The 266,296-nt window shown below is 38.6% G+C and overlaps 7 protein-coding genes across 7 annotated transcripts; 3 read left to right on the top strand and 4 right to left on the bottom strand.

Moving 5' to 3' along the window:
* Positions 1-7,866: 7,866 nt before the first annotated feature.
* Positions 7,867-8,282, bottom strand: LOC139730658 (histone H2B.1, sperm). Its single transcript, XM_071641518.1, has one exon. It carries the CDS (start codon positions 8,280-8,282, stop codon positions 7,875-7,877), a length of 408 nt encoding a protein of 135 aa, XP_071497619.1. The 3' UTR covers positions 7,867-7,874.
* A 13,726-nt stretch (positions 8,283-22,008) lies between these two features.
* On the top strand, positions 22,009-114,601 carry LOC139730689 (protein transport protein Sec23A-like). Its single transcript, XM_071641556.1, has 19 exons — positions 22,009-22,114; positions 25,256-25,495; positions 26,054-26,111; positions 26,742-26,828; positions 28,227-28,305; positions 29,117-29,274; positions 30,378-30,463; positions 31,133-31,277; positions 32,912-33,070; positions 33,589-33,704; positions 34,841-34,964; positions 36,659-36,829; positions 99,409-99,515; positions 100,599-100,830; positions 103,720-103,878; positions 111,056-111,142; positions 111,949-112,104; positions 113,041-113,106; positions 113,477-114,601. The coding sequence occupies exons 2-19, from the start codon at positions 25,278-25,280 to the stop codon at positions 113,564-113,566; spliced, it is 2,298 nt and encodes a 765-aa protein (XP_071497657.1). The 5' UTR covers positions 22,009-22,114; positions 25,256-25,277; the 3' UTR covers positions 113,567-114,601.
* LOC139730659 (histamine H2 receptor-like) lies at positions 48,619-50,821 on the bottom strand. Its single transcript, XM_071641519.1, has 2 exons — positions 50,038-50,821; positions 48,619-49,227 (listed from the first exon to the last, which is right to left on the bottom strand). Exons 1-2 carry the CDS (start codon positions 50,786-50,788, stop codon positions 48,737-48,739), a joined length of 1,242 nt encoding a protein of 413 aa, XP_071497620.1. The 5' UTR covers positions 50,789-50,821; the 3' UTR covers positions 48,619-48,736.
* A 5,220-nt stretch (positions 114,602-119,821) lies between the features above and the next one.
* Positions 119,822-130,196, bottom strand: LOC139730678 (uncharacterized). Its single transcript, XM_071641536.1, has 11 exons — positions 129,998-130,196; positions 129,032-129,169; positions 127,512-127,534; positions 127,077-127,108; positions 126,017-126,074; positions 125,261-125,360; positions 124,251-124,362; positions 123,948-123,990; positions 123,122-123,192; positions 121,633-121,741; positions 119,822-120,048 (listed from the first exon to the last, which is right to left on the bottom strand). Exons 1-11 carry the CDS (start codon positions 130,194-130,196, stop codon positions 119,848-119,850), a joined length of 1,086 nt encoding a protein of 361 aa, XP_071497637.1. The 3' UTR covers positions 119,822-119,847.
* A 3,742-nt stretch (positions 130,197-133,938) lies between these two features.
* LOC139730687 (ADP-dependent glucokinase-like) lies at positions 133,939-161,135 on the top strand. The gene is made up of 5 exons (XM_071641546.1): positions 133,939-134,435; positions 151,430-151,620; positions 158,212-158,308; positions 159,406-159,542; positions 160,368-161,135. The coding sequence occupies exons 1-5, from the start codon at positions 134,098-134,100 to the stop codon at positions 161,033-161,035; spliced, it is 1,431 nt and encodes a 476-aa protein (XP_071497647.1). The 5' UTR covers positions 133,939-134,097; the 3' UTR covers positions 161,036-161,135.
* Positions 161,136-168,056: 6,921 nt separating this feature from the next.
* Positions 168,057-214,850, bottom strand: LOC139730679 (anaphase-promoting complex subunit 1-like). Its single transcript, XM_071641537.1, has 47 exons — positions 214,729-214,850; positions 211,566-211,730; positions 210,997-211,149; positions 208,138-208,210; positions 207,234-207,328; positions 206,610-206,695; positions 205,525-205,604; positions 204,032-204,174; positions 202,690-202,982; positions 201,489-201,674; positions 200,301-200,490; positions 199,537-199,752; positions 198,761-198,910; positions 198,177-198,237; positions 197,326-197,513; positions 196,573-196,638; positions 195,657-195,926; positions 194,766-194,836; positions 194,038-194,126; positions 193,312-193,460; positions 191,251-191,329; positions 190,448-190,752; positions 189,806-189,999; positions 186,159-186,236; positions 185,441-185,530; positions 184,766-184,877; positions 183,893-184,033; positions 183,257-183,306; positions 182,477-182,661; positions 181,927-182,018; positions 181,124-181,210; positions 180,194-180,324; positions 179,426-179,504; positions 178,712-178,786; positions 177,964-178,040; positions 177,164-177,254; positions 176,110-176,163; positions 175,448-175,504; positions 174,616-174,836; positions 174,063-174,180; positions 173,554-173,631; positions 172,758-172,901; positions 171,784-171,936; positions 171,193-171,288; positions 170,242-170,446; positions 168,782-168,919; positions 168,057-168,157 (listed from the first exon to the last, which is right to left on the bottom strand). Exons 1-47 carry the CDS (start codon positions 214,810-214,812, stop codon positions 168,057-168,059), a joined length of 6,039 nt encoding a protein of 2,012 aa, XP_071497638.1. The 5' UTR covers positions 214,813-214,850.
* A 5,539-nt stretch (positions 214,851-220,389) lies between these two features.
* On the top strand, positions 220,390-257,947 carry LOC139730660 (calcineurin subunit B type 2). The gene is made up of 6 exons (XM_071641520.1): positions 220,390-220,454; positions 224,301-224,340; positions 240,870-241,046; positions 255,152-255,211; positions 256,720-256,904; positions 257,842-257,947. Exons 1-6 carry the CDS (start codon positions 220,452-220,454, stop codon positions 257,887-257,889), a joined length of 513 nt encoding a protein of 170 aa, XP_071497621.1. The 5' UTR covers positions 220,390-220,451; the 3' UTR covers positions 257,890-257,947.
* The last annotated feature ends 8,349 nt before the right edge of the window (positions 257,948-266,296 follow it).

The following is a 266,296-nucleotide window of genomic DNA, read 5'->3' on the forward strand; positions in this document are numbered from 1 at the left end:
GGCCATTAGGCAGTACTTTGAATTGCCAAAGTTGATTTTTCCAGGAGAACTTTAAGAACTTCCTGTGTGTTGGGTGCACAGGTACTGTGTAGTACGCGTCCCGAAGGTCGACTGAAGCTAAGAAGCTATTTTCTGAAATGAGTTCAATAGCAGTATGGATATTTTCCATCTTAAAATGCTGGTACTGGAGATATTTGTTGAGATCAGACAGGTCTAGAATAACGCGTGTACCCCCGTCTTTTTTAGGCCGTGTAAAAATATTAGACACGAATTCTCCAGTTTCCATCTGGCACGGTTCGATTACTCCCTTGTCATGGAGTTTAGAAATTTCAAGATCAATATCAGCCTCTTCGGCTTTATCACACCGAAAAAGGTAAGAGGGTTTAGTTCTAGATGGTGCACCCATCTCTTTACTGAATTCAAGCCTGTAACCACTTACAGCATTTAGCACATGTGGGTCTGAAGTAATTTTGCGCCACTTTGGGAGGAATTGCTTCAGTCGACCTCCTACCATAGGTTCTACATTATTATGACATAGCTTTGCATAATCACTAGAATCAGATGTCATGTTTACCTCGTCAGTTGAACTGGAGGTTATCGTGCTCTCTTCATCCCTGAGCCCTGCTTGCTGCCGCAGTGCGGTTGGTGCTGGCTGGGATGTGTGAAGGTGTGGGGAGCCGACGGCTTCCCCCTCCCCTTGGGGCGCTGGCCTAAAAAAGCATGGCTGGTAGCTCCAGTCCACGGTCCTTTTGCACCTGTAGGCCTAGTGACATCACTTGTACTTGCACGAGAAGTAGTCCAGCCCGCGTCGCGGTACTGTTGGGGCAAATTTGAGCTTCCTGATGTAATCTTGCTCCTGCCCTTGCCATATGCACTCCTGCCATAGTCATATGGGCTGAAACGCTGCTTTTTGTATTGTCTGCTATGCTCACTCCTGAGGACACCCTCAGTTGCTTTTTGTTCATCTCTTATGTCTTTCATTTGCCTTCCCAGGTCGTCACCAAAAAGGAATTTGGAGACCGGGGTAGAGGGCTTGCAGAGATGCTGGAATTGATAACCAATGTCTGGTTTCATGAATTCCTTACGCAAGGAATTTAGCTCGAAATTCGCACTGCACAGAAGTGCTAGTGCATCTTGTTGCTGTTCAGTGATATCCTGTGCCGACACTGTATGTATGTAGGCATTGATGCCTCTCGTGAGATTCTTTTGGAGTCTCTGAAATTTGAGGTCTCGTGTCTTTGAAAAGGCAGGTAGCCCATTCCAGATTCTTTGGTTGACTTTCGGCACATCCACCAGCTCACAGTTGCTGGGAATGGGGTATTTAGTGATCGTTTCATCTACCACTTTGGGCTCGAGCTGGTGGGTCAGAAGGTAGGCTGTAGACTTAGCAATTTCTGGGTCAATGGGGGGACCAACTTCCTCAGCCACAGCAAATTTGGCTGCAATGTTTGGCACTTTCTCCACTACAGAAGGGGGAACTTCGCCTTCTTCAATATCAAATTTGTCATCACGACTATCCCCTTGACCTGGTTGGATAATCACAGAGTTTTCATCCATATCTCGGCCCAGAAATGGTGCCGCATATTCATCATCATAATGGCAGTCAGTATCTGCCGAGTCTGAAGGGGAGTATTCAGAACGAGTCCTGATACTCTTTCCATTGCCACCGCCTTCACGGGCTGGTGTCTGCTTTGCCGACTGTGCCTCCACAAATTGAACAACCACAGCTAATTGGCCTTCAAGCTTGCCGAGTCTATCTTCCAAAGTTGAAACTTTAGAGGCCAGTTTGGCAGGTGGTTTCACTGTTTTGCTTGCACCGGTACTACCGCTAGGGTTAGCACTGCTTGTTGTAGTAGTACTATTACTAGTACCTGCCTTGCCGGCTCTAGTAGGCGTTTTACCTTTGGCTGTCGCAGTTTTCTGCTTGCACTCTTGTGCGTGCTGGTCTCCGCGACCCCCGCCGGTGGCTGCCGGGGACGCGACTGCTGTCAGCAGCGGTGGTGCGGCTGTGCCGCCCACGTTTGGAACGTTGGTCGAAGACATAAATTCCGTTGCTGTTCAGCTGAAGAATGATCGTTAAAACCAGAAAAAACCTGGCAAAACCTCCCGTTGAGGTAACTTTCGCTATTACGTCGATCCAACTCGAACGAAAACTTGAATATTCAAGTGCAATTCCGGCGAATTTTCCGAGCACAGAAATTTGCGTGTTAGCAAGATGGCGGCGACTAACGAATTGAGTGGCGCGCGCACTAGCGGGATCTCTCATATATGACGTAATCTCTCACGAAATTACGATATAAAATAACACATTGCCATTAAGTTGCGTATGCCTACATCATCATGGTGTAGAACTAGCCTGACCAGACCGCTGTGCAAAGCACAGCAGTCTGACATGTACTAGTGTTTAAACGTTGTAAACGACTGTCGCTTTTGACAGCAAGACCACAAAAAAGTCTTTTATTTTGTTTGATTTTCACAGTAATACCACCCACCTATATCGTATTTTGCTGATGGTTGAGTTGAATTTGGTGTTTTGTTGGTATCCAAACCTTATTGTTGAATTTTTCGGAGTAGATTGTGCGATGATTCACAAAATCAATGAACTACCACGAATGCTCAACCCCAGGTACCGTGGTAGCATTTTACGTACGCCCGTGCGTTTCGTGTGTTACGTAAAGCTTGTCGTCTTCTACGTACATGTATTTCCGCACATGCTGCTCTCATGATTTGACGTCACTTCCGCTCCGACTAGCTCATCCACTTCCGCTCCGACTAGCTACGTTGTAGTATAGGAGAGTGATTGCCATTCAATAACACGCAGAAGATGAGTGAAGCAATACGGACGCTTACAGACCTGATTTTAAGGACGGATTTCGGTGGGTTTTTGACGTAATTAAAAAAAATATGCATACCGATTATTGAATGATTATCATAGATTACGGGGATTCCTTATATTTTAGTTTTCCACGATTAATAAAGATATTCATATTATTTATTAGTCATCAGATCTACCTTTCCCTTGTGTGCCTGCTGTATCCTGTAGTGACAAGTGTATTGCTGTATCAGTTCGGGAAACCCACTCACAAGGGGGGCCCCTCCTTATAAGTAACCCGTCCCCCTTATAAGTAACCCCGTCCCCCTTATAAGTAACCCCCGGGGCACCCCTTATAAGGAGTCTCCACGCTTTTTTGCGATGCAACGCGAAAATGAAAGGACTGCGGCAATTCGCTTGATTATGTCCATAAAGCTTCACAAGTTTCCTAGTTACTCACAAAATTTGAGCAAAATCGGTTTGAGGCATCATATCTAAAATCATGGATTTAAATGCGATGTCAAACGACCCATGCGAATGCTGAAATGCGAGCGATTACTGGCGTGAGTGTCGCCAGGCGCGGCGGCGCGGCAATGCTTGAGTGCAGACGTGGTAGTCGAATGCTGAAATGCGAGCGATTACTGGCGTGAGTGTCGCCAGGCGCGGCGGCGCGGCAATGCTTGAGTGCAGACGTGGCGACTGGTCGCCACTGGTCGCCACGTCTGCACTCAAGCATTGCCGCGCCGCCGCGCCTGGCGACACTCACGCCAGTAATCGCTCGCATTTCAGCATTCGCATGGGTTGTTTGACATCGCATTTAAATCCATGATTTTAGATATGATGCCTCAAACCGATTTCGCTCAAATTTCGTGAGTAACTACGAAACTTGTGAAGCTTTATGGACATAATCAAGCGAATTGCCGCAGTCCTTTCATTTTCGCGTTGCATTGCAAAAAAGCGTGGAGACTCCTTATAAGGGGTGCCCCGGGGGTTACTTATAAGGGGGACGGGGTTACTTATAAGGGGGACGGGTTACTTATAAGGAGGGGCCCCCCTTGTGAGTGGGTTTACCGAACTGGTATGCCTGTAATGTTATCGGTCTAGTTAATACGGCACGATACTCAGTAAGTGAAAAGACGGCATTGGCATCCTAAGATTAAGATTCCTTTGAGTAACATGGTTAGATTCTAACACGTTACTGAATTTTGTGAGAAAGACCGTACGAATGTAACTGCGGCAGGCCAGCAGCCCCATACGCATGCATATGGCCCTTTTATGGGGATGACCGTCGCAGTTTATAGTACGAATGTGAATTGTGATGCACAGAAACCAACAAACGGCACAAATGGCATGTTTTTGGAACTTACGTATCACCATATCAGCTCATCCCCAGGGCCCAGTTGCAACGCAGGAGCATGGATTGTATGATTGCACTCTCCTTAAAATTACAAACAAATAATAAATATTACAAGCTAGATCGTGACCGTATTCTCTCCACACAGCCGATGATTGTTCGCCGTACAATGTACTGTACTGCCGTGTCATGTAGATGATACGTGTGATGTATGTGCCGCCGGTCGGTCGGTGTGCGGTGTACGCTCTCGCGTCGGTGATCGTCTCGACTCCTCTCCCCTCTACTGAAAGTGTGTGTTTGTGTACGTGTAGTGTGCATATTCCATGGAGCTGACGCTGCTAACACACACACAGTACGTTGTGTACGTTGGTAGATAACAGTCTAGATGCTGGTGAACAAGAAGACGAGGGTTGTTGTGTGTATGTCTGTGTGTACTGTATACTAGTACTACCAGTATGTGTGTGTTGTGTGTGCTGGGGCCCCGTCTTATAAAGTACAGTACAACAATATACAAATGTACGTACTTCTTACCATGTACGTCCACCACGTCTCGATCTACTGAAGATTTCAGCAACCATTGTTCAGCATGGCGTTGTGGCACCTACGCAGGCCTCTAGCGCCTACCTAGACATTCATTATCAGTTGCACACTTTCACATTCAGCATTAAAAAAAATATATATATATATTGGTAATGTTATTACTTCGGCATTTTCAATGTCGGATCGCTATAAAAACTCCAACATCCTCATGCACGCCAAGAGTGTCTACGATGCTAATTCTATATCTACTAAAGATTTCAGGTGCTTAAGTTTGAGTTCTGTTCTATTTTACTGTTAAATATGATTAGTCTAAATATGGATTACCAAGGAAAGATAAAATCTCTGGCAAATATCTGGATGATGTTTAGCCTAGTGAGCGAACGTTGTGCGACTGCTGTTCTAGAAATTGGCCATTGGCCAATTACACAAATACAAAAGTAACAAATCTCGATACTGTAAAACCAGAAATCAAGCATAAACAATCGATAGAACATAAGACAAGCTAACTGTAGTGTTAGATATGTAACTTGGGTGCCTAGGGCCTAGCTTGGGTGCCTTTATACGCCAAATTAAGGAGAAAAAAAAACTTTACCATGAAATGTGGGGAACTTATTAACATTAGACCTCTATTTTACACAATGAGAATGGCCCTAGAGTGATGCTTATTGTGGACATCTAGAATCTATTTTGTATCTGGACACATGCTTTTAAAAGTTCAAGAAAGAATGATTTTAAGATTTTTAAAAAATCCACCCAAAAGTGTGCACCAGATTGCTAAATTTTGATTATGAAAATGCAAAAGCTTCCTGGCTTTAACGAGGGAAAGGGAAACATCCTCCCCTTAGTTTCTTGACCTCAGTAAATTTGATATAGGGTGGCACATCCTATTACCGGACGCTTTTCTTTGTGGCTTTGAATTCCGTACTCATAGAATGAAATTTCGGCTAAAAATAACACCACTTATTCACAGACTCATGGAAATTACGAATTCAGCCAACTTATGTCAATTCTCCGTTCCAGTTTTTAGAAAATATGCTTCAAACATACCCCTCTAAAAATAGTGGTTTTTTGCGCGGTGCAAAATCGCATTGTATTACCGGACGTGATTTTCGTAATCGAATAATCGAGGTCTTTCGCACCTAATCCTTGCACCAGAATCACAATTCATCCCACAAATCACCGTACACATTCTCACCGAGCGGATGACAAACAAAAAATCTGCAAATGAGGCTCAAATTTCGTATTTTACGGCAAAATGTCTGTCTTGACCATTTCGAACAGTTCACGCAATAAAACCTTGTAAGAAATCGACAACTGGTTAGACTACGTGCTTTGTCTATGGGAGCTGCACGTGCGGGTGATGAGTTGCGGGCCCCTTAGCGCACAAACTATTTCCGCATCGTTCGCGTTTGAGGACGATACTTCTGCTACAAATTTCCGATATTGATCAGTGAACTTTTGGTTCCATTGAAATCTTGAGCATTTTTCCTGTATATTAGTGGGATTTCATAGAATTTCAGTCGTGAAATGTGATTCAAACATGCATAAATATTAACTATGAAGAGGTGCAGGTCACTCGATCAACTATAAATTGGAGGTAAAATGTGATTTTTTTTTTCGTGTTTTTACATTTTTATGTGGCGTTTTTTGCGATTTCGGCCCACAAAAAGTTCTGTGAGGCTAATCTACGAAGTCTCGCGCGTATAGAATGTCATTCGTACGCAAAAATGTGCGTGTCCGGTAATACCATGCGTCCGGCCGGTAATACCATGCTTGCCCCATATCTTGTTGTAGGCGCCTGTACAGAAGGTGCTAGCGCCTCGTGGCAGACTCATTAACATTGTATTTTATTTTTAAAGGTTCTTATTTTCTCATTTTAAAAACTGCAAGTGTTCCACTAAATTGTGCAACGGATCGTTGAATTTCAGTTCTAAAAAATAATGTAAAAAGCTCCCTCGCAGGTGGCCTCGTGTGCCAGGGGACAGCCCCTCCCCCCTCCCCCATATTTTGCCCGTCTCCACGACAATAGGGGAAGTGGGTAATAAGACCCCACCCACCCCCCGCGCACTTCATTCTTAATCTACCCTAATCAGCGTCGCCAGATGTAATTTCTGTAACCGAAAAGGGCGAAATTGGGTCATTTTTTAAATCGTTTGGTGACAAAATTTCAGCCTGGTAACTAAATCAAAATTAGGTGATTTTTTTGGTAATTTTTTGGTGACTTTGAGACCAATGACTAACCAATCGTATTCACAATACCTACCTATCTAACTAGCGTTATAGTATAAACTGAAACGAAAATGCATTTTGCCCAAAGGGCCAAACTTTAGCTCCTGTATCAGACCCTAAACATGTTACAGAAACATAATATATATGTGCGCTTTTTATCACTCAACGCACATAAACAATCATACAATAGATCTAATAAATAGACCTAGGTTACCTAGGTCTAGATCCATATAGTCTAGTAGATTTCTACAAAAGGCACACATTTTGCATTTAGAATCTAACTTTAGACTAAAAACTCAAGTTTTACAGTTTTAGTGTGTAGATCTAGACGTGTTCTAAACGTTAACGTTAGATGTTCTGTTAGATCACTAACGTTTAAGAATCTACGGCGCGTAGACTCGCGCATCGCAGTTTGATAAAGTAAAGCCATTATCCATTAGACTAGAGTTCTACCCTTGAGTTGAAGGTTTGACATCGTTTTGTATTGAAATTGAAGCCTAACTTACTAACGTGTTAGTTTCTAGAATCAACTACGCTTTTCCGAATTTGGTGATTTATTTTTCATATGCCTTTTGGGTTAGCTAGAGGTAGTTACTTAATGTTAGCGTTAACACGTTAGTTAGAAGTGATTTTGCTCTGTTGGGACCTGATAACGTTAGACTTAGGTACCTACTTAGTGTACTTGTTAAAGAGGGATTTGGATATTGTTCGTTGGACTTGTGAAGTTTGACTAGACCCTCTACCTGTAACAGTTAGGAGTCTACCGCTTTATGTTTTTGTTTTTCTTTCTTGATGGATTTAGTTCTAACGTTAGATCTAACGGTGTTTGAATTGAACTGAAAAAAAAAATGAATGAGTGAATCAAATGAGAGATCTTCAGACACTTTTTTGATACTTTGGTGGCTCTGAAAAGAGCCGTTGGCTTTGTGATCTGGGCAATCAACGTGAAGTTGTGTATTTTGTGACAGCCTTAGTGCCCTCAGAAACAGCGTGCTTGGCCAGCTCTCCGGGAAGGAGAAGGCGAACGGCCGTTTGCACCTCGCGACTGGACAGAGTGCTTCTGCGATTGTACATCGCCAAGCGAGACGCTTCAGCAGCCAGCCGTTCGAAGACGTCGTTCACGAAGCTGTTCATGATGGACATGGCCCGACTGGAAATGCCTGTGTCGGGATGAACCTGCTTCAGCACCTTGTAGATGTAGATGCCGTATGATTCACGGCGACGGCGGCGTCGCTTCACAACGGCTCGGCGACGGCCGGAGGCCTTGCCACGCTTGGCTCCTTTGCCACCCTTCTGGGGGCTGCGCTTCGTTGGGCTACGCTTTTGGGGTGAACGCTGGGAAGGCATTGCGAACAATACGTGATGATACTGATGTGATGTGGCGCGACAACGCGACAGCACAGGTATTTATATGAAAGTATCATGCAAATAAGGGATCGCGGTTGACGTTGTCTACACACAGACTAGCCAATCAATTTTCAGAACGACGCTACCGTCAACTTGTAGCCAATCGAGCAGCATGTACGAAAGCGCGGGATTATTCAAATTAGATAAGACACCCTTCCGTGGTCTGGAAATTATGGGCGGAGTTTACAGAACATGACGAAATATCGATGAAGAGCTAGCTGCGCCTGACATACAGCTAGCAAGCAACCTGCTGTAAGAGCGCGCTCGCTAGCGATCAAAAGAAGACACGCACCGGTGGTGTTATGCTTACTAGTACAGGCCCCTAGATACTATAGACTCTTTGGTTAACGGTAATCTGCTGGTTTTAAAACGCTTCTAAAGTTATAAGAAATTTAATTAAATGAAACCCTTGTTTTAATTGTTTAACTATCTACATCAAAATACTGCTATAGAAACCTTATTTAAAACAGGAGGTCTATTTCAAGTGGATAAAGCATGCACAAAACATGCACCCCGTGACCAAGTTACACACCATTATCAACATCAAAATCCAAAGAGCTCTTAAACTGTGGGAAGGGGACACTAGACGCTGCCCAGCCTTCCATCCACAGCCCCACGGCCCTCCCCTATTACAGTGTACTAGTATATTCTGGCTACGCCGTTGACACAAAGTCATTGCAATTCAGCCATTCGGCTGCGAAGTTTGATGATCAATAAACAGGCCCAGAGACTCCAATCCAAAGTACCTTCTGATCTGGAGATTCTCCTGCCTGAAACCCCTAGCAAACGGGAGACTCAAAGTTGATGTGTGCGAAGCGCGAATTTCCCAGGGATCTAGATGCTCTCTGGTGCTATCTAAGGCTTATTTTTTCAACATACGATAGAAATATGTAAAAAATCCTTTCCAACGGGAGACAAAGAGCCAGGGCGGGAGAAATTAAATCTCAAACGGGAGAACGGGAGATTTTGCAAAAATGGGTTTTCGGCGGGAGATCTCCCGTCGAAAACGGGAGAGTTGGAGTCTCTGAAAGTGGGCTAGCCCCACCGATAATCCCACACTATCTGGCCCTGCAAAATAGCAGGGTGAGCACCGCAAATTGCGGTGCCAAGCAAGTGAGTGTAAATAGAACGAAAAAATAATCTGGGCTAAGCGACGGAGACGAAGTCCGACCCTCACTGACCAATCAGAAATGAGGTAATCAAGTGCTGCCGGTGCGTGCGTGTACGTGTACAGTACACAGCGTAATCACGAATATTCATGTGGTTTGGAAAGTCCGGGGCTAAGAAATACGAGTGTAAAAAGGTAAATTTTCTCCTTAGCCCCGGACAAGAGATAGTACGGGACTAATTGGCGAGTGTAAAAGCTGAAAAAATTGGTACAGGACTAACGATAGTCCTGGGTCAGAGAAAGTCCGGGGTTAAGAAACACAAGTGTAAAAAGGGCTTTTGTGGCAGTGAATATGGGGAAGCGCAAGAGACGTTAATCGAGTCGAGCTTGGATCATACTGGCTTTTTGTTTTTGTTTTATTTTGGTTGATTTAAAAATCATTCTTCTGTCGTATTTGGAGCTTTGGGAAGAAGTTTTCACTTTTTGTGTTCAAGCGGACCCTGCTCGCTAGCGCGCGGGGGGGGGGGGGGGGGGCTCGTTTGAACCCCCCCCCCCCCCCCCAGTTACGGGCCTGTCTACCTTACAGTAGATCTACACTGTTAGTGTTACTGACTGTTTTTACTAGTGACTGTTTGATGAATGCATAAATAGTTTTGACTTTTACTAGTTTAATCCCCTCTATAAATTACACTAGTTTGATTCGTTATATTCTACATCGGCGCTAACAGTTACATGAGACAATACTTAAACATGCTTCAAAATATTAGAATGATGTTTAGTAGAGTTTAACGTTAGGCCTACCTCGACATCAAATGCTGACTTTTTGTTCCACTTGCACTGCAGTTGATTTCTCCTGGGTCTCCGCGGTAGGCCTAATTCTGGAAGTTCTTGAAGTTTTTTGAAATATCCGATGCAATATGAAGCACATCTTCTCCTTGGTCTTTGGGTTGGGTGTTCATTCATTGGTTCCAGAATGAAGTAGTCTCGTACTTGTAGAATAGAGGTCTAGGGCCCTACTCGATGAAGTCCAAATATGAAATAAGTTCTTACTTTCTTGTGTTGCATGCATTATACGTATACAACTACATCTAGTCACATTAGCTATATTACTAGTATAGCTAGCTAGCTAGCTAGCTATCCCCTCAGTGCATGCATAATACAGCTAGCTGCGCGCATCGCATGCTGGTATTTCGCGGAGCGCGACCACGCTAGCCAGCCGTCCAGCGCTAGCTCGTGATTGGCTAATATCTTTGACCTGTGTTTGTATGCAAATGAGGTCAACGCGTGATCAATTAATGAATATTCATTATACACTACCAGCAACGGGTTTCAATTGGTTGTATGTTAATGAAAATATGACATCATACCTCATTAAGAGTTTGTCCGCCGACGTGTGTAGACTTTTTGTAATGAAAGGGAAAAGGGGGTGGACCAAAATATTGCCTTGTTGTTGAGTATAAGAGGTACATGTTTAATGATTACTGTACCGTATGATATTGTGCCAAGAAATATTTCTTTGTATTTGCCTTAGACCCGAAGGAATAGAGAGATGTGCACTGTTTTATGTGGAGAGGGAGTGAATTCCAAATATCAGGCCCGTTATGCCGAATTGATTTTTGAGCTAATAGGAGTTTAGGGTTATTCAAATGGAAATCATTATGATGGCGCGTGGGGTAAGCATGGACATCCCTGTTAAGGGAAAATGCGTTGTGGAAGAGTGGGAGTAGATTTTGCGTGTATTTGAACATAAATATTGCTGTTTGAAATTTGTGTATATCGTCAACTTTAAGAACTTTTAGTCTAAGGAATAATGGATCAGTATGTTCTAAATAGGGGAGAGCGGGGTGAGTTGGGACGTGGGTCAAGTGGGACACGTTCTCTGAATCAAAAACTGTTCAACCAATCAGCGATTGGCTTATATCTACAATAAGCCCCTAGCAACCATACATCACACTAAGAAAGCCATGCAGCTCGGCAAATTCTAAGTATGTATAAATTGCTATTGAAAATTTTCCCCAAAATATGACATTTTTTTGAAATCAGGCTAATTAACCTGTTGTCTTTGTATTCATGATTTCAAGGACACAATTGAAGCTGGTGGTGAGCCTTATTGATATGCAACTAATATAACTTGTTTTTGACAAATGCCTGCGTGGTTACTGAGCAGTCGTACATATTCATGTATATGCCATGTGAGGGACAGTTGGGACAACGTGTCCCATTTGTCCCTAATAATAGCATTACATGTAAAACAGTTCAGATTTTCAAACATGTTGTTCAAACTTGTTTTGTTAAAATAAAGATCATTTTAAAGCATGTTTGACTGTTTTCATTACCAATGTTTCATTACGCCTTCCAACTTTGGCATTTCCGACATTTCTATAGGATGACACACTTTACAAACACCGTCCCATTTCTCCCTTGCCGTTGTCCCACTTGACCCACGGGTGGGTCAACTTCTCCCCCAAAATAAGGTTTTTTCTTTTTATTAACTGCAGAAAATTGAAAACAGTGCCACCCCCAGTTTATAGCTCTTTATGTTACCTACCATATGAACCTTCATGCAAGCCCGAAAGGAAGTGTAATCATCTCTTCTATAAAAAGATATAAGAAGAAAATCGGCGAACTTGAAATAATGTCCCACTTCTCCCCGCTCTCCCCTAATGTGAGTTAGTACATATTCTTATTGCCTTTTTCTGTAAAAGAAAAATAACATTTACTTTGGTTTTATTACAGTTTCCCCAGACAACATTACAATAATTAATATACGGTAAGATTAATGCATTGTATAACATAGTGAGTACTTTTTCCGTTACAAAATATTTTAATCTCCGAAGTATTCCAATGACTTTAGATATTAATGTGGTTATATTATCAATGTGGTTATTCCAATTTAAATTGGAGTCAAGGGTTACCCCTAAGAACTTGGTTGATTTTTTTCCAATAATGGGCATACCATCAATAATAATGTTATTAGGCATTATCGGTTGCAAATGTGAAGTATTGAAGTTTATAAAACACGTTTTATCTATATTTAGTGATAATTTATTGCATTTAAACCATGTAGAAATTTTTGCAAGCTCAGAATTAAGTGTATCCACTAGTGTGTTTAAACAGTTGTGAGAGTAGAAGACACTGGTATCGTCCGCGAATAATACATAGGTGAGAAGGGTTGAAGAATTTATAATATCGTTGATATATATAAGAAAAAGTAGAGGTCCTAAAATGGATCCCTGTGGTACACCGCAAGTAATATATGACTTAAACGAGGTACTTGAATGAAATGCTACGTATTGCTGACGTTGGGATAAATAATCTCGGAACCAGGAAAGAACTATTCCTCTTATGCCATAATTATGTAGCTTTTTTAATAAAATTCCATGGTCTATTGTATCAAAGGCCTTGCTCAGGTCCATAAAAACTCCTATCACGTGCTGTTTGTTCGCAATAGAATCGATAATTTTGTCACAAGTTTGAATGATTGCAAAATCTGTAGAAAAACCTTTTCGAAAACCAAATTGGTTAGGATTTAAAATGTGGTTATCAACTGGAAACTTATACAAACGTTCATGTGCAATCTTTTCAAGGATTTTGGAAATGACGGGCAATAATGAAATTGGACGATAATTCTTTATTTGGGACGCATCATCTTTTTTGTGAATAGGGATTACTTTCGCAATCTTTAAAGAATTTGGGAAGATCCCAGTAGATAATGATAAGTTACAGATATGTACTATGGGGGTTACTAAAAAATATATTATTTGTTTTAGTAAGTGCATACTTAATCCATCGTGGCCACATGATCTACTCGACTTAAAAGATCGAACAATATTCAGTATTTCATTTTCATTCGTGGGAGTAAAAAATAAAGAATTATTATTACTTTCAGGAAGGTAATCTGTAAAATTTCCAGCGTTTGGAAGTATTGTTGAGGCGAGATTGGGGCCTATGTTGGTAAAGAACTTATTAAAACAATTTGCAATGATTTCAGGGTCGTTAACATCTTGGTCATTTTCGGAAATAACGGTCGGGAGTTCTTTCTTTTTATTCTTAATAAGGTCATTGATAGTTCGCCACAGTTTGGTTTTACTGTCCTTATTTGATTCTAATATGTCTGAATAATATCGCTTTCGAGATGCCCGGATTAATGTGGTTAATGTATTTCGATATGTTCTGTATTTTGCTTTGTGGGGAAATAGGGCTTGTGGGGAAATGTGGAAATGTGGAAATGTGGAAATGTGGGGAAATAGGGCTTACCCCCTCCCCCACCTTTCTCCCCTTTCCCCCACTCTTCTCCTGCGGAGGCCTCCACAATCCATAAATTTCCAGATGTGACCAAAAGTGTGCGCCAGGTCGTTGAATTTCAGTTCTAATGAAATGCAACTAAGCTCTATTCGCATATGTGAGAGGTACCTCTCACGGATCCCATTGCTCGGTCCCCATAGTCCTGGTAGACTGGGAAATGACAATTCTCTGAATATTCCACAAAAAGCAGAGGCGGATCCAGGAATTCCGTGAAGCGGAGGCACTGCAAAATAAGGGGGCGCACGCCCCCCGCCCCGCATTTTCCTTTTTATTTCTTTTGCTTTAACAAAAGAAAAAATAGAATTATCACTGAAGGTGATTAATACCCCCGCCCCTAGTGTTGCTTCATAGTATGTGATGTCATAAGGGCAATTACGTTAATACCAAGTTAGTGCACTTGTCGAATTGGAAACAGAATAATTTCAGTTTACTGTACAATTACACAGTTGACACTGAGTGTAAAACTTACAGCAAATGGAAACATGCTTTCCCCAGCATCATTACACTTAAAGACCATCATACACACCAAATTTGACCTTCATAGCTTGAATTGTTTATATTGTTACAAAAATGAGTGGTTACCATGGCAACACAGTTTCCTTAAACTAACACATTGGTGTCTTGCAAAATCATGATACATACTAAATTTGACTTTAATTGCTTGAATGATGGAAAAGTTATTCAATCTGTAAGGTTTTGGTGAAATTGTGGTTACCATGGCAATGGTTTGTGTGACAAACACAAAAATTATGTGTTCCACATCTATACCTCAGGGCCGTAATTCCTACCAAATTTGGTTTCAATTGCTTGAAAACTGGAAGAAGTTCACTCCACAGGATTTGAAAAAAAACATGCGATTACCATGGCAACGCATTGTCCGATACAAATACAAAGGACATTTTGCAAAACTACACTTAAAGAGCATCATACACACCAAACTTCACCTTCATAGAAAATGGTTCAATTTGATTAAAAAAATGAGTGGTTACCATGGCAACACGTTTGTCTTATATTACTATAACACATTGGTGTCTTGCATAACTACACCTCCCGATCATCATACATACAAAGATGTACTAAATTTGAATGATGTGGAAGTTATTCAATCCACAAGGTTTTGGCAAAATTGTGGTTATCATGGCAATGCTTTGTCCGACAAACACAAAAATTATGCGTTACACATCTATGCCTCAAGGCCATAATGCCTACCAAATTTGATTTCAATTGCTTCAAAACTGTGGAAGTTGTTCACTCCACAAGATTTCGAAGAAAACATGCGGTTATCATGGCAACGCTTTGTCAAGTTCAAACAAAAAGAGTGTCTTGCATAACTACACCTATAGATCATCATAGATACCAATTTTGAAATTGATTGCTTAAATACTATGGAAGTTATTCAATCCACAAGATTTTGGTAAAATTATGGTTACCATGCCAACGCATTGTCCGACAAACACACACACACACAAAAAAACATGTCTTGCACATCTATACCTCAATATCATCATTTACCCTAAGTTCCATTTAAATTGCTTGAAAACTGTAGGAGTTCGCTTCGCAAGATTTTGCAACAGACCGACCGACCGACCGACCGACCGACCGACCGACCGCCCGACCAACATCACGATGATTATATACCCCTTTCACACTACGTGTGGCGGGGGTTTGGCATAAAAAATAAATAGATAAAGAGGTTGTTGTTGTTGTTATAATTTTTGGCGTTGCATTCAAAACTCGAATATTTCACGCCAAACAATTTATTCTTTTATTTTTAGACACCACTTTATATTTTTTATCACACTTGTCACAAACAAAATATTTTTCAAAAAATATATGAAATAAACATAAAAAACTGTCCTTTGCACTGGTCCATTACTCAACCTGCCAACCGCTGTCTATGGTGTAATCTTGCCAACCCAGCTATGTACATTTAGCAGGCTTCTCAGCACAAAGGCCTAGGCCACTCATATACACGGAGAGCAGGCGGGGGTGCAAAGATATCAGAAATTTGTAAAAACAATTTGAATAATAATCAATTTCTCATACTGTAAGCACTTTCTTAAAGTGAGTTTAGCAAGAGCGTTAGTGTGCTATAAATACAGCAACAAAGACAAACCTAAAAAACTATACATAATATGTGAGAAGCAAAAAGACACAGATAAAGACATAGATAAAGAGGGGGCGCCAGTGCCGTATATAAAGAGAGTCTGGCCAACTCGATTTTCGGCTTATGAGTTTTGAAGCCTGTGATTGGTCAAAAGTGGTCCCGTGATCTTTGCGGAGCCATGTAGTACCTCACGGAGCACGCGAACGATTTGCGAAGGACGCGAATGGCAAAATCCAACATTCGGAAAAGTTTTTCTTCGAATGTGTTCCGACAATGAAGCTGAAAACCATTCTTGCGCAATTTGTGCGAAGTTCTCACGACGTATGTGCGAATGTCGTGTGTACCAATGCTAAAGTACAGCATGTATGGGATTGTTATCATTCTAAAGCCAGGCTGACACTTGCACGACTTTTGGCCACGATTTTGTCGTGGCAAGTCGTGACCCAAATTTTGAACATTTCAAAATTCTCGTCCCGACATGGCACGCAGGTCACGACGGGTCTACGCACACTACACGCCAGTTTACGACTAGTTTGCGCACTGGCACGATTCGAATCGTGCCAATGCGTGCCGCAGAATCGTGCAAGTGTCAGCCTGGCTTTACGTACACGAAGAACGCGCGACGGAAATGCATACAACGCAATTTTTTTTTTCAATAATCATGGGAGAAATGTTTCCAAAAGGGGAGATGATAGCTGTCTTGAGTTGAATTTTTTCTCTTTCCTGTATTTCTCCTTTCTTTTCCTTTCATTTCTCTGTTGTGTGTATGCCTACAGTTTTGTCTGTTTTTTTTTTTTCAGAGGAATTATCTCCACTAGTAAATCATTAGATTTTTTGCAGTTTCTCCCACACATACTTTCTAGTTTCAAATGTAATTTTGGCATACTTTGGCATAGAATCATTTAAAATGTATTCTGTGATTTATTGTATATCAAACATTTTGGTTCTCTTTGCTGGTCTTTTTTTTTTTTTTTTTTTACTAATATAGTTGTCAATAGTTGTTTGATGTGTGGATGTATGCGACAGTACAATTTTGGTTTGTAGTAAACGCAGATGGAGGGGCAAATATATCATTTTGCCCACCCCCACGAATTCCCGAGACGAGAAGATTTTCTTGCATTTTTGCCAGAAAAAATAAAAACCCCATCAAAACATTGGAAGGGCAAGCATATTATAATTTTGCCCCCCCCCCACCCATAATTAACAATTGGTGAGATGAGAAGATTTTCTTGCTTTTTGACAGAAAAAAAAAAGGTTGCCTCCATAAAATGTTACAGGGGCAAGCGCACCATATCTGCCCCACCCTATACAATATACATAATAATTCCCGAGACGAAAATATTTTCTTGCTTTTTTTGTAAGAGATCTGTCCAAATTATTTCACCCAAAGTGAGCGCAAGATGGCAGTTTGCTGAATTTCAATTCTAAAAAAGCAAAGTCTCTCTCGTGTGGGACGGGGATACCTCTTCCCACGCCTTCCCCCGTTCTGTCTATTTTCCATTGACCTAATACACCTATTTTGTATATATGATTGACAGATTTACAAATGTTTCATCGAAAGTGTGCATGCACCAATTATGTCACTTTATATACTTAATAAAAAAATGCACAATTTCTGTCGTGGGGGAGGGGATATTATCTCCTTTCAATCAACAATTAGCCCTTTCCCAATGGCGTAATAGCCAAGGGAGGGGGGCGATGGGGCAGGCGTCCCCCCCCCCCCCCAAGATTTTGACCTGGGATTTGGAAGGCGGAAAAAATATAATCGAATATGGGAGAGGTATCTTACCACCCTCCCATTGCCTTGTCCCTTCTATAGACTTAGTACACTTTGGGAAATGACAATTTCCGGATTTTCCACAAAAAGTGTGCTCAAGTTCAGATCGCTTTATTTCAATTATAAAAACTCAAAAGCTCCGTCGAGCCGGAGGGGATATCCCCCTCCCATATCCTCCCCCTTATAGCTCTACCTCACTATGATGCACACTTGCAATAAGAGCCATTAATATATCACCGAAAAAAACCCTATATCGTTTTTAGGAGGGGCTGCAAAAAAAAAAAAAAAAATTCAAGTAGAGTTGTATTGCACCAAAATTTTGCACCAGATCGCTGAAATTGAGGTCTGAAAATACAAAATCATCTTTGTTTGAGAGGAGAAAAGCCCCTTTTATAATGACACCCCCGTGTGCATGTTTTTTTTTTCCGTTTGATTGCTTAACAGACAGCGTTCATAATCAGTGAAAGAATATTAATACAAGAAGTTTATCTAGATTACACCATTTTATAGGTAAATTGTTTAATAATGATTTACATCAAAATGTACTGCTGCCTTATCCAGGGGGACTGTTTCAAGTCGATAAAACACGCAAAATCCTGCATCAAAATTGCACCACTTACAACATCAAAATGCAAAAAGTTCTCACCGTGATGGGAGGGGGACAACCCCCTCCCACATCCTAAACCCTCGCTCGCTCACCTTGCTCGAGCTCGGTCGCGTTCATGTCATCAGTGTAAGAATTAATACAAGAAATTTATTTAAATGATACCATTCTATAGGCAAATTGTTCATTAACAATCAACATCAAAATGTATACCTAAGTGACTGTCAAGTCGATAAAACACGCAAAAACCTGCATCAAATTGCACCATTTACAACATCAAAATGCAAAAAGTTCTCACCGTGGGAGAGGGACACCCCCTCCCACATACCCTCCCCCTTGCTCACTCCGCTGGCTCTTGTTTGATTTACATCAAAATGTACTGCTGCCTTATCCAGGGGGACTGTTTCAAGTCGATAAAACAAGCAAAAACATGCACCAAATTGCACCATCTACAACGTCAAATTGCAATTTCAGTTCTCACCGTGCTTATAGGGGGAACGACCCCCTCCCACACCCTCCCCTCGCTCGCTCCGCTTGCTCAGACTATTATAGGTCGCGTTCATGACATTGGTGTAAGAATTAATACAAGAAGTTTATTTAAAGGGACATTCCAGACGATTTTCATAATTTCACATGATGTAGTACATATGTTAGATGGACAACTCCATAGATTTGTGGAATTTATTGTGGTTCTTGAGCAAAGAAACAATACTTTGAAAAACCTTAAACAAATTACACTGAACAAGGATGATGACATGATAGGAGGTTCACATATTTCAGAAATGTAGCAGTGTAATTCCATTACAATACGGCTTGCTTGCGAGTTCACCTGTGTATAATCTTTGCATGCCTTCTTCTTTTGTTCTGCTTCCTTGAGCCCCAACTCATGCATTCTTTTGGTGACTCTGCCATGTCATCAACTTTGTTCATTGCAATTTGTTCTAAACTTTGAAAATTTTCTTATTCTTCATCCCAATCATCATAAATTCTGAAACTCTGTCCTTAGAATAACTAATTTACAGTTGTTCAATGTAAAAATCTGAAAATCAAAGGGAGGTCTCCTTTAAGTGATTTCATTGACAGGCACATTGTTCAATAACAATTTACATCAAAATGTAACTGCTACCTTCAAGTGGGACTGTTGCAAGTCGATAAAACACGAAAAACCTGCATCAAATTGCACATAATTATTTACAACATCAAAATGAAAAAAAAAGTTCTCACCCTCCCCTCTCGCTCCCTCCGCTCGCTCTTGTTTGGTCGCGTTCATGATATTCAGTGTTAATATTAAAACAGGAAGTTTATTTGGATGATACTATTTTATAAGCAAAATCGTTCAATAATAATCTACATCAAAATATATACTGCTACCTTATACAAGTGGGACTGTTTCAAGTCGATTTATAAGTATAAAACAAGCAAAAACATGCATCAAATTGCACAATTTACAACATCAATATGCAAATCTTCCCACCGTGGGAGGGGGACACCCCCTCCCAGCCCCCCCCCCCCCCCCTTGCTCACTCTGCTCGCTCTTGCTTGGTCGCGTTCATTATTTTCAGTGTGAATATTAAAAAAAGAAAGTTTATTTGGATGATACTATTTTATATAGGCAAATTGTTCAATAATAATCTACATCAAAATATACTGCTATACCCTAAACAAGTGGGACTGTTTCAAGTCGAAAAACAAGCAAAAACATGCATCAAATTGCACCATTTACAACATCAATATACAAAAACTTCCCACCGTGGGAGGGGGACACCCCCTCCCAAACCCTCCCCCTTGGTCACTCCGCTCGCTCTTGCTTGGTCGCGTTCATTATTTTCAGTGTAAATATTAAAACAGGAAGTTTATTTGGATGATGCTATTTTATAGGCAAATTGTTCAATAATAATCTTCATCAAAATGTACTCTCTACCTTAAATAAGTGGGACTGTTTCAAGCCGATAAAACAAGCAAAAACATGCATCAAATTGCACCATTTACAACATCAATATGCAAAAACATCTCACCGTGGGAGGGGGACACCCCCCCCCCTCCCAAACCCTCCCCCTTGCTCAGTCGCTCCGCTCGCTCTTGCTTGGTCGCGTTCATGATATTCAGTGTAAATATTAAAACCGGAAATTTTTTTTATGATACTATTTTGTAGGCAAATTGTTCAATAATAATCTACATCAAAATATACTGCGACCTTAAACAAGTGGGACTGTTTCAAGTCGATAAAACAAGCAAAAACATGCATCAAATTACACCATTTACAACATCAAAATGCAAAAAGTTCTCACCGTGGGAGGGGGGACAACCCCCTCCCACACCCTCCCTCCTTGCTCTCTCCGTTCGTTCGGGCTCGGTCGCTTCGCTCCCTCGCATATATACTAACAGCCCCCCCCCCCCCCAAAAAAGAGATGAAATCCGACCTACGCCGGTTCCCTTTCCCCGCTTGGTTTCCCTTATTGAAATCAATAAAAGTCTGGGGATTTAGAGCTTCCTGAATTCCAAATGTCTGTCCAAAAAATCTCGGTACATTTAGCGTCAAAATGCATCCCCTTGAAAAAAAAAAAAAAAGCTGGTGACGCCCCTGACACGCTAACCCTGTAACGCGTAACGCTGGGCAACGACATGGCGTCCGATTTACGAGTTGGTCAGACTCTCGGTACTCTCTTTATAATGGCGTTGTATACGGCACTGGGGGGGGGGGGGGGGGGAGGGGAGGGGGCGTGGCCCGTGCGCCCCCGGCCAGCCTGACTCCGCCACTGACAGTGTGCATCAGATCGTCACGCAATTCTACCCTCCCCCCCCCCCCCCCCCCCCCCGTCTGGCCGCCCCTCGCATTCTGTAATCCCCACCCCGAGATCAAAGCCTGGTCTATACGCCACTGTCCAGAGGCAGGCGAAAATCAAAGATAAGGGGATTTTTTGTAAGAAAAAAAAGGAGACATATGCATGCGCATCCTACATAAAAATCCAAACAGGTCACAACTCGATCATGGAGGAAGTGATCGCCGTAATGGTCCTTCAAAATTATCATACGGCCTGGAACACGGAGTGATGAACACGAAGCATGGAATGACGCATAACGGGAGTTCTTATTTAGAAAAATAGGAGTACATGTATAGTACATGGCCGGCGTCATGTTTTCGAAAGTGGGGGGGGGGGGGGGCACTTCCGGGTTTCATGAGCAAACATGCAAAAGCAAAAAAGAAAAAAGAAAAAAGAAAAAAAAAACCCTTCCGGAGTTTAAAAAAAAAAAAAAAAAGTGGGGGCCGAATTGGTGACACATACTGGTGCAAAAAAAAAAAAATAAATAAATAAAAAATAAAGAAAGCGGGGCCCCGAGCCCAACCCCCCCCCCCCCCCCCCGGCCCCCGGTTCCGCTGGCCCTGCTATACTACTCCGTTAGCATACTAATAAATATTTTTGTTGTGTATTCCAGTGTTTACTGTCCTAAATTTTGAATCTGGATGTGCATGGATATGATTTGATATGTACATCAACTGATTTCTGTAAAACATTACGGCCCCTAAACACCGAACCACACCGCGAGATTGACTTATGTGTTGTACACCAGCGAGATGAGGCGCTTGAAATGAGACTATCAGTTACAAACTTGGCATAACACCACATTACCACCGATAAGCCACGTCAACCTTTAGCGTAGTGTGTGCATGTAAAAGCGGACAGCGAAATCCTACCAACGTCGAACCATTCGATTGCATGCATGCTTCAGGTTCTGCGTATATAACCATTGTACATCGCGTCGCGTCGATCGTACGTGAGTATAGTACAGGGTAAACCAGTCGAACATTCGGTACACCCGCCGCCGTTGCGCGACTTACGTGGCACTTTCCTGTACATCTTCTGTTGTGGAGGTAATAATGCGTTAAACTTTGGAGTTACGATGAATTTGTAAATAATTTGTATATATGAATTGTGTGTTATTCGTATCGTTGTCTTGCTTGATAATATGAAGATCGTAAAAGCGTTTCCGATTACTAATACTGCCGGCATCTTGTACGTGATTATTTGCTCTTGATAGTCCCACGTGTCGTTTTTCATGTAAGTATCGATTTGACCTGACAACCCGCAGAGAGCGAGAGTGACCTGTACCTGAGTGGCTGTGTGGAGTGTGAGAGAAACAAACGTTAGAGTTTACTTTAGACTACTCGCTATTATGCGTAAGGCCTACTAACTAAAGTGAACGTTGTGGATTTACGATGACTCAAGTGGTTGTACTAGATTATACTAGACAGTACTATTGTTCACTAGCATGAATTTGAACCAAATCAGTTAAGATTGTTGACCGAAAGATCGGTCTGTATCTCTGGTCGTCGGGGAAATGTTCCGCGGAGACTGCGTCTGGTTTCACGGATCCCCTCCTTATACGGACCGAAGTCAATGATGGTGGCTCCTGTGTGGATTCGCTGCCAGCGGTCGCGCACAGATCAAACGTTACGATAAACCAAATTTCAGACAGTTTTTTTTACATCAAACAAGTTTGACATGACATGACACACTGTGCAGCAATATTTTGCATTTTTGGGGTAAATTTCTCACATTGTGCAATCGAGTGGAGTCACAGTAACTAGGTTATAATGCAGAAATTTTATCCTATCGCAACATCCGCCATTCGCTAGCTGGAAGTTGCCATTTTGAATCTGTTAGCCAATCACATGTGAGGTACGTGTTTTAATAAAAAACACATGGAAACTACCTCGCATGTGATTGGCTAACGGATTCATATGTTTCTGCTGTTTGAACGTGATGACACGACGGGCTGGATGATCTGTGTTTTTACGTTGAAAATTTGACCAAAATGTTGGATTATTCATTAATCTGGTGAGTGTAGTGCATTCTTGAAATTAAATGTTGATTTTGCTATACAAGCTTACATTTTCGGACCTAGGGCTGTGAATTAGACGCAATTGAGAAGGGTGAGGTACATTTGTACCTCACCCAATTTTCCATAGGGACAGTGGTTAAGACCATCCACACAGCGATGTGTACTATCAACTTCTGTCTGTCTACGGAGGAGAGGGATAACGTCAAAAAAATAAAAGACTCCTCCAGACAGACGGATCTTTCTGTCTATTAAGATTGTTGCCTGTCAGTAGGGTATAGGGAAGAACGAACAATTACAAGAAATATCGATGTACGTACACTACATGTAGCCATACATAGGCATTCATTCATGACAATCATGTCGCTCAAAACTCAGTCTTTCTATTTTTATTAAGTCTTGTTCACAAGCAATCAAGTGCATGCTGCCTGACCTCTAAAATTGAAGTCAGCCACCTGATATTATGCTACATATCTTTCAAATAATCAGGAGCTACAAATCATTGTACAATACTCTATACGGCGAATATTTCACGAGGTTTTTATTTTCGCGAGTCAGGTGCTATTCACGAAAGTAAAGACAGGCGAAAATATTGACTCTGATCCCAATGTGAATGTGACATACGCGTGTACACTTCTCCATTCAGTTCAGGACTCCACGATCGCAAATTTAACCACTTGCGAAATCGTTGGGAATTCCCAATTCGCGAAAATTTAGACTCGCAAAATATATGGCGTATACAGTAATGATATGTGGCCATGCATGGGAACTTGAATTGAATGAAGTCAGTCGGCAAATGCAGTTCTTAGACCCTAGACTAACTAGAGCGCACACAAACACAGACAAACAGCTAATAGACTGACAGACATACTGTAGATAACAAACTTATGCACATAAATGCACACTCCCATTTCTCAACTGACTTCTGTAAGGATGGTACTGTAGACAGTGGTCTATTGGTGGAGATGAGAATTGGGCTTTTAACTTTTTGCGAGATACCAAGAAAACACTTATGGAATAGTACAAAGCATACCATTTTAAGAGGAATTCAAAGTTTATTTGATGAAAATCAGGTTTGGAATGACTGAAACATAAAAAAACAAAGTAAAACAAAGCAATCGTAATAAAATGTGGGTCCCACACTTTATTAGAATCGCTCTGTTTTGGATATCTCAGCCATTTCAAAACCAATTTTCGTCAAATAAACGTTGAATTCCTCATGGAATTACATGCTCTTTCATATTTCATATCAGGTTTCTCATTATCTCACCCAAAAATGTTAGAAACCTGAAATTAGGTATCAACCAAAACTATACGATCCCTTTAGATTTGCTATAATCATTGTACATTGATTCTTAGCTCCCACTTTCCTTGAACGATATGTCGCATAATGTAGCTTCAGATTTAAGCAAGCTGCCCATGATTCGATCATAACGCCGTCAAGAATTCGACCGCCTGCTACATGTAAAGCCTATGCGTTTATGTGTGCTCGAATTTTGGCACCGGGAAGTCAAACCTTGGTATTTTTTGTGCATCAGTCAAATGTGATAACATTATGGAACTTGTATTTTCATGTGGTGGAAATCTACTGTGCGCACAGACAGCTGAATTGTGTCTTTGGCGGCGTTTATAAGATTTTGCATGCCAAGAATCACTGTTTTGAAATACTGATTTGGAACACTGATTTGAAACACGGTTTTGTCAGGAGAGCGTTTATAAGATTTTTTCCTCGAGCGTGTTGGGGCTCTCGCTCAGTCTGTGCCATTGCGCAACTCATTCTGCGCAGTTTGTTCTTCAGCAAAAGGTCAAACAGGGCGCGCGCAAGGCATTGTGACGTCATTTAAACAGTGTTTGAGATCACGGTCGCGTTTATAAGATTTTTGAAACACTGTTTCTACAGAAACACTGTTTTGAAATGCACTATTTTGTGCGTGTCAAAACAGTGTTTCAAAACAGTGTTTCAAGTTACGGCTAGTGTTTACAAGATTTCTTTTCTTGCTAGAAACACTGTTTGGCCAGAAGCAGTGTTTCAAAACACTGTTTCTTGCCAGGAAAAAAAAAATCTGATAAATGCACCCTTATTTGATATTAAAATGTAATAATCAGTGATTGTATTGTGTGTAAATCACTATGCATTCATTTTTTTTTTTTTTTTTCTTTTTTTTAATTACAGGCCCCCAGACATCAACACACAAATGGCAAATTACGATTTCATAAGGCAGAATGAAGAGCGAGATGGAGTGCGCTTTAGCTGGAATGTGTGGCCATCAAGTAGGCTAGAAGCCACCCGAATGGTGGTGCCGTTGTCTGCACTGTACACTCCATTGAAGGAAAGGCCAGATCTCCCACCGATTCAGTATGATCCTGTCCTATGCAGTAGATCAACATGCAGGGCAGTTCTCAACCCTTTCTGGTGAGCTACTCTTGACCTTGATTGGCAATGTTGAATTTATCAGATTCCTGTGTGGTTAGTGAAAAGGAACTTGAATGTCATAAGTAGAATTTCTGTTGGTTGTTTTGTTATGTCTCGGATCTGTACAACCTTGTGTAGAGTGTAATGTGATTGTTATGCCTAAAGTTCCATACATTTGTAGTACATGAAAAGAAAGTATAATGTCAAATTTGATGAGCAGCATTAAAGCTAGGGAGTATTAAAGTAAAACAATTATTCCATATTAATCATGAAGTTTGTGAATGTGTTGGAAAATTGGAAAAATTACATTGAAAAGTATGCAATATGTGTACCAAGCTATTTTTACTTCTTGTAAGTAAATGTTTAGATATTCCTCTGAACAATTGACTCTTCAAAGTTTTAGCATTGCACTTTCCATGTAGCATGATTTCATTTGAAGTGTATTTCCTTACTTGCAGTCATCACAGGTTATGATTGGGTGATTATTAATATCAAATGCCGATACACATAAAAACCTAATGCACTGACTTCATACTTTCATTTCACTTTTATTTTCAGCCAAGTTGATTACAGAGCAAAGCTGTGGAACTGCAACTTCTGCTTTCAGAGAAATCAGGTACATATTTATCCACCTGTTCCATAATATATCAGTTGTCATCTGTTAATTATAGATATACACAGTAATTCTAAACGTGTGGAATAATGAAGTAGCTCTATGATATAACTTGTAAAAAAAAAGTTGAGTATTAAGTTAATGTTTGCTAAATATAGTGTTTGTGAGACATATAATGTAAAGTTGCATTTAAATGATGAGAGAAACAGCAGCAGAGGATCAGGTATCTGCAGACAATCAAGCAGATAGAAATGGACAGATAATATGGTTGCTGTTTGAACAATGAATTCTTCTCAATTTGAATGAGTAATTGCAGTGTCTTAGGCACATTTAATATGCCAGTCATTGCAAAAAGGTGTAAAATTGAATGTTAGTTTAGTGTAATTGTTTTCATGGCGAAATAAAGAGAAATGATAGTGTGCAAATGTTCAATGAGCGTGAGGCCCTTTTGATTACCCATTGTTCACATACTTCATTTACTATAGGTGTAACTCCTCTTCGGGTAGTTTGTGAAATATGCTGTTGATCATTGTATGTAGGTTACTGTCTAGTGTCCTGCCTACCAGTGAATCTTACCAGCATTTTTGTATCATTTTGGATGTGTGCTTACTGCATTGTTCCCTTCCCCTGCAGTTCCCAAACCAGTACCGTGGGATTTCAGAGCAGCAACAGCCGGCAGAGTTGATCCCGCAGTTTACAACCATAGAGTACACACTGACTGTGAGTATGCCTTCTTACTTTGGGAACTCCACATAATATTTCTTTGTTCTACTGTGTCAGTTGCACGTTTTCATGGCTTCACAACAAGAGGATACTGGAAGCATTACATTTTCAGGTTGTCCGTCTGGCTGTCTATTAGCCGTAGACTCATCATTTTTTAACTAAAATTCTTGGATAGATTTGTTAACACCTTATCCCAGGACAGGCTACATGTACATGAATTGTAGATGCACTGATTAGATTTCTGGCCATATCCATTTAGATCAAATATGAAAAATCACCAAAATGTTGCTAAAAGTTTCATCTTCAAATTTTGGTTGAATATGTAATTTTCCAGCCATAACTCTCATTAGGAATTTTCAGTAGTAAACAATTTGATAAAAAGAGAATATTGTTATGTGCCCGGGAGAACAACAATGTGATTGTGATAGGCGAAAGGTCATAGACAAAGGTCACTAATCTTTGATTGAAATATCACTTGTCATTCTTAACTTCATCGAGAAAGTGTACTCAGTAATAGGAACTAGGAAATAAAAACTTAAGAAATGTTTTGTTCATGCTGAATAATTTTAGGTTAGTTCCTGGGTAAAAGGTCATTATCAATGAATTTCATGCATGTTTAATATGTTAGAATTGAAGCGTTTCCTATTTATGTATTAGTCATTCATTACTCATATCTTATTATTAGGAGCAGATTAAAGGCATAATTTAACATTTGCAGAAGAAACAAAAAACCCACCAATAGTGCTTTAAAATAATTGTAAAATGTGAGATAGGGATAGAAACAATCACTGTAAAAATGTGAATCCGTATAATCGATTATAAATATTGTTAAATGCACAAAATGTGAACAATAGTTATAATAAAAATGTTTTCAGGCTAAACTATGTACAGTTACGGTTTTATGAGAAAAATACTCATATCTCCTTATATTTTAGGCTTTATTGCAAAAAAAAATAAAAATTATATGGTAGGATGCTTTGTGATACAACAGACTTACACATATGCATCAAATGTGATAACTTGAACATTTTTTAAATCACTGTTCCCAAAGGAAAACAGGGGGGTGTTTCATCAACGTTTGTCGGCGCTGACAACTGTCGGCACTGACCAATTTCAGCAAAATCCTTGGTTTTGAATAGCTGAGATGCTCTGGTCACTGACTGTTACTATGGTGATTCAAGTTGTCAGCGCCGACAAACGTTGATGAAATGCCCCCCCCCCCCCCCCCCAGACCTTTGAATGCAATGATATCCAAAAATTATGTTACCGGCAGTGTTGTGTCAAAAGTTTAAAGGGCCAAAGCACACTGCTGATTGTATGGTCAAGAATGCATGTTGATAGTCAAATGTGTGCTAGAGGATCAAACTAAAAATATTCTTGCCCTTTTGTCCACAGAGAGCACCATCAGCTCCCCTGATATATTTGCTAGTCATTGACACATGCATGGAGGAGGAAGATCTACAAGCCCTCAAAGGTAAGGCATAATCATACTTGAGATTATGTATCTGCTATGAAATCAATGTTATGTACTTTTTTTTTCTTTCTCTCCTTGTTTGTTGTATTTTTTTCCCCCTATCTTTCTTTTCTCCTACCTCCTGAGTGTAAGATGGATTTGTGAAGCGCTGTGATACATATGTACTATTTGTAAGAGCGCTATAGAAATATTAATATTGTATTGTATTGTATTGTATTGTAATGCTGAAAATGAGATTTGGTCACACTAATGAGAAAGTGATTCTGGTTTTAATGTCCATATTGCCACCTTCAAAAATGTTTGAATTGATATAACTGACCAAACTGAACAAAACATGACGTGATTACAGAAATAGAATGTAATAGAATATAACAGACACATTTGCCTCTGGTCATCAACCATATACAGTGCACTCTCGTTATAACGAACACGGTTATAACAAAATTTTGATAACAACAAAGTAATAATTCAGGCTGCAACATTATCCACTCTGTTTTTTATTGTTCATTTGCTTGATGAGATTTCAATATAATGAAAGAAAACTGCCGGTCCCAAGGACTTCGTTAAAATGGGAGTCCGCTGTATTAAGTTATAAAGTTCTTGTCTAACTTTAAGAGTTTGAAGAATGACATTTGTTTTGATACCGTTATGTTAGTACTCAAGGACATAACATAAAGATGATATAATCAAGCAGGGCATATGTCAGATATGATATGAGACAAACTGCCCTAGATTGCAAGGTGTATAGGTCAAGTATTCCGCACCATATTGAGCCATTGACTAATATACACCACTTTGTACACTGCTTCAGAGTCCCTCCAGATGTCCCTGAGTCTCCTTCCTCCAAATGCCCTGATTGGCCTCATCACCTATGGCCGTATGGTGCAGGTCCATGAGCTGGGGTGTGAGGGGTGCTCCAAGAGCTATGTCTTCAGGGGAACCAAAGACCTTACTGCCAAACAGATCCAGGTATAGAACATTTCGTCTTATTCCCAATCATGTAGATCACATCTGTAAAGAGGGCTGCTACAACAAAGTGTTTGCTAAAAAATCTCATTTTTGTTAAACTCTTTTGTAACCACTTTCTTTTGAGTTTTCACAGAATGTCAAGCTTCCAATATGTGGTGGTTTTTTGTTTGTTTGTTTGCTTTTTTCTCTCTCTCTGTTGTATTTTCTCCTCCATGATTTCATTGTCTATAAGTAAGTAGTAATAAGTGCTACAATATTATCACTTTAAAATTTGGCTGGTATATGCTCTAGGTGTTCATAGCACTGCTGTCTGTACTTCAGCATATCTCTCAAATTAGATAAACACATAAGAACATAATTTGAAGTATGATGATCAGAGTTTTCACTACCTGTGGCTAGAAATTACCAGTTTTTAATGTCCCCAAACCCTTACCCCTCCCATTATGACACTATTGTTACATATCTGTAACTCTGAGGAGGAAACGGCACCCTTCTCCCCTTTTGTAAATTAGTATAGTAGATATGTCTTTTGGCATATCACGTTAAAAAAAAGAAGAAATAGATACCCTCTCATGTTAGTCGATAAACCTTCGTCATAATACCTAAAAATATCTACAGAATATGCAGCCTGTGACTCGTATTTATTTTTCATGAGTGAGGAGTAATATATATTTACACACAAAAGTTTCCTTGTTTATCTCTGCATTCAGAACTATGGGTTAAGTGTAGCATAAATGTATCTTGGGGCATGACTTTTGCTGATAATCAACAGAGATATTTAAATGTATAGTATTTTATATCTCTACAGATGGCTGTACAAACTCCTGATACGTAATTACATCATATGTTGAAAAAGATTTGACTTACAATGTTTTAACCAGTTAATTAAATAGATTAATATGCATTTGTTTTCTTCTTTGTTTTTCATTTGTTTTTGTTTGTGTTTATGTTTTTTGGTAGGTGGTTGTTTGGCATTCATTTATGTGTGTTTTGCAAATTGAAAAGCTTATATTAGTCAAGACTCAGAAGAAATGTGAATGTCACTTACGTATTCCATGTGGTTTTTTAAAGCTTTAAACTTGTTTGTGTTCAATGCAACATAGGACATGTTGGGCATTGGGCGTGTCCCTGCTCAGGCACAGAGGGGCAACCAACAACCTCAGCAGCAGCAGCAGCCACCAATGAACAAGTAAGTGTAACACGATACATGGCTTTCACCCCTGTTACGAGTTATTAGGAACACTCTCCTCTCATTGAAATCAGCTCTACATAGAATCATTTCAAGGGACAAGAAATTGTGCACCATTGATGCATCACTGGAGTTGTATCATATGGAGGGGTTATTTACACGATGCAGAACACTAGAAAATATGAAAATAAACAGAGGAAACCAAATAGGAAGTCATTTCTTCAGGTCACATGGAAATGTATTCTGCGGTTGTCAGTTGTAAGAAGTGGGTTCATTTTGTCCTATGGGGAAAAAGGAGACATCGATTTTGTTAGATTCTTTGGATAAAATGATAATTGGCTACATGTTGTGATATTTTGAAAAATGACAATTGTTTTCCACTGAATTCTTGCGAGAAATAATGTGTATTCTATCTTTCTTGAGATCTATCTGTCCCAACATAAAGAAAAATGCTTCAAGAGTTTAGCAATATCTTGAGTTCTGGGATGTACATGCACCCACAACATGTCTTCAGCGGTGACAGCGATCTTCATTTTTCTTTTGGTCATGTGCATATGTGTAGAAATCCTATTCTGGATTATCCAAATGCACTGACTGTGCCAACATATTGTATATACCTGCATATTGTTTATTGGCAAAAACTTAATCGCCAGTATTTGTCTATCACAGATTCCTACAGCCTGTGCACAAGTGTGACATGAACCTCACCGACCTGCTTGGAGAACTACAGAGAGATCCATGGCCAGTCAGCGCAGGAAAGCGCCCTCTACGGTCCACAGGTGTTGCTCTCTCCATTGCAGTTGGCCTGCTGGAGGTGAGGCAAACGATATAGGAAACTTGTCTCTCTAGCATTAAAGATTGCACTGTCCAGTCATTGTGATGCTCCTCGTGTTACTGTACTAGCTTTCAAAGGTGAAGCATTCAGAGACATTAGATCAAGATGTTAACCCATTGAGGACGGTTTGATTTTGCTACAACATGCATTTCCCTTCGACACTTGCCCGAGTATACTCAGGACTCGTCCTTAAGGCTGGGTTCACATAGAAGTATATTATTCGGGTATACGGTGCACGTTTTCGAGGGCACATGAATAGCTTGAATCGAACAATAGGATTTTCTAATACAGGGTCACATAAGAGGGCACTATTCGAAAATGCCGTATAGCTGATTATAGTATAGTATAGTGGGAATCATGCTTGTTCGATTTTCGTGCAGCGTATACCATCCTGTTTGGGTGTGGCAGCTGGTGTTCTGAATGTGTGCTTTGGTTAGATAAGGTAAGTTACAAATTATAGGATTCCTTGGTACTCATGTTATTGGAATATTTAATCAGTTACTTAATTATTCTTATTATAAGTTGAAAATAATGTGGAAATAGATTTAATCCAAGAAAATATTGTTTATAAAATTATTTCTTTATTATATCACTTTTGCTATGAGTTCACAGAGCTGGGATGGGGGAGTAGAATTAAGCTACCCCCCCCCCCCCCACCATTAAAAAATGACATCATCAAAGCAAAAATATGAATAACTGATAAGATCAATTAGGCTGATACATGTTTGAAATGTTAAAATAAATATTTGGAAACATAACTACAGTATTTTCAATCACATTCCCCCTCCCCCCACCCCTGAAAATGTTAGTTTTTAGTGTGTAAAATCATATGGCTCCAATAACCCCATCTTGATCGACTGGCTGAACTAACCCCATTAAAAAATTATTACAAGTTGTATTTAGAAGTTTAATAATTTGTAGAGGTGATTTCTCTACTTTAAGTTAGTCCACAACAAGTTTATTTTCGAATATCAATAAGTTATGTAGAAAAAAAAAATTCTTTTCTTTTTTTACAGAGATCAACTTTTGGTAGGCGCCAAAAGAATATTAAAGTAGGACACACGTGCTACCTTATGTGACCCGCCATGCCCATATAGCGTATAGCGAATAGCAAATAGCGAGTACCGTATACTGTATACTTCTATGTGAACCCAGCCTAACAGGTTAAGTAGTCTCCATGTTGAGTGATGCAGTTGAGAGTATATATGTAAACATATCTCTTGCATTGATCTAGTAAAAAAAAAAAAAAGAATGTGTACCAGTATGTGCATGGATATTTTTATGTGAGTACATGAGCAAGCATTGTAATGGGAGCAGCAAAGCATATATGGGGTACTATGTCTGACACTATTACTTTGTTTTCATTCCTTCTGTGGCAACAGCACCAGAGAAGTTAGTTTGGTGATTTTATTCTTTTGCAAAGAATATTAATGGAAAGTAGCATTGCAACCTCTTTGACACAGTCTTCTGTCATACATGGAAAGAATATGCATATATATTATTTTGATGCTGCTAACAAGTTTGCTGTTAAGAAGGTAGACCATTGAAATGATTTGCCTACCCACGACAACTACGTGTACCACACTTACTTTCTTAACCCTCTTGACTCACAGTGCACATTCCCAAACACCGGCGCTCGCATTATGCTGTTCATGGGTGGACCACCCACTCAGGGTCCAGGCATTGTGGTTGGTGACGAGCTGAAAACGACCATCAGGTCTCATCATGACATTGAGAAGGACAATGTCAAATTCATGAGGAAAGCCATCAAGGTAAATCTTACTGTATGTTTCAATCAATATATCAAAAGCTGTAAGTTCCACTTTAAAGAGACATGGGCACTGTTCATTTGATGATATTGCATATGACAGTTGCTATGTGATATAAACGAGAAAATGAAGGCAGCAGCTCAAGAATATTTGAACAAAAGCAGACAGAACATAGGAGTCTTTCATTGTCAGTTTGTTAACTGGTGTTACATTTTGTAGTGTTGTCAAGATAATTTTCTTTGTACCATAACTACCACAATGTAAAGTTTGTAATACTCCTTATTTGTTTGATACACCAAGTGGGCTTCAAATCACTGTCAAAGAAATTATTGGCTGCCCTGTTTCACAAAGCATATACATCTATCTCAAACTACAGTGTTATTATTGCAATTTCAGGGTAACATCTACAGTGTATGTCAATTTACTTTTCTTTGTTTTTATGCAGATTTGAGATGAATGATTTTTCGGTCATGTATGACTTATTGTCCCAAACATTTTTTTTTTCTCTCTTTGTCTTACAGCACTATGATGGACTAGCCAAAAGGGCAGCCAACTTTGGACACACCATCGACATCTATGCCTGTAACCTTGACCAGACTGGGCTGCATGAAATGAAGAACTGCTGCAACTTCACAGGGTATGTCCAGAGCTGACTAGTCCCCCTGATTCTGTGGGCAGCTCCCTAAAAACTTGAAAGATTTGGGTGCTTTTTTGTTTGCCTGATGGGTTACATCTAATACACAATGTATGTTCCTGCTATTTCCTTGTTCACTGAGGGTCCCATTCATATAATGCATTTCATTCCTTCGAAGAATTTGGTAATAGGAAAATGTCAACACTGAATATTTATATGATAGCAGTTTGCAATAAATAAGTGTTAGGACTCTGTTCCTGAGATTCTCTATTATAAGTGACTTATAACGCAGAAATTTTTATTTCCACACTTTTTTATATTTCAGACAGCTTCAAGGGATTGTACACTTTCGGTTGAGACCTAACTTCAGATTTCTAACATTTTTTGGTGAGATAATGAAAAACCTCTTATGAAATATGAAAGAGCATGTAATTTTATGAGGAATTCAACGTTTATTTGATGAAAATTGGTTTTGGAAAAGCTGAGATATCCAAAAAGAGCGATTCTAATAAAGTGTGGGACCCACACTTTGACACGATCGCTTTGTTTTACCTTGTTTTTGGATGTTTCCGTCATTCCAAACCCGATTTCCATCAAGTAAACTTTGAATTCCTCTTAAAATGGTATGCTCTGTACTATTTCATAAGTGTTTTCTTGGTATCTCGCAAAAAGTTAAAAGCCCAATTCTCACCTCCACCTAAACTGTACTATCCCTTTCATGGTGATTAAAATGTAGTGTAGAATCGCATGTCATTGCTGTCTTTTATTTTTGTCTTTATGAGTTACTCAAAGTTAAGAGTAGACTACAGACATAGCAATCAGAAGAGCCACCTGAACGATTTACAAATTCCGCATGAATATATATATTAATGTTGCATATTTTTACAGAAGTAGGAAGCTAAACTAAGCAGCACAGCACAGCTTTGTACTTTGTTATGCATTCTCACAAAATGTCTGTTTTGTGATACCATTAGTAAGTTCAGTTTGGTCAAATATGAATAGAATCTTATTGATATCAGTAGATTTATTGGGTTTTGATATCAATAGATTTATTGGGCCTTAATGACTGCATGAATTGATCAAGAGTAGTTATCAGTCTGGAAATATGACCCATTGATTCCTCCTTTGTTGGACTGCAGGGGTCATATGGTGATGGGGGACTCCTTCAACACCTCGCTCTTTAAACAGACCTTCCAGAGAGTCTTCTCCAAAGACGTCAAGGGAGAATTCAAGATGGCTTTTGGTGGTGTCCTGGAAGTGAAGGTAGTGTGCTGTATTTATATTATATTGAATGACAATGAATGGGATACCAGGGAATATTGGCCCTAAGGAGTGCAATATTCCCTTGTATTCTATGAATTAATATATAATGATTATATATGGTGTATATAATAATATAATTATTATTGTCTATAATCATTATCTAGAGCAGGCATAAACTATAAAAAGTACCATACTTCTACTAGACTTTGAAGTTGACTGCACTGAAAAAGGAGCAACTCACACTTGCGTATGTAGCAAGATGTTTGCGCACTTGTGAATTGTAACAAGAGTTTGTGCACTTATTACAAGCGACGATGCACTCCAGAAGCACTTGCACAAAAGAGGAAACAAAATATTGTGTATTATTTCACGGCCACTAACAACGGTAGCCTTTGGAGAATTCATAAATTGGCTTATGCGTTTCGTTCAATATGCTTTTGTATTGCACAGTAAAAATCAAGCAAACAAGAATGCAAATTTTTAGCCTATGTAGGACGGGCTGATTTTGCTACAACATGCATTTCCCATCATAGACACTTGCCTGGGTATACTCGGGACTCTTCCTCAACAGGTTAATGTGCCGCTAAAAGGTCCTGTATTATGGAGCTATATTCATGAAAGTGGTTTAAATTCAGTCCATAGTTTATGCAAATTTCTCCTGTGTAAAGGTGCATGACAGATTGGGTACACCAACAGACATCCAATGAATAATTGTGTGTCGATACTTGTGTGTGTTAGGTACACCTATTTCATGCTTGTTTTAGTCCATACACTAAATTTTAACAATGATTTAGATTCAAACCACCTTGAATGCAGGCCATTATGTACAAAACACACTTCTGTGTACCAGGACATACTGACTTTGAATTTTTCTTCCCAAAAGTTCAAGTGGCACCCAGTTATTGACATTTATCAGGTATTCAAAATATTAACACACTAAGTAACACAGCGAGCATGTGATTCAAAGTAGTGCTGCCCTTGAATATGGATAGCTTTGTTCATAGAGTAAACAGCAGGACATCATCACATGTATAGGGATGAAATGCTACTTCAATATACCAGTATACACACAGTAAATCGTCGTGAGTGCGATGGTACAAGATTTCACACAAGGTGAAAGATAAAGTCGCTCTATTCAACAAGGCGAAGCCTCATTGAATATTGCACCTCATCTTTCATAGAGTGTGAAATATTGTTCCATTGCATGAGTGAAAACCATACACAATTTGTTTTATACAACACATACCTCGGATGTCAACAGATGTGGTCCACACAGATTCTTGAATTTAGCACAGAAATGGCAACCATTCTTGTGATGATGGCAAATGAGTAGCTGCACAGTCACATTCGGCCGTCAAGAGTATGTACGTACATATGTACGTACGTGAAACTGATCGGTTGAAGTTGTTTACAAAAATGAGTGACAAAAGTATGCACTTACAAGCGCTTGTAATTGTTACGTGCGCAAGGCAAATGTTTGTTTATTGTGACATCAGAGCCATGCAATGGTAAACATGCATTATCCCTTTTTGCTCAAACAAAATTACATGGCTGACAGCTACAGCGTGCAGTGGTACTTTTAACTGGATGTCACATGATAAGCAATCAACCAGTCGGATAGCTACATTCTTTTGTGGTGTTGTATAAAGGTAGATACATGTCACTCTCACACTTTTCTGTTCTCGCCCATGTAGACATCGCGTGAGGTGAAGGTGTCGGGTGCCATCGGCCCATGTGTGTCTATGGATGTAAAGGGCGCCTCTGTGTCAGATGCAGAGGTTGGCATGGGTGGGACATGCCAGTGGAAATTCTGTGGACTCTACCCTAACTCTACTGTGGCCCTCTTCTTTGAAGTCGTCAACCAGGTAAGAAAGAATGTGAAATGTGGTTATGAGTGATGTCTATTTATGTACATATTTGTGTGCCTGTATTTCTGCTTTTACATTTGGCTTTCTTGATGTGAATTATCTGCTCTGTCGCACTCAAAGAACACTGCCAGTACTACCTTTATATGTATGAATTGGGCCGTGAAGGCTGTTAGAACAAATGAAAGGGAATGTAAAGTGTGTAAGAGTCAGCATGTGTTTGGTGGATGTTCAGTCAGGTGCATAATGGATTAGTCAGTTTATTACCAAAGCTTGTGGAGGTAAGTACTCTGACCACAGTTTGTGGGCCATCCAAATTAAATGTGGAGGCAAGTTGTGTGTGTTTGAGTGTGTGTGTATGTGTGTGTGTTTTAGTTTTTTAAATTGATTCACATGACAGCTAAGGAAGCAACAAGTGCTTGTGAGCAAGCAACCCGTGGATCAAAGGCTATAAGACCCATCTGAAGGACTAGACAGTGATAGTATAATGCCTTGTCTAGTAGTGCAACTTCATGATTTACCTCAACATTTAAATGTGCAAGACACTTTAAAAAAAGTGGCAGAAAGTGTGTTGTCATTGTAGTTATAGTTGTTTATGCATGGCCAGTGTTGGAATATCATATGAAAAGCACCACCTGGAAAGGGTTTGCACTATCAAACTATGTAATTTGTCTTAATGAGTTGATGTGCACAGCCCTCTGTTGAAGACTGGTAGAAAGTGTTACCAAGACAACTCCATTATGTGCTTTTACAATACAAAACTGTATTGAATGGATGAGGCTCATCAACTTCAGTTATATTTGTAATTTTCATGCGATCTGATGTGGGCTATCATTTTGCCACATTCAAGCTGTCATTCCATGCACTTACATGCCTGGAATGCTGCCCTCTATCAGTAGAAGGTGTAGTCCTGATATTCTGCAGTCATCATATAACTCGGCACAAAGTAACCCAGGGTACCATCGTATCCCATTTTACAACATTGTGTAGCGTCATCTTGTGTTCTTAAGATGTACAGTTACACATCGCTATCATGGCGACCAAATGTTAGCCATCAGCGATAATGATCCCACTGCCAATTCATTCCTTTAACAACGTCTTTAGAGTAGGTACAATGATGATAATAATTTTAAAATATGAATTATTATAATTTTGGACCACCTCAGAAAGAAATTGGTTTAATCCTCAAACTTTAGTGCATGATTGCTGATTTTCATCTTTGGACTGATAGTGCTGCTGAGCACTGAGTTGCACATGCATGCTCTCTCTTTGCCACCACCTCAGCAACAGAGCATTAGCATTATACTGTTTGGTTCCTTAATCAGAAAGAAGAAAAAAGAATAATTGAGTAATAGGATGTATTTTCAGGATTGAAATTTACATTGGGCGACACAGGATTCACATTTCAGAGGAATCAGTAGATTTTGATTTTTGTGTTTAATTGCTTAACGAGGGACTTTGCAGTGCAAATGCATGCTGACTTTTGTTGATTTCTAATACAGTATTCATCGCATAATCGGGCATCTGATAATCGGGATCCTCGCTTAAATGATATACGCTTCCCAGAAACATTTCCAACGCACGTTATTTTCACTGGATAATCGGGCAGGGACCTCTGATAAACGGGACAATTTTTCTTCAAGCGATCTTTGATTTTGTTAATATTTTACACAAAAAATCTACCAAAATACCACAACAATATTTCAAAGATTCCGTATCAGTTGTCGTTTACAACAAACTTACAAAGCAAGCTTCGGATTGGTGTGTTTTGACCTCCGTCCATCCAGTACAGGTTACATGCATAGCCACGAAAGCGCCGTGTATAAGTATCCATGCCATTGCAAAGCACATGCCTTCGCGAACATTCTTCTCCCCTACATAAGCAAAGCCATGTGCTCGCTTGCAATTCCTACTCGACTCACATCCAATAAAAAACATGCCTCGCTCATACAGCCTAGGCTGTGTGCGTTGTTTAATCTCAGTCATACACTCTGAGGGCAAAGTCCATTGTTATCGCGCGCCTTCGTATCTTGTTATCTACTGTCTTTGGTTTCAACTTTCAATACAGCTGTACACTGTGATCTGTGTGTACGTCACAATCTTCCTCAGTTGTGACTGGGCAAAAGTTACGTGATTGAAATGAGGGCTATGAACAGTTACGTATTCAGTGAGATGGGGGAGAGAGTGGGAGGGAGAGCGTGAAAGATGAGAAGGGTTCAATGTATGTGCGAATACGTAACGTTTTATGAATCTAGACTATGAGCTGACATTGATTACGTGTACACGCTTGTTTGACAGAAGAATCTAACCCGGTTGCGATTACTCTACATCATTGCGAGAATGTAGGGAGAGCTGGAGGGTCGCGCCGAGGGGTAGCGTGTTGTGTATTCATGTACATGTACAGTACGTCAGTTTGCATGTGTGTGTGTGTGTGTGTGTGTGTGCACTACATGTACATGTCGTATGCCGTTAGTGTATGGTGAGTACTCATCGCGAAATCGGGCACCTCGCTTAAAGGGGCCGTGTTTGCTACTCCCAACCTGTCCCGATTATGCGATGAATACTGTACTCTCAACATCACTAGATAAGTGGCCGAAAGAATAATTAGATACGTACTGTACCATATATCATATAAGTTTTTCAACTATTTTTTTTTCTTTATTACATGGACATGTCCACAAAATAAACCTGAAGTCCCCATTTCACTATGCCACTGTTCTATTCTGGCACTGCTGTTACTTCGCTTAGAAAGACTTTACTGCGTTCATCCCAATGTGTTTACGTTGCCATTGTGTTCTTCCCCTTGCCTTTCAAGCCTAAGTTGAAATATTCTGATTGGGACGATCAGCGAGAAATTTGTTACATATTCAAAATTTCATGCCTATATAAAAAGTGCCTTCTTTTGCTCCTTCGTCACAACGCTGCTGCTAAAATGCATATGAATTAAACCAATGTCCATACGCTTTTGCCACTCTTCCCAGATTTTATAGATTGAGATAGATCAGGATCCAGATCGTGATAGTAGCATGGGGGCTTTACCAAGATTCTTTTAGTGACATCATCTGTCAATCATTGCTGAACTACTGATAAGATTAACAAAAGACATTGGAATGTACCTTTCCCTACATGTAGGTTGAGCATAACTTACATGTTTCCATGTCACTAATATGATTAACAGAAGACACTGCAGAGAAATATTTAATTTATGCTAATTTTGGAGAAAGGTGCACTCCAGTGTCTTTTGTTAATCTTATTAGTACTTTACCAGTGATTGACAGATGGTGTTACTGACGCTATCTTAGTTTGTTTGTTTGTTTGTTTTAAATGGGCATATCCGAGTACGCTGAAAAAGGATAGGCAAATTATTCTAAAATATATGGTACATATCTAAATATTCTGGTGGCCACATAATAAAAGTCAACATGCATTTGCATTGCTTTGTCCCCTGGAATTAATAACAGGTATTAGCTCACTTATCATCATGTTAGGAATACAAGAAAATCTTTCATCAAGCACAAAAATTACTTTCACCCATTCAAACCCATGACTGAATCTGATATGATGAGTTTCTTCTTTATATCCTGTTGAAATTAGGGTATGATGACCTCCTGATATGTGTATGGAGCATTCCTGTTGATATTAATATAAAACACATGAAGAGGAGACTGACAGTATTTTTTTCTTCTCTCCTCAGTAAGCCAAATTGCAGGAACTGATGCCTGTGATAACATGTTATTTTTATTTAACCCTCTGGGAAATCAGTTCGCTGTCAGACAAAGTTAATGCAAACTCCAGTATCATTGTCCGCAAGATGATATCAACATTATTCAAATTGAATGAATTCTTGCTTAAGAGTTGTGTTTTTGCAACTGATTTGCATACAAATTGCCCTTCATTGATATTAATAAGCAACAATTATTCAGTCTTTTAATAGTAGCCATGATGAGAACAAAAAAATTGTGAGCATACACACTCGAGTCGGATTCAAGCCAACGATCTCCTGATTACCAGACAGGCGTCATGTCCACTAGACTATGGAGCTTCACCCCAAACAGCCAGCACTGGTTATACTCCTTATAGCATGCAGTGGTACAGCATATTTATTTAGATTGATGAATCCTTGCATCAAGTTGTTTTTATTGCAACTGATTTTCAAATCGCTCTTTATTAACATGAATAATCACTAATTAGTCAGTGTTGTAGTTGTAGTCATGATTTAGAAAAAAAAAAATCAAAAAAATCTTGGGCATACATACTCAGGTTGGATTTGAACCAGCAATTACCAGACAGGCATCATACCCACTATACTACCAAGACTACTGGCTGCCGGGCAGAAGCTTGGTTAGTCAGGTGGATGCACAAAACCTGTCTCATAATCAGGAGATCACTGATTTAAATCCAATGCAAGTGTGTTTTACCCATCATTGTTTATCACGTTTTCTACGAAAACACTGAGTTTAACTCTTCTACAATATATTTCCTTGGTTCACAGTCCTTTTCAGGACTACACTCACTCCAGAAAGAATACTCTTACTCAATTTCTCACCTCTCATCCGACCTTTCTTTCTATCTTTCTCCTGTCATTCCAACAGTCCTTCTAAGGACTATACATGGTGAACTGCAAACTAAGTGTATCCTATATACTACACCATGCAAACACCTTCTCTCAAAAATCATCCAAACACTGAGTTATTGGTGTTTATTTACATGGATGAGACCCTCTGAAAATGTTGGCAAATCCTACCGTGTATCTGTGGTGAAGGCTAATTTCCTTGAGATGTACAACCCAAGTGATAGACAAGTGTATTGCTTAATTTTTCGCTGATGTTTAATTTCATCAATCAACTCATTGACACTGCTGTTGATCTTCATTTAACCTTGTATGCCATTTGCACGTAATTTATTTGGTACTTTCAAACATAATTTGATTATGTCAGGGACAAGTGGTGTGTCTAGCACTGTACTGGCTTTAATTTAGATTGGGAGGGGGGCGTTGTTATGTTGCATTTTTGCCTAGTTACCAGTGGAGTCACTCTTTTAATCTTTATGCCAGCAGGATATACTGAACTGATTTGTTGCAGGAAGTAAAATATCAACATTGCTTGGTTAGATTTCATTCGCTATCAACCTTGATACACTCAAATCAATTTACCTCATCCAGTTGTTTTAATATGACTCCGTCCTGCTTCTCAGTAAGGTAGTGTAAATTAAGCTCATGTCACCGCTTTGTCATGATACGTCCATGTGCTTCACCTACAACAGTCTGTACAGCATGAAAGCTGTTTCACTGCATGCACACTTGTACATGATACTTTTCTGTTTGTGTTTGTATGTTTGATTGTTCTTGATTTCAAGGTACAGATGCTGTATTTTTGACAGTATGAAGACCATTTTCCAAGTTAATTTATTGATCTGAAAAAGGAATAGCTTCCTGTTCCAGAATACATGAATATGGTGTAGTATTGTAAAATTATGTAAAATTATGTGAGCATTTGTTTTGAATAACATTCATTGGACCTCACTTATCTCTCCTTTTGTTAAGATTCATAGTTGTATCATGTTGGATTTATAATAAGTACTTAAAGGTTCAACTTAAAGGTTCAACTTTTTAAAGGTTCAAGTTTTTTTGTTGTTGTTGATATTTTCAACTTTGAATATTTTTGGAAAATCTTCAAGTAGGGGAAATAATGTTTTACTCTGCCTTTCCAAATGGAAAATGTTGGCAAAAACAAGATACTAAAAAGATGTTTAAGAAGGTCATCCATCTGGACTCACTAGTTGGATAGCTTGCTAGAGTGAAGCTGACCATCTTGATTGATGTCTTATTGCTTGGAAAGTGGCATTCAAAAATATCTTTTCCAATGACAAATAGCATTAAAAACAATCCACTCAAGGAGAAATACTGAATTTAAGGTAATCTGAAGATGCAACTGCATTGTGATGTCACTCACATCAAAGTTACAACCAAGAAATGCAGCTGTCACTATTACAGGTTAGACAAGCAATCGTAGTTTCATTACAGGTCCGTAGAAATATGATCCATGTTAAGGTAGGATTTTAGAGTTTGAATTACTGTCTCTTCAATCTGACAAAATGAAGTCAAAGGCGCTTGACTATTTGAATCGTATTGCAAATTATTTACTGACAGAAAGAATTAAGAAAAATATGAGGATTACTGAAAGTAATAATATTACATACAATTTAGAAGATATAGAGCAGGTGTCTTCAATACTTGTTTAAACAATATATAGCCATCATGGACTACGGAGAGTAGTGAGGCTTTCTGTCTCCTGCTGGTTAAATGGCTACCTTGACAGAATTTCCCTTGAGGCCTTCCCTGGCCTGCATACTAGATATCAGACAAGGCCAGTGATATAATCCAGTCTGTTCATTATAGAACTGCAGAAAGCCCAACGGCATATATATATTATGTCAGCACACTCCCTGTGCACCAAGGGTAGTTGATGTGGAAATCACTTGAGTGATTGATGCTATAAATCAAATGGGTGACAAATAGTAGTTAATGTTAGCACAAGCCCCCAGTTTTGTTTTGCCAAGGTCATGTTTACATGCTTACATGTTATATATATGCAAATCCCTATGAAATGATAATCACACTTCACAAACACTCAAGTTTGGGACATTCTCATATGACTGCCCCCCTCTCCCCCCCCCCCCCCCCTCTTGCAGATTCCTGTGGTTTGGTGCTATAACTTTTTATTCTTATTTTTCCTATTTATTGTTAGATAGATAGAAATAACTCTTTTTTATTTGTTATTCATCTACAATCCTGTATATTGTTTGCTTCTTCTTTTTTTGTCCAGCATTTTTAAAGTGGCAAAATTTGTTTATGGCTAAATTCATTTATGCACTGTTCTTTACTCATAAATTGCCTAGATGTATTTTATCTGATTAGACTTTATATTTCCTTCTCAAATTGGCAACTTTTTGATATTCCATATGCTACATCACAAGCATTCTATCGATCTGCACTAAAGATCTCCACATTTTTTTTTCTGTAGGCATGAATTCAAAATAGAAAGAAAGAAAAAAAAATGATTTCTGTGCATTGAATTCATGTTATTGCAAACAATAACACCAAATTGGCAGTGATGACATGTGAGGGAGGGGGAAGGCTGTAGTTGGTGCATTATCTTTTAAAAGTGTAATTTCTGTTTGCTCACACCAGAAGGAGTATATCATGAGTGTGTGATGTTATCACCTCCACTCATTTGCATAGTTGTGAACAACATTACCTTTCAGCCAAAACATGGTTTCTTTGTGTTTATATCATTATGGCATTATCCAAATTGCCATCTTTTTATGTTTCGATGGTACTGTTGTGTAAAAACTGCAACAGTAGAAGTTTTGTGTATTGATAAGATAGGGAATGATGAGACCTCGTCCAAATGCCAGCACAATAATGTATAGAAGTGGAAGGTTATATCTAGGGAGATGGAATCTGGGGGTGGTTTTTAAGAAGAAATTGGAGAGATTTAATAAGCAAAGAGGAATGCCAGTTTTGATCTCTAGCAAATTAATTCGTTTGGCGTCAGACAGAGAAAGGAAAAGTCAAGGAATTATGCTATAATAGGATGTCTTGTGTTGTCATCAGGGTCTTCCCAAATCTAAGAATATCAAATAGATGTTCATTAGCCTTAGCCTACTTTGTTTTTTAATATAAATGCATGTGTGCCCTGATATGAAGTGCCAGTAGTCCCGGTATGTTTCAAAATTTGTTGAATTGATACTTAATCTTCTGTAGCAATGTTCATAACCATACAACTTTCCCATTTAGGTTTTCTTTTACTGTGTTCATTTTTTGTCTCCCTAATGTGTCGTATGTCCTTTCTCTGCCTCTTCCTGTTAAGAACTGTATCTCTTTTCAATTTTTCAAATAACTCCTTTCTTTTATCTTGTTTATCATCAACAATTTTGTTGCAGTAACATGTGTAATACTCTGACCTTCAAGCACATTCACATACCTATGCGCAAATAATCTCAGATACATTGTATTCCTCTCTCTCCTATCTGTCTGTCTGTCTCACCCTTTCTCTCTTCAAAATATTTCAATCATCAATTCATGCTTTACATCTTTTAAATCATGTTTGATTGTGTACCATGATAGAGGAGACATTGGTAATCATCACTCTGTAAAGAGTTAACATGGCTGTCTGATCTTCATTCTCGCCCTGGTTCACCTGCAAGAAATGATACACCATGCTGTGCAATATGGGTTTCCAATTTCATGAAAATCATTACATTTAATACTTCTTGTTACAATCTTCTATCTGCTAGAAAACAATTTCCTCTTGACCATGAGCAAGTCAACCACTTCAGATGAAACACAGAAAATGCCTGTGAAATGGCAATACATCATCGGCTGAGAACTAGAAGGGCTTTATCGCCTTTTTTGAGGGGAGGAGGAGGGGTGTTGAGTTATTGGTATCAAGTTCTGGAGCTCAATCTCCTCTACATTATAGTGTCAATTTTAAATTCTTTTCATTTTCAATAGAATTTTAAAAATCATAACCACAAGGGCATTATTTTACCCTATCCATATTTGGAACAAGGCTTATAAATCTAACTACTTTATATTAAATAAAGTTTACATTTCATGAATATCTATTTAATCTTTTGTGTTTATTTACACTAAAATCTCAGAATGTGATAGCGCCCTTCTGGTTCTCAGCTGATAATATCTAAAGTCATCACTCATCAGTTCTGTACTAGAACATAGCATAATGGTCATTGAAATTTCATGACTGTAACAACAGAAGGACATTACAGGGTTTACAGGGTAAATGCCATTTTGATTCTCACCTGCTGCTTTGATTTGTGTTCATTGATGTGTCGACATATCACATTAGCAAGCAAAGCTTGAAAGCATTTTGTAGTCCAGCAACAGAAAGTGTTATGATAGAAAATCATAAAAGTCATTCAGAATTTATGAATTGTGCATTTATTGTACCAAACTAAAAAAAGAAAATGCGTCATAGAACTTGCTGTTCAGACAATGCACACTAGATGTCACCAAAAGGAATGAGGATATACATTTGTATGTGGCAACATCTTTCATTTAGGTAAAATGTAGCTGACATTGATATTGGAGAAGAACCAAAGAGACTTCTGTGCCCTTGCCATCTAGTGTCACAAAAAGCATATTGTCAGGGAGTAGAAACCCATCTGTGCATACTTTTTTATATGTATCAAATTGATATTCTATCATCAATAGACATTTAATACATCATTGCAGAAATGCAGTAAATTGTATTTTCACATTGATAAGCTCTCTCGGTAGGTGAAAAACCTGCAATTTTCATTCTTTTATTACACTTCTCTATATGCATCCATTACTACTTGCATCATTACGAGTATATTCACCACTGCAGTATGTAATTTGGCTGATTTTGAAATATACAACTTTAAATGATGTAAATGGAAGCAAGCAGTGTAGAAATAATTTGTGTATTAATGCACTGTAAAGATGTCATTATCTATGTATGAATTTCAAGGCAAGACTGGCTTAATGAAGCAGGAAGGCTTTGAATGCAATTAACTATAGCTATCCTGTAAGGTAATTGGCCCAAGAAATCAGGAACATTTCCGTAGTACAGATCAAACTGCCTGTCTTTCAAATGTTAGAAATGACAACACTAGTTAACTCCTTTGAACTACTATTGTTGTACTTAATTAAGGCATTCTCTGGTCCCCTTCTGAGGAAAAGACCAAATTGTTGATGTCATGTTTTATTTTCACCCAGAATGAAAGATAAAACATGCACATGAAACAGTTTTATTCATACTGCATTGATTGTGGATGCACTGTAATGAACTGCAAGTGAGTATTACTCCGTGATGACATTAGAAGTCCTTCTCAATATCAACATACATGGAAACACACAAAGTCATTTTCATCAAATATCAGTCACATACACATGCACAGCCAAAAATGATGTTCTAAGCTTTTCTAAACTTAGTAGAAATCCTGCCTAATTTGGGGGTTTTCAATTTAAAGAGAAGACATAACATCATCAGTGCAGAAGGTGAAAAGGTGACCAAATGCAATTTAAATGTTCTGCTCACAATGCTAACGAATACCAATTGTGTACAGTAAAATGCAGTAAAAATCAATCATAACCTTAATATTGAATATAGTAACTAAAGAACAAGAAATATGTGCATGTTGGTGCATTCAAATTGCTTTCTCTCTCAGCTTGAAAACAAAGTTATCAAAGGTAAAATATTGAAGAAACCCTTTCATTGCCCCTTCCCATCCCTGTATACCCCCCCCCAAAAAAAAAAAAAACAAAGAACAGAAAAAGAAATAGACAGTGAAGGAGGTTTGGGTGATGAATCGTCTGAAGGGTAGCATCGTAAGCTTTTCCATAATACATGTGCATTTTAGAAGGTTTTTCTCAGAAAACCTTTTCTCAGCAAGGATAGATCTGTCTTGTTTTAGCATGATACCATTTGATTTTTAATCTGTTGTGCTTTCAGACATCCATGGAGCAGACTCCTCTCGCCTCTTTGCCAATCAATAATTGACTCCCAGAGGTGTTAACAGTTTCCTCAATATGTTTTTGTCCTATGGGATAGGTATTGAAGCTCCTTGGTATATGGGATTAATCTCATAGAGGCATTATCTCCAGGATTGTGTAGTTGTGTATCGCTCCCATTGACTTAAATACTCTGACGCAAGTTACATACATGTTGTCTTGAAATATTCTTGCTGACTTGTCAGCTATTATTTGCTGTTCCCTGTTGCACTCTATCCCACTATACTGTAGGTATACACTTTTTGGAATTTGTCATCAGCTTAGAACTCTTTCCAATGTGTTATATTTTGCAGACTTCTATTGACATATCAAATTTTGATAACATCCTCTGCAGATTAATGCAAAGAGTGTATTATCTCAGAGATACATCTTGATTATACTGAAGAGTGTGATATACGTGCATTGCCTGTGTGGATCTTGTGAGTGCCTTCATTGAAGTGTTTCCAAAGCAAGTTGGTCATTTGCAGTTATGACAGTCGTAACCCGGTGATGACAACAACGGGAAGCTTTATGGCTCTCACAGGCATTAAATCTCCTGTTAGTGGAGCATTTTATCGAGGGCTCTGAAGACTAATTGATCTTAAATAGTCACTCCATGTGTAATTAGTTACCAATTATAAAACCTTAATGCCTCTGTCGTCACGGTGCAATGTACGTTTATAGCCAAATACTTGAATCTGATTTTGATTGGACCTATCTTCTCTTCCATATTTGTCTATGCGTAAAGCACGTGTATAATGAGCTATAATGTGTAGTTTAGATATTCTCTTAATCTGATTAGAATAGGGTTTAAATCACCTCTGTAAGTACAGCAAAAGGTCATTTTGGTTTCATTTACGTGAGCAATGTATACACTCTTTATTTGTGACTGTAATAGTGTTCGGTCCTGTGCTCCTTCATATCAAGGACACAAATTCCACAGTTCTCTACTCCACGTAACATGAAAGAGTCAGCCAAAAGGATTGTTTAGGAATGACCATGGAAGCATGGTTTGATTATAGACCTACAACAAACTTTGCTATAGGTCTGTGGTTTAATGCACCATCAAGGGTCTATCATTTTCACATACTAAAAGTGTTTTGATGCACAGGGATCGGAATTGGTTTTTAATGAAAAGTCCAGTGTAAGTCACGTACAAATTTTAATCATGGCCCCATGTCACTTCTATCATTTTGTGGCAAAATGCTATCATCTTAGTATCAGATTAAATCTTGCCTTTATCCTCCTTTATTTAATGGCCATAGTCATCCCTAATTGTTCAATTGCCCTTGCTGGTTGGAGAAAAACAAAATAACAGCTTTTGTCACAGAGGGTATAAACCTTCCCTCCCAGCAGCTCTTTATGTTACATTATACATTATCTCCAACTTCTATGGTTGCCTGAACAGCTCTGATGTGTTTAGAACTTGGCAAATTTGTATGCGACTTTTCTCCCTGCAACCCCTTTTCTTCCTGTGGAGATGTACTCGTATGGTCAGAGGGGCCCTCAGGCCTCTTGTTACCGGTGCTCTGTCTCGTGTGCCGACCCTGTGTGTCCTGGCACTCCGTCATCTCCATACTGGCGCCTCCTGCACCGGGCAAACACTGGCTGTTGGCCGTGGTGGGACCCACACGGAAGTGATTCCGCACCAGAGGCAGTTTGTGTGCCGCCTGAGTGGCCAGGTGTCGCATGGCAGCCCGGAATGTGCGGTTGAGGATCGAGTAGAGCCACGGGTTGATGGCGGAGCTGAGGAGGGTAAACCAAAGCGCCACTGCACTGACCAGTGCGGGGGCAGATTTCTCACTCCACGTGTCCCAGCAACAGAGGAACGTGAATGGAAGCCAGCAGAATGCAAACACCCCTGTGTGGGTGTGGAACGGGTAGAGGGAAATGAAAAAGAAGAGAAGAAAATGCCACATGTTCATAATTGTATGTAGTCATTTTTTTTTGTAACCTTATCCTATGATACAGAAAGTTTTAGGAAGCCACAAAAGTCATTTCAGTGCACTTTTGATCTTCATGGTGTTATTGACAAGATTGGTGGGTAAAGGAATACGGTTGATTATAAGATATGACCAGGTTTTACTTCAGATTATGTTTCCTTCTTTGTTGACATTGAGCCACTTCCTGGTTTTAAATTCCAGTCTTTTATGTTGTATGTCTATACATGTCTTTGTTTTAACAAAGGAGAATTTTTATCTTGTTGACATTGCATGGTTTGTATGTTAGCAATATAAAGGTTTCAGAATACATTGTGCCAATTCCATTGGGTCTAGGGCTGCATAAGCAGCCAAGAAGAGTCTAACTGATCCCAAGGCTCTGATAGGATGCCATTGCACTTTTCAGATATTGCTATCTCCTAGATGATGTGCATATGAGCATTGTTTTTGCTGTATACTAGTACATGTGATTTGATGTACTCACTTCCATTTTGCCTCCCACAGGGTTTGGGATTGTCAACAAATATTGAGGGGAAAAAAACAAAACAAAAACTTATGGGCTAGTACATTGTATGAACTTGCAGTTGGGCTTTGTTCTCTATGTGAAAGCTGCATCAATTTATTGGAACCAAAATGAAGGATATGATGAATGAGGGTGTGGTAATCCAGGACTTGTTTCCTGGAGGAAACAAAGCTCAAGTATATTGGATGAGTGAAAGGAAAATACAAACCTGCGAGGCCTGCCAGAATTTTTGCTGCCCTGTAGTCCTTGTTCTTTGGAGACACATAGACACAGTGGTCCTCATTGCACTCTATAACCTTACGTCTTGCCTGTGTGCAGGCTACTCGTCCAATGGAGATGTAAGCAAAACACATGATCACAAAAGGGAGGCATATTCCCATCATCAGAATCGCTATTGCAGCTTCCCCGTTTGTGTCCAAGTTAGGAAGACAGAAGCCGTATGATGGAAGGTAGACGTATTTGCTGTTTGCCATGAAGGGTACAGAGGCCATAAAGATGGCACATCCCCAGTTCAGTAGAATCGCCATCCACACCCGGGTCTTTGTGAGCATTTGGTGGTACTTGAGCGGGTGGTTGACAGCGATGTAGCGCTCTGTGCTGAGGCTCGCTAGCGTCCAGGTGGAGACGATCCCAATCACAAGGTAGAGGAAGCCCAGTATGCCACACCACTGGTCACTATAGATCCAGGCCAGATTCAGCTGGACACTGGTGGCAAAGGGCAACAAGAGGATGCCGGTGGAGAGGTCAGCGATAGCCAAGTTCATCAGGAACCCCGATGTGATTGTCTGAATCTTGGGTGAGCGGAAGATAATGATGATGACGAGGAGATTGCCGAGAATGGTGACTACGGTTGTCAGGATCATCAGGCTGCCCAAGGTATAGCTCAGGCTTTGACTAAGCGGGTAGTCTTGCTCAGATACCTTTGTGGTGGCTTCAGAAGAATTTATCAAGTTCTCCATTGTACTGGAAATAATGCTATGTCCATTTCCCGTTTCGCGAGTCTCAGTAAGAAGAGAGAGAAATCTTTCTGCAGAACTTCATTATTTGTCCTCAGTAGCACAACATTTTGGCTGTACAGAACTTCCTTAAAAAAATGCAATATATATACATATTGGTTTTTCCATACAAAATTTTTAGTTAGTGAGGCAATCTTCCATGGATTCAACCTCAGAATACATTGCACAACACAGTAAATAATACAAATAGGCGAGATTCATCTCATTGCAGCTGCCTTTGCATGTAAAACTCCAGCATCACTTACATGAGATGCCATCATTAATAATGCATTACATCCGGACCCTGGAAGATTGTTCTTGTTTTGGGGTTTTTTATCACAGCAGACAATATGTGTCAGAGCATAAATCACATGCATCTTCACTATGAGACTGGAAACCTCTGTATTGCAGCGATTTTCATGAGATGCTTATCACTATTATTCATCTGCACAAGTTTTAAACTTGTTGGCAGGCACTGCGGATTATCTCTAGGCTCTCCACACCAGCCTGGGTAAGCTGAGAAGTGTGGTGGTCAGCACGCCAGGAAATCTGATCATTTGAAGACTGTCCATGCAAGTTGATCCTGTGGTGAACCTCAATCAGCTGACCTTCTTCATTTTTTTCCCTTCTTTAAAGAGTACCCATCAGACGTAGAGGTGTGTTATTGCATTACCTGTCACTGTTTTTGGTGAAAGTAAACTCCCTTTCGGCGGTTGTTTTGGACTTGCATATGAAAAGCATGAAAGTGAACAGGGCACTCACAATTTATCCCTACATGTGCATTTCTATGCGGGCTCCCCTCACGATGCTATCCCTTTTTCAGTCTGATCAGATGAGGTAGAGATGAAAGACTGGCATGGAGAAGCTGTGTAGAGATTGATCACTAGAACGCTTCCAAAATGTGTTGTGTTGGATCCTCCTCTAAGTTACTCTTCGTTCAGTCCTTCCGTTCCTGGGGGAGGATTTCTTCGCGAGAGTGCCTGCAGTGCACAACTCCCTCCGGCATTAGTAATAAAAAAAGTCTAAGGGTTCAAATGCAACCAGCCTGATGTGATCCCATCAACAGCAATTTAACGTATGACAAGGTTTTGGAGGTCAGATTACACTAATGGTGCAAAGTCAATTCAACAAGCTCAGCTTTTGCATGAGAACTTTTTGAGGTGTGAATTTCTTTCCTTCCTCCTGCATTGCAAGCTGCAAAATGCCTCAGGGGTGATAATACTGGAAGATCCTCTGTCACGTTACGTGTTGTAATCTCATTTGAGGTATGAAATTCCATCAGTGTCTTGTTCACTGTGCTGCTGCTCTTCTAACTTTTTTTTTTCTGTCCAGAGTAAGTCATATAGTCTGTAGTGCCCCATTTCTGCAAGGTAATGGAGGAGAAATCGGTGAAGATTGGCAGGAAATGAGATTCAAGACATCAAATCTAAACGTTTCTGGACTATATCTTGTTGTTTCTTTGGAAACAGCTGTTGAAATTGCTCAAAATCTTATATCTGAAATACTAGTACTAGCAGGCTTGAGTCTAGATGATATGCTCTGCATGTAAGAAAGCATGAAATTGAATTGACAAGCATAGCAACCATATCAGAACTGATTTTACAGTGATTTTTTTTTCTCTAATAATTTTGGAAGGCTTTGCATAGTTTGTTTGTCTCCAATGCACCCCCTCAAAACAAGAACTCAGAGTTTGTATGAGTGTACACATGCATCCACATATAGACAAACAGATGAATAAATAAATCAGTAACTAGATAGATTAACAGGTAAATTTTCAAGTGATCTCCAGTAGATATGAAATTTTTGCATGTCTGTGCATTTCCAATGGCCTGTGCTTTCATTTGACATTTGTCATCAGAAATGTTTGTCTAATTTGTAGAATTCTGCTAAAGAGTTAGTGTACTGTGAGTTTGCCATTCCTTAATTGTTGTGATAAGAGACTGACAGAAATCAGAAATATGAATAGTTTTTGCACGAAGTGGCAAGACATTTACCCTCTCTTCTGACATACATTAGGCCTCCATCTGCCTATATGATACACAAACATAATATGGCAATTACCTAGTACAGCTTTGTAATCATTAAGATGTTTGATGATAGTTTTGTTTGAGGAAAGAAAAAAAAAAAAGAGCAAATGGGATGTATTGTCAGGCAGTAAAATTTACCCTCTGTCGCATCTGTAATCTGGTTGTGAATTTAAACAAGTTAGAGCTGTTTTGTAAGAATTATATATGACAGCCATTTACAAATATAAGACTTTTCAGTGCTGACCATAGTTTTTTTTAATGGCAAAAGAGCAGATGGTGTGTACGTGAGTGTCAAATGTATTACTCAGAGTGAAAAGTTGTGTAGTGAACCACTACACTCTTTTTCATTCTTCGTCTTGTGTTAGCTACATGGAAAATGCTGTCAAATGTGCACTGGCCATTCTTTCCTTTTGATTTAGTGTAGATTTCTTTTTCTGTGATGCCGTAAGTGAGGTTTACTACTTATGCCCAACTAGCGATCGATTAAGTGTCCAACTTGTGGCTGGCATGCTATGAGGGCACAGGGGATAGTTGGTGTGCAAATTTTGTTGTTTGGCATGGTTCTGGCTAGAACCCTTGTCAATTCTCCCCTGGAATATTCTTTACTAGTCTGAGCAGTTAAATGATCAAAGTCTTCAAGAGATGATGGCTTGACACCATGTAGGTGCAATTCCCATTCTCCTGAAATACTGTACCCCAAAGTGCTCTGCTTCCAGATAACTGTAGACAAGTATGAGAGAGAAGGGAAAATACTCTCACAATGACAGAAAAGCGAAGAAACTGCATGCCTTTCAGCAGTGTTTGCCAGTATCCTGACACATTTCCCATGTTAACTCAATTGAGGTTCTCATTATCCAGCCTCCCTCCATTTGGTGATAAATCTTTTGAGACACTGTCAAATTTGTGAAACGCGATATTGAATCAAGAAGAGGGTATCAATTGAAAGCGTGAGTAGAGGTGATGCTGGGATTGCACAAATGGGAGGAAATGTCCTTGATGTATTGTCTGTAGTTGGGGATTGTTAACAAACATTCAGAAGAGGAGGTATCCCAGGTTGAACATGTGGAATGCAATGTACCTTGGAGAAATGAATAGAAGCTGGCATTTTGATTGCTGTTTGAGCTTTTAAATACATTGCAACTGTAGAATAATGCAGTCAGTAATTGCTTTTAAAACAGAGCTCTGTGTTACTGAGACATGGTACATGAAAGCGGAAATAATGATATTATACAAACTGCTAGAATGTAGAAAGACTTTAGTGAGTGGGATATTCATGATGACATGACAGCTTAGCAGTAACAATTAGGTTAAAATTCAGTGTTTCATAGAACTAAGTAGATAAGGTTCATGTGTCATGCCATTGTGCATTTCTTTCGTATCACACTAGATAACAAAATGTAGATGATTGATTGTATGGAAGGGATTGTACCAGCTTTACCAAAGGCTATCATTTCAATTCAGGCAGTATATCATCACTTACTCTATTGGTAACGACACATAGCTCATTTGTCTTTGGTAGTAATTATAAAGTTTTTTTAATGTATTAACTTGATACATTAGAAAAAAAAATGGTTATAAAAAGAACTTCATTTTAGTGCTGTAGGACAGACATGAGAGAAAGAACCTGATGACATGTTGTTGTTCTTTATTGGATGCTCATGCTACAAAACATAGAAAGAGATGAAGGAGGAAGACCTATGCATGACAGGTGTTATGAAATTACTGTATAATGAATAGTATTCGTGTGCATTTTGATGTTATGAATTTTGCGAGAGCCAATATTCGCAAAAGTAAAATGCACATGAGAGTTCACGTCTACACTGTATGCATCGAATACCAGTGGCAATTCGCAAAGATTTCATGCCACGTAAAAGACTGTCAGCTCAAATTTGCACGAATTTCATGCCGCAAAAAATCATGTTTTACAATATATATCATCAATAGAGAAGAACACTAGCAGCACTGAAGATGAAGAAGTCATTTCTCACTCCTTCCTCCACAGTTTTGGCTGGTATTAGCTGCGTTTTCAACGTCAGATTAAGATATCAGGGTGGTATTCATGAATGCTGTGTGGACAGCTGAGACAACAAGAGAGAAGGAAGCATAAAGCAAAATTGATTAGCAGCAAGCCTACGTAGATGGGGGTAGAAAACAGGAACTCATTGCTGTGTAAAGACACACACAAAAAGAATGTTTTGACAAGACTGAGCCTTCACTGTGGAACAATTTCAACTTTGCATACTGTAACACGAGGAATGTTCAGGTGCATCTTAATTTTGTGAATTTCAAGAGAGGCAGAGTTTCGTGAAATTAAAATGCATGCTAAAGATCTTGTCTACAATATATTCATTGAATGTTAGAGGCAGATTGTAAAAATTTCATGCTCCGAATACGGCCATCGGCTCCCATTCGTGAAAATTTCATGCCGCTAAAGTACTGTATTGTGTTTAACAGTATTTACCACTGGCTTTTGAAATCCAGTCAATTTCTTATTATACCCCCGCCAAACGAAGTTTGAAGGGGGTATATAGGAATCAGCGGACGGTCGGGCGGTCGGTCGGGCGGGCGGGCGGGCGGGCGGTCGGTCGGGCGGGCGGTCGGGCGGTCGGGCGGTCGGTCCGTTGCAAATCTTGCGTCGCGAACTACTTCCTCAGTTTTCAACCGATTCCCATAAAACTTGGCACAGATGTGTGCCTTGGGTTGTAGATGTGCAAGACGTATTTTTTGACAGTACCCAAAAGTACGTTGCCATGGTAACGGCATATTATGGGCAAAAATGGGTACAAATCTTGCGTCGCGAACTCCTCCCACAGTTTTTGATCAATTTTTATGAAATTAGGTACAGATGTTCATCTGAATATGTTAATGTGCAAGACACATATTTCCGCAGTGGCAAAAAGTGCGTTGCCATGGTAACGGCATGTTATTGGTAAAATATAGGGCAAAATGCTTCATGGCAAAACTGCTTCATCAGTGTTCTTCCAATTCTCATGGAATTCATATTGAATGTTTGTCTTAGGATATAGGTCAGCATGACACATTTCTTGACAGTGACAAAAAGTATGTTGCCATGGTAACAGCTCACATATTATGAGCCAAAATGATGGAAAATTTTGTGTTGCAAACTACTTCCTCAGTTTTTGCCCAATTTTCATGAAACTTGGTACAGATGTGTGCCTTTGGTTGTAGATGTGCAAGACGCATTTTGTGACAGTACCCGAAAGTACGTTGCCATGGTAACGGCATATTAATGGCAGAAGATCAAGGAAAGATCTTGCGGATTTAACTACTTCCTCAGTTTTTTGACCAAAGCTTATGAAATGTGGCACACACCTTGATCTTGGTGGGAAGATGTGGAAGACATATTTTTCGGACGTGTCGGAAGCTGCGTTGCCATGGTAACGGCATAGAAATGGCAGAAGATCAAGGAAAGATCTTGCGGATTGAACTACTTCCTCTGTATTCGACTGCAGCTCATGAAATGTGGCACACGCATTGGTCTTGGTGGGAAGATGTGCAAGACATATTTTTTGGACGTGTCGGAAGCTGCGTTGCCATGGTAACGGCATATTAATGGCGGAAGATCAAGGAAAGATCTTGTGGATTGAACTACTTCCTCAGTTTTTGACAAAAGCTTATGAAATGTGGCACACACAATAGTCTTGGTGGGAAGATGTGCAAGACATATTTTTTGGACGTGTCGGAAGCTGCGTTGCCATGGTAACGGCATTTAAATGGCAGAAGATCAAGGAAAGATCATTCCTTGGGTAAGACTGTCGTCACGGGGCGGGGGTATTAATCACCTTAAGTGATATTTCTAGTTTGGTATAGACTGAAGTATAGTAGAGTAAATCATCATATAAACTACAATGGATAGGTAGAAGAGGACAAGAAACATGCTGTGCCCTACTGACCTAATTATGGAAGCCAATAGCATCTGAAAAGGGGCTGTACAGTTATGGTTGAGGTGAGGATTTAGCTTTCAACGTTTTGCGAGATATTCAGAAACCACTCTATGAGATGTCAAAGAGCATGCAATTCTAAGGGGTTTCAAAAGTTTATTTGATGAAAATCGGTTTTGAAATGGCTGAGATATATCCAAAAACAATGGGAAACAAAGAGATCCCAATAAAAGGCGTGGCTTGTCACCTTTTATTATTATCATTTCTTTTTTGTGGATATCTCAGCCATTTGAAAACCAATTTTCATCAAATAAACGTTGAATCCCTCTTAAAATTACATGCTCTTTTATATTTCACAAGAGGTTTCTTATTATCTCACTCAGGAATGTTGTAAACCTGAATCCTCACCTCAACCAGTACTGTACAGTCCCTTTAACTAATAACACCAATGAACAAATTGTGCCAAACAGCACTTATCAAAGGCAATTGATGCTTAAGGATCATTCATGCTTTATTGATTTTGACACAATATTCTAGTTATGTGCTATTCACCTCTTTCTGAGGAATGACATTGCTTTAGGGTACAGTTAGCCTTGCTATTAAAGGGACACAGTCCTCACGAAATTTAAAAAAATATGTTGTTGTTGGTACCTCCAATGAACTACTTTCACCAAAAACAAACTTTAAAATCACCAAATAAGCTCGTACATTTTGGTTGAAAAAGTGTGACTCTGCATGGTGAATATGCTAATGAGCAAGTCTTGGCGGAGAGTCATACGTCCTCGATGCACAACTCTTCCCAGCCGTCTTCTGCTCGTTATCCGTACGCTCCCTAGTTTACCCGGATGCATAAAGACGTCGGTGGCTACTCCGACTCGTATTTGACATTGTTTCTACGTTGTGTGTGTGTGTGTGTATGTATTGTGTATTATATTCGCACGTCGTGTGGACGGTACAACTACTAGTAGATGATAGATCTACGGTAGATACGCGTACGCACCCCGTACGCGGTTTGCCCTTCACACTTTTCCAGTCTCAAGCGCAGCTAGCTGCAGCCCTACCTGTCGCCGCTCATGCATGTTCTATAGTACGTACAGAGTGTACATATTTGTAGGTAGAAACGATTCTACACAGGCCTGCTAGTACACTACAGGGGCGACCGCATTCAGCGTCGTCTGGTCAGGTTATCTTACATCAGTAGTTTTGCTCGAATCGTGCAGAAAATTTCCCAGGAAAATCCTTTTTTCCATCCCAGACCAACAAAAGTATCGTGAAAGGTGAGCTGTATGGCTGGGAAATATCGGTACAACGATGCCGAACATAAGAAACTTAGGGCCTACAAAATCTCGAAATCGTGTTGTGACCTATGTATACCTGTGCGTGGACAATTTGTGAAGCGATGTTTTTACGTGGACCGGCAGGCTGTGGCCCTCGGTTATAAACCGAGAAAACTCCTGAAACCAGATGCAATCCTGACCATTTGCTCACATGAGTTATAAAACAGAAACACCTCGAGCATCGACTTCGAAGAGAACCGAGGGAAAAAAGCGTAGAGAGGTAAGGAAAGTGGCTAGCTATGTTTAATTTACCGTGGGCCTGCAGCCGGGGTTGGACTGCAGTACAGTGCCACTGAGCTAGCTGCTGCCAGTGCCGACTGGACATGCACGGCAAAGTGGAGCGAAATCATATCCCTACGACCCCCTGTGTTTACCCTTCCCGGCTCACGTCATATTTTTTTTTTTTTTTCGAGGAAAGGCGATTATCTGACTACTTACAGAAATATTGAGATACAAACAATATTTTCTTTGAAGAATTCGACTCTCTCATGCACAGGTTATCTTCGGTTTGAATGCCAAAATCGACTGGACGGAGTCGAGTGTACTGTGTATGTACACATAATGGTAAGGATTTGCGCGCGAGAGTGGTTTCTACGCTAAGAAGTATGCAACACGGACGGAAGCTAGAAAACGACCGTGCCTATTTGATGTCAAGTTCATGGTATATTTGGTTTAAAAATACATATAAATTTATGTTTACAATATTAATTTTTCGTAAATTATATATATCTAAGCTTGAAATATTTTGTTTGAAATTATAAAACCACAAACTTTCACATTATATGATAAAATTTCAACTAATCATTTGAACACTTAAATTGGTTTTTAGAGGCACGGCTGTCAAATTGGTGAGTAGGGCATGCACTACGTAGCATCTTTTTGCCGGCTCTTTCACGATCGCTTGCAGGAATTATTTTTCAAAAATCGCGTACGGAGACAATTTTTGATGTCCAAGCGTATAAATTGGTGAAAGTTTATATTTTTTACTCTTCTTAATTATCAGTACAGTGAAAATCTCAGGACTGCTTCCCTTTAAAGTAGAACACTCATTTTCTTATGGAGTAGTGATACAAAGGGGGGGGGGGGACTATAAGAGGGAATATCGGTATTTAAAATGACTTGCAGCACGCAAGGGGTTTATGATTACAGCCTTTCAGTCTGTTAAACTGTGACAGTATTGTCTGGAATATCATTTAATACTTCCATCTGCTCGTAATGACAGCTCTGAAAGTAACTCTTGGTCAGTACATACCAGAGCAAATGTGCTTATCATGTTGGCATTGGATAGGAAAAAAAAATATAAAGACTTGGCAAAGATCTCTAGACAAAATTACAGTTTTATGTTTGGATTTGTAAATGAAAACCTGCACGCACTCACACCTACATCTGTAGATTTCTTATTTGTTGCGTGTGTAGGAATTTGTTTGCGCATTGAATTACTTCCATAGCAAATCAAATCGTCAATTCAATTTTTATGTAATATAGATTTTCTTTGCAAATTGATATAAAATGGTTGACACACTCCTCCTAACAAAATAAAAAACTAAACCTGTGCTCCACTAGGTTGATTGATGACATGGCAAAAGTGCTTTGAATCGTCCTTTATCTCAGCTTTGAGTTCTTACTGATTAATGTATAAAGGGTTTTTCGGGCTCCTTTGAAGAAGGGCAGAGCCGCTCATAAATTGATGCACTTCAAATTAGGATGAGAGGCTAAGTATAATTTGATTGCGTAGTGTCATGCATGATTTACATGATGTGTGTTAGAGTGTCAGATTATCATACCATTCCAAATTGTGCATCTCAGTTTTTGCGTCTTACCTATAATTCTTCTGATTTTCTTGTTCATTGTATTCGCTCTCTCTCTCTCTCTCTCTCCCTCTCTCTTTGCTAAATTCTTGTGTTCTTACATTTTTTCTGTTTTGTTTTGTTTCGTTTTTGTTTGTTTTGTTTTGTTTTTGCTGTACTGTTGCTCTCAATGTGTTCTTGCATACATTTACTCATTTTCTTTTTTAATTGGAATAGTTCGCAAGCTTAATTAGGCATCAGTTAGGTTTCTAGTAATCCATCTTTACTTTCAGCACAGTATAAGTTGAAAAAGGAAGCCTAGTTCACACCTGACAATTATTATTAACAAATTTGCCAGCAATTATTCTGAGGCCTCATTTTGATAGTAGATATGTGCTTTGTTCATTTTCATTGTCGCCTAGGAAATTGTTTTAGCCACAAACACACTCGAATGTGCTATTATTGACTGAACAACTTGAATATGAGAGCCATTGATCCATACCTTTGCCCTTTTACTCATTGCGCTCTGCTGACGTGATTGTTCGTCTGTTTTGTTGGCAAGGAATTATCAACCATTGTGCAATCACTTCATTAAAACAAGGCAGATTCCATAGCGAGGCTAAAAGGGATATGAGATACACGCAATGACATTGTAGAGGATTTGCTCAGTGACGTGTTATATGTAGTTGTAAAAGTGGATTTTTTTTGCTCTAGTAATTCTTTGCGCTCAGCCAGGTAACATGAATTTTACATCTTTTTAATTCTGTGGAATCAAGGCATTGAATATTAGTATATATAAAATAGCATACATACTTATGATACAGGCCGGCAGTGCATGACAAAAGTTATAGTGCACGCAAAATATAACGATTGCCAACGATAACTCACTATCGATTTGATATCGGTTTTTGCTCCCTTATTTTAATCATCGAGTACTGAATCCCGCACCTTATCGACACGATTGCGCCACAACCGCGATATGCTTTTCTCGATAGTATCGTTATTCTCAATTCTCGCCGGCTATGCCAGCAACTTATCTGTGTGGGACTAGACTTTCAGCGGTAGATTTAAACATGGAAGCTGAAATGAACAGGTTCGCTACTGTTACAGAGACTGATCTATATAAACAGTATCTTAGACAATAAGGACACATAGGATGCCATCAAATACCCCCTACGAATTTTGGACTCCTACTGTTCTAAAAAAGGAATCAATCCGACGGATATTGAGCAAGTCAACCCAAGATTTGTGCCGCTTTCTCCGTACATTCTACGCGGAAGTGCGCCGTGGAAATGGGCAGCGTGTGTACGGTAATACGCTAAGCGCTCTTTGATCACGCTACGCTATGACCTTTCACTACGACATTTACAACACACTCTCGGAATCCACATGTGCAGCAATGGTGACTTCAATGATGCCTGGCACAAGCCTTGTGTTTAAATCTAGTAGATCCCTAATCCTACAAAACATCATCTAGTCCTGGTCCTGGACCCACAGTGCAGTAAGTAGGGCGCCTAACGTGTTACTGTTAGATCCATGGTAGACATTGTAGAGGGTCGTGTAACTAACGTATTGTACGTTAGCTCTGTCGCTCGTAAGTGACGTAGATCTAGTATAACGTTAGGCCAGGGCCCCTAGCTAGACCTAACCTATCGTAGGGCCTAGAAAACGTTAGATAATAATAACAACCATGTAGACCCTAGACTCTATAGTTGAATTTGGATCTTCAGGATTTTGTCTACACAGGTTAAAAGAAACTGGTATCATTGCTTGTCTAGAGTAGACACGTGTAGAGTTTTAAATGATCTAGGCTTTCGTATTTTTTCAATTTATCTTGCCTGGGTATGTATGCTATTTTATATAACACATAGTGCATGACATCTTATTGCACTATAACAAGTACCAAGCACCTCCAAATTCTGAATTTGCCCTCAGGCAATTATATTCAATTCGGCCTGCGGCCTCATTGAATATAACTGGCCTTCGGGGCAAATTCAGAATTTGTCGGTGCTTATATTGTTATAGTGCATTCAGCTTCATGCACTATATATATAATTTACAAGCAAAATGTGGTTATATGTGCTTTCATTTTTGTGTTGTTTCTGGATGCGCCAAATGGGCGAAAATTTCCTCACCACAAAAATTTCAACTCTTAACAGTACTCCACTCAGCATTTGATCAATATTCCTTCTAATCAGAACACAAATGTATACTTTGTTGTGAGGACAAATGTTTAATCATGTTAAAACAAGTAATATGATAAGATAAAGATGCTTAATGCTCAAAGCTGTAGTTCATAGTCTAAGTATTTGACTTTCAAGTTGCAGTGAGAGCCTTGTGCCTCTGTGTTGTATTTTCCTCACATTCTTTGGTCATGTGAGGCGATTGTTGCTCAGGGGAAACGGAGCTGCCATATTATGTCTTCATCAGCTACTCTATATACCTTAGTGTTAGGGAAAATCGATGATGAGTTAATATTTTCCATGGCCTGGGTATTGATCCTGGCAGATACCCTCCAGGTACAAAATAATCAATTCTTCTCACACTATTCCGCGACTCCTTGGAAAAAGTAATTAATGACAATAAGGTGAAAAAAAAAAAGTATGTGACATTCATTGCTGGCAGACTGTGCAGTACACAACAAATTGTTAAAGGCGGTATCTCCATTGTCCCAGATATGTTAAAAAGAACATGTCACCGTATTTCACACATTGGCATCATATTCTCGCGTAAGCAAAAGGAAGAGTGTATTTGCATAAAGCAGAATTCTTGGAATATTATACATACATGTGTATATTTTTGTGTTCCTGATGTTGTTTGTAAGAGTTCAAGTTGATAGCAGTACCGTAAAGTAGTGTCAACCATATTTGCATTTGATAGAGAGTAGTAAGAGTTTCATGAAAGCATGCCTCATGAATGTAATATGCATCCTTGCCTCATATTGGTTCTTTTCATATCTTTTTTTTAACGTAAAATGTAATGTCCAAGTTGTCAATGTTTTACATGGCAATTTTGATGTTAGAGTAAAGCTTGCATCAGATCTAGAGCATTATGATGACAAGATTTGTGTGGAGGTATACCCATTGAACAAAGACTAGCTAGCAGTAACTGACCTCATAAGTGCACTTCTGCTGTGTAAGGTAGACGTACATACAGTTGGGACCACCTTTCTTTTCTTTTCTTTTTTTTTCTGTTTTATATCAGCTGTGCAAAATTCTCCATTAGTATTATCAGGGTGCACATTTTATTGGCAACCTCTAAATTGAGAGCAGTAAAGCCATGATAGCATGAATTCCCTCATGTTTTTGACTTACAGTGATGTCAAAGCCCTTTCCCACAAATGGCCATCACTTGCGAGATCAAGCGGAAGGAAAATTAGCGCTTGGTGTGGATTTGTAAGGTGGAGGGTGGGGGGGGGGGGGGAGGGAGGGGGCGTAGTGTTAATAGCAAGAAGTGAGTGCAATGTACCGCTGGAACAGAGGTTGCAAATGTGGTCTGCAAGCAGCAAAGTGTGTTGTGCCAAGGAGACACGTGTGTAAGATCCTTTCTTGACTGTTAATTGTGTAATGATAGACTTGAATGCATGCAAGAGTGTGCTAATCAGCATGCTGATTGCGTTATCCCGCAGGGGTCTGTTTGGCTATAAATACTCCATTTCAATCTTTATTGGATTTGCAAGCATGTGTTGTTTCGGAAAGATGTTTGACATTTGCAGCAAGTCAATTGTAGGCTCAATATTTGAAAACCTCAGTTTCACAGAAAGTTATAATATGATAACCCATTTCTATGTCCATAAATGGAAGGTGTAAAGCTATGTAAAGACAATATATCATGCTTTTTGTAGGATATATTTTCAAGAATTATTTCCGCCCATTCAACGTGCACCATGTATTTCATGTTAATCACAGAGATAGACGGGAGAATACTTTCAACAAATCTTTAAAACCAAAGAATTATTGACATAGTGATATTATTCAAATTGTGAATGGTCAAGAAAATTATGGAATGCCGTGTGTGTCTTCGATATTGCTCAACTTTCTCATGAAAATGAAGATTTTGGAGACTTTTAGTGTTTTCATGTCGCCATTGATAATACTGTGCAAGATAGAATAAGATAACAAAAGAATTATTCTGTAAACATTAATGACAATTTGAAGTGGGTGATGATTAGGATAATAAAATTTAACAGGGAAACCAGTGGCATGCCATGATTTTTAGTCAGTCTTAAATTTTAAGTTTGACTGAAATTCTTTGTGAAACACCCCCAGACTGTTATTTTTCTCTTTAAGTATGGCCAGGCTGAGATGAGGGGTGTGTGAAATATGTGTCTTTCAGCTTCCCCAGGGGATCCTGTTTTCAGAATGAAGAAACAACCATACTGTGATAGACAGCTAAGATTAAGAAAACACATGAAATATAAAGTTGATCTCTAGCTTAAAAGTGCTTTTCACTCAATAGCTGAGTGTCTCTCCTTTTTCTACCGTGAGTGTTTTGCATATAAAAAATAGTTATTTTTGTGTAATGTAAATTATGGTTTCTTGCCGAGAGAATCGTCATTTGACAAGCCTTCCAACATTAAACCATCATCCCATTGAAGAGCATTTGTAAGGGTGTTATAACAGCAGAAGGGTATGAATAGTTTTCTAGCAGATATTCCCTCTCATGCTTACTTCTGTTTGCCGATAATTACAATACCTGCTAGGTACCCATTTATGCACCTTTTGACACACTGGCTCACAAAGAGTTAAAATAGCACTACAAAATGCAGCAAAAACAAAACAAAACTGACAAAGCAGAGATTTGATATATGATTAAAACCAGAGGAAATAGTTTTTCGATATAAAGGCTGGCAAAGATTGAAAGTCAAGCGTGCGATGAAAAGTGCTATTTGTGGTGGAGATGATCTTTCTGTAGTCAGAGAGTGGGCAGTTTCTCACAATTGTTTGTACTTGTCAGTCTGTGTTTCCGTACGTGTGTTTGTCTGTTTGATTAGCTGCATGCATTTTCTTCAATCCTGTCTCACCAAGTGATTACGCATTTGCTGATTGATCATGATGTGAGATCATCTTGCATACAGCTTCTTTTTTTCTTTTTCATGCATAGTGCATGAAGTACCCCAAAGCCTGAAACGAGATGCTTAATTCCAGCCTGTGATAAATGTAGGCGTGTGCAGTTTCTTCAGAATTCTGAAAATTTATACCAGACAGTGAGCATAATCACGCTTTGAAATACATGATAAACTGTACTAGCTGCTGGCAGTTCTGTTGAAGTAGTTTCGATTTAAAGGAGACCTCCGGATGATTTTCAGACTTTTATGTTTGAACAATTATAAATTGGTTTTAAATGTAAGTACAGAGTTTCAGAATTTATTGTGATTAGGATGAGGAATAAGAATGTTTTCAAAATTTATAACAAATTGCAATGAATAAGGATGATGGCATGGCAGCCTCACCAGAATGCACGAGTTGGGCTCAAGGAAGCAGGAGAAAAGAAGAAGGCATGCACAGATTCTCCACAGGTGAAGTTGTTAAGCAAGCAGTATTGTAATGGAATTACCATTTCTGAAATACATGAGGCTCCTACATGTATGTCATCAACATTGTTCAGTATATTAAGATATTAAGATTTTCCAGAGTACTGAGTGTTGGTTTCTCTGCTCAAAGACCCAAATAAATTCCACAAATCTATACATATGCCTGTCGATTTATGTACTACATGGTGTAAAATTATGAAAATCATCTGGAATGCCCCTTTAAACCTGAGTGAATTTGTGTGTGTGCGTGTGCTTCATATGTATGACGGCACACGCTCCTTCAGGGGAATTTGAGTGAAAACCTTCAATGCTTTGTATTTCGAAGCAATTGTCCTTGTCATTGGGGGAAGTCTGTTTGCCAAACTTGTACAGATTGTATGTTAATCAGGTATGCTGATCAGGCTGGTCAAGCCATGTTTGGCATTTCATGACAAGCTTGAGGATATGAAATATACATTTACATTTACATCAAATGTGATATGCATTTACATACTGCACATTCCCACCCATTTTTATACATTATGTCTCATTGGCCCGAATTCACGAAGGTGGTACAAATGAAACCGTGGTTTAAACCATGGACAAAAACCATGGAGCACCAAGTGTCGCATGGAATATTTCATTTTGATATTTCGTTTTGAAATTGGTCATTTCGTCGACAAAATGACCATTTCCTTAACGAAATTATCATTTCGTGGACGAAATATTCATTTAGTTATAAAAAGGTTGCCATTTCGTTACCAAATAATCATTTCATCGACAATATGACTTAATTTCGTAACGAAATATTCCATGCGACACTTGGCTTTCCATGGTTTTTGTCCATGGTTTAAACCATGGTTTCATTTGTACCACCTACGTGAATTCGGGCCTTAGAGTTTTCAGATGGAAGATGGATGCAGTGATAAGAATCAGAAAATTTCTGCTGCCACACACATACAATAACATTTATGATGAACAAAATCCCAAACCTTTGTATGAATATGAAAATGATACAAATCAACTTAAACTGGATAAAATAGTCACCTGTAGAAATATAAAGAATGTAATCTAAGAAGCATTTTTTTTTTTTCAATAATCCATTCAAGTATCCATGGCATGTGAAACTGAGGCATTTGCATCTATTGATGATGCAGTTCTGAGTAGAACTTTGGGAAAATTTGCTGATGAACACGGTCAAAGAGCTTGCTCCATAAAAAGAAAGGCCTTTGTAATCAACCTGCCTCTTGCTCAAACTCAGACATAAATAAATGAATGAAAATTAGATATTTGAACATAAAAGCCTCCACATTTAATAAGAGTTTAGTGAATATGTATTGCAGGGCCAGATATTGGCAACCAAGAAAATCAGTAAAAAAAAAAAAAAAAAATAGATGGCATATTTCCATCAGAGTTATTATTCATTAAGAATTAAGCATTGTATAATCGAGGACAGAGAATTGCATAAGGACCTGCAACATTGTAATAATTCAAAACATTCCAATAATTCAAAACATTCCATGAGTCTCACTTCATTTATTCCTGAGCTAAACTTATTTTTCCTATACTTTCTCTAATCCACCCAGATTCACTACTTACAATCCTGAATGCAGATTTCCATTGTGTCTGTTTAGAACAATATACATGCAAAGTCAATCAATATTCATCAAGTGTGTAGTACAGTATCTCTTATAGGACAAGTTCACCTGCATAGACATGTGGGTTGAGTGAATGCAGCAATATTAGTAGAACACATCAGTGAGAGTTTGAGGAAAATCCGACAATCTGTTCAAAAGTTATGAATTTTTAAAGTTTCTGCTCAGTCATGGCTGGATGAGAAGACTACTATAGCTTGTGACGTCAAATGAGTACAAAGATATAAAGAAAGTATAAAGAAAATTCACCTTATTTTCACTTTTCTCGCATAACAAAAGAACACTCGACTTTTCTCGTTCAGAAGGCAAGGGGAATAATATTATCCTTAACATACTAGTATATCAGTAACAAGTCCAAGAAATGTGCATTTTATTCAAAAAGTAAAATTTTGTGAAATTCTCTTTTTATTTGCATTATATCGTTGTAAGCATGTGGCATCACACACTGTAGTAGTCTTCTCATCCAGCAGTAATTGGGCAGATACTTAAAAAAATTCATAACTTTTGAACGGATTGTCGGATTTTCCTCAAACTTTCACTGATGTGTTCTACTATATTGTTGCATTCACTCAATCCACAGGTACGTGAAGGTGAACTTGTTCTTTAAAGACCTCATGAAAGAACAAACTTGTCTCTGTAGAGAAAGCTAAATGGGTGCTCCATCCATTTTCATGGCCATTTTCATGATTTCTTTCTTTCTATTGTCTGCTTAATTTGCTTGTGTGAAAATTTGTCAGTCTATCATACTTTTTGAATGTGTTCAGTAAATAGATAAATAGAACCAAAAAAAAAAGAGAATTAAAAAATCCCACATACTTGATTTTCTTAATTTAAGACAGCATTCATATTTTCTGTTGTCCCAGGTTATAAAATTCAGCACACAGTTTCCTTATAAACATATCCTTTTGCAGCATGAGAGATCGATGCAGTTACATGTACTTAGATCTGTGTATCAACATGTATGAAGCTTTCTCAAAGATTCCAGAACAGGATTTCACAAATGACATCCTCACAAGAGATGAAGATGATATGACACTAAAAGCTATTTATGGGGTATTCAGGTTCAGGACAAAGCACTTTGTTTTACATGTCACAGATGTACTAATTAATTCATATCTTTTTCACAAGTCACTACAGATGTAGCTACAGTAGTATCACATCAATCCTGTCTCCGTGCTCCATGCACATTCTTGCATAGAGGGGAACAGGGCACCAAGGTCCATGGTAGCTAGACAAATTAGATATCAGTTACTGATTGAGTACAAAAGCATACTGTTTGATGCATGATACAAAATAAAGCAAAATTTAGCAAAATTTGGTAGAATTACAGTAGAATTATGAATTAACTTGCAGAGGAAGACTTCCATCGCTTGTGTTTGCAGTCATTCATTTAAGAATATCACACTGGGGGTCATATTAAAGAAAAAGAATATTGTACTTACACTTTTTCTAACTTTTCCTGGATAATGAAAGCATCTGTGACAAATCTTGAATCTTATTCTAGTCTTTGTGTTTTCTACCATGACCATCTTCAACATTTTAATGTGTGATTTGTTAGTAGGTTTGTTCTTGGTTAATAATGCCTGAGGGAGCATCTGAATTTTTCTTTGGAAAAAGTAAAAAGAAATTGGTTTAACCCAAAGTAACATGTGGTGTATTGTTTTTTCCCTTTGGCAACCACATAGAAATTGCACGAGAGGGGCATTTAAAAACATATCCTGACCTGAAGGAGAGGCTTGGTGAGATGTAGAGTGTACTGGTATACGTTTGACTGGCCAATTCACAAATGGCTTCGTATTATCAGCGATGAGACAGTAATGGGAAGAAATATCAACACTGCCATAATTGCCACTGGCGCAAAGTGCAATTTGATTGTGAGCCAGATCATTCCCTGAGCACACCGGAGTTAATTAAGGTGGAGATGAGATTAAATATCCCCATTTATTTGTTACTTCTACAGTTATGTACGCTTATTAGTGTCACAAGTACAGAGTTGTACTTTCCAGAATACTGTATGCACACAATATCCTCATCTTAAGTAGCACATAGAGAAAAAAACAACAACAGTAATTTGTATGAGAGCTGTCATCTGAAGCCTGTGTACGAAGTCCTTTCCCATTCAAGTTGCATGTAATTTCCATCTATTTCAGAAATATGTAACAGTGAAAGAGTAATTTAATTGCTACCGACAAAAAAAAAAAATCAAATTCATGGGCACAAATACATGTGATATTTTTTTTCGCATGATAATAAAATGTTAGCAAAGCTTCATAACTCTTTTTTTAGCAGTATGCCCCATGCTGGTGCAAAATTTGGTGATAACTTTGTGTATTCTACATGTTGATTTATTGTCACTTTCTTTGAATCTCTTTTAATAATTTTGATCACTTTAATTTCTTGTCTTCAAAAGCCCCCCTTTCCTTTTGGGTAGGAATATGCTGTTATTCAAAGCTTTGTTGCATTCTCTCAATGTATAACACCTTTTTAAAACAGTACAACCAGAGAATATGAATAAATTTCAAGTGCAAGTACTTTTTTGCCAATAGTTTAAATGCCAATAGTTAACAATTTTGGTTTCACAGTGAAGGCCTGTACCAATGAATCACTGATGGTATTTACGTACTTTATTCCAAATTCAAATCTCAGGTGTCTGTAAATAGTGATGTTGAAAGTAAAGGGAAAAGTTTTCTTCGTGCCTATTTCACACAATACATGATTTATGTGCGCTTCCAAATGGGAATGGGAATGAGCGCACAAGTATGATTATTGGAAAATTAATCCCTGTGGGAACATAATCAGGTTGGAAATGTAATAGGCAGACAGGCAGGCAGATGTGCCTGTAGTCTTATTCTATTTGCCTTTTCAGCTGCATGGTGAAGATATGGGTCAGTTGGACCGTAGGAGGAGGAGGGGAAGGTACAGCTGGCAGCACACATTTCTCAAAAGCATCTGCCTCAGAGCCGATGCAATTCAACATCCATTTTCACACAAAGGAAAATAGTGGCTACTAGCTCCTAGTAATTCGGCAGGGTCTTGGGGCTCTTGTTTTAAGTGGAGAGAAAAGAGAATTGTGAATTACAGAGATAGATTAAATGAGGAAAGAGAAGAAAAAAAAAACTAATGGAAAGAGAAGCAAGAGTTTGATGTCCAGTTCTATTGCTCAATAGCAAATCAAGGAGAGACATCTCATTACTGTTTCGAAAAACAATGCATAAGGACAGCTCTTAGCAAAGAAGTGATGGAGAAACAAATGAACATGGAACACAAAAAGGAGATCTATGATATGCAAATCCATTTAAATGATGTGAGAGGGAAAATGTATTTTTTCACATTTTATATAGGACTTAAAGACAAAATATTATTCCAAAATGGAAATGAAAGGATTTGGATTTTTTAGGCATTTACGCTCAATTGTAGTGGGTGTTGATATTCTTTTAGAAAAGCAACACATCTGTATGAGTGTAACTGCACACATGATGCACACACACACACACACACACACACACACACACACCGAGCAATAGTGACAAAATGTGGGAAAAGATGAGTAGATAATGATATTTTTAGATGACAGAACCATAATTTGTTCAATAAATGCACATAGTAAACCACCATTCTAGTAATTAATAGTATCAACCCAAGTTTGCACATTCCTGAAACTCTTGTGACATGTGTACATTTCAGACATGTTATGATAATGCAGATTTGTGCAAAATTTTTAACTACTGAGTATTGGTGAGTAGAGTGACATAACTCTTTCATTTCATGCACAGAAATATAGTCATTTCTTCCAGTTTATTCTCTCGTTTGAGAATAAAGACATTTCACGCTGTTGTTGGGGTTTTTTTTCGCCATTTGAGAAAAGATGTGGAAATGCAGTAAAAATAGTTTGTGAAGGGGTCACTGTGCAAATTATGCAATTCATGTTATTCCATTCCCCTGTCGGCAGTGTAGACTTGCTGATTTATTTTTAGATTCTTAACATGTGCCTGTGCATTCAGTTGATGGTACTTGGGAGTGCACTTCATCTCAAGATTGCTATATTCGCTCCCTGCGCTCACGAACTCTCTTGAGAGTCTTCCTCTCAAGGAAGTAGATGTCTGAGCCTTTAAATCAAACAAGAGTGTTTTGTGTCTATTAATTTCAGCTTCTATATATATATGTCCCAAATCTAGGATTTGGAACACAAAATCATTGTACAAATAATGTACATTAAAATGGTGTATTACTCTTGGAATTATCCACCTGATAGTAACTTTAGAACAGTAAGAAACACACAGAGATGGAGCAGAGTGTGATTTTGACTGTTCAAAAGTTACAAAGGGTAGATAACTCTAATGCGCAAGCAAATAATGTGCATTATTTGTTTTATGAAATGTTATGATTTAAGTTTCTTGGCAGCCGGCTTTACAAGATTCCCAGGCCAGCACAACTCCAAACTAACTGAACCACATGCACAAACAATTGCCATGCATTCTTAGCACACAGGCAATGCAGCTGAGTGCAGATAAGAAATGCTTCATGCATGAGCCTTATTTCTTAACTCGTCAATGTTACGGAAGATTGTTGACACAAGAATGGACCGAGAAGTGTGTAAGCCCTGTGCCCACATCGTGTGTTAATATCTTTGGCCCTTGTCGCCATGAATGGAGCTGTTATTAGATGAAGATGCCTTAACCATTCCATTTCAGGCAGAATTCATCATGCTCTCTTCTGCTGTGCTTGTGGTACCTCCTGATCTGATTGGCAATAAGCAAACATCTTGTCAAGGCAGTGCTGATACTGATAATCCCAATATTGGTATGCTCTTCCATCAGTCAGTATAGTTACACATGGATACAGGAGGTGGGATACATGTATATATTGCAACAAAGACGACTGATGGCAAATTTGTTCAGAACAGACAACTTGAACTGCATTGCAAATGAGAGGAATATTAAAAGAGTAGGGGGGGGGGAAACAGAATGATGAGTTGAATCAAGAGAAGTGGAGAAGGACCAAAAAGCCAATTGATGAAAAGCACACAGAAGTCATGTGACTGAAGGCAAAAAAGGAAGGGAATGGAATAATGAAACCACCTGATGAAGAAACGAAAGTAGAAAGCATCATTTTGTTGTTTAATGTATGTGTTAGGGCATTGCAGTGAAACCACAAAATTTAGAAACAGATAATAGATTTTTGGTGATCTTCTCTGGCTTGGCAATGTTAAAAAAGTGTGGAAAAAAAATGTGCAAACACATACTTATCAATGAAGATTAGAAATCATAGCGGCCATACCATATAACCTACAATGTATCTTAAACCGGTGACAACGAGCTGATTTTGCTATAAAACGCATTTCCTGTAGACAACTGTTAATTATATTTGGAACCAGTCTTTTTAAGCATGCTAATCATTAATCATAAAATGATGAAAAATACAACTTGTTGGCATGGCCTCATATGTGGTTAAAAAACAACAACTTCACTGACCAAAAAAAAAGAAACAAGAAGAAGGGAGTAGGATGAATACAGCTACCCACAAAAAATACAAATAGCCTACTCCAAGGTCACTGTGGAGACGTTTGTGGCGACCGATTCTCATCTCGCTCGTTTTCCGTACCAGTGATGCTGCTTCTCATTACACCACTTGTTATCATTCTCAACACAAAGAGAGCCATGTAAGAAATGGCATCGGAAGTGGATAGTCTCAGGCGGATGATGACTAAAATATCTTTGCATTTGTTTTCTGGCTGGGTCGATTGTCCCCCAGTGGAACTCTTTTGCATCTGAAGAACCCACTACTCTCACCAGCGTTCCCATGAGGCGCTGTCAAGTGCAGATGTTAAAGGGGTAGTACAGTTATTGGACAGTAATAGATTCTGCTTCCAACTTCAAATCAGACCATTTACATGCACCAGTGCATAAAAAATCCGTATTTGCAGTGTAAATGCTTTTTTGAAAAATCCAAGTCTGTGTGAAATCAGCCTCAGTACTGTAAAAGTGGAAATTTTCGTGGTGTTGAAATTTTCGCGCATTTCGCGCAACCAGAACCTAGTGCGAAAATAAAATCACGCAAATATTTTTGCATGCCATATGATCCAGTAGTTGATGTCTTGATTCCGCGGAATTAAACACCCGCGAAACTCTTCTCACCCGGCCAAGCGCGAAAATATCCACTTTTACAGTATTCGGAAATGAAGACAGTAAAAAAAATAATAACTGTGAATTCCAATCATACTGCAGTGAATTTTCCATCCCATGCCATGCCAATGAGATTAGTTGTATTTTAAGTGTTTTTTTTTTTACAAATAAGCAAACATTGTTTTTTAATTAAAACATCTTTGCTGAAATTTCATTAAACATGCTTAGTATGTGCAAGTTTTGATTTTTGTTCTAAAAATTTGGTTTTAGTGTTTATATGAATATCTTTTTTTAACTTCTGTCTGTGTGTGTTGTTGTTGTTGTTGTTGTTGTTGTTGTTGTTGTTGTTGTTGTTGTTGTTGTTGTTTTGGTGGGGTTTTTTTTGGGGGGGATCTTCAAAGTTTGGCAGCCCTGTTCAAGTATTATCTGAACTGGTTGATTGAGTTGATTAGAAACCAAACGTATCATCAAGCAATGATAGAGATGATATAGGAATGCAAATAATCACAATCTTATTACTTGAAATATCAAGATTGTACATACTGGCAGTTTTTCAAAACTCTGTGAATAGAAAAGGTTCCACATAGGTGTCCATGAGGTCAATATTGTCACTCATATCTCTCCTCCATTGTGAAAACTTTGGTAGTCCGTCTTCCCCCAAATAAGCATTTATACATTTAAGCTCTGTGACCTTTAAGCTGAGAACTCTGTGCTGAGTAGTACTCAGTACATGCCATTCTGTTTTCATTACATGGAAGTGATCAGAGCATTAAAAGTGAAAGCACACTAATTTGTCTGCTTACAGATATGTCCACAAGAGATTACTGAAAGTAAATGCTCCTTCTCAAATGCTCATATTGACCTGCTGTGGACTAGTGTGGTTGCTGCAAGAGCTTGATGGATAATCATAATTGTTTTGACAAGAATTTCATTACTGAAAAGTACATTCTCTTGCATGCATTCACTAGAATGAAAGCACATACTGTAAAACACAATGTATTTGTCGCATGAAAATTTTGCGAATTGCAGCATAAAATTGTTGCGAATTGCCAGTGACATCCAATGCATATTGCATATATACTTTTGTATTTCGAGAAATTGAAATGCACGCGAACATTCCTCGTTTTACAGTATTCTAGGTTGTTGAACAGAGCAGGAAGTTCACACCTCGGAAGAATGTGAGCATTTTTTTTTTTGTTCCATTGCTACTCCTGTTTCTGTTTGCAGATGTATTGTGAGCTCTATGACAAGTAAGATACATTGCAAAGTTGAATGAGGAGGGGAACAAAATATCCTAAACTTTTGGATTAAGTCAAAGTTGAGAGGTATCAGGCATCTGTAACAGGAAAATTATACAAACCAGGGATGCATGGCTTTAAGATTGAGATTCAAGAATGTTGTCCAGGCATACTATTTATAATTTGCAGCACAATCATTCACACATGAGGTATATCTCAATAGGCTAGTTTACTTCTTCTTCTTCTTCTTCTTCTTCTTCTTCTTTAGTTCAATTATCCTTTGAAGACCTAATGGCAACCAGTCCAGTCCACCTCTATGTACTTAATGCATTTTAATATTCAATCATGCATGCATAATTGCTGCCAAGTCAAGTGAGCAAAAGGCAAGTTTCTCAGTTGTCAAAGACCACCTGATTTAAAGGTACTGTATGCATGAATTTTGAAATTTTAGGAAACCAGTCTATTCAATTCATTCCAAAGTTAAAGGTAGTGCTCCAAATCATAGTGACAGAATATTCATGGAGAATGTACCAACTTTGATTATGTGCATGAAATTGGATTCCAAACTGTAGATGAATTCTTCATTTGTACTTAGACATAGTAATGATCTCCGAAAAGGGTAAGAGAGCATGTTTCAGTGGTTAAGCATACATAGATATATTCTTTTTGTATTTTGCATTACTAAATTCTATAATGGACTGATTCTAGTAATTTGGAAATCATGCAAACAATACAGTTTCAAAAACATTTCAGATTTGTATGCATGTCATACATATTTACCACACAAACATGCACTCAAGAGTGTGTCATGCCAATTCTCTTGAAACCACATTTCATTTGATCCTATGGCATATAAATAGAACAATTCAGATTCTGAGAAACACTTCTTTATCCAGACTGACTCTTATTACCCCCTCTCCTGTTAGATCCTGCCCTCCCATGTTACTGTCGTCTGTGTCAAGTACATTCAGTGGTGATGAATTGTCACATGAAGCAATCTTGTGCGTTTTCTTTCCCGTATTAATATCTGTGCTGGTTCCGCTGAAAGGGGCATATCAGATCAGAATATTTGCAATAAGTATGTCTATTCCTGCCTCATTTTATCATTTCATTGATCAAGCCTGCCTTCCAACCATTCCTCTCCCCTCCGCCCATATTCATAGTCCGCAATTTATTGGTGCAAAGTGAGTCAGTGACATGGCATAGCCATGCCGTGCAGGAACAATTTCAGCTCCGGTAAATCAAATGCTGTTGGGGGGAAAATACGGGAGAGTTCCGCTGCAAAGTGAAATTGTCATTTTATGGAAGTATGTTATTAAGGCAGCAGTGGGCTTGCCTGATGTATGGGTGGAATGTACCTTTTTTGTTTTTGTTGGTTTTTGTTATTGGGGTTTGTTTATGTTTTCATATAAAAGCTATGCTGCTGACTTTTCATTCGGACACTTGAAACTAAAAGTGCATAAAATGCTGCACTGTAGATGGCAAGTTACAAACAAGGAGAAGCTTGGCTCTGTCATATGTTATGTATAATTCTGTATGTCATGCTTCTTTTTTTTTCTAAGAATTGAGGACAAACATGCTTAGAAACTTGTTGAAACAAGTTGATAATCTGTGATTTGCTATCATAAGCTTTGTATTTGAGGGATGGTGTTGGTTGATAATTGGCATTACAAGCTGCATGCGTATGATTGAACATTCAGTTTAGTTGCCTTCTGTATTGGTTTACATTACAATGGTTAAAACAAAATGACCTACGCTGTACCCTGGATAGAGCTGCATAGGTGCTTTTCGTGAGATATTACATTTAATCAAGATTGTGACGGACCATATACCATACACCAGGGAAAAAAAAAAGGATGAAGTACCGGTAACATATATATTGAGCACATTTTACTGGGAAGACCATTTACATGTTGATGTATAGTGAAACTGAGAGTGGGGATTGGTAACCCTTCTACCAAATTAATCCTTCTACCCAAGCTGTTTGGATTGGCCTTTTTGCAGGCATATGATCATCTTAGTTGTATCTCACTTGTATTTGTTTATACTATGCTGCTACTGTAAAAGGGGAAATTTTCACGGTGTTGAAATTTTCGCGCATTTCACACAACCAGAAACTAGCACGAAAATAAAAACACCTGAATATTTTTGCTTGCCATATGTTCCAGTAGTTGGTGTTTTCATTCCGTGGAATCAAAACGTGTGGAGCTCTTCTAACCCCGCTAAGCGCAAAAATATCCACTTTTACAGTATTCTCCAACCAGTTTACATTGTATGCCTTGACAGATGTCTTCTCAGTACATGGGCTGCACTATAGACGAAGGAGATGGTTACCATTTTTAAGAATAAAAAAGTAGATTTTCTTTGATAAATATGTGGGAAAAAACGACAACCCAGCTCCATACTCTGATAAGTGATATATCCCTTTGATGATTATTATTATTTCTATCATTTCATTTATTTATTTATTTATTTATTTATTTATTTATTTATTTATTTATTTATTTGTAATTTGAACTTCAAAGGCAGTGCTGAAATATGAATAGCACTCAAGTCAGAGGATAAAAATAAAAAAATCACTATTAAAGACAACTGTTTTTTTACAAGTTCATTTACCTGTTGTTGCACATGATGATTATTCCATGTTAGTTTTTATTAATCATAGATCATTTGTATAGTAAATTTTTATTTATTCTTCTCACCATGTATACCTGCCCTTCTGTGATGGACTCTGATATCCAGGAGGAATCATTGCTGAATACTAGTATATATTTCCTGTAAACTCCACTGTTCAAAACCCAACATATGGGACTTTTTGTCATTATGCGTACTTAGAGCAGGGCAGGTCATTCTGTATTATGTTGCTGCTGATTTTAGGGAGGGAGATTGGAGATGTGATTGACTTGTTGCCTTGCTCTTCAATCTTAAATATTTCTTTTAAGCACCGAACCATCTGACACTCCCTCGTTTTCTCCATTTAGGATAAAAGGATGGGCACGCTGATGAATGGTGAGACAGTGGCATTTCTTGTCCAGCCTCATTAAGGCGCAACCACCTGATGTAGCTGTGATATCCCCCTCTCTTTGCAGTTACCTTGGCATTATTGTCTCTGCCAAGGGATTTGACTTTAGCGCATAAAGGTCGTGAAGATAGGGATTGCAATCAGTCTACCAATGCTGTGTTAGCGACTTTACGTAGCTGAGGAAAGTACGTGGGTGTCACAAGTAATTTGATTATTTAAGTGACATCAATCACAAATCTGATATCACTCCTGCAAATAACGCTACCACAAAATACATGCAGCTGTGTGTAGACCCCAAATGATTTCACAGAAAAGCCGTCTTACATGCCTCTCAGGTCACCCTTTTCGGGGAGAGCTACGCAAGCAGTTTTGAAGGGCCTTTTACTCTTTATTTAAGTCATTAGTATTGTCTGCCCATCCAAAGAAAGTTGTAATATGTACTGGTAAAGAATTGGAATGTTGATCATAACTTTTATAATTTTGTTGGTATGGTAATGACTATATGATCGAAAGAGATATGTGTAGACACCCATGTCAGATTTTAGGAATTAAGGTGATAGTCTCTGTGATTTCAGCCCTAATTCATATGGATCCTGAAAGTTTTAAAGTGAAATCAATTTACTCTAGATTTGAAAAAAAAAGCTAGTTAATAATTATGTCACAGCTTTGACTTGAGACAATGAAGTAAAGTTATGTACAGCATAAATTTGTAACAAGTTTAAAAACAAATGATGAATATAAAAGTCATTTTCATTCAAGTCATTGATTAGACAATAAGACTTTTTGGTGTTTGGAAAATGGACACATGCCTCTCCTAAATATATTGAATGAAAAAAAATATATATATATGTATATATATATATCATAGAGACGTGTGATACAGTCAACTTTGAGTAAGTCAATCATGATGGGACTGAGGAAAATGCGTTAACTTCGGCAATATTTGAGTTCCTATTAATGACAATAATAATGAATCATTTGTTTAGCACCAAAATTATATATTCTACTGAGCTGCAAGAGCTCTTTAATGCTATTTTGCTACACAGTCCTAAATTATATTTCATATTTTAGATGGATGATAAAAAGGTAGTTTGCTGTGTTTGCATTTTGACTTTAGAAATTCTAATGACTATCCTTAGATTTTCAGCATGCGGTCCTTCAGAAAATTTGCAAGCAAGATTTTCCTCCACAAAATTTATGTGTGAACTTACCTGATGCTATCAATGTCCACCATTTATTGGGTACATGCAGCCTCTAGGAACACATACACAAACAAAAGTTTACAAATTCTCCAAGGAAATTATGGCATGAAGCTCCTGACAGGTTTCCTGGTAAGCGTCCTCCGTAGAAAAGTAATTCCGGCAAGTGTTCATACAGCTATATGTGTGTTACGTGTGTATCCCTCTGCGTCTGGGTTAGTAAGTCTGTGTGTGTGTGTGTGTGTGTGTGTGTGTGTGTGTGTGTGTGTGTGTGTGTCCATTTTCAACAAACACTAGCTGCTAAACTGAGAGCAGATGACACATGACGCACAGCAAACACTGGCTTTGCACTCGGCACTACACTGTAATTACTCCTTTCATATTAAAGTACGGAGTGCAGAATGACCATTAAACAAAGGTTGAGGGGGGGGGGGGGGGGGGGGGACTGTGTTAGTGTGTGTGTGCTCCAGTGCAGGTTAAGTGCTTGTGAAACTGAGTTACGGATTGTCTGATGATGATCCACTAATACCTATTTACAATTGGTACATGGCAAATGTGTAAATAAGATTTTCGTGGCCAATGTATGCAATTCTGCTCTCTTACTGTCCCTCCTCCATTCGTGATAGTGGTGTCCATATAAAGAAATCAGTCAAAGTGTGCAATGTCTTGTAGTGTGTCCTTTTCCTTCTTGTGCAATTTTTCATGTTCTTTTTTAGCTTCCTGGTTGTCACAAACATAACAGCTATCACTCTTTATTTATTGGTTAAAACATAAAAGGTCAAACTAATACCTAATAGGTAACAAACAAGTTTATCACAAAAACAAATAGCTTGTTAAGGTGATTTGTAACAAAAATATATATATTTTTTTAATCATACACAACTTGTAATAGTGGTATGACTCGAATGACAATTGGTCATTTTTCATTGTGTGTCCATGTGAAAGGTAAGCAAGACAATGTACTTCTGCAATTATATTACCTGTTTGGCAAAAAAAAAAAAAAAAGAGGAAATTTTCAGGGTAAAGTGACTTTGTAAAAGTGCCTGTAATTTTAGGACTCTAAACTTATTGAAGTATCAATTATAAGCAAAGAATCAGTGGGCACTCATCGACGTAAGATCTTTTGTTTGTGCATTGTGTGTTTGTGTCTTTGGCAATGTGAATGATATTTTGCATATCGTTCATGGGGCATGCCTTAGAGTTATTTGCTGACTGAGAAATCATCAGATGTTGTTTGCCACTACATAACAAGGGAATAATGACTAAGTCTGTGTAGAAGAAATGGCTTGTAGTTCTATGTAATGTCAAAGTTTTTTTTTTTTCAAAGTTGATAAATACAGTAGATTTGATACAGTTCTGCCAAAAGGGAAATTTCAGGTCAAATTTATATTTGATTAGCATTTTAGTGATTCTTCCACAGAGCTGATGAATCAAGACCCTGTACGATTGCTGTAGTTATGCAAGTTTTTGAGTTTTGAATTTTTGCATTTTTTATACCCCCGCCAAACGAAGTTTGAAGGGGGTATATAGGAATCAGCGCACGGTCGGGCGGTCGGGCGGTCGGGCGGTCGGTCCGTTGCAAATCTTGCGTCGCGAACTACTTCCTCAGTTTTCAACCAATTCCCATAAAACTTGGCACAGATGTGTGCCTTGGGTTGTAGATGTGCAAGACGTATTTTTTGACAGTACCCAAAAGTACGTTGCCATGGTAACGGCATATTATGGGCAAAAATGGGTACAAATCTTGCGTCGCGAACTCCTCCCACAGTTTTTGATCAATTTTTATGAAATTAGGTACAGATGTTCATCTGAATATGTTAATGTGCAAGACACATATTTCCGCAGTGGCAAAAAGTGCGTTGCCATGGTAACGGCATGTTATTGGTAAAATATAGGGCAAAATGCTTCATGGCAAAACTGCTTCATCAGTGTTCTTCCAATTCTCATGGAATTCATATTGAATGTTTGTCTTAGGATATAGGTCAGCATGATACATTTCTTGACAGTGACAAAAAGTATGTTGCCATGGTAACAGCTCACATATTATGAGCCAAAATGATGGAAAATTTTGTGTTGCAAACTACTTCCTCAGTTTTTGCCCAATTTCCATGAAACTTGGTACAGATGTGTGCCTTTGGTTGTAGATGTGCAAGACGCATTTTTCGACAGTACCCGAAAGTACGTTGCCATGGTAACGGCATATTAATGGCAGAAGATCAAGGAAAGATCTTGCGGATTTAACTACTTCCTCAGTTTTTTGACCAAAGCTTATGAAATGTTGTTTTAACCAAAGCTTATGAAATGTTGTTTGGCGGGGGTATAACCAGTCGCTGTAGCGACATTTCTAGTTTTACAAGTTTTTATTTATGTCATAATTACTTTGATGTCTAGTCTGTATTCTTTGATGTTGATGCATGACTATTCAGAATAGGATATGTGAAAATTCTTCATGCTTCTAATATTTTCTGTCCTATCTAAGTAGGTAACTCCATTCTTTATATTTGTTTAATGACATTACCTATGATACAACTTTTGAAGTCACAGATTTTTCAAATTTACCTCTCGAGTGTTCATAGAATACCTGATTGAATTAGTACATATTACTCTCAACGAAATGGTTAAACTTTTACGGAGTGAATTTATTCATATGCTTGTATCCACATGTATTCACTATGCATACTTCATATACAGTATAACAAGATGGAACAAGTGACTTTCTGATACCCTCTGCCATGTTCTTAGACATAATTTTGTTCTGTGTGATTCAAAACTTGTATTTGTATTCATTTAGAGGTAGTTGCCAACTGCTTGTGAACTAGTAACAAATTCTTGTCAGAATTTCTGGGGAAAATATAGATTAAATGCCACTAGTGGAATTTGCGTGTGAAATGCATGCCTCAATGTTGCAGATTTCTGAAGTACTGTATACGCTGAACATTTCGCGAAGTTTTTATTTTCGCGAATTTCGTGAGTCTGGTTCTATTCGCGAAATTAATGACATGCGAAAATATTGACTCTGATCACGTGTACATTTCTCCGTTCAGTACAGGACTCCACGATCGCAAATTCAATCACTCGCGAAACTGTCGCGAATTCCCGATTCGCGAAAATTTAGACTCGCGAAATATATGGCGTATACAGTACTAGTATTCAAATTTATGTGTATTTTTTCTCTGTGGATCAAGTACCAAGTTTTCTGTCCTCTGTACATACTTAGCACATTTAACTTAAAAATGATAGAAGAAATCCATTACTTACCAATGATAAATTGAAAACTTGTCATTGTTATTCACATTCTGAAAATGAATAGTGCACTGGCACAACTACATTAGCAGGCCTCGCGCTAGCAGTGTGACAGTTGAAAGTTTTGGGCTTTCTTTTTCGTCTGTGTTTTCCCAGTTGAATACGATGTCATTTTCCAGCATGAGAGGCTAGATGTTGTATGTATGTATTGAACACGCTTGTTCATTCGTGCACATCATTAGAAATTGCCAGGGGATAGAACTCCAGTACCCACACTTGATCTTACTCGATCATGACTGAGGGCATATTATTGCGCTTGCTTTGTTCGTGTCTGATAAGGTGTGCAAGGAGGAGTCATTGCAGGACAAATTACGCCATGGTGAAATTGGCAGTAATGGTGCTGGGAGGCAATTACGGGAATCAACCCAGAGGGTAGACCACGATATGGGGAAATGAATGTTCTCTGTTTTACCCCTTCTTTAAGGAGGAGGGGGTGTGGAGACATTTTCACAAACAAACTAGTTAGCATACAGACCTACTAACAGATGGAGAAAAGTGAAAATCAAGCCTGATCAAGCTAAGATCAATCACAATGTGAAGTTTTTTAGTCGTTTGTTTTCTTAGATCATAAAAAAGCAATGACATTACATATTTCAGCTAATTCAAAACTTTAGAGTACCTTAATGTGATTTAAAAGAACTCATCAGGATACAGTGTCGTAATAGTTGTATATTGATGCTTCTAAGTGCTTATCCAAGTCTCAGAAAGGGATGTTTTAGCAGCAGTGCAAGATGATTAATAGATATTCTTTACTTGTTTTCAAATTGTTAGTTAATATATTGCTTTGTAAATATAATTTGGATGATGCTGCCATCTCTAAACGGAAGGTAGCAAATAAGAAACAACCCATCCCCAACCAACACACACACAAACACACACACACATACACACAGACAAATGAGACAGCAACCTTTGAACAGAAAGACTGTAAACTGCACATTTGTCATGGTTTGATCTTTGAAGTATACTGATTGTTGGGAGGATTTTCAAATTCACAAATTTCACAGTAAGCATTTAAATTCATCCTGCCACAACAATTATTGCCTTTATGTGGGATGAGGTTTTGATCATGCTCATTGTTATAGAATATATGCATTGAAGGTATGTGATAATGTCCATAAACTGGTAAAGCATACAGACAAATACATATACCTGCATATATTATGTAGACACACACATACTGGTAGATACATTATTGTACATCATACGTACATACATACCTGCATACAAGTATTTATGCACTATGGAACACGCCTATTCAAGCTAAACTTTCAACACGTGAACACTGCATAGTCTTAATGATTCAGTTTGGATCTGCTTAGAATTTTTAATATATAAGATAGTTTTCCCCCGTGACATGTTGGCCCCATGCCTTCATGTAGGGCAGTCACGAGTATTGCCTGCGCATTGACCAGTCAGTAAGAAGATAACAAGGGTAAGATGCCACTAGAAAGCGTACCTGATGCGCAGGGAACTCAATAAACTCTATTCCGGGAATCAGGCCTTTCTTTACAATTTCCCCTGAGCAATGGCGACTTTCTTGATTAAATTCTTTTTTCTTTTTCTTTCTTATATGTGCAATATCAGTAAAGCAGTGCATCTATCAAATTCTGGTGTTCACGCGTTCAAAGCTTGTTCAATTTCTTCTTTTATATCATACTCCACCATAGAGCATTACAGCCTGTGAAGATTAAAGGTGTTTGTAGTGTTCCTTGTTTCTTGTGTTCAGTCTTTATAGTATTACATGGAGATTCAAGAGGTTTTTTTTTTTTTTTTTGTTAATATGCCTTCAGCTAGCTATTGCACTTGATACAAAAGACCAGCAGTCATCTTAGTTCACTTTTCCTCCATTTACTCTGCATAGCTATCTGGATTACTTCACAAGTGCTGCACTTGTTGATTGCACCCTCAGGATAATGCAGCACTCAGCAGGAATTTGAACTTTTGATTATTTCTGTTGCCTCAGTCCCGTACAAACCAGTTCTTGTGTGTCTCCTATTCATAGATGTGTCTGTACTTTGTATTCATGTTTGTTTGTTGTTGTTTTCTCAATGATCGATAATCATTTTGACACTGCGTCAAGACAGGACCAGAGACTCCGACCCAACGCATCTCAATTAAAGGGGAGATTCTCCTGCCTGGACCAACCAGCAAATTGGAAACTCTGATCACTTGAACACGCACACTATACACGCACATCACAAGTGTGAAGCATGACGTCCCATGAGGCTTGGATCCATGAGGCCCGCTTGAAGGGCCTAGCTTGAAGCTCTAGCTTTATAGATGCTCTGTGATGGTATCAAAGCTTTATCATCGAACATTTGTGGCAAAATTAAAGTTGGGCTGGAGAAAGCTAAAATTTTAGTGGAAGAAAATATGTCTTCTACGCGGGAGACACAAGGCTACAGGAAGAGAAATTCAAACTCAAGCAAGGGAGATTTTGCAAAAATGGCCTCAAGGCAACAGAATTGGAATCTCCCCAGTGTTAGCATATTATGGCTTAAATGCAAGATTCATAAACCCTTTACCCAAAATGATCCCCTTACAACAGGGCTTAACACAAACTTTTAGTCTGCAGTAGCCTGTTCGGGCCACTGAAATCTCTGAATTTGAAGTTTTGATGGCCAAAAGAAAAAGGAACAGATTTGCCCAATATAGAAGAAAATACTCACATTCATATTGAATTTCAGCTGCCTTGTTACGGCCACCAAAAGATAGCCCTTTTGTAAATTTGGTGACCCAATAACAAATTTTTAGTGGCCCTAGGCCACAGGGCCACGGCTAATTGTTGAGTCCTTCTTACAATACTTTTGACTTCAGGAATTTTTTTTTCAAGGATTTTCCTGTGGGAAATAGGACCAACAAATGAGGGGATTCAAGCTGCACGTATTTGAGGTGTGCATACTATATGCACACAGAGCTCGTGCTCAGGGCACAGCAGGAAGCTAAGGTAGGAAGGATTCTTATTTTGGGGGGAAATAGGGCCATTTTTGGCATATGTGTGTATGAGTGAAAATTAGCTGCTTGGAGGAGGTCTGCACTCATCAAGTGCTTGTCTTGTTATTGATAGCATACTATATAGGCCAAATATTTCGCATGTTTTTTATTTTCACAAATTATTTTCACAATTGCGAAGTCGTCGGGAAGTCCCAATTCATGAAAATTTAGACTCGCAAAATATATGGCATATACAGTATCTGATTTGCTCTGGAAGCAAAAAAAAAAAAGGTTTAGTCAATGTGATATTAGATATATGTGTATTGCTGTGATGAAAGTCTGTCATTTTCTTGTTTCCTATATCACTTATACACACAGACAGACAGGCACACACACACATACACATATGTGTATATAGATAGATAGATAGATTGATAGATAGATTGATAGATAGATAGATAGGTAGATAGATAGATAGATAGATAGATAGATACTAGTAGATAGATAGATATTGCATCCAGAGGGAGGGAGTAAAAGAGGGTTGATGACACTTATCTACTTCCATGCTTTTAGCAAAAATTCTTGTGACTGAGCGTTGTTCTTTTCCCTGAGAATGTAGGCCTGCCATGAGCTGCAGTAGGTTTATCAGCGTAAGATGTGAATGTATTTCAGCAGTTTGGCTGATTTTCAGTGCCATGATGTGTTACACTGCATTCTGGAAATGTCTCCGTCTGAAAGAAGAAAAAATGGACATTTTTTGTGATTCAACACATATGTATCTGTAATATATGATATTAACTGGCATTATGCCTGCTTTGAACAGAGATGATGAGATTTGGAAAATATCAAAATCCCATCTGTAAGTGTCAAATTACACCAAAATACTGTTACGACCAAAATCACTCCGAGAATGATCGCACAAAAGAAACAATCAACTGATGTTCAGGCGGTTTATTAACAGTGATATTGTAGGTACAGACTGGTAATCGGTTTCACATCAGTACAATAATGATCAATAGAAACAAATATAAGTCAGTAATGGAATCACTTACGTACGCATTACACGCAATATCCCTGGAAATGTCCAAATACGATGCTCGATGCACAAACGAATGATCCGCGATGCACCGATGAATGATTCCTCTGACGTAACTCCAGAGGCACAGGTTACGATAGTCCACGGTATAGATCCGGGGTAAAATCCACGATATACGTCTACGGCGAAACGTGCAGAGTCCAAATGTTGTGACGACCACGTCCAGTTGATGCGTTGAATGATGATTCACTTAATATTGTCCAGCTAGGAATCCAGCCCGTCACAGCTTTTCCGTAGCAATGTCCATTAACATAAAAATATGGAGTCTATCTTCAATGTAGGCAAATTAATTATCTGCAGGCAAAATGTCTCCCAGGCCTTATCTCCACAAACATAACAGGTCAGCAGGTAACACAGGACTGACTATAACAAGTCGCTTCAGAGCCAGAAGTGACGTAACTCTCAGAGCAGAGGTGTTGGGTACTCTGCCTACTGCAGAATTTCTCTAGCTTATATACTATCTATTCACCCCTTCTAGCACATTCTATAACTCTCTCCAACCTACTAGCCAGTCTAAGTTCCAGGAAACCTGGATGACTCACTGCCTAACTATGTACAAAACATCACTGCCAAGAATAACTACCAATCACATTGGGCTACAGGGACAGTGCCTCACTCAGCCAAATATGTTAGCACTTCCCAGAACTTTCTGGAATGGGTGAAATCATTCTAGATTGAGTGAGCTATAATGTATTTCCTGTTACATGCATGTACTGTATAGCTACATTGTATACCACCTAGAAAATTCTCCACTTATCTGGTCAGCCTGTATGTACTATATCTATACCACATAGAATGTTCTCCATTAATCTGGTCAACCTGTGTACATACACATTAAAACAGCCATGCATACAGTACATCATACTGTACATAACTACTAGTGTGTACATTTGTGACACCATCCCCCATGGGAAAAAGAAAGCCTTGCTGTAGCAAGGGTTTCTTTTACCTTCACAATTTCTCATTGTTATTTACAACGAATGTGAGGTAAAATCCAAGTCAAGCTACAATAATCACATACTATCACATGCCTTTTGGATAGCTGTATTAATTCCATGTTATCTTTTCATGGATACCATTTACAATGATATTGCTTGGATTCTCAGAGCTTGTACAATCATATCAAACTGTTTTGCACACATTAATGAATATGCTAAACACATACACTGGAAATGATATACGGTGAAAACTTTTCACCTTTGATACTCTCTTCATGTTACACTCTTGACAGAGCGTCGGCAATTACATTGTTTTTGCCTGCCACATGTTTGATTTTGAGTGCATATGGCTGCGTCATCATGCTCCATCTGAACAACCTGTTGTTCTTCATTTTGAACCGGTCTAAAAAGACCAAGGGGTTGTGGTCAGTATAGACCGTGATCTCCCCTTTGCTATTTGTCAAGTACACTTCGTATTGCTGGAGGGCAAGGATGAGACTGAGAGCCTCCTTCTCAATTGTGGAGTACTTCTTCTGGTATGTGTTCAATTTTTTGGAGAAGTAGCTAACTGGTCGTTCAGTGCCTTCTTCATCTTCTTGGAGCAAAACCGCTCCCACTCCCACATCGCTAGCATCTATTGCCACCTTGAATGGCTTTGCGAAGTCAGGAGCTGCCAAAACAGGCTCATTAGCAAGGACTGCCTTTAGTTTCTCAAAGGCTCTTTGACACTCATCAGTCCAGGTGTACTTTGCCTTGCCCTTCAGCAGGTTTGTTAGGGGGGTGACTACAGTGCTGAAATTCGGTACAAATTTCCTGTAGAAACCAGCCATGCCCAGAAATCTGAGCAACTCCTTCTTGGATTGGGGAATGGGAAAGCCTAGTATAGCCTCTACCTTGGCTTCTCTTGGCAATACTTGTCCCTGACCGACTACATGCCCGAGATACACCACTTTGGCCTTTGCAAATTCACTCTTTGCCAGATTAATCACCAATCCGGCCTCCTTGAGTCGATCAAAAAGTTGCCGCAAGTGTGTAATGTGCTCCTCCCACGTGTCACTGTACACTAGGATGTCATCAATGTATACTACACAGTTGTCAAGTCCGGCAATGATTTGGTTTGTCAGCCGTTGGAAGGTGGCTGGAGCATTTTTCATGCCGAATGGCATTACTTTGCATTGGAACAAGCCATCTGGTGTAGCAAAGGCAGAAATCTCTCTGGCTTTGTCGGTCAAGGGCACCTGCCAGTATCCCTTAAGAAGGTCTATTTTACTGACATATGCAGAATTTCCGACCCTGTCAATGCAGTCTTCAAGTCTAGGAATGGGGAAAGAATCTGTCTTCGTCACGGCATTCACCTTTCGGTAATCTATGCAGAATCTTTGAGACCCATCCGGTTTGGGCACCATGACGATTGGGGAGCTCCAACTGCTTTTACTCGGTTCTATTATGTCATTGTCGAGCATGTATTGAACCTCTTCCCTTACTTTTTGCAGTTTGCTTGGGTTTAGTCTGTAAGGGTTTTGCTTGATAGGGTCAGCATCTCCTACATCAACATCATGTACAGCCAGAGGGGTGCAGCCTGGTTTGTCTTTACACAGTTCTTTGTACTCATGTAACAGACTAGTCACATCTTTCCTCTGATTTTCAGGTAGGTAGTTCAGTGCCTCATCTACTTTCCCTAACATCTCTGAGTTAGACAACCTGGCACTAGAGGGCTCACTTCCATTCTCATCTTGAGCTTGATCTCCCTCTTCATCTACTTCTTCTTCTACCACCTGAGTTACAACGCCTACCGCCTGACTAGCCTTTCTCTCATAGTACTCTTTCAGCATGTTTACATGACACACCCTCTGATCTTTGCGTCTGTCTGGAGTACTGATCACATAGTTCACATCATTGAGTTTCTTTTTGACATAGTATGGGCCACTGAACTTGGCTTTGAGTGGTTCACCTTGTATGGGCAGCAGTACAAGAACTTTGTCACCTGGGTTGAAAGTTCGGGCTTTGGCATTTTTGTCTGCCTTTCTCTTCATAGAGTCTTGTGACACTTTCAGGTGTTCCCTAGCTACCTCACAAGCCTTTGAAAGCCTTTCACGAAACTTTGACACGTAGTCAAGTAGGTGGACCTCATCATCCTCCGTCATGAATTTCTCTTTGATGAGCTTCAGTGGGCCCCTGACTTCATGACCGTACACCAACTCAAATGGGCTGAAACCCGTCGACTCATTTGGGGAGTCCCTCGTTGCGAACAGCAGGAAAGGGATGCCCTTATCCCAATCCTCGGGATACTCCTCACAAAATGCCCTAATCATTGTCTTTAGGGTCTGGTGGTAGCGCTCCAACGCACCTTGGGACTGGGGATGATAAGCTGACGACTTCAGCTGCTTCACACCCAAACGATACATCACCTCTTGAAATATGCCTGACATGAAATTTGACCCTTGGTCAGACTGCACTTCCTTGGGCAACCCATACCTAGTGAAAAACTGCACTAGAGCATCTACCACAGTCTTAGCAGTGATATTTCTCAATGGGATAGCCTCTGGAAACCGTGTAGACATATCCATGATTGTCAAGAGGTACTTATGACCCGACCTAGTCCTAGGCAAAGGTCCAACACAGTCAACTAGAACCCGAGTGAATGGTTCTTCAAACGCAGGTATCGGAATCAATGGCGCTGGCTTCACTGAATGCTGTGGTTTACCAGCCACCTGACATGTGTGACATGTCTTGCAAAACTCAGCCACATCCACATTCAAGCCTGGCCAATAAAAATGCCTCATGATCCGATCCTTTGTCTTTCTGACGCCTAAATGGCCGCCAACAGGTAACTCGTGAGCAATTCTCAAGATCTCACCGCGGTAACTAGGAGGGACAACAACTTGACGGACCACCGTCCAATCCTCATCAGCTGGCCTATGGGGAGGTCTCCACTTCCTCATCAAAATGCCATCTTTGACATAATAGCACTCAGGGACCTTTTCAGCCTCAGCCTCAGAACACGCCGTCTGAGACAAGCCTTTCAACTCAGAGTCTGCCTGCTGTGCTTCAACCAAGGAAGACTTGCTAAACAGCCCATCGCTGTTAGCCTCGGAGCCTAATACAGCAACCCCATCATTCAAATCCTTGAAAAAGGTTTCTGCCAACCAAACACCGGAATTCTCCTCCACATCAACAGAATCCGCATCATCTTGAACAGCTCTACGAGCCTGAGACCTAGTCACAACACAATCTGGGAAAATCCCAGGAAATTCCTCCTGCAACTGCTCAGTTTCAGCAACCACCACTGGTTTCTCCGAAACAACTGGAGACGCAACCACCTTGTCCCCAGCCAAGTCATTCCCCAACAAGAAGTCAATGCCTGCCATGGGCAACTCAGGAACAACTCCAACAGTGACAGGACCAGAAACTAGGTCACACTTCAAATCCACTCTATATAGTGGCACTGACATATAACTGCCATCAACAGTCTGAATCAAGACTTTTGCATTCACTGCACTATCTGGTGGAAAAGTCATACCACCATCCACCATCAATGACTGAGAGGCCCCCGTATCCCGCAGGATGACCACTGGCTTACCTGCCTCACCAGAAGTACTTGGGGTCACCTCACCATCAAACAAAAAGCTACGATAGCTCTCATCCACCTGCTTCAGCCTATCTTTGAATTTGGGAGACTGACTTTCAATGGCCTGTGTTTCACTGAACGGGACACTGTTTTCTGGTAGGACACTTTTTGACATGACAAATCCCAAGTCCTTCTTTGTTTTGTTTTGCAACTTCCAACACTGTGACTTTACATGCCCTGTCTTGTTACAGTGAAAACATTTGATGACATTTGCACTTGTACTGGACCCTTTGTCAGATTGAGGCTTTGGTGCCGATGAAGTTTCAGAACTTGTGCCTTTTTCAGAACCAGCATTCTTTGGATTGCTCGACTGATTTTTGTCTCTCTTGTTTCCAGAGAAATTCCTGAAAGGTGGTCTGTTGTCATTTCTGTGGGTCAGCTCATACTCATCAGCCATCAAGGCTGCTTTATGCAAACTTGTCACTTTGTGATCATCCAAATGCGACCTCACACTGAAAGCAACACTCTTTTTGAATTCTTCCAAGAGAACAACCTCACGTAGGTTATCAAAATCCTGATCCACTTTCAGGGACCTGTACCACCTATCAAACATCATTTCTTTTTCACGAGCAAACTCAACATGTGTCTGGCCTGGTTTTCGGTACGAATTTCTGAACTTGTGTCTGTACGCCTCTGGCACCAACTCATAAGCATTCAACACTGCTTTCTTGACTGTAGCATAGTCACGTGATTGCTCTTCAGAGAGAGATGAGTACACATCAGCTGCTTTGCCGACAAACACACTTTGAAGGAGCAAGGGCCAAAATTCCTGTGGCCAGTTCAAGCTGTTAGCCACCTTCTCAAATGACACAAAATATGCATCAACTCTGTTTTCCTCAAACTTTGGCACCAATCGAATGTTCTTGGCCAAATCAAATTCAGAGGGAGCCCTTTCATGATTTCCAACAGTCTGTGCATGAGTCAATTCCATCTCACGCAATTTCAGTTGTTGCTCCACTTCAAGTTTCTTCATTTCAATTTCTTTCTCCACTTCTCTTCGTTCTCTATCCCTCTCCCTTTCCATTTCTAATCTCATCTTCTCTTTCTCCAGTTCTAATTCCCTTGCCCTTTCTCTCTCCTTCATTTCCAATTTAGCAAGCTCAAGCCGTGTTTGATCTGAAATTTGAGCTCGATCTGGAGTGTCAATTTCTTCTTTGAGCTCCATGTGACCAGCCACTAAGTCAAGAATTTCTGCTTTTCTTACACCTTGTGGAACATCAACATTCAAATGCTGTGCAATAGCAGTCAAATCACATTTGCGTAACCTTTGCAAATCTTTGAGGGACAAATCTGTCCTCTGAACAAATGCCTGAACATCCATTGTACTGATTGACATTGTCACACTGTAATACACACAATATGCAATTCAACAACCAAGTCAACCGGTATTTTGTCTGTACCAATATTCTGGATTCCGGAACGTTCCAAATTCTAAGTTTTGGCTTAAATTCACTTCCCGGACAAGCCCCCAATTTTGTTACGACCAAAATCACTCCGAGAATGATCGCACAAAAGAAACAATCAACTGATGTTCAGGCGGTTTATTAACAGTGATATTGTAGGTACAGACTGGTAATCGGTTTCACATCAGTACAATAATGATCAATAGAAACAAATATAAGTCAGTAATGGAATCACTTACGTACGCATTACACGCAATATCCCTGGAAATGTCCAAATACGATGCTCGATGCACAAACGAATGATCCGCGATGCACCGATGAATGATTCCTCTGACGTAACTCCAGAGGCACAGGTTACGATAGTCCACGGTATAGATCCGGGGTAAAATCCACGATATACGTCTACGGCGAAACGTGCAGAGTCCAAATGTTGTGACGACCACGTCCAGTTGATGCGTTGAATGATGATTCACTTAATATTGTCCAGCTAGGAATCCAGCCCGTCACAGCTTTTCCGTAGCAATGTCCATTAACATAAAAATATGGAGTCTATCTTCAATGTAGGCAAATTAATTATCTGCAGGCAAAATGTCTCCCAGGCCTTATCTCCACAAACATAACAGGTCAGCAGGTAACACAGGACTGACTATAACAAGTCGCTTCAGAGCCAGAAGTGACGTAACTCTCAGAGCAGAGGTGTTGGGTACTCTGCCTACTGCAGAATTTCTCTAGCTTATATACTATCTATTCACCCCTTCTAGCACATTCTATAACTCTCTCCAACCTACTAGCCAGTCTAAGTTCCAGGAAACCTGGATGACTCACTGCCTAACTATGTACAAAACATCACTGCCAAGAATAACTACCAATCACATTGGGCTACAGGGACAGTGCCTCACTCAGCCAAATATGTTAGCACTTCCCAGAACTTTCTGGAATGGGTGAAATCATTCTAGATTGAGTGAGCTATAATGTATTTCCTGTTACATGCATGTACTGTATAGCTACATTGTATACCACCTAGAAAATTCTCCACTTATCTGGTCAGCCTGTATGTACTATATCTATACCACATAGAATGTTCTCCATTAATCTGGTCAACCTGTGTACATACACATTAAAACAGCCATGCATACAGTACATCATACTGTACATAACTACTAGTGTGTACATTTGTGACAATACAAAGAAAAAAAAACTTGAAGTGGGGAGAATTTTCATGGGCTCATCATACAGGTATACATTGATTAAGTTAAACATACCTGCTTTGAATGAAGCTGTTAGTTGAAAAAGGACATAAATTGTCATTATAAAATTCATCATCTGCTTCTACAGCATGATAGACTTGCATTATTGAAGTGTCCTTGTCTAAAAATAGAAATGGGGCAAATTTAATGAACTCAATGCAATATTTATACATAGCTTGAATTGAACATACTTGCTTTGAATACAGCTGTAACCTGAAGGAAAAAATAAAAGAGGTCATATCTATTTTTGCTTCTACAGCAAGATTGAACTGCATTGTGGAAATCCCTTTCTTGCAAATTTACAATTTATGTAAGGTTTTCCATGGGGACAGTTTTCACAGGTTCAACATGTATATTTAGTTTGAATGGCACATACATGTGTTGAATACAGCTGTTAATTAGAAAAAGGTAGTAATTAACAACAAAAATTCTATCCTGCTTGTATAACAAGATTGGGACAGCATTTTGGACATACAGTGTATGTCCTCTCACACATTTACAAAAATAGATGCTATTTTCTAGGGCTCAACCTTGTGGAAGGAGAACATACTTTGAACATGCTTTTGATGCTGTTGTCAATAAAAAAAAGTATTGTTTGTGATTTGTGTCTTCTGCTTTTCCAACATGATATAACTGCATTCTGGAAGTGTCCTCGTAACGGAAATGAGGGTCAGTTTTCATGGCCTCAATATGTACCAGTATGTTATACGTATTTTAAATACAGCTGTAATTGCAGAAAAATAATTGGCAAAATTCTTAGTCTGTTTCTGTAGCACCTGATCCTTGAATGAACCAATTAGCTACACTTGCAAATTTCTGGGTTGAGCTGTGATTGTTAAACCTGCTATCTACGTGACATTTAATGGTAAATGAACATCTGTGGCTCCTTGGCAACGAATGTCAGACATTTTAAACAGAAAAGGAATTTTCAAACATGGGGAGTTGTTTTGTTTGAAATCATACATAATGACTGAACAAGTTTGAGCTAGGGTGACACATTTGCTACTGTGACGATTGCTCCTATCTTATTTTTTCCAAGGACTATAACCCCGGTCACAGAGCACTCCACGTCCAAATCACGTACAAAAAGTTATGAAAATCTGGTGGACGTACTCGTAAGTGGTAAATTTTTTGGTCAATTTTGGTTTGGCCGTGCTTTGTACGGGGTATGGCCGTTGGCGGCTGTTCCAGTGCTGAAGCACTGCCTAAGCACAGCTAACCACGTCCAGCCACGTGTGTCTACACGGAAAAATCCATTTGTCAGCGATAAGCCGCTAAACACACGCTATTTCCCGTGATACCAACGCGTAACACGCGTCAGCTGACCGTGCTCTGCCTATGACAGACCGCTAAACTTTCGTGTCTTTACCGCGTCTCCCCAAGTTTTAATCACTGCCGGAACACGGATTATCACGTGTGTTTCATGTGTGTTGCACGTCTTTACCACGTGTGCCGCCCGTGGTTGTCAGCGGAACAAAATTTTGAGCAGTTCAAAACTTTTTATCACGTCCGACACTGTTCACATTTTTCCCCGCATCCTGCCACGTCTATAAATCGACCGTAGCTCGTCTTAAACTCAACATCAACGCGAACAACACCGTCTGCTTCACGGGAGACCACTTTTTGACGTGTTTTGGCTATGATTAAGCCGTAAAGCGCTGTGTGACTGGGGTTTAAGGGTTAGGGTTGTGATAGGGTTTTAGGTTTAGATTGATGTGAGGATTAGGAATAGGGTTAATGTCATGTTTGTGGGTAGGTTTTATGTTTGGCTTAGCGTGCAGATATTTCATAGGAGCAGTTGTTGCAGCTGATCAAATGTCATGGAAACCAAGCGAGATCTTCCCAGAAAGAAAACTCAAGTGTTACTTTAGTTTTCTTTTTTCCCAAGATATTGTCATTTGTGTTTTGGCTAAACCGTATTTTGAAGTTTTTGAAATGATGTTGTTGTTTCTTTTAGATTAATTGTCAGTTTCATCTTGGTATAAAAAATAAGGTGAATACTTTATATGGAAAAAGTTTTAAGCGCAGTGGACATTTTTTTTTTTTATCTTGATATAAAAGATAAGGTAATTGCTACATGTGAAAAGAGTTTTATGTCCAGTGGACATTTTTTTCTTTATCCCTTTAACTCATGTCTCTCTCAAAACCCAACAAAATTGAGTCATGACTGCTTTGCATACAAATAATTACAGGGACAGCAATGGACAGTTTTATGATAGGGACATTTGTTTTGCTATGTATCTTGAATTCATGGAAATCACACAAACTGGCAGCACAGATTGTCTTTAAAAGAGAGATTGATACGATGACATTGAATTGATACTCTGGCAAGAAACAAATTTACCCACTCAACAAGCAGTTATGTGTTTGTCATTAACTTCATCAGTCGGACCGCAGCACCCAAGATAATGAGGTGCTCGCAAACATTTTACTTTCAAGTCTCACGCAACTGCCCTGTGCTCAAAGTGTGCAAGTGTAACAGGAGACTTGGCAAGATTTTCTGGAGAGTCACAAAAAATAAGCTATTGATCAGGTGGCAAAGTTACTGCCACTCCATGTTGGGGCAAATTGGTCTGTGAAACATAATTAATGTATGTTAAATGTAATTGTACAAAACTATATTCCATCAAAAGTAGACATTGAAAAAAAGTAACTTGGTAATTGAAAACGTCTGACATACAAATTGTATGGCAGCAGTTTGCTGGCTCCTGACTCTTTTAAGAGCCTAGAATGTTCGAAGCTTAAGTTTCTTGATGATGAATCATTAATGTATAACATGTATGAGGTAAGATTTTGTGTTGAAATCACAAGAAACTCTGTATTCATTTTGAACAGCCAGAATGCAATACCATACGTGCTATGTTGTCTGCCCTTGAAATATCTTTGGAACAACTGTGATATCCTTGGACTGCGTTTTAGCTTATTAGTAACATGCAAGCAATCTTGCACTTGTGCATACAAAATTGTAAACTACAGCGATTTTTCCTTACAATTTAGGGTCTGACTGTCTTTCTTGTCAAATGGACTGAATTTTTTTTTTCATGCCTTGCCAGAAAAGGCAGAATAATCCCTTAACCTTCAAAAAATACTCCGGTGTGCATGCTTGTGGTATATTGCCCAAAGTCAGACTTAGAAGTCACTTTCAGTTTTAAGGACACAGATGAATGCATAGAATGAGATACTCTCTCAGGCAGTATGGAGCTCTGTACAAATCATGGAGCATTCAACAGAGCTAGAAATATTTTTAACAGCTCATAGGAAGAAAGACTCATGGCATACTATCAAACCAAAAGGAATTGAGCTAGTAATCTGTAGAGACACACTGTCAGGTGGCATTTTCTCATCCACAAATTCATTTGATTTGTTTCAATTCTGTACATGTCAACCCTCTTTGTATTTGTCCATAAATACAGGCAAGCTTCAAATGTGTTCAGACTTTGGGTAGCATGTACAATGTCATTGCCACTCTAAACCCTTAAATGAGCATATCCAAATCTTGCATAGCTTTTTGTGAAAAGATGTGGTTTCTCCAATGATACAGCCAATGTGCTGGTGTTTTGTGGATGTTAGCAGGTACTGGTACAGTCATTTGGATGCATGTCACATTGGCTAACAAGCACAATGCAGCACAGACAAATTATCAGTTGCTCATCTTCATTTTGCCACCTCTGTGTAGTTCAGAGATTATAAACAGCCATGTGTGAATTTGTGCTGTAAGGGGTGGGCACATTCTAGGACTCTGCCGTGTAGAGTCAGAGTGGTTTGCCACGGTCTGGTTTTTCTTTCTGGCTGGCATTTCAGCAAAGGATATAATGAATAGTGAGATGCTACTTGCGAGCATGATGCTGACTTCTGTTCTTGTTGTTTCGTCAAGAGAATACAATGGTGTGTCCTGTCTGAATAAATTGTGGAGGAAACAGCAGACAAAGAACTGTAGAGACCTGGGAGTATCATATGACTCCTGCTTTTGTCACCCTCCTGTCACTTACATTGTGAAAGTGACAGAAGCGTTTCTTCCCGTGAAAGTGACAGAAGCGTTTCTTCCTTTGGAAAGTTACAGAGCACACATAGCTAAAACAATTGCCATCTGTGCTTGTACAGCTGAAAATGATACCTTCGATACTGGTGATGCTTTCTAAATGAAAGTTCTCTCCTCCCATATGTCATGTATACAGAGTTGACTCTGAATGCCACCATCTTAAGAAGGCAATTACATTTTGTTTCATAAGGCCTCATAGATCCAGGTTAGAAGTATGATTATGTGAAGTGTTGTGTGGATTTCAAATACATCAAGACTTTTCTAGGGACCTCTGTAACTTGCAGGCAGGTTGCGATAGATGGAGACTTCTAATGAGCACGACAATTACTTTTAAATCGAAAAAAACACCCAAATATTGCCAGTCTCAAGTTTTCTTCATGCATTAACACACACACACACACACACACACACACACACACACAGGCACACACAAAATGGCTTAGTCAAAGTTGCAGAGTCGAACATCAGATGAGTCGAAGGAAAAAATCCAGCCTCCTTCACGTGAAGTATAGGAGAATTTAATTGCATGAATTGAGAGAGCTGATTTTTCCTTTGAATCTTACAATGCAAACTTGCGTCATGCTACATACAGTGTAACTCCAAAGTGCCCTTCCTGATTTCTGCACATGAGTGTGTCTTGCTTTGACCCTTACATGACCAGTCATTCATGAGTGGCAGCCAAAGGAGATTTTGTGGGAATACGTGTTCGTGTGCCACGCTTGTGAGTGATGTTCATACATGAAGTCATGTCGTGATAAGTGAAGTGTATTCAGTATTTTTTTCTCTCTCTCACTTTCAGGTGCCTGCATGGATAATTCTGTAATATTCAATCATGAAAGCAATTAAGTTCAAATGGCCGTGGTAATCAGTGGTAGATTATGACTGGCTAGCTGCAAATTACCCCACAGTCATAACTTAACATTTGACTAGCAAAACAGCAATGGTCACACACACACTCATCAACACATGAATTCAGTTGCTTTGGCTCTTGTTTTATAGTGCATTGCCGTATTGTATTACAATGTAATGTCCAATCAATATAACTCAGTGCGAAGTGGATACCATACATGGACAAAATCTATGTTTAGCTAACATTAACATACAAGAAGAGACATGCTTAGATATGCATTTGATACACACATATCTATTACTTCGGCGTGAACAAGGAAGATACGAAAATCATGGAAGTCACAAAAAAAGAAGAAGAAAAAAATCTGTTCGGAGAGTTGAATATCGCTTGGTTCGAAGCACTCTCTCCAGTTCAAAGGACTTCAACTCATGCAATGTCTACTGTATTCAGACTATCTTTACAATGTGTAATTCAACATCTCATCTTTTTAAAGTGTTTCTGCACTATACAATGTACTTTTGATATTCATGAATGAAATCAATTGTTGTGGATTCTAAGATGATATTCAAAATTATACTATTTACAAAATTACTACAACAATTGTAGACCACAAATCTCTGAAACAGTGAAAAAAAAACACATTGTGAATTGGATGGCATGAATTAAACTGATATTGGTGTATTGCCAGTGAGTTTCATATTTGTTTCTGCTGCCTGTCTTTCAATACCCAACTCTTAAACAATGCAACATATTAAATGGGTTAGTCAAATACCAGTTAGTGATTGGCTAAACACAGTCCCATGATGGAGGCACATTGGTTATGTTCGCCCATGGGCAGAATATTTTTGTAATGCTCTCCCATGGGAAAACATTTTACGGAACAAATGACAAATGTTACCAAACGATTGAATGATCATATTTTTCACGCAATCGATAGGATAAATTTGCCCATTCCATACAATGTGAAAAAGCAGAATGACCGATTATTGTAATGCGTACAAAAGTGTGATTTGAAGGACCCGCGCACAGTGAATTCGGCTCTCTGTGCAAGCGATCAAGTGCGTTGTACATGTGCTGGTGATTTGACTAACCCATATAATATAATAGATGATGACTTTTGTTGTCGGGAACATGTACCAAACGTTCCACCCTCAGGGTTTGAAATGCTATTTCGGAAGGCTTTAAGTCCCTCGACTTCATCTCGGGACTTATAACCTCCCTCAATAGCATTTCAAACCCTTCGGGTGGAACATTCGGTATGTTCCCTCCCCCGCCAGACATCATCTATATAATGATGATTTGACGATTTTCCTTTTCCCACCGTCTCCCTTTATTTACACAGCACAATGCCCCCATTCCCCAGGGAGGGCGAGGGTGTGTCCAGTTCGTCACCCAGTATCAGCACTCCAGCGGCCAGAGACGTGTCCGTGTCACCACCCTGGCAAGAAAGTAAGTCTGAGTGGGAGGGATGTGCATCTTCACTCTCCATCCTCATTTTACATTGTAGGTCAGCTATTAGATTATATCTTAGCTTATTGACATAAACTAGGAGAATGAAATCAACAAACTACAGTAGGCCCTAAGTGAGTGTCCGCTTGATTTTTAGTTAATGTGCCTGACACCTTCCCAGTTTTGTACTATCAGTTTTTACACTCCGGCATTCTTATATTTGTGACTCTGCCACGTAATGGTGCTTGTGGTATTAACAGTTGAGGTTGCCTGTCTGACCATTAATAATCATTTTATGTTGCCATGGTAACATAGAAACAGTCCTTGGTATTATTGATATGAAATGGAAATGTATATTCTGTAACCAGACTTTTAAAAAAGAAATGGTATTGAGTTTTTGTGGTGAGGTGAAAGGACTTAAAGTAAAGATCAAGTCCAAAATTTCATATCTAAAGTAATTTGAGTGAATTGTGATGAAGTTCAATGAAATAGCTTGAGAGGTATTTACCGTACAGATGGTAATGCTATTCATTCTGAGAATTCACCCTATCACTAAGGATGTCAACTGTATGTTGTCATTTTTTGTGACAACCAGTCTTTCCCAATAGAGAGAGAGAGAACTGAAAAATGAAATGAAGTGTGGAACAAGTATTTGTCTCCCTGTCAGCATCAGTGGTCAGAAGGCAGATGTTAAAATGATTAGGGTTGTGGGCTGGGGAGGTAGGGGAGATGAAAGTGTGTACAATAATGAATACCATTCCATCTTTGCAACAGATCTTCATTCTTTCCTTTCTTTCTCTCTATCAGTCTCTGTTAGGGTGCAATCTTTCAACCCATCATCTCTACGTTTAACTAATGTCTCTTTATAGATAAATGATTTTGCCTGTCTGAGAGGCTGGCAATTAACTTGAAATTCACATAATCTGTGCAACAAAAACTCTAAGCGTAAATCATCCCTGTAGAAGTTGCGGTCACAATAACTGAGGCAGTAAGTAAAGTCATCCTAGCTATTTGTCTAAGATGCAGTCCATTCAAGAATGGTGTCATTTTGCATTGTTTGTTTGTCTGTTTGTGTTTTTGTAGTTGGGCTGATGCATCCACACAGATCCAGCACATAGCAGCTGGCTTTGACCAGGAGGCCGCGGCGGTGCTCATGGCCCGGCTGGCCGTCTTCCGAGCCTCCAACGAGGAAGGCGCCGACGTCCTGCGCTGGCTGGACCGCATGCTGATCAGGCTGTGCCAGAAGTTTGGGGAATACCACAAGGACAACCCGGAGTCTTTCCGCCTGGCTCAAGAATTCTCACTCTACCCACAGGTGTAGTAGCAGTGTGAAACAAGAGTGGTGGTGATGGGGGAAGTGATAATCATTGTAGTTATGTCAGTGGCTTGTGAGGACAGTAGGGATGATAGTGGCTTGTGACATTGATTGTTTAAAGGACAAGTTCACCTTCATAAACATAAGGATTGAGAGAATGTAGCAATATTAGTAAAACACATCATTGAAAGTTTGAGGAAAATCAGACAATCCGTTCAAAAGTTATGAATTTTTGAAGTTTTTGTGCAGTAACCGCTGGATGAGAAGACTACTGCAGTGTATGAATAACTTAGATGTCACATGCGTACAACAATATAAGGAAAATATAAAGAGAATTTCACAAAATGCCATCTTTTGAAAAAAGTGCACATTCCCCTGACTCGTTACCGACAAATGTTATGGGCAATATTATTCCCCCTGCCTTTAGAAAGAGGCAAGTCAAGAGCTCTTTTATTATGCGAAAAAAGTGAAAATATGTTGAATTTTCTTTTACATTTTCTTTATACTGTTGTACGCATATGACTCACAAGCTGTAGTAGTCTCCTCATCCAGCGGTTCCAACACAAAAATTTTAAAAATTCATAACTTTTGCATCGATTGTCCAATTTTCCTCAAACTTTCACTGATGTGTTCTACTAATATTGTTGCATTCTCTCAATCCTTATGTTTATGAAGGTGAACTTGTCCTTTAAGGTAAAAGACAGTACTGATAGTTGGGGTGATTCTTAGGTAAAGGTGTAGTAGTAGTAGTGTGGGTATTTGTGTGTCATTATTGTGTTATATTTGAATAGCAGTTGTAGTGATAGAAAAAAAACCCAGTTAATTCTCATACATGAAGTCTGGTCAAAAAGATATTCGTGTTTTATGCTAGAGATGAGGTAGTGATTAGTGGTAAATTATTCTTTTTTCTTTTTTTGCAGGTGAAAATCAAGTGTTAGTTTATGCTAGATTATGCTTTGGTTTGTTTGGTGTTGTTATTTTTTTTATAAGATTAATGCTGTTTGACAGCAAGCCTCCATCCCTTCCTCAAAAAACAACAACAGAATACAAAATCAATTAATGCAGCAGCTTTTTATATATACATGTACTGCTTCATGAATTTCACCTGCAGCAGTAAATGTTGTGAAGACAAACACAAACAGTGCATTCCGCCCAAAAGGTCGTTGTACCGTCTCCCCTCTCTGAAGGTCGCACTTTAATTCGATTTACAATTAGTCCCTCTGTAAGACACCTCTTTGGAGGATAGCATCGTAATGTGAGCGCGGAGAGTCTTAACAGAAAAACTCCATGGGATTCTTCCCTCGTCTCTCGGTAAGATGAGAGACAATTTGATCATGCAGAAAATGCTTCTCTGATTACCCTACCTGAATCAGGTATTCAGTAACGATGTCTGTTGCTGTCCACTTGTCATCAGGTACCATCATTATTGCAAGTTCGTCCTCCTCTGAATACGCACATCTGTATGCAATGGGCGATTATGGTTCAGCTGCTAAAAATTTCCTCTACGGAGAATGACATGAATATTAAATGTTATTTCAGTAGATCATCAGATGAAGAGGCCATGAACCCTAGAACATAGGCAGCTTTCAACATGTAAAAGTCGTTGAAGTGACAAAGGGAATCTGGAAATATTCATTTTTATAGCCATTGATATCTTATAGTATTTATGATGAAATGCCAAAGAGATGTGCACATGAGTCCTTTTTTTTTCTGTCGAAAATTTTGTGATGCAATGATAAAATTAGGGATTTAAAGTGGAAAGAATAATGGACACATTGCTAATGGTGAGTAATCATGATGTTGACAGCTGATGTCCGTATACTGATATATCAGGAGATGTAACTGAGTATATTATTTTTTGCATGTCAGATGAATCTGAACCATGCAGTGCTGTATTGAGTCAGCACTTGATTGTCACACAACTAGTTAGCATCTCTTATCAGAGTAGTGGTTAATTTTTTCTTTCTTTCTGAATATCAACCAGCTTATTGTTCTCCATTTCATAAAAATAACTCCATTTCCAAATATCTCTGAAGTTAAGGCCAGGAAATTATGATGAATGATGCTTGGAGATGCTTGGGTTAGAAGGAGTTGGTGGAACAGCTGGCAAAGGCAAATGGAGTGCGTTGGTATGGGCATGTGTCAAGGAAGGATGAGGATGATGTCCTGAGGAAAGTGCTAAAGTTTAAAGGGATCGTATAGTTCTGGTTGCGACCTACTTTCAGGTTTCTAACTTTTTTTGGTGAGATAATGAGAAACCTCCCCTGAAATATGAAAGAGCATGTTGTTCCATGAGGAATTCAACTTTTATTTGATGAAAATTGGTTTTGAAATGGCTGAGATATCCAAAACAGAGCGATTCTAATAAAGTGTGGGACCCACATTTTATGACGGTTGCTTTGTTTTACTTTGTTTTTAGATGTTTCAGTCATTCCAAACCCGATTTTCTTCAAATAAACTTTGAATTCCTGTTAAAATGGTATGCTCTGTACTATTTCATAAAGGTTTTCTTGGTATTAAAAGCCCAATTTTCATCTCCACCAATACTGTACTATCCCTTTAAAGTGAATGAGCCATGAAAGTGAGGACGATCAAAGAATATGTGAAAGAGACAGATGGAGGAAGATCGTGGGAGGGTTTGCTGAAGAAAAGAGGATAGGTCCTACGGGAGAATGTGTGAGAGCTATTGCTGTGAGAGCTGCAAGGTAAGTCCAGCCACCCCCATTATAGAGGACAGACGCGGATAAAAACTGGTACAATGATGATAAAGGCTAGGGATATTAGATTATAGTATCATGCGACTTCATCATGAAAGTGAGTATGTGTTGTACAAAGTATGTACATGAGCTGCGTGTTTACCTTTGGTGATTTCTAATTTGCAAATTGCAGTTCATGTTCCACCTGAGGAGGTCACAGTTCCTGCAGGTGTTCAACAACAGCCCCGACGAGACGTCCTTTTACCGCCACATGCTGATGCGAGAAGACCTCACCCAGAGCCTTGTCATGATCCAGCCCATCCTTTACTCCTACAGCTTCAATGGCACTGAGGTAGGACCTTCACACCCAATCTTAGTCTCTGTAGTCACATTGCAAGACTTATTCTTTACTGTCCCACATATCCAGTGGAGGACCTGGTTTTTATTCAAATTCATGAAATTCTTCCATCGAGATATTTTTCATTGCAACTGATTGACAAATTGCCCTACATCGACGTAAAGAAGCATGGAATTGATCAGTGATTTAGTAGTAGCCATGATAAAAGATCATGGGCGTACATACTCGAGCAGGATTCGAATCTACGACCTCCTGATCACCGGACAGGCATCATCGCCACTAGACCACAGAGCTTTCGCCCGACAGCAAGTGTTGGTTCTAATCCTTATTGCATGCAGCGGGTACTTCGTAATTATTCAAATTCAAGGATTAGAACCAACACTTGCTGTCAGGTGAAAGCTCAGTGGTCTAGTTGAAATTACGCCTGTCTGGTAATCAGGTCTTAGGTTCGAATCCTGCTCGAGTATGTAAGCCCATGATTTTTTATCATGGCTACAACTAAAACACTGATCAATTCAGTGCTTATTTACGTTGATGTAGGGCAATTTGTCAATCAGTTGCAATGACCTGGTTTTTGCTCTCTCCTGCTTTTTTTTTTCACATTCTTTCTTTTGTCTATTGGAGCACTTGGTCTTTATTTCAAATATATATATCATTGGTCATCACTGGCATTGATATTCAAATGATATTGGCTGACCCTGAGGGCAGATATCAGAACATATTGCCTGAGCTGGGAACATGTTACATGAATCAATTATGGGTGAAACGTGCCTCTTTCAAGGGTAGTAAAATTCTTCTGTCCTGCAAAAATGACAGGCCTGTGTAATAACAGACATGAGAAATATTTAAACAGTTGAATATATACATTGAATGATATATCCCTCAATTTTAATCTAATTCTTTATATTTAGTAATACAAACCTTGAATCATTGAACAACAACAAAATTTGTACATGCAGCATGTAATTACGCACTTGGCAGCATCGCTCTAAGGTCATGAAAATCTATGGTGTAATCATGCTATTTTTTAGCTCTAGTATTAGAGTCTAGTATGGGATATTTCATAGTATTATGGCATGAAAGAAAGGAAGGTATCAGTGGAAAATGGCAGTAGGATGTAGCACTCAAACGTAATCTATCCAAGTTTAGAAAATGGTGGGTGGGTAAATCACATGTGGGAAATCATCTGCTGAGGTGTCTCACATGCATGATACCATCACATATGGTCCCTGCTATTACATTACATGGTCCTCAGTGTCAGATATCTGCAGACAGACCGGGATCAGTTGAAAATGCTTCTAGGAAAAAGTCAAAGTTTCTCACAATGTCAAATCTGCAAGAATTGAAATGTCATGTGTCTATTGGTGGCAGAATTTCCTGTGCTTTTGTGCGATTGCAAGTTACTTTTACACTATGAATTGGCCCTTAAAGAGGTATTTCACAAAATATCTTTTTGCCTGGTTACTTTCTAGGGAACCGTAATGGGTCATCACAAAAGATGATACATTTTTGCCTGAGATTCTTTTGACATAATGTAAGATACGTGCCATTAGGCAAAGCAGATCAGATATTTCACCGTGAATACCTATTCATAGTTCATATTCTGTTTGTAATTCAGTAGGCAATAGTAGTCAGGGGTAATGCTATAAACCATGGGCTGGGTCCTAATTCCCCGTAGTGCCTTTGATAGAATTTCAAAGGGTGATTCACATGAAATTCTCAAATTTTGTGGGGAAAGTTACCAAGCACAATATAACTCTTGACGTGGAAACTGCTTTGGAAAGTATCCACCATATTGATTATCGCTTTTCCATCAGCTATACCCACCTTTTTCTTTCGAACGTAGACTGCACAATTGTGGTGATCTTTTAGATGGCCCTGGCAAAATCTATTGTATATGGTTGCAAGGTTCTACAATTTAATGCTGGAACACCCTTCATCCTTTTGCAGTCTGACAAGCAAAATGCAATAATCCAGGATTGAAGATGAAAAGTATATTTCTGGCCAGAGTGTCAGGTATATAGGGAAATCCATCTTCTTCTAAGCACAACTGACAATGATTGATTTGGAGGGAGAAAAAAAATAATCGCATTTTCTAACTTTCGCGCAACTTACCACATTCTAAAGTGTAAAATTTTGCACACAAACATGATTTTTACTGATCTCTTTGATTTGTGAAGTATGGATGCAATTCCAAGAAGCAAAACATTTTTCCCAGTTATATCAGTGGTGCATATAGGCAATATGAGCCAGTTGCAGGTCATCTTGTTTTGTTCTTGTAAGAGTTAGTTTCAAGTTTATGGTTTAGGGCAGCTGGGGTTCGAGGCTTTTCAGTGACAGTTATTAATAAAAAAAATGCATGTCTTGTGTCGTCAGTATTGTGTTTGTTACTTTGAATAGGGAAACTTTTTATGTTGGGGAAATTTCTATGCATTTCATGTCCTATGATACAAGTGATAAATTAGAAATGGATGCATAATTTATTTGGGGGGTTTGGTATTTTTTAAGAATTTATAAATCTACAATGTGTTATATTTAACAAGTAAGCAAAATCAAAAAGAGATTTGTTTGGTATATAATTTTGTTTGTTTTCATTTAAACATATTGTTTGTTTGTTTTTTCAAACATATTCTTAAAGGCAAAAAGCACTAAATCAATATACAAAAGTCAAATGGTGGTAGAAGCTTTATTTCATTTGATATATGACAAGAAAACAAGTGGGTGGGATCAAAAGTTCATGAAGCATTGAGGTTTAATAGTCAGAATTGTACCTGCAAATTAGATGAGGTAATGGAATTATCACTCACTAGTTTCCAATTGACCATATAGAAATCGTTATCAAATAACTTTTTTTTTTTTAAAGAATGAACCCCAATTATAGCATATTACCATGTCCTTCACATCAATTGATTGTAAGGTTTTAATGACTTAACATTGACGACTTTTAGCAAAGAATATTGAAGCTGTTTGATTATTCATCAAAACATTCATGTAATGATTATATCTTTCTTTCTTTCTTTCTTTCTTTCTTGCACAAACTCATTTGAGCTTTGAGGTATCACAGTCACTAATGGGCACATAGGTGGACCCAATATCATTGCTTCATGAAAACAAATGAAAGTATTTTTTGATAACTTCATCATTTGAAGTCTGAATTAAATGAAATGGCCAGAGTACTGGTTGTTTGATTTTATTCTTTTCATTTTAAGTCGATGTTGACGTAAAATGGACTTTCACTCAAAATGCACTTCTACACAGCATGTCTCTCCATATTTACAGGATCCCGTTTCTTGTGATCATTTTATGAACTAAAGGGCATGAATGCTGTGAGTTTGCAATGATGATAAGTCACTTGATAGTCCTCATGTGGTTCTGCAAAGTATTGCAGTAGCAGCCACGACTAGATAAGGGATTACCTTGCACGTATTCATGTGACAGCTGTAGCCTTGAAGAGGATTAGATGATGCACTGAGTCTGTGTATGGGGTGTTCTCTGATACCGGGTATTCATTTTGCCATTTCAAATAGCTCTTTCTATTACTGCAAGTTCTGCTATTCATCAGTCATAGAATTGAATATGAATCCTCTTTACCTAGACATGTATGAAGGCAGGATGCCTCTCACATCCGCACAGCTTATAAGGGTATTATTCAAGTCTAAACTACGTATCCCTAGGTATGGCCAGATGTATGATACTGAGAAGTGAAGACCCATGTTCAATGTTCTTTGCACGTAGATACTTATAGGCCTTCTTAGTAAGTTTGTCTAGTGAACTAGTATACAAGTAATACACATCAGTAAGGGCATTAGTAAGAATTCCTTGTCATTTTATCAGTCCAATTTGATAGCTCTTGCTTTTCTTAAATGGAGAGGATTTCAAATGTATGCATTTTAAATTCAGCGGGAGCCATTTTTACAAGTAATTGAAACAGTAAAATCTTACTCGGTCACCATTACAACATGAAAATGCTAATGACTGGTCATTATACTCTACTCATGACCAGTCATAAGCTAAATTATGTGTTAGGCAAAATGAATGCCTGGTCACATGTATGCTGTTTATATAATCATTTGATTGGGATCTGCTTCATCAATTTGTAAGTTAACATATCTTGCTTGGGTGTGTAGTTTGAATTAAGAGCTTCCTGTGGAAAGAGTCTACTGGTGCTAAAAGAACATTACACAATATAATGCAAAAGTGCTGCTGTTTTCTGTCTCTGAATTTTCTCTCTTTCTACATAACTGTGCTCAAGCTACCATGGGTGCCAGGCCACGGCAGAAAAGAAATGTCCAATTTTATTTTCATAATGCTTCATATATCTACAAATCAGGATGTAATAGGGCCCACAGTTTTCAGGGCCAGTGCATGAATGTCAAGGGCAGTGAATGACTCTAGTGTGTAGAGATGGTACAGATTGATACGGCCTTCAAAACCTCATTGGCATCCGTGTTCAGGTGCTCTGCTTCCACAACACTCAACAAATGTAATCACTTACAGAGGGCTGGATGATGATATCACTATCAATTATTTACTCAGCACGATTCATTGCCTCATTATTGGCAGGTGCTCTGCATCGATTGCTAGCAACAGAGGGATGCGGGAGATTGAAGTATCTGAAATATTTTTTTTTCTTCATTTCAAATTGATCACTGAGCTATTAGGAGGGTTTTGAGGCTTTATGATGACATGGGGCGGGACTGATGGGAGGGAGGGGGAGGGGGTGGGGGTGGGGTGGCAAGAAAGTAGTACAACTACAGGAGTAGATGAGAGGAAGAAGGAAGAGAATGAGCAGCAGTAGCAGCAGCCATTTCATTCTCTCTCCCAAAAAAAAAAAAGAATGAAAAAAAAAAATTATCCTAAAGGCAGATGAGAAGCCCTTAAAGGACAAGTTCATTTTCATATACATATATAGATTGAGAAAATGCACTCAATATTAGTAGAACATATCAGGGAACGTTTGAGGAAAATCGGACAATCCGTTAAAAAGCTATGAATTTTTGAAGCTTCTGTGCCACCATCGCTGGATGAGAAGACTACTATAGTTTGTGATGTCACATGTGTACAACGATATAAAGAAAATATAAAGCAAATTCAACATATTTTCACTTTTTTGCATAGTAAAAGAGCATTCACCTTGCCTCTTTCAGAAGGCGGGGGAATAATATAACCCTTGACATACGCCAGTAACAAGTCGAGAGCATGGGTACTTTTTTCAAAAAATGACATTTTGTGGAATTCTCTATACATTTTGCTTTTATTGTTCTACGCAGTGACTGTTCAGAAACTTTAGGAAATCATAATTTTTGAACGGATTGTCCAATTTTCATCAAACTTTTACTGATGTGTTCCACTGATAGTGCCGCATTTTCTCAATCCACATGTTTATGAAGGTAAACTTGTCCTCTAATACCAGTTTAGCGTGAGGAGTATTGGGTGTTATATATGAGTGAAATTAGAATCTCTTGCCTCTTGAGTAACACATGTATTAGATAGACGTCCATCCATTTTGATGGGAAAGTGGAGAGCAAGAGTCAGTGGCTGTTTTACAACTTATGACAATCATGATTCAGCAATATTCTCCATGTTTGCTCGAATCCCTACCCACTTCCTTTGAATTGGCTTTCTCCTGCAAATACGCAACTGGAATATCTTACTTCATTCAGTGTTATCTATAGGAATGAAATGTTTACCTTTGATAAAATGCCTGCCTTTATATGTTGTATGTGTCTGTGTAGATACGATATGAAAGTAGCAGAGAATAAGAGAAGAGGGAATGATATGAACTGCGTCGTATGAAATTATACCCTACGAAAAAGTGGCACGGTCTTGTATCAGTTGGAAAATTAAATGGTGATAACGCTGCGCCATGTTTAGAATTGAACTTGTCTAGCTGCTTCCCAACCAACTAGTACTGAATAATGGAGTGTTGTACGCAATCACAATGAGTCCAAAAATAGAACTGAGGAAGTTTTGTTTTGGAGTAGACTTTGCTGGGACAAGGGGAAACATACATGTAATTGATGTTCAGGGAATTGTTTTATGGGGAATTGTGGGACGTGCCTAGCCTGGATGTCCATGTTGCATGATTTATCACCACCTTAATGATGTACAGGCACTAGTAACTGATCCACTGAAAGGTTATTGCATGGTCCTTTGTTGCTGCTGGTTATAAATCTGCATGAATAATGGCCGCTGCACTCTTGGAAATTACTTTTTGGTCTGACGTGGTGATAAAATTTAGTCTGTGGTGACCACAAGGATGAGACTCAGCTGTAGAAATCACTTTTTTTTCTTGTTTTGTGTTATATTGTCTGATCAAATCCTCCTATTTTTCTGAATTTACATACCCCTGTGATGCTCAGTATTGGTGAATGGACAGATTTTTATTGGATTTTTTTTTCCTCTTTGAATTTGAGCTACCATGTTCATTTGTTGATTAAGATATTCTCAGAATGTGATAAACGTTGAATATGTTCTTCATCATTGCTTTGCTCTGCTCTGTTAACATTTTATAGAATGTTGAAAGTCAAAATCAAGATCAGACAACATTTAAATGTCCTAGTAAGTAGAATCCCTTATTTAGGGTATTGTTTGAGTATTAAAGTTTAATAACTGAATGTATTATAGACCGAAGGATATGTTCTATGTCTCCATAAAATTACAAATCTCATATTGCAAGCACTGTCATGATAAAACCAATAGCTGAGAAGACTGTAGATACAGTGTTGAGCAGAAATTATGTCACTGAGCAGTCAGTACTATGTCTGCCTTTTTCTTTTCTTTTTTATCGACATCGTTGATAAGAACAAACTATGTAAGACTTCCCTTTCCAGTCATTTGTGGACATGGTGTGGTTATTATTCCTGGTGAAACCATTGCTACAGGTGTGATGCAAGATAGTCAAATTAGGCCATGAAAAGACAAATAATTATCTCATTCTCAAGTCACCTGCCAGTCTCATCTGCTACCTTTCTCTCTATCTCTCTATATTTTCCTCTTTTTTTTTCTTTGATCTCTTTCTCTCTCTTTTCCTTTCCTCCCTGACCTTCTCTGCATGCTGATTGCACTTCAACACACTGATTGCAATTAAAGCAGACATAGACCATTGTATACAAGTAGATGTCCAGTTTCTGACCACGTGCTGACCGTTTGAACTCTTCTTCCTCCTCAGCCCGTCCTCCTGGACAGCAGCAGCATCCTGCCGGACCGCATCCTCCTCATGGACACGTTCTTCCAGCTGCTCATCTATCATGGCAAGGTGGGAGAAAGCAGCAGTGGACTGATGCTTTTTACAGACATCGGATTGGGATGGGTGGGGAAGGCGGGGCAGGAAAAGGGGAGGGTTTGGCCTTCAAGAATGGCAACTACAGTGGACTCCCATTATACTGAAGTCCTGGTGACCAGCAGTTTTATTTCGTTATATCAAAATTTCGTTGTAACTGAACAAATAAACAGTGAAAAACAAAGAGCAGGTAATGTTGCGGCCTGAATATTTACTTCGTTGTGACAGTGTTCGTTATAACGGGAGTGCACTGTATAAACTTAAGAATCTCCATGATCTCTGTATAATGTGAACTTCTTCTTGGAATTCTTTAGGATGCATTTTTATAAATAAGATGCTGGGAAATAATGATGGCGCTGTACTCTTGGGTTATCAAAGGGATCCATGTCATCACTGTTTGGAAAACATAGAACAATACAAGGAAATAAACAATGACATTCTTGTGACACCACTGATACAAAGATGACTGTGAAAGATATCTGTATTTGATTAATTTGTTCGTGCTGTGGTATACCTTCATATGTAACTCCAAGTCTTGATTACAGCTATGAAAAGTTTGTACCATAGTGATTAAAATCTTTAACCCCCCTTTAAAGCCCAAATAGTGTCAGCATTTTGCAAAAATACGTTGATAATTGGTCAATGGCTGAAATCTAAAACTTGATTAGATTGTAATAATATTCACTGTTTCACTTTACTCTCTCTTTTGGACAAGAGTAGGAAATAAAAGTGTGAGAATGCAAATTGATTTTCCTAAGTGACTCCATTCTCCCTTGAAATAGACAATTGCCTCCTGGTACAAGCAGGGCTACCATGAACAAGCAGGCCATGAGAACTTCAAGCAGCTGCTAGAGGCTCCCGAGGCAGATGGCCAAGAGATCCTCCAGAATCGCTTCCCCATGCCCAGGTACATCGTCTGCGAGGAGGGCAAGAGTCAGGTCAGTCATCGTTTCTTTACTTTCATTTTTTTTTTAATTGCTATTTGTTTATTCGTAGCAGCATCAAATTTATAGTTGAATTTGAGAGCCACTACACTTTGTATTTAAAGTTCCATGAAGTTAGATCGATCAGTTTGGGTGCAGGGTTAGTCTTGAGCTGTGAATTGTCTTTAAAGGGATGATACAGTATTGGTTGAGACGAGGATTCAGCTTTTGCTAAATTTTGTGAGATGCTTAAAAACGACTTTATGAAATGTGAAAGAGCAAACATATTATGAAGAAGTCGAATTTTATTTGATAAAAATCTGTTTTTAAATGACTGAGATATCCATAACAAAGTGAAACAAAGCAATCCTAATAAATGGTCGGTCCCACCTTTAATTAAGATCACTCCGTTTGGAATATCTCAGTCATTTCAAAACCAATTTTCATCAAATAAACCTTGAATTGCTCTTAGAATTATTATATGTTTTTTTCATATTTCATAAGAGGTTTCTCATTTTCTCAACAACGAAAAAATCATAAAGTAGTTAAAAACCTTAAGTCCCATCTCATCTGAAACTGTACCATCACTTTAACGTTTTGGCTGTGCACAAAATATTAAAGTCAATGTAACAGGCAGAAACTGCTTCTTGTGGACAAAAGGAACAATGTGAAAGAATCTTGTTAATCTTGTTCATCATGACTTTGTCACTTTACCTATCATCCTCATTATCATCATTGTCATCATCATTTGCATTAGTAACATCACATTATTACAACCAGTAAAACAATATTGTTGCTTTGATAATTGAGTTTAAAGTCCAGCATACTTAACCCTAAAAAGACTGAAATCTATAAGTTCAGCAAATGGTGAGTGTAGAAATGCAGAGGGATTTTTAGAATACATTGTACTTCAGATTTGCATTTTAAGTCCTTGTTTTGTTTCTTGTGCAGGCTCGCTTCCTTCTCAGCAAGGTGAATCCATCGCAGACACACAACAACATGTATGGATGGGGTCAGGTAAGGATTTCATTCTCTTTTTGATTTGCTTCACATTACAGAAAAAAAGGGCAAAAAAGATTATGCTAAATAAAGGCAAGACTCAGACTGACTTGTGTACTATTCTTGTCTGAGCGTATTTCTTCTGTAATTCTCTCTCAAAAGCAAACAAACAGTATTAAAAAAATTAAGCACTACGTCATGCTTGTATTGTCACAGTTTGCTTTTTTCTTTTCAAGCCCCACATTCAAGACATAACAAAAGATCAATCCAAGAAGCTTTACTGATGACATTTCTTGTATGTTCATGCCTATTTATGTTGGGGGAACCATGTAATGATCTTTTTTTTTTGAATTTTTAAACCATTTTGTCTGTTTTCAAAACTATATAGGATGGTAGTGCCCCAGTGCTGACAGATGACGTTAGTTTACAAGTCTTCATGGACCACCTCAAGAAGCTGGCTGTGTCAACCTCCTCATAGACAAACTTTTTCCCAGCCGGACAGAATGGAGTGGCCAAACTTTGAGTAATCATGGAAGGCACACAGATATTATGCGATGTGTATTTACATGTATATAGATCAAAAAATTAATCAAAGTGAGTTTAATGTGCATCTCCAATGTCAAATGGAGTCCAGTGACTATTACAAGTTTTAAACTCATTTTTTCTTTTTTAGATATATTCCAAATGAGACAGTGTTGTAAGGACATCAGTCTGTGGAGCTTAGATAAAGAGAGAATAATGCCAAGTATTTGTAGTAAGTCTGTGTATAGCCCAAGGCATTTGATTTTAGATCCCGCCCTATTTTCTGTGCTCTTTTCTGGAGTGTTTCTCTTTAATGCCATGTTTGCTAGGTCTGCATGTGACTCTCACTTTATGCACAGCTCAATTCACCTAACGTATTGAAATAATAATCATAATCATAATCATATTCATAATAATGATAATGATAACGCATACAATCTATATAGCGGCATTTTCCATACTGAGCAAATGCTCAAGGGGCATTACACTGAAGCAAAAAGACTGAATTGAAAGTACCATAAAAAAAAAGAAGATGAAGAAGAAGGAGAAGAAGAAGAGCAGGAAGAGGAGGAAGAAGAAGGAGAAGAAGTGAATGTCTGTCTTCAAAATGCATGATTAAACATGTAGGATTTCAGGATGCTGGATGCAGACACAGCTGCATTCGTTTCAATTTGTCAAAGTATTCTCTCCCTTAGATACGGTATTCAAAAATCATTCACCACTGACCAGGCAATAAACAAAATTTGTTGTGACATGCAAGTCCCCGTGTCTTCAATACAATAACTCTGGTTTTGTCTTTGGCATTAAATATGCTCTCAGCAAGTTCATGTCAGAGAAATACTCTTTTTCTCATCAATATTTTGATAGCCATTGTGGTAAGGTATTGCATGTCACTTCTGGCTCAATGTTAGCATTCATATGCTTTCTTTGTATCCTTGACATATCACAAAATCAGTATCAAATTTATCTCTTAAGTGTCTAGGGGAGAAAAAAAAAAATATGTTGATTTTTTTTTTCTAGCTTATTTTTTTTTCTAGCTCTTTCTCAATTTGCTAGGCTCAACCAACCTTATTAACAAGAGGGCCTACTTCTTGATGTCAATGCTTGTGGATCAAATGAATTGATGTAGTTCAATATCTCTCATATAAAGTTAAGTTCTAATCAACATTGAACCCACTAGTTTATTTTCATCATTCTCATGTGATCCTCCCCCCCCCCCCCCCCACCCAACATGAAGAAATACACATTGCACTAGTGAGAGTCTTATAGTGTGGATATGGTGTCAAAACACAACTTCTCATGAATTGTGACAAAGATGTTGATTGTACTCACTGATTGATCTGTAATAGAGAAGTGGTTTTTTAAAAAGATCTATTTCCACTTGTCTTAACAGGTCTTTGAGTTTCACAGTTTATTATTCAGAGTTGTTCTATGTTTGTTTGTTTTTTCTTTGTAATAGGGACTGCAGCACAAGAGTCACACTACTACAAAATATTAGGTATTCAATAGTGTTGCTACTACAATATCAATTTCAATTTCAATTTATTTTCGTATTTCTCGATGGAAAATACATGGTATATAACAAAATAAAATACAGAATGTCCAGCTTGGATATATACATGAAGAAATAGGAATACAAAAGTAATACATAACGGTCGATGTGTCATTTTCAATCAAAGTAAAGGATGCGAAGAGAAATACGATGGAACCTACTAAAAAGCAAAGCTTGTTGAGTGTAGGTCCCAACAAAAGCCTAGTAAGGGGAACAGGATGAGGAGCACGGGTACAATTAAGACCAAAAGTAATGATAAACAAAAGAGAATGACTATATATATCAGCCTTGACATCTCTCATGGAACTATTGTAGTGTCTTGAACAAACCAAGATGAAACATACTTTAAAAATGATTTGATTTCCATGAGCAAATTTACACTGGTTTATCTTGTCATTTCTCCTCAATGAATAGCTCACGCTGTCATTCAGAATTTGACATTACATTACTGGATAAAAAATTCATTAATCAACTGCAAAAACTGCGGGTCACTCTTGCCTAATATTCTCCCGATGTTTTGCTAGTGCACACTATGAAAAATTAGACAAAGCATTTGTATCTACCACTTGCAAGTTTTCTCATTTGTGTATCAAAGATTATTAAGGTTCTTCAGTGCCTTTGAGTTTACACATTGAACTTAAAAAAGTTACTCCACCAGAAGATAGAGAGCGGATGCATAGTGTTAGATACAAAGCTTTCTACACTTCAAAGACACTGTATTGCTCAGTTTTCAGGAACAGAAGGTTGGACGATTATCACATGACATGTAGTTCCTTCCCTGAATATGTAGTTTTGTACACAAGTAAATTATAAGTTCTCTCTGCCATTTACTTTTATGATTGTGGTACGTTCAAAAGTTTTACTCATGCTACATGAATATAAAGTTAATGTTATTTAATGTCATATTTTGATATGTTTCTGCATTTTGCTTTTAAGCCAGAATTTTCCTTGCTCGTGTATGTGTCTCAAAAGATTTAGAGTAAAGTATCCGTATTAAATAGATATTGTATAAACATCAATGTGTCATTGTCTTATTCAATCTGCATTGAACAGCAGTGTTACTGTGATGGACTGTTGTGGTTAATGACTCTCATGGGAAGGGGAAAAAAACACCAATATCAAGGTCCTAACATGAGAATTAAAGACACACAGAATTTTGACAAAGGAGCCATGTTCACAAGAGATATAAAACAAGAGGAGAATATGGTATCCTTATGGATGGTGCCTGAAAACATGTCTTTATATGCAGTGCACTCCCGTTATAATGAACACCGTTATAACAAAATTCAGGTTACAACAAAATAAAAATCTAGGTCGCAAAATTATCAGCTCTATGTTCTTTTATTGTTTATTTGTTCAGTTGTAACTTAATTTCTATATAACAAAAGAAAACTGCCGGTCCTGATCAGCATGAGGACTTCATTATAATGGGAGTCCACTGTATTACTTGCTTCCATACACCCTATGCCCAGAGTGTTGTTGGCTACTGACTTTTTCTCTGTTCTTGACCTTTCTGTTTTCATGCATCACATTTTTCTATTTTGTTTGGTCAGAGATCCTTCTTTGTATTTTCACTTTCATAGCAACTAAACCTCTGCTTCTCCACCAGTGGGCAACGATGTCGACCAAAAATGAAATAAAAAAATATTCATATTCAATGGAACCTGACAAAAAAAAAAAAAAAAAAAAAAAAAAAAAAAAAAAAAAAAAAAAATAAGATGGGCCTTTGTTAAAAAAGGTTGAGAAGCAATGATTTAAACCATTTACAGCGCTGTCATATTCTAAATTTATACCCCATGTACTTACTGGTGAACTGTAAAACCAGAACATTCATGGCATGACACTTTTGCAAATTAGAGTAGACAGCCTTTTTTGCGGCATGAAACTTTCAGGAGTTGCCGACCATGAAAACAGTTACAAGTAGTAATACAGAGATTTTTGAAGTTTTGTATGCATTTTACTTGTGCAAATCTTTGGCTCCTTGGCAAAATTTGCAAAAGTTACATGACCTCAAAAATTTTTAGTTTTACAGTATGTTCCATGGAGGTTTCTTGATATTGATGTTGTACTGTGAGAATCTCTAACTCTGACCTTGTGTTGTTGGTGTCCTGACAAGTCTGACACAGACGTGTGGAAAAAAGAAATTGAGATCTTTCATATTGTGTGCTTAAATATGCATTTCAGTTTTAATGCAAAACCATACAACATTTACATATATCACATTGCAGACTGCACAGTAAGATGACTTTGTCATAGAAAATGCACAGAGCACACTGAAAAGGGCATAGACTCACATATTTTTAAATTTCTATCATACCATACATACATAGTTCTGGAGAGGATCAATACTCTTCCAGCATAATGACAAGGTGACTGATCCATCTATTTGCAAGTACGTGATAAATTTAATATTCAAAGAAAATTTTCAGCATGCCAAACACCATGATGTGTGAAGACCTATTCATGTTTGCATCACAAAGAAGTTAATGGTCCAAAGTGAGAATACATACACACACAGCAGGAATAAGCAAATGTTGCCATGCACCAAGTTCACACTAGACTTTCTTTGTTGTCTCTGCAAGAAAATGCTTTTCCTTTCTGGTGCACATTTTTGTGCTTCCATTCCATCTTTTGCAATTGACCTTTGACAATTTGACAATTTCACCATATCACATTCACATGCGAGGGCAACGTCATTTATGGGGACACTTACAGGGATCTTATATGCCGTATGGGGTCAAGGGGCAACACAGAAACAGGTACACACTGTGCACAAGAGATGTAATTATTTGTGTTTAATCTTGCCTCGAAGTAGTGTACAGTAGTCTGCTACAAGGACCAGATATTGCACAAGTGTACACTTGTTCATATTTTCACACACAAAGCTCAGAAAACTAATATTCTCCATAGAGCATAAGGAATATTATTTACAGTATACACAATTGTTAAATGAAGATTCAGTGTAAGAAAACTAGTTTGTGCTACACATTCTATCTCTTGTCTTAACTGCGGCAAATGCACAAGAGTCTTCCTTGATGAACTCCGAGAGTAGAGGAGTGATATATGTAAAGCAATGACTAGAATTGCTGGAATTATTTAGCACTCTGGGTCCTCATAGTGTGAACTTGAAATATTCTGCAGAAAAAAGGAAAAATAATGATCGTGCGAAGTTTCCACTTTAACAGTATTAGTTTGTCTTCAAATGCAGTAGCTTTGTTTTGAATTTTAATCACAATCCCAAGAGTCACATGTAAACACATGGAGACTGATGTCTAAAGAATCATCACACAAAGAATTTTCAAATTTATAGATGAAAGAAAGATACACTGATCTGCATCTGATTTCAACAAACAAAAGCAGAAAAATAGTCGATTTTGCCTGAAGCACTTAAAGGGAACGCAAACCCAAAGAGCAATGTGGATTGAGTGAAAGCAGCAACATCAGTAGAACATATCAGTGAAAGTTTGAGGAAAATCAGACAATCGATGCAAAAGTTACAAATTTTTAAAGTTTTGGTGTTGGAATTGCTGGGTGAGGAGACTACTAGAGGTTATGACGTATGAGTGGACAACAATACAAAGAAAATTCAACAAAAATTCACTTTTCTAGCATTATGAAAGAGCACTTGACCAACCGCTTTCAGAAAGCAGGGGTAATACAAGTGTAATTGCTACCCTGTCAGTATCAAGTTTATGGAATTTGTAATTTTCATGAAAAATGAATTTTTGTGGAATTTTCTTTATATTTTCTCTATTTTGTTGTCCACTCATATGTCATAACCTCTGGTAGTCTCCTCATCCAGCACTTCCAACAACAAAACTTTAAAAATGCGTAACTTTTGCATCGATTGTCCGATTTTCTTCAAACTTTCACAGATGTGTTCTACTAATGTTGCTGCTTTCACTAAATCCACATTGCTCTTTGGGTTCGCGTTCCCTTTAAATAGGTCATCTGCAATTCCGATGATCTAGAGCAATGCTAGTCATTATAAGTACTGGGTTGAAGGCACTGTTAACATCAAATATCTTCAAAAGTATTTCTAGGTCTCTAGTTGCTTTTGAAATATTCCACTTAATCACAAAATACCATTCTTATATCTTAAAAAATACCTGTCAAACCTAATACATCCAGACTTGTCACATTTATGACTTTACCCGTGATTTTTTTTTGTATGATTTTATCTGCAGATATATATTCTTTTTTTTTTGCAACAAGACACAATATTGTGACTGTATTTGATAGTAATTTGGAAGCACTTAACTCCAATTCCTTTGTTCATTTATGTGTGGCTAGTTTTTAGACCTCGAAGACATTTATGAACAACTGCCTTATAGTAGTGAAGGGTACATTCTTACGAAAGTGATATATGTTAGCCCCTTTATTGTATGTGCATAGCATCTTCTATCGTATGTACTACACTAGACGGAAAAATCCATCTGTCCGGAGGAGTCTTTTATCTTTTTTGACTTCATCAGCTCTCCTAGGAGGGGATTCTGTGAAGCCAGACGCAGTCTCTGCGGAACATATCCCAGACGATAAAACAAAAACCAATCTTTTGGTCAAGTACTACACTTGATGTGAGAACAGCATTACCACAAATTTACTGTATGAAGTGTACAGTTAAAAGAAAGTAGGCCACACTCCCGATGTTGATTTTTTTTTTCTTGCATAAACACTTGGCAACCCTATGTAAACCATATAAGGCGGTCATCCCGTATGTGTCCCACTTGTAGTCCCGACTTCAGAGGTCGGACTGTGGCATTAAACGAATACGTGTGGACGGCATCAATCTGTGGAACACCAGCACAAAGCCCCTGTCTGACAAAGTCTGGGAGAGCAAGCTGGCTGAGGTTGCTGGTGAAGTAACCAGATACAGCGAAGAATTCCTGGATGCAAGAAGTAACAAAGTAAATGCATGGTGTCATCCAAAAGTGGAAATAATTTTTACCACAGCTGCAAACCAACAAAGCAACTGAAAGTTCCTGAAACATCTGTGAGACATGTGTTTCACATGGTCCATTATCACTGTTGACTAATCTTCACTGTCACATGTTTTGGGAGGTTGATAGAAACATTTTAACATTTACTCATCACAAATTGATACAGGGACATGTGACATACTGTTCACATGAGGGAAGTTTTTATGTTTTAAAGGACAAGTCCACTTTCATATACATGTGGATTGAGTGAATGCAGCAATATTAGTAGAACACATCAGTGAAAGTTTGGGGAAAATCGGACAATCCATTCAAATGTTATGATCTTTTAAAGTATCTACACAGTTACTGCTGGATGAGAAGACTACTACTGAGTATGATGTCACATGCGTACAACGATATACGGAAAATAAAAAGGGAATTTCACAAAATTTTACTTTTTGATAAAAGTGCAAATTTCCCTGACTCGTCACCGACGTATGTTAAAGGACAAGTTCACCTTCATAAAGATAAGGATTGAGAGAATGTAGCAATATTAGTAGAACACATCATTGAAAGTTTGAGGAAAATCAGACAATCCGTTCAAAAGTTATGAATTTTTGAAGTTTTGATGCAGTACCCGCTGGATGAGAAGACTACTGCAGTGTATGAATAACTTAGATGTCACATGCGTACAACAATATAAGGAAAATATAAAGAGAATTTCACAAAATTCCATCTTTTGAAAAAAGTACACATTCCCCTGACTTGTTACCGACAAATGTTATGGGTAATATTATTCCCCCTGCCTTTAGAAAGAGGCAAGTCAAATGCTCTTTTATTATGCGAAAAAAGTGAAAATATGTTGATTTTTTTTTTTACATTTTCTTTATACTGTTGTACGTATATGACTCACAAGCTGTAGTAGTCTCCTCATCCAGCGGTTCCAACACAAAAATTTTAAAAATTCATAACTTTTGCATCGATTGTCCAATTTTCCTCAAACTTTCACTGATGTGTTCTACTAACATTGTTGCATTTTCCCAATCCTTATGTTTATGAAGGTGAACTTGTCCTTTAAGGGTAATATTATTCCCCTTGCCTTCTGAAAGAGGGAAGTCAAGTGTTCTTTTAAATGCGAGAAAAGTAAAAATAACTTGATTTTTCTTTATATTTTCCTTTATATTGTTGTACACATGTGACATCACAAGGTGTAGTAATCTTCTCATCCAGCAGTGACTAAGCAGAAACTTCAAAAATGTATAACTGTTAAACAGATTGTCCAATTTTCCTCAAACTTTCACTGATGTGTCCTACTAATATTGCTGCATTCACTCAATCTACATGTCTATGAAGGTGAACTTGTCCTTTAACCATGAAAAGATTTGTCTTTGATCAGCAGCCGGATTCCAAATATTTCAGTGTACATTAGATTATGTTTATGTAAACAGCTCAATTACCTAAAATTCCAACAGACTCTAAAAACGTTGCTATAAATCTTCCATAATCATTAAATTCTGTAACAGAAGGAGACACTTTTCACACTGGGCTTACTTTTTCAGCATTGTAGACTTCCACCAGACTTGTGTAAACAGGCCAGTTTGGATCCTTCTCAAATTTGGTCTGGTTTACCGCATCAGAACTGAACTGGATAATGCCCCATCTAGAATTCACACAAACCAGGAGAAACATAATGCTTAATAGAAATGATAATGAAAATGATATATATCTAAATTCTGATTACCATCTCATCTGTATTCCAATGCAGTTAAGGAACATTCCTACTGCAGTTGAGGACAGCTGTAAACAATATACAGGAAGCAGGAGTCTTTAATTCAGTCAGTTAACATATCATGAATTTTCATGTTTTAGACATACATGTAGGAAATTATATGGCATCTACTTCCATTCTATGCAGATAAGAATATCAGACATCTTACATCAAAACTTGTGCATTCATCCAAGGCAATAAGTTATTGCAAATTGTAACAATCTGGGATACTGCACTATAATGATGGAGGGCTGGAGAAACAAAACAGCTGGATGTTTTACACTTCGTGACTTGACAAAATGACCTCAAGTAGCCAAAATCACAGCAACAGAGGCAAAGATAATGATCAATTTCAAAATGATAATACTTGTATAAATAAATGAAAATACAAGAGATCATACAATTAAGACATTTATTAAGCCATTGGATACAACAGAAAAAAAAATAAACAGATATTTGTTGCTGCAAGAACACACAGAAAGAATTCAATACCAGGTACTGAACACATTATACTCATAGAACAGGCAGCTCTTGGGGATAGAATGGTGCCAGCTGCATGTAAGATCAATCTTGGGCATGATATCAAATTCCTAATATCTCACGTTTCAGTGGGGGTTCCCCTTTTCATTCCAGCTTCCCCTAGCCCGAGCATAACTTACACATTTCCCTGCAGTGTCTTTTGTTAATCATATCAGTAAGATGGAAACATGCAAGATATGCTCAGTCTAACAAAAGGTGAATTTCCAGGTCTTTTGTGAATCATATCAGTACTTCAGCAATGATTGACAGATGATGTCATTGACAGAATCTTGGTTTGGAAGTTTTTTTTGCAGATGTGTCCAAGTAAAATGAAGAAAAATACAGTGAATTTCATGAATTTGAAAAATACCAGAAGTTGAAAAAATATTCTGAAATACATGACTCATATAATAGATTTTCATTTGGCCACGTAAGTAGTGTTGAGGGTATCATGGATCCACACAAGTCAACATGGATTTGCATTACTGTATATGCTGTTATTTTTGTTTACAGATATTTTCGCAAATGAGGAGGTCATAGACATTTTTGCGATATGTTGTTTTCGTGAATTGACGCCGACGCTAGCATAAATGCACTCTCACCTAAGTGCATCGAGACATTTTCACGTGTTGTTAAATTCTCGATCCAACTGTGATTTGCGAAATTCGCAAAAATAGCAGCTTAAACAGTATATAGTCTCTTTATTAAAAGACTTTAATATTGGGCACTACATAAACAAGGTTCGGTACCTACCTCTCTGGAAGATGCATATTTATAGCATGCTGTGGAGACCATACCCAGTTATCCTCTGGTAATCCTGGGACCTTACAAAGGGAATAGAAAATGAGAAAGATGTGGACATTTTTTTAGGCAGCATTTTCATCAACTATATACTTTGTATGCTTCATGATTTACCAAAGTTTGCCATGCTTTCTCTGCAGATCGGTAAATCTGCTGACATATTTTTGTATGGCGTTGCTCTTGTACTGTTTTGTTTTGTTTGTTGTAGCATATTTTCTACCTTCAGCATATATCCTAACACTGATTGGCAGTGAATAGAGATGGATCCTCATCCCTCGTGTTACATAAGTGCCTTTATTTAAGCTCTAACATTTTATTCTTTCACATGTGAATTTGAGTATTTGTGTCAAAGTCAACTCTTGCTGGCCTTCTTCAATGTGATATAAAATTAAATACATACAGATCTTTATCTGCTATGCAGTGATATCATAGGGATACTGCCAAAAAAAAAATCCCTTCACAAAATAATAATATAGTGATAATAACAAGGTCTTCTTTATCCAGGGTAGCCTTTTCAGTGTTGCCACAGACCTGAAACGTATTTTCCTATGTGTTTTCCAGTTTGAAAATGCATGACTTTCAACATGAAATAGTGATTAGCAAACAGCATTCTTCCTCCTATGTATTTCTGTAACTACCAAGCAGTGTCATGAAACAAGGTTAAACAATTTTTTTAACCTTGGCACTGACAAATCCAATGTCATTGCAAAACTTTACAACAAAGTATCCTTACTATATACCATATGGTGTAAAGTCACAAAAATCAGCCTCTCCTTACCTTTTCATAGTGTCCATTGACATTTTCAACATGCCATTCAACCCTGAGGAACCAAAAAAAAAAAAAAAAAAAAAACAGAGATCTAGCAGAAAGTAGATACTTAAAACACAAATTTATCATCATTATTTAAACCATGAAGAAAAGAAAAATACTGAATGTATATCATTCACTGTCACTTCATTTACATCATGGAATAAGATAATCAACTAGTTGGCACGTGAAACAACTTGTGTGACAAGCTAATACCCTTGCACCATTTTTGCCTTCAATTTCCTTCTGAAAATGAGCTGAAGCATCTCTCACCTACTGAAGTTGATTCTCCAGTGGTCACCATGCTTGGGAGGGGCCTTGGCTACAGTGTCATTGGTCACCAGACTCTTTAGAGGCATTGCCAGCTCCACAGTCCAATACTTATCTGATGAGAGCAAGGAATCACAAGTACTTGGTCAGTGGCGGATCCAGAGGGGGGCGCATCAGGCGTGCGCCCCCTCTTTAAATTCATTGTTAAAACAAAAGGAATAACAAAAAATGAGATGAAACCCGGAAGTAGCATCAGAAATATTGTTTGCACCCCCCCGTTATGGAATTCCTGGTTCCGCCCCTGCTGGTCACATGTATCTGTCCATCTCATGATGAAACAAGTACATTTCTAACATGAAGTATAACACACTCCTATTTCATCTCAAATTTCATTACCAACTGTAAGGTGGACATCCTTTTTTTTACAACCATAGTTTGTGGATGTTGGACAGCTCTGTAATATCTTGCAAACACATTGGTCACATACTCAGGGCATTCATTTAAAGATGCATAAAGCCTGATTTCTTAGATAATTACTTGTCTTATAAGTGATTGAGACTTTTCATAAATTGTCCAATTACATCTAAGTTTTCCCTTTCATCAATATCCTCAATACAAAGAGACATGGGAAAAAAAGATAAATACGGATAGAAGTACAGTAAAAGAAACATTCTTGTTATTCAATAACTTTATCATGAGCAAGTGTCACACAGCTACAGGCAATGGAACTATAAGAAACTACAAAACTGGACTAAAAGTAATTCTGATAAGACAGTAATGGTTGCTGATAATGGAAAATATATTGGGAAGGTATCAGAAAGTCAAGACCTATGCATGCTTCTTTGGACAACATTGATACAAACTCAACTGTCCTGTCTCTTTCGCCATGTGACCTTCAAAATCAATAAGCTCAATGCAATGTGAAATTTAAACAGCCAAGAGGCAGCCCAAAATCTAATCAAACCAGTTGTTAACAATGAGTACTTGGATGTACATGGCATAATTAAACTAACCAGCCACAAGAGGATTGTTGACAGGACCATCAACAAAGATGGCGCTCTTCAGATTGGTCAGCTCAAAGCTGCTGTTGGCAAAACCACCATTGAGATAAGGCTGGCACACAGGGGACAAAAAAAATGAGAGAAAACCAGAATAATTATTATTCTTAACTTGCATGCAATGAAGCTGCACTGAATCACGGTGCCGTGGTAAAAACCTTTCAGGCTTACATGGTTTCAAAAGATGATGAAAGTAATGTACAGTGCTGATGTTATTGTCTTTCAGAGAAATCCACTGCAAATAAGGTGTCATTAAAATTCTTTATGAAAAAATAGCAAATATTTTTACATATAATCTTTATATCATGTAATATGATTTCTGTTTGTATTCTATGTCCACTTGTAATCTTTGTTGAATTGCCAAATAAACAATAATAATAATAATTATAATAATAACAGCAAAGTTCAAAATTGTTTACAAATTTCAAACAAAAAATTATACATATAATGAATACATGAATATTAAATTACTGTAGTTCATGACAGCAGCTGCAAGTTTACTTTTATGGTATCCAGTATAAAGTAATCTCCAGTTCTTCCTAAAAGCATCATAACATGTAAGACGAAACCAATAATAATATCAGCACAACTCCAGATAAAAAAATCCCCATAAATTTTTACTTCACGTTCTTTATTGGTTTGGGCTTCTTCATTTGAAATCAAGATAAGAAAGAATAACTGGTATGGTATCCCTACTGTTAGATTCTTTACCTTATTTAGGATGAGATCCCAAGTGGTGTTGATGGCATTGATTTCAAATTCTTTATACCTGTTAAAGAGAGTATTCATTTTTGAAACATTGTGCAAGCATTAATAATACCATACATCATGTCCTTTGATCATTATACATATTGGTGCACCATTAAGCTACGGAGTAGACCTATCATACTAAATCCAGAAAACAATCTTCCGTACAAAAGAAACAAAGTCTGATGAACAGTAATTTGATCATAATCTTGAATTCTCAATTTCAAACACATTTTGCCCAAATTATTTGACAGTAAACAATTGTATCATACCATTTTAACTTCAAAAGTTTTGTGGCACTTCACTAGATACTTCATTAAAATTGGCCCTAACACCTCATATCTGTTTGTACCAAAACTAATTTTTGAATTGCCCTCAAGTATTACACCCAATACTACACTAGGTCAAACCTGCATGCCTGGCATCTTCATTTACTGCATGACAAAATATGATAAATATAGCCATTATTGTGTGTCCCCAACATTAACCTGATTTTCCCAACAGTGACAAACTCTTGCTCAAACTAAAAAATGAAACTCAAATAAATATATGGATTGAATGGATGCAGAAAAATTAGACCAACACATCAGTGAAGTTTGAGGAAAATCACATCAACCGTTCAAAAGTTATTGATCGTCATATTCTTGGAGGTGCCATTGCTGGATAAGAAAACTACAACAGTTTGTGATGAATATAAAGAAAATATTTATGATATACTGTATCTCATTTCCATTGTAGACACTTCAAATTCACACTAAAAACAATCAAACAAACAAAAACATTCAGACAAACTTACTCTCAAATGTTACATCCTCCTGTCATCATTCACCGAATGCTGACGTGTATGGCACTGTCATTACGATGATATTTGTTAGCTATGGCTACTTATAGTCAGTTTCACACTCTTCAATGTCATTGCAAAAGATGGGTAAAGGTCTGATGTACATTAGATGATCCTGCACAATTTTTAGAGCTCATCGAAAATGTCACTGATTTTATACAAAAATTTCTTTAAAATGCTCACCAGTGTGTGCTCCCATCGGGGTCTGTAAATACCTGAAATAAAATTGTATTTGAATTTGAAATGAACAGAATGTGTTAAAACAGAGTTAACAACACAGATCTGAAAATGATCAAGCAGTAGCATGGAGGGACACAATACAAGCAATCTAGAATTAAAACAGCTTGAACCTATTTTGACCAGAAAATAACTTATCCCTTGTTTAGAAAGCAACAATAGACAGATCTTAAATCTTAAATAGATTGTGGATTTATTTTTGGTATGGTCAAAACAAATATTGCCCCACTGTATGTGTTAATTCAAAGCAATGAATTTGCATATCCCACCTTATTTACACATACGTTGGAAATTGAGAATCCACAGAATTACATTGTCACTTCCTGACTATTTTGATGCTATATCTTACAAAATTACTAGGAAGAGAATAATTAAACATACCTCAAAGTCATTGTCCTTAAACACTGTAAGACAAAAACAAACAAAACTGATAATAGTATTATGTCAAACTTGAATATGAGAAAGCTACAGAGTAAAATGAATGTCTTTAAAACATACTTTAAAGAACATTTGTTTTGCTTTATACATGTTCAAGACATAAAAGAATTTAATAAATTGTACAATAGAAATAAAATCTAAGCAGTTTTTACTCAGTTGAAATTCACATATTCAATGTATATTAGACAAATACTTGATTTTAGGTTTATGCAACTGCAAGCTTATGAAGTACACTGTATCCAGCCATGATCTAATTGAACTGAATCTACTGCCATGATCTAATTGAACTTAATTGTATCGACTGCATTCTTGAGAGTCAAGCTTCCAACGGTGTTATTGACAAAAAATAAATTAATTAAAAAAGAAACAAAGAGAGAGTCTCCCCACTTTAAAGGTTTATGGTGTCCTGGTTGTCAATAGTGGAAGTAAACTGCATTGCAGTTGAGTATAGATGAAGCCTTGGGAATTAACTCAACTGAGGTAAATGCAGTGACAGGGGCTTTGTCATGGCCTGTTTATGCTGAATCAAGGTGAATAAAAGTTCATTATCTTTAATGTTGATTTATGGTCTATCTCTTCAGCCACCCCTTGTTTTCATTAAACTCAGCAAATGATGCACATATACATAAACTCTTTTATAAAATGTCAATTAGATATCACCTCATATGTGAACATATTATATACGCACATATGTATGTAGGGGTTCAGTATGACATAGCATGTAAACTCTACACACATTTACTGCAAACATTTTTACATCAATTTGTGGGTTGTCTGAATGATTTGCTACATTCTACATTGTAGATCATCCTGATATGACTGGATACTTATCCGGGAGGTTACAACAGAGCACTGAAATTCTGTGCAATCCCTCAGTATTTCCAATGTCTTATGGATGATTATCTCAGTGCTTTGTTTGCCATGTAAAGACTGCTTCATGAAATGCTTTACAGTGCAGTTTTTATGATTTTGATGTGGGGTCTTGCTAAATCACCCACATTTCGTACACCCTCTGAGCTTGTTTGTATGAAAGGATGGTCAGAACTTGCATTCACATGACGGCCTGTTTTCCGCTTATTTGTATCAATTTACAATCTCATTTACAGAGATCCTTTCAGAGATTTCACAGTGTCAAGGTTTCAGCTTGTAACAACAACTCAAGACCCACTCAATATGTCTTCATCACTGCTTCTGATTGGTTAACATAAAAAAAGAACAACAGATTGCTCATAATTACCAAGCCAACAGTTTGTAACATCCCACTGAGTTTACTAAATTCATGGTGTGATATGACATGCTCATAAATGATGAATTCTATATCTTATCCATGAATCACATATTCTAGTCTACATGTCTTCTATCAAAATTAAGTGTGAGATGATGATAAACATTTATTCTGCCTTGGTGAACTTGAGTTCAATGTTGAGTACATCTAAATCCACATACAAGTTGTATTAGCTTACCAACAGAGTCATGCTTTGTCTGATTTGCAAAGACATCATTTTCCTGAAGATAAGCACCAATGTAGAGAAAGTCCATGTCCCAGCGCATCTTCACCCATGTGTCATATCTCGGCTTTGGGAAGTCCTCACCCTGGATATCTGGATTTATTGGAAAGTGAAAACAGATGAAAAATAAATTGGTGAACATGTTATCTTGGCACCAGCGCATCACAGACCTGTTACACTTTCCAATATCAACTGGCTGCTGAAGAAGTAAGCCCTTACATTCAAGAACCATATCTACCAGAGATCTACAGCCAAGAATATATGACAGTTTCATTTTAATGCTGGCCAGACATCTTATCTACATGGTAATGTTCTGATGCCATAGACTCAATGGAATTTGTTTTTCAGCAGCCTCTGTCACGCAGGTGGTGCAAGGTCTAACCTAACCTTGAGTTGAAAATTCAATAGTGTGACACTCTTTTAATGAAAATGGAATTGCATCAAATTTACTTCTCCCTGCACATTTGATAATACAGGGACACATTTTATTTGTTTTGGTTTCCTCCTTCTTCTTCCGGCTGGAGTACAGTTCACCATCTGGGGGAACAGGTGTATTATCATACTGATTGTCTGACGAAACTTTCTGGTGTGTACTTGAGGCAGCACTTCACTGGGTTTTGCACCCTGCTCTTTGCGATAATTTGATAAAGCTGGGTCTTTTGTGCATGGCTTATGGGTTGTGACTCTCTTTCACACAATTAAGGGAAGTCCATTTTATTTACTATCTCAGACAGTATCTGAGGGACAGCGTGTTTTGCCTCTAAGTGTTTTACATGCCGTTTTACATAACACACACCACTGCTCAGCAAGACACACTGCCACAGTCACTGCTTGGGCCTCAAACCCGAGCTCACTCCCACCATCTCATCTGATTGCAAGGCATAAAGTTTACATGACAATGACTGCATGTAGAGCACATACCCACGAATCTGTCAGTCGGGGCCACGTTGGTCCAGGCGGGTTCATTAAGTTTGCCGTCCACGGTAATTTGTTCTCCATTTTGAAGTATGTAAACCACGTATTTCTTGGGCATGGGAAGATCATCGCATGCTACCTGCCTGCAAGTTCCAAGACGAGTGATGAAGGTTACCACAATCGTGAAAATTATTAGGAACCTCATGCCGCCGCTAGCCACTTGCTTGCGCTTCCGTCACAGCTAGCTTCGCTTCGCCAGTTTACACTTACTCTAGTATTGTGCGTACTCGATGGAAAGTAGTATCAGGTGACTTGATAAGTCACATGACCTCAAGGCGTCAAGATGCTAGTCACGTGACTCATTGCCGCTGGCTTCACTTCATTTTGATAGGAAATATACTGTATTTCCAATTTATTTTCGATCTATTTTCTGATTTTTTTTTTCAGTGGTATATTCTCCCCTTCTAGGCTTAAAGTACAAGTATACTCGTTTGCTTTATCTTAACACACACACGCACAAGTGTGTGTTTATGGGTGAGGTTTTTGTGTGTACAGGCCCATGATCTTTATTTTTATCATCTTATCTTATTTTTTTGCTTGGCCCTTTAGGGCCTACAATTTTACTAGTCGGCTATGATTTGGTCGTCCTCTGTAATGAAAAAAAGATCCTTTTCTCTTTTGTTGGGGGAAGGGGACGAAAGGTAGGGCCTACCATGTTTTATTTGGCTTTATTATTGTAGATGACCATGTTACAGCATGGTGATCATTTCTGGTAGGAGTTAATGAGCTGTGCAATACTTCAGTATTTCGAACTAATATCACTAAAAAATAATTAGTCAACAGTCAAAGAATAGAAAACAAGATACTCAGTGTTATCTTTGTCGCATGTAGCTATGCAGCGACAAGCTTTTTTTTTTTTAACCGCTGTCACTCAAGGATCACCTTTAATATCAGCATCTATAATGATGCGTATCATAATATCCTCCCCGACATTTTAAATCCTCCCCTTGTTCGAAATGAATGTACATTCATCGAGCTCAAAGATAATATCAATGCCAGGGGCATGAGTGGAAAAAGCACTTCCAACCTGATAATATTCACAGGCCGGTATCACATCCCTCCCCCAAGGCAGGTACAGGGCTGATGAGTTTAGCGCTGATGACACGCACAGACCATGGAGGCCTTTTGTATGATGATATGAATTCACCGCTGGAGAGAAGAGAAGCTAGACCTCAGCTGAGGCGGACAGCGTATCATGAATTCATTATCGATTCATTATGAATTCATTAAGATTGCATTATGAATGCATCGTACACGGCTACAGGGCATAGGCAATCGCAATGGGATGTACAGACCATGCAGACTGATCATATTTTTGTCCAAGTGTATAGCTTCCAGTGCACTGGATAGGGAAACACGGCGACGCTTGGACACTGCGAACCTTTTCGGGAAGAAAATTGTCTATGGATGTATACAACAGACTTCAGACTAATTTCCTTTCCACAGGGCATCCCAGTCGCTAAAATAATGATTGAAGAAGAGATGGCATAGTTTTCACACACACATAATTGGTTGAGATGGGATTCAGTTTTTAACTTTTTGCGAGATGATTAGAAACCACTTATAAAATACCACAAAGAGAATATTAATTCTAAAAGGAATCAAACATTGATTTGACGAAAATCCGTTTTAAAATGACTGAGATACACACACACACAAAAAGGTCGTCCTAATAAAAGTTTGGTACCATTGACCTTTTTGTTTTTGGATATCTCAGCCATTTCAAAATCAATTTTCATGAAATGAACTTTGAATTCCTCTTAGAATTGCATCTCTTTCATATTTCATAAGATGTTTCTCATTTTCTCACAAAAAAAGGTTGGAAACCTGATTAAGTCGAATCCCAACCAAACTTATACCATCCCTTTAATCCCCATAAAAATAAGTGAAAGATTCGTGATGAGACAATGTTTCACATATAGACAGCTCTCCAATCTCGTTGCATTACAATGAAAATAGGAATGTCTTAAACGTTTCTCTTGAAAGATTCTGTTGATATATCCGTAAATGTGCTGGGTAATTAATATTCGACAGTTTCGGGCCACAAAAATCAAAGCTTACCTCTACTCTTTTTGAAACAACACTTGAAATACATACTCTCTAAAAAAAATCGAGTGAAAACGTTCACTCTAAAAAGAGTGAATACAAAAAAGAGTGAATTTCGAGTGAAATTGGAGTGAATTTTGAGTGAAAATGCTCATTTTCACTCATTTTGGAGTGACGTCAGGGATCACTCGAAGATTTTGGAGTGATCCCTGACGTCACTCCAAAATGAGTGAATATGAGCATTTTCACTCAAAATTCACTCCAATTTCACTCGAAATTCACTCTTTTTTGTATTCACTCTTTTTAGAGTGAACATTTTCACTCGATTCTTTTTAGAGAGTAAAGTTGAAGTGCAGTAAAATAATGTTATGAATATTGCTACGCCTATACCTGACTATGTGTGCATTGTCGTGCATGCGTATGTGTACGTATGTTTCATAATAATGTGTGTGTGTGTGTGTGTGTGTGTGTGTGTGTGTGTGCGTGCGTGTGGCAGAGGCAGCAGAACGTTTTTTCAGTGTGTGTGTGGGGGGGGGGGGCTGTCAAGGCTTCATCCACCAATTTTATACCCATTATTAACTGGAGATGAATGGTTTCGATTAAATAAAACAGGATTGGATATTTTAATACTTTACTCAGGGAGGTGAAAATCTTTGTTGTTGTTGGTGGTGTTGTTGTTGTTGTTGTCGTCGCATATTTACCAAACTTCTTTATAGGAAGTTCAGACATTAACAATTTTCGCATGCACACAGAGATCCGCTGGATTAATAGTTTAGCTTGTCCTACAAACACTGTGATAGTCTTTTGTTTAGATTTTGAGAAAATGATCATTTAACGACTTACTCTTGTAACAAGTAGAACCTGTTTCCCTTAAGTTGGCTAGATATCCTCGACGACCAAATGAGTTTACGAGTAAAAAAAATGAAGAGTTTGTTTGCAAAAACGGATAAGTCCATATTTGCCAAATGGAGATATTTGCGATTAAAGGTCAAGAAAAATAAAAAGAATAATAAGCAAATTTTTGCTTCTTTTGATCATAACTTCAAGAATGTACCTCTATATGTAGTGACCAATATATCATTAAAAAGGTATCATTTTGTACTTTATGACAGAGACCATACTTCAAAATCTTCAAAAATGGACTTATCGGTTTTTTGCGAACAAACTCTTCAAATATATTAATTGATAAAGAAATATAAATATTATTTTTTATACACTCCAGCTGCTACCTTTTAAAGTCGAACACCATTTGCCTTTTTTTTTTCTTTTTTTTTCTTTTTTTTTTTTGCAACGGCCCCTTGCCCCGGCCGTTCCCTAGCGTTAGACCACTGCATAAAATAATATGAATTGTTGTTTGATATACGAAACTAAGTTTGTGTTTTGAATGGAATAATTACATTGCCAATGTTTCTTCAGGCAACTGTATTGATGTTATTTCATTATGACACTGATAACACCCTCTTTCTTAGTCTACATCCCTCCGTGTTCACTAGTTTGTGTAAAGTATGTGTGATGTGAAAATTGGTTCATCTCTACATTAATCAAGTAGGTCTATTCTGTTTGTTATACACTGTACACGTTTAAAATGGAAATGAAGAATGTCGGCATTCCAGTGTATCCCGAAAGCTTGAGGATAACAAAACACCCTGGCTCAAAGCTGGCGCTCTTCGAAAAGCGAGTTGCCACGTACGCTTTCTCTCAGATCACCGGTCTGCACCGGTTCAATAGCAATGAGCGTGTGCGCTTGGTATACAACACACGCCAAGACTCAGCATGCATGTACGTGCACGCATCGAGTGGTGCTCCACACCAACCCATAGAATACAGCTAGCCAACACGACGGCAACTCGAGAGAGCAGCTAGGGAGCGAACCACCCGGTACCGTACCCCACAATCATCGACGCATCCCCGGTGGTCCGCGGCAGTACGGTGTGTTAGTGTCCGATCTCCAGGCCCCACCATCACAGAACACTGCCTAGAGAGGCGAAGTTGTATGAGAAATGGCCCGTACGTTGTTAACATTTGGCAGTATTCTGTCTATTGCCATTATCTTGTTTGCAGTTCTATATAAACGGAACAACGATGATGAGCTCTCGAAGCGACTGCAAATTGTTCTTAACAACCTGCTACGAGCTGAGGAGAAGGTGAATCTCCACCCTCGAGCACGGGTAGCTGTCGGCTTCAGCCTCTGTCGCGACGCCTTCGCTAGAGGGGTGGATCTATTTCATCAGATGGGTGAAGAACCACCTCCAGAAGCAAGACACGTCGATGAGATTCGGTCTTCCAAAGATCTAGCCGAGATTTTTGCTTACTTCTTCTCACACGGAGCTGCTTCTGAGTAAGTACGAAATGCTGACGTAATGACTAATGTTTTCAATCCCAACGACAACGTCAAGTGCAGTCCACGAGCGATAGCAATCTCTGCACTGGCTCTGCAGCCACACACGGCATTCATGCACCACAAATTTTAAGATTCCCCTCGCGCCTCGAGCTCTGCGGGCGGGCTCCGGTCAAGGTCAAGTCTGTTGTTTTTGGTGCCTACCAAGAGAAATTCTTACAGAGAAGTCATTGCACACTGTTTTTAGCTGTTGGATTTCTTTCACCACATCTACTCTGCAGTGCTAATTTTGTATTTGCAGGCCTACATATCAGAGACAATAGATAGCTGAGTGTGCATGATGTCTGCGTGCATGTTTAAATTACTCAATGAGCAAGTTTATTTCCTGGTCCAGCTCTCTACATTTGGATATATAAATTTATTCTCTCTCTTTGAGAGGGCGGATGGGCTGTTCTAGACATGTAGCTGTACTGCTGCAGTACCCTAGGTTTTGTTGTTCCAGTAGATTTTCTGTTTAATAGCTAAACTGGCATTTACACTGTTTCCTTGACCGCAAGCCTTGTGTGTGAAATTAATTCTGTCATTCCTAAAGTTTTTAGATTATCAACATAATAGCCACTCCCTCAAAATTTGCAGTGTCAATAGGTACAAAACACCCCATCAAGAAAGACACCGTGCATCATGTGTGATGTGGCAATAATTGTGAGTGGTTTACAACCCCACGGCCCTCTGCACTTTTTACTTATTTTGATACACACCTGGGTCTTCTTAAATTAACAATTTGCAAAATTCATGACACAAAATCATTCATTTATACGTATGATATCTAAGAGTCAGAATTACAGTGCATCAAAAAGTTTTACCCATTCTCTCTCATTGACAAATATCTGTGATTAAGTATTTGTTTTGTTTTTTCAATCAGGAATCTCTTTTTTTAATTGTTTATTTACACATGTAGGCCTATATCATTTTAATGTTGAAATAGTAGCATCAATCTTTATCATAGTGTAAGAAGGAAACATCCAAGTCAGTGAAAACGGAGTGATCAAGCTTTTGAAAAATCTCAAGTCCTTCACTGCCTCAGGTCCTGATGGGATACCAACTATGCTTCTGAAACAAGCAGCCGTGGAGATTGCACCAGCAGTGACTTTACTTTTCCAAGCTTCTATCAGCCAAGGAAAAGTGCCTTCACAGTGGAAGAAGGCTCAGATCGTTCCATTGTTCAAGAAAGGAAGTCGCTCTGATGCTGCAAACTACAGACCCATTTCTCTAACATCCGTACTGTGTAAGCTGTGTGAACACATATTTCACTGTGCTGTAATCCGTCACCTGACTGACAACAACATCATTTCGGATGCCCAGCATGGTTTCCGCAAACTGAGATCGTGCGAAACACAACTCATCTGCATGCTGGATGACCTTGCCAAGGGTTTAGACATGAAGTCACAAATTGATGTGGTCCTTCTCGATTATGAGAAGGCCTTCGATAAAGTCTCCCATCGATATCTCATGGAGAAGGTCCAGCACTATGGAATCTGTGGTAAAACAGCAGATTGGATATCTGATTTCCTCCACTCACGCACACAATCTGTTCTTGTTGATGGCCAGGAGAGCAGGGAATCCCCTGTTACATCGGGAGTCCCACAAGGAAGTGTCTTGGGCCCCCTGCTCTTCCTCATCTTCATCAACGACCTGCCGGACTGCATCTCAAGTTCATCTGTCAGACTATACGCTGATGATAGTGTGGTTTACAGGCACATTTCTTCACCTGCTGACTCAACCCGCTTGCAGAGGGACTTAGATGCAGTTCAAGAATGGGAAGCGAAATGGCTGATGCGATTTAATGCTACCAAGTGTCAGGTCTTGCAGGTCACCAACAAGAGGAATCCCGTTTCTGCCTCCTACACCATTCATGACCATGTACTACAAGTTGTCCGCTCAACCAAATACCTGGGTGTCCATATCGATTCAAGATTGAATTTCAACAATCATGTGGATACCGTCACCAAGAAAGCTAATGGTACTCGAGCCTTCTTCTCACGCAACCTACGTCATAGCAGCCAAAAAGTCAAAGAAGCTGTCTACACAACATTCATCCGACCAACTGTCGAATACGCAGCGACTTCATGGGATCCGCACACACAACGGAACATACACAAGCTTGAGCAGGTTCAGAGAAGTGCAGCTCGATTTGTCACGGGCGACTTCGAAAGATCTAGCAGCGTCACAGCCATGCTCGATCATCTCAAGTGGCCTCCACTGCAGGAACGTCGCTCCCAAAATCGTCTGCTGATGATGTATAAGATCAGACATCACTTGGTTGACATCCATTGGCAGACTTACCTGACCCAGCTCTCAACATCTACCAGAGGACACTGTTCCCGATTCACTATCCCCCACACCAATACTACAGCGTATGCCAACTCATTCTTCCCACGCACCATCCGGGACTGGAACAGCCTGCCTGTTGATCCTGCCACATACCCATCCCTCATCGCCTTCAAAACTGCGCTGAGGGAACTCTGTAGGATGTAACTCTTCATCCAGAGATTTTTACTTGCACCTGTAAATATTTTTCACCTGATTTCAAATTTCTGTTGCCCCGGTGCGGCGTATGCGCATGTTCTCGCAGTGCGTTCATCCTCGACCATTTGAGGGCAGCACTTTATCGGAAGAAGAAGAAGAAGAAGGATGTTACATGGGCAGTTATGTAGCATGAAACAATCAAAATTAAAGGTTTGATTGTCGAGAATTCATCTAAGTGTTCATGAAAAGTCATACAGGAGGTGAACTATAATGATGGCACAAGAAAGGGAGGCAGCTTGGATTGTCCAGTCACCTTGCTCCCTCTATCTCTTACCTGAATGTTTACGTATGTTATTCCATAGCAAACGTTATTACGACGGGAAAAATGTATACTGCGAAAGTAGATATTTTCACGCAACCATTTTTACCTGCTCGACCCAGCAAGAAGAGTTTCACTTGTTTTTAATACCGCAGAATCAAGGCAGTGCAAGTACGGGAACATGGCATGCAAAAATATTAGCGTGCTATTATTTTTGTGCTAATTTCTGGTTGCACAAAATGCGCGAAAATTTCCACTTTTACAGTATTTCATTGTTGCTTCTGTGGCTTATCGTTAATCTGAAGAAAAAAAAAACTTTTAATTTCATGGTAGGGACAATACTATGATTTATTTTCATATTTGATGGAGCATGCTGGTATTGCTAATGGAAAGCTTTACTGAGAATCTTCATGCCTTTTTCTATCCCTTTTTTTTTTTTTTGGCAAATTTTCCATAACATAAACAAAAGTTTATTCATACCTTTAGCATCCCACCTCCAACAAGCAAAGAAAAAAAAAAAGAAGGAAAAAATCTGATTGTGTGATATCCAGCCTTTTACCAGCCTTTAATGTCACAGGCATGATCACAACCTGGGGCAAGCATTTCTTCGACAGTAACAGTAATGTGCGTGGGATGGAAAATGTCTGGAACAGGTAAAATGCTGCATAGTAATTAGCTCTCCAGGGGCTGCAATCCCTTTAATTGAAATATCTCAGCCCAGACATTCCATCTTAAACAATCAGCTATTCTGACTGCGGAGGCAAACGTGACCTTTTCTTGGTGAGACAATGATAAATGCTTAGTGAAGATAATTTTAGCTTGTTGTTTCTCTTGAAGTTGTTCTGTAGAATTGTATGAAGTGTTGAGTCCTTCATGCAAGTCTTGAAGTAATGAATTTCGAGATCTTTACTAGCATATAAGTGTTTTTTTTTAAATCAAATTAAACTTTCTGAAGAATTTTCCCATACACAAACAATATACAACTGTAACTGTGCTGTTTCATATTGTAATCTAGCAACAATAAAAAAAAAGGTGTTGTAAGGTATTGATTGACATACCATTGGAGACAAATTTGCACACAAGTTAACCAGTGGTGTCAAGAAAATCAGTCATGAAAAATACCTTACCATTGTGCTACCTGATATTAACATTATAAGCATTTATACAACAGATGAAACTCCAAAGAGGTTAAAAAATGTTGAACCACTTTAGGTTGAATACATGTACATTATGTCTTGTTGGCATCTGAAAAAAGAAAAGAAGAAGAAAACCCCAACAGCTTCATTTTCTTGATTTCAGACGCATTATGAGAGAGCATCACACGTGGGCATGCTGGTCACATGTTTCTGCCATGGTTAGATTTGGAGCGGTCAATACAAGCTGTGTACTCAAGCAGTAACAATACAGATCAATGCTCTGGCTGTGTAGGGTCAGCTTCATATTCACGGAACCTAGGGTTTGGTCCAGGGTTTTGGGGGTTTTTGTTTGTTTGTTTTTTCATTGTGGAGTGTTTTGTGTTTGCTCTGTGTTATTTGGCATTTCAAAGAAATGGCTTTGTATTCCAAAGTCATTGTGAAGCAGGTTGTGAAGGAACATGTTGATCAGTATAGTATTTATGTGCATGGCTTGTACATGTACATAATTTGGCAAAGACCATAATGTGCCAAAAGAAGAACATTTAATGTAAATTATCTAAAAAGGGTAGCTTTAGTATCAAAACAAGTTGCCATGGACATGGTTACTAAGATTTATTCTTTTTTGTGTTCTTGTGGGTGGCAGATACACACTGTGATAATACAAATTCATGTGTGAACAGTGAGGTGTAGATTTTTGGTATTAGGCTTATTTTTGGAAATACCATTGTGGTGGCGTTGTTGTTGTTTTTCTTTTTTTTTCCATACTGACACACTGGTATCACAAATCATACTATATATTTTTTGGTCACTATAAACCAGAAAGACAAAATATTTACTGCAAAATACCATTTCATTATACTTATTTTTGTTTTCATTTGTTTGATATTGACACATTTTGGTGTTACAGATCACTCTAAATATTTTTCATTTACTGTAAACCAGGCAGACTTACAAAATCTTCACTCTAAAACAAGAGTTTATTACCAGCCCTCTCTTTCATCCAGTGTTAGCCAGTGATGAGCTTGAGTGCTAGCGTTAGAGGGATAGTTTTGGTTGATGATGATGATGATCCACAGCATTTGTATGGCACCATATATCTGTTATAGAAACATTCAAAGGCACAGACTCCTTCAAGACAGTTAGCAATGAATGTCCGGTGAAAAATGTGAGTTTTGAGTGAGGCTCTGAAGTGATCCAGTTTGTCAATTTCATGGAGGAAAGATGGGAGTTCCATAGGCGAGGAGCAATAGAGGAAAATGCCCGGTCTCCGTATCCCTTGAGATGTGTGATGGGCACCTGGAGAGTAAGGCCAGGTGAACGAAGGCCAGGGCAAGGCTGCCGTCACTGGATTAGGGAAGACAGGTATCCTGGGGCCAGACCAGGAATGGCCTTAAAAGTGAGCAGTAAGATCTTGAAATCAATTCTGTTCTTGATGGGAAGCCAATGCAGCTCAGCCAGGACAGGGGTGATGTGATCATACTTCCTCAGCCCGGTGAGCAAGCATGCTGCTGCATTCTGTACTGCTTGAAGTCTGTTCAAGGTTGCAGATGGAAGGCCAGCTAGAAGACTGTTACAAAAATCCAGTCTTGATGTTATGAGTGAATAAATGATGCTTTCTGCTGCCGTCCTTGTAAGGAGAGACCTCCAATAGCTGCGATGCTACAAAGCTGGAAGTAAGCGGTCTGGCATACCTGCAAAACATGCCTATCCATCCTCATAGACTGGTCAAAGTAGACCCCAAGGTTACGGACTTTATCTGCAGGAGAGACAGACACATAGCCGACCTGAAAATCCATGGAGACAATCTTGTTTCTCATTTGTGGAGAAGAAATGATGGTTGAGACCCAACTTCAAGTTTCTAACATTTTGTGGTGAGATAATGAGAAACCTCATTTGAAATATGAAAGAGCATGTAATCCCAAGAGGGATTCAACATTTATTTGATGAAAATTGGGTTTGAAATGGCTGAGATATCCAAAACAGAGCAATCCTTATAAAAGGTGGGACCCACTTTTTATTAGTGTCGCTTTGTTTTGCTGTGTTTTTGGATGCCTCAGCCATTCCAAAACTGATTTTCATTTGATCAACTTTAAATTCCTGTTAGAATGGTATGCTCTGTATTATTTCATAAGTGCTTTCTTGGTATCTCACAAAAAGTTAAAAGCCCAATCCTCATCTCCACCAATACTATACCATTCCTTTGGTTTCTGTTTTAAGAGCATCTCTCTTCTTTGCAGTTAGTGCAGCATCTGTGACCAAGGGCCACGATAAAAAAGACAAGTTCTTTAGATAAGAGGGATTCAGAACAAGTACTCTGGGTCGTGGTATTGTAGGGGGTGTTTTAATTGTGACAGTGAGTCAGCAAAAAGCTGTCTTTTCTTTTTCAGGTTTAATTTTAGAGCAGTCAGTCATGCGTGTGTAGTGCTTGGCATCAGGTGAGCTTTGAGTTTCAGTGGCACAGAAAATTTGGTGTATGAAGTTGTCATTGGGTAGATGTTTGCCATTAAAGTAGGGGTGAAGCAGGGACCTCCCTTGGTGAAGTGTGTGAATTTCTAGCAGGTCAGGAGGGAAAGATACACATATGGAGCAGATAATGTTTTTCAAGATCTAAAGTTATACCAAGGAGGTATTAGGCGAGCCTAGTACGATGTACCTCCTTGGTTATTACAAAGTTTATACTTCAGGAATGCAAAGTGTGCTTCTGGATTGTTCAAGACATTTTCATGTTCCAATAACTGAACCCTAACTGTACCATTAAGAAATGTCCTCTATGTCAAGTTGAATATCTTGTTGACACAGATGGTATTAAGACAATTATTGGGTAATTCCGTGAAGTTGGGGCACAAAGTGTTACATTTTAGCATAACTCAATACTAATTATGCTATACATATATTCTTTATAGGCTTTACATTTGTATTGAGACCATACATTTTCCTGGAAATTTTGTGCCATTCAGACTCAATTTTGATGAAGTTATTTTTAAAAAATGTAACGGTGTCCTGTAGCATCGTGACTTGTCCATGTAGCATCGTGAAAGTTAAAATCTGGTCCTAAAAGACAAATTAATGCAATTAGCTTGACCAAAATTTGATATAATATGCATAATTACTAGATTAGTCAGATAGCTAAATATCTTAACTCTATTTTCCACAATGTGTCACTATGCTACACGGTGTCCACCAAATGTAACAAAAAAGGACACCGCGTAGCATCGTGATACATTTTGTAATTTTCTTTTAAAATTAAAACTGTGTACAGGAAATTTGAGATATTTAGCTATCTGACTAATCTAGTAAATATGCATATTGCATCAAATTTTGGTCAAGCTAATTGCCATAATTTGTCTCTTAGGACCAAATGTTAAAATTTCACGATGCTACATGGACACGTCACGGTGCTACAGGACACCGTTACATATTGTTTAATAACTTCATCAAAATTGAGTCTGAGTGGCACAAAATTTCCAGGAAAATGTGTGGCCTCAATGCAAATGTAAAGCCTACAAACAATAAATGTATAGCATAATTAATATTGAGTTACGCTGAAATGTATTTTTCAAATATCACGATGCTACATGGACACTGCCCCAACTTCATGGAATTACCCTATTACCTGCAGCAATCAAACAGAAGAATACTGAACTTCATAGAAAGGCCTTGTCAAGTGAAGGCCTGCACTACAGCCATTATACTTATATTTCATTGTGGTGCCAGCAGCTATCTGTGACCTTGGAAGCTCAAAGTCTTTTGTGGTTGCTTCAGAGCACCGTAGAGAAATACATTTCCAAAGTCCATGGCTAAGCCTTTCAATCTTTTTGTATGTGACTGCCACTAGAATGATTCTGTGATGACTATCAAGACAACAAGGGGTTTCAGACTTTGAGAAGAGCTTGTTTTTAGTCATGTCCCATGAAAGTGTACCTGTATAAATTTGTTTGGAGTCGAGGAGTGCTCAGATACTGACATGAATCTTCTTGCTGACCAAGAAGTGCAAATGTGAAAACAAGTGCACACAGCAGCAGTGTCACAAACACCATGGCCCAGTCAGGCAAACATGCAACTCTTGATGTCCTAGGAGTGTTTAATAATTATGATAAGTGAGGAAAGCATACCTCAGCCAAAGTCGTTCATCATTATTCCTAACTTTGATTTCTAAAGATCCTTGTCAACTTCAGTGGATACTGCATTAAAGTAAGCTTGAAATGAATCCCTGACCCATTTAGAGTGCAGTGGTAGTAAAATTTTAAAACTAAAAGAATACCAGCAACAAATAAAATACATGCACACAAAACTGGTCCCAGACCTGTAAATACTGCAATTTATCTGTAGACACATGTGCCCCCCAAAATATGAAATAAGCCACAGATTCTACATCTTTCATGTTTCATAAATCTGCTTGTTTCACTTTAGTTCTAATACACTGTACCTCCATTTTCAGTGTAATCTTATTTGGTGTATGATGCAAACACATGAATTTGTTGTATTTCTCATGCAAAACAACAACAACAACAACAACAACAACAACAACAAAAACTGATGTGAGTCCTTTCAGTGATCAGAGTACTGGTACCGGCAATGTATGTATGATTATGAGAAATGAACTTTTCAAGCCTTTGTAGCCAGAGTCTCCATGCATTGCTGCATTGATTGCTGTGGTACATGGAAGCTTCTAAAGCTAGCATCATATGCCAGCCGGACAGACTTGTTCATTAGCATCAGTTTGTTTCAATCTAAATCCAATGAAGGCAAATGGACGGGAATCAATTAAATTTGCAGGCAGTAATTGCTGTTGATATCTGCCAGCACCAGAAAGTGCTGCCTGTGATAGACTGCTATCTGGCTGTTAAAACTCTACCTACAGTACAGCAAAAAATTTGTGACTTGAGTGTGAAGCTGAAGACCAGGGGCCCGTTGCATAAAAGTTACAATTATGGTAACTTTGCCATCCAATGGTAACTTCCATGGAATTCTTGATTTTGATTGGCTGATGAGTACTGTTGCCATGGTAGTTACCATTGGATGGCAAAGTTACCATAATTGTAACTTTTATGCAACGGGCCAATGACCATTTATAATATAATGATAATACATACAATTTCTACAGCCCCATTTTTTTTTTTCATTCTCAAGGCACTTTACAATAAAGCAATCAGATTGAAAATACATATACCATAAAAGAAGAAGAATACGAAAAAGAAGACATTTAGAAGATTTAGCAAAAATAATAAATCCCATCTCTTCTTCCTGAGTGCAGGTCCACTACCTGTAATGGAGACTGCAAAAGCTAACTGGAGTTCAAAAGATGAAACCGCACAGAAGGTAGCACACCAGCTCAGTAGCAAAGACTGGAATGTGACAGGTGTTGGACACACAGCTTCACCAAACCAGTTCAAGATCAATTTAAGAATTCCCATCCGATGGCACATCACTCTCGTTTCTTCCAATCACAGTCGAACCAAAATAGGATGGCATGAACTCAAACTACTTACTAATCTCGCTAAGGCTACAAATATTGACAACTATTAAATGCAACTGGAAAAAGAGTGCATTTAGGGTGGTGGTGCAGATTAAGAGGTGAATTAATACAGGCAAAACAATTTTGAGCCATCAAAGATGACTTGGAAAGAGAAGACACATGTAAAATTCTCTTCTGATCCAATCATAAGGGGAGGGAGGAATGATTGATTGGCTATCAATCTAAGAGGAGATGCTCTAGCAGTCATCATCAGATCTTCCTTTCTCTTTTACCAACTTGTACAGCTATTTCTATTTGTTTGTTGTTGTTGTTTTTTTTAATGTGGTTTTCTTTTAGCTTTGCAGATGTCAAGCTGGGGATATCTTGAGCCTGGCTGCTAGCTGGGAGGCAGACACAAATTGGCAATTGCAATCTCAGCGTTGTGCTTGTTCCTTCTCCTTTTCTGTTTAAACCAGCAGAGTGGGGGGGGGGGGGGATCTGCATTACTGGTACCTCATCATATTTGCATTATGTTGTGCGTGTTATTGATTGAATGCACTGTTTACACCATATGACACGTTGCCCTGAGAACCAAGTACTCCGGGAGTAATGTGCTAGAATGCGTCTCTGCCCAACCATGAAACTTTCTTCTTTTTTCAGCCACATACAAAATCAAATCAGAGATGATGGAAGGGGTGGGAGGGGGGTTGTATTAAAGTGTAGATGGGTTAGGGAAGAGTTGGATAAGAACAGTCTGAGGGGGCCCCTGCTGTCTCTGAAGAGTGATATTGAATTTTCGTGCCACGCAAGATTCAATTTAGTGGAAGTGAAATTCAATTGCAGGAGAGGGGACCTTCAAATACACACAACAACAAAAGAGAATAAGAACAACACCTCTGGAAGAGTACCGTAATGTTTGTCTTTGTTTTGTGTTCTAATCTGCCAGCTGTGAGAATATGTGAAGTTCACTGTTCACAAAGTTTATCACCATGCATAGAGGCATGGTTTACAGACAGCAGCCACAGGAAATTTGAAAATAAAGTTGTGTCACTTGTTACCCTTAGTGTAGCAAAATTGAATTGTTTGACTGAAATCAGTATTTATTTTGTTGTGCTTTTTAAGAGAGGGTTTTACTTCTGTTCAAAATGAACATGGGGGAGGGGGCTTCCATAAAATCTAAACTTCATAATATTAATGTATTCACTTGAACTTGTGTGTCATCCATGTATTGATGCTGTGCAACAATGTAGACACTCATATCTTTTCTTCAAATTCATGAAATTCTTCTGTCGAGATGTTTTCATTTCAATTGATTGACAAATTGCCCTACATCGACGTAAATAAGCAATGGTCGATCAGTTGCAACTCACATCTTTTATAGGAAATATTATCAGTCTCTGGGTTGGATAGATTTTACAGAGGAATTCACAATTACTAGCCACAGCATCATTCGTGGTTTCACGTTCTTACTGGCAAAAAGCATCTAGACATTAGATTTTTTCAAAAATAAATCTTACATCTCCGTGGAGAATAGATGCATCAACAGTGATCTAAGGGTGCGGTGCGTTTATGCTAAGTACTTTTGGGGCCATGATCAGCAGCATTTTGAAATGTGATCAGTGCAAGACATGGTTGCGGCCTGACTCACTTAGATATATATCTATATAAACACCCAAAAAAAATCAAAATTCTGATTCATGATACTCAAAAAGGTGCAGTTATGATATGCAATTCATTCCGATTACCTCTATAGGGGAATCATAAACGCAGAACACATATAAAAGACATCTACACTATCTTCATCACAATGCCTTTCTGGTTCACATGAAAAGGCGCTGATGTGGGCATACTATCATTTATGAGATTTTAGAGACAAAGTCTGTATCAAACATTTTACCAAGTCTGTTTGATTCAGAACTTTATCATTTGTGTCTTCAGTGGCAATCAATGAAATGAGGATCCTGAACTTAGAATCAGAATTATTGTTCCTCTTGTATTACTGAATTTTTGATAGGAGCATATAGATGGATATTGAAGCTCTTTTTACAGAGTCATTGTCCTATCTTTACACAAAGACGTGTGTGGTTGCTGTCATGACTATGGCTGCGTTTATCATCTTTCCCCTGTTTAAACAGCTTTCAAAAGCCGTTTCCAAAGCCCTTTAGAAACGGCTTCCAAAATAGTTGCGATTATCAACTCTTCGCGAACACGATAACTGGCCTGTCACTGCACAGCTGCATTGCGCAATTCGACCCGAGGAGAAGAGGTCATATAAGGCGTGCATGGTTCGTAACTGCAATACAAAGCCGTTTCAAAACAGCTTTGCGTTTATCTCGCTTCAAAAGGCTTCTAGAAACAGGTTTCTGGAAACCTGTTTAGGAAACCTGTTTCGGAAAGCACAAATTTGTGGCTTTCGAAGAGGCTTTCCAGAAAGGCTTTCAAAACAGCTTTGCGTTTATCATCTCGTAAAAATTCCCTGAAAGCCGTTTGGAAAACCTGTTTCTGCCGAGAAAAAGAGTTGATAAATGCACCCTATGGCAGAAGATAACAGTGGTGATGATACATGTGCTGCAAAGGAATCTGATGCTTTGTTTTCTTGCTGTGCACTCGTGATGCTGTTTTGTTCTACCCATGCCTACGGGACACAAATTGTGGAGCAATTTTCTGCAATTGTGTGCACTCAATATTGGTTTCTCCAACAGATCTGTGCAGTCAAATGCAATCATGGGGAACTAATCTGCCCACAGGGTATTACATCAGCAGAAATTCTAGTCTCTGAAGATTCACGATTTTGTCATTCTGCTGGCAGCAATAAGACTTGTATGTTCAAATGCAGGGGGACTTTTTACAAGTGTAATTTGTGTCAGCAGCTTTTCACAGCATTTGCATTAGCAAACTACATAAACACTCTCTGGAATAATTGTGTTGCTATTTAAACGTAGACTAGAAAAGCACTGGTAGAGCTCAGAACTTTGCCAAGCAGCAAACTTCCACACATGCACGCATGCTGAAAATCACCCTTATGTCCCAATGATAAGAATCAAACACATGAAAATGAGCAATTCTTCATTCAGTTTGTTCACAAAATTTCACTAATTTCCACCCCGCCCCCTCAAATATTTGGGCACCGACAGAAAGTATTTGCTATAGGAAGACAAGCAAAAATGTATTACTCTTTTTACATACCAAGAAAAGGTCTGTGGAAAAATGTTCTCTGGAGAAGATGAAAAGTGGTGACTTTTTGCGTACAAATTAAGTGAAAAGCTATGCAATGTAATACCTACATCACACAGAGTTGCCAATTTGTCTTGATCCCTAAACTATTACAATTATAAACTTCTTGTGTTTAATTCTACCCAAATTTTCACTGATCTGCTTATATGATTATATTGTTTGCAACAGAAATGCCAAGTTTCTCAACTGGCTGGGAGTAAAAAAACTGCCATTTAGCAAAGCAACTGAAGGGGGTGTGGTGGAAAGGACCCCCCCCCCCCCCCCCATTGAGCTTGTTCATTTTGGAATTAGATATTAGAACAGTTTTGCACACACTTTCATATAATACAATTTTACTTGCATAATTCTCATCTATTCTTTACGGATATATGGTCCTGCAAGACATTTTTAGCATTTTAGTCAAGAGTGAATGAGTCTGAAATGTACATGTATGACTGACATGACATCAGCTGGCAGAATTTTTGGAGACCTCTTTGGATGATTTATTCAGAAAGGAAAATAGCTGTAAGATTCAGCCATGTAGGTATACTCTAGCCTTCAAAACAAATAAGGAAAAAATTTACATGGCTGAGATCTGCATAAAAGCGGGCTTCTCATTATTAAACTCTTTGTATGCCACGTTTGCATTCCCGACTCGGTTGACGGCGAGCCACGTTCGCATATTCTGCGAAATAGGGTGAGAGACTCACACCATAGGTGTGAGATTTAGTAGATTTGATACAAAGCAACATGATATCAGGATGGAATTTCCTGTTTAATCACTGAGGCAGTCTACTTTCTCGCCTTGTTGTTAAAGGGGTGGTATAGTAGTAGTTGAGATGAGGACTCAGCTTTTAACTTTGTGTGAGATACTTAGAAACCACTTTATGAAATGATCCAGAACATACAATTCTAAGAGGAATTTTTAGTTTATTTGATGAAAATCGGGTTTGGAATAGCTGAGATATCCAGAAATAAAGTAAAACAAAGCGATCTTACTAAGAGCAGGGTCCTACCTTTTAGTAGGATTGCTTTGTTTTGGATAACTCAGCCATTTCAAAACCAATTGTCAACAAATAAACGTTGAATTCCTCTTAGAATTATACCCTCTTCCATGTTTCATGAAAGGTTTTTCACTTTCTCAAAAAGTCAACATGAAAAAAACATTAGAAACCTGACACCCCATCTCAGCTGAAACTGTACTATCCATTTGAGGCAACAACAACTCCGGTTTTGGACTGGAGGCCAGGAAGCAAAAAAGAAAAAAGAAACGGATAAGAAATTTGTACAGGCAGGGCATCTATGCATGGGGTATGGAGCTGCCAATGTAATACTGCAAAGACTATTGGTTTCACCTCGCGAGGACCATTCAAGTGCTGCCCACAAAAACACAAAATAAAAGTTAACAAAACCCCTGCAGCTGAGAGTTCCGCTCCTCGTCCTGCAGGCTTAGGACAGACTGAAACTCATTTTGGATGCATGAACACATCTGATGTGTTGCCGCGGAGATGTGTCTGCACCCTCTTGTGACACCACAAAAGCCCATAACATTGTTGAGCCAGACAGGCAGCCGTCGTCAGTTCCGCTCTCCACCTCCCCCTCCTCCTGCTCTATCTCTCTCGTGATCTCTCTTTTGGAAGCAGGGGGGAGAACCTCATCCTCACACCCCAGGCATCAATTTGGATGCAAATTTTGGAGATGGGCAAGAATCTGGACAAGTGTTCTGATTTCAGTTTGTCGTGGTAATACATGCAGATAGCCCAATTATATGGGGGCAAAACGGATGGCTCCCGGTTATTTGCCTTTAGGTGCGGCACTAAATGACTGGTGTGAATATCACCAAATATCTTGGCAGTGATGACTCTGTTTCAAATGTCACCATGTCATCTATCAAATACATGGCATTCAGTGGACACCAGGGAAGAAGTGGACACCAGGGAAGAAGTGGCCTGGCGATGTGGTTCAGGCAATGACTGCTTAACCCGTTGAGGACGAACTGATTTTGCTTCAGCACGCATTTCATATAGACACCTGCCCGAGTATACTTGGGATTAGTCCTCAATGCTTTGTTCATTATGTTTTTCATCCTCAATGCTTGGTTCATTATATTTTTCATTCGTGAGCAATAGCTTCTCTTCATAGATCTACTCTAGATGTATCAAGGATGTAATATCATTACACATCATCCAAGACAAATTCGGCTGAGTCCCTAGTGCATGAATTCAATGCATGTCATTTGACCAAAATGTCTACTTTGAGGGCCGCGAAAGGACAAAACTCTGCATGCAAGATGACTGAGAGATAAATCAAAACTATTTCTTCTGTACCTCTTCTCAGATATTGCTCATCATTTCATATTACTGTACTTTGATTCTGTTCATCTCATTCATAACAAAGTGCTGTGAAAGACAGTAAACCTTAGATTTGGTCTGCCTTTATCAACTTTTTAGCATGCAAATTGGTGGCAATCATCTCTCACTTCATATAATTTTGAACCAGTTTGTCAAAGTTACCCGTTCAGCTTTTTGCTTTGTTATTTGCTAAAATATGTGTGTAATTTTCCAGTTGATAAAGTAAAACAAAATTTATTCTTCATAATGTTGGTTTTTTTTAAACCAATTATGAATACGTTCCTTGATCTATGTGGATCAACAACCTGTAGTGGCTGCTGTTGCCTGGATACTTTTCAGAATCCCTGTTGAAAAATGAATGGATCCATAAGGATTTTAAATTGATTGCATCCCCCATGGCAGCCATGCAATCACTTTCTGTCTTTCAATCATGCAAAATAGAACACACATTACTCCCAAGTGTGTCATAAATTGCCACAAAAGTGGCTATCTCCACCACACATGTGCGCAGGTGTCTCATTTTATAGTAGCCTGAATTATTGGCATAAAGTCCATTAGCTTGCCAAGTAGCCGTGCTGAAAATGTCTGAGATAGCTTCAGATCAGCCATTTACTGCTCTTGCCCCAGTATCATGAATTATACTGCCTTACTTGTACATGTATACACATTGTACAGACAATCTTGTGTCTCGGCATCTGACTGGGTGTCATCTTAATCTTGTTTTATTTATCTGTGGTGTGTGGTACAGCACTGCAGAATGTATAGAAATTAAAGAACAGAAATGCTTTGGTGAACTAAGAGTTGTTACTGTGCACTCCCATTATGATAATATAACCATTTTGATATAACAAAAGAAAACAGCTGGTCCCGAAGACTTGGTTTTTTAATGAAAGTCCGCTGTACCAAAGGAGAGAGAGAGAGAAAAAAAAGGATAAACATAGTTTAATGATCATCATCAACAAGTTGAGTGTTTCAGCCTTGGGAATTGTAATCTGATCGTAGACTTGCAGGGGGCAGCAGGGAAATGCATGAATCTCATCCTAGTGTGTTTTCCAAAACAGAATGCATTTATGATTATAATGATGATGATGATGCATACAGATTATATACATGTATCACACCGAGTTGAAGATTGTTATAATGTTAGCCAGTTTTAACATACAAAATGAACCAGATGTTCACACTGAGTTACAAGTGTATTATCTGCCTCTTTTTGGGCCATGTGTTTGCACTCAGTGTACGTTGTCAGTGCCATGTCCTCAGCCAACACTCTCTCGCACAGTCATGACTGTGAGACTCTGATAGTTTAGATACCAATATCAATATGCACTGCTAATTTTGGATTTTAAGAGAATCACCTGCTTTATAATGATTCATAATTTGTTGTATAAATCCCTGGCATTGGAAGTAATCAGTGGAGTGTGTTGTTTGTTTGTTTGTTTGTTTGTTGGTTTGTTTGTTTGTTTGTTTGTTTATTATTACCAATCTTTTTTTTCTTTTGAAGACTTAATAGTGAAATCCTGCATTTATATTATGCACTTTTGCTGATAGTGATTGATTTGTGTATTTACAGTAGTTTGTATAATATATCCTGTAAAAAGTTTGTTTATGCAAGGCCCCCATGGAGCCACCCTGTGAAAATAAGACAAATGATTAAGTGAATAAATAGATAAATAGATATATTGATAGATAGATGGATAGATGAATGGATAGATAGATAAATAAATAGAAGAATAAAAAACAGAGCTACCAAGTCTCCTTGATTCTGCAGGAGCCTTCCTGAATACTTCATTATCATTATCTCTTCATGTCTGAATAAGAAAATTAAAAAATCTCTGTGATTCAGGAATTATTTTTGCCCATTGAGATGAATGTACAGGTGTATTACACAAACTTTACTTCCTTTCTCGTGATTGGTGAATGTTGGCAGCCCAGAAATTGTGACCATCACCCTTTATAACTGCTTGTGTTTATTGTCCTGTCCCAACATACAGACGGTATGTCCACAACAAAGAGGTCTTTCGTCGTGCCGTGAAGCTAGCCCAGAGGCAGCCTGGCGCCATGTCGGCTGTCGGAGGCAATGCGGCGGTCATCGCTAACAGGCTGGCCATTGAGGGGTGTGATGTGCTGCTCGGCGGACGTGCCACACCCGACACCCTGACAAAGTTTCACCAGCATGTCAGAGGTACAGTACTATGAAAAGACCCATGTTATTTTTAAGGATGATGTTGCTGATGACAGTGTTTTTTTGCTTTTGTTTTTGTTTTTGTTTTTGTTTTTGTTTGTTTTTGTTTGTTTGTTTTTTGTTTTTTTTAAATGAGCATGACAAGGATGAGGAGAGGAAGAGGAGGAGGTAGAGGAGGAGGATTTAGGGGAGGAAGAGGTTGATTTATTGAAGATGATGATGATGAAAAATGTAATGATCATTCTGCATCAATTTTCTTTCATCATTAGAATTTGTAATGAGAATCGCATGTCCTCTTCATGGTGCATTTTTATGTCAGAAGTGAAACCGGAACTCTAGCTTTTAGTTGGCATCGCATGCGTCAGCTTATTTGCTTGCATTTATTCTGTTGTGTTCTACTCTCTTCCAGAGCATACTCCCCCAAGGGATGTGTTTCAGGATTATCATCGGTGTCGTCTTGTTTTGTACGCTTTCCCTTTTCCATCAAATATATTAGCCAAATTGAAGAAAGAGAAAAGAGAGAAAGAGAATCCAAATTTTTCCAGCCTTTCCTTCCATTAATGTCATCCCCTGTTGACGAAAGAGTTGTTTGAAATATAGAAGAAGAAGCTGTTAAAAAATAAGAAAGATAACAAAAAGCTAGGCAACCCACATAAAGAATTTTCCAGGGACTGCCTTTTATTGCTCATGCATTTTTACTGAGATGTCATTATGGTTGTTGCTAAACCTAATGGAGCTTAGCCTGAGAAGCTGCAATTATGGTGGCGCCTCGGTACAATCCTTTCTCCCTCCCAAGAAAATCTTCGAAAGTCAGCTGGGTTTTGCCTTTATTCAATGCCTTTATTGTGGTAATTTGCTGAAGTTTCCTCCAGAGTGTGTTGTGATGGACCCCTTTCACATTCTTAAATGAATTCAACTTTACAAAGGGCCTTTGTACACGTACCGAGTTTGCTTAGTTTGAAACACGATTACAAACACGATTGTAATTATGATTCAAATCATTTTCATTCACACCGCAGGAATTACTTTGCAGATTGTGTTATTTTTGAATTTCAGAGCGAGGAGGGAAGGTTTGGCTTCTTGCCAAGTTCCCATCAAACACTCTTTAGCCGTTTTTCTGCTGGAGTGATTGGAAGTTCACTGTAGTCTTCATCCGCGAAAACACGATTGGAGTTAAGTTATGTTCACACGCTAGTCTCGTTGCTCAATAGCGAAACGTGATTGAAAAACACCTCCGGATTGTCATTTGAAACATGATTGTAAATAAGTTTCAAATCACCCTCAGCGATTCCAGTTTCCATTCAGATGGCAAGTTTGCTTTTCGTGTTTCAAATTGAGCAATCTCAGTACGTGTGTATGCCCGTAAAGAGTAATCCAGAACTGTAGGATTATGTTTGTGGGTAAGTTTCATGTTTGGCTTAGCATGCAGATATTTCACGCCAATCACGGGAGCAATTGTCACAGGAGCAAATGTCTTGGAACCATAGATACATGCAGCAGACACCAGAGCCAATTATGCATATTATGGTGGCATTTCTTTGAAGTCATATATATGTTTTGCTACAGAACTGTCTTCTGCTAAAGTTTGTTCATATTACACAGTAGTTCACGTTGTATCATTCTACTCATTCACCAAGCAGTCATGCCTTTGATGATCGCAAGGCAAAAAAAAAACAAAAAAACTTTCATGATATGTAGGATTTGAATGTGGTCTGGCATTATTGGCTCTGCCACATACTTTCTCAGAATGGTGACTCCACTTTCAAACCAAATGTTGGATTTTACAGTAATAAAAAGTGCAGTATGTGCTGTGCATTTTGATAGGTCCTGCCATTCATTTTTTAGGTGTGAATGATAGTCATACTATTCCATCACATATGCCATGGTCTGCGCTGCAATAGAGAATATGTTGTACTAGTATTTTAGATCGTCATCATTTCCCAAGCAGTAGTTAGGTCAGTTACCTATGCTAAGCCTCTCTGTAGTATCTCACTGTAATAATTAAATGGTATAAAAGATAACCTGTAACTAATGTTGCCTTTAGAATCATTTTTCAGCTAGGACATCTTTCATTCCCAGCATTAAATCACTCTGATTAAGCACATTTGCTTGAAATGTAAAGCATGTTTTATTGCTTTCATCTTGCTTGACATCCAAATTGATCTCTGTAGTGCTAAGTTTTAGTTAAAATGCCTCTCTAGGTCACTTCTTGTAATGTTAGCATTATCTTTAAAAAACAGCATATGAATTCATATCAAATCTGCTGCTGGGCTTGAAATAAGACATACATTTTGAAGCAGTAAAAAAAAATAAGAAGTTGATAGAAATCAAGCAATTACAGTTTCAAAAGAGTACATTCAGAGGCATGTGTATTTGATTCGTTCCTCTGTACCTACATATTTGGACATGCCCAACCATGAAATATCTTCTGAAGTTTGTAGTTTGCAGGCTACATTTCCATTCGTCATTTGGTTCTAAAGTCTTCTCATCAGATGCCTCTTTCATTTTGTGCTCCTGAATTCCAGCAGACTTTTCTTACTTTTTTGTGCTTCCGTAAAGTCATTTGATCCGCACCTCTCTGCAGCAGAATGCTCCCTTTCCAATCAGACTCTAATTTCAAATTGATGGGAGCTGAATTTGCCTCCTATTAGGAGGTAACAGCGGGCGATTAAGACAAGCGCTTCACTTATAAACTCTCTACCTGGCATTTTTACCCTTTGCCGGGCTCTTTCTGTCGCTGGCATTTTATCAAAGGCGGGAGAAGAAGAGAAAGTGCAGGGCAATAATATATCGGAAGATTGATGGGCCGGAAACACTCCACGGCTTCTGACGTGGCATAAAGGGCAGAGTGCGCAAATGTGGATTTGATGAGGTGGAAGAGCTCCGTAGAGAGAGAGAGAGAGAGAGGGAGAGAGAAATCCTTACCACAATTTCATTAGTTTTTGGATCCCTTGATTGCACTGGGTTGACACTTTGTTTAGGTAGTCTGTCGCCTTAGTTTCTTTCTGAACAAGTCGGTGGCATGTTGGCCAATGGGAAATGCCCAAGATCTATATCCAGTTGTTGAGGTGGTCTTGTCAGGCATTTGATCTCTCAGTTTGAATGTTATTTATTTTTTTCATGGTGTGTGTGCTTGTCAGGGTGTCAAACATCTTTTACATGAAATGGTGAGGAAATGGGAGGTTGTGTAATGTTACAGTATATTTCTTCTCTGCCTGCTAGATGTGAGTGAGCTGGCAACGAAAAAGAAAACAAAAAGATCTGAATTCAAGTCTTGGTTTTTCAAAGAGAGGCTCAAACATCTTTGATAAACAGTGGTATCAGTAATGTGCTTTGCCTTTCTAGTTTGCATGTCCATGCAAATTACTCATTAGGTCTGTCTGAGCAGATATTCATAATGAACTAGAAAAGCACTCTGAGAGCGCAGACCTCTGACAAGCAACTAATTTCCACCAATAATCCTGTTCTTCTATAAGAGATCAGTGATTTTCACCCATACACTGTATGTATGGTATGCTAAAAATCATCCAAATTCCCAAATATTGAAGGCTTTTGTTACATCATCAACCCTCAGCTGCGTGACGTGCCTCGCAGTAGAGCACGCACTTTAGTGTGCGTATGAAAACCTCAAAAATACACAGCTTGAACTCCCAAGGTAGGGTCAAGTTCATTGACCCTATCTGCCAATATATCGAATATCCTTCATAAAATCCACAAAAGTTTCCGGATTACTGCCAAAATTTTATCATCTTTTCTTGTGTCATTCTCAATCTTTCCTGCAAGTTTCATCCAAATCCGTTTGCAACTTTTTGAGTTATTTTGCACATGGACAAACAAACAAACAAACGGTCACAAAAGCATAACCTCCTCCCTTGGCGGAGGTAATCATCTGTCATCAGCTCCCTCTGCTGTTGATACCAGTAACCTTTGTATGAAATTTCAGTGGGTTTTGTGGTCAGTAGCCTCTTGATGTGTGTAGCCCAGTAAGTGTCCCTTTATTCTAGAGTTTTGATTACAAGCCTGTGAATTTGAAGTGCAGTGCTATGTTTTCCAATGTCCGAAACCACAAACACACCTTGCTTGTTTAAACCTCTGATATTTATTTGTTTTTATTCATTATTCCATTGGTCATTGGTAGTTTGTTGTCCATGTCAACCCTCGCTCACCTCTTACTGACAGCATTCGGGATGGGGTGTGTGGGGGGGGGGGGGGGTCTTTTGGTCATGTGAGACTCCTGATTGGGACATAAACAAGCAAGAGGTGTGTATGTGTATTCAGTGCTCTCATTAACCTCTTGCACCTTGTTTTCTTAACTTGCAAGATATGCAAGTTAAGATATGCAAGTCTTAGGTTGACAAGCATCTATGACAATGCAAAGTTAGTCAACTGCTAGAGCATTCACACTGTCCTTATTTTGAGCTTGCAGCCCTTATGTTCCTATAGGCTCCACTTTCATCAAAATACGCCAAGTTTCAAGCTAGCTTGAAGTTTAGCGGGCTCAGCATGAACCTATTACCAGTGTGACCAAAGAGGTGTTTTTATACCTCCATGGTGTGACCCAGCTATAGCTCTTCCCTTTAGATACCTGCCCTTCCCACCAGATTCCCCCTGGGACTGCCTCAGGTCTTCCAGAGAAAGATAAGTATCTTCTTAAGCTGCCAGTGTGTATTGACACTGACACCTCACATCAGATGCCCTCCTCTAGCTGAAATAGCAGACACCTACTGATAAACATCTCGGGTCAGAGATGCTCTCAACGTAAATCTCCCTCATCCCTCATCTTGTCATCCTCCTCCTCCTCCATCTCCTCCTCCTCTATCTCTCTGGGGTTTCAGACTGATAGAAAAGAACTCGTTTGTAGAGCCTAAGTACATATTCTAATACATGCTTAACAATGTGTGAAAGTTACAGAGTGTTCAGACAAGGCAATGACTTGATTCCAATTTATACTGACAGCTAATGGCACAAACTCCATAGCCTGTATCGGATACAATGTACTCAAATATGCATAGACCTCTTGATACACTTACACTGTACATGCAATAGTATTTACACTGTGTGCACACCTCACTCTGTTATCGACAACACTATTGAAAGCAAAGTTCCATGCAATCATGTTTAAGTAGTCGGACCCTCAGACTGTAATTGGGCCCAGAATTGAGCAAAACTTGATTAGAAAACACCTTCAGACCATGATCGACTAAATATGGCACAAGATCTGTGTTTGGAGAAAGGTGACTCAACTTGGCTTTCAAAGTGATGAAGTACTGAAATGATTTCTGAATGTGTGTAGTTTTTTTTTACTACAAAGAAGTGTGAAACCCTTCTCTTTCTATCTCTTTCTCTCTCTGTCATGATCTATGGTAGCTTTTGTGAGATTAGATGCCTTGTTTCGCATGAGATATTGTCTTTTCTGACCTATCGTAGTTTTTTTCCCCATGGCATTGATTGCATGATATGGGCTAAGCCAGATCCTGTTGATGGCATTTTAAAGTGGATTTTGGTGTCACATGTCAGTGTAGTAGAAGCATAGCGAGAGTAGGGTTAGAATGTTTCCTGCATTGATGTAAAATATCTACAGAGAGCTTTTAAGAAGAGGCCTTTCTGCAAAAGTGTATACAACTGTAGATCTTAAGTGAGGGATATATTCAAGGGAGTGAGGGGGTGATAATCTTTCACTCGATAATTGTTAAATATAAGTGAGATACGCTCTGGTGGTGACAGGAGCCCTCAGGGTTGAGATCATGAACAGCTGCCTATAATTCATGGGATAAAGAATGACAGATTATTAACTCCGGGAACGGAATTCCTGTTCAGGTCACAAAAACCTAATGCAGACAGAAGCGTTACAGAATCAGACGCTGGCTGAAATCAAGAATACTGTAAACTTTAAGCCAACAATGTGATAATGTGCAAAGTGAGATAGGATGGTGTTTGTTGTGCTCACTGTTTTCCTGATGCTATGTCAAACATTTTCTGAGAAGCATATGAAATTTTTTTCTTCCCGTATTACATGTATCTTTGCCTGATGGCTTGTTTTATGATTTTGCTTTACCCTCACAGGTTATATATTAATTTTGTAATAAGTATATTTTGATGTCTACCATCAATTATAGTTTCTGCTGGAAGTGTGAGGAAAACTGCCTAGTAGTCACTATGCCTGCAATAACCTAAGAAAGATAAAGATATTTTATCACGTTTAATAGAATGGAAGGGAATCTCATGTGATGTACGTATCACCATGCAGGGCACTCTTGGTTTTGTCTACCGGTAATTGGATTCTGTGCCTGATATAGAAGTGAGCATTATTGAAAGAAAAGCATTGACAGTGCTCGTCACTATTGCCTGGTGTGAATAGGATATTTCCAATGTTCATTGTAACTTGGGACAGAAGTGATTTCATTTCTCAAGAAGAGCAAGTGTCTTTGTCCTTTCAGCCCAATGCTTGACATGAGAACGTTTGAAGATATCATGTGTTGTAGCGGTGGAATATTAGTGGGACAGTTACCATGTGAATTAATGCTCTTTTTTAATACTCAATAGATACCCCAATTTTCTTTGTCCTTTTTTCCAATCTTGGTCAACTCACAGTTGTAGGTGACCCGGTGGAGGAGGATGATGTACATCTTATTTTGGAATACAAGACAGGAGAAAAATTTGGCAGATATACCTCACCAAGAGCTAACAGGTAACCAGCTTTGAAGAGATAGGAGTGTGATACATTCTATCTACTGCATCCCTAGGTTTTCTGAAAGTCCTTGACACACATGGTACATCTAGGCAACTTTCATTTTAAGGGAAATTCTGCACTTACACGTATCGCTTTGAAAATGGGAGTATAAATAAAGTCAAACAGAATGGTGAAAGTTTTGTTAAAATCAGATGAAGTTGCAGAATTCTGAAGTTTAACATATTTTCACAAAACAATGCTATTAGTTATTACAATCACATGGCCTCACAGCACTCCAGTTCTCTTGTGTAAAAACCAGTATCTCTGGAAATAATTCGTTCAGTGTTATATAAGTCCTGTATTGTACAAATTCTTCATTGCTGAGTCATTCCACTTTTTTTCTGGAACAATTTTGTAAGAAACATTTAAATACTCCTTCTAGAATTCCTGTAAAAACATGAGATTTAATAAAGATGTTTGTGCTAACCAATGTGAACATGGTTATGAGGAGGCCATGTCATTATAAATGCAATTAATTCCTAAGTATGAATACGTTGCTTATTTTGTGGCCAACTGTAATGAATCACTCACTATTCTCTTATGTCTGATTTTCTCTAAATTTGTTAAAGTAGGGCAGAACTTGCAGTGGAATTTGCTAAAAGATGCTAATCACAAACTCACGCTTTGATGTCACACCTAATCAACACATTGTCATGTTAGAAAACAGATGTGTGCAATACCTATGTTCCTTCGAGATTTGGGCTAATTTCTGCATTTTCAAGAAGAAATGTTGAGTATTCGGAAGACCACACTTTCTGTTTTTCTGCCATGGCACAACTGTGCTATCCTCATAACAGTTGACTCAGTTCACCCACCTTTGACGGATATCTTGTTGCTGTGCTTATTATAAATGTTCAACCCTGATTTATGCCTGTTGTGAATATAAACATGTGCAGCATCATAAATTGTGACCCTGGATGTTCAGAGTACACATTATGAATCTCATAAATCACTGATGCACTGATGAAGTTTGTTTCCTAGGGCAACTGCTGCCATGTTTCTTGCCCTTGTTTTCTTTTTATTATTCCCATTTCTCCCCAAAAACTGTCTATTAGGTTCATCATACACAGTGATGTTTATAATCCTTTCTTGGAAGGACTTGAAGAATTCCAAGAAGAACTACTGAAATTTAACCCAAAAGCTGTGGTACTTGGTGGTCTGCAAATGATGGACAACTTTCCTTTCAAAAAAGGTACATATTTTTCTCTTCCAGGTTTCTGTTCTTGTCAGTTCAGCATGAGCACCAAATCAGGTCATAGTTATGTGCTACTATGGACTTTATAAAGAAACAACTATGAAATTGTGACATTTTTCTTTTTAGTTGTTAATTTTATGTCTGTCTGAAGCACAGGGGAAGTGCTGTAATCATTTTATTCATCTAGGTCAGGTAAACACGATTAAGACAATTCTATGGTGCTGTTGACCAAGAGAGCATAGTGTATGAATTTAGTGGGATTTAATGTTTAGTAGGGTTAGGCTGCGTTCACATAGAAGTATTCGCTATTCGCTATTCGCTATTCTGTATTCGGGCACCGAATACACCGCCGCCCGTACCGTCAACTCACCATCCCATGCAGTGAGGATTTCTTCCTCCTACATCCCAGCAAATCTTATTAACAATTTCTAAACTGCATCAGAATGTCAGTCTACATGCTTATTTTTGCTAAAGGGCAAATCCAGACCCAAAGTGTCATTATTTCATAAACGAGAGACGGTATACGCTGCAAGAAAATCGAACAAGCTCAATTCCCATTTTGCTATACTTTTCGCAGCTATTCGTACTTTCGAATAGTGCCCTCTTATGTGAACCGGTGTGAGAAAATCCTATCGTTCGATTCAAGCTATTCGCGTGCCCTCGAAAAACGAGCCCGAATACCCGAATAGTATACTTCTATGTGAACGCAGCCTTATGGGAATGAAACAAAGTGGTGAATGTACTGTTGACCTTGTGTGCACTGTAGCTGTTCCATCACCTTAGCCCTTTACCCAGCATGCACCTCTTGTTTCAAACCTCCAGGTGAACGACCAGAGAGGCTTCAACTCCTGCAGGACATGCTGCGAAGCCTCCCAGCTACAACCCCTGTCCACCTGGAGCTAGCCTCCTTTGCTGAGGAGGAGATGATGCAGGAGCTGCTGGAATACATCTTTCTTTACTCCGACTCTCTTGGGATGAATGAGCAGGAGTTACCCAACCTTTTCAGCCTCCTGAATTATGGAAACATGAGCCTCGTCTCGAACCCCTACCCTCGTGTTGCCACCGTCCTGGACCAGATGCGCTCCGTCTATAGCACCCTCAAGGGGTTCCCTCGCACCCCTGGCCAGCGCCCCATCACCCGCATTCACGTTCACACGCTAGCCTTTCAGGCCATCCTCACTGTGGATGGGTCCATCTGGCGCAACACTATGTCGGCTGCTGCGAAGGCGTCATTGACCGCACACCGCCACGTCTGTGCCTCATCGGAAGTGGACATGGCCCGCTCGCGAATCATCATGGACGACTCCTTTTCCGTATCGAGGGAACAGGGCAGCCGCAAAATTCCGTTTCAAGAGGATCGGCCCGTTTCGTGTTGGAAGGAGGAAGACTATGAAATTTGTGTGGCCCCCGTCCTGGTGTGCACCAAGGTGTACCGAACTGCAGGGGGTGGGGACAATATTTCAGCAGCTGGCCTGTCTGTGCAGATTTAGGGGACTTGAGCAATAACATCTCATCAAATGTGAACTCTTTATTCAGATTGAGGTATTTTTGTGAATAAGATATATTATTTGACATCTTATTTTCAACATTATTGTGCCATATGTTATGTTTGATCACTGATCTGTTGACTGTCATCTGCAATCATTGCACTCAAGTTTCTATATCATAATTGTGATTCTTTACTCTGTGCAGAAATCAAGACATTGCAATATTGTGTGCTATGGCCGCTATACATACAGTGACTGCCTTATTGCACTCGCTCAGCATTGCTTTCTTTCCGCTCTCAGAGCATTATAGTTACAAGTTTCAAAATGAGAATTTTGGAGTTCTCTGTTCAATTTCCTGTGAGAAAGAAATAGGAAATCTTACTAGGACTGTTTCCTAGTAAGTTGTTTGATATGTAATAACTGAGACTGGGAAGTGACAGTACGATGTTTCATGTAGTTTTCATCAAATTGTGTCAAAATTTGCGCCAGCTCCTTTCTATCGCTGCCTTACATTCTCTGACAGTTAGTAATATATGTCATGATAGATTAAGATCATGTTAAGATGATCAATAACAGTGCAGTAAATTCATTGCAAGTGAAATTTTTCCATTTTCATACAGACAACTCTTTGTAGAATTCATTCATCTTGAAAGTTGTTATTTTGTTGTACTATCATATTTCATTTGACTCTAATCACCATGTAAATTTGTAACTGCTTCACCCTTCAACCAACTGGACAGTCTCCTTGATAATTCAAGCAAATTCTGTGTAGTACACCTGAATGGATTTTCATATATTCGTTGACTAATATGTATTTTGATAATGACTTGTGGAGAAAAAAACAGCGACAACAACATACTGTGTGCATCACCTTGTGTACTGCATCTCCTCTTTAAATGGAAAGAAAGTCTGTATTTTTACTTAAACATTTTTTCTCCCCATCACAATCTTACTTGTGAAATTGATGTGGAAAATAGTGGGTTTTATGGCTCTGCCTGTAGGGTGAGTGATATGTGAGTGACTGAAAGTGGAGATGTCTTCACTCATTTTTACGAGAGTAATGAATTCAGGTTTGCGGAAGACAAATTTGTTGCTCATGTTTGTAGGTATACTTTTTTTCTATCTCTTCCATCATGTGACCAATGTACTTAACATTCCTTGTTTCTCTAGGAACCAAATTCTCTTCTTTTAGTCATTTTGATTGTTTCTGTCTTGTCTCTATATTGTATCTTATAACAGAGGGTGTGTTTGGTGTATGTGCACTGTGTGACACAAACAGTGTCTGTCTGGCTTTTTATGAAGGGCCAAACATTCATGTGAAAGTTCATTGCACCATCAAAAAGTAAGTAACCCCCACTAGCGCAGTCCTGTCGCGTGTCTCTGCAAGAAATGGACTCCTTGTTCTGTAATACATCCAGTTTTTTTAGAAGTGCACGGACATTTTATTGTGATAAGGGGACCAATTTGTTTGTCTTTACTCTTTTAAACTTGGACAGACAGGTGAATTTTTATTTTACTCTTAAACAAAATACCTTCAAGAGTTTTAACTTCACTGAAATTTTTGATGCTAGCAAATAAGTGCTACTACTTCTTCAAAGTGACATAACTGTTAAAATTGCAAAGACTTTAGAGATTATAATGAGCTTGATTGTCCGTGACTTCAGTGCTGGAAGTGTAACATTTTACAACAACATATATTGAGCTGTGTGGGACTGTTGTCTCAGACTCCATAAATGACTCGCTGAAAATAAATTTATGTTAGCCCGCCCTCTTTTATGACAGTGTTTTCTCATACTTCATTTATTTTACAAGTGCTACTCAGTGATACTTGTAGTTAATGTTCAATTTTGTTGTGTGTAATTGATGAATTTAATTGGTATGAAAAAAAGTACTTCAACTGGCTTTCTGAGCCATTCTTAAAAAATATATACAAATCAAACATTTCTAAATGTTTATAGATGGTATGCTGTAAACAATATATGACAGAGGGGTTTTTGTTTTTGTTTTTGTTTTGTATTTGATGCACTGTCAAGAATGAGTTTTGTGCCCAGGTGTACCAATCATGTGTAGATTATTAGGGCTTTTAAAAAATTGTCGGAAAGCAAATCATGTAATTCATGCTTCAGAAATCATGAGAAAGATGAAGAATCATAGAATAAATATGACAAAGCCATACAAATTATGATTGTTTGTCCATACTACCATTATTATGCTGCTGCTGCTGCTGCTGTTGATGATAACGATTTAGATAACTATTATGACTATCATTGTCATCATCATATCTTCTCTTTTTTCTTTTTCTTTTTTTTTTCGGATGAGGAGGATGAGGAGACGGAGGAGGAAGAGTAGTGTTTACTGTGCTTCTACTTTTTACCATTAGTTCATGTGGTAGAATCACAATTGATACGTGAAGGGAATAGAAGCAGTATTTTGTTCAAAGAAGTATTAGGACATTTATGCTTAATCAGAGTAATGAATTGAAGTTCTCAGGGTGAAGTGATGAAAGATGTTGAGGGGATTTTCCCTGCCTTAGTACAATGCCTACATCCCTAAAGGTTGTAAACTTTGCTGCTAACATTTCTACACTATTACAGTTTCTCCAGGGTATTGATTTGTAATAAGATCACACTGACCACGCATTTTGCTTGTCATCTACCTTTACACACATAAAATTTTTGTTTTCAGTCCCTAGCTTGTCAGGTTATTTTTTTTTTCATGTTTGTGTTTGTTTTGTTTTTGTCTTCATCGTTGTCCTATTTCTGATTGTGGCAAGATGAAGTGGCATTGACTCAAATGAGAATGAATGGGTTGGTGAAGTGGGACAGATGATTCAGGATATAACACTAATCATCAATCATTGCCTTGAACCACACACACACACACACACACACACACACACACACACACACACACACACACACATCGCGTGTGTACGAGGGGAAATTACGAATAAGCTGTTGCACTGAGCACTGTGTTTAAGTGCAACATTCTGGTTTGCATCACTGCACCAAGGGCATTTCTTGGTCTTTGTACATGCACTTTTTCCCCCCATTAAATCCACCACACAACATGAAGGGGGGGGGGGGGATTGCTCCATGTGATTTGCAGACTACATGAAGTGATTCTCCAGCAATGATCTGTAGTTTGATATTTCAGATTGCTTACTGCAGGGCATGAATGTCGTGGCATTTAGCCATGTTGAGTGTATTAAAAGGGAAGGATATGAACTGCATTATTACCTTGCCGATGTGGCATTTAAAGAAAGGACTGGCGGAGGTTCTACTGTTATTATATCTGAATATTTTGTTGTTGTTGTTGTTGTTATCAATCATAGTTCCTTATCATATCCTGTTTGTATTTGTTTAATATAGCATGGCTCATGCTGATTTAACCTTTGGACATGCACCACTATGCCATGTTAATGTAATTGTGATAAGTTCAAAGCACACATGTGTTTGTGGGGGAGGGGGGGAGTAAGAATAGGAGGAATAAATAAAGTGGTTCTGTACTGCTGACATTGTCATCGAGATCATCCCCTTCAAGTCTGCAAGTCTGCCATTCGGAAACACATAATTTTTTTTTTTTTTTTCCAAAGATGCATTGTACTACCGGTATTTGAGGAAGGTGCATGATTATGCTACCTGCATATTCACCAAGACAGATTGTACAGTAGCACCTGCTTAATTAGGAGGGGTCGATAAACAAGTTTTGAAGATGGCTATGGTTGCACGTTGTAAGTGTTTAGTTCCCAAACAAACTTTGACCCGAAATATATATTTTTAAATTCTTTTCTCAGTTCACTTCCGTATGCCAAATGATGTATCTGTTTCAAAGACTTTGATACCTTTCAGTGTTGCATTGTATCATTAGTTTGATTAGGGTAAAAAAAAAAAGGACAGCAGAGTTGTCATATTGCAGTTTTATGTACCTAGCCCTTAAGCATACTAAGATTTAGTACTGGGTATGATGACTCTTGAATTCATATTTTTGTCAAAAATAATGAAGATACTGTAACCTTATATGATCCTAAATGGTTCTACCCTCCAAACACCCATTCTGTGTACAATGAACTATACTAATTTGCATGAGCGAAGCTCACAAGATTCAAGTTCATTCTCTGGGATTACATTAAAAATGTAAAAACAAACAAACAGACAGACAAACAAAAAGCAACAACAACAAACCAGGATGGCTCAGTTAATATGGCAGAGCAGTAGGCCTACCTATGGTCAGAACAAATTGCTTGATGAATCAGCATTGTCTGTGTGATTTGTTGCAATCACAATCCTACCCAGACAGATTGCCATAATATTGTGCCTCCTGCCTGGGATTGTTTATTTTTATATGTGTAAACTGTGAAATGTTTGAATAACTCAGCCCGCTGTTTGTTTTAATTCAACCCAAATGAGACCTTCAGCTCACTGTGGAGCAATGCATTGACTTACAACTACCAAGCATTACACAGAGATTCCATTCCATTGTTACTTTGACTTGGATAAAGAGTGACATCACAAACTGCGGTAGACTTCTCATCCAGCGATGGTAGCTTTGAAACTTCAAAAATGTATAACTTTTTCATTGATTGTCTGATTTTCCTCAAACTTTCACTGATGTGTTCTACTAATATTGCTGGATTCACTCAATCCACATGAATATGAATGTGAACTTGTCCTTTAAAGTTAGGTGGCCATTAAGGGAGGCATCAAATCCTTGGAGGAAAGCAAACCACAAAGACTTGATGGTCCTCTGAAGGATGAGGTAATAGGGTTAAAGTGCATTGTGTATTAAGGGGGCAACTGCTACTGTTGTGTGTGTGTGTGTGTGTGTGTGTTTGTGTGAGTGTGTGTAGAAGACATAAAGATAAAAAAAACAAAGGAAAAAAGATGGGATGTGTTAACTACAGCTGTATGTGCCAATCAATGGCTGGACTGCATTGGCAAAGAAACAAACGGACCAACAAAACGCAGACCTGAACACCAAGTTTTGATATTTCATGTCACTGTCTTTATTATGAATTTGTATGCATTAACCAACAATGTGTTATAACACAAGTCTGTTATTTTTTTTTTTTTCCTTGGGAGAATATTCATACACTGACCTTCTTAGCAGGACATTTTTTTTTTCTCTGTCATTGCAAAATTAATATTAAAAAGCAAACAGACAAAAAGAGGGAGTCAAGAGAAAAAAAAATAATCAAGCCATTTAGCACAGTTGAGATTTATGTTATTAGCTTTAATACAAACCAATGCAGCAATGCACATTTTCATGTTTATTGATGATGCTTTTAGCTTTCTGAGTTGGCACACTGAATAGTTGAATCATACATCAATTCATTCTGTGGTGCAAAACATCAGAAATTTGTTTGGTTTTTGTTCAGAGAGAGGAATTGCCAATTATATGACTGAAAAACCTGTAGGGAACTACTTTGCAAATTAAAACATCTATCCTTTGTCAAGAATAAAGTACAATATTTTCTATAAGTCTCATAAATGTTGGCGAGGCTGAGCAATTCTAAGTATAGTGTAATCTTTTAAAAAAAAGAAAACGATATGAAGTGGAAAATTCGAGAAGCCAGAACCTTGTGTTGTTGCTGTATCTTTTTCCTAGCTTGTGAAGCAGAATATTGCGAGGGTATGATCCATTAGGCTAGCAAGTCATCCACCCAAAAAGGCCTGACAGATGCATAGGGTTTCATTCCATCATTACATCAAGCAACTTGATTTTTCATCAAAACCGACTTTCCCAATGTGCGCACAAGCTGAAAAGAACTGGAGGCAAATTGATATTTTATACCACAATGCTGATTGACATGGGGAGGTTTGGTATTCTATTATCCTGACCTGCATTAATACAAAATACAAAAATAAATGATCTTGTCAAAACAAACATCATGCACATACCACTGATCAAATATCACATACAGTTAACTCAGCATAGGTCCAGATCCTTTGTGCTTCACAACAAAATTAACAGTTTCTTTCCTTGGGCAAAATTCACCTCAAGTATTGTGATCACTACATATTTTGCACATTTATGTTTGAAAATCCACTTTGTTGTAAGAAAATCAATTCTAACGATTTTGGCCGATGCCCAGGTGACAGTATTTATTTTGTTATTGCACAAACACCACACTGAACCTTGACCCTGAACTTCTTCAACTTTGGCAAAAAAATCCAGCAAAGAAATAACTTTCGTCACACCTAAATTTTGTATCAAATTTGATGAATACATAATTAATACTCTTTGAATTATTCAATAAACATGAAAGTCTGAGGATAGCAAAAGATATGACCAGACAACTCAAAGTAAATAAACCTGCAGCACACTGCATATCATATATTTTGAGACAGTTTCTATGAAAAAAGGATATTCCGCTTGATATCTTTGTACCCAGTGGACAACAAAAGCATGTTAAATATGTGTTACCCTTATGATTTCAATAAAGGTGAACTGCAGCTGGACCAAAGACATGTGTCTGAATGAACTGCACATGATTTCTGTGACTGATCCTTGCCAGTGTCAATCACTGAAAAAATGTGATAAAAAGAGAGAATCCTGAGCAAAAGCAAGGGACGAATTTCTTTGTTATCTCAATACATCAATGGTCAAATTTATACTGGCCACTTGATGCACATTTATAGTTTAGGACAGGCTTTTGAATATTCGACTTATGTCAAGAAAGATGCATGCATGATCATGAATCTCTAAATTGGCAACAAAACAATCTTATCACACACAAATGTCATTCTACAGACTGTACTTCTTGATTTCTGAAGGGCAACCTTTTGATCCAATGACAGAAACAAGTTTTGTTTCATGAACATACTATTGGAACTGCTGCGTGTTACAAAAGAAATAATTGCTCGTAACAAAAAGATCAGTTTTTATAATCGCAATTAATCTAGTACCTCTGGTCCTTATGCATATCACAGAAATTACTGATCAGCATCCATGAGGGCCTTCTGTGTTTAGCAGTCTGTCCATATGTACACCACACACATCATGATATATTGTTCACTATATGCTATCTTCCATTTTGAAGACACTGATAGAGACGAAGCACCGCAGAGACTGGCAGACTGTAGTCCTTCAGTATGGAGTAAACCTCAGGCAGAGAGCTGGCTCCTAAATATGTGTTGAGAGGAAGGAGAACAAATAAAAGTAAAGCAAAATAATGTCAGAATAGTACAAATACAGCAGGATTTCTGATAGTGCCTTAATACTGCACAAGCCATTTGATATCAAACGGCTTCTTGTACGCCCACCTGACATGCACCAAGCATCTACTCTATCACAGCATAATTCTGATATGATAAGAGATACACATGAAGAATAAGGCAGACTCAAAGATTTTCCACCATACTCCAATCCATTTAGACTTCTGGGGGGCATTTCATGAAGGAACTTGTCGGATAAAATGTCCGACATGTCAATTATATCTGACAAGTTCAGAGAAATCAGCCAATCAGACTAAAGAATTTCTAAAAACTTGTCGGATATAATTGACTTGTCAGATACAAGTTCCTTCATGAAATGCCCCCCAGGCTTCAGAATAGTTAATCACAGCAGACTACGCATCATAATTATACACATCAAGAAGCAGGACAAACGTAAACACACATACCAGTATGCATTTGACACAATCATGCTGTACCCCAATCATGCACATTTTGTCTCAAGCAGGGAAAAATATTGGAGCACATGCAAGTGGATGGCACTCAATTCTATGAAAACAAAACTGAAACAGACCTCTGATTGAGGTCTGGCTCATCAGGTTGAAGGAAGGGATGTCGTAGAATTGTAAGAAGACATAGAGGGCAGCCTTGTCATCTTCGTCGGTCGGCAGGGCACCAGACTCAAGGTAGGCCAGAACCTCAGAGCTATGATCTACAAAGGAAATAATATACAAATATTGACTGCTCATGAGGATGATGGTGGAAATTATCATTCCCGAGGTGCTTTTCATACCGACCCTTCTATCACCCCGAGGCGTCAGCCGAGGGGTGATGGAAGGGTCGGTATGAAAAGCACCGAGGGAGTGATAATTTCCACCATCATCCTCATGAGCAGTCAATATTTGCTAGGCAAATACGAAGTAAATTCTAACTGTTAGGCCTAAACGTTAGCCCTAAAATCAGGCCACAGCCTGCGCTTGCTTGCGTGGTTTTCGTGCATTTCGTAGACTACCCAGTATGCACGGTACATTGTACTCACTCACACGGCCTTCGGCGAGCTCCTGCACAAAATCTCGGCAGAAGATTACAGTATACATCCAGTTTCCCGTCGCTCGTGTTTTAATTCGATATTTCCAACATGCTGAGATTTGTCTCTGCTTCGGGATCCTAAGAAATTCTAATTGCAAAGTGTACGATCTTCAAGCTCACTTCAAATCACAGAGGAGCGCTCGATCACCATGCCACGTTGAAATATGCCTGCTGTGCGCTACTAGTGCGATGATTTTGCATGTGTTTATACGATGCGCGTAGTGAACGTCCTTGGGTGGAGGGGTTGCGGACACCGCGCGCGAAGTCTAGTGTACTTGTTATGTGTACAAAAGTCGCGGAGGGTTTACAAATTCTATCACGAGGGTTTTGCCTTTCTATCACTTACATGAAAACCCTAAGGCAAGATAGACGGGACTACACCTTGTCACGTGATATACTTTTGACCAATCAGTGATACGAATCTCACTTATGAGGTATATAATATTTACTGTCATCATTGCATCATCAAACTTGAAATATGATGTCTGAGATGGCAAAATACTTTTCATGTAAAAGACAGCCAAGTATGCTGTTGATAATCTCTTAAATTTTAGTATCTCCTCTAAATAATGCCATAACAGCAAGCAGCAGGTGTTCCAGGCCACACAGTGCTGTATACCAGGTATATGTTGTTTTCAGGTAGTCAATGTAGCAATGACCTACAATTGCATTTAGCATGATGATGTTTGGCTATTTGATGCTTAATTCCCTGTCTGATGCAATCTATGTGAACTTCAACTGTGACATTTTTTAATGATAACCATCCAGAAATTCAAATGAAATTCCATGCTGCATTGCATTGCATGCAGACCTCAATGTCTCTGTCCAGTAAGGAACTTTGGAACTACCATCCAAACAAAATGGCAAGCTTTTATACACTGGAACGCAGATTGAATTATAGACTATTTCGAGGAACACACAATCTGAGGAGAATACAATACCAACCCTGTAGCCAGGTGTCGAGATCAGAGTCCAGTCTTGACTTCAAGTGCATACATGCTTCTGCATGCACCAGTCTCCTGCGGGTCACTGTAGCTGTACACTCAGCCCCAGAAGTTTTGTTGCTGCTGTGATGGTTGTAATAAACCAGCACCAGCTTGAGTTGCCAGACGTCGAGGGCATCCAGGGAAGGCAAAGGTTGAGCCAAGGCCTTCCGAGGGAAAACAAGACAAAATAATGATAGGACAGGGATGATTAAAAACAGGTATATCATCTTCGCAACACATTGCAGAAGTGCTGCGAATGGACCAACAAGTCACAGCAAATCAATAAAAATCATACATGTATTAAAAAATCACAAGCATAGAATGATTTTTCCTGTTTTTGCAGGCAGTATAGTTTGCATCAATGTGGTGACTGGATGTCTAGTTCATCAATATAAATATCAACCGCAAAGATTCCAAGCAAGTTCCAACCTCATACTTGCGAAGACATAGCTTGCTCTGAAACTGATGGAAGGATTACTTTCACTTCTTCCTAGCTTTGTAGAAGACACAAGAATTTGATCTTCATAAACATCTGCATGTTTATTTCCACGTAGCTTTAAATAGGATGTTCTGGATTGTGATCCCTGGTGGATATTTGGTAATCGCACTTAAAAGCAAAAAAATGAAAAATGAAAAATGAATAAGTAAGTCTGGAAGTCTGACAGCTGCATGCCAAATCCTGGCCCCAGGGAAAAAACACTGCTGTCATTTTTTCCCCCCAACATCATATCCCATGTGAGTAGGTACAGTCGGAAACAAATGTGTAGATCATTTCACCACGTATACAGATGACTACATCAAAATGAATCTGAAAAGAGCTGTCCATAAATGATGAATGAGTCTTTAGGCCACTCTGCTGAGACAGTGCAGCAAACTCATACAACTGTACGGATGTGTTTCATCTCATTACCTGATGTAGATCCAGCAGGGCAGGGAGTACAGCTAGCTTCTCTTTTGTCACACACTCAAAGAGCAGGTTCCCTATAATCTGTGCCTTGCTATTCTCCTGTCGAGGATTGGGATAGAAATCAGCAATGATTACCAAACCAAAGAGCATAGTGAATTGATATACAAATGAATAAAAAGCAGGAAATCATCTTAATATAAAGAAGCCTGACTGCTTCACTCAGTCTACATGAGATTTTTAAACAGTTATTTATTTAATAGTTAAATGAATTACTTTTGTGTTTATGAAGCCTTTAATGCATGACAGATGAACACATTACTATACATTCATATAATGTATTCAATTACAGTTAGAAGAATGATTGAAGGAGGGAAAGTGCCTTCACTTTGTTGCAAATAATCATAAAAAGCAAAGTACAACTGATTGCTGGAAACCATACCCACTAAAAAGTAATTAAATTCCAATGTGGCTTTTTAGTTCTCAAGACAATATGACCTCTGGATTTCTTACCTCCTTATTGCAGATGCACTTAAAAATAATGAATTTTCAATGGCTCTAGTTCTAAAAAGACGCTATGACCACAGGATTTCTTACCTCCTCATTGCAGCTTGCATCCTGCCAACAGAACTGGCGCACAAAATTGAGAATTCTGAGGTCAGAGGTGAATGACTCTATGAGCTGCAGGTCAGAGGTCATGGGGCTGGTGGTCTCATGCGTCAAGAGCTGGGCCAGGAGGCTTCGGTAGCCCTGCAAAGTAGACACGGGCAAACCACATTCAAACTGGGTACACTCATATTCTCTGGCATATGAACAGGCAATGACTTTCACTTTGGACTCTTCATCATGCAAAGTACACTGCATGATAAAGTCATGTTTATTGAAGCTTCGGAATGCTGTAGATCTGTGATGCTTTATTGATGCCAAAAGCAAGATTCTAAACATATCGAGGTAGACTTTCTTAAAGAATTGTAAACTCTATGGGCAAAGTGTTGCTGAAAAAGCTCTTGTCACGAAGCAAATCCAGAAGCTTCCAGGCATCCATGCAGACCTACAACTGTACGGTAGGATAATTTCATGGTTGCAGTCTTTTGTCAATAACAAATCATCTCAAGTACAGCTCTGATTGCAATACACAACATTCACTAGACATTGATGCTGACAAGCCCATAAAATACACACTGAAAACACATCAAAGACAGACTTGTTTTAAACAGATACAAAAAAGGTTCTATGGACATTAGATTATTTACAAATCATATCTATCATTAAAAAAAAAATGAATCTACAAACTTTCAGACTTCCATTCAGAATCATAGTGGCAGGATAATTTCATAATTGCAGTCTTCTGTCACAAAAAAAAAAAAATCAACCCAGCTTTGATTGCAGTACCTGACACATATGACACAGTCATAGCAACGAAATGCTCATGGGGGATACACAAACATGCACAAATTTTACAGTACTGATTGCAGTAATAATACTTGACATATATTCCGACAAGAAGCTCACAGAAAAGATGAACATACAAGAACTGTGGAGGAGAGAGGAGAGGAAGCAGTGCGTGATACCTTAGGGTCCTCAGCATAGGAGAGATGGCCAGCCCTCTGCTTGACAAAGAGAGTTCCCCCGGCCGCTAGGAGGGCCTTTGTGGTCTCCAGGTCCTTCTCCATGTCAAGGGTGACTCCCATGTACCGAGGACCAACCACACGTACCTGATACAAAGATGGATGAAGGTCTTATGCATTATGCAGAGAATATGTCGTCTTTAACAAATTCTTCTAATTATTTTTTATTTTACACTGATGCCACTATTGAAGAAAAGCAGGGGGTGCACTGCATCCCTCCAAACTTGTCCTGTAATGTCTTTGGGACTCCTTCCCCATCCCTGCTCTATTTCCTAAAATAATTCTAAGCTTGTAATATTATGCATCAAAGCCTACCACTGAAAGTTGAAAAGACTTATCATTATATTGTTACAATGTTGTCTGAAAATCTTGGTGCTTCTCTATTGCTGTGATTAAATGTAGAAACTCTTGGAATGCAAATATTTTTGCAGCAAAATGAAATCTGTGATGCAGAAGCTCCGCAGTTCAAAATAGATGAAGAATTTACTCTATCTCAAGAGCATACACCTTAACAGTCACTAAATGTGATCCTTGGAAATGAGTTGTGTGGAATTCTGGTTTCAAACAGTATACCACATAATCTGAGCTAAATCTCATTTACATGTATAGACTACATTGAAGCTCAAGATGATTAAAAAAGTGCATGTGAAGTCGAATCAGAAAAGCTTAATACCACTGGACCTACAAAGAGTAAATGGACTACACTGTAGCACAGATACAATGTCATTGATTATCTCACACTTTTCAGACTGGAGAGCTCGCCGATGATACAAGGTGCCATCATCTTGATGGTTGTCTCACAGTACCACTCTGACTCCTGAATAAGAACAACAGTGAAAAGATCGCATTCATGCAATTGAGACATCATATACCTGGCATCACTCTCTCACTGGCCCGACAGTGTTAGAGATGGCACTTGTAACACATGAAACACACAGTGAGAGCATCACTTGTAACTCAAAAAATTTATATCTATGAAGATATTAGTGGACAACCTGAACAAAATGAAATACATCATGAATACAACTAAATAAACTTTATCATCAGCCTGTGAAAATCATGTTTATCAACATCAAATGACAGTGCAGAACAGCAGATTTAAAGTGTCACAAGGCTGAGTATCAGGTGTACTCCATCAAACATACAAGAATTAACTCATACCGTACCAGCATGCCTTGTTGGGGACATAATCATGGCTATTGGGTTGACACATCCATAACATATGAGATCAGCAAAATTCTGTGTTACCTTGAGGACTACCTCAAGAGGGACGTAGCAGGGCTTGCCTGTCTCTACATCCTTAGGGAGAATGAGGCGAGGTTCAGCTGCCAGAACATAGAGGTGCCTCAGAGCTTGGAGATGGTACCTGCCAAAGGACAGTAGGACATAACACAAAGATATTGCACACTGGAAAGCGAAACAGCCTTAATGTCAGGGACTTTGTACGTGGAAGAAATGTCCTCTAGTTAATAAACAAGATCAAGTTTTTGTCATCACAAATGTTCAAGATCTCAGAGTTCTTTCTAAGGACTCAACTGAGTAAGTTCTTTACATTGTTTAATGGCAACAGAAAAAAACAGTCGTCAATATCACCTCTACGATCCTCAGATACCCAAAGACTGCTCCCACTCCAAACTGGATTCCAGTTTTTCCAAATCATCAGAACAGTTTTTCTAGCTTGTTTAAAAGATGAACTTGGTAGTCAAAACTTATAATAGTGGCTATTACTTCATTCTATCACACATATGACCATTTCTTACAGTCACTGACCAAAAATACGTCTAAGTCTTGTAGTCCTTACCGATTGCCCTTGCTGTTGCCAGGGAAACAAGGGAAGAGACTGGTGACCAGGGCAGCTACAGCCTCCTGGGTGGTGGCCAGCGTGTAGCGTCCTCCACCCAGGAAGAGCAGCCCAGTGGCCATGGAGCATGCCATGTGGTTGCCGTAGGAGATCTCATTGTGCACCCGGCGCAGCCCGCGGGCCATCCGCAGCAACTCCAGGTCACCTGTGCCTGCCATGACCTGAGTGAGAAATTTGACATAAACTGTGTCATTTGGGGAAAATTACGACATCAGCATGGCACAATGCTTAGCATGAGGATATCATTGGGTGTGAGCAGAATCAACATTCATTGCAGAGGGTCACAAAATTCTCTATAACTCTGTTTCAAGTGATTACTAGCACCTAATAAGTTAGAAAATATGTCCCGTGTGCCCTATAATTTATATCTGCATCATTGTAACATGAATGAACTCAAACGTTAGGCATAAGTTCAATCAATTGAAACCCCCTCCAGGTTTGGGGCTGTAGGTAATCAAAATGACTAAATGCTTAAATTTGGTATGTCTATTCCAATCTGTCTTCTCCTTGACCATCAGCAATTTCTTCTATCATTTTTTCTCTGTCTTCACACAAGCAACTCACTTTCTCACTGTAAGTGTATCAAGTCAAACAGCAACATTTGTAACATGATCAGTCGATGATTACAAGACACATTACAGCATTCACTGAGTAGGTTTGTCACAAGGTCTTCTATTAAACCCTTTCTGTGCCAGGGATTCCAGACAGTGATTACAATGCTACAGGATTCTCTGTGTAAAGTGGCACTAAGGAATGCAAGGAGTTAACCTACCATCGCCAGAGCCAAGAGGATGGTGTACAGACAAGTCTTGAAGGTCGTCTTCCCAGCCTAGGAGATGAAATAAAACCACCAAAACAAGTTAGAGAGCAACCCCATGACGACAACAGAACACCAAATATAGTCAAATACTTATTGATGTGCAGACTCCTTTTCCCAGAAACCCTTCTTTGACATATCTCACACATGCAGATCTTGGTAACAATGAGAAAATGAATTATGTAAAACTTTTTTTTTAAAGAACGGTTGTATGCAGTTTTCAACGAAAATGGATCTGTGGCAAACTTGCACAAGTCATGAATATGGTCATCACACAATTGCACGTGTCAGTAAAGTCCATAGAATAATATGTGTCCAATAAGTGGGAGAAAAAAATATGAAAGAAAGAAAGAAATATTTGGCCCTCAGACGCGTGGATTGCCACAGGTGCTGCTAGTTTAATAACAAAGGAATTTACAGCTGCCATGACCATTCAATTCATATCTACTGCCAAATGAGTATATATGAAGAGTTTGTTCGCAAAAACCGATAAGTCCATATTTGCCAAATGATGGTATCAGTGTGATTATCAAAGTCATTGCAGAAGCACATTTTTCTCCTGAGTAAATTAAGAAGACATTTTGTGTGTTTGCAGAAATATCTTCATGGTAGCTTACCAAATCAGCAACTGGCTGTGTGGGGAGGTGCATCAGTTTCTTGAAGTAGGAGAGCTGTGTGGTCAAGCAGTCAGTATTCATTAACATTGCCATCGATCAAATTGTTTTGAAGATTCTCAGAGATCAATTCAACAAATACTAGAGATGCACATATCTGTATGCCTACATCACGTTGTCTTTGTGTATACGGCTTATACATCTCACATGAGTTCTTCTTTTTAGTCAATATTTTGACTAATCTTTACGTAACATGTGTTTCTTCATGGCTAAATCTAAATATTGAACTGAAGTGCTGTATAGTCAGGATATAAATCTAAATATAAGTAAAAACAACCTTAGATAAATGAGATAATAATAACTGCTATAATGATTTCCACTTTAACATAGAGAGACTGGCAGATATGCAAAACAGTTTCTGTTGCATAAGCAAATGTTTCTTCACATTCGACTTGAGTGTAAATGATTTCACCATGCATCTTGAGCATCTCACAAGGTAAAGTGACATATTATGAATTCTCAAATGAAAATTTTTCACAAATCTTAGGGCAAATGCTTTTCATGATGCCAAGGGACATAGTGACACATCCTTAAATTCCAAACTGAAGGCACCTTAAGGGGTGTGTACAGTTCTGGTTGAGGTGAGGATTTAGCTTTTAACGTTTTGCGAGATATTCAGAAATCACTCTATGAGATGTCAAAGAGCATGCAATTCTAAGGGGTATCAAAAGTTTATTTGATGAAAATCGGTTTTAAAATGGCTGAGATATCCAAAAACAAGGTGAAACAAAGAGATCCTAATAAAAAGCGTGGCCTGTCGCCTTTTATTATTATCACTTTTTTTTTAAATATCTCAGCCATTTAAAAACCAATTTTCATCAAATAAATGTTGAATCCTTCTTAAAATTACATGCTCTTCATATTTCATAAGAGGTTTCTCATTATCTCACTTGGGAATGTTCAAAACATGCACCCCCACCTCAACCAGTACTGTACAGTCCCTTTAAACTGTCTCCAACAATCTCAAGTGTATCCCCATCACTTAGCAGACACTCACCAGGCAGGTATACGCATCCTTGTTTGCTGTACCCGCAAACCTGAGGCCAAGGGCGAAGCAAGCTCCTGCTCCAATGTTACATATGGCTTGACTGGATTGGAAAGAGAGTGGAAAATTATATCTCACTTCATGACCTTCTCAAAAGGATATCAGAGTGATGGACAGTTCCACTTCTGAATGGATTTGCTTGGTGCTAATTTTGTTCTGCATCCCACAATCAAAAATATATAAAACTTCATCCGGAATAATATATTGGTATCAGGATTTGATATTTACACACCACTATCAGACAGAATATTAACCCATTGAGGATGGGCTAATTATGCTACAACATGTATTTCCCAGACACTTGCTCGAGTATACTCAGGACTCGTCCTCAATGGGTTAAATCTAACAATAGATGCATGTGTTGTGGGAGTCCTGAAATTACGTTTTCCTACTGAATACATGACCTTTCTCATGTGAAAGTGTGTCAGCTGGTGCACTGTTATATATTGTACATGTATACTGTACACTGTTTACATGTATACAAAAAGAAGACAAAACAGCATTTTTCATGAATCAAATTCATATAATAGATTGTATAGAAAGGCAATGTTAGCTAACAGAATGATGACATACAAAGAATACCATTCAGATGTCAAGAAACAAGCTTTTTGTTTTTTGCTTGTATTCCATTTTGAGCTTATAAATGTCATGCCTCTCTATTCCAGGTGTGAGTATGACTCACAGAATTCATGACACTTAGCTTCTTTGTCAGCCCTAGACCTGGAATGAGGCTACAGACATCATCCACCCACCTCATGGTCTGGTAATCAATCTCTTCATCTCCTGACTCATCAGCTGTACTCCTCTTGAAGGCGTACTTCTTCACAATCTTGGGAGGGGTGGGTGATAAAAATAAGGAATGAGTGGAATATAGACTGATGTGCAAACTGGTATCACGGAAAGGTAGAGTGCAGATATGACTTGGAGAACTTTGCATCAAGGCACAGACACTCGCTGCATCCCCCTCCGACTCCCTCCCCCCCCCCCTACACACACACACAAAATAAAAAATATGAATGCATATATCAGTAAATTGAAGAAAACAAAAAATAAATAAATATCTGATTCAGCCGAGACTCAAGGAAAGTGCATCAACTCCAGGGCTCCTAACATCCCATATCAATATCATCAAGGCTCATAAGACAAACTAGGGGTTCACTTGTGCTTTACGGTATGTGCAGCTCAATGAGTAACAATCAATCTCAGGTTTAAGGCAGGCTTTTATATTCTCTTGGCAGAATAGTGAGAGATATTCTGGTTTTGGGGGAGCCTCTTGTTGAATCATGGAGACTTCATTTAGCTCTGTAACCTGCAAAAATGTTTTGCTAAAGCAAACTTCACTCTCTGTAATATACACACACAAAAAAAAAAACACACACACACACACACAAAAAAAAAAACATGAATTGTCTGCAAATGACTAATTTAGACACATTGCTGGTATGTACATGGTCAATTAACGCAAGCTTTGGCTGTGTTCTCAAGTTGTAAGCTACTCACTGGTGGTATATTACTGTCCACCCACTCAGTTGTTGGTCTTATATCATTCCACAGCACGAGTCCTCTGCTGAGGGCCTGGGAGAGAAAGAGAGAGAATCCAGACCACACATATCTATAAACAGTGTTCAGATACAACTAGGATAGAGACAATCAGAACCACTTACATAGGTGAGTATCTGGCATATTTTTATCAACAATGTTCAGATACAATTACTGTTTAAGCCATTACAATTGTATTTCGGCGTACAGATATTCTAGCAAAATTAGGAGGTCACATGCATTTTCGCGAGATGTTGTTGTCGCGAAGTGACACCGATGACATCTGAAATGCATTGTTACCCTAGTGCATGGGGACATTTTCGCATGTCGCGAATTTTTCGCGATTCAACTATGATTCGCGAAATTCGCGAAAATCAAAGCGACGTGGCATTATTGCCAATGTTTGGTCTCCTAATGAAATAAGATGCAGATTGATTGTTCATTTACTGTGCTATTCAATCTGCCTTACTGGGGTCACTTGTTCTCCAGAATTCATTTCCACTCTGTCCAATAATAACAAAGCAAAACAAACCAACACACACACAAACACACAAACACATTTCCTCCCTCACAAACAGTTGTACACCAACTTTGTTTCCAATGGGAACAATAAAAATTGATATAAACCACTGCATATGATAGACAATCAGCACTGACAGACATACAATACTTTACCCTCAGCAGTAAGAAATCCGGTTTGACCATGTCCAATAGGGATTGCGTGTCAGGTGCAGCTAACCAATCAGCAACAGCTCTGAAAGTTTCAATGAGAGTATATTCAAAAACATTGAAAAAAAAGTTTTCATCAATACATGGATCTATCACACATCGTCTTTGCCAGGTCTGAAGACAAAGAGATTAACAAAAAAAAGAAAAGAAAAAAAGAAGACAATGGATTAATTGATCAAAGACAAGTAGATATGAGAGAAACAAAGATAAAGCTTATATCTCATCTTCTTTTAGGGATTTAAAGTTTGGTATAAAGCATCTTCCCATTGCAGGAAAAACAAAGAACAAATAGAACATATAAGCCATCTATCATGATTATCATCCATATTACAATGTAACAGTGAAACTAAAAGACATTGAGATGAAGACATTCAGAATCAAATGTTTATAATAAATGAGAAGATTCAGGTAATACAAACGATAGCCTCAGGATTCCTTTAATAGCTGATGCTTCATAGTGGTTGAATAGAAAAAAGTAAATTACGTTAATCTTCTGCTGAAAACGGCCTACAGTCGTTAATAATTACTGATAGCACAAGTTAGTTAACAATCATCTTATAACAAGCAATGACTACTAATAGCAATGAGAATGGCCTATCACTTTGAGATTAAAAAGATGCATGTGTGTGTATGTGTATATGTGAGAAAAATGCACACTCATTACGTCCACTGAACCTATAAATCTCATAGTTTGGATGACAGCACAATCCTCACCTGTTACCAGTCTGTAGAAACATGAGGCCCAGAGCTACAGTAGCTCCAGGTGAGGTCACATCTAGGTTGACCTGGTCACCTTCTCGGATTTGATAGCAGGTGGACCTGAACTTCTCCTTTGAACCTCCACTCTGAAGAAAAACATAATGTAGCAAAGACAACACAACATAATTTTCACAACCAAATTTTGATGGTTTCCTCTACACTTCTGTTTTCCTTTGTACAGATAAAAATGACGGAAATACAGCTCCAATAAAAAAAAAATTAAAAAAATCAGGCTTCTCTTTTCTCATAAAAAATAGCAGTTTATTTACTGACTGAACTGTCCTATGCATGCACATTTTGGTGGCATTTGTGTTGAGATTTATTTGATATTTACTTGGTCACTACGGAAGAATGCATTAAAGTGCTTATGAACAAGCTACCACAGGACCACCTGTCACAAGCTGCTGCCAGTGGATTTGAACCAGGGGCCTTACTATTGAGAGATCCTGGTCTTATCCACTGGGCCACAACTGCATGTCACTAAGTTATTTGTTTTTTTCTTTCTGTAGGAACTTCAGAAAATGGATGAGACAAAATATGTGAATATACGTGTTAGATACTTTTAGAAACATGTAAATGTTTTTCATAACTACCCACCAAAGTATCTATTGTTTCATCCCCATTTTGTGCTATCAAATGCACTTCAAGTATTTATGTAAAAGTGTGCCACAAATACCAGAAGCAGAATTCTTTGTCTACATTCAAATACCCATGCTCCCCTCTAAATCAATATTTCCTCTTTTCTTTTTTATTCAAAATTCACTCCAGCTGCAAGATTATAGTTCCATCAACCTTTCAATAGTGGCCAACTCTATATAAAGGCCACCTTTCATGTTTCCCTTATAGTGGTCCCAACATGTAGATTTGACTGTAATAAGGTCTCACCACTTGTTTCTTGTGTCCTCCTGCCATGTAGTGATAGAGCTGATCAGGAATGTTCAGATCAGCCAGGCCAACCGCTCCACTACCACGCTGGTGGGGGGGGGGGGGGGGGGGGGGGAGATGGGTTGAGGGGACATGGAGTAGGTAGGTGTGAGAATTAAACTTAGGAAAATACTCAGACAGTGTGATTTCTAAATGCACATATCTAATCATGATCGCTTTGTTTCAGGTACTTTAAATTAAAAGTTTACTTGCAAAAAATTGATACTATTAAATGAAAGAGCACAACTCTACATTGAATTACAGCAATATCAAAGTTTCATTTGTTTCAGGTTGATTTGTTTTTCTTGACCACAATTTGATTAGGATTAACTCCAAAAACACTCAGAATCATGCAGTTCATAAAGAGGAAATTAAACACTAAGAACAAATTGATAGTACCTTAGTATGTAAAATTGAACACTCACGACACAGTCTCATGACATAACACAGACTCCTCTGTTGAGTAATTTTATACACACCAGTAAACCCAACATCTAAGTGCTTTAAAACAGTCATCATTGCATCATACACTATCATGTCATGTTTGATATCTACCAAATTTTGACTGTACTGCCTACTCACAAATACTACAGATATAGATAAACTTAGCCTTCTATACAGTTTATCAGCCTTAAACATGTTACACAAAACCAATGAGGTAAGCTTCCCTCTGGAACTTCTGATAGAAATAAAATTCCAGTGAGTGTAATCAATAACCACCATTTTTTCACAAGCATGTAAATATTATAAATCACATCACTCACCCCTAGAGTGACCATGCCCAGGGCAAGTCCAGCAGCCAGTGAGTAGGATTCACGATTAGTGCAGTTATTCAACTCTGGACCTGGAGGGCGCCCTAATAATCATTACAACACCCAACGAGGAGAGAACTTGGTGACTTTGTGAGTGGTGGATGGCACTAATAAAGGATATGTCATTTACTAATCCCCACTTTAAAAGTTAGGGAAAGAAATTGAACATGATCCAATGATGTAGGTAGAAATATGAGGAACTTTCAACATGTGACGTTCTACTTGAGTTTTTTCTTCAAAGTAGGTCAGTCAATCAAAATTGACAATCCCAATGTACTTGGGAATTTACATGAGCTGACATAGTATTAACATAATTGATTCAAGTGGAACACAAAGTGCCTGGGGCAAAGGGGGAATATAAATCCTGAATGTTACCTTGCAACAGAACAGAGCGATTAAAACAAGATTTAACTGGAAATGAACAGGTAACGATGACACAGACAAATTAGTGTCTACAGTGACAAACACAGGGTATGAAGCGTGTGCAGTTGGTGGCGCCTACCGATTTCTCCCAGCAAGACTTCGGCTACGTGTCTGTGGGCAGTCTTCTGGTAGACCAGTCCAGTGCCCAGAATGGCAGCCACCTGGACACTGTGCGGAACATCCAGCTCAGTGGATGTAGGTGGCAGCAATGAGCTGATGTGGATACACAGGATTTTCGTGGTGGCAACGTCCATGGTACCCCGTCTGGCAACACACAGCAGCAAGAATATACAAATGTGATGGCAAATTCTACAAGGTATGCATAAAATAGGTCAATTCCATCAATATATTTCAGCTCATATGAATATCTACAGTCTAGTTTGCAAATTATTGATAATGAGACTCCCAACTTGAGTCTAAAACTCCAGGATGGTATACTGTATAAGTTGTTGTTTTTGCGTACAGATATTTTCGCTGATGAGGAGGTCACAAACATTTTCGCGGTATGTTGTTTTCACAAATTGACACTGACGCTATCATAAGTGCACTATTGACCTAGCGTATGGCAACATTCTCGTGTGTTGTTAACTTCGGGATCCAACTGTGATTCGCAAAATTCACAAAAATTAAACCCTCGCGAAAATAACAGCTTATACAGTACTATAAAAAGAATGAAATGATGTCCTTCAATTGCAAATACTCCCTTGTCACAGCTTACAATACAACAGGTTAATTATCTCGAAAGCAGATATAACCTTCCTTCCTAGTTGGTTACACCATTTGTTGCTTCCAAGAGGACAATATGGAAAAATTGTATTTTACAGTCTAGAAATTTCACCACAATAAAGGATGAACTCACTTGGCAGCAGCTAGCCCCAGAAGCAAACCAACACTGGTCATCTCATGGCCCTGGTAAAACAACACAAAAGGAAGAAAAGAAAAGAGAAAAAAAAATATTTCATGTACTGGTGCCACATCAAATAGAGCTACAGGTGTAAAAACAAAAAATATCAGGATGAAAACATAAGTGAAGAGATATTCTCATCACATATGTTCAGAAAATGTATTCTATATCTTTAAAACATTTGAGAACTCAAAAGAAAAAGAGCGGAAAGCTTAAAAAGTCCTAAATGTCTTCAATGTTACATACAAAAGCCATGAAAATAGGGCCTGCTCATACTTTTTACAGGACTAACACTTGCTTTATCAGATATAATGACATCTTGACTTCAACATGTGCCCAAGAACAACACAGACCCTACGTGAATCAGTAAAATTTGAATGCCTTTACAAAGATTACATCCCCCCCCCCCATTAATACTTTGGCTATAACGCTCCTCAAGCTGCAGAAATTCATAAGTCAGAGTTGCCTTAAATGGTCAGGAGACTTCACAACACAATGAATAATTTTTCCTTATTCTGCACATCTATTCTCAGCATGTCATAACTAGACTATTAAGGAGAGAAGGTATTTGGGGATGGGAGCAGAGCTCACAGCACAGAGGTAGTTGTGGATGTTGAGCTTGTCCAAGTTTGAGAGGTGTCCATTGAGACCGAGGGCCATCAGGAAACCTGCATGCTCATTGGTCAGTTCTGTTGTTTGTGGTCTGTTGTACACAATCCAAGCTGAGTCGATCTACATTGTAAAACGAACAGAACACACACAAAAAAGAAAGGTGTTAGCTACCTACTGCTAATCATTAATCAACATGTCGTACAACTTGCCTGGTCTGTGCAGTTCATATGTAGTTGAAATGTAAACCTGGCTGTGGAGGTCACTATTGCTATTTCCCCTGAATGGTATAGTTCTGGTTGAGATGAGGATCCAAGTATGAACTTTTTATGAGATAATTAGAATCCACTTTAAGAAATATCAAAGAGCATACAATTCTAAGAGGAAGTCAAAATATATTTGATGAAACTCGGTTTTGAAATGGCTGAGATATCCAAAAACAAAGTAAAACAAAGTGGTCTTAATGAAAGGTGGGATCTATCTTTTATTAGGACCACTCTGTTTTTTGATATCTCAGCCATTTCAAAACCAAGTTTTATCAAATAAACTTTAAACTGTTTTGGAATTGTATGCTGTTTAATATTTCATATAAGTGGTTTCCAATTATCTCACAAAAATTAAAACCTGAATCCCCATCTCAACCAGAACTATACCATGCCTTTAACTCACAGGTTTGACTGCATTTGCATCATTTCACATCCAGCACTTACATGTAACCTCACGAAAAATCACTGAGTTATTAAAAGGAGAGATCTGTCAGCACTAGGGTTATTGACATTTATAGAGAACACCTCACTTCAGAGAATTTTCCCCTTCATTTTAGTTTTCTAGAGAAAGATAGGTATCCATACACACCTGGTTATCTCCCCGGGCAATCTTGAGGCCAGCTGCCACTCCGTTGTGAAATAGGGGCCAAGAGTTCATGTTGGCTGGCACATCAATGTTCACAAAGTTGATGGTGTTGTTTCTGCCAACAGATCATGGTCAAGTTTGCAATTATCATCATGATAGATGTCCAGTAAGTAAATTGTCACAGAGAGTTTGAAACCTACAGCTAACATCAAAGACCTATAAAATTGACTTTGCTATGTGGGAATGCCTAATTTTCTTCACTTCTTTTTTTTTCTTCCTCTTTTATGCACACCTGTCAAGGAATTTTACACTTTCAAGACAAGCAACAAGATATCTAGGACTGATGTCTCTGACAAATACATGAAATCACGTTCTCGACACATTCTGAGGGATCATTGTGAAGTATATCATGACAGCTTATCAGCTTCACCACTTATAATAATAAGTTATTGCATTGTGGTAAATGCGTATGCTTTCTCCATAATCACTCTCAGTAAGTTGTGAAAAACTTGAAGAAAGGGTTTTAAACATTTTATGCACAACTTGACTTCATCAATGGGTACAGATGATATCGGAAGAAATCTATGGCACAACTAACACAGCACCCTCAGTTGATATAATCTTAGGACTCACATGATTTCCACTCGCAACTATTGAAGACAACAGAGTTTCAAATACCTTGGAGGTGCCTTGCCTGTGAGATTCAACTTTGGAATGTGAAGGGGCTCGGTCACAAGGGCTTTGGATGTACAAAGTGTAAACATTCCCCTGTGAAGGAAACAATCAAGGTGGGGTAATTACAGTGTACTGTGACGTATATCATGCCAAACTCAGAAATGATAATCTAGCATTTTTCATTTTGTGGTTCTTCATGATGGCAGTTAAATTATGCAAATCAGTTGACTCCATGTCATGTCCTGCTATATAAACTGCTCAAGACTTCAACTTTGGGTCATCATTAGAACTTGGTGAATTAACTCCAATTTTATTGACAGTATAGCTTGTAGACAAGAACATGTAAAACACGAAGAGAGAACACAGATGAATAAAGACATCAGTCAACTTTATGGAACACTACACTGGCAGTCACACATAGATAAATATAACATTTACAGTCGGTATTTCAAACTACTAACAGTTCAGCTTTGGTGTAAGTACAGTCAGTTTGATGGGTAAAACCATGACTTTAACAATAGTCCTACAGAGCAACAACAACAAAAAAGTATTCTGATCTAAACACAGCTTGTATCTCAGCTGAAGAAATCTGGCATGTATTTCATATATCAAATTAGTACAACCAAAATGTAAAATATAAAACAGATGACAATTCAGGGGATCAGAGTATCTAAGGACAAAAAAAAAGAAGAAATGAATGAGGTACATAGACCTGCCTCACCTGCCAACAGGAAGTGCCATGGTACGCTGGGATACCATTAAGAGATGCAACTCCTGTTCCTCAATGAATTCATGGTCACTGCATGCAATGACAAACACAACCTACGTAAACATTTCTGGAGTTGATCCTCAAACTCAAAACAGGTTTAGCCACATATCATATCTTAAGAATGTCTACTTCCCATATGCTAGGCTCCATGTCTGACACATAGAAAACTATTCCATGCAAAAAAGTGTATGAGCACGAGTCCAACTTCGTTCTGCCCATATTGGTAGATCCTTTCCAACTCTGAATACTCTAACCTACGGATATCAAAAAGCATTGCTCTGGCACAACATTTCCTGGTTTGTTTGTAAAAATCACACCACTAAAGAATTTGGACAAGGTATGAAATAACACAACTTTACAGACTTTTCAATAGGTTCACTGATAAATTTACTGCGATTTTATATGGGCTCCCATTGCTTTTAGAGTAACACCAATACGTTTTTGGTGAAGGTGTTGTTTTCATAAATGGTTTGGGAGGTTTTAAGGTATTAATATCTTGTAAGATATCCTTCAGACTCTTCATGATGTGGTTAGTGTTCCAGGTTCTTAAAGCAGCATGATACACAAAAAAAGAGCTACAACTACATTTCACACTATGTTTAAACAAGACAGTACCTGCTGCATGCAAAGGGGATTAAGGATTTTTTAGGTGATACGCTATCAGCGTATCACCTATTGTGATTGTCAAAATCTCTCTTTATTTCTTTTTATTCTTCTTTCTTTCTGGACAATTTTGTGTCATCAATATCTCAAGAATGACATTACGGAATAACATGACATTTTCAGGGAACATGTCTCATGACAATATCTAGCCACAATAAGGTTTTCATGACAGTAACATATCTATGACGTCATCTAGGCGCCATTTTGTGATTTTCGGACCATGTTACATGATCGATCATAACTTCATAAATAAAGGTCATTTCTGTATCATTTTGGGTGGACATTAAGTTCAGGTCACGCTCTATCTTACATTTTAATGCTAATTACCTAGGACATTATTACGCGCGCGTACGCGCGCGTCAAAGTTTTAAAAGGCTCAAAACAACTTACCAATGGGAAATCTCGAAGTTTCAGACAATTTTAAGCGTTTCGCGCGTTCGCGTCCGTCCGCACATTTTCGCGCGTAGTGCGCGTAAGCAAAATGAAAATGCACATTTTTTGACAGATTTGGATTCCTGATACATTAAGAAACAATATCCATTGATTTCCGATCAATTTTGACCTATAACAAAGGAATGCGTTGGCGTCAAAGTTGAAATTTCGTGTGCGCGTCTATGTGCAAATATAGCGAAAAACATGTCTTTGTTTATTTCGCCATAGCTCTTTAAAACGTCTGGTTACCCTATGTTTTTATTGCATATTACAAAAACATATGAATTGGAAATAACGTTTCAAGTATCAATATCTCCATAAATACATTATGACATCATCATATCATCATCTGAAATCAAAAAAGTGGAATTAATTTTTTTAAGGTACTGTTTGTGACATTCATTTGCTCGTATCTCTGTTGTTTAAGCTCAATATTATCCCACATTCAGATATGTTGTACTTTGAACGTTTGCCTTTCAAGTCCATGTCATAGTTTTGAAATTTGATGACGTCATCATGCTTTAAATTGTGTTTAAATGTAAAGACGCAAAATCGGACAAGTTTACGTGTTATGTCTATGGGAGGTGATTTTTTTAGAAACCATGCATTGACTTGACAACGTTTAAGCACCTTTATCTCAGCTGATTTTGCTGCATTTCCTCTGAAACTTAAGTATGTTGTAGCTGTGACAATAAGCTGCAGTAATCATGCATTTTATTCTTTGAAATCTCCTCATCATGTTGACAATTTTGCAATTTAAAACTGAAAATGAGAATGGAATGTGGACGAAACGATTCCTGATTCATCTTTCACGTACATAAGCTTACGTTCCTCTAATTTTCTCGTCGAGACGTATGGCCGAGTGGTTAGAGGCGTCGTCTCAGAAACGTGAGGTAGCACACGTACGGGTTCGAACCTCACAAGAGCATGAAAGAATATAATTTTTTTTTAACTTTTTTTCTTCAATGGCGTACTACACCTTCGTCCATGTAGAAATCGCGTTCTCATGTAAACACACCTATACGCACACACTCGCACAGTATCCCTTTGTTTTCCGTTGGAGATTGCATTACTTCGACTGCTGCAAATTTTGCAGGCTGGGCTTTTCAAAATGAGCTAGTATATTGTAACAAAATGAAATTTGTTCATATCAATTCAGTAACACAATATAGTCATGGTTACTTTGTGCTGATTTATACATGTAACAAGCTATACATTGTAAAAAAGGTATTTGAATTGTTCCTTTAAGTCAGTCTTCTGTATTGATGATTATTTGTCAATTAGTGGTTTTTGTGGAGTTTCAGATAGTGATAAAAAGTATGGATGATAAGTGCAGCGATAATTCCTACAGTTAGTTCAAAGTTGTGTTACAGAGGTTTGATACATACATTTAGCAGGGTGTGTGTATATACGTGTGTATACAGGTTGGCCATATGACACATTCTAGACAATTAATCTTAATTAATTACCAAACGTGATCAGCTATGGAACTGAATATGCATTTTATTCTTTGAAATCTTCTCATCAGATTGACAATTTCGCAGTTTAAAACTGAAAATGAAAATGGAATGTGGACAAAACGATTCCTCATGTATCTTTCACATACATAAGTTTACGTTCCCCATATTTTCTCGTCGAGACGTATGGCCGAGTGGATAAAGTCGACGTCTCAGAGACGTGAGGTTGCGGGTTCGAACCCCACAAGATCACGAAACAAAATACTTAGCTATTTTACTTTTTTTTTTCTTCAATTTTGTATTACATATTCGTCCATGTAGAAATCACGTTCGTATATAAACGCACCTATACACACACACAGACACACACACACGCCATATCCCTCTTTTTTGTGTGTTGGAGACCACATTGCTTCGACTGCAGCAAAATTTTGCAGGTTGACTTTGCCAAACCGATCATAGTATGTAATGTCGACGACTGAGGTGTTGTACTTTGAACAATTGTCTTTCAAGACGATGTCATTGTTTTGTAATTTGATGACGTCATTACACTGAAAATTGTGATTAAAGGCAAGGTATCAAAACCAGCCGATTATAGGTTTTATGTCTGCGGGACGTATTTTTCCCAAGTTGCCAGAAATGGCATAGCGACCTCAGTCGTTACAAGGCCGCTTTTCCGTCTAGCAATGCAATAGATGTTCACACGGCCACGTTAGTTGAGTGGGCATTGACTTTCCCCCTGTTATATCTATACATTGTTGGTTTTTTTTTTGTCTTACCATTTCCGTGGATGACCCGTGGCCGAGTGGTTACAGAAACGGTTTCGCATGCACGCTCAATATAACTTCAAGGTGCCTATAGCACATTCTTTTCTTTGTCGATCACAAATGACCGTCATCATTCTGATGACCACAAGCGTATCACCTAACTCGTCCTCAATGTGACGAGTTTTCATGTCTCGTTGTTTTTGTTTTTACTATTCACCTTTATTTGTTTATCTTCTTGCCAACTTGCAAGTGAAAATGCTTAAAGTGAAAGCAAGATTACCTTGTCTCAGGCTTCTGAGTGAGGGAGATGGTGACCGGCTTGGAAGACTGGAGGATCCGCCGCACCTCCACCACCCGCAGGTCGTCAGGGAAACGTAGCCGTAGCAGCTCCTGGTCCAGATGCTCCATCCCGTCCCTCTCCTCCTGCTTGGGGCCCGAGGCACTGGGACCACGAGCTGGGGCACTGCGCTGGGTCTGCCATGGAAAAAATGGGAAGTCAATGTGCCCTCACTTTATCAAAAACATCATCTACCAAAACACAACATCACATATCTTGTAAAATTAACTGCAGTGAGTATAAGGAATTAATGAAAAGTATGTAAAATGATTTTTTTTTTTAAAATACAAAGAGATTATGTCTTTCTTGGGAAAATGAGTTACACTTGTGTCCTAAATAGCAAACTATTTGAGTGTAAATGAAAGACAAGAGCAATGTGGTATATATCTACCTCATAACCCACATCTAATAATCTGACATTTTTTGGGATAGATACGTGAAAAATTTAGCAGAATAAACCAATTACAAGAATGAGAAAATATCTATCCCCTCTTGTTTTGTTCATTTACTCATTCTCATCATTGGAATTCCCTCATTTTTCTTTTCTTTTTCCTGGAATTCTGCCTTCTAGGAAGTGACCACAACATGACAAATTACCTTGGTCCTGCGCTGCTTGCCACTGACCGCCAACCACCTGACCTGGCTAGCAAGGTCCTGTCGGCCCAGCAGGTCGTAGGCCCCCTGGGGCCAGTCTGAGGGCGGGTCGTCCTGGCTCTGTGAGATGGCCTCCATGAGGGGTAGGGCCAGGCCTGGAGGCATGGACGCTAGGTCCGGTAGACTCAGCCCCACCCTGGCCATGTACACCACGGTGCGCTGGGGGGACCCCAGGGCGGGGTTCTCCTGAAGGAAGGTTTCCAGGTCCTCCTTCCAGTCACCGTCAAGGGGAAACCCTGAACCAAGAGATGCACAAATGCATGGAATATGATGGATTATTGCTACATCACGGAAACAGAATGATTGAAGACTTACATTCATTTGCACTTGTAAGTATGTCATCTCAGGCAGCTATGCCATTCACTCTCATGTGTGGCAGGGCATGGTCAGTGCAGAATATTTTGACTTGTTTGCATTGCCTCAAATTTTGTTTTGTATAACAAAAAAACAACAACAATAACTTTCAAGTAAATACCTTCAATTGCATGCAGCCATTCCTTACAGACACAAAAAAGAAATCCATCAAACCATGTACACCTTTATTACAGTCCGAACACAAGTTTTAATTTGTGAAAATATAATACGCTGGTAAATCAGTAAGCCAATAGATACATAAACACACGCACACACACACACACACACAAACACACACACACACATACACAAGTGAAAGTACTGCAGGAGTCTTGAATATGCATTACTGGAATCACGCAGAAATGAAACTGCTTTCTTACCACTCATAGACTGGCGTCTACACAGTTGAGTTCGCTCAGGTATCTTGGGTACACCTTCTGTCAGACAGAGTGTGTAAAGCTGCATAGAAGTGTAAAATGTAAGAGCACGAGGTTCATGCTAAACTTGCTGCAAAAATAAAGAGAAGAGTCTTCTCGCTAAGTATAACAAGCTTCCTTTTCTCCTCCGTTTTAATTCATTTTCTTTCAAATAACAGGCTTAGACCGTAATCACCACTAGCCACAATGCTTCACACACATCCAAGGGCATACAATATGAAGGAGGTAACTTTACTCTTCTACAAAAGGGAGTTTCAAATGGCCTGCTGCCGAGATTCAGATCAGGCGACTGAAAAGATCTTTGCCTGCAAGCAGAACATAATGGTGGTGTGGTCCAGAGGCCTGTCTCTGAACCATCAGGGTGGCTTGATGACAGACAATCATAAAGGGGGTTGCCAGTGTGATGCTATCATGCGCTCCTGGAATCTGAGAGTTTTAAGCCCTTCAAACAAATAAAGCATCCTTTAGGTTGGGAGTGATGTTGTATTGAAATACAATGTATATATCTCCTGAGTTATTAGCACAATGAGAGTAACTAGTTTGGCAACCCTACTTCACACAGATCTTTTCATTTTTTATTATTACAAATATCCAGAGACTCTAACCCAAAGCACCTTCTGATCTGGAGATTCTCCCACTTAAAACCCCTAGCAAACGGGAGACTCCAAGTTGATGTGTGCGAAGCGCGAAGTTCCTAGGGTTCTAGATGCTCTCTGGTGCTATCTAAGGCTTACTTTTTCAACATACGATAGCAATAAGTAGAAAATCCTTTCCAACGGGAGACACAGAGCCAGGATGGGAGGAATTAAATCTCAACCGGGAGAACGGGAGATTTTGCAAAAATGGGTTTTCGGTGGGAGATCTCCCATCAAAAACGGGAGAGCTGGAGTCTCTGAATATCTTGGGTTGAGAGGCCATGAAGGTTTGATGCATTGCATGGAGTTTCCAAATTAATCAAAAAAAACTTGCAAAACTGGAGCTTTCCTCATTTTGCTTCACTTCTGTGAAAAGTGTTTACAAAATGGCATTTTGTAAGACAAAAACATTCACCAAACAGCAGATGGCATTACTAGCAGCAAGATAAACATAATTATTTCTCAACCTCACTTCACATTTTATGGATGCTTTTGATTATTTCAAGTTGCCACAAAGACAAAGTGATCAAACTTATCAGATAAAATTGGGTAAATGTTGAATTTAGACAAGGAAATCAAATGCTGCAGTGGATTTAGTATGAGCTCTCTAATGAAATCACACTAACCAGTGAGTTCAATCTGTTCTTGACTCCCCCACTGTGATTCAACTAAATTTGATTCACAGCTCATTTCATTCATCATTCTAATTATCATTACCTCCGCCAAGGGAGGAGGTTATGTTTTCGTTACCGTTGGTTTGTTTGTTCGTTTATTCGTTAGTTTGTCCATGTGCAAAATAACTCAAAAAGCAGTTAACGGATTGGGATGAAACTTGCAGGAAAGGTTGAGAATGACACAAGCAACAAACGATTAGCTTTTGGTAGTGATCCGAGAATTTTGGGGGAATTTACGAAAGATTTTTGATATTTTGGCAGGTAGGGTCAATGAACTTGGGAGTTCAGGCTGCGCGTATTTGAGGTTTGCATGCGCGCACTAAAGTGTGTGCTCTAGTTTCTGCTAGGGCGAAGCGCGCCCTGCAGCTGAGGGTTTATGACGTAACAAAGGCTTCTATATTGGGAAATCGGGCGACTTTCAGCACACAATGATATAAGTACACATGGGTGGAAATCACTGATATCTCTGTGGAAGAACAAAATCAGTGGTGGAAAAAAGCTGCATGCTTGGCGGAGGTCTGTGCTCTCAGAGTGCTTCTCTATTTAAGTCAATGGTATTACTTGTCTGATTGTGAAAAAAAAAAATTGATTATGATCTAATCATGATCATTCAAGCTCCCTTACTCAAAATTTATCATCTCATCACAAGACAGCATCTGCTCGTCAATCCTGACTGTATGACACTTGCCACCTACCGCTATGAGCTGACTGGTTCTGGAGCACAGTCCAGCCATGGCAGGGTAGGGTGCCTGTGTGGTGCCCGACATGTAGTTGTACAAGAAGTTCTGGACTGACGGTGGTTTGGGAGTCCAGTAGCTTGGGACTTGAAGTTCCTTCTTTAGCTCTTTTGTGAGAGAAATAGAGCAAGGCAGAAGAGAGAGTGAGAAAGAGAGAGACATGTAGAAAACAAAGGGAAGAAATAAAGTCAGTGAAAGAAAATATGAATGATTGTTCAGTCTTATTTCAATTAAATGACAGGTGAGGTATTATCACTTTAATCTCCCTCATCACTGTGTAAATTGCACTTACACATAATGTTAATTGACTTGTTTTAAAAAACATGCTTCTTGCGTCTTACATGAATACCATGTATCATGGCTAAGTATTAAAAAAATGAAAAAGGATGGGGGAAAAAAATTATTAGTAATGACAGAGGCCAGACACAAGTTACTTGAATTGTCTGAAACAGAAAAGGCATTATCTGTTTCCAGTACAAAGATTTCTAAAAATAAATAAATAAGTAACAAAATATTCTAATACTCTAATACTGACCCTTTCATGCTAGTGTATTTTTTTCCCTAAGCAATTAACATATTTACAAGTGTAAATATAACTTATGATTCCATCCGTGGATCAACAGCACTAAATGCACATGGTTTCACAGGATCATGATAGACTTCAGTTACATCTTAAAAAACTACCTGGTGGTATCCTTGTGGTAGGAGGAGCTTGGAGGAGCCTTGGATGCATTCTCTGGTAGTAATCCTGGTACTGGCTCCATCCCAGCTCACTGCAAACACAACAGTTTGAGATGGTCTTCATCAATAAGAAATTTTGTAAGTGTGGTAAATCCACTCAAGACGGGGAAGGGGGTGAATCATTGGGTTCTGAGGGAATTTTCCTGCAGAAATTATCATTTTGTCATCATTAAATCGTTACCCTTGACTCTCACTAATTATCACACTATTTTTTTTTTTCTTTTTGCAGTTCAGTTTTATTTCTGCATTTCATTTTCATTACAATATAAGAGAATTTAAGAGAGTGTTGGCATAATCATACACATTATATGTTCTTCAAAAAAAAAAAATGGATATGCGGGAGACCATCTATATAAGCAGAGTTTAACTACGAAGATGGCCCTATTGAACAGAGATTACATCTAATATCTTTCCACATTGGAGACATTGGATAGAACTTATTGCATTCATTAAATCTGCACATATCACAAAGAAATGTACTAAAAATAACTATTTCAAAACAGATGAGAACATTTCCAGAAATGTAATGACATGTGAGGAATCAGTTATAAATCAAGCAGGTAGAAATGGTTGATGTAATTCTTTTGTTTTTATCACTTTCACTTTGCAATGCATCACCCTAGGCTACATGCAACTTGTAGAGATGTCATGACAATTGAAACAATTTTCACCTTGTCAAATGATGCAAGACAACCACTAGTTCTTGCACATCTTGCTTCATGTGCTTGTTCAGTCTCAGCTCCTAACAGAAACAATAACACAAGGCAATATTCATAAATACACGCCCCGAGAATATTATCATTGCCATCATCAGCAAATGAAGTGACTATAGATTCACAGTTGACAAAACTACATATAATTAAGGAATATAATGCAGCAAAACAAACAAACAAACAAACTCCAGTTAAGCCCATGAAAATCAACCTCATCAAAAGCATCACAATTCTGACAATCTTCACAACTGACCAATAAAATCAAAACAGTTAATTTTATCAGCATTTTTTTTTTTTTTTGGCCACAAAAGTCCTTTGTATAGAATGCTGCATGTCACATTAGACACATTATCTATTCTGCTGCTATATCTGAATATATCTACTAATATAAATGTATTCAATAAATGCAAAAAGATTGGTTCAAATTTCTGTTTGGTGAAATTAACATATTCCCTTGACTTGCAGGTGAAATATGAAAATGCTAAAATCAATTTCTGTCCCATTAAAAGGAGTCAAGTATTAAAAGTGTTTTTTTTTTCATGTCCTAGACAAGAGAACTTTTGTAGAATTTTTCTCAAATGGAACACAGAATTTTTTCAAACCTTTCCAAATTCATAATTCTTGAATGGATGTTCCAACTTTCTCCTATCTTTCCATGACGTACTTCAAAAATCTGTCTACACATACTGAATCCACATATTCATGTTTTGGAGAGACTTCCCCATTAACCCATTGAGGACAGATGGATTTTGCTATAACATGCATTTCCCATAGGCACCTGTCCGAGTATTCTCGAGACTTGTCTTCAACAGGTTAACAGCAATTTGAATGTTGGGTGATCTCACTCACCTCACAGATGAGATGTAAGGCAAAGGCAAGGCCAGGGATGTAAGGGAAGAGGGGGCCGGACCCATCCACAAACTTCCTTGCCCCCACCTGGCTCTGAGATGACGATGTTGGCGGTAACGATGTCTGTGATGACAACGGTGTACCAGGCGTCAACGACGACGACGATGACAATGCTATGGAAGTAGATGTCACCTTCTTGGGTTCAGAGAACTTGGGTAGCGTATCTTTGACTCTCTGGTGGTACTTGGAGGAGCAGAGATACTCCCAGTCCTGGTTCAAGATCAACAAAGTATAGGACTGTCACTTGGAGTCAGCAACTACTTCTCCCACACCTTATCCTTTATCACATATGATATCAACGTCTCTATCACATATTACGAAATCAAATCTTTATGATCAGAGGGCATACATATCTTAGGACCAATTCACATATGGAATCATATGGCAATAACCAGTAGGTCATGTGATATACAGAAAGAAAAAAAAAATCATTGATTTGTTAAATATGTCAAAACTGTAAACTGCACTCTGCAGTTATTTCAATCACTCAAAATGATGACACAAAATATAAGCTAGGCATAAAGTATGTCCACATCATATAAATCTGGCAAAATAGAAATTGAGAGATATCTATGCACATAAAATGTTGTACCAATCTATTATCAGATTATTCATCTACCTTAAGAATGTTCTTTCAAATGATTCTGATCTGTGAAATCAGACAAAAAATCTTGTGACATTAGACTCTGATGTCTCAAGGGCTCTAAATATTTCATGTGCAACCATTGTCCTCTTTAAACTGCCTCAAACACCTACAGCATACAAATACACACATTCCTGACCAATGTTGAAGAAGGATCAGGCAATGGATTGAATAATGGAGCAAAGAATATATAGCAAAGAATATGGATTTTACCTCATCCCAGCCGGACGGTTTGTGTTTCTTGGCTGCCACTACTGGTGAACCAGATGAATCTGTATCCTGTTCAGGAAGAGCCAAAACATTTCAAATGAATAAAGAATTGAAGTACTTACCCTTTACAACTTTGTTTTTTGTTATTAAACAATCTTACTTCCATTCTACTGTCTTCCCCTGTCATTCCTGTAGCCCATGTCATGTCTCTCTCTCTGCACACATGATTTCCAATGCTAAAAATGGAATAACCTATTCTTCCGAACTGTGGAAGACAACTGCAGTTTTCATGAAAAGAACACATACAATACTCTGTTTACACATAACAATACAAACACCTCAGCTCCCAAACTTATGCATCAGATTCACACAGCAGCACCATTATGGTCTCTCTTGATCTGCACTTTCAAGATGTCATTGCCAAAAGCTGGTCCTAGTTAAGTACGTCAAGCTCATCAACATGATTCAGCTGCGTAACACAACATAGCTTTGAAGAGAGTACTATATATGCTACAGACTTCGCAGGGGTTTTACTTCCACAAATTTCACGAATCTGGTGCTCTTTTTAAAACATGTAAATACATCAACACTGATCCCAACATGAAAATGGGACATACATTTCTCTGCTGTTGCTGTACTCCACGATTACAAATTTAATCACTCAAAAAAATTGTCAGGAAATCCTGTTATAAGAAAGATTTGACTTGCTTAATATATTGTGTACACAGTAGCTTTGAAGTGAGTGCAAACACCCACCTGGCCAAACAAATTGAGCTGAGATGCATTAAAGCCCATCAGGTTGAGGAGACAAGAGCTGAAGTTCATCAGTTCAGACTGGCCACGCAGCTCCCCCAGTGCATGGTTGGTCAGGTACCACTTGGCCTGAAACTGGATGGCCATGTCGCGAGGCAGCACAAACTTGACTGCCTCCAGGCACAGTTGCACTGGGAATTATGGGAGTCAGAAGGATGTCAGTTCATTATAAACCCTCTAATGCAGAGCTGGACTCAATTTTTAAACATCAACTGTTCATTTATTTCAGTACACTCACAACTTCAACCATTCAAGAAAATTCTTTCGCTATGTCATACCAGTCTTTATTTTACACATGTGGGGAGCAGCAACTTTACAAATTTACTTAACACACAAACAAATTTACACTAGAAAATGAACATATGCTAAATTAAAGATAAGTAAATCCATATAGGTAAATCACACATCAAATCTAACATCAAACTTTTTCAAAGTGACAACATCTATGTCTGTTGATAACATGCAACAATTTTAGCCACCACATTGGCAATGATGTATACATTACCTGACGAATAAGAGCAATAAGAGCCTAAAGGCTATACTTTCAAAGTAGCCTTCTCGTAAATCTGGAATATTTATACAAATTTAGGAGTAGACCAATTATTCATACTGGGGTATCAACAATGCACATTGTATAGTTTTACTACAATAATAATTCCTTTCTAGATTCAATCTCAACATATAACTATATTTGCCTTTATAGCAAATGAAAAATTCTTTTGAAAGATGCATGAGATGTATCACTGAATCCTCAGAGACATCTTGTAGTTAAAGGGAATCATGATGTGACAAACCTGCTGAAGAAATAGCCAGCCTTGGTAGGGAACTGCGGACCATACTGCCATCTGACAAGACCTGGAAAACATTGCAAAACAATTGCAAACACATATCATACGTCAATACAGAGAAGGGAGGGGAGGAAGGCACAAGAATGAATGGCATGGACTTGATTCAATGACCACATATCATCGTCGTGAGCATTACAGAAGTCATTCTTTTTTTCTTTTTTTTTCACTGTTATGATTGTGATAAGCTGTAATGATAGTGACATTCCTTTTGCACCTTTCAGGAAAAACTAGTGTGTAACATGCATTTTCAAGGGCAAAAATAACTCCTGCATCAGGGAAACATTCATACTCCCTTATCCACACATGAAAGATTTTGAAGTGTTCAGGAAGCCTCCTCCAAAATCAGGTAGACATGGCAGCTCTACAAAGAGGATCAGTGCAGTGATTTTTACATCCCTGAGAGATACTGAACATCTTCTTTGTCTGTTGTATCAACACACAAACACACACACACACACACACAGAAAAGTACTTCATTGTACCATTCTCAAGGTTTTGATACATCACCAATATATTCAGTTGTCACCTACCACTGTGAATCTGTTCTTGACTGGGTCTCTCAGACTCGCGATGTGCTGAACGCTGGAGGCGCTGCGAGACAGCGTCAGATCCTCACTGCAGTTGGATTCCTGCAGCTTGGTGTGGCCTGCCTCACCGGGGACGGGGGACAAAAGGACGACCTGGGGTCAGTAGAGATGACGGGAGAGGAGAAAGAGATTACAAGCACATGAAAGTGTGGGAGAAGGGTCACATATTAAGATTCCAGAGAGATCTCACACCTTCCTGTAAGAACAGTTGTGATGAATTCTGCACAATGCCCACGTATATAAACAGGCTTCACAGTCCGCTGTACAACACTGGGTAAACTTTCTTCTTTGATGCAATATTAAAAGAAACAAATACTGTACATCCAAAACCTCAGGTTCATTATGGGTGTCATACCAATCTTTACTTCATGCTGTTTGCAAATACTTTAATACCACACGTCAATCCCCTGATGCAAGAAAAGGGGAATGCTACCAAAGACACAACATCAAATAGGCGATTTGACCTGTTCATTTGTTAAGCAGCTTAAAAGGCCATACACCTGGATCTTCAGTACTAATCAAGAAGTTACATGTGTTCTAGTTGAAAAGTCAGGTACAATAGCAAATTAAATGATCTCCTTTTTACAAACACTTAGTAATTATCCGACAGTCATAATTCAGTTCACTGTTTCTTAAAGAATGTACCTAAGATATACCACTGAAAACCATGTGACCCTAAAATACACATATTAAAATGAAATTTGTTTCCATTGTGATACCTCATCAGTGAGTGAATGAGAGCTTGGTGGATGAGAGGAGGTGAAGAAAGGACTATCCAGTGGGGTGCTTGGGCGTGGCATGACTCCGCCCGGTCCTACACTGCTGCTCATGACAGTGGGGGCCACGCCCGCCAGGAGGACGTTGCCAACCTTGATGGTGCCGGTGTAGAGTCCCAGGCTACCATTCCACTCCAACACAAGCATCATGTTTACTTCCTGAACATGTTTGACATGCACAAAAAACAAAGTGGTAATATCCTTTAAAATTAAGACATATGCTGAAGGACAATTAAGCCCGCCGCACACTACACAACCTGAGGTTGTATGACCTTCTGACCATAAGACCAGGTCGTGCGACCTGGCAACGCACACTATGCAACCTGACCTTAGGACCTGCAACCTGCCTCCCACGCGCTATAGCACACAGCGCGCGAGCAGCTAGCAGCAAGCTAGCCATAAAAGCAGGACCCCTCTTAAAGATTCAACATGCTAATACCTTCCGACCAGGTCATACCACCTAGCCCTATGACCTGACACTTCGGTGTTTGGTGATGTCAAACCGACAGTCGGCAGGTCATATGACCTCAGGTCTTGTAGTGTGCGGCAGACTACTTTATTTATATCTCATAAGTCATGAAGAGTAAAAAAAAAAAAAAGAAAGTTGACTGAAAGGAGTATAATAATTTTATGATCTGTTACTGATAGGCCCATCAAGAGTGATTGCATCTGAACAGCTTGACTGCTGCCCTCTATAGGTGACCCACCTCCAGCTGCACAGCATCTTTGGCCGAGAGGGTCGTCAGGCTGCCAAAGATGAGCTGGGAGCTGTCATTGCTGGAGCTAAACTTGAGGCATCTCAGCTGGTGCCGATGAGGCAACAGGAAACAGAGGTAGTTCTGACCACAGAGGTCAGAGGTCAAGAATACTTTGCTGGCCTGGCCAAGAACTCCATCCCTGGAGATACAGTAATAAATTAGACAAAAATTAAAAAACAAAAACTGTAATTGACTCAGTTACAGAACATAACTTGTACTTGTGTGAAATCTCCCTTTTCTGAAATTCCCATATTTCAAGAAGTATCACATTTGCTCTAAATTTATATATCCACCTTAGTTAGTTTTTCTCCAGACAATTGGTAAATGATTATCATATTCTGCACCACTCCAGCAAAGGCAGGTTGGGCATCAATTCTTGGCCCATTGCCTGCACAACACAATGTATACTGTGGTTTAACCCTAAAAAGACTGAAGGGGGGCCATCATGCCCCCCTCACCGGGATCACCGAAGTAATGCAGCTTTTTGAGTATGTAACAAACGCAAACAGGAAAAGTGACCAGAAATGAATATCATTTATTAGTGGAATATTGAGCAAAGAAATTGGGATTTCATCGAAGTCAGTTTTTTCTGTTTGCGTTTGTTACATACTCAAAAAGCTGCATCACTTCGATGATCCCTCGCATTTATCCCCAAGTTGAATTATCCTTCAGGTTTATGCCCGGTTCAAGTGTGTACGTGTGCGTCACACACAAACACACTGCTATAGCTTCTGACCATTCAAGCATTGAGAATTTAGGGTTTCTGGAACGAACACTGAACTAGGGCTTTCTATAGCTCAATCGGTAGAGCACCGGGCTTGCATCTGGAGGTCTCGGGTTGGAATCCAGATGGAATCCTATTTTCTTTGCTCAATTTTCCACTAATAAATAATATTCATTTCTGGTCAGTTTTTTCTGTTTGCGTTTGTTAAAAAAAAGCTACTTTACAAAGTGGGTCTTGAGCAGAGTAAAACAGTCTGAAATCAATTAAAACTCTAAACTCTCACATCCCAGGTGTGTATCAATCATACGCACTGCAGTGTGGGCTAAATCATACCAACAATGTAAAGGGATTCCAATGAAGTCATATGATTTATATATGAAAAAAAAAAAAAACAGGGGAGAGCAGGAATTCACCTGTTCGAAGAGAGTGGTTCCGTCCAGCAGTGTTCCAAGCACAGCTCCGGTAGGAGGGGTTCACTGACCTCATCACACATGGTATCAGCTGTGGATGCCTGGGGGGTCCAGGGGTATGAGGACTGGGGGGTATGGCTCCCGCCGGGGGATGCAAAGGGGAGGCTCTGTCCTGGGGAGTAGGAGCGACTACGGGGTGACAAAACATTGGACAAACGCAAGCAGTAATATATCATCAAGTAACAAATTTCCCTGATATTGTAGAGGGCTTTGTGTATTGATTCATACTTTAATAGTTCACTGTGATGTTTGCCACAGCATGTGTCAAAATACATTTCATTTAGTTGCTGAGAATAGCTATCTAATTTTGATTGATGTCATACCAGTATAGCAGAAGGTATGCCAGTATTGCAGAAGATATGTACAGCAGTATTTCCTCTTTGAAGTATATCTTTAAATACATGTTGGATCAGCACACTGTTAGACGCTCAGAGATTGGAATGTTGAATCAGCAGTGCCCAATGAAACTCATAAGTGTCACAAGAATCTCACTGTGATGTTCAAGCACAAACATTATAAGTCATTGAGAAAACTGAGAATGTCAACATCACAACACCACAGGGTAGTCATTTGGAACACTGATAAATGAATTTTAGTAGATTCATATCGCACGATTATCTGGCTGATGGAAACACTATTACCTTTGTCAGTAAGGATGAAAGGAGAAACAAAAATTTGCTAAATTTTGTATACCATATGTAATAACCACTAGAAAGCCAATAAAAATGCAATTGAACATGTTCACACAGACTTTTTTGGGGGAAATGAAATACCAATTCTTGTGTTGAGTAAACCTGATTGATGCCTAAATTCTCTTTGTACTTTCTAAGACTTTGAATATTGAAAGGATAAATTCAAATGGTTTCACACTCAAGTAAAGCAGAAGCCTGGACTGGGAATATTTCCACATCTCACAAGTATTACCGATGAGTTGGTTAACAAGAAACTGTATATCGTTAGCACTTCTTGGGAAAGTGGGGACACGATACATTGCGAATTCTAGATCCCCATGAATACAGACATAGAAGTAGAAGTAAAGGCAACAGCAGGAACAGAAGTAGAAGCAGAACTGAAAATTAAAGCAAAAGCAAACGTACAAACAAAAGCAGAAGCAGAAGCAGAAGTAGAAGTGACAAGTGCAAACCTGACAGAACGAGAGACCGCAGGACTCTGTTGCCTGGAAGTGACCAGTGGCGAGGCCAGGCTGTGCCTGCCCCCGTAGCCCCGGAAGCCGGACATGGGTGACATGGCGGGGGACATGCTGGACATGCTGAGGCGAGACTGGGCACTCATGCTGAGACCGGCCAGCAGGCTGTTGGTGGAGCCAGTGCTGTGGTGCTTAGGGGTGGCACCGGGGGCGGAGGTGTTGGTGGCGGAGGAGTGGAGAGACATGGAGCCCCCCAGGACATCAAGAAGTTTGACTGCCCTCTTGGCTTCCTGTCAGAGTAACATGTTTTATCAAGAACAAAATCATAATTGCAATGCTTGATAAATGACAAATTGAAGCTGCCTCGGCTGCTCTGACTCAAACCAAGGCACATGTATATACAACAACAACAACAAAATTACATCAGCCATGGAACTACTGTAGCACTACATTCAATTTCTTCGTGTAAATCTTGAGTAAAATCAGTAACTGTATAGAGTAATCTTACACATTTATTGGCCATGGCATTTTACTTGTAGCATACACTCCAAGCTCAAGAACACTTAAAATAATTGTTCTCTCATCGTATATACTGATGCCAATTTTCACTGGAGTTGTACCTAATAATGGTCATTTTTTTAGATACTATACAATTACAAAAATTGGCTATAAATTCTGCAAAATGTTACCAAACAATGACCTCTGCAAAATATCTTGCAGCCCTTCATGTGAAATGTGCTGCCACAGTCTTTGATTGGATTCCAATTTACTACATTTTCTGTGTACTCCAATAACCTAAACTGGCAATGCAGCAAATCATTTTGATACCATAATACTAACTTTTGCGGTGTCCATGAACTTCATCATGATCACTTAAACTCTTTCCAATATGCCTGTCACCTTTGTTTCTTTTTTTACCTTTCTACACTATCTTACCATTACCTTCCTTCATTGTAATGTCATGATCATTTGCTAAATAGATTACAGACTGTTTCTTGCAGTTTTACAGGCATTGCAAATCTGCCAGTCATCAACCACAGTATATTCCCCGCTTGATGAAACCAATGAAGACTAATATAACAGGGCATGACGCTTACTTTTTCTTTCCGGTGGCCCGTTTGGGCCCCAAAAATTGCCAACTTTGACATTCTAGTGACCTGAAAGAGACATATATCGGCCTGAAATAAAGAGGAAACATAACATTCCACTTTGAATCTTGGTTTCGCAATTGGGTATCAAAGGATAATCTTCTTGGAAATTTGGTGGCCCAACATTAATTTTTAGTGGCCCTGGGCCAACGGGCCACTGCTAATGTCAAGCCCTGCATAAACCCTCTCACCTCTTCCTTGACCCTTCTCAACGTCCACACTGAGTGAATGCCAATGGACTGGTCGTAGGTCATGACCAGAGACGGCTTGCGACACGTGAATGTTATCTGCTGCATGGGGTCTGTGACGAGGTCTACCTTGACATTACCGCTGCCTGAAAGATGTAAAATTCACAAAGGTGGTGAAAAAGTGAAGCTGATTTCACAGTTCCAGTATATTTGGGTGACTCCAAACAAACAAAAAAAGAATAGGAAAATGGCAATGAGTACTGAATGCTGCTGCTGCTGCTGCTGATGATGATGATGATGAGTGTGACATATATGAGAATGAACTTCTATCACGATTTATCAGTGACAATGTGTTGAGTTTAGACAAAAATAGGGATGCACTATTAAACACTTTTTTCTTCATTGGGACAAAATCTGGCCATTTTGAGACCACCCATCAATATTTTTCCCCATGGAAGTAATAGGGCAATTACATACCATTCGATTTTGGCTTACATAGCTTTTGATCTAGAAAAGAACAACTGAAGAATCCCAATCTTTTGTGTTGGAGACACTTTTCACTTTTCAAAAATTTCTGATTTTCATTCCTTGCAGGATAACTTCTAGCAAGCTATATTGGCATCAGTCTTTGAAGTTGAAAAGCATGAGACAAAAATGTGGAAAGGTTTGCGGATGATGCTCTCTGGATGCAAGACATTGAGTAATCATATTGACTCACTTGAACATTCTGATCACATAGGCTAGAAATTAAAGGACAAGTCCACCTTCATATACATAAGGATTGAGAGAATGCAGCAATATTAGTAGAACACATCAGTGAAAGTTTGAGGAAAATTGGACAATCCGTTCAAAAGTTACGAATATTTTAAGTATCTGCGCAGTCACTGCTGAAAGAGAAGACTACTACAGTGTATGATGTCACATGCGTACAACTATATAAGGGAAATAAAAAGAGAATTTCACAAAACTTTACTTTTTTAATAAAGTGCACATTTCTTCGACTTGCTACTGACGTATGTTAAGGGTAATATTATTCCCCCTGCCCTCTGAAAGAGAGAAGTCGAGTGTTCTTTTGTTATGAGAGAAAAATGGAAATATGTTGAATTTTCTTTATTCTTTCTTTATATCGTTGTACTCATGTGACATCACAAGCTATAGTAGTCTTTTCATCCAGCCGTGACTGAGCAGAAACTTCAAAAATTCATAACTTTTTAACGGATTGTCCGATTTTGCTCAAACTCTCACTGATGTGTTCTACTAATATTGCTGCATTCACTCAACCCACATGTCTATGAAGGTGAACTTGTCCTTTAATGATCATACGAGAAATACAGACTATTTTGATATTGATGATAGTGACAAGAGTGAATTACAACAGCATCATTGATTACATTGAGATGAGCTTGATAGAAATTCACTGAAAGTACCCATTTAAGTAGTAAAACTAGTATTCATACTGATTCACACGCTAAAATATACGTCAAACCATTACTAACTTGTATTTCGGCACAACACTGGAGTAGGTTCATCCAAAGGGTGCACCAAGCTGAAGAGAGTTGGTAACTGGTCCTGCTCCCTATATACACAGTTGGAAAAATACATGTATATATATATATATATATATATATATATATATATATATATATATATATATGTATATATATATATATATATATGTATATATATATATATATATATATATATATATATATATATATATATATATATATATATATAAACAATCATATTTTGGGAGAATTTCACTGCAAAAAAATATTATGCTGTCCTAATTAAATTGTCAAGTCTTAGATCTACTGCATATCCTATATTTGGGAGAAATTAGATAGAACCATTAAAATTCATTGGATCTGCACAAAAGCACAAAAGATACAGAAGAAAATTGCCAATTTTAGACAGCAACATTTATTTTCAGATATCCAGTGGTAGTGAAGCACTTCTCGTTGAAACAGTTATTTATCAATTTCTTACAAGTATGACAATACATTACTATTATTTGAGTTTTATGAAACTGAAACACCAGGTTTGGGGATATACTATAAAAGCAGAAATGTTTGCGTGCATTTTAACTCTGCGAATTTTGCAAGAGCCAATATTCATTAAATTAAATTGAACGTAAAAATGCTCATCTACACTGCATTAAATGCTAGCGTCAATTAGTGAATATTTCATGCCATGAAAAAGGCTGTCGGCTACAATTTGCACAAGTGTCATGCTGCGAAAATATCTTACTTTACGGTAGCTTGAAACGCAACCTCGAGATTGCTGTTATTTACTCTTATTCAACTTACAGTCTTCAGGATATAACACAAAACATCTTTGATTTACCTGTTAACCAGTAGAATTAACCATTTCAATCAAACTAAGTTAATCTTTTAAAATCTACCTTACATGCCATCTGAGCCTTTAGCATCAATTTACCAAGCACTGTTGACAGCTTTCCTGATTGCCATTCTAAACCAACCAATGCACTTTGATTCCAAACATTCATGATTGGTAGTGCCAGATTTGCATTTACTATGTCAACTAGCATACACAGAGCACATAGTGGCAACATTATTACCTTCTGCTGAACCCAGATGGGAGTTCTTTCTGAGTAGCAGCTTGTTCCAACAACAAACCCCCTTCAATATCCCATGTTTTGGACACCTGCATAAATGAATGAAATATCACACATTATCAAATTTTATTACAAGACTACTACGCATCTTACAACATAGATACTCTTTTATCTTCAAAGTTTTAGACTAACAGACAAATAAGACTCTACGTGGATGAAATCTCTGACTTTCAAGTCATTTGAATCAAGTATACCATTAGAAATACTCTGTAACAACTGCAATACGAAACAATGGAGGTAATCTTTTCTACCAAAAGCAGATATTGAATCAACCCCTGTACATTAAGTTTAAAAGAAATGAGAGGATGAAGGACTAGAATGTGGACTTTACAAAGCACAATTTGTTCAATTCCTAAACAATTTTCCAACACTAAGAGAAATGTTCAAAAATATGATGCAGGACATCGCCAAGGTGTTACACTCTTCCAGGGTTCTTATTAGGGTTTCAGACACTACATCAAACATTTTTGATATTAATCACACTGTCATTTATGTCTTTATGAAGTGCCGCATGCTTTGTATAACACCGCAGAGTGGCACATGATATGTTTCTATTTGCTCACTTACTTGGAAGGGCAGTGGAGCAACAAACTTCTCGCCAGTCTCTGTGAAGACAGTGATGCTGTTTGGATGGGTGATACAGATCCCTGGGATAGCTTCCTCTGATGTTCAGGGGTGGAGAACAAGTGTACATCACATTAGCATGAATTCCACTATCTAAATAGAACTTGAGTGGGTTCAAGCCAAGATCAGCATGTACTATAATTCATATAGAAAAGCATTTCATAAAAAGTAGTATTCTAGAATTCATGGTATAAAATGCGGCAAAGTGATATGACCTATGCTTTCTGTGTATACATTCATGTGTATACTTTCATAACACACTGCACTGTATAATTACAGATATCAATCATCAACCTGGCATTACTCTAGATGTTTTCACCAAGCATCTGATATGATTCTTCACATAGAATAGGTATCTCTAAATTTGCCATTTCTTGTGTAATATATGCCATATATCTGGCAAATTGGAACTTGCAGGATAATGTTGTGAGTGATAGATTTTGTGATTGAGAACTGCAACGGAATGAAAAATAAGTATCATCCCTTTGCGGGGGAATAAAAGTAGTGTTTTCTCACCTTTGGTAGATAATGGTATCTAAATCACCAATCCATCATCACAGTGATTTACCATGGGATTCAACATTTTGAAATGATTCAAAAGAACATTTTTGAACTAAAACTGTCAGTTTCTTAAGTCTACCTTCCACCACTAGCATTGTTGACAGGAAGTTTCATCTTTTCCATGCCAGAACTGCCATTAATGAGTTTCGCATGAAATTGTGGCATCACTTTCCTCAAGTTTTGACAGGTAATATGTTTTATCTTGGAATGGATTGCAAATATTGCAACTAGCCATTTATAACACATTGGTACCCTGGCAGTCATGGTTACTAATTCCATATCTTACCTATTTGGCTGGGTGTTCCTTTTTCAATGGAAGATTCCTTATACCTTTGCACTCGAAACTGACTCCATTCAGCCTATTAATAAACCAAAAATAGACAAGAGACCCGCGGGTCTAGCGCTCACCTGAGTATCGCAAGTTCACCTTTCACGCAGTCACTAACCTAAATTATTCACAGCTCTACCAAAATTTGACCAGGCATTCTCAAGTAGAAGATGAAAATGTACAATAAAGGCCCAATTTTTTTTAAGATTCCTTAATTTGGGGGGATTGGGGCCCCCTGGGGCCCTCTGGGTGGGGCATGGTGCCCATTTTGATAAATTGAGATCCTGACCCCCTAGGGATGCTACCTGCCAAGTTTGACAAAAATCCATCATGAGGTTTTCAGGAAGAAGATGAAAATGTACAATTCAGGCCCCCATTTGGACCCTTCCAACCACCCCCCCCCCCCCCCACCCAAGAGGGGCACCCCTGGATCTCCTATGAACAAACTTGAAACTACAGTCATTAATGTACTCACTCATAGTATTATCTCAGCTCTATAACTTCTGATTCTAGAGAAGATTTATAAAGATTCCTTCATTTGGGGGGTTTGGGACCCCTGGGGGCCCCCTGGGTGGGGCATGGTGCCCATTTTAACAAATTGAGATCCTAACCCCCTAGGGATGCTACCTGCCAAGTTTGGTGAAAATGGGTCATGGGGTTCTCAAGAAGATGATAAAAATGTACAATTTAGGCCCCATTAGGACCCCTCCTCACCCCCTCCCCTGGGTCCCAAGGGGGGCACCCCTGATTCTGCCATGAACAAACTTGAAACTACAGTCATCAATGTACTAACTCATAGTATTAACTAAGCACTATCACTTCTGGTTCTAGAGAAGAAGATTTTTGCAGAATCCTTAATTTTGGGGGACTTGGGCCCCCTGAGGGCCCCCTGGGTGGGGCATGGTGCCCATTTTAACAAATTGAGTTCCTAACCCCCTAGGGATGCTACCTGCCAAGTTTGGTGAAAATGGGTCATGGGGTTCTCAAGAAGAAGATGAAAATGTACAATTTAGGCCCCATTAGAACCCTTCCCCACCCCCCTCCCCTGGGTCCCAAGGGGGGGCACCCCTGATTCTGCCATGAACAAACTTGAAACTACAGTCATCAATGTACTAACTCATAGTATTAACTTAGCTCTATCACTTCTGGTTCTAGAGAAGAAGATTTTTACAGATTCCTTAATTTTGGGGGGTTTGGGCCCCCCTGGGGGCCCCCTGGGTGGGGCATGGTGCCCATTTTAACAAATTGAGTTCCTAACCCCCTAGGAATGCTACCTGCCAAGTTTAATGAAAATCGGTCTTGGGGTTTTCAAGAAGAAGATGAAAATGTAAAAAGTTTACGCACGACGCACGACGGACGACGGACGACGGACGACGGACGACGGACGACGCACGACGGACGCCGGACGAAGGGCGATCGCAATAGCTCACTTGAGCCTTTGGCTCAGGTGAGCTAAAAAAGAACATTTAACAATATCAAGCAATACGTAAAATTACAAAATTACCGAAAACATATTATTTATTTATTGTATCCCACCACAAAAAGGGCAAGAAGAAAGTAAATATCACCGACAGCAAGCTCTAAACTATGTCACATACTAGACATATCAACTGAAATGGTTCACTGATGAAACACAGGCTGATAAGTAGAAATCATGACAGAAACAAAAAAGACAGTGATTATTATAACACATCCAAGTAGATCCTTATAATTTGATTGGAGGATTGTTGGTGACGTGATATTCAATAAGTACTCCATTCAACGCGCCGCGCAATTTTGGTTCTATTTTTGCATGCAACTTTCTATCATCGTTCTATTCCACGGTTCGAACAAGTACTGTTTGTTGCATATTGAGGATCGCTTACGTAGGCCTACGTAGTGCTAGTGTACATGTATGAGCGCTAGCTGTGACCTGTATCTACACTGATTGCACAAGCCAGAAAGAGAATCGCAGTGGATCCACATGTAAGTATGGCTATATTTTTCATACATATATAGACTTCTAGGCCTACTTAGACCTACCCAACAATCCTCCGACCAAAAAGATCTACTTGGACATTGTATAAAACAAATAGTGTATGGTCTTTACTCGTACAATGGAACGAGATTTCGCACGAGGTGAAAGATGAGGCGCACTATTCAACTCGGCTTCGCCTCGTTGAATAGAGCGCCTCTATCTTTCACCTCGTGCAAAATCTCGTACCATTGCACTCGTGACCATTCACTATTTGTATACTATCAAAACATTTTTTAATATATTCAACACTCACTAAGTAATGGTAATGATATTGAGGCAGCAAGGTAATCTCTTTGAGCTGTAAAGTATACTTGCTTACATGGCAGATATGTTTAATTTCCATACTACTGAAGTTCTGTACAACAATATAAGTAAAAGGCATTGATAAGTTTTGCCCCTTTGGTGGCTGAGATAATTCAGTTAAGCATCTCAGTGACCTGGAAAGTTAGTCAACTTATTATCAGATGGAGAAGCAAGTGCAGAACCTCCTATGATGACTTTTTTTAAAAAACATGGCATTGCACAGTTGCTTTGTTTTTCACTGGTTAAAAAAAGAGCAATTTTCACCAAAATTAACTCACATTAACTGAGATGCAGAAGCAATAACTTAAATGTGAGAAAACGAGACACTGAACTGAATAGTCCTTTTTTTTTTACTACAAGTGGTAGTATGCACGAATGACTGGTTACATGTGCCTGTTTTGAACATGTTTTCATGATCATTATCACATGAACCATACTATTTATGTCACGTTTAAAACTTACCTTGCTCCCTCAAAGTAAGGAAGAGCGGTTATTACCTGAAGAATTGGTTCCTGAAGCGTGTAGGATTTAAGTATGGTGCTAGTGGTGTATGCACATCCTCTACTCCAAACGACCACTTTATCCTTGAAGTATAGCTCCTCATCACAGTCATCTGAACTGCTACTGCCTCGTATGTGCCAGGACTCCTTCTGCAGAGTGTACAGAGCCAAATGAAAAGTGTGAAAATGGGATATGGAGTCGTCTTTGACCATTGTTGTCACACACTAGTCAGGCTTAATGCAGAGATGGAACTTTTAGCTTAAATACAAGGGTATGCAAATTGATTACAATAAAAAATTTTAATGTGGCTTGGGTTATGACTACAACGTTAATTGAAAGCTAAAACTTGTCTAGCAGATACAGTGACTTGACATTGAATAATTTGCCAGGATAACTTTACCATTTTTTAATAGATCTTCACTTCTTCTTTTTTCACTGAAATAGGAAATGAATTTTAGAAATTGTACTTTGAATTAGCTCCTTGGTGACCTCTAAGTCTTTGTATGCATGAGTTATCATACAGTTTTGTAAACCTCAGTCATTCCACATATTTGTAGTCCCTTACAGTTGGGATATGGCTGATGGACACATCTTTGAAGGCTGAAAGAGGTATGTCATGATCAGAGTCCAGTTTCCTCTGCTGAGGTAGGACGTCTTGACCAGGATGATGGCTGGAGATGGAACGGCCAAATGGAACAAACTCACGAGGCTGACTGGCCGATATCATGACCTGTTGTTGGAGAGGGGAAAAAGCCATCAAATGTTAGTAATGCCCTTCATTGTACTAAAACACTTGAAACATTACATGAAGAATTTGACTAAGGGTTTCTCTCCCTTCCTCTCTCTTGTTCTCTCTCTCTCTCTTTATAGGGTGACATCTAGTTGTCGTTACAGTGAAGTAATCAGAACATTTGCAAAAAAGAAGCATTTATGCTGAGCCGCACTTTACATGATGGCAAGAATGCAAGAACTCAAAACAGGACTAAGCTCACTTATGTAAATTACATCCGAGCTGTCTCAGAATATTTAATCACCTTGAGTTGACATAATTTCAATTGGGTATCCAATGGCATATCTACAACAACATTGATAGGAGTAGGCTGCTCTCACCAGGTGCTCTCTAATGTTAAAGGTTAGCTTTACTCAATTGAGATTGGTAGTATTTTGACCCTTCTGATTCAAATGATCCAAACTTTATTTTCACATTTTTTCAACAGAATGTACAAAGAAATATATGAATTTGTACATTCTGTTGAAAAAAGTAAAATAAAGTTTGAATCATTTGACCCTAATGATCTCTATCCAAGTAAGACAGTGAAACCAGGTGTGCCACATATCAACCCTGTGAAGAATTAAACAAGATGGGATGTAATAGGTCACAAAGAACTGGGTAAGAGTTCCTTTTGAATCAATGCAGAATCTTAAAAATATTTATAATACATGGCTGAAAATAATATTTCTAACCATGTATTGCTTATTAGGGTGAGCAAATTGAACAAATGGTGGTTTATGCTGGATTCCATTCCAGAGTAAAGGGGTTAGGTTAGGGTTGGTACTAAATTGTTTGTTTGTTTGTTTGTTTGTTTGTTTGTCTGTCTGTCTGTCTGTTTGCTTGTTTGCTTGCTTGTTTTTGGGATAGGGTACAAAAGGATCGCTTTCCAACTATCTTTAAAACTTACATGCCTTTTTATCAAAACTCCAATTTATTCCTCCCTTGATATTTCTCAGTGTATGCTGTAGTCTGTATCTATTCTACACAGAATCTACCTATGTGCAGTGGGTCATTGCAGTGAGACATTGGCTTTGACAATAGCTACAGCTAGCTATTATTTGATACATGTACACAATGTACCTCTACCATAATGCAAGGTGAAGTGGTTGGTGATGGTTCACACACAGTGATCCAATTCAAAACAAATCACTGGCATACCGCATAGAACCTAGTTGCTCATAGAGACAGTGAATATAGCTAGTAACTGCTGCGAGACAAGGATTGATACTTGCCATAGCTGTTCTGTGCTACAATTCTTGATTGGACACAGACACAGGATGCCCTGTGGCCAATACTTAGTAGTTACTGGCAAGAAGATCACAAAAAACAAGTAGTTACTGGCAAGGAAATCACAAAAACAAGTGAAGTATCTCAACCCCTTCACTTCTTAATCTTATTCCCAGGAGCAAATTTAAACAAAAAGTGCACATTTACAATTGCCACTTATACTTACTACTGTATACGCTATAATTTTCGCGTACATATATTTTCGCGAATTGCCGCTGTCACACATTTTCGCAAGTGGTTAAATTCGTGATTGGGGGACCAGAGTAAATATGAAGTGGCAAAGAAAGTGTGAATTTTCAATTTACTAGCATATAAGAATGATACTAGTTATACACTGCATGAAAAAGACTTGCCAAACTCTGCGAACTAGTAAGTTAGAATTCAACATTTTTGAAGTGGTTAAGTCCATCGCGCTAGATTTCTGATGAGTGGTCCCCTTGCGATAATGGATTGGCTCTCTACAGTATTCGTAAGTAGACGTGGACATGCGTAAACAAGCTTAGCCAGTACCATGTATGGTCTGTTCGGTAAGCCGTGACATGGTATTCTAGTACTGAAATGTTTGTATCATCAAGGCAAGGGATTCATTTTGGAAGGTAATATTTTCGCATGTTGTTAATTTCGCGAATAGCTCCCGACTCGTGAAATTCGCGAAAATAAAACCCCCGCGAAATATATAGCGTATACAGTAGTTGGTCTCACCTCCAGCTAGTGTTAGGTCTTACCCGGTTACTTGATGAGTCAATTAAATCAAATTGTTCAATAATGATGTTTTGTCATTCTTTGTGAAGATTCTGTAGATTTACTAATGTTAGTACTTTACTACTTTACTAATCACTAATAGGAATACTGGCTTCCAGTATGGTAAAACATCTTGAAGTAGGTCTAATTTACTAACTAGAATATTCTAGGCCTTATCAGACTTTTTTTTTTAAATTTGATATCTAGTAGACTCTAGACTCTAAAGTGGGAGTGATACCTACTTTAAAGGCGAATAATACTTACGACTACGCCAGTGGCCCGATGTGCTTGATTCTCACGGATTTCCAGGCATTTGTGGAAGTATACGTCCGTGGAAACCTCAGTCAAGTCATCAAGCGTCGAGTAAAAGGTCATGGGGGTCAATTGTCACCTGACAGGGTCGACTGTGTCAGTCAGGTGACCCCCCCGTCCGGTTACAGTTGCAGTCCGGGTCTGGTTAGGGTCGTTAAGTACAGTAAGATAGGAGGGGAAGTCAAAACCGACCATCCCCCAAAACCCAATCCCACTAGGCACTCCAACTCTCTTTGAACTCACACCTGGCCCACCCCACTGCCACTGGCCCTGTTTTGTTTTTTGTTTTGTTTTGTTTTTTTAATTTTAAACTGTGTAACCTGTTAGATTTGCAAGTATTCCTAGGATGATTTCGACAATTACTCAACTGGCATAGCTAAGTTTTCAAGACATCTAGGTCTAGACCAAAATGTAGATTTCTTCACCTTCTAGACTTCTAGACTATAGACCACTCATGGAACGCATTACCAACAAAGGCCCATGGCATTGAGTGACATTGCATTCGAATCGGCATCTTACGCTTTAGCTACAGTACAGCAAAGTAAAGGCGTGGGACAACGCATTAAATAAACGTGGGAGCGACACGAAATATTTCATACAAAAGCGAAGTTCTTACCTCGTCTTCTTGTTTTCCCTCCAACTTAACTGTTTCGTCTGAATCGGAATCAGAAATTTTCAGCGATTCCAGGAAAACTTTCATGAAACTATCGCAATTTTTGTACTGTTGTCATTCGCAAATTGCCGCCGATAGCTGCTACAGTAGTCTCCTTTCAAGCCAAAGCAGGAATTTATAATTTTTGCCAGAAAGTCGGCCCGGAAAGGAAGCAGGGTGGGGGGAGGGGGGGGGGGGGGTGTCACACACACAACTTTGCCCCCCTCTTTTTTTTTTCTAACCCCGGAAGTGCGTGAGTGGCACTAGAAAGAAATGAGACTTTTTTTTTTGCTTGTCAGGTGAAATAAATCCGGAAGTGGCACCATGCATTGCGCTGAAGACCCCCTTTTTTTTCTTGTTAGCTGATGAAACCCGGAAGTGACACCGGAAGTCTGAAGTGCCCTCCCCTCCCCCCCCCCCCCCCCGACTTTTGAAAACGTCGGCCATGTGAAGGGCTTGTTAATCCGAACATCTTTTTATTTTTTATTTTTTGTGTGTTATTCGAAAGGTGTGTTATTCCGAAGGTTTGTTAATCCCAAAATGAAAAGGCGTATTGATCAGGACAATTACCTCCCCCCCCCCCCCCCGTGTAGAGTAAAGGTTAGGGTTAGGATTAGGTTAAGGAATAGGATTGGTTTAATCAAGGAGATACTAGGGTCAGGTGAGTGTTTGGGGTAACACACTATAAAAACATCGGTGTTAGATTTAACGCCACGGGTGTTAAATCTAACACCGATCAAACTTCAATAAAGGACCACACCCACAGGTGTTAAAAATGCACTGTGATGGTGTTGAAAAGTGTTCACCTGACACTTCGTGGTGTTAATTTGACACTGTACCTGGTGTTATTTTGACACTCTATCAAAAAATCACACCACATGGTGTTGATTTGATATTTGTTGGTGTTAATATCAATGGTTTAACACCCGTCCAGCTTCAATAAGAGACCACACCAGCTGGTGTTACTTTGGTGTTAGTTTGTTTTCACATTTTTTCAAAAATCTAGTATTTTAATGTAAAATTCTTGATCGTCTTGTTTAAATCAAAAATCAACAAGAAGTGCAGTTACTAAGAAACTCTTCAAAAACAGTTTAGAATTTGGAAATGACACCCAGAGATGTTAATCTAACACCATAAATGAGCACCGAAAATTTAACACCAGCTCGGTGTTCACTATTTAACACCGGACTTTTTGCAGTGTATTGTCAAGGGGTGGTTGTCTGATAACCAAAATAAGGTTACTTATTCCGAAAGGTTCGTCATTCTGAAAATGAAATGGTGTGTTAATCTGAAAATGCAAGGGACGATGCGTAGGGCGTACTAACGAATCTTTGGAACCCATGCAGTGGGCTTTGGAATTACCGTAACCGTAAGACCTATCTCATTTTCGGATTAACGAAAATCAGGAATAACGTACTGTTTGTTTGTTGTTGTTTTTTTTTTTAACTTTTGCGTGTGTGTTGTCGTTGTTGTTGTTGTTGTTGCTTGTTGTTGTTGTGTGTTTTTGGGGGAGGGGCTTTTTTGGTGTTGTTGTTGTTGCTTGTTGTTGTTGTGTGTGTTTTTTTTTTGGGGGGAGGGGCTTTTTTGATGTTGTTGTTGTTGTTGTCTTGTTTTGTTTTTTCATTTTCATTTTCATACAGAGGAACCTTCGGAATAACGAACCTTAAAATCATGTTTAGATTAACGAACCTTCGGAATAGTGTAACCCCTAATAGAAGCTATGTGCTTCGGTCCTCTGACTTTCTTTGTTATTATGTTTTGTAAAGCATATGTTTTTACTTTACACGTCGTGAAGAAAAAATGACATTGTAATGTAATGATAATTGTAATTCAAATCAATCAATATCACCATGCGCTGTGTAGAAATCGTAATTAGGCGTTAAGTGGAGATTGATGAGAGCATGTGGTTCAGTGATAGGGACCCCCCCCCCCCCATCCATTTTTAAAGCCTTTTGTTAGCATTTTGGTGGATTTCATATATTTGAAAACCTGTTTGACAGGTATGATGGATATGATTACTTTCTTTACGTGATGTTCCAAATGTTCCACCGAAAGTGTTTACCAGATTATTTCATTATGTTTCATTAAAAAAAAAAAAAGCTCCTTCATGTAGGAGAATGATTTCCCCTCCCCCTTCAGTCGTGCACCTAAAGCTATTGCTTACTAACAGTGAAAGTAAGACGTACACATGGATCAAGAGGTATATAATAGGTAGCACGATTTGTATTTTTTATGAATTTTTGAGATTTGAAGATTCTCGACAGAAAGTTTTCATATTAGATCGCTGAATTTCACTTCTTAAAATGCAAAAGTTCCCTCGTACTATGTATGGCAGGGGTCTTCCTCTCACACCCTCCCCTCGCTCGGCCATTACGCTCCTCCGCTTGCACACTGAAAGCTACCCCCCCCCCCCCCGCCCCCGTCACCTAAAAATAAGGGAAAATGCTGATGTACACCCCCCCCCCCCCCCCCCCCGGCCAACAAATATTTCTGCGTATATAGATCTACTGCCATGCAGGTATACAATATTGGCTATTATTGCGGCGCTATTTTTCCTCTCGAGGACGTATGTTTCGCCTTCGGAGTGTCTATCCGCGGTCTCCATGCCAGCACCATGCCATAATCCGCGTTTATTGTGATTTGTTATAAATGTTGTTATATTCCCAGTTAGGCGTATTATCAACTCTGATACCCAGAATAATAAATTTGTATATGTTCAAATGCAAAAGTCTATTGTGTAGAAATCTCTGGAGGAATAATGTTTGCTGTTCCGAAGGTTTGTTAATCCGAAAATGATAAGGGTTCATTTATTATAGAATAGTATATCATTTACTCATTATTTATCTAGCGATCCACGTCCGACAAGCTTTGCTTTTTAGTGGATCACTATTTTCCATAATCGAATTTATTTTCCGCTCGCCCACGAAGTATTTACAGTGTTTTTTCCTAAATATTGTACATGTTATATGTTGTTCTATAATTTGTCTCGTATATATTACATGAACCTTTTGCAAACGTTTGAACAATATTATTTCATCACATGTATACTTTGTACTATGTTTTTTTATTTTCGATGATTGGAAATAAACTATGATTGAATTGAATTAAAATTGAATTGAATTCTTTTGTGAGGTTAATACGAAGGTTCGTTATTCCGACGGTTCGTTGATTCGAAAATGAAACAGGTTGGTTATTCGAAAAGTTCATTAATCCGAGAATGAAATTAAGTTTTCTTATCCGAAATGAAAAGAAGATGCGCACTGTCGAACCTTCAGAATTCCAAACCCTGATTGGTTTTCGAATCAACGATCCTTCAGAATAACAATTCTTGTATTGTTTGATTTTTTTTTTTTTTTTTTTTTGGGGGGGGGGGTGTCATTTTCGGATTAACGCACCTCCGGAATAACGAACCTTCGAAATAACGGAATTTATTTCATTTTAGGATTAACGAAGATTCTGATGAACGAACCTTCGTATAACGAACGTTTGGAAAATGATATAATGATGATGATGATAATCATGAAACAACATTTATATAGCGCCATTCATCTGTAGAAACATTCAAAGGCGCCCGGATCCCACAACTCACAAAGTTGCTGGAAAGGATAGGTCTTCAGTTGAATTCAGATTTGAAAGTATTGAAGTTTTTTTTTTCAATTCCGAAATGGGACTGGTAGAAATATACGCCACAAAATGTTCGGATTTACGAGCGTTTATAGTATAGGGAATTTGCATGTTTCGGAATAGCACATCTTCGAAATATATCATCTTGTTTCATTTTCAGATAAACGGACATTCGGAATGACGAACCTTATTTCATTTTCGGATCAACGAACCCTCAGTATAACGAACTTTCGGAATGCTACAGATGTTTGGATAAATGAATCCTCTTTTATTTTGGATGAACGAACAACTATATAGGAAATGTGTTTGTCTCGGAATAACGAACCCAACTTCATTTTCGGATTAACGAACCTTCGGATCAACGTATCACGCATATTGATATAACACTATATAACGTGTGATGTACTAAATGAAATCTATCGTCCATTGGCACAACAAGCATGAGAGAAACTATGATCAACTGCAACGATGGAGGGTGGAGACGTAGTTATACTAATGACTCCACTGGGCGCAAGCCATGCTAAACACGTTAGGCCTGTGAATATAATTTCCAACAGATCGTAAAATTCAAAGCATTTGAATACATTGTTTTCCTAATGATATACATTTATGTTATAAATAATATAAATCAAATTTCTTGTGACAGACGTAATCAGAATATTATCTTCATTATGTGGAAATGGACTCGAGGGACACAGTATTAAACAATGATTGCAGACTCTCTGTCCTTCACAAAATAAGGGGAAAGCATCAATATGACTTTTACAAGAAAATAAATTATTGGCAAAAATTTGACAAGTCCGTTTTAGTCCCTTTTGGTACACGCTCAATAAGACCTCTCTTTTCACATTCTCATTCACGTTCAAATGCAACTTTAAATTTAAATCTAGTTCAAAATGTCAGCAAACTAAGATTACGGGAAAAAGCATAAAGCTTCAATAATGTGCACATTAAACAGGCTCCAAATGAACCATCTTTGCGTAATCCCAAATAAGTGGAGTTTTTTTTTTTTTTAACGCAGTGATGTCAGACAGCATGGACATGGTGGGTGATCATACTAGACGCCAAAAAAAAAAAATATATATATATATTGTAGACGATAACATTGTCCGTAACAGTTTAGCTTGTCCTACAAGTTGCTGAAATATTATCTATGACTATACGATGTATATCTTTAGTACATTTTATGATAAAAATTATGTGCAATATATAATTCACTTTAATTTAATTTGTTTCATTCCAGACATATTTTCATGGTATGCTCCCAAACGGCACTTAGTTTTCCTGATAATTGACTATTGCGGGATTTGGGTTTTTGTTTGTTTGTTTGCTTAGTTGGTTGATTGGTTGGTCGGTTGGTTGTTGTTGTTGTTGTTTTGGTTGTGTCTTAGAACATAATAATGATCTAAACAGTCAGACATCATTCCATACTAATACTCAATTGCACTAGAATATCATGGTTAGGACTGTACACGATAACATATATATATATTTTTTTTTTGGGGGGGGGGTGTTTTATTTTGTTTTTAACGAATGGACTCTCATGCAATGCAACAGATGCCAATCATTTGGCTGTGCCCAGCAAATATGCTCACAAGATGACCAAAAAAAAAATCATCATTTTCATGGAAAAACTAATGCAGACCCTTGACATATGAAAGACTTTCCTTGTATACGCAGTATATGTATACGCAGTATAACACTACCTTTCAGTTGCAATATTCTTCGTTAGACCACTGAAAGCTTCTAGATAACTGGGTCAGTGTTCAATAACTTTATCATACCATTGGAATGCAAAGAAACTACTTCACGTTGCTGTTGTTGTTTAGGTTAGAACAACTCATAAATAATGTCAAAATGCCTCGTTCACGAGTACAATAGTCATGTCCTGTACTGATACTCAATTCTGCAACAGTGGAGAATCGAAGCTCTGTTTTCTCGTTTTGTTTACGTTTCCCCTTCCCCTAGTGCATAGTGGAGGTATCCATTTCTTGGCAACTACCCGGATGTTCTGGCCATTGCATTAGCAAATTTAGACAGTTTGCGGTAGATACGATAACAAAATGGTGAGTATTCATCTGTGTTTGTACGCATTGCATATTTAGAAGTACAAGTAAGTGTATATGGTATTGCACAACGAGATTCTTGTTGTAATAAAACACTAACATACATGAAAAGACAGTGTTTTTAGTCAAACATAGATTGCTCCGTCCCCATACTTACTGTGCGACAACTCCCTGTGTAGTCCCAGATATAGGCAAGTATGTTATGCAGTACTCTCTTGTTTGCTCATTTCAGTTCAGTATTCAGCACTTGAATGGTGTATGAACGTGGACTTGTAAACCATTGCAAAACATGCTATCTGTGGAGTAATGCATCTTATTTAATCTTTAAAGATTGATTTCATGTCAAAATACCACAACGTACGAGATGCTAAATGCTAAACATCCGCAGCCCGAAAGCTTTTACACATGTATGCGTTCGTGCTGAGCTGAGCTGGTCGCGGCGCAGCTCAGTGACTGGCTAGTCACTGAGTCTTGCTTTTCTCAAAAAAGTCTTGCTTTTCTCAAAAATACTGGCTATAAGTGTAACTGTAACTGTATACACCATCTATATATATTCAGGGAGTCTAATTTTCCTCGAATCAGAACTTCAAGACCATTTTGCGAGTGGTTAAATTTGCAGTTGTTGAGATTGAGTACAGTAACTAATGAATGGAGATATTTGTGCACGTTCATGTTGAGTACACATTCAGTTAGAAAAGTTATTGTGTTAAACTCGGGAATCTAACACTAACAGCACCTGACTTGCAAAATCCATGAAAATAAAAACCTTGCAAAATATATGTATACAGCAGGTGTTTGTTCTTCAATCATATAAAACGTGATCCTCAGCAGCATACTAGTACTTGGTAGTAGTGAACAGTATGAAGCATTTACATTGTCTAGCAAAAATGCCCTTGACCCTTAAATTGACTTTTCTCTCTTTTTTTTTTTCATTTTTGCTTTAAGTTTGTATCAATCACATGTACATGACATTACAGAATTATGATTTATGTTATAGTCAGCAGGCTTCGAATTAACCGACGGCCACTGACGGCCATGGCCGTCGGTGCCCCTCTCGTTGGCCGCAATGCCTTTTGTTTTTTTATCAAAGTTACGGCCAAAAAAAATGTGCCCTTTTTCTTGGGGCCGTGGTGCCCTTTTAGAATGAAAGTTACTATTTATGACGTATGATATGCCCTTTCTCAAAGTCTCTTTAATAAGCTTGAACAACTTTCCTGATCTCAAATATCATACCTTCAGTTCACTCGCGTCCCGATATATCTGATTCAAACTCAAGTATCTTTCCGAGGTACGAGACGACGTGTACGTACATGTACGCCCGACCGGCTTTTACCGTCCCCACTGCCTCCGCAGCGCAGCGGCCGCGAGTATGTACTACCTAGGCAGCGCATACTGAGTAAAGAGTGAACACCAAGTTCACCAAGAAAAAAGAAAAATCCCACGATGCCAAGGAAGGTGTGCCAGACTGGGGAATGGGGAGGGGTGGAGAGAGAGAGAGACCAATCAACAGAAGAAACCGCGCGTACTGGCGCGTTCTTGGAGGTCATGCAACTGTCTGTCACAGACTTATCATAGCAATCTACACGCGCACGCAAATTCCTTTGCCTTGTGGTTTTGCCAGCCAGCTGTCGGAATGTGCTTTGAAGTTTCATGGCAGCCTGGCCTGGCTGGCCTGAAAGGGTGTCGAGTTTCAATCAATACCTACTATATACTGTTGTTTTATTCCTGTTTTAAAAAAATGTCGTTTCACCTGATAGAAACGCGGAGATCGGTAATGTGTTACAGCTGTAGGGAAGAGGTTTTTGTTGTGTGTTGCACTTTGTGTGTGTGTGTTTGTTTGTTTGTTTTTCTCGGTTTGTTTTTCTTCTTTCTTTTTTCATAAACACCAAACATGCCCTTTCCAATGTGGCCTTGGTGCCCCTCTGACTGACTTAGGTGCCCTGGCCTCTTGGAAAAAGTGCCCTTTTCTAAATGGCCTTGCCCCTCCAAAATCCTATTTCGAGGCCTGAGTCAGTGTTGTATTCATTCTGGTAAGAGGGTTATGCAGTTTACGTATGAGTCTCACACATGGTCTGCTTTTGTACTTATTATCTCACGGATATTCCTGTTTGGGATTTTTTTTTTTTGGGGGGGTTACTTCTCTTGTAGCCATTTAGCTTGTATACAAATACACTATAACTTAATTGTGTTGTAACTATATATGACTCTGTTCAGCCAAGGCTTATTAGATTGAGGCCTCATTGGATTTCATGATTCTGTCATCTGGAAAAAGAAAATAATACTGTAAAACGAGGAATGTTCACATGCATTTTAATTTCGCGAATTTCGCGAGCGCCAAGATTTGCGAAATTAAAATGCACACGAAAGTTCTTGTCTACACTATATGCATTGAATGCCAGTGGCAGTTCGCGAAAATTTCATGCCGCAAAAAAGGCCGTCGGCTCCAATTCGCGAAAAATTCATGCCGCCAATATATCATGTTTTACGGTACTATGTTGGAAGACTCAAAGTATTCATGTCACAGTGTGATACATTTTTGTATGAATGCAGTACCAAAGTAGCATGTCTTGTACCATGATGTGCCTTGTAATGAAATAATTTACCTATGGAACGGACAATTGAAGTGTACTATCTGCAATTTATCAGTTTATCAATTGTCATACATATTGTGGGGAAAATGCTTTAGATCTCTCTGCCAAATTGAACGCAATATAAAGCTAGAGAAGCACTCGGAGAGCACGGACCTGTGCCAAGCAGCTCAGTTCAACCTATTCACGCATGCTGAATATCGCCCTATTAAGCCTGTGTTAACCTCATCAGCTTCCTACTGCATGGTGCTTTCAGCAGATTATGCACTTTAATGTGCATATTCAAACCTCAATTATGCGCAGCTTGAACTCCCAAGTTCATTGACCCTACATGTACATGTACTTGTACTTGTATTTGCCAACAATAAAAAAATCCTTCAAAATTTCATTAAAATTCCTGGACCACTACCAAAATCTAATCATCTGTTCCTTGTGTCATTATCAACTTTTTCTGCACGTTTCATCCAAATCCATTCACAGCGTTTTTAGTTATTTTGCAGACAGACAAATAAACAAACAAACCAATGCTGACGAAAACATAACCTCCTTAAAGCACAGGTAATAAAAAAAAACCCAGAAAGATACTCGAGGAATGACCCTTGCCAACGTTGCTTTTATAGCTTTCTAGTACCAGTGATTGATTATATACGCTGTGCATACCATTTCAGTAATGCAAGACCGTACCAATGTAGATCCTATAAAGATCTGCTACAATCTAAAATACTTGTAAGAGTATTGATGTTGTTGTTTTTAAGAAGATGTAGTATACATGTACATCTGTAGGTATTCTTGTCAGAATAGTGAATATTGAGAGGAAACAATTTACACATAGAAAGAATGGCAGATGTGAAATATCCCAGACTTTTGTACCCACAATGCTTTGTACCCTTTTGAAGTGATTCGGAAGCAATGTCTTTGATAAAAGTCATAATATGCATTATCAACTACAGTGTATACACTGACAAACACAAATGTAAGTCTGCACAATAGGCGCTGTAGCATTAGTAAGTCTCATCACAAATCTCATTTTCATGAAGATAGTTTTCTTCAAGTATTTTGCAGGGGAAAAAAAGTCTTCTCTTGTTGTGGCTGGCTTGATGCAGGTATGGTAGCATGAAATTTATAGCCTATTAAGGCAAAAGAAAATCATCCATGACACACAAGGCATTGACATTGGTGTGAAATTTTATTGCAATGTTGATAGTGTTACCATTCTTGTAGTCACTGTTCTTACACATTCTGTTTATCTCGTGTGCAGGGTAACGATGTTACGCTACCAATGGAGATGTGCTCCAACTGTAAGTATTCAAATTACTTGTGTCTTGTACAGTTTAAGCTACAGTAGTGAAAGACTTCTTGTTGAATTCCTTTTCATTGATCACTGCTGCTGGAAAAGTCTTTGGTTTATCTTACTTTCGAAGGCAAAAAAACAAAAAAACAAACAAACAAACAAATCTTTATGTTGCTTGTACATCTTGATAGATTTCATGGCATCACATCATTGGAAAAAAATAAAAAGGAAAAAGTAATGCAGGTTTCTGCATTGCATATTTTACAGATTTTTGATAGGGCAACTCTGTTCCTACGTCCAGATTGAATTTAATGAGAAGAGCAAAGTGGAAAAATTAGTACAAATTTTACTAAATTTGCACTTGGGAATAGCAAAAATAATGGAATTGAAGGTTAGTTTGCTGAAGCAAATCTGTGATATCTTTCAAAATCACAGTGTGCAAATAAATTGAGGCAATTATGTGGTGGCATCCTGACCCTCCCATTGGTTTACTCATAAAAAAAAGTATATTTACTCTAGATTTGTAAATAATGCAGCAACCCTTACCCTTATAGTTCTAGAAAGTCCCCACTGCTGTATTGTTGAACCCTCAAACAAGTTGATGGACAGGTGAAGGATATTTGTCTCACCTGGAATAGTTTTTTTTTTTTAAATCCGTTGAGGACGGACTGATTTTGCTACAACATGCACTTCCTATAGACCCCTGTCTGAGTATACTCGGGACTCGTCCTCGACAGGTTAACCTACTGTCATAATGTGTTGGCTTAGAGCAAACCAAAATTGAGAAATTAGTAGTTTTTCTGGACCATATTTTTCAGAAAGGTGCTTCTTTTGTTGGGAAGTAGTACATATTTTTTCATTGCTAATTCTGCACTGCACACGAGTGACCCTAATCTTTAAATCCTCTTTTCTCCCTTTTACATGAAATTGCTCCCATAACTTTCTCTTATTTCATTTTCTTGATTTGAATAGGTTAGGATGGTCCAGTCTAACAAGTTTCATATCATTTTAAAGCTTAGAGCTTACTCCATAAACTGTGTAGAAAAGTGAAAATTCATTTATTTTTAGGCTCTCATGATTATAGTAGTGTTAATGGGTGTGCAGGAAAGAGACTTGTTAGTCAGTGACATTATCATCTCTTCTCATTTGCATATTTAATGCAACCAAGAATGTGCAAAACATGTAGGAATCTTCAATTCCTTAACTTTCTTATCTTGCACTGCTTGTCTGATTGTACTCTGTCGAAGTGTATTTAAACATGGAGTAAATTTTTCACTTTGTGGAAAAATATAAATAAGCTACCATTGAGGAAGCAAGTTGTATGAATAATCCAAACTTTGGTGTCCATACTTTTATAGTATTGAGAGCCTTGAGCACCTGTGAGTGGATATGTTGTGCATTATAAATGTCTTTATTATATCATTATTAGTAGTAGTAGCATCATTATTATTATTAGTAGTAGTAGTAGTAGTAGTAGTAGTATCGTATTTAATTGTTACCAGGTGCCAATGCTAGGGAATGAACATAATATACACAGTATCATACACAGCATAACTTTTTGTTTATTGATGTATGATACGTATAAATAAAAACGCTGATCAGTTCAGTGCTTATTTATGACGATGTACATGGAGGGCAATTTGTCAATCTAGTGAGCTGTGTGCTGTTATCAAATCAAATCATTGCTTTCAACTTACATTGTACGAGATAATACTTGAATTTCAATGATTGATTTTGGTGAATTTGACGTGTTTATTTTTTCAGTAGTGTTTGCCAGTCAAATTGTGAGACCTCAATATTCAGGGTAAAACATGCATACTTTTGTATGTAAAACTACTGCATTTCAGACATCACACTTCTTATCTTTGGGATTTACACAAAAATAAAATTTTCTTCACGTGTAGTTAAAGGCATGGTATAGTTTTGGTTGGGATGGGGATTCATGTTTTAACTTTTTGCAAGATAATTAGTAACCACTTAAATGAAATGTTAAAGAGCATACAATTCTAGAGAAATTTAAAGTTTATTTGATGAAAATCAGTTTTAGAATGGCCGAGATATCCAGATACAAAGTGAATGTAATAAAATATGGGACCCACCTTAAAGTTTTATTAGGACCACTTTGTTTTGTTTTGTTTTGTTTTTATACTTCTTAGCCGTTTCAAAACTGATTTTCATAAAATAAACTTTAAATTCCTCTTAGGATTGTATGCTCTTATATATTTCATTTGAGTGGTTTCTAATTATCTCATTAAAAGGTTAAAACCTGAATCCCATTCTAAACCAAAACTATACCTTCCCTTTAAGATCAGGGATAGGTTTGGAATCATCAGTGAAATGCTGCTGCATGTCCCATCTAAACTCTTCAAATGAAAACTAAGTTTAGTACATTCATGGAGAAATATAAATGATGTTAAAGTGAATTGTAAATATTGTTTGAAATTCACAAAATATAAGCATACCATATGTAGATCTAGCGCTGACAGATATTTACTGTATAACTGCACTTCTTTGTAAATGGTATGAACAATCAAATTTATTGATTTATAATACTGCAGTTGTATGTCAGAGGTAATTTGGATGGTATTTTGGTCAGCTGAAGTACCTGTGCTTGCATAAACTGACTTAAATATCTCCTGTGTCAGTCCCCAAATTGTATGCATACTTGCGCAGCAAGTAGACATTTACTGCATTATAAAGATAGTCACAAGAAGGGCAAAGGGTGACCAAAGAGCAAAGTATGCAAGATGCACGGTCTGATTGCTAGGTAGGAAGACTGTCCCTGACAACTGCCGGACCGACCTTTCAAGACGGAAAGAGTCACTCAGCAGACTATCCTGGAGGAAAGAGAATGTGACGAGGAAGGTGTGTGATGTCTTTCTCTCGGCAAGCCAACAGGTAGCTGTGAGCTGGCCTCTTCTCAGATTGAGTTCAGTGCAAGTCACTGTATACTCTTGCATTTATATACAATGTAGTAGTTTAAGTACTGATACCTTTCAGTCCCTGACTGACCTCTTCCTTGAAATATGGAGAGGAGAAATTAGTAGAGAAATAATTTTGTTTGATTTCTAGAGCTCGACACTGAAATTTCTCTCTGATGGCCTGTTCAGGCCACTAAAAATCTTTAGATTTGAAATTTTTTGTGGCCTGGAAAAGAAATACATTGGCCCAAAATAAACAGGAACATAATTCATTTTGAATTTTAGTTGCCCGATCGGGCCACCCGGGCCACCAAAAAGATAACCTTTATGGAAATTGGTGACCCGACATCAATTATTGGTGGCCCCAGGCCACTGCTAATGTCAAGCTCTGACTTCAATTTTTTTTGTGTGTCATGTAATATATGATCATTTACATGACTGCACACCCTACAGTGAGGCTTTGCCGGGCAGATAATTCATTACTGCCACAGCCTTGACAGTATGAATTCTCATATGTTAAGAAATAAAACCCTCTCTCCCCTGTTACTCAAAAGAGGAAAATTTTAACAAGGATTGAGAAAGCTCAAATTCAGGGTCATCTTTGTACAATAAGGCAAATTTTTGTGCAATGTGGTATTTCCTGGGCAGCTGCCACCTAGAGTTGCCAAAACAGAGAGAGAGAAACAGAGCATTAATGTCTGTTTGTCAGATGGTATCAACCACCAACTTGCCTAAAAGCCTTCATTTTGCACAAAGGAATGCACATGAGAAAACAATATACCCTTTATTCTGATTGTGAGCACAGTAATGTGTGCGTGTGATGTACTAGGGGAGACATTGCAAATGTTGCTGAATAAGCTCAAGGCCATGCTCTTCATGCGCTCGGTGAGCTCTGATATATGCATTGGCGTATGAGTGTATGCATGTCGGCGGCTTTCAAGACAATTTTTTATAGGGATGTCCTGTAATTGTGGGAAAATATGAGTCGCTGGTGTCTGCAGTTAGCGACCATGAGATGTATCAGCCTCAGTTGGAGCACTCATTAGCATAATGACTCCACCATGAGTGCAGTCCCAGCAGAAAGTTCATCTGGCTTAGAGTGCACACCATGAGCTGAGAGCCAAGGTGATCCACTTAATCTTGGAGCAAGTATGATAACCAGCTGAGCCCTCGTAACCTTCACCCACCATGTCGTATAAACATTGTTGGAACACTGCTGTGATAGTGCCTGTGCTACTGCTATATGGACATGCTCTGGGCCATGTGATTGCAGTATGATGCACTCAGACTGTTACCATAACAGATTGTAAATGACTCAGAGAAATAATGATAAAGTGGCATTCTCAAAGCTCCCATTTCCATAGATGTTTTCCAGAGGGTATCACACACACACACATTATGTTGAGTAAAGATGTCTTGATGTGTACTTGGTTTAAAGGCCCAGTAGTGTGGGAAATTATGGGTAGCCCGATTGAATCTATCTTCATTCGCTGCCCACCGGGGTAAATTTGAAAACCACGAATAGTGCCCATCAGCGAATATGTACGTCGAATCATACGTTCATCAGTAATATTGTTGACTCCTAGTCAAGATTCTTCGGTTGTGTGTGTACTTACAAATGTGCATCTATGAGATTAATAATAAAGATGTACACTGTTCATTACAGGAATTCTTGTATATGTATCTAAGTCGGGACAGCCTTCCCACTTCATTGTATCCTCATGCTACTGGGCCTTTAACACATGGCTGCTGTATTCTGTTGCACCTTTACAAACTTAATGAAAGTACCCTCCAGTTTACCGCACACCATTCACATACAGTTAAAGTGTATGTAGAGTTGTCATAGCGGCTGATATAGGCAAAGCTCAGATTGAAGGTCCCCAGTATTACCATAACAAATTGATTGGTATTGATGCCTAGCAGTATGTGGTCCGCATGTCCCAGAATACCAAATTGTTCAGTATGAATGTGTACTATCCATCTTTGATATAGTGGAGAATTCACAGGATTAATCATAAGTCATTTGAAATACACTTGTAAATGTGTTCTCTATGTTACATCTATATTTGGATGATTATTTTTCTGCACCCTGTAAAGCCCAGCCTTTGAAATTGTTATTGGAGAGGTCATTTTCCTCTAATGACATCATAAGAGACAAAGATCAGATATGTTTGAATAGGGTTGGGATGCCTCTAGAGAAATAACCATCCATGATAGCACATCGATCCCCAGATTAACGATCAATCAAAGTCACCTGTGAGATTTGTTGTGATTGCAGCAATTCTTAGTAAATTTGGGTGGGTAAAGATGACTGCTGATGATGCCTGACTTTTAATATGTCTAAAAGGCCCGGGAATTATATGAACAAGCAATGCACTATCTAAACTAAATGCCTTGAAGCATCACAGCAGCAGAGAGATACAAGCCATTTTACCTTAATGGACAAAGAATCCTCCAGCTTAATTGCAGAGTTCCTTTAGTGTCACAACTGACGCATACGAGCCATCACTCAAATAAAGCATGACTGATCATCCGTAGCAAGTAGCCCCATCTCGCTTGAATGATTAATCAGTCAAGACACATTTGTGAGTGGCAAATATGCCATGGTTTCAGTCTCTGGCATATTGTGTGCCTCAGCTCTGCCAGAAATGTTACAATTCTTGAAGTAAGAAATAATAAAAATGCAAGCCTTTTCAAGTCATGTTTTGGACTTTTCACCAAAAAAAAAAGAAAAAAAAAAGAAGGAAGGAAAGAACGAAAGAATCTTTTCAGCTTGAGTTTAACATTCGTGAGGTATATCTGCCAAAATGTATGGTGATGGAGAATCATTATACATATATCCTGTAGTACAGTTCACAATATCTTTTTCTCTCCTTGTTCATTATTCAGGTTGTAAAAACAGATATTCCCCCCCCCCCCCCCCCCCCCCCCCGTGCCTGGACAGAATTTTGGGCAAATTTGTGATGAGCACAGCAAATGCCTTACAATTCCATCTTGTGCACCACTGAGCTTCGCCACCCTTCACAAGAAGACAAAAAAAGAAAAGAAGTCCAACGTCCTGTCCCATTTATCATATCAAAAGATCAAATCAGAAGATGGCATTTAGCTTTAAATTATCATTTTAAAGATGCTAAAGGAGTATTAAATACACATGCAGTCCCAGCTTCTCATGGGTTCTATAGTACCTTACTGTATCCTCACAATTTTCTGCGAATGCTTGAACCATTGTCAAACGACTGTTAGAAAAGGGAAATAAATTGTTTAAACTTGTAGCCATATACTGTAGCCATGAATTAAATATGTTTGAGCTATATACCCCATGAGTCATTGTTCATACATCAATTATTTGATTTTTCTGTGTATAACGCTGATGATGGCTTCTAACTGTATGGCAACCTTCAGGCATGCTGTACATTCTAATAGAGCCACTGAAAATTGTCAAAGACTATTTACTTGCATTTCCACTTGTTGTCCTCTTTGTTAAAAAAAAAAGGACCAAACAAGCCACAATAAAACAAATACATCATCTAACCAATCAAACATACCAACAACAAAAAATCAATATAAACTAGGTATGTGATGGCTGCATTACTGTGAATATAATTGTCAGTACAGTTTCTGTAGTTTATCGCTTGTATATATGATGAAATGTGAATTCCTTCAACTGATAATGAAACAGTTCCGAATTAATTCTTTCTCGAGACTTATGGCCCTCATTCAGTGATTCCATGCATCTGACAGGTTAAAGCTTCTTCACTTTATTCTCTTTCACATACTCTGACCTTCACTCTTTATCCATCTTCTTCTGTCATTCTTTCCAGAATACAACGTATCTCTCAATTTCATTTGCGTAACGTCTTTCTCTCTCTCCCCCTCTCATTATTTACCCAATATTGGCCGAGCTGTCTGGTCATTTCACGCATTTATTATGGTCCTCCTGAAAGATTAGCTTGTTTGATTTTTTATGGGGGGGGGGGGAGGGGAGAGGAGAAGGATGGGATGTCCTTACAAATGAACAGCAAAGATTGGCCTAGTTTGTTAACGTTTGGAAGTCTAGCTCCATTGTCTGAAGCTGCTTTATTGCCTTTTTAGAAAGATCCAGGGGTGGTGATATTATTTTCTCTCTCTCTTTCCCTCCTTCCCTTCCTCTCTCCCTCTCTCTCTCTCTCTACCTCTCAGTCTTTACCTTTAAACAACTTTCCCTCATTTTATAAACTGAAAACACTTCTTTCAGAGCAGCGACTGAGGATGGAAATTGAATTCTAAATAGCTCTGGCCATCACAGCTATTGCACTTTCCTCTCACTTCCAGGAGTCATCTGTGGCTTGTTTGGGAAGGGTGTCACAGAAAAAAAAACCACCAACAACAACAAACGAATGAATTTTTGTCTCTTGCCCACATGGGCACTCCAGCAACAGTCCTGTTCAGACAGTGAAATGGGCTTACACTTTACTTTGCCCAACAGTAAGTTTTGATATCCATGTGCAAGAGGGCAGGCAGGTTTGATGAACCATGTCCTCTACAATTTGTTCAGATGATTTCAAGTTCAGTATAGAGGCAGTTAACAGCATGCCGGTTTAATTTATATAAAGATGGTGACTCAAAGGGGTGTCACATATACAGTCAAACCTGTCTATAGTGGCCACCCTAGGGAAACAACAAATGTGGCCGCTATAGACAGGTGGCCGTTAATGACAGGTTGGCGTCCATTTTTAATCTTAATACGTGCATTTTATAATAGCAGAAAATACCGCATGTTGTTCTTAAAAAAAAAAAAACCCAACAACCAACAAATAAGTTTGCATGTGCAGCAGTGCTGTTATGGGGATTTTCGTTATACAATTTACTTCATTTTTTTCATTGCCTCCTTATGTTCTTTTGATGTTGAAAATGATATTTCGGGCCTGAGAAGTGCTCTGATTCATACCCTACCGGTTTGCATGAACGGGGTTCACGAGAGCTGAGTTCAATGGAGATTGATAATGTGTAAAACTTACGTAAACAAGAAACAATACCCAGACAAGTACCCTGTTGTCCTAATTTAACGGGACTTAAACACTTAGTCTGCATTTCGGTAAAATTCTAAGTTGTTATTATGAGTTGTCTTTGCCTTTGTAGCATCTATTCAGGGCGGCATTACTGAAGCCTAGATCTAATCTAGTCAAGTTGGTGGAATATGGGTTTTCGTGGCAAAGAGCTGCTTTAATTTTGTCAATCGTCTTTGTGTGATTGTGACTGAGCTAGGACTACATGTAGGTAGAAATCACGCAATGAACGTAAAAGACATCGTACTCATTGCTGATTTAATGGTTCAACTAAATTTTTGTGGCCGCTATACACAGGTTGATATTCACCACGGGAGACAAAATTAGTGGCTGCTGGCCGCGTTAGGCAGGTGGCCGCTATATAAAGGGTCCATAACATAGCAATTAAGTTCGAGGGATTTTTCAATGGCCGCTATAAGCAGGTGGCCGCTATAGAGAGGTGGCCGCTAAGACAGGTTTGACTGTACACCTATCACATGTGAAACATGAACAGGCATTTAAAAGAAAAAGAAAAAGAACTCATCTGTAGATCTGTTTCCAAAAAAGAACAAACAAAAAACATGTTTCTGAAAGTCATGCAGAGTTTTATTCAAGTAGCATTTTGTAGAGCCTGAATACGACAGATGTGTCTCCAACTCCATGGCTTGTTAATCGACCATGCAATTCTCAGCGTACACACATGTACATTGTATTAATATGCAAGAGTATGAATATGCACCAAGGAGGCAGTGATTATCAGGTCAAGTTAAACTCCACCTCAAATTTATTTTAGACATCAGGCCCATTTACACTTGCTTGGAAAAATCGCGATTTTTCTAAAATCGCGACATTTGGGTGTAAGTTGCTAAGCAACTACACCCAAACGCCCTCGAAACATCGCCGGAAAAATCGCCAGGCGGAGTGCGATTTTTTGAAACATCGCGAAGTTTGAGGCGAAGTTAGCGAGTGTAAACCCAAGCTGCAGAAATATCGCGATTTTTCATCACGTGACTCTCGGTATCGGATTGCACCGGGAGTTTATGCGCGCTCCCCATCCCTCTTTGGAACGTGTAGAGAGGTACAGCCACGATCCTCGGTCAGCTCGTGGTCTCTCACCTCCCCCTCCCTGATGAAACTAGTACAAACACTGTACGTGAAAACTACTACTGGTAGCAAACCTGAAGTTTTCCAACCACGTATCATCACCCCATGACAACTTAACAAAATAATGTTCTCCCAGAAATGCGTTAATTCAGATTGTGGGAGTGCCCGTACTGCTCTCGTTAATTTATATACGTTGTTTGTGGAATACAGGACTCAGGAGTATACGTCACAAATGTAAGTTCTTGCTGTCGCCTGATAAAATACCAGTCCTAACTTCCAAGCCTTACTTCCCACTTTCGTCATATCGGCGAAATTTCATGATCCTCCTGAATGCTGCTGTAGATAAAGTTTTACACACCTACTACGTATGTGATCTAATGTAGCAAGTTATCCTATAGTTTTACCGTAAGTAAACAGTCTCGAGAAGCACAAATTTATGTGTGCGTTGTACTGATAAAAAGCCCTGGCTCAACATTCCAACCAGCCAGCTGTGATCAAAATATCCTGCACTGCATGCAGTGAAAACGAACAGAATAGCGCGCGCTTCCATTCAGCTACCGTGTTGAAAACAGGTAAATTACGCATGCGCACTACTGACCAAAAAATCGCGATGTTTCGTGAAGCTCAAACTTCGCGTGCTTTTGCACAAGTGTAAACGGTGGAACCAAAATATCGCGATTTTAAAAATCGCGATGTTAGTAAGTGTAAATGCAGCTATCAAAGTGGTTTGAGTGCATGTAGGTGTGAGGAATTAAGCAGATCTCAATCAGAAAACACCTGTTGACCATGATTGGTCACTTCTGAGATAGTGAGAAACATGTTTGGAATTTAAATGGATTAAAGTTTGCCATCAGACCTACAGTATAAATGATTCGACCAGCCTGGGGAAAAACAAAACAAAACTTGTTTCTAAATTTCTTCAGTACATGTACAAATAAGTTTGTCACCAATCTGAAAGGGTTCTTTTATCCCATCCAAATGAACTTAGTATCTCAGTGGAACAAAATGCGATACCCTGTTTAGAGTCCCCTTGTCTAGGAGGACTTCCAGAGGACCTCTGGAAGAAATGCAAGATGAAAACGAGCGTTTTTTTTTAAATACTAACTCAGCCGGGGGTGTGAGACAGCCCCCCCCCCCCATCATCTAGCACAAGGCCAGCATATGTTTCTATAGAAACCAGTGCTAGCACGTTTTTCCTCAAGAGAGGCGGGCAGTTTCTTGCGCGCAGATATGCGCACTCCACCACAGACAGCGCAGGTCACCGGAAGTGTGTGCTGTGTTCACACCGAGACCATTTTGAGTCCTCTCATCTAGCATTATAACTGTAGCACATCCTCCGCAGGTTGTGCTGGACTCACACCGGTTTGACTTTACCTCAGACTTACGCCAGACTCACCCTAGACTCGTGCTTTGTGCTTTGTGCTTTGACCGGTTTAAGAGTCCCCATCATCTGAGGTAAACATGGCGGACCTCGTGAGGTTGTGCTGTGCTTGGAGGACTCTAAAATGGGGTACTGTAAAAGTGGAAATTTTCGCAGTGTTGAAATTTTCGTGCATTTCGCGCAACCAGAAATAAAAGCACGCGAATATTTTTGCTTTGCCGTTTGTTCCTGTACTTGGTGTCTCAATTCCGCGGAATTAGAAACACGCGAAACTCTTCTCATTCGGCCAAGCGCGAAAAATTAGTCGCGCGAAAATATCCACTTTTACAGTATATAAGAATGTCTCCTGCAGGATTGTTATACCTCCCATGCACAAATGTTCAGTACGTTACATTTTGAGACTCAAGTTTCCATATCACACGCAAACCAGCACTTTGCCTGTAACAGTTTTGATGTCTAATGTCTTCCTACCTTGGCACGTCCTTCCATGATGCCATTACAAGGTTCCTGAAAAGAATTCTACTTTAGATCACACATATCCAGTTTCATTTTACATTTCCCGTACTTCATAACTCTGTTGTAGCCTGAGTTAAAAATTTATTTAGCAGAAAACTGGCTGAATGATTAGAACTTTCTCTTTCATCCCATAGCAGACCAGGAAGGTCGAAATTAATGTTGTTGTTGTTGTTTTTTGTGTTAAAGACTGAAGAAGGGCACAACAGTCAGCATACAAGGGAATACAGAAAATTCTGCAGCTTTAAAAGTGAAAGTATTAATTTCTTTTATTTTCAAATTCCAACCATAATGCAAACATTTTCTGTGAACAGCACTCCATAGTACCACCAAATGTGCAATTTTCATCATTGTGATAAAAAAGCAGTCCACAGAATAACAGGTGGAGTTTTACAGGGTATGTCTGTGGAAGGAAAGCATGGCACATACCTCTTCACGCTTGCAGAAGATTGTAAACAGGTTCCCAGAGGTTGTGAAGTTTTAACGTTGTTGAAATTTGTACAAAGTGCGGATTGGGTTAAAACTGTGGTATGATCTCCAGCTATGTAGAAACGAAATTGTTGCATTCATGAAAAAGAAAGAGTGGATAGTGGCAAATATTAAAGTATGTGTAATGCTTAGAAAAAGTGCACATGAATAACAGTATTATTGGTAACACACTCTCCCATACCAGCAAGAATTTTAAACCACTTCTACATAGTCATGATTTCAGTATGTAATTTGACACAGCTGTACAATTCTACTCCTTGTACATATTTGATATGTATGTACAGAGAATCAAAACTGCTGTACCTGTTTTTTTTTTTCACTGTTTACCAGGGTACCATTTATTGTGCACATTATAATGTTGGGGTTGTCAGCATGTCACCACAGCAGGCATGTAAAAGATTGTTACACAATTCATGCTGCTGATTTATGCATGCACAACCAGAATCAAAGCAGTGATACAAGATTGGAGCGTAGGGAGAACGGAAGATGGGGGGAGCGCAGTGTTGCATGCGGGTTTCACTCTTGGCAAGACAGCGGAAGTGGGATCGGCAAGACGAAATTAAATGAAATGATTTGTGCAATGCAGAGACTGGCCAAAACAATGTGCAAAGATATTCCGACTGTGAACTCATGAGGGAAATCTTGTCAGACAGCCTGGACTGAACTATACTTGACTTCCTCTGTTTTAGCTTGTAAATTTTGTTTTTGTTCATGTTGGCCTTACCATGACAGGAGAGCAGAATAGTACATACAGCCTGTACATGTATAGGTCAGGCTTTGAACTCTTTTACAATTATTGCAGCACAAAAATTTTAAGATATTAAGCCCATGCAAATAAAAGAAATTTACAAGCACTTTGAAGAGAATGAAGAATTATATTTTTTCCTCTTTTTTGCCTTTTTTCATAAGCTGTTAGTATTTCCTATTTTGAGACATTAGTGATATGGCATTTGTAAGCAGTTGAAATATCATGGAAGATGAAAGAAAGTATAGCTTTTACCGACCTACTTTTTGATAATTTAAGATGTGTTGGTTAAAGCGGGCTTGCAGCTCATTAATGAGAAATTAGTGTTAAAATATTCATCAAGTGAATGCTTGTAAAAACATGATTACCTGCTGTCTCTTCATAACTATCTCATCACTGTTGACAAGTCTATTCTCATTAGGAGTGCAACTCCAGCACAATTTTGCCTGGTTTTGTGCCTCCGCCAAGTAGGTAGTAGTAGTAGTTGTGCCGCTGGCGTCTTGCATTTGGGTCCTCTGTCTGCCCAGGAGTAATTACCTTGTGTCATAATAACTCATGGTGTGGCTTCAGGCATCTTAAAGGGACTCTACAGTACTGGTTGAGATGAAGATTCAGGTTTATAACATTCCTAAGTGAGATAATTAGAAACTTTTTACGAAATATGAAAGAGCATATAATTTTAAGAAGGATTCAATGTTTATTTGATGAAAATTGGTTTTCAAATGGCTGAGATATAATAAAAAGTGATAATAATAAAAGGCGACAGGCTTTTATTAGGATCTCTTTGCTTCACCTTGTTTTTGGATATCTCAGCCATTTCAAAGCCAATTTTCATCAAATACACTTTTGATACCCCTTAGAATTGCATGCTCTTTGACATCTCATAGAGTGGTTTCTGACTATCTCGCAAAACGTTAAAAGCTAAATCCTCACCTCAACCAGAACTGTACTGTCCCTTTAGCATGCCTTGATAGATGAGGATGTGACCATGCAATGATGAAGTGATTAGATTGTGTGTCATGTGGTGTCAAAAATCATCTACAAGAGCAAGATCAATGCCCCTTTTTTTCTTTTTTCTTTTTTTTTGGGGGGGAGGGGTGGGTTTCTTCATGTTTGTGTGTGTGGGGGGGGGGATGAGCGATCTTTAAAGCATGGTGAATATGCCTTGAAATTTCCCCAGAATTTAAATACAACCTGTATGCCAAGGCACTTTACTTTTAAAAGTACAGTCCAGCCTGGGTTATCCAGCAATTACTTTTCGGGATCTCTCTATTATCCCATAGACCTGTAGGTCCATGATTATCCGAACATGGACTGGCGCACAATTGTCTTTTCGTTTCCAGTGCAGAACTGTACCAAGAGTACTAAACAACAATTCTCTTGCAGAAACAAGGAAATAAGATGAAGCAGTATTTATGATTTGCTAATTTGTGTTTTCTACAACTCTACAAAAATTGGTAAAATGAGATTTGATCATTCTATGTAGTTCAGTAACTTTATGTGAAATTTGTGCTGGAAAAAAAAAAGAACAGGGCAGGCTCCACTCTGCCACGTTTGTGACTTTGCATTTTTTTGTTCATAAGTATTGTGCATCGCAATACCACTTTTACAATAACGAGATGTGGGAGCATAAGATCCCAACAATTGTTTGATCAAAGCTACTAATCACTCTGCAGATATTCTTTTTAGTCTTCAGCGCAGAAAATTAAAAAACTTATTTGCTGCACATCATAGAATTTGTGGGCATACCCAGCATGTATACTTCTTCGACATTATATACAACTGTAGACAGGAGCACCAATCTGCCATCCTAATCCTTTGCATACCTGTTGGAGTAATGAACCACGTGTCATCATCTCCTACCCTCTCCATCCTTCTCCAAATGTCACAACCGCAGCCCAAACCCCAAAGCTAGAGAGGACATCTGTCACTCACAAAACGTCAGAACTCGGTAGATTGAGCATGAGAGAAAGGGGGGGGGGGGGGGGGGGGGGTGGGGATGGGGGGGGGGGGGGGAAGAAGACTGTGAGAGAAGAAAACCCATAGGGGAATGTATAGCACAGTCAGTATTCGGCCGAGATCACAATATGCATGTGAGGAGTGAGTGTGTGCCTTGATGGACAGAGATGTTCCTTCACCTGTGCTGTGCGGTCGATGCTAATGAAACCCACCTGTAGACTTGACATTGCGATGCACTGGTCATCGTGTTTCCTCCAGGTGAAATCTTGTCAAAGTGAGATACACAAGATTGTACTCTGCCTCTATCTGGGAAAAAAAGAAGGAAATTTCATGTCATGTTTTGTGGTGACACATTGTGTTGCATTTCCCACATATGACTCTTGGCTACATACATTGAACCTTCATTACGTACGTGGAAGGAATTTGATTTCGTGTATCTAGTATTACTCGTTAGTAGTTCTTGGAAATTGTCATTAGGGATGATAGACTTGATGTGCTTGGTAATTAGAATGAACTACATTCATCAAGTGTAGTGAGTCATCATTGGTTGTATTTGGAGCATCATTTTTATTGAATGGGTCCTATTAATCAAAATGTAAGTGAAGAGGATGTTCGTGATTTGTTGGGTTTTTTTTAAGGAGAGTATGCTAGGTCTAATTTTTTTCAAAGATTGGTTCTACAGGATGTCACTTTTCTTTGTTTTGGGTTATGTGTAGGTTTGAAATGCAGACTCTAAAAGATGAATTTCAGTCAAGAAAATCTGAAAAAAGACAATTGGTATTCATAGGGATGGAGCTTAACTACAGTGACATCATATCCATACAGTGGAGGTAGCTCATACATGGTTTCTATGTAGGCAGCTATTTTCAATATATCACCCAAATGCAAATGACAATCACCAAATAATTTAGTGATTCACTCAAACCTTCATTGATCTGCTGCTTTTTTCTGTCTTAATCTCAGTTTTCATTTTCTCTTGTGAGCCAGCATTTGTTGCAAGCCATGAACCTCAGATAATATATATATATATGTTTTTTTTCTTTTAAATATTAAACCAATGTATATGAATTACAAGTACCGGATATCTACATTGAAGAATGCAGGGATTGGAAATATTGAGATTAAAGTAGAAGATGGAAGAGGGGATACAGGAAAAGAGAAAGAGTAGAGATAGGCATATCTGTAGAGAATGAGGGTTGGGGAAAGGAAGACAAGACAAGCTAACGAACACGATGATTGAAGCAAGTGGAGAGATAATGTGGGAGCTGAAAACTGGAGTGTGCAGGCAGCATGAAGACCTTGTCTCCTTTGCGACTGCTTGACTTTGACGCCAAATGCCAAATCAATACCCGCCCTGAGTCGGCAATGCCCTTCCAAAGCCTGCGCTGCCAGTAGAATATCCTCTCTTTTTTCTGTCTCTCTCCAGTCTTTCTTTTTTCATGTCGCCCATTAACAAGGTTGGTGGAGTTAAGGGTGAATGTCATTTCAAATGGACGTCACATGTTCATTCCCTTGCCCTCTAAATTGTGGTGGAAATAGTAATTCCGTGCACGGACAGTTGCCTGCCGCTCCCTCTCTTTAAAGGGGACAGGAGGGATTATTTATACCATTATGGCTCTCCAACCAAAGACATGTTGCTTTAATATTCTGTAGTGTGCATACTTGCATCCTCCCTTTTTTGTTCACTTCCTATCCTTTTCATTGCATTTTATGTGGGCACATGTTATCTCTCTCCATCTTTCAATGTACATTAAGATCATGAAGTCAATGATTAAGGGATTTTCATGTACTATATATGTGTTTATGATTATTAACAGATTTCTTTTTTATTATAAGGACAATTATACACAAATGACTGTAGGGGTAATGGAGTTTATAACAAAGCAATTAATGAAAGGAAGACATGTTATCTGATTATTTTTCATCAGAAGGAAGATAATATGCAAATTACAGTAGGGTGATAGAGTTTATTACAAACCAAAGAGAGACACAACTACTATGTAGGGGGAATTTTGTGCGATTAATTTGTCATGCTCATTGTAGTAAGAGGGACGAAATTCATGTGTTTTGATATCGGTGTCCAGCAAAATCTTACAGATGATACTAAATTTAATGGGTAATTTTACATTGTATACAAAATGTTCCTGCAGTATAAAGCATTTCAAATATACATTTTACAGATAATACTAGTACCATGATACATATGCATAGAACACAGCAACAAAGATATTTGCAGTTTCATTTTTAGGCCACTTTCATGCAACAAAATATGTGAAAATTTATACAGCGCAAAATAGTTCAAGGTTACCAAATTATTTTTCCTATCTAACAGAAATAGCAATAACTCAGAGACTTATTCCAGCCTTTTTCTCATCACTGTATTATTTTTGTCATCTACAGTTGATGCGGACGAGATCCGCAGGTTGGGCAAGCGCTTCAAGAAGCTGGATCTGGACAACTCGGGCTCGCTGAGCGTGGATGAGTTCATGTCACTACCGGAGCTCCAGCAGAACCCGTTGGTCCAGAGGGTCATTGATATATTTGACGAGGATGGAAACGGGGAGGTGGACTTCAAAGGTGAGTCCATGGGGCCGCTGAGACGGTGGGGCAGCTTTAGCTGGGCTAGGAGTGAGTTCCCAGTCTTCTGCACAGTCAAGTCAGTTGGATTAATTGCTTTGATACACTCAAGTATTGTCCCAGGAACCCGACTTGACTTTTAGCGGCAGACTCTTTGCCCAGTTGGAATCAGCTTGCTACAAACCAAGATTTAAAGTTAGGTGTGAAAAATAGTGAACTAAGTAAGAGTAAGGATAGAACTATGACCGTTTCATGCTGACATCCAAGCGTGTGTGTGTGTGTACATGTGTGTGTGTTTGAACATATCTGTGAACTACCTCTTGTAATTTGTGTTTTGTGTAATGAAGATTCAGTCACAACAAAATTTGTCTGACTGAGAAATGAAAGATACCTTTCTCCTATCTAGGACCCATCTCTCAGCATAGGTAATGGGTGAATACTTGCTGGCCCTGGGTTGACATTCATGAATAAGTCTTACCCAGCTAGGATGAATTAAAAAAAAAAAAAGTGATTGTGATGTGGAAACACCAAGAATTAAAAGATATTTAGGGTAAGCCTTTCAATTACATGATCTAAAATGGTGAGTTTTGTTTTGTTTTGTCTTTCATTTTGCCTAAAAAGACAAAGTGATAGGAAAAGAGCAAAACACTTTCATTTTTGTCTGTTCTCAAATTATGTCTTAAACAAATGTATTGCTTGTACATGTACTGTAAAAATGTTACTTTTTACAACTTCAATGTATCTTCCTTAAAGTGAAAGTTATTTCACAATAACCAATTACTTTTGCAAGGAGGCTGTGGATGATAATTTGAAGTTACTTTCCCAAAGCGGGCCCAGTCTTCTCACCCATCATGCAGCAAGGAGAAAGATGTTTGTGCTATATGCATGAGATTACACTATGAGAGCTGTGTTCTAGCCCAAACGAGTTGTATGAGTCATGTGCGCTGGAGCATGCATGTTTAAAGACCCTACGAGGGACCACTGTTTCGTGGAGCTCATAAATTAAGTGACACGAATGTGTGTCTGCGATATAAAACTGTGATCCCCTGAGCTTGATATTCAACTTTGCGTTAATGTCATATTGATGTATGCCTACACTAGGCCTTTGTTGCTCCTTTATCAGAGAGTAAATTACTACTGCCCAGAGGGGAATACAAATATCTCCGTTGTCTCTCCATCCAAAGTATTCTTACCAGAAAAATCTAGTCAGGGTTGTGAGCTGGGACATTGCTTTTGCGGGTGTTATAAAAACAAAAGTGTCTCGTCCAAAGGAAATCATCTCCAGGGTTGCACCCATATCGTGGAAAATCTTCATTTGAAGTGATGGTTCATTGTATTCTCAATGTCAGTGATAGATTACAATAATAGTCAGTGTTGAATGTTGAAATGTAATCTTCCTACACACTTCTCTCCTTTTCAAATCTCCCTTCCCCCATACTTCAGATTGAGTAGTGCACTGTAGAATGGTTATCTGAAGGGCACTTCAATTTGCTGTAGCCATCAGTAGAAATAAGATTCATTTGACTGCAATAGCCACCAGAGAAATAGTTCCACTGACCATTTGCCTGTAATCTTGCTTACTCGTTGCTTGTTATAGTGTCTGTTTGGTGACTGGTTGGTAATATCACTTTTTCGCAAGAGAGCGTACCGAGGGATAGTAAATAACATCGCATGCATCCATGACTGAAGAAGTTGATTTTTCATCAGATTCAAAAGATCTGTTTACCTGTCAAATCGTATCAGCTGTGTCTTACGTGCACCTGAACATTATCATCATTTGACCATGTGTTGTTACAAATGTCAAAGATCCAAGTGAATTATTATGTTAGATAAAATGCTGTTGATCAAATTCTTCGAACATCTGTCCACTTGCTGATCCGTTACTGTGGTTAAATGTCAGTGCCCTTCGAATAAGATAAGTCTTTCTTGTAGGTAAATTTCTCTGCATAATTGGGATTCGTTCTTTAGTCCATCTCTCTCTCTCGCTCTCTCAAAAAAAAATGAAAAAAAAAAAACTTGTGTTTCACATTCTGAGGTCAGTTTTTCTCTTCTGATTCATGGAATTGAATTTGTAAGTAATAATGCAATGGAATTGCTGTCGAAATATCTAGAAAGGAAAAAAAAAAACTTCCATCTCTTGTAGGTTCATCCACCGTCATCTATTGCTGTTGTTTTTTTCAGAGTTAGAACAGGTTATTTTGTTAATATTAAAATCCTCCCGATATTGTCCCTCCCCCTCTTTAGATCCTTTCCTCTTAACTCATCTTAGATGCAGAGTTTTTGACACCCACAGGAAGGTGTGAACCTCATTGGCCAGGAGCATAGTCTTTGTGGAAACAGACCTCTTTCTTTATTACATTTCTCTTTCAGTGTGTGTTTGTGTGAAATGCACAGTTATGGTAGTTTGATTTCAGTAGCCCAGGAGTGAAATGTAGTTGATTCTTATATTTAAAACAGACAGTTACAGGGAAATTGCCCTAGCAACTAGAAAGGTACATGTAGTAAGCTTCGTTTGCAATTGGGTTTTTCCCCCTCTTATTGGTTTATACAGTAGCTAACATAATATTATGCACAATATAAGGGGATGATATTTTTTTATTTGTAACCATGATGTTGCATCCACCTGTAGTAAATAAGATTTACATAATTTCAGTCTGTAGGCGTCAGTGTTGGTGACCACTCAAAACGAAACTTTGTTTACCATCTCTTGAAACTTATATTAACTCATACATTTAGTGGAGGCTTGGAGGGCTCGGAAAATTATGTGAGAAAAAATATCCATCCCTGTATTAAAGGGGTAAAATCAAGAAGAGAGAAATGATGAGGTTTTAATAGCATCAGACAAAAAACCAGAGTTGTGGAAATTTAATGTTTCTCTGGTTTTCACAAAACAGGGACACTCTATGCAATTATCACACATGCAAAAGATGAGGTGATGCATCACCACACATGTCCAATTTTGTTTGTGTGATTTATTTATTTTTTCTATTTAGTTAACTTTGAGTATAGAGAGGCATTTTACATTTCACATTGATTACATTTAGCAGTTTAATAGGAACCTTTGTTTGAAGTGCTATTCATATCCTGTTATTATCATTATCATCATCATCAGCAGCATTAGCAGCAGCATCAAAATTATTACTATCATCATTGCATTTCAAATGACAGTAAGAACATCTAGGCATTTTTTCTCCAGCTATAAAAGCAGTGTTTAGCAAGAGGTGAGGCTTGCTATTCTTATGCCATATGCCACGTACAGATATGGTTGATTCGCATTGAGAGGTTTTGGCAAAAGATTACAACCCGAGCACTTCATATGCTTGTTAAACACCAAAATGTGGATAAGTATAATGCTGTTGTATATGATTTATCGCATGCATTGTCATTGATTTTAGATTTAAACATGGTGGTGTGATCAGGATACAGAGTAATAAGTCCAGGGAAAATATACCTTCCAAGTCCTTTAGGTCTACATGTCAGTATTTTATGAATGCACAGTGCTGAAATATGCAAGAATTTGATGAATAACAAAGGTAGGTGGTTAATAGAGAACATTTTTGTAGGCTCTGACATTGTAAAATGCAATGAAATTCCACCCTCACATTCACATCATTGAATTTGTTATGGCACCGGAGAAATGACTAGACCTCAACCAGATTCATGTCAAATTTCTCACTTTTCCGTAAGATGTAATTGTAAGTATATTTGATGATAAATATATTTACTGTATCTGTATTGATGTAAATGAAAGAAATGCCATCTTTCTATTTTTCTTCTATCTTTTTCTTGATCCCTGCTTCTCACCTATCATACTCTTCTCTCTCCCTCTTTTGATCTTTCTTTCTCCAATTTCATAGCTCTCTTTCTTTTATGTTGTGAATCTCCCCCCCCCCCCCCTTTCTATTCTGTGTAACATCTCACCATAGCTGTGTCGGGCAAATATGAGTCTGGTTCCCTTGAGACTAGTCAGTGGGTGTCTGGATGATTGAGAACCTTGATTCCCGTGGTGTAGTCTTTGCCCCAAACCTCCCTGACGACCGGCTTCACTTCATTGTGCTTGTATATCAACAGATATATTGTATGCTTTCATGTACATGTAGATATTTACCAGTCTAGTTTCTTATCTCTATTATTAATGATTTTTATTTCATTCTTTATTTTTTATTTTGACTCCTCCAGCAATGTTTAGAATTTAGTGGATGTGCAAAATTTCAAGTGGCAAATTGTCCCATTCAGTGTGGCCTTCACTTCATCAAAGAGATTTTATATTGGGAGACTAGCAGTGAATAGGGACAAGCTGAGTGGGTATGCTGACTGATTGAAGCTTAGGAGTATAGCATGACAGAATTGAAGGTATAGAGGTATAAAGACACTCTGGTTGCTAGGGTAACACAGTGAATTCAAATAACGCTGATTGATGACTTCGATTCTCTGATTCTGGCCTTTCATGTTATAATTATCCGACAATCCCTCCCCTCCTTTTTTGCCCTGCATACCGAACAAGACATGAATTTCATATTTGGTGTCAAGAGCTTTTCAAGCATGTTCATGTTACACTCCATGCAAACCATAATTTAAGAAATGACTTCATATGAACAAATGGGAGGATTTGTTCCAATTCATATCTGCATGAGCTACATTGTATATCTAGGTACATGTATAGGCCTACATATTGCAGTGTGTAGCTATAGAGAGAGATGAAGATATAGACAATATAGAGACATAGAAAAATAACAACAGAGAGAGACAGAGACATAGATACTGTACATATAGACACAGACATAGATGTAGAGATAGGGATAGAGATAAGTGTAAATATAGATATAGGTACAGATATCAAGAGATATTGATGTACATTGTAGGGAAGATCATAGATATAGTAGATACATGGACTTTGTTTATAAATGTTTTAATGCCAGTAGTCACATACATTGTCAAGTACATAGTTTAATTAATCAAGACATGAAATGCTTTTATCTTTCAATTTGATCCTGATACATATTTCAAGTAGGTTACAAGTAACATATCCTCTTATGATTTCCTGAAATTGAGGTTCTCTTTTTCTTTTCTTTTTTTTTTTTTTTTTTTTTTTTTTTCATCATATGATGTGGAGTTATCTTTCCCATGCGAGATCTTCCACTACCCTCTCTCACTACCTCTGAAATGTGTATTGTATCTTCCTATTGTGAGAGCCACCATCTAGTCACAACTTCTCCACCTTGCTCTTCATCCTCTTGGATGCGATATACCGTGCTCTCACCCACAAGCAGGTCTCTCATGCATTTTAAGAACTAGGAATGAATTTTGCATTTAGTATGGGAGGGGGTGGAGGGGGAGACATATCTCAAGTTTGAGGTATTATCACTGATGCAGGCTTGCAAAATGCATGATAGTGAAAGAGCCACCAAACCGCATCCCATAAACCTTGCCTCCGGCACTGCTTCGTGTTTTGCCTGTTGCATTAAGAAGAACTGCGGTAAACAATCTGTGGGTGTAAATGTATCTGACAAGGAGTTTGTTTTCAAGTTATCTGTTTTTGTTGTTTTTAGCAAAGACAAAATTCCCAGAGCCTAATATGTGTGCATTTTTTTTTTATGTCAGTCTTTTTCAAAACTGTTTATGCTAATTTCGTTTTCCTAGTAGTGATTGAATATGTATTTTTTTTTATACATGGAGAGAATTCACCTGGAGAAAAAAAAGTACAACTGTAATTTGAAGTATTTCAAATTACAAAACTAAAGGAGTAGAGAACTTTGAGCACAAGCCAAGAAATAAAATTATGCTCTTTGATGATCACTGTGCAATTTACTAGACACTGTTTCATATGGGCTCCTGAAAATTACTATCGTAGTCTTACAGTGTTACAGTAACTTACACATGATTACAACTGTATGATAGCACTCACTGTGCCAAACTTCCTATTTTCAAATTTTATCATGATTATGTATTGGTTTGAACCCCACAGCAGTAGTAATAATCATAAATCATTTCACTCCTATTCCTTTTCATCTTTTACCGTTGGTTTCACTGAATTTTCACAACCACTTTCTCTGTAAAAGGTACCTTGTAAATTCTCTTAATTGCTAAGGACACAGGACTTATTCTATCTGTGTACAATTTGTATCTGCGTTTTCATGTATTCTTCTTTCAAGTTTGAGAATCAAGAGGGGTGAGAAAAAAAACAAACAGCCAAGTTCTCTGATTGTGTCAATGTTTTGAGATAATGTCAAAAGTGTCAAAGTCAAATTTTCACAGCACACAATCAACTGTGATGCAAACTAATGACATATGATGATTGTCACATAATGTGCTTGTTGAAGGCGGTCACTGTTTGATATAAATGCATTTTGCATTCTTGGGCATCCCCCCCCCCCCCCCAAAAAAAAAAAGTAACAAGAAACAGTCATCAGTCAAGTGGTTACTATAAAATGGCTATTGACATCAAATTGAATCATAACAAACTTGTTTCATTACATTGTAAACAAAAAGAAAACGAGCATGTTCAACACTGCCAGATTGACAAGTGATTTCTGACTGTATGTCAAGGCAGTTTGCCTGTGCAGGCTCCTGTAGTTAAGCTCATAGCATTGTGGCTCGCCCCACAGCGACCCTTTATTTTCGACTTGACCACCATTGGGCATGGCTGATTTCTTATTTCCTAGCGACGACGACGAAGGAGAGGGTATGCGACAAGGAGCTGCCCTTCCACCTTTCCGGGAGTTGTCTGGGATTTGCATGTCCTTGACTGCGACAGACTTAAGAGCTGTGTATGCCGTGACCTCAAGAGACACGCCATTCATGATCTCATCTGGCAGCTTCTTTTGAGTACCTCGGGGGAATATGAAACATAAGTTTTGAACCAATTGAGTTGCATTATTCAGAGGGCAGGATTTACCGCTGACATGTACAAAACGTAATGGTTTGGAACTTGAGTGCATTCCTCTTCAAGAAATTTCAGAGGAATGCATGGTGCAGTGATGGAAGGCAGAGGTATTTTCATGGAATTTTTGCCTGTGTTTGTGTGTTGTGTGTTTTAGAGAGAGAGATTTAAAATTATGCATTATTTTTACCTATGGCTACCAACTGAAAATTCTTCCTCGTAAACAGTACAGCAAATTGATTTCCAACAATATTGTTGATATAGTAAAGCCAGGAAAGATTTTGCAGATATAGCTGTCTTGTACCCTTGTCATGGAATCTTGATCATAGATTTTGTTTTGTTTCGAGTTTTGTTTTGTTATGTCTTAAGGTGGTTACAAAGCTGACATCATGTTCTGTACCTTTTTATGCCTCCGCCACGAAGTGGTGCCGGAGGCATTATGTTTTCGGTCCGTTACGTCGTACGTCCGTCCGCTTTCGTTTACGCGATAACTTGAGTAATATTTACTGGAATTTTACCAAACTTGGTCCAAGTATGAAGTATGATAGGGCAATTATTTGATTAGATTTGGGGTGAAATCGGCTAAAGGTCAAAGGTCAAGGTCAAATCATGAAATTGTATCTGTTTACGCGATAACTCAAGACTAGATGGAGCAAATTTCACCAAACTTTGTTGGAGGATGATGTATGATGGGACAATTACTTGATTAGTTTTTCAGTGAAATCAGACAGAGGTCAAAGGTCAAAGATCAAGGTCAAATCCTAAAATTTATCTGTTTATGTGATAACTCAAAACTGGATGAAGCAGCTTTCACCAAACTTGGTCCAAGGATGATGTATGATGGGACAATTAGTTGAGTAGATTTTAGTGACATTGGCGAGAGGTCAAAGGTCAAAAGGTCAAGGTAAAATGCTACAAATGTTGCAATTTCCCCCATATCTATGCAATGCCCAAAGGTATTTTCTTGAAACTTGGTGTGGACATGTACTACTGCGTAAAGATTCTCCAGAGAGAGTTTCATGTCATAAGGTCAAAGGTCAAAAGGTCAAAGGTTAGATGAAAATGTTGCAATATCACTTTTCTCGCAAATGGTTCAATGATCTTCGTGGAACTTGGTACATATGCATGTACTGACTGGCAGGGATTATCTAGAGAATTTAGGGGTCATGGGTCATGGGTCAATAGTCAGGGGTCAAAGGTCAAGGTCAACTCCTCAAAATGTTACTATTTCCCTCATATGCAATGCTTGCATTATTAGTTTCAAAACTTGATACATGCATTACCTAATGGAGATTCTCCAGGAAATTTCGAGCCAGAAGGTCAAAGGTCAAAGGTTGTGGGTCAAAGGCCAGGTTTCAATGCCCCCCCCCCAAAAAAAAAAAAAAAGAAAGATAAATAAATAAAATAAATAAATAAATAAATAAATCTATTTTGTACCGTCATTTACACTCTTTCTTCATACCTTGGAAATTACCCAATGCATAAACTTATAAAAAGGTCCGTCAGAATTCAAGTAAAAATTCTCAAGTCCCCAAATATGTGTGCCTGCACTCTTAGAAAATTATAACAAACCCACACAACATTTCTGATAAACCTGTCATTTCAATATTTTGCCAATTATGTGAAACTGTCATGGATCACATATTGTGAAGACATTGTACTATACGCCTATTGGGAGAATCATGCATTATGGCGGAGGCATCAGTCGCCATAGCGACATTTCTAGTTTATTTTTGCAGCAAATACTGCAGCTTGTCTTTGCTTAAGCCAGCCCTGTGCATGAAAGGGCTCAGATAATTGGATCAGCTATAATACCAATCTTGCATATATTTGAAATTGTGTTCAGTGATCAATGATCTGTCCTTCCAACTGGATGAAAGTTGAATTGACACAATGTGCCAGTTAGTGTCTATCCATACATACTCAGTGTATATAGGCCTATATAAGAAAAAAATGATTTCTGTGCTGGAAGGAGTGTGGCATCAAAATATTCTTACTAGAGATTAGTGTGATCAATGGGGATATGAGAACAGCTGTGTGCCTTGCTGTTTACAGTAAAATCCCACATTCAGGTTTATTTAAAGCAACAGTGTTTTGGGATATGAGGCTGAAATGCGCTCTCTTTCGTGACATTTAGACTTGAATCTCAGGATTTGGGGAAAATGGCCAGAAAAAGACCGTTAGATCTTTGCTCTTTATTACTCCTTATAATTCATTATTCTGTGCAATTTTTTTTTAAGGGGAAAAATGCTTCAGGTCAAATTTTAAAGATTATGTGGTGTAGTCAAGTGCTGTTCTTGCCGTTTTTAGACAAGATATAGTTTTTATGACCCCTTTCTCACCAGCACAAAATAGAAAACAGAACAATGCAATTATTTATACTCCATCTTTAACTCCCACATATGTCATTATCTGGAAATGATTTTGTTTCAATCTTTCATCCTCATCCTTTATTTTTGTCCCCAGTCGGAATTCAGAAGCAAAGGAAAATTGCTGAATATTTTTTTTTCCACCCACAGATCTTCTTTCCTCTCTCTCTCTCTCTCTCTCTCTTTGTGACAAATCAAAGGAATATGCACAGTTACAGTTGTAGCGGTACCAAATGTGTGCATGATACATTGCTGACCTTTTCAAGTTTGAATGAAAATCAATCACTCACTCAGTGACAAATAAGTGGTTTGTATATGTTGTTTATTTCAATTCCATCCATCTTTATTTCATGTTGCCTTTAAGAATTTTCTCCAGGCCATCATCCCACACTTATTCAGCTTCGAATAGCAGGCATTTTGCTCGCTAGTTTCATTTCAGTGTGCGAGTTAGCAATTAGTGTCTGTCATGTTGCCGTTATTCATATCGTAAGACATGTGGGTGGCGCGGGAATGATCTACCCAGTGTGCAGGGTGATGATTGATGAATCTGATGTTATAATTTACAAGAATTTATAAGGCACAGGATTATTTTTATTCAGGTTTATTTCTTGTGTACATATATGTATGTGTGTGTGTGTGTGTGTGTGTGTGCACAGAAATGATTTTGTCTGTGAAAACTGAGACAGAAGCCGTTCTTATCCCAGCTGTGCTTGAAAGAAAAGATATGAGTGATATCTACTATCCTACCTGGGTTCTACTCATGGAGTGGAATATGTTATCTGGGAATGTTCTACTTTGAGATTCATTGGTGCTGTGACCAGAACAATTGATCTCCCACAGATGGCTTGACCTTATTTTGTTTTGTCACGCAAAACTCTACCAAGATGAAAATCATGTGCTGTATGGAAATAATGTGTACTGTGCCTATCTCTGCTCCACCCTTGCGTCAAACCCTCTCCTGCACTGTGCCTCTCTATAGGGCTTTTTACACTTGCAAAATTTTGCTTAGTCCCGTACAAACGGTGGGGCTGGGGGGGGGGGGGGGGGCTTAGCCCCACCGTTGGTACCGGACTTTCCTTAGCCCACTTTCTGTTTACACTTGTTTTTGCCAAAGTAGGCTAGCCCCACCAATAATCCCGTACTATCTGGCCCTGCAAAATAGCAGGGTTAGCACCGCAATTGCAGTGCCAAGCAAGCGAGTGTAAACAGAACGAAAAAATAATCCGGGGCTAAGCGTCGGAGACGAAGTCCGACCCCCCACTGACCAATCAGAAACGAGGTAATCAAGTGCTGCCGGTGCATGCGTGTATTTGTACAGTGCACAGCGTAATCATGAATATTCATGTGGTTTGGAAAGTACGGGACTAAAAAATATGAGTGTAAAAAGGTCAATTTTCTCCTTAGCCCAGGACAAGAGCTTAGTACGGGATTTAATGGCGAGTGTAAAATGCTGAAAAAATTGGTACGGGACTAACGATAGTCCTGGGTCAGAGAAAGTATGGGGTTAAGAAACACAAGTGTAAAAAGGGCTTATGCTCTCCCCCACTGTCTTTCCATACTCCTCCTTTGTGCCTATGTGTCTCATTTCTCCTGCCCAGTGCTTATCTCTGTTCCTTCCCACTAACCCTGCTCCTCCCCCAAGCCTATCTCTGCTCCTCCCTATCACTACTCCCTTTCCCTGCTCCTCCCCTGTGCCAATCTCCCTGTTGCCCATCTCTGCTCCTCCCCTGTGCCAATCTCAGCTCCTCCCCTTTGCCCATCTCTGAGCTCCTCCCTGTGCCTATTTCAGCTCATCCCCTGTGCTTATGTATCTCTGCTCCTCCCATGTGCCTTTCTCTGCCTCTCTTTTTGCCTAATACTGCTCCTCCCCTGTGTATATTTCTCCTACTCCCCTCTGCCTATCACTAATCCGTCCCTGTGCCTATCTCTGCTCCTTCCTATTGTCTTTCCCTGCTCCTCCCCGTTATTGGTGTTTTTTTGTTTTTTTTTCGTCCGTCCTCCAACTCTGATCCTCACATCATGAGCATATAATGTATACACCTCTCACACACCACTTACTCCTTGCCAGAGTGGATTCCCATCTTTGCCCCTATAACCTTTACTGTGTCTCTGTTGCCTGCCTGCACCTCACTGACCTTTTCCTCTTTGAAGTAAAGTCTTGTTCCAAGACTGAGCAACACTGTCTTCATGCTTGCCCTTCCTCATATAACTCGCCTCCAACCACATTATTTCTAATCAGTGTGACATGTGTGTGGAGAAAAAAAAAAGGAGGAAAATGCTTGCATGTGATTCACAGTGCATTGTGTCCTGCACAGACGTTGTCTGATTGCATAATATGGTAAAAGTATAGTGTCTATCTTTAGTGGAGGCTGCAGCTGTTGCGTCTCTTTAATTAAAAAAAATATGACATGTAATGCACAATGCATACATGAAGAGTTTGAATTTAAAAAACCAATACAAAAACCAATAAACACCATTTTCAAACTTTTTAAAGTAAGGTCATCTTCAAATAGAGAAAAATTGAATCATTTCAATGATGCTTAATTAATTCACTTGTTATATAACAAATATTTTGAAGATACATGTGTATTTGTTAAAATTATCACATATATTTTAATAATCTTGTGGTTTATCAGCAGCTTCAATCTCAAATATCTCATGTATAAAGTAAAATTGATATCCCATGGTGATTTTTTGTATTTATAACTCTTCATACAGCTGTTCTGGCAGTGATATAGAGGAAAGTTATTGTTTTGAAGGACCATCATTTGGACTTACTCTTTTGACAATATATTAAGGAAGTTAAAGTGTCAAAAGAATACATCAGTCTTGCAGTCACTGGAGATGGAGACACACTGTATGTGGTGAGGGTTGGGTTCACAATTCCTTCCACTTTGCCCGTATTTCTCTCTTTTCACATTTTTATGCCACTTTTTTCACTTTTCTGTATGTCATTAGAGGTGTAAGCGGCATTCATGGAAGTGTTCCCGGTGCAAAGACTATGTGGAAAGTCACAGTGTAATTATTGATTGCAAACATGGTGATAGCATTCCTTGGTGGCAGGCAGCTGTGGTTCAAATTCATTCATAATTCATCTTGCATCATATAAATGTGAAAAATGTCTTAATAATTGTTAACTTCTGGCAGAACCCGTCGTGATGAAAGAAAAAAAAAATGTGAAAATAGGAATATATTACAATTTCTCGAGTGCCTGACTGTGAAATCATCAAGTGCTGCTCTGGTGTGTGTGTAAACTCATTCAATGTACCAAAGAGCACGCCCTCACACCCTCCAGAAAATGGGCACCCCCACACATAAATCTTCCCTATTCCATTAAATGTCACATGTGTGTGGCATTTCACATCTGAATAATATATATGATATTTTAATATCACACCATTGCCTTAGCTTACAGAGGAAAGTCATAATACCTTTTATTTTGCCTATTCTTCTTTATAGTTTGTATGATAGGTGTCTTTTTCTTAATAAGTCCTTTGGTCTGTAATTTGTCCAAATATGATGGAAGGAAAATCCTGTGAAAGGAGAAAAAGAAGCAATAACCAAATCAAATAGCACTCATGAAGTAAGTACGTGACCTTGCTCAGTAAGCATGATAAGATTACTTTGTACCAACTCAACAAATAGACAGTTTTTTTGTGTTTTATTTTGTTTTGTCTTGCTTTTTGCAAAAGGTAGTAAACAAATTGCACATGCTGGAAAATATGGGATAGCAATTACTGACTTGAATGACTAACTTGAGTGAACAGCAATGATTAGTTTGGGTTGAATAAAAGATAGTAGATCCCAGAGAATTGTCCCTTAGAAGGATTTTTCCCAAATTCTAAAAGCAGAAAAGGTGAACCTAAATCTTTCTAAATGCATGATGTGTGCTTGAAGGTAGAAGAGAAAGAGGTGGAGAGAGAGAAAGACGGAAGAAAAATCAGTGGAAAGGAGGAAGGTTTAGATTAAGTTTACTATGACACTGACAACTGTGATGAAGATTACAATATAATCATTTTGTTGCATTTTTTTTTTGTGTCTTTTCCTTTTATTCTTCATAAAATACATAAACCAAGGTAATACTTGCAAGGTTGAAAATTTGCCTTCTTTTCCATGATCCCTAAAACCAATAAGTATAACAGTGCCATGCTAATGAGCAAAAACTGATTTGATTTATGGATTACTCCATCAGATGATGGCAGTGCAGGCTACGATGTTCATATTAAAATATTGACCTTTCATATGGAGGGAGCGGGGAGAAGAAGATGATGGAACAGATGAAAGGTTGAAAATAGTGTGGGAATAAAGACCTTTTTCAGGAAAGAGCCATTGCTGTTACCCTATTTCAGATGGATGTGGTTTAATTTGAATATTTGTAGTGCACAGTATTTCCTGTACCTACAGAAACATGCCACATTTGCATTATAAAAAACTAAAACAAAAACAAATATGCATTATGGCTCTTGAACTTGCTAAGCCCGTGTCATCGAGTACAAGTATTGAATATAATGTAAGTAGAAGAAGGTTCTCAATTTAAGTATAGTCTTCACATGAACATTTTGGGAGGAAAAAAATATATGAATATGTCATGTCAGAGAAACAGTTGTCAAAGTAATTCCATTTAGCTTGGAGAGAAACTGTTACATACATTGTACATTTTAAAATATACATTTTTTTAATTGCATTTTTTCATTAATTCCTGCTAGTACTAGACCAATACCTGCTGTAGAAGTACTCACATTTTGTTGTACATGTTGTGGAAGATTTCCTGTAACAGTGTGTTATATTAGGTCCTTTTTTTTTAGACTAACAATATATTAGGTGTCATTTGTTTGTTTGTTTTTCTCCACCTCCAGAATTCATCCAGGGTGTATCACAGTTCAGTGTAAAGGGGGACAAGGAGTCAAAACTTAGATGTGAGTATCATTGTTATTTACTGTGGTATAATTCACCATATCCTAAGTTATTTTCATTCCAACACTGCATGTCTTCCATTAAAAAACAACAACATTGCTTAATGATTTGTGTTGTGTGTGTTAGTTTTTCCAGCTGTTTTCATACCAGTAGTCTAATCATTAAACTGATATATCACCCTGGATGTCGTGTGCATTGGCGGTGTCAAGCAGGGAGGCCAGTCATTTATGATGGGAACACAAATTAGATGGCTTTTACAGATTGTGAAAGTTACAAGGATGATAGCTATGTGCCAGTTTTTCTCGAGTGAGGGCGCTGTTGACAGAATGTGCAGGCTTAGTGTTCACATTTTCATCAGTATTGTATCATTTTAGAGCCATTTATAATGAAACAAATCATTTGTCATACATTGTACATGTCATGTCATGACTTCCTCCCAGGTGTTGAAAGAGAATGTAGGCTTTGATTTTCCCAATTCATCCCTATCATACCTGTGTAGCAGTGTTTGTCAGGTATCAGACCAAACAATATTTACTTTATGATCATTGATGCAAATTTGTAAATCATAATCTTCAAGAACGTGATGAAGTTATCAGGAAGTTTATTTCCCTGAAGGACCCTTCTGTTCCATTAATAGGTGGCTATGATCCAGAAGCTTATCCTATAGCTTCTTATCCTACTTCCTTCATAGCTCCTTATCCTACTTCAATACAGTCAAATCTGTCTGTAGCAGCCACCCAAGGGAGATAAAAAGAGTGGCCTTTATAGACAGGTGGCCACTATAGACAGGTTCTCTGACATTTTGTGTGTCTGGCAAACATGTCCATGTGTGTGTATAAATATACAAGTGTTTCATGCATTGAAAATGACTTTGTATGATCACATTATTGCACATGAGTGTGCATGCAGAAAGCAAGCTTTTTATGCTTTTTATGAGTACATTACTATGTGAGAATGGTGGGAGAATGCTTTTTGAACTGTTCACCATGCATGACTGGCACAGGTAGAAAGCACAAAACATGCTGAATTATTGACTCACCTTTGACTCCGTATGGGTCTGTGACCACTATTTACAGGTTAAAGTATACTGTTGGATACATGTTTTGAAGACAGGTGACCACTATGCGCAGGGGTTTTGACGCAGCTTTTTTCTCAGGGAATTTTACAGTAGCCGTATATGTGCAAGTGGCTGCTATAGACAAGTTGCCACTATTTACTGAGGCAGGTTTGACTGTATGTGATATTTAGACAAGAATCTTTCATTTGCATCCACAGGAATTTGTGAATGTGCATGAAGCCCCTGGTACCAGTGCCTACATTCTTGCTTGAAACACGGAATAAATGCAAACCAAAAGAATACTAGTATATCTAAAAATTGAAAAGAAAAAAAAAAAACATAGTGAGAGGCACTGGAGTCACAATCTTCTGCAGCTCTTGAGACATTAGGTTTATGAGAGTGTGAGCTTATTGGCTTCAATTTTGTCGCTTACATCCCCATTGCACCTTGCAGTTTTCTTCAACATTTACGACATGGACCGTGATGGCTACATCTCCAACGGGGAGCTCTTCCAAGTCCTGAAGATGATGGTGGGTTCCAACCTCAAGGACACCCAACTGCAGCAGATCGTGGACAAGACCATCACCAATGCCGACATGGATGGTGATGGCAAGATCTCCTATGAAGAATTCTGCAATGTGAGTTTTCAGGGGTGTGCCCCTTCTTTTTTCTTTCTTCTTGTTTTTTTTTTCCTCCACAATTTTTCAGTTTAATTTCTTTTTTTACTCTTATATCTTTTGATATATTGATATAAGTTATGCTAAATCTGAGTCTGATCAAAGTTTTATGGCTCTGTGAAAATCAAAATAATTAAATCAAAGTGAGTTTCATATACTGACATAGATTTTGTTATGGTTTTGTGTAATCTGAAATTCCCATCCAATTGTGATATTCGCAAAAACTATGCTAAATCCTTGACAGCATTATTTAATTTTTTTTTACCCCGTTTGTACTTTCTTTGGTTGGTAAATTGGGAGAAATATGTATACTTTTTAGGTGGAGTGCTCTCTTCAAAGTATGGTATATTTCAAGGTTGAAGTTGACACACATGAGACTTACTGTGTGCTGTTTCCAGTCTCATTGAATGTGTTGCCCCAAGACTGTAATGCACTGTAGTGTAGGCTGACTTTTTAAAGCTGTGCGTGTTTCAAATGGGGTGGTAACATGGAACCAGACCACATCTGGCATCCAAAAACTCCATGACCTCAGTTCAGAAAATATGCAGCCATTTTTTTTTTCCCTGTGAGACATTCTCAAGACCAATATGAGACCAGAAGCTGTTGAAAGTACATTTAAACTAAAACAATTGAAAAGTAGCAATGATGAAGATGAAGGTTATTTCTAATTGAATTCTTGAGTTGACATGCCAATGTTTTGTAGTTCCTTGTGTCATTGCATTTATATCTTAAGAACGTTCAAAGCAGAAATGTAAGAAAATCTGTATTTGCTCATTGATTCAATATACCAGCATTGATATAGGCTGAAAAGAACAGCAGAGCATCCAGGACCTTTTCAAACTCAGCATCAGTGGTAATTTTGGATTTGGCCTTTTCTCTCTGTCTCTCGTTGCTCCAGGTGGTCGCAAACACAGACATTCACCAGAAGGTTGTCGTCGATGTATAGCCCCTCCCAATGTATCCACGTAGTGGCTGCAGGGGATTTCCCCGCCCCTCTCCTCCTATCACATCTTTTTCCCTCTCTCTCTCTCTCAATCTCTCTTGTCTCTTTCTTTCTCTCTTTCTATCTCTTGCTCTGTTGCTCAACTTGTTTTACTTTGTGTTATCTTCAATGCAACGTTGGAAAGTAGAACGTAGATGTATATAAACCTAGAGAATGGAAGAAGAGAGGAAAACGCCCAAACACTGAGTTGCCGATGGCTCCTTTTATAAATACCTCCCAATCCTAACTCAAACTTTAGCAACTACCCACAATACCCCGTGCTCCACAGAGACCTTTTTTCTTTGTACATTTTGTAGTTAAGTGGACAGAAGCAAAAATTGGCCATTGAGGAGAAGGCTGATCTATGGAGGCCACTGATATTGAGGTGTTGACTGTGCTGGAAGTGGTACAACATATCAGCCAATACACCTTTACATTTTTAGGGAATGAGGGGTGATGTGTGCCCCGCCCCCCTCTTGGTAAAAAGCTCCTGACGTCTGCTGTAGGTGCATCTTCTTCTTCAAGCTACATCCTGGAAGATGCAACCTGTAATGTGCAAAGGAGAGCCAAGAGAACAAAGGGCTGCCGTGTGAGCAGTGGCTGACAGCCCTGAGACTGGACGTTAGCTTGTAGCATTCTAACAAGAATTATCTGGCTCCTGTCAGAAGTGAAAATACTGGAAGCATTATAGAGATTTTTTTTTTTTCTATGCTTTTCCTACCCACATACACAAACCAGAAATTATGACTTCTTTCTTTCTTTCTTTTTTAATCTCAGCTTCAAAATTTTCCCCTTGTCCTGCTGTGAAGAAGTGTTAGGATAAGCAATAATGGAACAAAATTATTACTCAAAATTACTCATTTTTCAAAAGCTATATGTGGTTTTCCCTCCCCTAATAGGTGGAATGGAGTTTCTCCTGCTATGCATCTTAATAATAGATGCTATCAAATAAGTCATGATACTCCAATGTTACACCTATTGAACTGTGGGTGATGTGAAATGAAACTTTCTGGTTTTTCCCAAAAACTTCGTTCGTCCAATTTCTCCCTCTGTGTAATATCATAGAAATAGCATTGTATTTGTGTATGATGTAATATTACAGAAAGAGTAGCCATGTTCCCTTACAAGCTGTACATAACATTTTTTTTTCTCTCTCTTTCTCTCTCTCTGTAGTGATTAGTAGCCAAATGAGAGTTGGGTTTTCAAAATCTGTTTGTAGTGTGGGGTTCTTATACTGGTGTCATTAATTTTTCTCATATATACGGGTAGATGAAGGAGTTTATCTGTATGAGTCCAAAGTCTGTGTGGTCGTGATGTATTGTATACCTTGCTTTAGTAAAGACAAATTGTGTTCTTTCTTTTTATGATTTTTACATCTAATCTTTGAGTGTATTTGTAGTCTTGAGAAGAAAAAAAAACATACGAAAAGAAAATGAAATAATGTAAAATGAAATAGGCAATAGAACTTGATTCACAAAGCATTTTCTTTGTTTTCATAACATATGTATGCAATATATGAAATTGTAATTTTTGTTTCTTTTTTCTCTGTACAGGCTAAATGGTGAACAATTTAAGAGCACATATGAAAGACAAAAAGAAAAAAAAAATCTATGCTGATTTGTGATGCCAGTGCAGAGTAGCAGTAAACATTCATATGCACTCCTTCAATGCATTAGTTCTAATCCCTTTAACTTGGCAAAAAAGTCACCAACCAACAAAAGAAGCAAAGTATTCTGAAACACCTGTAGACACCACTCCACATAGCTTCTTTTTCACTGCACCATTCCCGTCCACACAAAAATTGTCACCAAGACGCAGAAACTTCAATGCTGTTGATTATGATTTCACTTCATGTCAGGCAGCGTTACTGCTGTGTTCAGTCGCATTTTTGTTCAAGCCAAGTGATACTTGTGGTATTTGAATTTTCACTCACATTTACTATGTAAATGTTTCATGGCCTGCTTCACAGTGCTCTAGTTTCTTTCTTTTTTTTCATGAATACTGTAGCAAACCAGTCAGAATTTTTTTATAAAATGTATAGAATTGGTAATCGTACTTAGAAATCCCGATGCAGAGAGCAACAAAAAAAATATGAGTAAACCTTTGATTTCTGTTATCATGTAGATGAATGATTAAGATTGGACAATGTAAATGAAAAAACAAATGTAGAGGAGAAGGAAGCATGTCATTGTCCAGTGCAGGTTCAACAAAATTTTTGAAGGAGCCTTTTCACACACCCTTTATTTGTATGTCTCCCAATTACAGTCTCCCCACCCTTTCCCATCTCCCACTAGCCCCCCCCCCCCCCAACACACACACACACACACACACACACCCATAAACACACATTCACAAAATGACTTCTTGGACTCAATAGGTGCTGCACACGAAAGTGTATTGTCGATACTTTGGTGCAGCACATTACTACAGTCCGTACCACAAGCAGCAAACAGTGTGTGGTGAGATGACTTCTTCTGGAGGACTTTACTGTTAACAGAAATGGTGCCTTTTGCAATTATTAACAGAAAAATAAGAAAGAAAGAAAAATGCTACATGTGATGTAAGCAGAAAACAATCTCTTCTTTGACCAACATGCTCCGTCATAGTCTCCGCCACCTCAGATTTTAGTGCCAGTCTAGACCATAGACAAGAAGGACATAAGGGCTGCCATAGGCTGAGCCGCTCTCGAGACGGTGAAAGATTAGAAAAAAAGAGTCATTGTCCAGAATTCCTCGCAGAGTCAGTGGAGCATGTTGTCAAACAAGGGATTAGAGTACTGTGTGTATCTGTATGATGAAGTGCGTACAGTCTGTAAACTTCATTCCCCACTCCCCCGACATCAGTTGGAAATAGCTGCAGCAGATTAGCCTCATCATGTAAATTCCATTTCTGACCTTTTTTATACTTATGTTGAAGGGGATGGGTTGGGGCATTTATTTGAGCATCATTACGAATGTCAACTTTGTTATTCTTGCCATTATGTAAGAAAAAAAAAGTTATACCGTAATATGAAACTGATTTCTGTTTCGATAATGGTGGTATGTTGACAGAATCTTATAGCCTTTTCTGTGGAGTTTTTAGTGGCAAGGTACATTATAGATTGTGTTTAAAAATTCTCCATCAGTGGAATGAATTGTTGCTACTGGTGGAAATTTGGGAACAAATGGCATATCTTCTTTCTAAACAAATTGTAACGACCCGTCATCTTATCTGAACAAATTTTCAAGCTATTTTGTACTGTTTAGAACCATAAATGCATGCCGATTAAAATTCAAGGAATGTTGATATCAAAGGCACTGGTAAAGAAAGAGGCACAGTATGTGATTGAGGTTAAATTCAAAATATCCTGCAATCCTTCATGTTTGCTACTATCAAAATCTACATGTGTCCCATTTGTCTTCAAGAGTCAGCTTGAGCTTGCTAAATAATGCCATTACAGGATTTTATATGAGAACATATGATAGTTGAAAGCTCTGCTTGATCTAGTGGAAAAGAAAGGCTTTTTATCCAATAAATCTATCACAGAAATGCTCATTTTACTGTAAGGGACAAAGAATATCTGAGAAACAAAATAATTATTGTTATAATCCAAACCAACTGTGACAAACAACCAGCAAATGACCCAAATGGTTGGAGATTTCAACCTTGTTAAAGTAAGGGGTTGCCGGTGCATGCTATGCTGTTTATATATAATCATACTGTAACACATGATCTAACCGCTTGTATGGAGAATTATGTTTGTATATATGCTCTTTTTGAAAATTGAATATTGCTTGTGTACAATGACATTATCGAGTATCATTTGTATCATACATGTCAGACTACAATGGCAACTTGTCATGTGTGTGTAAACTTTATAATCAACGATAGTTCTAGAATTAGAAAGTTTGAAGAGAAGAGGAGGAACAGAGTTGTGCTTCATGCCATGTGACATCTTGGCTGTTGTTGGGTCGCTGCTGCGGTCTTGTGACAATCTCTCGAAGACAGTGAGTAGGTCAGTCAGTCGAACTTGTGTGCAGCATACAGGATATCAGTCCGTGTTCATGGGTTTTCCATGCAAAATATCACAGTGGAACACAATCTGCAGTTTCAGAGCTGGATCCCCGGCATGATGCAGTGCCGGAGAGCAAGCTGCACCTGGCACACTTACCCCTTAAAGACCTTCAGGAGAAAAGTGATTTATGTAAATCTGTTTCATGGCTGACAGGCTCTAATGGGTATTAAATCTTGGTGAATCTATAGACATTATGATTCATACTTTGTAATGTTCTGCTTGCTAGTACAGCTGACACCAGAGCAGAGTTCACCGTCATGACAAATTGACAACGAACCAGTCTCGTTTAATTGTCATTGCTCATGCATGCACCAGGCTGTAAATCTACTAAATTGACAAGAAAAAAACAAAAACAAAACAAAACAAACTAAGGACTGTGATTAATATAACAAAAGTTTTAAAGTCATAGAGCATCCTGCAAGACATTCATGTGAAATGAGTAGACCGTGCAACCTCACAACCGTGGAGATGTTGTGGTCTTGTGGTTGAATTCTCGATCTGAAATAACAAGGACATGAGTTAAAATCCTTGTTGACATGGCACTGAATTCTAGTGGTAAGACATTGGCATTGGCAGTGCCTCCTGTTTGCTGGGCATATAAAGGATTGTGAATTATCCATGACTATAAGGAATGACAGATAACAAAAAAAAGGTCATTAGGTAGTTGAAAAGGGATATACGTACTGGGCAGAAATGGAATGTATCTGGTGATCAAGTCTCATAAATAGAAAAAAACGATGAAGAATATTTTGAGCAATACAGTTCAATAGAGATAAAGTACCATGAAAATAGTCTTTAAAAAAAAAACAATACTCCCAAGTTCAGTGCTTGTTTAGTGGAGGATAAGATTGATGCAAGATAGCATTTCAACAAACGACACATGATAAAAAACCTCAAAGGAAGATGAAGCCTAGTGTCGTGGTATTTTGATATATTGATTCCTGATTTTTTTTTTCTTTTTTCCAAAAGGCTAAGCAAGCATTACTTAATTGGTTGTGATGTGTATTCAATTTGCTTTCTGTTGGTTGATATTCTGCAATGGAAAGTTGTATGTTTGGTCTGGGAGGAAGAAACTCCTATTTACACATGATGTTACTGAGGGGCAGGTACCCAGATACGTGCATGTGTGCATATTTTCGTTCCGTAGTCCAATTTTGTTTAGTTCTTATCTAGATATTTTATGTCGTTGTTTTACATGACATGTGTGTTGTACCATGCTGGTTAGAGGTTTTAAGAGTCAGACAAGTTTGTTGATCGAGGAAGAAAATGAAAGGGTTTACATATATCGTTTGGCTGATGTGTAAGTATACTGTGCTGGGAAGTAAGATTTATGGATGGTGTCGGCTTCGTATGGTCAGCTTTGTATGTTTGCATGATTTATGTTCGTACTGCTTTTAATGTATTTCGTGAAGCAGCGTAATCTCTTCTTCTGTGTATGTTAATGGTTGTTCATGAACTCAAGAGAGACAATAGACTTGATAGTTTCATTACCAGGCTGTTTAATTCACTACTGCATGCACTGATGATAGCTCTGTTCTGATTAATCTTTTGGAAGAAATGTATTATCATTTGCTGTGTGTGTTTTGGTAAAACTGAAACCTGTACAGAGTTTTTGTCATGATTTTTTCGTCCTTGTTGTTTTATTGCATTGCTTTTATTTATTTACCAATGTATTAATTTGTTGTTGTTGTTGTTTCCTGCAGTAGAGGAGTCAATAGTTTGTTTCTGTTAGGACCTATATTTCACTGTTGAGCCTCCAAATGTGATTACTAGTAGTAGTATCATATGCTATTACAGGGGTGTGGTTTTATATAATTCAGTTCATGACCGTACAGGTTGTGAGAGAAAGGACCCGAAAATCACCTCTTGCTTTAGAGTGTGGGAAAAGGCGCACATGCATGAACACGTACATACCCATCCACACACTGAGCACCGTGTGAATGTGAACAGTCAGTCTAGAGCCATGAGACTCTTGTATTCAGCTAGAGCGGTGGAGGGTTTGAAGACTACAATCAACTGCATATATTATCAGTGAATACTCAATTTTGATACATTCTTTGTTGGTAGAATTGTAGGTACTGTACATTGTAGTTTACATGCCATCGTTATGCATGCCAAAGTATATGCCTAACATTTAACCATCACATACCTTTAATCATAGTAACAAATTGTATATCTGCTGTTAAAGTCCATCGTTAAAAGCACATCATGGCTATCTATGGGAGTTGTCTTGTAGGTTGGGAGAAATATCTTGGTGTGGTAACAGGGATGTGGCCGCCAGCCAGTTCAGAGAGTATCTCAGACCGTAGGAGTGGTTTGTCTTAGAGTCGGGTGGAGATGGGTGAGTGATGTCAAGACATAATGCTAATCACTCTTGATGTGCAACAGACTCTGTCGTGTAAGGTTGTAGGACGTGTAGCCAAAAATCAGGCATCGAACAACTGCAGGGGATTCTGTCTTTGATCGTGTATGCTGCATAGCTCAATTTCACATGAAACAAGGGTGTGTTCTTTTGTTTTGTTTGTAAATGTATGATGATTATTACTACTCAAATTTCATCGTGGACATGCATTCACAATGAAATACTGTAGTTGATGTAGGAGTACACACACAGTCTGGCTATTTCCATGCTTATTCCATGGACTTGTGTCTGCAACTTGGGGCTTCTGTAAGTGATATTCTGTGTGATATTCATAGGCGCCATGTCACATGATCTCCAACAATCTAAACCTTATTTTCTACCCCGCCCTTTACCAAAGTCATTTCACCAGGTTTGAATGACAACAAACTGTGAGAAAGGGAGATAAGTAACTGCATATTGTAGAGCCAATTGAAAAACTCTACAGAAGCAACAAAAAAGTAATATTGTGTACATATACATTGGCCAAAAAATAGATTTTGAAATATTATTGCATTTTACATAATGTATTCAAGGTTAAAATAATGTAACACTGAGAAATCTTAATATCAAGATTTAACATGGTATTTCAGTCTCACTAAAATGAGTGCAAGTGACAATGAATGCTGTAGGCTGAAATTATTTATTTACTGTATTGAAATTTGAAGATAATAAAAGACACAGAGTATGTCATCCTGTTGTTGTTTAAGGTAACTTTCTAGTGGCCCAATAATGTATAAGTGACTTTGATAGATTTGAATGAATTTGAATAGTTAAACGCTACGAAGAATGGGATATGATTAGAAAGTGATTAGGACTGTGTTTTGTGTAGTTCGATGTGTTGATAAATATGCACATTTACATTTTCATGTATATTTTGATCTTGTTTTCAGAAGATTTATATGTCATGATTTTTGTGTCTTTTTGTTTTCTTTTCTGTTTGTAATGTTGTGAGTTTGTCAAACTGTGAAATATTTCTATGTGGGAAATTTGCCCCAAAATGTACAACCAACATAAAGAAATCATAGTTAAGCATCAGTGTTTCAACAAGATACAGTATGTAATAATCTCTGTAGTTTGTGGGGTTTTATTTTCCATCTGGACGGACATGCAAATAATTTTAAGTTGGGGTTTTCTCTGATCTGATTTTCCATCACAGTGCATCAAAGCTGTCAGCAAATTATTGGCTGTTCAGTTGGTGTAATTACAAATTCATTTGAAAACTGTCATTTCAGAAGACCTTTGAAACATCTCATACACAGCCTGCATAATACTTCACAATCAATCATAGATTGGAGATGGGGGAAAATATCTGTCCTTTCCAAATGCACGGCCACCCCCACACCAGCGATCCCTGTCTATATCAAATACAGCAAGCGAGGGCAGGCTTGAAAGGAGAAAGGGTTCATAATCAGAGAGACGTGTTCTACTGTGAGAGGAACAGAATGAGATTAACATCACCACCTGCAACATGCATGATGTCGGGTTGGCCTCAAATTGGTATTTGATATTAGTATCCAATACATGTAGAGAACATTCTAAACTGCAAACACATGCATGCACGATTTCCTTGTATGTGCATACTCAGTGAAGAGTTCCTGTTCTGTCCGCATGTAGAAACCAAGATGGTGGGGGATAGCATTCTGTTACATTACAGTAAACTCATACTTGCATCATGAAAAACACAGGGTAGCTTCACCCCAGCTGCAAATTGGAAGACCCATTTTTTTGTTGTCATACTTTTGACAAGTTGAAGTTGTGCGGTGTATTATGCAAGTATGTTTCATAGGCAAAACCTTTCTGACTGTTAAATCATTTCCATTTTGTTGTTGATCGACCAGTTGCTGTCTGGAGACGGTCGCTCAGATATATATATACTGTGGTGGACTGTTTTCTCATGCTCTGGGAGAGACTGAACA

The sequence above is a fragment of the Diadema antillarum genome, unplaced genomic scaffold (assembly GCF_040938485.1).
Source record: "Diadema antillarum isolate AM-2024a unplaced genomic scaffold, OU_Dant_1.0 seq00000326_RagTag, whole genome shotgun sequence".
Taxonomy (NCBI): domain Eukaryota; kingdom Metazoa; phylum Echinodermata; class Echinoidea; order Diadematoida; family Diadematidae; genus Diadema; species Diadema antillarum.

Bases quoted from the DNA above. Each gene is read 5' to 3' on its own strand.
- LOC139730658 (XM_071641518.1), bottom strand. From the start codon at position 8,282: ATGCCTTCCCAGCGTTCACCCCAAAAGCGTAGCCCAACGAAGCGCAGC.
- LOC139730689 (XM_071641556.1), top strand. From the start codon at position 25,278: ATGGCAAATTACGATTTCATAAGGCAGAATGAAGAGCGAGATGGAGTG. The intron at 31,278-32,911 runs GTGAGGCAAACG...CTTGACTCACAG, and splicing joins TTGCAGTTGGCCTGCTGGAG to TGCACATTCCCAAACACCGG. The intron at 36,830-99,408 runs GTAAGAAAGAAT...TTATTTACACAG, and splicing joins TCTTTGAAGTCGTCAACCAG to CACAATGCCCCCATTCCCCA.
- LOC139730659 (XM_071641519.1), bottom strand. From the start codon at position 50,788: ATGGAGAACTTGATAAATTCTTCTGAAGCCACCACAAAGGTATCTGAG. The intron at 49,228-50,037 runs GTTTGTATTTTC...ACACCCACACAG, and splicing joins AATTCTGGCAGGCCTCGCAG to GGGTGTTTGCATTCTGCTGG.
- LOC139730678 (XM_071641536.1), bottom strand. From the start codon at position 130,196: ATGAGGTTCCTAATAATTTTCACGATTGTGGTAACCTTCATCACTCGT. The intron at 127,535-129,031 runs GTAAGCTAATAC...TTTGTCTTACAG, and splicing joins GACAAAGCATGACTCTGTTG to TGTTTAAGGACAATGACTTT. The intron at 120,049-121,632 runs GTAAGCCCAGTG...TCTTGCATCCAG, and splicing joins AAGTCTACAATGCTGAAAAA to GAATTCTTCGCTGTATCTGG.
- LOC139730687 (XM_071641546.1), top strand. From the start codon at position 134,098: ATGGCCCGTACGTTGTTAACATTTGGCAGTATTCTGTCTATTGCCATT. The intron at 151,621-158,211 runs GTACAGTACTAT...GTCAACTCACAG, and splicing joins GTTTCACCAGCATGTCAGAG to TTGTAGGTGACCCGGTGGAG. The intron at 159,543-160,367 runs GTACATATTTTT...TCAAACCTCCAG, and splicing joins CAACTTTCCTTTCAAAAAAG to GTGAACGACCAGAGAGGCTT.
- LOC139730679 (XM_071641537.1), bottom strand. From the start codon at position 214,812: ATGAAAGTTTTCCTGGAATCGCTGAAAATTTCTGATTCCGATTCAGAC. The intron at 204,175-205,524 runs GTTAGTAATGGT...TACATCTTTCAG, and splicing joins AGTGTTGTGCCGAAATACAA to GCAGCGGTAATGTCAAGGTA. The intron at 193,461-194,037 runs GTAGTTTTTTAA...CTCTCACAAAAG, and splicing joins TACCACAAGGATACCACCAG to AGCTAAAGAAGGAACTTCAA.
- LOC139730660 (XM_071641520.1), top strand. The intron at 224,341-240,869 runs GTAAGTATTCAA...TGTCATCTACAG, and splicing joins AATGGAGATGTGCTCCAACT to TTGATGCGGACGAGATCCGC. The intron at 241,047-255,151 runs GTGAGTCCATGG...CTCCACCTCCAG, and splicing joins CGGGGAGGTGGACTTCAAAG to AATTCATCCAGGGTGTATCA.